The sequence below is a fragment of the Odontesthes bonariensis genome, chromosome 22 (assembly GCF_027942865.1).
Source record: "Odontesthes bonariensis isolate fOdoBon6 chromosome 22, fOdoBon6.hap1, whole genome shotgun sequence".
In the NCBI taxonomy this organism is placed as follows: Eukaryota; Metazoa; Chordata; class Actinopteri; order Atheriniformes; family Atherinopsidae; genus Odontesthes; species Odontesthes bonariensis.
In genome coordinates, this window is record NC_134527.1 from 32,197,649 (window position 1) to 32,486,006 (window position 288,358).

Genomic DNA, 288,358 nt, shown 5'->3' on the forward strand with positions numbered 1-288,358 from the left:
TTCCAGTGAAAAGCGTGCGAGCTAAAAACATTTAAAACAAAGCAAAAAGACGCAAAGTGAGAAGTGGTGCAGGCCATCTTTACCATGTGTCACTACAGCCACTCCCATTGCTCAGATACCTTTGCTCTTCGTCGAGCTAAATCCCTGCAAGCACGGGAGGGTTAACCCGTCTGGCAATGCGCGTGAGAGAGAACGTGTCATACCTGCCCCAACGACCAGCGTCTTGGCTCCACAGGTCTGAAGACAGTGAAGCAGAGACTTGGCTTTGATAGTAACGTTGAGAAAAGTCGCTATGCAGCCGACTTTACAAAGTCCCAGCCACACACAGATAAAGTCCGGCTCGTTGCTCATCAACAGAGCAACAACATCGCCCTGTTTCACAGAAGCCGCCGTTCTGAACGCGTTCGCAAACTTGTTACTTCTTCTGTCAACGTCCTGGTATGTCAGAATCTGGTTTTCAAAGAGAATGAAGGGTTTTTGGGGGTTCTTCTTTGCCTGGTAAAGAAAACAGTCAAGATATGTGACGATTCCTTGCTGCATACGAGCCTTCAGCGTCTGGTTGTACCTCCGAAGCTTCAAGTAATAAAATAAATCCTGCCAAAAGAAAGGATACGCAACTTTCTGGTACAGCAGAAGAGCCAGCAGCCCAGCTACAACGCTGCTTAACACTACAGCGAGCATCTTAACGTAAAAACACCAAGCCTGATCCAAAGTCCCCAAAACTTTAAATATAAGGCTTCAATTGCGCATGCTTAAAGGAAAGCCTTACAACGCCCTTTCACAAGCTATTTTACAACGAGAGCCAGGGAGACATGGGCGGTTTGTAGGTTTTAACAGGCTGACAAGAGATTATCAAGGGAAATATGTGTCAAAATGTAGACACAAATTCAGATTTTTGTCATGCAACTGCTCACATTGTATTTTACAAGCTTTTTCATTTTGACACATATTTACCATCATAAGGGATAGCCTTGAAGGAATAATATCGGTTTCCACATTTGAAGGACAGGTGGGAAAAAAGCTACAAAAGCAATTAAAATCTATGGAGAGAGATTAGTCTCAAAACTACTGACAAATGTGTAAATGATAATCCACCAGTTCCACATACATCACAAATACGTTTCATTATTTACAAATAAATATATTTCATTTTGTGTCTCACAGTCTGCGTTTTATACAAGTACTGTTAAATTCATTAATACTCATTTTGGTTTTTATATATACATCATGATTTGGATGTGAAAGTGAACGCATTTGTTTCAAATTTTGTTGCATATATTTGTAAAATCAAAGTTACAAAATTAGAATGTATTTATAAATTGGTGCATCTGCATTTGTGGATTAAGTCACAAGCCTGTTTTCTGTGCCGTATTTTTGTTCATTTTCTCTCGTGTTTTTTTGGATTTTGAGACTTTCCTTTCGCCTTTCTGCACCTGATCCACACACAAATGCAGCAGCCCATTCACAAATGTGCCAAGCAAGCGAACGAGCTGCCGCTAGGGGCCGCTGTTGCTAAGTTTCACTGTGGTTGTGGATGGCGGTGCTCCTAGCTTCCAGATAACAGCCCTGCTGCCAGCAACAACCAGGCATCGCTCCAGGAGAGCGGCATGGTGGGTGAACCGGCGTCATCTTCAAATGGAAATTCGTCTACAGTGAGTAAAAATATAAGGATCTGTTGTAGTGCTCTCAACACTGACGGCACAATTCACTTTCTTATATGTGTTCTGTTATCTGTTATGTTGTGCGGTTCATTGTCTTGAATGTTATGATGCATTTAATAGTTGCGGTCTCTTTAAGAGATCCGGTGACGTTTACGATAACGGCTGTTCTGTTGATGCGCGAGCTTATAGTTTTGTCAGTTAATAAACGCGACTCACAGAGTCTTAATGTGAGAAGTTTTCGGCTCATCTTTTCGCCTAAAACCAACTTCCACACTGGTGACCCCGACATTTGTTTACTGGACGTATCCAGATTGCCATGACCGCAAACGCTGTGTCTCTCAAGCTCCCCGAATTCTGGGAATCGTCTTCTTCTGCCTGGTTCGCTCAGACTGAGGCACAGTTTGCCTTGCGTCAGATAACGGCCGACGAAACGAAATACTACTATGTGGTATCTGCCCTCGGAAGTTCTACGGCATCGAGAGTAGTGAGCCTTCTTAAACGTCCTCCTCTGATGAGAAAGTATGAAACTCTGAAAGAATACTTACTGAAAACATTCGAACTGTCTGACACAGAGAGGGCTAGCAGGCTTTTCTCTCTTCAAGGGCTCGGTGACAGCAAGCCCTCAGAGCTAATGGACCGAATGCTCGATCTGCTCAGTGACAACAAGCCAGATTTCCTTTTCCTCCACCTTTTCCTGCGCCAACTGCCTGCTCATGTGAGAGCTGCTTTGGCCAACACTGCCAGCACTGATTGTAGAGAACTGGCTGCTGAGGCTGACAAGTGTTTCCTGGCTAGTCAACAGCCCTGTGCAGCTGCCCTTCTCCCTGCTGGTGCTGTTGCTGTATCAGAAATATCCAATGATCACATGCTCATCGCAGCAGCAGCCCCGCGTCGGCAGCAGTCTTCAGGTGTGTGCTACTACCATGCCAGGTTTGGCCCCAAGGCCAAACGATGCCGCTCTCCATGCAGCTTCAGTGGAGCAGGAAACGCCAAGGCCGGCGCTCACTAGTGGCCGTGAGCGTCGACCATGCCGGCGGGCTGCTCTTCATCCACGACTCCATCTCCGGCCGGCGATTCCTCTGCGACACAGGGGCACAGCGGAGTCTACTTCCTGCTTCACAGGTGGACGTGGTGGCTGACACCCACGGCCCCCCCATGGAAGCCGCCAATGGAAGCCCTATCCGTACATACGGCACAAGGCATGTTGAACTGTGTTTTGACGGCCAATGCTTCGGCTGGGACTTTGTGACTGCAAAAGTCGCTGTTCCCCTCTTAGGATCAGATTTTTTGTGTGCATTTGGACTGTTAGTGGACGTTAAAAATCAGCGCTTGATCGACGCCGTCACTTTCTGTTCTTATGCCTGCGCGCTCGGCGACTCTGGCGCAGTGCACCTCTCCAGCCTGCTCTCTGTCACGGACAGTTTCCAACGGCTGCTCGCCGAGTTTCCAGCACTCACCCAGCCCACCTTCTCCTCTTCTACAGCCAAGCACGGTGTAGAGCACCACATCGACACCACTGGCCCGCCTGTGTACGCCCGCGCTCGACGTCATGTTTTTGAAGGTGGACCTGATCAGAGGATACCATCAAGTGCCCGTACACCCTCGCGACATCCCAAAAACAGCTGTAATCACACCGTTTGGTTTGTTTGAGTTCCTGCGCACACCATTTGGGCTCAAAAATGCTGCTCAAACGTTCCAGCGGCTCATGGACTCTGTGTTACGGGATCTGCCTTTCCTGTTTGTGTACCTTGACGACATCCTCGTGGCCAGTTCATCACCTCCAGAGCACCTTTCGCACCTTCGCACTCTGTTCGAGCGACTTACCGAGCACGGGCTCATCATCAATCCAGCCAAGTGCGAGTTCGGTCGGTCCACCATAGACTTTCTGGGGCACAGAGTCACGAAGGATGGGGTTGTTCCTCTTCCGTCAAAAGTGGAGGCCATCACCACTTTTCCACGTCCAGTCACTGTCAGAGCCTTACAGGAGTTCCTTGGCATGGTTAACTTTTACCACCGTTTTCTCCCCAGGGCTGCCCAAACCATGCGGCCCCTGTACGAGGCTCTGAAAGGTGCCAAGCCTAAGCACACTGTGGACTGGAGCCCGGAAAGAGACAAGGCTTTTGTGGACGCTAATACAGCCCTGGCTAAGGCTGCCATGTTGGCCCATCCCGCCTCCTCTGCCCCAATCGCACTTACCACGGACGCCTTGGACTACGCGGTCGGTGCGGTTTACGAGCAGTGGGTGGGTAATGCTTGGCAGCCTCTCGCCTTTTTCAGCAGGCAGTTACGTCCCAGTGAACGGAAGTATAGCACTTTCGACCGGGAGCTACTTGGAGTGTACCTCGCCATCCGACACTTTCGTTCACTGCTGGAAGGACGCCAGTTCACCGTTTTTGTGGACCACAAGCCTCTGACCTTCGCCATGTCCAAAGTCACTCAGCCATGGTCCGGCAGGCAACAGCGGCAGCTGACTTACATCTCAGAGTTCACGACGGACATTGCACACCTTTCTGGGAAGCACAACCAGGTTGCAGACTGCCTCTCCCGTGCTGTTGCGGGGGCGGTCCACCTCGGCTTGGACTACGGCAGCATGGCAACGGAGCAGGCCACAGACCCGGACGTGCAGGCTTGCCGTTCATCTGCTACTGGGCTGCAGCTTCAGGATGTGACATTCGACGACGCTGGCACCACTCTGCTTTGCGACATCTCTATGGGCTCCCCTAGGCCTGTTGTGCCTGCGAAGTGGAGGCGGCCTGTTTTCGACGCCATCCATAGCCTATCACACCCCGGAACCAAGGCCTCACAACGGCTGGTGGCAGCAAAGTTTGTGTGGCACGGACTTAAAAAGGACGTGAGGGACTGGGCGAACACCTGTGTGGAGTACCAACGTGCCAAAGTACACCGCCACACCAAAGCGCCACTGGAACAGTTTCAAGTGCCTGAACGACGTTTCGACCACGTCAACATCGACCTAGTTGGCCCACTTCCACCCTCGCAGGGTTACACTCATGTACTCACTATGGTCGACAGGACCACACGATGGGCAGAGGCTGTTCCACTGTCATCCATAACATCAGCGGACGTGGCACGGGCATTTATTGGCACCTGGGTGTCCCGTTTTGGCGGTCCTTCAGACATATCCTCAGACCGTGGCGCTCAGTTTACCTCTTTGGAACGCTGTCGCAGGGAGCTTGGGAGTTAAACTCCACCGCACCACGGCCTACCACCCCCAGAGCAAAGCAAGGCTGCTCAATTTCTCCATTGATAAAATAAATTCACAACTCTACAACATAAAAATCCATGTAGAATATAGCATATACTTTGTTGTCTACAGTAGTAGATCAACCCTCATCTTACTTTGAAGGTCCCAGAACAAGGAAGTGATGTCCTTGCAGCTTTAGCAGCAGAGAAGCTATCAGGCTTGTGTTGATAATAATAAACTCCTGGACTATGTACAAACTTCCAAATGCATCGTTTTGTGAGTACAGACCATATTTGTACTACTGTAGAAGTTTGGTGTCATGGCATGTGATTTTAGTGTGGTAATTTTGGAGATACTGCCAGGGTCCGTTAACCCTTGTACGAAGCTATTCGGGATAACTCAGTAACTCAGCTGATGTTCAGCCAATATCGAAAAAACTGCGGGTGGGCTACTTGGCTGGATATCACGGTTCAAATGACCCCAGGTTGAATCTACTCCGAACCATCACTTCAAATATTTGTGTATTTTTTTTTTTGCTCTAAAGGAACAGTATTTTTTTTTTTATATATATATTTACTTGATTTTATAAGCATTTGTTCATGGGACTTAAATGTTCTGAAAATATTGTAATAAATTTAATTTAGGACAGTGATGACAATTTTGTGATCTTTTCGCATGACACATTTAGTCGATGTTCTTAAACTCAACCGTCATTTGTCATTTTACCATACTGTCAGTGTGTTTACTTGGAAATACTTGGTATTTCCATCGTACGTTTGGTCTTGAATTTAATTTAGAAGTGGTATTAAAAGGTCTTAAATTTAACTTGTTTATACCTGTATACACCCTGTTTGATGAAATCTGCATCACAAATTTATTGCTGTCATCTCATTAATCTTTCCACTAACATGTGCTATCATTTCAGACCCTGCTTGTCTTCTCCTGCTCCCATCATAGTCATCTTACCTCCCATCTGAGTGCAGACAGGACCTTCTTCATCCCTTTATTAACACTATCTTAGATACTGTACCACAACTTCCTAATTATATCGTCTATCAAACCCGTAGTATTTTGCCATTATGTGTTATGTGCACTGATGAATTGGATATTAAACATTACATTTTGCTGTTAGAGTTAACCCTATACCAGACAAGACAATTTGTGAATGTAAGGTTGAAATACATTTACTTAATCAAGATTGTCTTTCTGGAATGTTGAAGATGTCTTTTGGGTTAAACTATTTCTTCATATCTTCAAGTGGTTGCCAGTGAGAAATAAACTTCTTGTTAAGTTGTTGTAATATAGATAGTACAGTGTGTAGTTTGGTCAGTTAAAAATGTGTAGTGTTGTCGTGGCTCCAGAGTAGAGTAAAATAAATTACAACGGGAAAATGGGATACTGTAATGAAGGTAATCTTCATTACTGACTTTTGGTCTTTGAGGTCACATGAGTAGTATTTTTAATAATGTGGCACAAATAAATTGTCAAATGTTTTATTGAATGTGTATATTAACAACAAGTGGGTGTGCAGGTCCTGTGTTGCCCTCAGCGGGGAGTGAGGGGGGACCAGGCCTGTAAAGGGAAACATCCAGTCAGTTAGTAGCCTGAAATGCTCTGTGATAAGGATACATGTAGCTAAAGGATGTGATAATCTGTGAGGTGACTATGCTGTTTGGAATTGTGAATTCTGAAATTTGTGTGTAAAGTCATTCACCTATGTCTCCTCTCCAGGGTGCTCAGTCAAAAGAGTCCCTACATTCAGTCTGCAGCGTTTGAAGGTTCCGGGTCGTACCATGTGCTGATTAGTGTAGGGGGGAGTGCACCAGAATCAGTTAGGGGAAGTCTTTGGTAGATTTGGTACTTTTGTTTAGACATGCTAGGAAGTATAATTGATTGATTTTATAATAGAGGGTGAATGTATTTTAAGGTTTTTGTGTGTTGTTGTTACGGGGATGTGTAATGGGAGGAGCAGAATCCCCCAGGGGTTTGGTTGGTGGAGCCAGAGTAGGATATAAGGCTGCCAGTTGTACCAGTGAGAGAGTTGGTCCTTTTGCTACTAATGCTGCTAGGACCACAGTGCTCCTGGTCCGCAGTATGTGTCCATGTTAAAGTGTATGATTGACGTAAATGTTGGTGAATAAAACACCCGGTTGGTTCGTCACTACCTCTGCCTCAAGCCTCCTACCTTGCGTATCCAGCTGCTACATGGCCATCCTAACAGATACATATGTTCATGTACAGTATTCTAAATCATGTAAGCACAACCTAATGATTACTTTTGGTCTTAACCACCCATTATTTTTACATTAAATACATCAAATAAAATACATTTTTATTTTCTTGACGTGTCTTGTAAAATGGCAACTGGAAACAAACTTTAGCCAAATAGACAGTTTTTAATCTCATTACAATGGAAGGTTATCACATTCACAAACAGGCTAAAGGGCTGCAATGCTAAGACAATGTTGAACAGTTGTTTTACAGACATCTAAGATAGTGTTAATAAAGGGATGAAGAAGGTTCTGTCTGCACTCAGATGGGAGGTAAGATGACTATGATGGGAGCAGGAGAAGACAAGCAGGGTCTGAAATGATAGCACATGTTAGTGGAAAGATTAATGAGATGACAGCAATAAATTTGTGATGCAGATTATATCGTGTGATAATGATTAAACCCATATTTAATTATTTTTCATACAGGTTCTGGTTTTGGATGGTCCAAATGAAAAGAAGAAAGAAAGCTCAGAGGAACTTTTTGAATTTTCAATGACCAAATAAAGTTTTCACAAATAATAAAATGTGTTTTAAAGACTCTGTACCCTCTTTAGAATAATTCTATCCAGATTTGAGCAGTCTAAGTAATGTAGTTTCCATACAGGACCCAGTTCAGGGTGATCAGAATACCAGAAATGCTGTGAAATGGCCCTGTTCTGTATTTTCACAAATCAGAAAAAGGTTTCACAAATCCCAAACAAGGTTTTAATGAATCTATAGCCTCTTTGGAATAATTCCTGGATTAATTCGTAATTCGTTCACGGAGCAGGGTTCGCGCACAGGGGGAAGGAGGGGGAGGGAGGAGCAGATTGCAGTTTGATAGACGGCATTAGTATCCAATCATTGTGAACGGTCCATTGGATACTGTTTTTCCTAGATTGTACGTTCTAGAGGCCACTAAAACTTTTCATATTTGTGTCAAAACTTTTAATTAATTGGTTGCAATGGGGTTGTGAAGAGTATTTCAAGCAATATGTAAAAAAATGTTCCAGAAAAAGATCCCCTACCCAACCTTTAATCCACAAATGCAGATGCACCAATTTATAAATACATTCTAATGTTGTAACTTTGATTTTACAAATATATGCAACAAAATTTGAAACAAATGCGTTCACTTTCACATCCAAATCATGATGTATATATAAAAACCAAAATGAGTATTAATGAATTTAACAGTACTTGTATAAAACGCAGACTGTGAGACACAAAATGAAATATATTTATTTGTAAATAATGAAACGTATTTGTGATGTATGTGGAACTGGTGGATTATCATTTACACATTTGTCAGTAGTTTTGAGACTAATCTCTCTCCATAAAATTCAAGCCAATTGGAATCCAATTAATTGAAATACAATCATAATCCAATCAAATCCAATTAATTAAATTAAAAATTAGTCCAATTCATACAGAGCCAATTTAAATAAAGTAGCCTTGCTAAGGAAACCAACAGATGGCCCCGAAACTTCTCATTGATCCAATAATTCCAATAATTAACAAGAAGAAATCTCCATCAGAACCAGAACAAGGAAGGGTGGCCATCCGCCTCCACCAGCTGGGGGCTGAGAGGACAGAAAAGAGGGGACAACAAGCACCGTAACACCAGGCCAGGGATACCTGCTGAGAGAGAAACACAAGTTAATGACAACAATGATGTCATATGTACATGGAGAGGAAAGATAGCAGAGGCAGGAGAGGTGCATCATGGGAGGCCCCCCAGCAGTCTGGGCCTATAGCAGCTTAACTATGGGATGTTTCAGGATCACCTGAGCTATCCCTAACTATAAGCTTTATCAAAAAGGAAAGTTTTAAGCCTGGTCTTAAAGGTAGAAAGGGTGTCTGCTTCCTGAAGCCAAACTGGCAGCTGGTTCCACAGAGAGGGGCCTGATAACTGAAGGCTCTGCCTCCCAAACTGGCAGCTGGTTCCACAGAGAGGGACCTGATAACTGAAGGCTCTGCCTCCCAAACTGGCAGCTGGTTCCACAGAGAGGGGCCTGATAACTGAAGGCTCTGCCTCCCAAATTGACAGCTGGTTCCACAGAGAGGGGCCTGATAACTGAAGGCTCTGCCTCCCAAACTGGCAGCTGGTTCCACAGAGAGGGGCCTGATAACTGAAGGCTCTGCCTCCCAAATTGACAGCTGGTTCCACAGAGAGGGGCCTGATAACTGAAGGCTCTGCCTCCCAAACTGGCAGCTGGTTCCACAGAGAGGGGCCTGATAACTGAAGGATCTGCCTCCCAAACTGGCAGCTGGTTCCACAGAGAGGGGCCTGATAACTGAAGGCTCTGCCTCCCAAACTGGCAGCTGCTTCCACTGAGAGGGGCCTGATAACTGAAGGCTCTGCCTCCCAAACTGGCAGCTGCTTCCACAGAGAGGGGCCTGATAACTGAAGGCTCTGCCTCCCAAACTGGCAGCTGGTTCCACAGAGAGGGGCCTGATAACTGAAGGCTCTGCCTCCCAAACTGGCAGCTGGTTCCACAGAGAGGGGCCTTATAACTGAAGGATCTGCCTCCCAAACTGGCAGCTGGTTCCACAGAGAGGGGCCTGATAACTGAAGGCTCTGCCTCCCAAACTGGCAGCTGCTTCCACAGAGAGGGGCCTGATAACTGAAGGCTCTGCCTCCCAAACTGGCAGCTGCTTCCACAGAGAGGGGCCTGATAACTGAAGGCTCTGCCTCCCAAACTGGCAGCTGCTTCCACAGAGAGGGGCCTGATAACTGAAGGCTCTGCCTCCCAAACTGGCAGCTGCTTCCACAGAGAGGGGCCTGGTAACTGAAGGCTCTGCCTCCCAAACTGGCAGCTGCTTCCACAGAGAGGGGCCTGATAACTGAAGACTCTGCCTCAGGAGGTACAAAGTCAAAGGGAGAGATAACCCATTGTTCACTCCTGAGTTATCTGACCTGTGAAATATAAATCTTGCTTGGGCTACGGCCAGAAAGACTGGATCCGAGGCTGATTGACTCACTTTCAGGCAACTCACAAATCACCTAACTTTTCTTATAAAAAAAAAACAAATCTGATTTCTATCTCTCTGCAACCACAGAAAATTTAAATGACCCCCCAAAAAATTGGAAAGTGATTACGGTAAATCCTTTTCAGCCAAAGAGAATCATCATGACCTCCCACCCAGCATAGTTTACAACGATACCACTTCACATATTTGGAAACCATTTCCTTTAAAGCAAATACGCACATATCGGTGCCATGTTTCTTTTTAAAACCAAACTGATTATCTGCTGTTACAAGAAAAACATCAAGCCTTGTAATGAGGACCCGTTCTAGAACCTTGGAGGGAATACTAGACAGTGCTATTGGTCTGTAGTGGTCTATACTATTCAGTTTCCCTGCTTTGTCCTTAAGAACTGGAACAAGCAATATAGACAAAAGTGACTCAGGTAGCACTCCATGGATAAGGAGCCCAGTAAAACACATTGCTAAAAGAGGACAGAGTTTCTTGCTGCCATACTTAAGGTGCTCAACACAGATTGGATCCATGCCACACGCCTTATTATTATCTAGTGCTGATATTGCTTCAAGAATTTCTTCAGGTCTAATTACAAAGTTTTCAGTTGAATCAATGCTATTTACTTCAAAGGGATCATTCCTAATGCAATTAAACAGTTCTTGGTAATGCTTACGCCATTTCTCAACAATATTGTCAGTACCTGACACCCCTTCTATATCAGAGGGGAGAGAGGTTTTGCAGTTGTTCAATGCTTTAACCTCTTTCCAAAAGTCATAATAATCATTATTCTGTAGCCTATTAGCAAGTGCATCAGCTCTCATGGTGCTTTCATTCCTCTTGATAAAACGAAGAGTATATTTTAATTTAGCGTTTGTGGCCTTTTTACTTTGAAACAGGGGACCTTGTCGTGGCCTACCTGCATCACACCAAAGTTTAAAAGCCTCTCTGGCTACAGTATATAGATCCCTAACATGTTCATTCCATCCAGGTTTGGCATTACTATGTATTTTACCTCTCTTTGTAGTTATAGGGGTGCTAGCTGTAGTAAGACTGCTGACAATGCCATCATACAAAGAGCATAATTCACGCCCATGGTCAGCATTCTTACAATTCATGTCCTGGCACAGCAATGAATTTTTAGGTAAATCAATTAGACCCAACAGCTTGTCAGTAGAGGAGAAGTATTTGTACAATTCTTCCTCAGATACCTTTAACCAGTCTAATTTTCTAGCATCACTTGCATCATTGTGTGGAACCAAAGCAGGAACATTTTCAACATTCAGTGTCATAGATATAGGCATATGATCAGAAATGGCCAAGTCATACTTAATCTCCATATTAACCACTGAGGAATGAGCATCTGCTGTGCACACCAAATGATCAAGCCAGGAGGTAGTTTGCCAAGCATCACTCACATAAGTAAAACTACTGTCAGGCAGCAAGAGCCGGCTAGTTAAAAACAAATTATTATCATGACAAAACTCAGTCAAATCTCTGGTAAATAAGGCCTTGCTATCAGATAAGTCAGCATTAAAATCACCAATAATGTATACACATGTAGAATCACAATCTTCAATAAATGACTGTAAAAAGGCTAGTCTGCTTAAAAATTCATCCTCTGACTGGATAGATTCATAGGGCATGTAAATGTTTATGATGATCATTCTTTTATTATCGACATTAATATCAAGGCCGATTGCCAAGTCCACATTCAGTCTCGTAACAGACACTATAGGGTCATACTTTTTGTTCCACAATATTGCAACGCCCCCCGGTATTCTACCACGCACAATCCTTGTGCTGAGGTCAGTGGTGGACTCACCAGCTCCGTGGAAGTCTTTGTGCAGAGCATTCAGTCTGCCCAGGTCTTGTTTGGGGAGCCAAGTCTCTTGAAGACAGAGAATGTCACACGTATCTAACAAGCGGCTGACATTGAAATTTCTTGCTTTATCAGCATCGCTATGCCCAGTCCGCAGTCCACGGGAGTTGTATGAAGCAATCCTCATTCATGTGTTTTGCGATAATCCATTACGGTCCTCTCCTTCATATCTGCACCTCTGATCTCAGAACAGTTGGACCCAACTGGGAGCGTCACTGGCACCGAAACGCCAGGCACTCTGCGTTGACGCGCCTCGTAATAGCGCCGAACAAACGAGCCCGTGGGCCAAAGTTCGGGGTCATACATCTCTGCCACCTCCTTACATTCCGCAGTGACTTGAAATTAGCTAAATCTTCCCTGCAATGTATCTATCTTCCGACACTCTACTGCTCGCCCAAGTTTACTCTTGAGATAGTCACTGAGTGTATCAGTGACCCCCCCAAAAATTGGAAAGTGATTACGGTAAATCCTTTTCAGCCAAAGAGAATCATCATGACCTCCCACCCAGCATCGTTTACAACGATACCACTGTATCAGATAGGGCTTTTATGCTTGACTGTTTTGACAAGCACTTTGTTGCCTTTGGCTCCTTGTTCTCTAGTTCTTCTCCCCAATTAATTAGCCAGCCCCAAGCCCAGTTTCTTATGCTCCAGATCCTGGTCTCATACCTGCTGATCAGCCTTTTTAGAACCTCCGTTTTTAAAGCTAGCTGCTGATTTCATTGCTAAACTTCTCCAACATATTTTTAACCTTACCATCACTACAAATTGCATCCCTGCAATTTGGAAGGTTGCTCATGTTCTTCCTCTTTTAAAAGGGGGGGACCCTACCTGTTTGAATAACTATCTGCCAATTTCCAAGTTGTGCATTTTGTCAAAGGTCCTTGAAAAGTTTATAAATGATCAGTTGAAGGACTTTCTCCAAGCAAACAATCTCTCCATATCAATCTGGTTTCAGGAAACAGCACAGTACCATAACAGCCTTCCTAAAAGTCACAAAAAATCTAATAGAGTCACTGGAAAACGAAATATTCTGTACAGCCCTCTTTGTTGACCTCTCCAAGGCCTTTGACACAGTGCATAATTCTGTGTTGAAACAATGATTGTTGAATATTGGTCTTTCAAATCAAGCAGTTGGCTGGTTTGCTAATAATCTGTCAGACAGAATGCAATGTATACATTTTGATAGTAGTTCTTTTACAATGTTAAATGTGTCTTCTGGCGTGCCCCAGGGCTCTGTTTTGGGCCCAATCTTGTTTAGCATTTATGTGGACGCACTTGGTAGAAACGTCCTCGATGCTAAATTCCATTTCTATGCTATGATTTCTATGCTGGTCATTTACTGTTGTGGCTCCATACTTGCCGAGGCCCTTGGTTACTTGCAGACTGCTTTTAACCTTGTGGAACATCAGCTTAGAGATTTGAAATTTGTTTTACATGTTTCTAAAACCAAATTAATGATCTTCTCAAATGGCAAAAAGATACCTGAGCCCTCTCCAAGTGTATTCTCCTTACAAGGGAACGCAATTGATGTAGTGCCTTGTTATAAGTACCTTGGTGTTTTGATTGATGATCGGCTTTCTTTTAGATCTCATATAGAGAGCCTGACCAAAAAATTTAAACTGAAACTGGGTTTCTTTTATTGCCCCAAGATATGCTTTACCTTTGCTGCCAAGAAAAATTTGGTTTCTGCCAGATTTCTTCCTGTATTGGATTATAGCGAACTTCTTTATATGAATGCCCCTGCAAAATGTCTGCAATCTCTGGACTCTGTGTACCATGGTGCCCTAAGATTTGTTACAAGTTGCAAATCTCTTACATTGGCACACTTTTGTACATAAAGCCATTTTAGGCCTACTCCCCCAATATTTATGTGGCTATATTACAAGAACCCAGAGTACTTACTCCGTACGCCCCAACGACCGCTATCCACTAAATGTTCCCAAAGTTCGCACTGAATTCGGCAAGCACTCCTTTATGCATTTTGCCCCCGCTGCTTTGAATTCACCACAGAACACTCTGAACTTGAAGGAACTAGTTTGCCTTGTTTGTTTTAACCCTCGAATGGGACTGACCTGGCTAAATAATGGCTAAATAAAAATATTGCCACAGGTTGCTCACCCATCTGTCCTAATTTTTTACAATCCCAGTTTGTGCAACAGAATTAAAATAATAAAAAACAAGGCTTAGAATTTTGCAGCTGCAAGGAACTGTGGGATGGAATAATATCTTCTGCTTTCATAAACAATGGTCCAGTGTTTCTAAAAGTATATAATAAAGGACGCTTTGAGGCGCTTTTACATACCATTTAGAGAATTCCAAAAGCTCCCATCCTCCAGTCCTTTTATCAATTTGGAACCTTCCTAAACAAACTAACAAAAAAAGACTATTTAATAAACCCCAGTTTTTCTGGAGTCCATGTTTGGACAAGAAGGTGAAACAAGACTGTGATACTTAAAGCTGGTTGGAAAAAATTACTTATCTTTGAGCACAAATACCAAACGTATTGGCTCATCTGCCTTTACACGCATATGAACTTCAGTAACATTCTATTCTTTATCCAGAGGGTTTAATAACACGTCGGCCCACCCTCTGCAGCTATAACAGCTTCAACTCTTCTGGGCAAGCTTTCCACAAGCTTTAGGAGTGTTTATGGGAATTTTTGACCATTCTTCCAGAAGCGCATCTGTGAGGTCAGACACAGATGTTGGACAGAAGGCCTGGCTCACAGTCTCTGCTCTGATCATCCCAAAGTTGTTCTATCGGGTTGAGGTCAGGTCTCTGTGCAGGCCAGTCAGGTTCTTCCACACCAAACTGGCTCATCCATGTCTTTATGGACCTTGCTTTGTGCACTGGTGCGCAGTCATGTTGGAACAGGAAGGGGCCGTCCCCAAATTGTTTCCACAAAGTTGGAGCATGAAATGGTCCAAAATCTCTTGGTATGCTGAAGCATTCAGAGTTCCTTTCACTGGAACTAAGGGGCCAAGCCCAGCTCCTGAGCAACAACCCCACACCATAATCCCCCCTCCACCAAACTTTACACCTGGCACAATGCAGTCAGACACGCACCGTTCCCCTGGCAACCGCCAAACCCAGACTCCTCTGTCAGGTTGCCAGATGGAGAAGCGTGATTGGTCCCTCCAGAGAAGGCGTGTCCACAGCTCCAGAGTCCAGTGGCGGAGTGCTTTACACCGCTGCATCCGACGCATCGCATTGCACTTGGTGATGTATGGCTTGGATGCAGTTGCCATGGAAACCCATTCCATGAAGCTTTCTACGCACTGTTCCTGAGCTAATCTGAAGGCCACATGAAGTTTGGAGGTCTATAGCGACTGACTCTGCAGAAAGTTGGTGACCTCTGAGCACTATGAGCCTCAGCATCCTCTGACCAGCTCTGTCATTTTACGGCTGAGCTGCTGTCGTTCCCAGTCGCTTCCACTTTGTTATAACACCACTGACAGCTGACTGTGGAATATTTAGCAGCGAGGAAACTTCACCACTGGACTTGTTGCACAGGTGGCATCCTATCATGGTACCATGCTGGAACTCACTGAGCTCCTGAGAGCAAAACATTCTTTCATAGAGGTTTGTAGAAGCAGTCTGCATGCTGAGGTGCTGGAACTTATAACCTACGGCCATGGAAGTGACTGGAACACCTGAAGTTAATTATTTCGGATGGGTGAGAGAATACTTTTGGCAATATAATATATTTGAAATAAAGGACTTACTTTCATAATGACAACCATCGCATTGATCAGAACGAGAGGATCCGGTCAATGACACCATAATGACTAGAGAAAAAATGTTGACTCATTTTTTTTCCTGATAGAAATTGATGATTTTCTTTTTACAAGAGTCTATTGGAGCCAAAATGGTGCCAGCATCAAGTAGCTGTCAGAGGTATTGCAATTTAAAGCACTTCCATGTTGTCTTCACATCTGACAGCAGACTGCTATGTCTATCTATTTCACAGCCTATGATTGTGACTTCTAAACACAATGTGAGTCAGAACACCATGTGGCCTGGCTGATTCAAAAACAATCAGACTGCAATATGTTCTGCATGTATTTACAATGCATTTTATCAGACAAAGGTACGATATCAAAATACAGATTACAAGCTAATACCAAGCAGAAGCATGACCACAATTAACATGGTCCTGAGCACAGTAGCATGGTTTTCAATCCAGTCCTGGTTGCTCTGTCCCAAATAATACAACCAACACCTTTGGAAAGTTGGGTAAAGTGGTCAATAAACAATATGTGTAACACTAGGAGAACGGGTTACTCTTGTGAAGTACAAATGTATCAAAGAATATCAAGCACAGAAGAGCTACTGTAAAAAGCAATAAGTGTCATAGTGCACTGATTATAATTGCTGAGCAACATGTATGATCAATGATATTCATTAAAAAAAACCAATTCTTTCTGTGAAAAAATTATTGGGAACGTCAAAAGTGCAATGGTGTTAGAGTGAGCTTAACACAGAACCTCAGGCACCATGCAGACTGCACTCTGTAAATGGCTCTTCTTCTCTTGGTTTATTTAAATTTTAAACCAACCCTGTCTGACTGCATCCGAAGTTACTATGCACAAAAATAAAAAACACTGTCAGCAGACTGACAGGTGCTCTTCCCCAAGAAACATAACATTTAATCCTTGATACAACTGACAACAATTTTCTAACACTCATGTAATGGAAAATGAATTCTTATACGCATTGTATTGAGTGTTACTGTGTATATCCTGCAGATGACCTTACCGCAAGATACAACATGTCCTGTTTTTCGCTTTCCTCCTGAGAACATCGTGTGCTTGTTATGTGATGAAGCTGCATTTAAGCAGGATAGAACTGGAGCTGCTACTTGCAGCGGTGTCTGTGTAACCTTGACTGTAGCTAGAGAGGAAAGGTAGAGTTCAGTTGTAATGCAGCAATGTGCATTACAACTGAATTCTTTTTGTCTCAGTGCTCAGAGCAGCTCTGTACCTTGTACTGTGTTGCTCTCTCTAGCAAGATATTATTAAAAGCCTCTAATCTCCTCAGAAAATAACTGACTCTGTGCTTTTCCAACACAATCTTTGGCATCACAAACAGGATATGTGGTATCTTGTGGCGAGGTCACCTGCAGGTTATACACAGTAACACTCAATACAATGCATATAAGAATTCATTTTCCATTACAAAAATAGAGATCTGCTCGGTATTAAATATTGCATGAAAAAAAAAAAAATCAGAAAGCCCTCAGCATGCTTAAAACAAAGTGAGCAGTTCATTTAAAACCATTTTACAGCATAAATTCATACATTTGCAGATTGTGGGGTAGCATACATTGTATTTTGCCACTTTCAAAATCAGAAAAAGCCCATGGCAGACAGACCATGGGTTGTACAAATGGTACTACAATACCTTTATGACCATTTGTACAATTTGTCATGTTGAGACTAGAAGATGAAAAGTACACGAAGTTCAGAGACATCAGAGAATCAGTCGGAGGACATATGAGCATTTCACCAACAGGAACACACAGAAACACTGCCTTAAGGAGTGGTAAGACAATACATCATACTAACTGTGCTATATTCAAACCACACAGACCATATTTCCCAGATATGAGGAATGTCCTAAGATTTTTTGTAATTACAGCAACTGTTATTTAAAAAAGCTTAAAAACTAACTCAAACCAAATGATTGAGTCAAATATTACAAAAAAAAAAAAAGAAGTGAAGATATGGATATAAAGTGTGCCTGTATGTACAGCATGTTGTACTGGAGCTACAGACTAAACATGAAACCTGGTCTCAGTACTAAATCTCTGTCCTTTTATTCGTTGTCAAGCTCCTTTAGTTCCGAGGAAGGACTCTCTCTGGCAGGCAGGATGTCATAGTGACAGGGGATGTGGCTGTTTTTTGGTAGATCATATGGTTCCAGCCCAAGCTGCTGGCTGTTGTCTTCTTCAGTTGGGTGGATGGTGCTTACACTCGGTTCTGAAATCAAAGACAAGTTAGTTGGCATTTGCAGTAATGACAGCAGTTTAAAGCCACAAAGCAACAGCCCAACATTCAGGACAAAATTCAGATATCACTTTTAGCTAGACACCGATCAGCCATGATATTATGACAATATGCTAAATATCATCTAGGTCTTCCTCATGCCTGACCAGTCAAGGAATGAGAGAAGAATATCTGAGAGTCCTGGAGCATCCATTACAGGGATGTTAGCAGTAGACTCTTTGGGCCCTGGGGGTTGTGGGTGGGGTCTTGGTAGTTTAGAGGCTGGGCGAACACCTCAGACTCTTTGAGTCCCTTCTAAGCAGTCTTTGTGGGCCTGTGGGGAGATGCTTTTTGCATATTTTATACGTTTTTGTCTTATTCAGTTTTATTCTTGATAGGTCCTGTAACAATACTCTACCTTGTCTCTTATTTATCAATTTATGTATTAATCTATTTCCTTTTTTTAGCCGGAAAGGTCCCATTGAGATGCTAGATCTCTTCTTCCAGAGAGTCCTGACCAAGGAGCAGCATAAGACAAAATATCAACATAAAAGTTTCACATAAAAGACCATTTCAAATCTTAGTGAAATATGAATTGTGAAGTACATTTCTTTTTTTTAAGTTTAAAAAAAAAAGGGGTTCTTTCAAATGGGTTCCTAAAGATCTTTAAAATGATGTACAGAGAGGACTGTTTGTAGGGTGATATTTTGAAGCTCATCCCATACATAATGAGCTGAGAAGGAGAGCAGTTTTACCAGCTCTTAGTGCTCCAGGAGAACATTTAAAAGAAGACTTAAAAGTGTCCTATTGGCTGGTGTGATGTGACAGAAGGCTTGAAATGGAAGCTGGTAATTTACCTATGCTGCCTTTGTAATAAACAGCAACATGTGCATTTCTGTTTGCTGGTTGAGAGAACGCCCATACAAAGTGCAGTGGTGAGTGAAGGAGCCTGCATTCTTCATGAAGTGTGATGCAGCAAAATGAACATGAAGAATTATCAACATGAACATTAAAAGTAACCAATCGATTTGTAAGAAGGGACTCTCTCTATCCGTGCAGCATCTAGTAATCAGCTGCTTTAACGTATGAACAGAACCGGTGACTGGACGTGTCTTTTTTTTCCAGCCTGTAAAACATGACAACTAATTCATGTGTAGTCGTGAGTGTTCAGACGGAGGTTTGTTTATGAGACCGTGGTATTACATTCCAATACTGTAGGGGAAGCCAAGAGCAGAAAAAAAAGCCTCTGGCTGATTGGTGTGTCTACTTTTGTTTACTCTTACCACTTTTTAGACACAAATGAAAAATGTTGTGCATGGGAAAAATAATTTACTCTTTCTTTTTAAATCCTTAAATTACTGAAAGTAAAGGAACATTTATTTCATATGGAAATGTTTCATTAACTTCACCTCTAATGCCTAAAATGTTCACACTGGAGTATTGCATTGAAAATGACTGTTATTCTAATAGAAGATTAGAAACTTACAGCCAACCTATGGTTGGACGAAGCAGTGCAATGTGTGTGGAAGCATAGGAAAAAACAAACTCCTTACCAACTTCATAGACATTCCGGTTATTGGATGGGCTGCTGTTGCTGATCTCAGCATATGCTGAATCTCTTCTGGCTGGTGATTTCATTTCCACGTAGCCACACTCTGTGTTTCTCGGTGTCAGCTGGGGAGGGTCCTTTATTGTGGCATATGGATTTTCTGAGCTGTTAAGGGAACAGGAGCTGACATGATATGCTGTGCCCTTCACCAGATCTGTATAACATGAACAAGAGAACGATGAGAGATGAAGAACAGCATTAAACTGAGAGGTTTAACGGTCATATGCAGACCCTACCTCTGAAAGACTTTCCCATGTACCCCCTGTCAACTCCATAGGCTCCTGTCATGAGGACAAACAGAGAGTGAGTGGGAGAAGGAAAGATAACGTGAAATACTCCAAACAGATTACACTGCAGTTGATTTAACAAGGTTGTTATTAAATATGGAATCACCACTTAAACAATGATTTAAGAGTGATGTTTCTGTACCCAGGGAATAGCTGTCAGAAAAGCACCGTGTACAGTACAGACATGGTTCTTCAGGTAAATACTCAGTACCACTGTTTAATGTCAAAACTATAGAGTCATCACTGACAACCAAGGCTTTAGGGTCTTTAACTTAACTTTGTTACAAGTAAAAGGATATGCTAAAAACTGATGGTGGTTTGGTTGTTTCCAGCTCCAATCTCAGCTGTGGAAACAACATTTGAGGATCTTAATGGAGTACAACGGAAGCCACAGCATACATCTGTTTTCTAACTTTGCGGGACAATACATGTACAGTGATTTCTGGGTGTTCTCTTAGAGGGCGTTCTTTAGCCACATTATTCTATTTGAAAAGAAAAAACTTTTTTTTAAAAATCCAGTCGATGAACAAAAGGTGGAATTATAATTTCCATTTCTAAAAGAAATACCAACACCAAGTCTAAATCTGCAGATGAGTGTGCAGTTAAAAGAGAGTTAAAGAGCTTCTGCAGCAGCTGACGGTAACGTGGCACCAACAAGAGAGCTGTTAGTGGAAACCATGGAAAGGATGCTAAAACTCCTTTAAGAAGGTAAAATCAGGTGGGCTCTCAAGATGGCGGCTTTAAGGATGGACGCGTTAGGCGGAGTTGGTTATACTTTTATAACTTTACCTAAAATCACAGTCCACTGGGAGTTTTGTGACACTGCAACTTATATGAGTCTTAACTACTTTTTGAGGCAGTCTGACAATATGCCATACAGGAAGAATACAAACAGGTAAAATGCTGAGGAACCCAGCCAGCCGGTTGTTGGGGCTAGCACACTAACGAAGACAGCTCGCCAGCATCTGCACCTGGAGAAGGGGTCTCAGAGATCACAGCTTCTATCACTAAGGTTATTGACGAGAAGCTATAGCCACTCTCACACCTATTGCAAAGATAGATCTGGACATGCGAACTTCAGAAACGGAGGGGAGAATATCTGCCCATGGATGCTACGTGCCTCACTCAGGGTTACTTTCCTTCACATGTTCTGGGACCTGACCGCTGTGGAACACGACATGGACTCCCTGGAAGTTTACTTTTACAGAACTGTGATGTTGGTTTAATTAAGGCAACTCCTCTTGGTCTTCTGCTGTCAGTTCACTCCAGAACTCTGCATTAGAGAAACACCGCGTTTGATCCCAATGCCAATATGCAAACCAGAATTATTTTGTTCTTGGTACATTAGTTGTTTCTTATGTGGCACTCTGCTCATCTTTCACTTTAACAATGTTTTAATATTAGGACACAATGGGGACTCTAGATATCCTTTGTTTCTTGACTTGGGATGAATTTCAGGGTTACTACTGCATCAACACATCATCAGTAGGGTGAAACTAACACTTCACACAATGGTCTAAACCCAGCTCACTTTCCCTACGAGTGGGTTACCAATCCAAAGCTTGGTGAATTCTGCTTCACAATGTCTATGTCAAAATGATGCTCCTGGAATGTTAATGGTATCCATACACCTGTTAAGCAGCTAAAAGTCTTGACTTATCTTAAAAGGGATTGCATTATTGCAAGAGACCCACTTGAACAGTATAGAACACTTAAAATTGCAGTCAGGAGGGTTTGATCTGCTCTTCTTTTCCTCATTCACAACAAGAAGTAGGGGAGTTACTATTTTGTTTAAGAGGAATGTATCACTTGAAATGTCAAACTGCATTAAGGATAAGGGAGGACTGTACCTAATTATCAAAGGTGAACTACATTGAGAAATATATTGCCATCATGAATGTGTATTAGCACTCTGGCCATCCTACTGACTTCCTGGCCACATTATTCTCTGATCTGATCTCAATGTCAAGAATACATTTATTTCAGGAGGCTGTAACTGCCATTTAAACCCTCCAGGAAAAAGTCAGACCTCACAATCGCTTGGCACTATTTTCTCTCCCTTCGTATCACTGCGTGCTGCCGACAGCCGCGCCTGTTACGGTGTTTGCTGCTCGGAAGCAGGGGAGTGCTCGGTCTGCACTTCGGTCTGCACAGTTTACACAGCACGGAGTGATACGAAGGGAGAGAAAATAGTGCCAAGCGATTGTGAGGTCTGACTTTTTCCTGGAGAACGATTTTGTGATGCAAATGTATTACTCTGTTGAACGCATATTGTTCTGAGAAGCAAAACGCTTTATTTTTTAAACCCCAGCCAACTAGCTGGGCTACCTTCATCAACACCAAAACGAGGCTGGAACTCTGCTCACAGGACGCAGCAGGGGGTAAGAAGATGTTCAGAAATGATGTTGCTGATATGGGATGTCATACAGCTTCATGTCAAAAGAGGCAAACTGTCCCTTTAAGCTGCTATAGGCCCAGACTGCTGGGGGAGCTCATCTGTCACACCTTGTGGGAGAGAAATGTCATGACATCCTAATTACATCGTGTGCCTTGTTGACTGGTTCATATGAATATTGTTGATAGTTAGAATGAGCTTGTTTATGATTACGGCGAAAGCTAGGCGCCTCCAGAGAGGGCCACGTACACTTGTTATGATCCAAGACAGTATAAAAGGGTGTCACAAAATGAACTCGGTGGACATTTTGTGAACATTCTGTATGCATATTCGCTGTGACGGTTTGTTCAATAATTCCCCATTGAAAGGCTGGCCGACGCGTATTCGACTCCTTTTCTCCACAACATAATGGTGACCTCGAATTCGTGAGATTTTGCATCTGGATCCCGGCGGAGCGTGTCCTCTGTGCCCCGACAACCGACATCAGCTGTGAAAAGCTGGCCGGCAGGTGGGATTTTTTTCCTACCATCATGCAGCGGATTTCTGTTGGTGGAGCACAGCTGACGGCTTTTTTCGGCTTCCCCAAATCAAAAGAACACAGTAGAGAGAGGACGGATTCTGCATTCGGTAAGCATTTCATTGTTTACCTCTGCGCAGGGGGGCTGCTGAAATTGTAATTGTTGAAATTTTGGGCCAAGAGGAGCCATATGTTTGAATTGGGATAAAAATTGGGTAAACAGCAGCTTATGTGAGAGCAGACAGCTGTGAGCAGTTGGTCTGGCTATTGTGTTGTTGTATTTTTTTTTTTTTTTTGTGGTGATTAAGGAAGGGCTAGTTGCTGCGCTCCGGCAGGTAATGAATCGGATGAATTCAAACTGGATTAATGAATAAGCTTTAAAGAAGCGAGCAGGTTGTAAAGCAATCGCTAATGGTGTCTCTTGCAACCACCAGCCATCCTTCAATGCATTGGGGGGAGGAATACTGGCGGAAGTACGGGGCACATTATAGTCATTAAATATATGTGGAAATCATTTTCACTAGTCAAGGAGTAGACGAATACTGATAATTGATTGACTTGCAAACATAAAAGTTTGACGGTTGGATCAATAAGACTTTCTAGAAAACTCTGAAATGAAAAAATCCAGTTCTAGAAGGGGCACATTTTAAATATATGTTTATATCATTTTATATCTGCTTAGAACTCTTTGGAGTTATCCGAGACCTCAGTAGAAAGACATTTTGAGAAAAAATTCAAATTCGTTCATGAATTGGCCACAGCAGATTATGATAAGAGGTCATAGGGAAGCTGAAAGTACACGTCAGCATCTGTTGCTTTGGTCAGAGACCATATCACGAGGCTTGTAGAGAAAACACATTTTGTATTCCATATATTGCCGACACCAACATCTCCTGAAAAATTAAAAGTCTAAATGAAAGAAATTGTTAATTTAAAACTGTGAAGAATTGAACGGTGACTGACAAAACTTTGATCGACTGACTTGGTGTGTGTGTGACCGGTCTTTGTCTTTGTCTGTCGATGTGTGTGAAATCCTGCTGCTTAATGTGTATCTAAAAAAAAAAAAAAAAGTATTGAGTATTTTTAGTCATTTCGAGTTAACACACAGAGTTAACACAACGTCTTACATATAATCTTAGGCTAAATAAAAGATTAAGTGAGTGCAGAGACACTCAGATTTGCTTCATTGTTATAATTGCCGCATTGATAGTTTGTTGAAATAAGGTTACACGCTGTCTCGTCCTTGACATTCTGATGCTGTTCCACAATGTTCGTGTGTGATCACATTTTCTTTCCTGTTTGTTTTCCAGAGCACTTTATGGTTGAACTGTAATAATTATTAGTTTTCTTTAGGTGATGTGCTAATTGCAGAGTTGTTATCAGTCGAGTAAATGAGGGTTTCGCAAACTTAGAGGAGAGTTTGCTGTCTCTAAGGCATTTGTTCGTCGATTTATTCAGGCGATTGTTGACATTCCTGATTAAGAAAGTTTTTCGCTTATGCATTGTTTCTGTATCGTTTGGTCTGTATTTCTCCCCGTCCACAGCATGTTAAATTGTATTTCTTTCTCTTTCTTAACAAACGCCATTTTGATGTGAAGAATAGTGCAATTGTTATTTCTGTATTGTTTGGTTTGTATTTCTCCCTGTCCACGGCTGGACAGACTGTATTTCTTTCTCTTTCTTAATTTGTTACAAAAGTGTGACAAACGCCATTTTGAGTTAGGGTGTGTTTCAATTGTTATGTCTTGTTCATAAGATTACAGATTGGGAGGAGTTAATAAGAGCCTGGGAGGCAGGCTAAGTGGTGTGTTCATATTTGATTGGTTAGAAGTTACGTGTCCCAGACGTGTTTCATTGGAGGTAGATTTAGAGGTGTGTTCAGATTTCATTGGTCAAAAAATATTTTCATGTCATTGGTCAGAATTGACGTAGATGTGACGTGCATTGTATCATCAGGATTGGTGGAGGACATTGTGTATGGATTGGATCGGACGCATCCGGATGTGAGCAAAGGTTGGGGCAACGCCTTTAGCCTGAGTCACTTCAAACAGAGTAAGCATTAACTGAGCTTTCGATTAGCAATAAATTAACATTGGGTAGCATTAGTAATACAGCTAGTATTGATTAGCAATAATTAGTATTGTTTAGCAGTGATTAGCATTGGTTAACAAGAAAGTTAGTATTGATTAGCATTGGTTAGCAATCACTAGCATGGATTAGCGATAATTAGCATTGAATAGCATAATTAGCATTCGATTAGCATTGGTCAACAAGGAAGCTAGTATTGATTAGCAATAAGTAGCATTGATTAGCAATAATTAGCATTGGTTAGCATTTGTTAGCATTTCGTTAGCCATAATTAGCATTGATTAGAGTTAGTTTAATTTAAATTGACTTTCAAGAGTTGTTAAAAAAAATAAAAATAAAGGGGGATAATAATAATAATAAAATAAAATTAGGGGAAAAAATAGATAAGTAAAAAGTCAAAAGAAGGGAACTAACTAGGTGAAACAATGGATGTAACACCAACAATAACCATCAGCGCCAAGCATCCTGAACATTCCAAAGATATTAAAAAGATATCTCAAAAATGGGAAAAACGAACAAAAAATTATTTCTCACCCTGGCCAAAAGGGGGCACTTTCAATGGAGCTGCCTGTAAGATTATGGAACAAAGGATTAAAGCTTACAAACCAAAGGACAAAAGCAAAAAGAGACAGGAAAAGAGAGAGCTTGAATTAAAAGTTTTACATTTCTTTGAAAATGCAGAGCTATATCCAACACTGCCAGGAGCAGTAAACATTCAAGGAGATTCTGAAATAAAAAAAAAAAATCACAAAATATCTCATGAACGTCCAGAACCACAAATAGCTACATCAAGCAGTCATGGAGCTCCTGAGCCAGACGCCGTCTGTAATTCAGATCAGGCAAGGGGACAGCTCCCACAAGATCAAAAATCACCAGAACTGGCACCTCCAGTTCAAAAGGCATCTTCTGAAGAACATAAGAGTCCAACAGCGTCAGCAGCGAGTTTGATAGAAATGACGCAGGGACAGTATGTGCCGTGGCAGACGCTCGTCCTAGCGGGGCTGGTTGCCAGACTGCCGGACATTCACACAGGTGCAAGCAAATGGATAAGAGCTTTTGAACAAGAGACTGTGGATAAACTGTTGTCTGTGGGACACATTAAGGCAGTGTGGGCACTGTGTTTTGGAACTTCTACCATGGAGGGCATTTTGAGACACAGTGAGAATGACTGGATGTTAAGCCACCGAGCTGATGGAACTGACTTTAATGCATATCGAGCTGCACTCTGGAGAGCGTTACGAGCTGAGTTTCCTGTAGGAGTGGACCTCGAAGCATTAAAGGGGGAGCCACTGTCAGGAACAGAGAGTCCGGTTGTGTACATTGCACAACAATTGAAGAAATGGAGACAAGAGTAGAAGAGCCCAGCTTGGGTGACATTGTTCAGAGTTTCCATCAAAGAGGCTCTGCCTGCCCCAGTTCAGGGGAGGCTGGAGGATGTGGTGGGGTTGAATTCAATGTCACATGGGCAATTCCGAGACCACGTGCTGCATGCAGTAGACAAATACAGAAAAGAACTGAAACGGAAGGACCAGGAGAAGGATATGCAAAGGGAACTTGCACGGTTGCAGTTAGAAGAACTGCAAGCGAAGCAAGAAGTACGAAATGAGGCCATGACAGCGGGGGCCGCTGAACAGCCATCACAGGGGCAAGTCCATCGTCGACCCTGTCAAAGGTCAAGAAGAGGTGCACCTGGAGGACGAAGGTCCTCGGGGGCATGTTGGGCCTGTGGCGAGAGGGGACACTTTGTTTACAGCTGTCCGAGAGCACCGAGAAACCCGAGTGTTCAGCAGGACCGTGGCCAGTCCCTGCGGGGCGGAGCAAGTGGCCCGGCAGGTCCAAGGCGTTCCTCTGGCAGAGGAATCCCAGTATTGGGTTACATTGACATATAGAGGTAAGAAGTACACTTACATCAGACGTACTCAAAAGGGTTTAAAAACCGCCCTCAGGTGGGTCACTATTACAAAACAAAACAAAGTTTCTAAATTTGAAATTAAATGTCACTATTACAATATTTCTAAAATTGAAACAAAACAAAGTTTCGAATTTAAATTTTAGCATTGATAGCCTAAATTAGAGTGTCTATTTATCCCATTGGGAATTACTGATATCTCTCCATCCCACGTGGGGGGAGTAAGTAAAGCGCCGTATCCAAAATAAATAAATAAATAACTAAATGAGTAAATAAATAAAATTAAAAATAAAACAAGTATGATCTTTTTCTTGGGAAGATTTTGCAATAAAATTAGCTTCCTCTGGAAGGAATCATGAAAAATCCAAAGATCAAAGGTTGAAAGTACAACTGGAGAGGCTAAGTTAGCTTTTGAAAATTTGAAACAAAATTAGCAAAAGTCATCCAAAACGGCCAACACTAGTCTATGAGAAGCCATTTTTCTTATATGTCTCCAATAAAAACCATAAGATTTCAGAACTAATAAATCAGAGTAGGTATGTTGTGACTCAGGCAGGATGTTTGCAGGTTGTGCATCTTTTGACACGTCCAGATGTGAGAATACAGAAGTGTACTACATCGGGATCTGCGGATGTCATTCCACGTGAGTTTGAAGGAGAACCACATGAGCGTGTGGCAGAAGCTGTGTGGTACATTAAACTGAGACCTGACTTAGAAGCAACTCCACTTGTGCAGGCTGACGTCACTTATGTTGTGCATGGTTCATGGTGTGAGACCATTTGGGTAATCATGCAGGTTTTGCAGTTGTGAAACAGGAAGGTGGAAAACTTTGTGACGGTGAAAGCTGAGAAGTGTGAACAGCCATGTTCGGCAGAGTTGGCTGAACTGAAGGCACTAACGGAAGCATGTTGACTGGTGAAAGGTAAGGTTACGAATGTGTACACAGATTCTGCATATGCTCATGATATTTGCTATTTGTTTGAAGCAGTTTTGAAGCAGAGAGGGTTCAGGAGGTCAGACGGAAGTCCAGTGCGACATGAGGTCCAAATGAAGGAGCTGATTGCAGCCATGATGCTCCTCGCAAAGCTGGCAGTGATAAAGTGTCATATAATCGAAAAGGTAACGAAATGGTCGGTAAAGGTAATAACGCGGCTGATGAAGCAGCGAAATTAGCATCAAAGTGCCAGCTTGCTGTTTTGGCACCAATGGTGTCACTGGAGCCAGATGTCACGCCCACCACAAGGATATTGGTCACATACATACATTGGTCATACATATTTCATAAACCTGGAAAGTGAAATTGAATTGAATCTGTGCTTCAACTAAACTAACTGGATGCTTTGCTGCTTGCACTAATGAGCTTTCGTATGCAGACTCATAGAGTCACGCACTAACACCGCATAAAATGCTAACGGGTCGACCCATGCCGGCACCTCAGGGAGAGGTCCCTTTAAAGGGCCCCCACTTGAGCAGGTGCAAACAGAGTGGACAGCTTATATGGAGCAATTAACTGCAATCCACAGAACAATCTATCTACAGGAGGAGTCCAGAGACTTGAGTCTCAAACAGCTGGTTGAGAGACCAGTGGTGCCAGGCGACCAGGTGCACATCAAAGTGTTCCGAAGGAAGTGGCTTGAGCCAAGATGAAAAGGACCGTACACAATGGTGCGAGCAACGCCAACAGCAGTTCAAATGGAAGGTAGCAACACATGGTACCATTTGAATCACTGCACTAAGGTTCGGACTAAGACACAGACGGAGTTAAGTCCGAGGGAAAGGATGTACAAAAGGAAGAGGTTAAGATTTCTGACACTTATGAGCATCCAGGTGTGGGTGTTGGCCGACAGCATGGGCTCAGGAGAACGAAGCCTGGAGATGTTGGACGGGATCCCGCAAACAGGAGAGGCGGGAAAGGGTCCCGTGATGAAGCCACCCCGCAGGGAAGTAGCCAGCCTGGGTCAGATGAGTATGATGCAACAATACACACCCACTCAGACCATGCCACGCCACAAACTTTGCCAGCAATACACACTAGAGCTAGTCGTGAAAAGGCAGATGTTAAGCTTGAATTTAAGTACGTAGGAATAAAGGATGGTGAGGAAGTGTGGATCATGGGTCCGGAGGAGGAGACAGGATGGGCCTCCGACTGATTATAGAGTAGATTACGATGGTGAGTTTGAATGCTTTTGGAACTCACATAGGTAGTACTACCGTTAAATGCAATGTCACATGGGTTTTATCTTGGTTTCCACACGCAAATATGAAACCAATATTTATTAGGATTTATTTATTTGGATCAAAATGTGAAAATATAGAAATGATAATTTTAACGCTATATCTTTTTGGGGATCAGACACAATCGGTAGCTGAGAGTTACTGGATGTGTGGAGATGATGTTTTGTTAAATGTGTTACCCAACAGGTGGATAGGTCTTTGGGCGCTGGTGAGGAGGAAGACATCGGTTGTGTTAATGTATGACAAGGTAAATGAGATGCGAGGTTTGGATGTGGAAAAAGGGAGAGTTAAAAGGTCTAGTGATGACTACATCAGGGATGAGCACGTTTACTTGGATGCAATAGGGCAGCCGAGAGGGATTCCTTTTGAGTTCAAAGCACGCAGTGAGATTGCAGCTGGACTTGAGTCTATTTTGCCGTGGATCATATTTAACAAAATGGGGAGTGGATTAATTATATATACTACAACCAACAGAGGATTCTTAACTACACGAGTGAAGGGTTTGCAGGCTTTGGAGAACAACTACATGAGACGAGTATGATGGCTTGGTAGAACAGACAAGGTTATACCCGGGAACATTGCAGCTGGTGGGACGTTTACAACGGCCGTGAAGAAGTTCAGAAAACGGAGAGAGGAGCGGACGTGTGATGCTGGTGGAGGTGAACGGTGGTGGACTGGTCTGTTTGGGATTTTGGGAGAAGGGGGAGCGATGACAGTTAAAGCGGGAATAGCAATATTGTTGATAGTGAGAATGGTTTCCCTATTGGGGTGTTGCATTATACCCATTCTGAGAAGGTGTTTGCTGCAAGTGATGTTCAAACGAACAGTGGAAGGGATCAGGAGGCAGATGACCATGCGAGACCAGGTCTGAGGACCAACGCATGGGAGAGCGGGCCAACGAATGAAGGTTATCAACGGACGGTTCACATGATTCTTTCCTCGAATGTGGAACCAAGTTTAGTCTGACAGGGAGAAGAGATGCTGAAGATCTCTTTGATTGGGAGTGACGTACTGGCGACCTCTCCTCCCAGAGTTAGCTTAGCAGTTCCAGACCCAGCCGGACGGATGTTCGGCCAGGAGCAGACGACCCCAGAGTACGGGAGATGGGATGGGACTGGAAGAGCTGCATTACATTGCATTTTATTACTATTTGTTGTGTGATAATCCATAATTTTGTGTATTGGACTTGGTACAAAACTGTGATTAATTGATTTGATGGTGGTGTATTCATTCTATGTGTATTATCAATCAGAACTGATCACTAATGTGTCCATTGCCAGTTGTGTTAGTCGACTGTTCGGAGTGCGACCTTTGGTAAAGTGGTCGGTTGCCAGTGGGGTGGGGCCGTAGGTGAGTTTTCCCAAAATAAGAACATGAGTTACGAAAGTAGCAGCCGGTGGGTTTTTTGCTCCTATGCACTGCGAACAGTGGACAAGTGTGATGGCAATGTGTAAATTTGTGTTATTGTTGAATTCATTTAATCATGTAATGTGATTCGGGTACATATATATATATTCCTTTTCATTTATTCAAAATGTTCCCGTTGATGGAGAGTGTAGAATTATTAGAATAATTTAGTGTTGGTTGTTAATTAATTCTTGATTAATTAACTATGTGGGATGATTTTCTTTCATTTTAGATTAGTTCTTTATTAAATCACTGATAAGTGATTTCAGGGGGGACTATGTGGGAGAGAAATGTCATGACATCCTAATTCAGGGTTCCTACAGGTTTCTTCAAGTCAAATTTAAGTCTTTTTAAGACCTTTTTAAGACCATTTATAAAAAAAAATAATACCCATTTCACGGCCTATTTCACAGACCTACCGGCAAAGAAAAACTTTTTTTTTTTTTTTTTAAATTTGTTAAAATTAAAATTGGTCTGTGTCAGTGCTGTAGCAATGGGATCGGACCCGGGGCGGAGCGGTAGCGGCAGCGTTGCGTTCTCAATGATTGGTTCCGCCACTCTTCATTTAGGCTACGTTATTTAGGCTTTTCAAAATAATAGTAGCCTTGTTGACAAATGAAACGTTTGAGGAGAATGTGATACGGAGAAGTTACTGCACAAATTTTAAGACCCAGATATCAAAATTCAAGACTTTTTCAAGTCTTTTTAAGGTATTATTTCCAAATTCATAAATTCAATGCTTTTAAGACTTTTTAAGACCCCGCGGGAACCCTGTAATTACATCGTGTGCTTTGTTGACTGGTTCATATGAATATTGTTGATAGTTAGAATGAGCTTGTTTATGATTACGGCGAAAGCTAGGCGCCTCCAGAGAGGGCCACGTACGCTTGTTATGATCCAAGACAGTATAAAAGGGTGTCACAAAATGAACTCGGTGGACATTTTGTGAACATTCTGTATGCATATTCGCTGTGACGGTTTGTTCAATAAATCCCCAATGAAAGACTGGCCGACGCGTATTCCACTCCTTTTCTCCACAACAACCTTTCCTCACTTTACTCTCTTTATGTACATGTGACATTATTGTGGTCATTAACTCGTGTTTCCCTGTTCCAACAGGTATCCTTTGAATGGTGTTACAGTGTTTGTTGTCCCCTCTTTTCTGTCCTCTCAAACCCCAGCTGGTGGAGGCGGATGGCCACCCTTCCTGGTTCTGGTTCTGATGGCCACCCTTCCTGGTTCTGGTTCTGCCAGAGGTTTCTTCCTGTTAAAAGGGAGTCGTTTCTCTCCACAGTCGCCTCAGGCACGCTCAGGACAGGAGATTGGACTGAAGACAAGTTTCAGTGCAATCTGTTGGTTTCCTTAGCTAGGAAATTGTTTTGGAATTGGCTCTATATGAACGAATTGGATTAGTTTGAAAATAATTATCAAAAATAACTTTTATCAAAAATATTGCTGTATTTAATTGCTTGTCGCTCTATAACTCCAACCATGCTCCCGTCTTTATCCAATTATTCAGTCCCTCAAACTAGGGTCTGGAGATTTAGCCCATATATTCTTACAGACAACAAATTCATGTCTTATTTTAGAGCAGTGTTTCCCAACCTTTTTTGGCCTGAGTACCCCCTGAGCCTTCTTGTCACACCACGAGTACCCCCTCACACATACAACGCGTGCGATGATTCTCCAAAAGTAGAGCAACACAGTCGTTATTACATGAAAATCATTTTATTTAATATCCTTAACTTGAACATAAAATTCTCAGGCTTTCTCTCTTTTTTTTTAACCTCAGTTGAATTCAACATAAGAATAAAAAACATTTTCTTGAAATATAAATAATTAACCAAATAGTATAAATACTAAATCTAAATAATCTTCCTTTATTATCTAACTTAAACAAGTAAAATTTCTCTTTTTTTTAAGAATACATTAACAGGCCTAACTCATGTAACAATCATCACAAAACTGGAGTCTCCTTCATAAACAGTCCTCCATAAAAGTGTGACGCCTTAATAAATAAATAAAAATAAATAAATAAATAAAAAAACTCCCCGTGTGCCGTGTACCCCTTGCAGTACCTCCGCATACCACTAGGGGTACGCGTACCCCCGGTTGGGAAACACTGGGCTAGAGGATTTTTAGTCATTTTTATCCATCAAATCAGTTTCTACAGAAGATCAATCACTACCCTGGGAAACATCTAAAGGTTTTTCAAGAGACCTTGTTATATCACATTTGTCCAATAAGAAAAATCCTCCAGGATGAACAAAGGGAGATTTTGTAATCTAAATTTAAAGTGGCTACATTTAGTTATATATATATATATATAACGTATATTTAGTTTAGCCATTTTTTCCCCACAGTTTCTGTTGCTCTGCCATCACCTTCATTCACTTCAACTGTTTTTCCCCTCAGCTACACTCACTCACCTACAAATGTGTCAGTATTTAGTTTCCAGGTTTCCTCATTGTGTTTGCCAGATCCTACCCGTCAATATCCTTCATGCCACGTTAAGTATATCATGTCAAGTCAAGTTCTTTGTTTTTTTCTCAGTCATAGTGATGTTTTGTTTTCTCACAGTTTAGTTATTGTCATCCGGCTCAGCCACGCTTTGTGTTAACCTTGTTTTTTGGAATAATAAATCAAGTTTGCTTTTTGAAGTCTGCATCCGTTCCTTTTACGCCTCGCACCACCCAAACCTGACATCCACCTTGCAGTAGCTTTTTCAAACTAAGAATTTATGTTTATTAATTGTGTTTATAGTGTCTCAAATTTCAATAGTAATAACCCGTGAGGAGCTGAAAACATGAAGAGTCCCAAAACTCTACACTCAAAGATCATTTGAAACATTTATTTGTCGAATGTTTATCTAATTTATCTTGATAAGACTGAGTTTGACAAACAAATTACTCAAAAAAAGTCAGTGTCAATGCAGCTTAAATAAACTACCAACTGTCTTTCTACAACAGCGAGGCAGCTGCTTGAGTTATATGTATTCCACAACTCACCCAGTTCATTGAAGCAGTCCCCTTGTTTCCAGTCTGAAGGCAGTGTGCCAGATTGAGCACCAACATTTCCCTGATCCACATTCTTCATATTGGCAAAGAGCTGGCTATACTTAGCCTGAAAAATAATGTCAAGGGGACATGAAAAAGGTTGTCTTTTTAAAACAAATCTCTTTTTACTTCTCTGATCAGTTTAAAGAAAACCAGTGAGCATACCTTTCCATATGGAGCACTGTTAACATGTGGGGGGTTGATGCACTGGGTAAGGGTATGGTAACTGGGGTTGGAGAAGTAGTTGCTTGGGTGGGCCTCACTAGTTGGAGTTTGAGCATCTGAAAAATGATAAGATGGAAAGAACTGTTAGCAGAACTCCCTGTATGAGTGCTTCTAGAATGAAATCTAAAACTGTTCAGCTGTGACATGCGATCATATAAAGTGTGGATCAACAATCAACAGGGTAACACAACTGTAAAGGGTTTAAAGTCAGAGGAAAGCAAATTCAGAGATCTGCATTGAAGCATGTTTCAATGTGTTAGACAATAGTTGCCTAAAACATGTTGAAAAGGTGAGAACTGTGGTACTGGATTGTGGAACCCATCCCTCACACTGGAACATTAAATATAGGGCCACGACAATGCATTAGCCTTGGAGTAACAGCAAGCTAGCTAACTGTTCTGCCATCATGGAATTGTGTCTTCCCTTGATGCCAGATTTTGCAGAACTTGGGCTGTCTTCTTAAATTACAGAGCAATGAGAATGAGAAAAACTGGAGACATTTAGGAAAGAGTGAAGCTGAAATGTGGCACCACTGCAGATTTGGTATCACCAGCACAGATAATCAGATGGTGGAACCATCTGGTGCTGCAGTTGTTGCAGACTGTATGTGCATGTGTTGGAGTTACACGCCGTGGACTGAGCCAACACGGCACTGTGGATGTTTCAGGGCTGTGCACCAACTCATGAAGTTTCCGGAGTAACACGGTTGAATAAATTGGTGCAGAGCTATGGTGATAGACTGCTAAATCCCGTCTCAGTTTTTTACCTGGTAGTTTTACAAACTTTTACCATGGACAGCTTGGATTAACTGATACACTGATACCAGTGAAACTGAGTGAATTTGACCAAGTTACACAAGCTAGGAGTGGTTCTGAAGTGAAACGCTGTTTAGGAGCCCAAAGAGCTGGCTGTTTTTAGTCAAATGATTGGGACCAGAGTCAGAATTCCTCATTACTAGCTGAGACACTGTTGTGGCTGCCGTTCTAAACTCTCATTTCCCTGCAACATCCTCTGCAGCCAGGACATAGTTGCTATGAGAATGGAATTTGCACAGAATAACAATGTTGACAGGTGACTGAAATATTCAACATCTGCTCTGTGGGGTTTGGATTTCACATCTACATCACCTGGACCCCTACTAGAGGCAGTACCTTTCACGTGGGTTAGGGCCAGGATTAGAATCCCAGTCAGCCATATGAAAGGTAGCACTACTCTTACCACTACACTATCCAGTCACATACATAAATACAGTTTCAATTTGAATTGGTAAACACTTGCGTATTTAGGGTCCAAACGGCATACAGTGGGGAAAAAAAGTATTTAGTCAGTCACCAATTGTGCAAGTTCTCCCACTTAAAAAGATGAGAGAGGCCTGTAATTGACATCATAAGTAGACCTCAACTATCAGAAAAATAATGAGAAAAAAAAATTCAGAAAATCCCATTGTCTGATTTTTAAAGAATTTATTTGCAAATAAGGGTGGAAAATAAGTATTTGGTCACCTACAAAAGTTAATCTCAATACTTTGTACTATATCCTTTGTTGGCAATGACAGAGGTCAAACGGTTTCTGTAAGTCTTCACAAGGTTGGCACACACCATTGCTGGAATGTTGGCCCATTCTTCCAAGCAGATCTCCTCTAAAGCAGTGATGTTCTGGGGCTGGCGGCGGGCAACACAGACTTTCAACTCCCTCCAAAGGTTTTCGATGGGGTTGAGATCTGGAGACTGGCTAGGCCACTCCAGGACCTTGAAATGCTTCTTACGAAGCCACGCCTTTGTTGCCCTGGCAGTGTGCGGGATCATTGTCATGCTGAAAGACCCAGCCACGTTTCATCTTCAATGCCCTTGCTGATGGAAGGAGGTTTGCACTCAAAATCTCACAATACATGGCCCCATTCATTCTTCCATGTACACGGACCAGTCGTCCTCGTCCCTTTGCAGAGAAACAGCCCCAAAGCATGATGTTGCCACCCCCATGCTTCACAGTTGGTATAGTGTTCTTTGGATGAAACTCAGCATTCACTCTCCTCCAAACACGACGAGTTGTGTTTATACCAAACAGTTCTACTTTGGTTTCATCTGACATTCTCCCAACACTCCTCTGGAACATCCAAATGCTCTCTAGCAAACTTCAGACGCGCCCGGATATGTACTGGCTTAAGCAGGGGGACACGTCTGGCACTGCAGGATCTGAGTCCCTGGCGGCGTAGTGTGTTACTGACGGTAGCCTTTGTAACTTTGATCCCAGCTTTCTGCAGGTCATTCACTAGGTCCCCCCGTGTGGTTCTGGGATTTTTGCTCACCATTCTTGTGATCATTCTGACCCCACGGGCTGAGATCTTGCGTGGAGCCCCTGATCGAGGGAGATTAGCAGTGGTCTTGTAGGTCTTCCATTTTCTGATTATCGCTCCCACTGTAGATTTCTTCACACCAAGCTGCTTGCAGATTGCAGATTCAGTCTTCCCAGCCTGGTGCAGGTCTATAATTCTGTTTCTGGTGTCCTTCGACAGCTCTTTGGTCTTCACCATAGTGGAACTTGGAGTGTGACTGTTTGTTGTGGGCAGGTGTCTTTTATACTGTTAACAAGTTCAAACAGGTGCCATTGATACAGGTTATGAGTGGAGGACAGAGGAGCCTCTTAAGGAAGAAGTTACAGGTCTGTGACAGCCAGAAATCTTGCTTGTTTGTAGGTGACCAAATACTTATTTTCCACCCTTATTTGCAAATAAATTCTTTAAAAATCAGACAATGTGATTTTCGGAATTTTTTTCTCATTTTGTCTCTCATGGTTGAGGTCTACCTATGATGTCAATTACAGGCCTCTCTCATCTTTTTAAGTGGGAGAACTTGCACAATTGGTGACTGACTAAATACTTTTTTTCCCCACTGTATAGTGCACACAGGTAAGTGTACACTTTGACTAAAAATGAGGAAAATACCTGTACTCCTACTTATAAGAATACTTGGCTTACCTGTCTATATGTTTATTTATTCATTTTCACATTGTTTAATGTGAAAATCTAAATGGTGAAGCATAAAAAAATTCTAATATAGAGATTTCAAGTCAAATTAATTCATTCTAATTCTCCAAGTAAACACATAGTAAACTGCATTCCAAGTAAAGCCTAACGCTCTTTGAGTCATTTTTCTTGGTGCTGTTTCTGGTGACATGCTTGTTTTTGGGTCTCCCCAGACAACTTAATAATATATTATGTATAAAAATTAGGGCCGGGACTCGATTAAAAAAATGAATCTAATTTATTAGAGGTTTTGTAATTAATTAATCGAAATGAATTGCACTTTTAATCCCATAAATATTTGACCTGAGAACAGTGAGAACCTCTGTCAGTGTCTTCGTTTGACTATTGTTCACTGTGGTTTGTTGTCGTCTGAAGTCATGAACGTTAGTTGCTGCTCCAGTATAATCCGTATGCCTGAAACTCATCCAGTGAGAAACGTTCAGCGGTGCAAAAATATTTGCAATTAAAATTTGTTGCTTTTCAATGCACTAATGTTTGTGTACACACACCCCCCCACACACACACACATCTTGTTGATGTGACTGAGAAGCTACACACTTTTTAATCTCAAGGTAACACCTCCTAAAGTGTAGACTACTTGAAGCTTGAAGACTTAAAACTAGCTCTAATTCCCCTTTGGGGATTGGTAAGTATTCCTGAATTGAACTGAGTTGAATTGAATTGAATTGGATTACCTTATTAAGCATGTGTTAACGGAGGTTCTGTGGGATCATTTTCCCAGTGATATCTAAACAATCTGACAGTGGCCATTAAAGAGGTCTGAGGTTCAGAGACCTTCGGCAAAAAGCTTCTACGTATACATCCTGAACTTATGTCCATCTTTCATATGCAGTCTATGAGTGAATACATTTTCATGAGCTCGATGTATTTTAAAGTATATCAACGGTAGTGTACCTCCTATGGTGTAATCAGCTATGACCCTCATAGCAGGTGTGTAGGTCACAGCTGGCATGGTTGGTTCTTTGCCCTTCTGCTTCTTCCTGTAGATGATGAAGAGGAGCAGGAGGAGAAGCACCAGTAGCACAAGGACAACAATGCCTGCAATGGCTCCTATCTGGTAGGTGTCCACATGCATGGCTGCACTGGTCAAACTGTTGAGACTTCCCACCACCACCACACCAGCTGCAGGCAGGACGGGGAAAAGTCAATCCAGAGTTGGAGTCCTTTGAGTCTGTTTGCTCAATTAAATCAATCTACAACAGTTAGACATAGACAAAGTTGAACTTCTACAAAGAGATAACAAGAAATGATTGGACATTAGATGGCAGCAGTGACCATTCTCAAAACAAACTCTTAGTACAAGCCATGGTTATCTCTAAATCAATCTCACTTCAAGTCACTAATGCTACCGACAAAGTGATGTCAGAGTCTTTAGCCAGCTAGTTAAAGTCAGCCATGCAGGGTTATGGACTGCAGTATTCCTCTCTGGAACATTGTCTGGGACTGCCATCCTTATGCATCCTTATGAGAGCCATCAAATGCTATGAGAGCAGAAGTGTGGCTGAAATCTTTGAAGACTCAACTCTTCAGGGAACGCCTCCTCTCCTAACACACCTAACTCGCACTGTGCTGAAAGCTTGAATGCTCATCCTCTCTTTTAAGTCACTTGGGATAAAAACAGATTTGGGAAATAAACTTTTTATTCATCAAGATCAATTGAAAGCGTTTTCATTGAAGCATGCCCTAACCTTGGTCACAACGAGCTCCCTTCCAGCCAGGGTTGCAGTAACATGTTCCTGTCATGTGATCACAAGTGGAGTTATTTAGGCAGTCGCAGACTTGACGGCAGCCATAACCATACGAACCATGAGGACACTCTGAAAATGAGAGAAAAGTCAAATGTAGTCATTCAAGTCAATTTTGTGAATTTCTTATGGTATTTATTAAAGAGAACTGAAGCTTAAACACCTGAAACTGAAGTGACAAAACATTTTAAGCATATACAGAAGTTCTCATGAAGTATCAGCTTAAGATAAAGTGCTGAAATAAGCCTTTAAGTAAAGAAATGATTGAAAAGGAAGGGAAGGGAAAATAAAAGAACAATTCAGCTGTGTGAATAAGTTAAGCGTGACATACTTTGTTCACAGTGTTGCCCCATGAAGCCGGTGCGACATGTGCATTGTCCAGAGATGTGCTCACAGTCTGCCCCATTCCTGCACAGGCAGGTCTCAGAACAGTCTTTCCCATAGAAAGCCAATGGGCAGCCTGCAAAGGAGTCCTCCTCTTTAGAAGCTATAACTTTCAAAGTTTGTCTTTCTGAAAGTAGCAACAAATATTGTGACATATGTCTCAAAAGGTTATTTTGTTCAGGATAACCATCTTAACTGAATGATATACCAGAAATAACCATGTTTTTATTACATGTGGAAACTATAAAATGTCCTATACAGTAATGAAGGTAGATATTAGATTGATCTTTTTGTTCTTTAGCCAGTGACACATCATGAAAACTACTAGGACATGCCAAGTCTCTTGTCACTTTAGAAGATTTAATGTTAATATCAAATTATCTGTGTGGAAAAAATTGCTATTTTAAAACGGTGCCCAAATCGCAAGGGTTCCCAAATACTACTTGGCATGTTGTCAGAGGTTTACTCATGTTTCTCAGGTCTAAAGAAGGCACAGTAGGCTGACTTGTGTAACACTTGATGTGTGTAAGTGTTCAGTGACTGACGCTGTGTGCAGTAGAGACCGGTCCATCCAGGGGTGCACTTGCATTCTCCATCATACGCGCTGCAGTACGCTCCGTTGTGACAGTTACACGTGTGGATGCAGTTAGGTCCCCAGTGGGCAGGTGGACACACTGCAACACAGTCACACCGAAGGTTTGTGCTGGCAGCAGCCCATACATGCATTCAGATCTTACTTTTCACCACAGAACAAATGAATGAATGAAGAAACAAGTCCTTTGTAGAACTGTCCCATATGAAGCTTTTCGGGTTTTTTTCGGGTTGTACTGTGAACGTACGCTGGGAGCAGTCGCTGCCGATCCATCCAGGATAACACTGACAGGAGCCATCAATGGGGTTACAGGTGCCGTTGTTGGTGCAGCTGCAGCTCCAGGCACAGTTTTTCCCAAAGCGACCACTGGGACACACTGCACAAATACACATGTATTATCTTACTTACTTACCATTACGACCTAAGGCTTCATTTTAAAAAGCTTTCTTGAGAATGTCAGATAAAACCTTTTATTTATAAAACTCTGAAGAAACTAGAAATCTCAAATAAAAAACCTTTGAGAAATGAAATCATCTTTCTTTTGTATTGACTTTGCCCAAATGTCTAACAATATTTTTTAAAAATTGGTCTTGAAAATGTCCCCACATTAGCGTTGCATCTGGCTTGAAAGGTAAAAAGCATCATTCCTGTTAAACAGAAAGCCTGTGACTTCAGATACAATCTACATGTTCTCATCTGAATTCTGAATATTGTTGAGCAGTATATTATTTCACCAGACAAAATGTTCTTTTTTGAGCATTTACAAAGAATAATAACCTTCAGTGAAATGCACTTTATGTTTGGGACATGAGACGGACACGTGCATCATCAAAGCTGATTCAAGCAAGCTGCTGTCTTCATCTGTGGAGAGATGACACTCACAGAGCGGCTCAGACTAACTGGAAGAAGATTCTCCGAACATTACTTCTATGACCAACAGCAAAACGGGACGTGTGACCACAGGCTCAGTCATTCACCATGTTGGCTCAACACTGGAGTCCTTGTTTTCGGGTGGAAAGTGTGCAGTGCAGGAAAGCTTCTATAAGCCACGGTGTGATGCCTACCCTCGTTGCACAGGGCTCCCTTGAAGCCAGGCAGACAGTCACACTGCCCTGTGACGTGGTGACACGGTCCGTTACTGTGGACACACTGTGGACAGGTCTGACTGCAGCGGTGACCAAAGTAACCTGGTGAGCAGACTGCAGGCACAGAAAAAGATTAGTTAGAACCGTCATAAACAACAACTGTTGTGTGTCATGGGGCATCACAGTTGCTGTGCGCAGATATAGCTGCTCTCCGGGTACCTGAAGGAGCAGGGAGAAGTAGCAATACAGAGGAAAAACACACTGTTCAGAATAAGAAGGAGCACAAGCAATATGCATTAGAACAATGGAAAGAATTCAATTTTGAGATTTTTGCTTCCAACTGCTGTGACTTAAAGAGAGTGGATGATGCAGTGTGTGGTTCCCACTGTGAAGCATGGAGGAGGAGATGTGATGGTGTGGCAGTGTGTTGCTGGTTACACTGCAGATGACTTCTTGAAATTTGAAAGCACACTTTACCAGCACTGGATGTCTTAAAGGTGCTGAGGTGCTGTTTGATTTGCTGCTTTTTAATGAAAGTGTCCAGCTGCTCTGGAGGATCAAGTAAGTAACTAGAACTTTATCCAGCCAAGCTAAACTACTTTGAGTAAAGGTCAAATTGAAGGTGAGAAGTCCTAATTAACTTCTCACAGCAGTGTGGGGGAACTACACCAGGTACTGTGGTTCAGAGCTGAATCAGGAAGCGCTCCCTCCCTTTCTTACTTGATCCTCAGGATCAATTATTTTATTTACCGTAAGTAAAACTGTTGCATCTTACACCCTTCCCTTATTGTACATACTTATATATATATTTTTTAAAATTTTTATTTTTATTTTCTCTTTGCACTGTTTTGGTGGCTTTAAATCTCGCTGTACCATGTACAATGACAAATAAAGGCTCAGAATGCCTTTTTATTCTATTACCACAGCACAATGTTGTCATCACTGTTCCAATGATGGAGAAAAAAAATGAACTCCTCAATCCCTGAATAATCAGGCACTCAGAAGAACACATTCTTTTTTTAATAAAAGAGAAAACATTAATTCATCATGATGTATGATTTCATTCATTCCATTTCTAATTTTTCATTCTTCATCATGGGTGCCGATGCACTAAGGCACACATTTTACTGTTGTGTCTACTTATTCTGCTTCTTACAGCTTTCCTTTCCGTCACGATTTTCGGTGCCTAACTCATCCGATTTTCACAGTAAAACCCTCTGTTACTGTTAAGGAAAATGAATTCTTATATGCATGGTATTGAGTGTTACTCTGATACTGTGTATAACCTGCAAAGGACCTCATTGCAGGATACCACCCTGTCCTGTTTACAATGGTGGGCTTGTTAGAATAGATAGAGATATAGATAGCTGCACTTTAAGGGGCACAGGGATGAAGCTGAGTTTTACGACTGGCTAACCTCAACTATGGTTGGGGGAGGAAAGGTAGAAGAAAGATACCCAATGAGTGATGATGTGACAATGGGCAATATAACTGAGTGTCTTTGTCTCAGTGGTCAGAGCAGCTCTGTACTGTGTTGTTATATTATTATATATTAATAAGATATTATTATAAAAGCCTCTTATCTCTACAGAAGAAAATAACCGACTCTGTGCCTTAGTAAGATTTCCACCACAGTTACCTACAGCAACATACCAGCAGGAAGGCTTATTCACTCTCATCTTCAAATAAAGAGCCCAGTTGAACAAACCAGGAGTTCTAACAGCTATATTATACATGTCACACCATCATAAATAAAAGATTTCACTGGTTTACCTGAAGGGGGGATTTTTGGTTTGAGTCTGTCTGCCTGAAACAAACTGCATCACCATAGCAGCCTGTCTTTGAACTGGACCTCACCTTTTTCCTATGAAGCCACCTACTACACACACACTCACACACACAGCATCCCGACCTGTCTCTCTGTCTCCCCATGTCTACCTGAGAGGTACCTTTCTCACCCAAAGCATCGGGGCTCTCAGCGGGCAGGAGCTCCATTGGCACCCATCAACATTTCTTCAGAAGTTTCATTGTTGTCGTTATTGATGTCACTATTGTTGTTGGTGTGATGCTTTTAGTCAGGGAGCAGCTGTGTGACGGCCATGCAGAATAGGGTGGTGCTGATGCAGGACTTACTCCTCTGGCAGGTGGTGCCTCTGTATCCTGGAGCACACTCACAGGTTCCTTCATCTGGAGAGCAAGATGCTCCGTTCTTACAGTTACAGGGGAGGGAGCAGTTTGGGCCCCAGCGGCCCTCTGCACACATGCTGTCACAGTGGATACCTGCCCACATACACAGCAGAAGTTTCATCACTTTAGATGACATTACATTGTTTTGAATTCCTTTCCTGGAGATTATTTTTTTGCCGTTTTTGCACACTTGAACACTAACATGTTGCTGATTTATTGCCCAAATCCAGGACTGCAACAATTGTTTAGTTGTAATTTTTGCCAAAAGAGAATCTACAAGTCTCTGAATGAAGGTGCTGACTGAAATATAAATAAATTTGCTAAATAAGACATTTGAAATCATGTTTTCACTTTATGCTTATAGATTATTGAGTGCAGACTAATGTGCAAAAAACACTTTCAGTCATTTACATGAAATTTAAGTTTTAATTCTGTTTAAAGCAACTGTATATTTTGTGGACTTGCATTTGTCTTGAAAACTTATGGTGCGTAAACATATTAATGTGCTCATGACAGAAAAAGAAGGGAACCTGGAAGAAATGGAAAAAGTGCTATTTGCTTTTATGACATACAGTATCTTCATGAGGGCCTTGCCAACAGGTCTTACCGGTCCAACCAGCCAGGCAGTGACAGTGCCCAGTGGAGTGGTGACATCCATCAGCATGACTGCAGTCACAGCGTTCCTTACAATCCAGCCCATAGGTACCATCCTGCGGAAGAGAAACCCAACCATCACTGAGGTGAAAGGCCTAAAATCTCATCATGACAGGCAGGAGTTACATCGAGAGAAACTAGCAGGTCTCAAGCTGGGCCGACAACAGAACAGTGCACTTCAGCTGTATCAACTCAAAATCCATTCATGGAACACTCTTCTATGAGTTGTGGGTGTTTTTATTGTTGATTTAAAATGGAAAAGGGCAATAAAAACAAAGGAGACAGGTCTCCTCTCACTAAGTCGTGGAAGAGATTTAGTACTTTTGAGATCACCTAGTACTTTGGTAGAGTACCCTCAGTGTCTTATTTGTAAGACAATAAATTGTTTATCTGGGAATGTTTTTATTGCCCTTTTACATTTTAAATGAGATAAAGGATTTATTGCTCTGGTTAATTGCTGTGCTGGCTGAGACCGAATGTTGTATACATTCAGTAACACTTGATGACCAAGACAAAAAGGCACAAATAAGACACTGACGGTACTCTACCAAAGTACTAGGTGATCTCAAAAGTACTAAATCTCTTCCACGACTTATTTGGAGATCTGTCTCCGGACTTTGAGAGAGTGAAACAAACCAAAACTTTCCAAAACACAAACAGCCAAAGGAAAACTGAAAGTTATGTAGAAAAGATGGACACAGGTGAGCAGAAATGTGGATTTTTGTGTCTCAATCATTGTGAATGCATTTCTAATGCACCTTTAGACAAACCTAACCTTTGTAATTGGACCATCTGTATAAGATGATGTAAAATTCTAACTTGCTTTTACAAGTGTCACACAAATACACAAAAACATAGCAGAAAAGGCGTAATGCAGAGCAATCCGCTTGTCCTCTTAGTATGTGGAGTTGCGGAGGTGGACATGTACTGAAGCGGGTGTCAGCTGAGCTGTTGTAGGGCGCAGATGGTTCCTGCAAGAGAAATCATCTGGCCCTGTACTTAGTTTAGTCTTGAGTTGGAGGTCAAGAAGACCCTCCAAATGTCCCAAGCTCCTGTTTTTGTAATCCAAATTCAGCTTTTGACTCTTTTCATGCCTTTATATCCCTTTTTACTTCAACAATTTAATCTTTTCTCAGAGCTCATGTATAACAGCACCAGTGTCAGTGACCCTCAGGAAAACCATGGGTCACCTTTCACCTTTCACACTAACACTGTTAACACTCCTACAAGTGCTGTAGCAACATCCTCTCCAGAATCACCACATATCACTCCATCTCTCTCAAATGAGTTCTTGCCCATGCCTTGTTTTATGTGCATGGAAGGCCCAGGGCGATAGCACAGTCATATAGCACAAGCACAAGGTCATACACAGACCTTGAATTGGATCAACTGAAACCTTGCATTAATAGAGCAATAGTGAATGTCATTTAAGGTTTGTTGCCATATTTCATCTTGAATTGTGATGTTAAGATCAGCCTCCCACATTTGCTTAAAGGTAGGGTAGGAGATCCTGGATTTTGAGTCCAGCGAAGCTGCATTTTGAAAATACACAGGTAAAAAGTCCCAACCCTTTTCTTCACTTTCCCCCGAAGCCACGCCTCTAGAGTACATGAACGCGCACGAGCACGAAGGTGCACGAGTGCTGTTCTGACAGCAAGCATCGATCATTGCCGTATTTAGTATTTAGTTTATGCTAACTATACGTTTAATAATGCTAGGTGCTAGCCAAGCTGGCTCTAGTTTAGCTTCCTGCCAAGCTTCGTTCACGGAGCAGGGTAGGCGCACAGGGGGAAGGAGGGGGAAGGAGGGGGGAGGGGGAGGGAGGAGCAGATTGCAGTTTGATAGACGGCATCAGAATCCAATCATTGTTAACGGTCCGTTCACAATGATTGGATACTGTTTTTCCTAGATTGTACGTTCTAGAGGCCACTAAAACTTTTCATATTTGTGTCAAAACTTTTAATTAATTGGTTGCAATGAGGGTGTGAAGAGTATTTCAAGCAATATGTAAAAAAATGTTCCAGAAAAAGATCCCCTACCCAACCTTTAAATTTAACAGCAGGTTGTGCAAGTTTGTGAGAGAAAGTACAAACCAATTTTGAAATCAAACCTTTCGTTTCTGGTGGGCCAAGTAAGAGCTTAAAAATAGCAGCACTTTCTTCTGGCAAGGAGTCAGATGGTGAAATATTTTGTCTTATGTAATGACGTATCTGTAAATATCTAAAGAAATGTGATTTTGGCAGGTCATATTTTTTCTGTAGAAATTCAAAAGAACATAGATGTTTATTAACATAGAGATCTTTTATGGACTGTATTCCTTTCCCATTCCACTCCTTAAAAACTGCATCTGTGTTTGAAGAGGGGAAGGCATGGTTATTCCATATAGGAGCATGCACTGATGTCTGATCTGCAACCAGATTTTCTGGGAGTTAGATATTGTGTAATGCTCTCCCTTGCAAGAGGTTCTAAGCCTTGGTGGTGAGAAGAGAATTGCCCCGAGGAAGGTTTTTTTGGGCAGACTTTGTTCTATAGCTAGCCAGGACGGTATCTCAGTCTGTGGGTAAGGGTTGTTAGCCAGTTGCCAATATACCATTGTTCTACAGTTAGCGGCCCAATAATAGTGCAGGAAGCATGGTAAGTTTAGGCCTCCAAATTCCTTTGGCTTTTGAAGATGCTGTTTAGAGATTCTGTGGGCCTTATATCCCCAAATAAATGGCAAAATCACAGAGTCAATCATTTTGAAGAAGGACATTGAGATAGCAATTGGAACATTTTGAAATAAATAAAGGAATCTTGGTAGAGAGGCCATCTTGATTGTGTTTATACGGCCTATTAGCGACAGAGGTAATGTTCTCCACTTTTCGATATTCTTTTTCAGGGCGTTCAATCTATCCATGAAATTGTATTTAAAAAGTAACTCTGTTTTTTTGGTAAGTTTAACACCTAGGTATTTAACACTGTCGTTTGAAATGTTAAACTGAGTTGAGGTCACAAATGTAGGGTCTAAATTGGCTGTGAGGGACAGAAGGTCGCTTTTTTGCCAGTTAATGGTGTATCCAGAAACTGCACCAAACTCATTTATCAAATCGAGCAGACAAGGGACAGATTGTTCGGGGTCTGACAAAAAAATAGCAATGTCATCTGCATACAATGAAATTTTGTGACTAGTACCATCAATAATAATAGGCTTAATGAGATTGTTTTCCCTTATACCAATTGCAAGTGGCTCAATGGCTAGCGCGAAAAGTAATGGTGAGAGGGGACACCCTTGGCGAGTGCCTCTCTCGAGTGGAAAGGGATGTGATTTGTCCTGATTAGTAACCACAGAGGCAGTTGGTTCAAGGTAGGCCATCCGTATCCATGAGACAAAAGTGTCTCCCAGACCAAATGACTCCATCACTTTAAATAGGTATCCCCACTCCACCTGGTCAAATGCCTTTTCGGCATCTAAACATAAAATGGCCTGTTTTGTGCCTGTGTCGTATTTGTAATACATTATGTTAATTAACCGTCTTGTATTGAAAAAGGAATATCGGTTTGGAATAAACCCTGTCTGGTCTCTATGAATAAGTGATTCAATATACTGGTTTAGCCTGTTTGCTAGTATTTTAGTAAAAATCTTGAAGTCCACATTGAGCATAGAAATTGGACGGTAAGAGGCAGGGTTTGTGTCCTCTTTATCTGGTTTAAGTATGAGAGCAATGTCTGCATTATATAGCGTTGATGGTAGTTTCTCTATCTCACTGGAGTGGGACAGCATCCTGAGCAGGAGAGGGGATATCTGTTGAGCAAATTTCTTATAGAGCTCTGGCCCAAAGCCGTCCGGCCCGGGGGCTTTTCCATTAGTAAAAGACTTGATGGAATCTGTCACTTCATTTAAAGTTATTGGTGCATTTAAAGCCTCCCGTGAGGCGTCATCCAGTTTAGGGATGGGAATGTTTTTAAGCCAAAAATCCACATCACCTTTTGCTTTTGACTTGTATAGTTCTTGATTAAACTCCACAAAACGCTTATTTATTGATTTTGGGTGGGTGAGTGTATCTCCAATACCGGATTTAATTCTGAGTATTTTTTATTTTATTTATTTATTTATTTGGCACTTGTAAAAGTCAGACAAAATATAATGCTAAACACGGAAAAGCTCTGTGCAGGAAGAGGCAGTAAGCCAGCTGGCTTATGTGGAGCCTCCACCTTAAAAACATATACAGCAAACAATAAATGTAGACAAACATGACAAAAAAAAAAACATAACAGCCATAACAAGAGTATCAAAGAATATTAAGTCAAATATATAAGATAAAAGATAAAACATCATTTAAGAAATTAAACACACTGAAAAGTAAGGTACTAAGACCTTCTAGGACAGAAATCCAAAAGAAAAACTTTAAGGTCCAGCAATTAAGTTTGCCTTAAGGCATCTTTTAAAATGTTTTGTTGTGAAACAATTTGAAGCTAAATGAGACCTTTCATTCCATATTTTAACACCCCTATACCTAATGGAAAGTTGAGCTAGACTAGATCTGAACTGAGGAAGATGGAAATCCTCAGCTTTCCTCGTTGGGTATGTGTGTACCTGGGAATTTGATTTAAAATAGCATATAAAGTGCTCAGGAATCTTTCCTTTGTTTTTATATATCTCGTAAATAAAAACACAGGTCTGAAGTACATTAATGTCATGAACAGTAAGGATCTTAAGTTCTTTAAATAAAGGAGTAGATGCAGCATACCATTCAGAACAGGTTGCAATTCTCACAAAACGCTTCTGAAGTACCAGCAATTTATGGAGGGTAGTAGGAAAAGTACTTGCCCATACTAAATTACAGTAGGAAAGGTACGGGTAAATTAAACTATAATAGAGAGTGAGGAGGCAATTTCTTGAGACAAGATGACTAACCCTCCTAATTATTCCAATTGATTTATTCAGAATAGAATTTAAGATTCTTCTCCTTACATATAAAGCTCTTAATGACCGAGCTCCATCATATCTTAAAGATCTCATTGTAAGATATTTTCCTAACAGAGCACTTCGTTCCCAAACTGCAGGTTTACTTGAGGTTCCCAGAGTTTCTAAAAGTAGAATGGGAGGCAGAGCCTTCAGTTATCAGGCCCCTCTATTGTGGAATAAGCTGCCAGTAAATGTCCGGGAAGCAGACACCCTTTCCACCTTTAAGAACAGGCTTAAAACTTTCCTTTTTGATAAAGCTTATAGTTAGGGATGGCTCAGGTGATCCTGAAACATCCCATAGTTAAGCTGCTATAGGCCTAGACTGCTGGGGGGCCTCATCTGTCACACCTTTCCTCACTTTACTCTCTTTATGTATATGTTACATTATTGTGGTCATTAACTCGTGTTTCCCTGTTCCAACAGATATCCTTTGAATGGTGTTACAGCGCCGCCGCCGCGCCCCCCCCCTTTCTGTCTTCTCAAACCCCAGCTGGTCGAGGCGGATGGCCACCCTTCCTGAGTCTGGTTCTGCCAGAGGTTTCTTCCTGTTAAAAGGGAGTCGTTTCTCTCCACAGTCGCCTCAGGCACGCTCAGGCCGGGAGATTGGACCGAAAAACAAAAAGTTTTCAGTGCAATCTGTTGGTTTTCTTAGCTAGGAAATTGTTTTTGAATTGGCTCTATATGAACGAATTGGATTATTTTATGAATTATGATTATTATTAATTAATTGAATTCCAATTGGCTTGAATTGGACTTACTATCTAAGTGCCTTGAGATGACATTTGTTGTATTTGGCGCTATATAAAAAAAAAAAAAAAAATGAATTGATTTATTTACTTTTTTGCTAACCCAGTCTACTTGATCCTTCCATTTTAAGTTTTCATTAATAATAATTCCCAAGAATCTGGTGAATGTAACTTGAGGTATCACTGAAGACTCAATTTTGATTTTACATAAGTCTTTAGGGTATATTTTTTTCCCTCCAAAAATAATAAAATTTGATTTTTTGAGATTTAAGGATAGTTTATTTAATTTGAACCAAGTGGCACATGTGGATAAGCCAGCATTTGCCTCTTTCATCAGAGTGTCAAAATTGGAATGTGAAAGAATCAAGGTGGTGTCGTCTGCAAACATTATAGGAGAAAGAAGGTTTGAAACATTAGCCAAATCATTAATGTAGATAAGAAATAATAAAGGTCCTAGGACAGAACCCTGTGGAACACCACAGGGTAAACCAGCCACGTTGGAATTGCACCCCTTTACACTAACAAACTGCTTTCGATCAAATAAATAATTCCTTAACCACTCATATGTAAGACCATGAAAGCCATATTTATGCAGTTTTTCCAATAAAATAGAATGATTCACAGTATCAAATGCCTTTGACAAGTCTATAAAAATACTACAAGTGAATTCATTATTCGTTTGAGCCAAGGTAACCTTGTCTATCAAGTGCAAAAGTGCCATATAAGTTGAGTGATTTTTGCGAAACCCATATTGGTGATTATACAGAATTTCATTAGAGTCTAAATGTAGGATAATCCTCCTGTAGATCAGTTTCTCCAGTATTTTTGAGAAACAAGGCAAAATTTATATTGGCCTATGGTTATTGAAGCAACATGGATCATCTGTTTTATGCACAGGAATGACCTTGGCTATCTTTAAGTCCTGAGGCACAGAGCCAGTTTTCAAGGACAGTGAGAAAATGTGGACAAGTGGTTTCATTATAATTTCTTTCACCTCCTTGACAAGAAAAGTTGGAATGCCATCATGATCAGCTGTTGTAGTTGATAGCTTATCGATTATCTCACTAATTTCCTCAAAGTCAGGAGGCCTAAAGGAAGAAATATTAGTACATATCTTTAGCCTGGCTGACGCGTCCACAATCTCGATGAGATGGTGGTCTGGGAACTAGGTGTGCATTTTCTCGTATTTGAGGCGTGGTTTACGAATGCCTAGAGCCGTTTATTGGGCGCTACGAATGTCTATCAAATGACGTCAGGTTCTTCCCATGCTGCTTTGCGCGCGATTCATAGCCAATTGTATCACTTATACCAGATGACGACAGAAATTCGACGAGGAAGAAGAAAAAAATGGAAAATAAAAGTAAACTTGCGCTCTAAGCTACTTAAATTGACAACAAAGTAGGCCTATATGCTATATTCTACATGAATTTTTATGTTGTAGAGTTGTGAATTTATTTTAATAATGGAGAAATTGAGCAGCCTTGCTTTGTTGTCTACAGTAGTAGATCAACCCTCATCTTACTTTGAAGCTCCCAGCTCCCAGAAGTGACGTTAACGAAGCTTTAGCAGCAGAAAAGCTATCAGGCTTGTGTTGATGATAATAATAAACTCCTGGACTATGTACAAACTTCCAAATGCATCGTTTGGTGAGTACAGACCATATTTGTACAACTGTAGAAGTTTGGTGTCATGACATGTGATTTTAGTGTGGTAATTTTGGAGATATGGACCAGGGTCCGTTAGCGCTTGTACTAAGCTATTCGGGATAACTCGGTAACTCAGCTGATGTTCAGCCAATATCGGAAAAACTTCGGGTGGGCTACTTGGCTGGATGTCACGGTTCAAATGACCCTAGGGTGAATCTACTCCGAAACACTTTCTAAGGCTGCATTGAACGGTAACGTTGTGTCCGCTGTCATGTTGGATTAACGCTCTACAAGCTTCGGTGTAGCGCATAGACGTTATCATCGTCTTGCTGCCCCCCCCCCCGTTCTGTGATTGGTTCCCAAACTCTAGCAAAAATAAGGGCGGTGGTTTCCAGGCTGACTTTGCAGTGAGAATGAAATCGAGCGCAAAGCAGCATGGGAATTCCCAGGCTAACATATCTTTGGAAGAAAATCCAAAGGACTCCCATTGTAATGAGAGATTTTATTTGCCAATTCCTGCCCGATATTGACAAAAAAAATCATTAAATGTTTCAGCTATATCCAAAGGATTCTTGAGAGACCTTTTACCCTCATGAAACTCTGTAGGTAACTCTGTGGAATTTTGCCTTAATAGCAGCTGATTAATGGTCTTCCATGTTGCCTTAATATCACTAGAATACTGCACAAATTTCTCACTGAAATAATTCCTTTTTACCGATCTAATTGAGTGATTATATGTATTTCTATATGACTTGTACACACTATGATTAAGAGGAGAAGGATTAGAAATATATTTTCTGTACAGTTTATTCTTTTTCCTAAATTGCTTTCATAATTCAATTGTAAACCAAGGCTTCTTAAAATCTTTAGTAAGTTTCTTAGTCTTGCCAAAGGGGAAACTCACATTGAAACTAGAGCCAATGAGTTTCATGAACATTTCATATGCAGCCTCGGCATCATCCTCCTCATATACGTCATTCCAAGAAACACTAGCAAGCAGTTCTTTAAATTTAGGTACATTTGGTTTTGACAAAATCCTTTTTGGCATTATTTTCTCATGTTGTTTAATTTTACCAATATTAGTTGTGGATAAATGAAAAACAGGAAAATGGTCTGACAAGTCTACGCACAAAACCCCAGACTTCATTTCATCACTCAGAGAGTTTGTAAGGATGTTGTCAATCAAGGTAGATGTATTCTCTTTTACCCTAGTAGCTTTATAAATAAGTGGAAAAAAATAACTAGAATAAAGAATGTTAAGAAACTCATCAGTAAGGGTGTCAGAGTTATGTTTAAAAAGGTTAATATTAAAATCACCAAGGATGTAACATTTTTTACCCTCTCTATTTATCCTATCCAGACTTTCCAGACTTTCATTAAAATCTTTAATTCCTTGGTCAGGAGGACGGTAAATTACACCAACTATGATGTTTTTAGCTCCAACAAGGCCCACAAACTCTATAAACACAGACTCCGCTTCTATTGTGTCAGATTTCAAGCAAAGATCCTGCCTTATTCTAAATCTGTGGTCACAGTGAACAAACAGAGATACACCTCCCCCAGGTCTACTCCGTCTCACAAAATTAACAGAGTTGTAATTTGGCAGTTTGCATATATCCTTTGAATCCTCCGTAAGCCAGGTTTCAGATAATGCAATAACAGAGAATTCATGATTAAGTAGTGACAAATAATGAATGAATTTATCATAATTCCTAGAAAGACTTCTTATGTTCAAATGAAAAGAAGAGAATGTATCTGAAGATACAGAATCACATATGTTGTTAAATTCTGTTTCACTTAAAAAGCTACACAGTTTGGATATATCATAAGAGGGAAAAAAATGAGTATCAGGATCAACCTCAGAACAATATGGGTCAACTGTAACTGATTCAAAAGGATAAAAATTTTGATCAACAAAATCAGATTCGTCATTGACCATAGAGTGTGTTTAAATTAACCTGAGAAGACATATAGTGATGGCTAATATCTAGTGACCCGATCTCTGGGTGCTTGGCTGTCCTTGATATTTTTGTGAAGGTGGATGGACAATCAGTTTATCATATCTCAGAAATGCAATATCACCCCTCTCCCTTGCTGCCCTCATGGCTGGGAGCAGTTCTTTCCTCTTTAGTCGGATAGCCTCGGTAAAATCCTCATTGATATAGATGCCTGTTCCCTTTAAATGTTTGGTTTTGTCCAGAACAGCCATCTTGTCCTTTAGTCGTAGAAATCTGACAATGATTGGTCTGGGTTTTTGAAAGGATTCCTGTTTCCCCGTCCTGAAGGCCCAATCCAATTCAATTTTTGAGTGATCCAGTTTCAATTTCTCGCCGAGTAGTTTTCGAACTTTCTCTTCAGATTCAGATGCTTTTTCCTTTTCAGATTCCTCAATGCCATCAACAATAATATTGTGGCGTTTTGAAAGGCCTTCTAAATGATCAATCTTATTTGGGATTGAGTTCAGATTGTTTTTGATTTCATTCAACTCGGATCTGGTTTCAGAACAGTTCTTTGACCAAGTTTTACATGAGTCTTTAACATGATCAAATCCATTCTGGGTCATCTCAAGACTCACCTTGAAGTCATAAATCTGCTTTGACAGGTCGTCAATCCTCCTGTTTGATGAATCGACAATGACCTGCACACATGTTTTGAAGCTTTTTTCTTGTTGCTCCAGCAAAGTTTTATAGAAGTCCTTCTGTTGGTCCAGTAGTTCACGCATTTGAGTCATGGTGACATATTCCTCAGTGATGATGTTTGAGTTTTTAGGTGGCATGGTGGTTCTTAGGCAATACAGGCCTACTAGGCCGCAAACCCCAAGAGATGACAAAAACTCTTACCAGGAACAAATATTGTCCAAAAAATGATGAAATATGTCTTTGACAAATCTTATCATAAGTATGTTGCTGACAAAATTATTTCATTAAAATGCAGGATTCTTCAGATTAATTAGGGATTTCTTTAGTGGGTATTCACAGTTTCAGAAGACAGCTCCTCCAACAGGCTCCTCTCTGTGAGATGAACTCACTGTGAGTATAGCCCTGCTATTTTGCTGCCCCCGAAGTTGACGGGCTAGCAGCGTGTGGGGTTTGTCTCCCAATTCAAAATAACGTGTCCGCAAACGGGAAAGTTGATCACTGACTTGTTTTGTTAAGATTGTACTGTACTCATATTTAAGGTTAATGATTTCTTGTAATGTTTGATTGTTGTTGTTACTTTGTTTATATTGTGTCTCCAATTGAGATAACTTACTATTAATGTCAACCAGTCTTGAATTTCTTGATTTTTTTAATGATGCTTCATAAGAAATAGTATGACCCCTCATGACTGCTTTAAACGTTTCAATTAGAAACAATTTCTAATTGTAACAATTAGTTACAATTAGAAATCTGCCACTGTCATCACTGATAGTTTTTATATGCTGAAAAGGTATATTCTTTTTAATTATAATGGCTACCCCACGTGCCTTGCTAGAAAATGTAGATTGAAAAATATGCCCTGCCCAGCTGCATCTCAAACGAGACAGCTCAGACGGTCTAATATGAGTTTCCTGTAAAAACACCAAGTCAGATGATAAAGATTTTAAATGAGTTAACACCTTTACTCGCTTGATAGGATGCCCCAAGCCCTTAACATTCCAGCTAACCATAGTAACCCCCTTATTTCCAGTATTTACCGACGACATGACATATTATAACAGTTATTATTTGAATAGTGGACACACTGGAAGCCTGACAAAAACACGAAAAAACAAAAACATACAGGTGTACTAAACATGTACAGAGCCCCACCCACCCCCCAATCCCACTTTCCCAAACAAAGTAGGAAAAAACCCTGGTTTAACATACTGCTAAAGGGGGGAATCCAACTGGGCTTAGCCTAATACTAAGCTGTGAAAACGCTAATAGCAACCTAACACGTCCCCTCCGATAACAAATTATTATAAATGAAACACTCACCCTAAAACAATTTAAGTAGCCTATATCTGTAAGGCAATTGTGGGAGAGCAAATAAAAGAAAATGGTCTGGAATGAAAAAAAGAACCTGTAAACATTTAGTTAAGTAAACATTACTCACATATTATTTTAAAGTTCAACCTGATATGTTGTCACATGAGTTGTAGGTCGCGGGCGGCCACGAAAGCGGCCCTGCTACAATTTAGATACTGAGTTTGTCCATCGTGATCAACACTCACGGTCTCTCCTTGAGCATCTTTAAGGCGCTAGCATGGTTGCCGCGTCTGTCACGGCGGTGGCGGACCGTGACGTCAAAATGACGTATCAGGCCTGGCGCTTCCCTTGAAAAGACGGCGCAGCGCGGTGTCGTGCACCAGTCGATTTTAACTTGGCGGCGCCACCAACGAAAAACCGGATGGACCGATGTGAGACCAGGCTCAGTGAGGAGGTGCGTTTGTACAGGCAGCTGTACGAAACTGCAGTGAAACAGCACAGGGAGCACGTAAACTCCAAAAACTGGTGCACAGAGATTGGCAGAACTTTGGGGAAAGAGGGAGAGTTCTGTAAGAATGTGTGGAAGAAGCTACGGGACAGATACGTGAAGGCAAAAAAGAGGGCTGAGACTCAAAAAGTGGTGATGCCGGGGGCTTCAGACCTTCACCTCTTTTAACTGAATTAAAAAATTAAAATGATCCGAATACTGCAGCAGTATCATTAATTACAGTATTCTTGCTCTTGACAGCGGCATTGTTTTCTTCTCCACTTTCGTGGCTGTAGAGTAGCGGTAACCTTCACGTAGCAGCGCCACCTCTGTGACGGAGAAAATTGCAACTACTGGCGCGCAACGACTTGCGCCACTATATACAGCCGGCACGAAATTGTGACTCATCAACACCGCTCGCGCTAGCAGACGCGGCAACCATGCTAGAGCCTTTACGTGCCGAGGTTGTTTGCGAACGCGTCCGCCTCCTCTGGGGTGCTGAACGTTGAAGTGACGTTGCCATGGGTAACTCTCAGGCGAGCCGGGTAGATGAATCCTGTGCGGTGACCAGCAGCCTTAAGTCTTTTCCTGGTATCCTCAAAGAGCTGACGCTGTTTCATTATCTCAGCCGGAAAGTCCGGAAAAATATGAATGCGCTGACCTTGGTGCATCAGAGGGGTTTGTTGTGCTGCAAGCCTCATGATGAGCTCCTTGACTCGGTAGTTGTGTATCCTGGCTATGAACACACGGGGTCGGTTAGCGCCTACAGCGCCATTGGCAGGTCGTCCACCCAGCCTGTGTGCACGGTCCACTTCAATGTGTTTGGGAAAATGTTCCTTCCCCAGCAGATTCTCAATAAAGTTGTCCACAAACTCAGCCGGGCGGCTAGACTCGGCGTTTTCAGGCAGTTATCTTGATGTTTTGACGTCTGGAACGCGCCTCAAGATCCACAACTTTGTCTTGCAGAGCCTTGTTAGCATCCCCCAGGCGTTTAGCCTGTTTCTCGAGTGCGGCTAACCTGTCGTTGTGGTCGCTGGCCATTAACTCCACCGCAGAGACGCTTCCAGCGAGTTAAATCTCTCAACCATTTGCTTACTCATCCCGTTTATGGCGTGGAGAATAGCTGCACTTTCTAGAGAGGGGCTACCTGCTAGTTCAGTTAGCAAGCCACTCTCAGAGGTTTCTGGAGTTTCTTGGTCAGATTTTTTCGCCGTTTGCCTCTTTGGTGCCATCTTTAAAAAATTTCATTCAACTTTAACAACCTTCCTCTTGTTAATTTTTGTCAGAAAGTGGTGTTTTTATGGAAAATTCGATTTATCGGAGCGGAGCCTAACTTAGACACGTCTAGTCTGTCATGTGCTCTCTAGTGCCCCTGGATCACTGTAAATTCTGTTCGTACCTGAAAGAAAACGTAAAATACGAAAAGATTGGTGAATGCGCAAATTCTCTTAAATCTCTCGTACGCACGACTTAAGAACAAACGGTTGTTGCAAGAGGCCCAATGTGTTCTGTGAATGTGGGTATTCCAGAGTAAGAAAGTCACAGCCCCTGGAAAGAGAAGCTGCAGCTCCATGCTGCCTTCTTTTTGATTTAGTGGATTTATTTATTTTTTTTATTCAATGAGTATTCTGCTTTGGCTACATTCATGAAAATCATCAGCGAGGGGAATTTTCATGCACAAAAGATGTGATTCCCTCTTTAGCATGCCAATTTAATTGCTACTTTTTGTTTAGAAAAGAGCATGAAGTACTTTGTAATAGACAAAGAAATGATCCACACATCTTTTATGCATGAATATCTCTGGAGGCATCCATTTCCTCTCACCTGGCAGCGGAGTTCACAGCTCTCTCCTCTCCAACCTGGAGCACAGGTGCAGAGACCATCCAGAGCACTACATGCGCCACCATTCACACACTTGCAGGTCAGGTTACAGCCCAGACCCCACGTGCCACTGGGACAGTATATGGAGCAGTCCACCCCATGCCAACCTGATTAGAAAAGATTCAGACAGAAACATAACTTCAGTGGCTGGCATCATTATGCAGTGTGCAGGGTTCAACACATCTCTACTCATCGAATGCCTCAGTTAAGACATGCTAATTATGAAATATCTCATTGTTAGTATGCATTCTAGAGTTATGACCAATATTTTCTTTTCTATCAGGTCACTAATGCTTTGACCTTTGACCACCAAATGTTAGTCAGTTCAATTGAGTCCAGGTGAACAAAAGAATCGGTGCCAAATTTGCAGAAAAGTCCTTAGGCCTTTTCAGAGGACTCATGTTCTCAAGAATGGGATGAAGAGACAACCCAAAACAGAATGTTGTAAGACACAACTTATCATAGATTCCATCTCTTTTCCTCATCTGTCAAACAAAAGTTTCCTTATTCACAAAATAAACAAGATTGTGGAGTGTTTTGTAAATGTATTGAAAATAGGAGACAGAAGTGTCCCATTTTTACCACAGTACACAGACCTTTTGTCAACATGCTTCCTACTGAACTCTGGTGTGTCCCACTTGTATCAGTGCTCATTGACTAGAGTCCACCTGTGTTTTATCAAATTCATTCACAGTCATTATTTCGTTCATAATTTGAAGGCATGTAGTATGAAAACCAAACACCAAGGCTAAGACAATTGACTGAACTTAGATTCAGGAATGTGTCCAGTCATAGTTCTATGAAAGGATACGACAACATTTCTGAAGCATCAAGGAACCCAGTGAGCCCAGTAGCATCCTTCTGTCTCAGATAACAGCGGTTTGCAACAAGTTAGAGACTTCTCAGAGCTGACTACTCCTCGAAATTCAGAGGCAATCAAGGATGAGGGGGCTTTGGTTAGGCAGGTAAACAACGAGCCAATGGACACTAGGACTGAGATACTCCCATTAAAGTGGGTAAACCATCACGTCTTTATGACACGACACAGCTTTGCCTCATCATCCCCACCAAAAAAGGTGGTGGTAGGAGCAGCCTCCATTATTTTTCTGGGACAGAGAGAAACTGGGAAACTAGTTAGAATAGAAGAACAGACGGATGCTGAAAAAGATCTCAAGCTATATTGAAGGTTTGCTTTTCAACTAAACACAAATTACAAAACACAGAAGCTGCCTCAAGAAAACTTTGTGAAAGTCCTCAGTTGACCCAAACAGGGCAAAATATGAATGGATTTCATGTGGAAAAAGATGTGAAAACTTTCCATCAGCTCTGTAAAGCCTATAGTGAACAGAATCAGGGTGACATTTTTTTCATTACTCAAAAACATTAGTTTAGTTTTTTTTTTTAATTAGTAATTTACTGTAAGGATAGGTAATGTAATAGTAAGGCAAAAGTAATTTTGTTAAATTCGCCAAAAAGTAACAAGACCCTTTGAACCCAGAGCATTTATCATGCGTCCCTTTTTCCACCTCCGTCTCCTCTTCTGTTTCATCTCCTCCTTTAGCTCCCTCTCACCTGGTGTACAGGAACAGGATCCATCCACAGCTGAACACTGTGCTCCGTTCTCACATTTACAGATGGATAAGCAGTTTACTCCATATGTCCCTGCTGGACATGGGACAGAACAGTTGGAACCCTGAGAAGGACAGTAAATAAAAAGTTGACAAAAAGACATCTACAGCACTGAGATGGTTTGTTCAACTTGACAAGGATTGACTCACAAATGCATAAAAGCAGTCCATCCTACTTTTATATTACTTAATTGCTATTTGAGTGGATACAAGAAGAAAAAAAAGACCTATTACACCAAATTAAGACAATCTTCACATTACAAGACAGCACCTTTGGGACAGTTTTATTACTGTTATTTTGGCGTACTTAGTTAAAAAAAACTCAACTAACACCTCTAACATTAAACTATAAATATCTTCTGAAGGTTTAATGTCACTGTTAAGGTGGTGCTGCCATATTAATACAGATCCCAAAATCCAATCTCCAATCCTATCTCAGAGGATAATCATTTACATTTAGAAATATAGAACATAGTTATGTTTCTACATACAAATCTGAGCAATCAGTTACGTGTTCTTCACATCATCAGGTAAAATGAAAGAAATGGCTTTAGTTAGATATGGACATGAGATTGAGCATGTTGAATGCTCCCTGCCTGAACATACGCATCACAACTGTTGGAAGTGTTGTCTTTTAGACCCATTTAAAATTGAGATGTAACCTCTGGGGATCATGATCCAACCAGTGATACTGTTGATATAGCTGACCATAGTACAGTTAGACATACAGATATATATATAATCGTGGTTCTGTGGCTCTTTGTGGATTCCAGTCATTCCTGGAACCCCATTATATGCTCACTGTCTTATCTGGCTGCTGATGGAAAATTCTATTCGACATTAAAGATTCCTAATGGTGGCATTCCACTAGAATAAGACGTTGGACTTCATTAAGTGTGTCCCTAATAAACTGGAATGCACCAGTGTCTAACATGCAAGTCAATATGAGTATTCCATGACAAGAAATGTGTTCTGAATTATGGTTAAGAGAGAGTGCCCAGGAGTACTGTTTTTATTCAATTCTTCTTCAGAATTGAAAGAGGGTGGACTATATTTTTCACACAGTAAAGACACAATCATTGTTTCTTCTCTCTCTTTTTGATTTAAAAACCAAGGTGAACAGAGAGTGACACCTGTCTGTTAGGAGGTGAAAAAACACACAATTCCCATTTTTCCCCCCGTCCTGGTTTTCCAGTCACAGCCCATTCACCATGACACAGAATGATATTCTACAGCACATGCTGACATACAAGACTTTTGACTTATGAGATTTGAGCCTTACAAGACACGATCAGGGGGAAGGATGTTCAGGTACACCATTTGATAATATTGCTGTACTATCAAATTGTGGCCACAAGATGTTAATACAGAGCCAAATATTTCCTGAAGCATTGTCAGGGTGTTTAACAACTAAGACCCACTACAGCATCTACAGTTCCACTCAGTCCCATTTGATGTTCAGTATTTTCAAGCATTACTGTCAATTCTTTTTATTTGTATAGTATTACATTAAAATAGGATCACATTCCAATTCAATCCAATTAGAATACAATTCATCATGACAAATGTTTGCTGGACATGAGGCATGCAGTCAAGCCTGATAAATGAAGATGAAGCCACGGAAGAGAAATCTTTACCATGAAGCCAGGAGCACAAATGCACGCTCCCATCACACTGTGGCAGTCAGCCCCATTCTGGCACTGGCACACCTCTTTGCAGGACTCGCCATAAAATCCGGGGCTGCATGTCTCGTTGCAGTACAGGCCCGACCAACCAGGCTGACATGCGCACACCCCCGACATTGGGTGACAGCTAATGAACATAGAGAAACACATCACAGTTACATATAACACTTTACAAAGTTGTAGCTCACTGAAGTGGTGGCCGACTAATTCTCAGAGTCCATATGACATGTGGCCAGACATTGTTTCCCCTTGCTCTGGGTGCACTCCAAAACCTGAACCAGCAGAGTGAGAGACAGTCAGGTGTTCTTCGCTCCAAGTAAACCAAACATCATCACTGAAAATAAGTTTCAGACTTTTCATCCGGCTTACGACCGCTGAACATCATTACAAAAGGAGTTGTAGTATTTTTACTACAATTTGATTAGGTCAAATAAATGAAGTTGAAGACAACATCTCTACCAGTTTACCACATATTTAATATGTCTCCTGCAGCATAATCAGCTTTCTGCACACTACTGTCAAACATGCCTCTGCCCTTACTGCCCTTACTGCCATATGACATGTCAGCATCGACGGCGGATATCCAGGGCAAAACAAAAAAAAGAACAGAGTGAGATATCTATGATCAATGATCAGTAAAAAGAGAGTTAGAGCAATGGACCCGGTCTCTATGGGAAAAAAACACTTTACATCAAAGACATTTGAGCAGTGTAGTCCAGAAGAAAGAGTTTTTAAGCACCCGTGCCGAGCGTCTCATTATTCTATGATCCCTCCTTTACGCTCCGTCACCAAAAAGCAGAAACAGTAATGTCTTCTGTCTGATTGCTGAATAGTTTCACCCGTGTGTGAATCAGACTCAAGTTAAATGATGAGCAGTAAAATGAAGATTTCTTTGATCGCTGTGAATTGTTCAATCTTCTTCTTTTTGTACACAAAATAAAAAACTAATTAAACACCCTTATTTAATCATTCTTGTTCGGAGCTGTGTTCGCTGCACTGTGTTTCTCTGGCTCCTCCCACTGAAAATGACATCAGCATGTCAGCAGACAATTGGCACCGTCAACATGAAAAAGCAAACCATAGCTGAGCTTAAACTAAGTCTAAACAAGTACATGATGAGAAAAAAATTATAAGAATCTAACCAAAACACCAATATTTTGTTGGCACATATTAAGCTTGCTTTGGGTAACAGAACTCTAACCCTTACGTAGACGTGGGAAATGTCTGAATGAGAGTGAAATGGAAGACATTTCTTCATGGCAACATGAGAGTGGAGATGATCTGCAGTAAGACTGTGGAACCTGTCCGTTTGTGTGTGGGACTGTCAGCTGCCCATGTGACACAGCAGTCCCATTGAGCAGAAGCAGAACAACTGTTCCAACTGTTCATGACAACACATGCAGGCGGCCGCCTGGCCCTGCCCGCCTGGCCCTGCCCGCCTGGCCCTGCCCGCCTGGCCCTGCCGCCTGGCCCTGCCGCCTGGCCCTGCCCGCCTGGCCCTGCCCGCCTGGCCCTGCCCGCCTGGCCCTGCCGCCTGGCCCTGCCGCCTGGCCCTGCCGCCTGGCCCTGCCCGCCTGGCCCTGCCCGCCTGGCCCTGCCGCCTGGCCCTGCCCGCCTGGCCCTGCCCGCCTGGCCCTGCCGCCTGGCCCTGCCCACCTGGCCCTGCCCACCTGGCCCTGCCCGCCTGGCCCTGCCCACCCGGCCCTGCCCGCCTGACTCAGAGATGACCCTCAGCTGTCTATAGGATCAGCAGGCAAACTTCACAACTTACCGTACAAACACAACACATGGATAACCCTCAACTTTAATGAGAATTATATTTAATGCATCAATATAATAATATCTAATGATTAACTTAATGAACTATTCTGGGACTATCATTGCAGAAAGGCAGCAATCCTCTGCATACCTGCGAGTGTTTGCATGGTGGCACGGACACTTCCTGTTGCACCGGAAGCCATAGTAGCCTTCGGGACACAGTCGGACATCACAGGTGTCCCCTGTGTATCCTGCCTCACATAGACACATTCCAGTGGTATGGTAGCACTTGCTGTTGTTCTTACAGTGGCACCGCTTTGCACAGCCAGCACCATAAGTCCCAACCGGGCACTCATCCTGACACCTGTTGACAGCAAGAGACACAGCAATATTCATGTTCAGTCCTTTGGAAAGGTGGAGGAGATCAATGGCTGTTCAGTAGAATCTTTAAATCTTCATCTTATTTACGTGTTACTTGTTATTGATTCAATGACATTTTGTATTGAAAAAGGACTGTAACAACAACAACTATCAATTTCTCCAGTCATTTCATAATGTAGATGAGGACTGATGAAAAATCACATAATTTTTCATATCACCTCAGAGGATAATCATTTACATTTAGAAATATAGTACATAGTTATGTTTCTACATCAAATCTGAGCAATCAGTTACCATAACGTGTTCTTCACATCATCAGGTAAAATGAAAGAAATGGCTTTAGTTAGATATGGACATGAGATTGAGCATATTGAATGCTCCCTGCCTGAACATACGCATCACAACTGTTGGAAGTGTTGTCTTTTAGACCCATTTAAAATTAAGACGTAACCTCTGGGGATCATGATCCAACCGGTGATACTGTTGATATAGCTGACCATAATACAGTTAGACATACAGATATATATATATATATATAAAATCGTGGTTCTGTGGCTCTTTGTGGATTCCAGTCATTCCTGGAACATAGAGCTAAAGCTAATACAGTATTTCAGTACCATCAGATGCAGCCTCATTCTTTCTGCAGCTGACAGAACCTACATTTTGTAGTGGGTCTGGGTGTGTCAAGGCAAACTCAGTGCTATACTGTGATTGGTTCTCCTCAAACCCTGAGTTACTCATAAAAGTGCATCTGGAAGGGCTATTCCTGTCTCGTCGCTGGTCTACCTAATTATAAGGCACACGCACTCTTATATTGGTAATTATGTGGCTGAAAAGCTCTACAGAGCAGCTGAGATTAGCTTGAAAAGCTAGACTGGGCATCCTGGTTGTGTTTTTTTCTTTTAAGCATAAGGAATAGGCAAGTAGATACACATGTCATGCCTTGGATTTTTTGTATGAATGTTATAATTAGTAAATTCCAATTATTTGTGTGTATCCACAGTTCATCCAAACAACATGCATGTTAGCTTAAGTGATGTACCTAATTTGGCCACAGGTGTTGGTGTGTGCTTGGGAGTGTCTCTGTGCTACGGCTGGGAGGACTGGCCACCTGTCCAAAGTGGAACTCACTTCCTACAGCTATAGAACATGGATGAAAGAATGCTGAAGGGATGGAGAGATGTTTTCTGGAAGCTTCCTGATAAAGTTTCTTTTCCAGCAGTAAAGCAAATAGTATTGGAAAATACTTAATACTTCTTGACCAATAATGATCTAATTGCTAAAAGAGATTTTCAAAAGTAGGGCTAGGGTTAGGGTTGGTAGAACCCTGACCGTAGAAAGTGGCCGACAGCTCCACGACTATATAAACTGCCAGGTATTTTGTACTTACCGTTCTCCTGTGTATCCAGGACTACAGACACATTGTCCAGTGGTTGGCACACAAAAGCCATTATTGTGACACTGACATTCTTGGGAACAGTTCTGTCCAAATCGACCCTCTGGACACGGCTGACCACACACTGTTCCCTGAGGACATGAACAGAAGGAACATAAATACTGTGTCTGATCTGTTGTTTATGTGTACAACTACTATACGTAAATATATTTCTACACATGATTCTATGCTGTTCAGGGCTTTAAGTGCTAATGTATGTCATGAATAAGAAATATATGAACACTTTTTTTATTGTGGTGTATAACTTTAAGATTAAACTCTTTCTCTGTGACAAACCCACAGAACCTTTATCTCACTATGATCTAAAGATGCTGATTAAGGGAGACTTTGATATGTACACCTGCTACCTTCAGGCACTCTGTTGACTCATACCATCACATTCTCATTGGTTCAGTTCATGCTGACATGCTATTGGACGGCATACCATCCATCCTGCAGGACAGGAGCACTCTCCAGTCACATGGTGGCACACTCCTCCATTCTGACAGGGGCATCTCTCCTCACACTGCTGTCCATGTTTACCTGGAGGACACAGGTCTTCACAGCTGAAAAGAATAAAAACAGCAGCTAATAAGGACAGTACATTTTTGAAGGTCCATTTTAAGTTTACCAAGTACAACAATTGCAAACTTTTTATGTTCTAAAGGATGATATTGTCATCATTAGGTTGTGCATTTTGTTTGACCAGCAGTCCAAAATATTTGATCTAAGATAAAAAGAAAACTGAAAAAAAAGGTGCAGTTCCCAGTGACCCTTCACATGAACATATATCAGATCCCAAGTAGATATCGTATCATTTGTAAACCCAATGTATCCAGCTTGACTCACTTCTGCTGTTTTGCTTGTTAGAGTATTACAAGGCACCATATCATAGATCCTTCTGACAGAATGGATTCTTTACTTTAAACCACCTCAGAACCGATGATTATGACGCACTGCAGGTGTGTCTCAGAGTAAATTGACACTGTCTGAAAACTACAACACAAGTGACAAAGATCTCTTGCTTGGATTTTTCTTCTCTTGCATTTTCTAAAAGTTAAATTACTGTTACTTTAACTCTATTTATGTTATTTCTAGTAGAGGAAAATGACTAAATAAGTAAATGATCAAATGAAATGTAAAAGAAAAAAAACTGTGTTGACAAACTTTTGGATAGCTGAAGAGATCATCATGAATGCTTTGGGGAATTAGTATTATCTAGCTTGACAACAGCTGAGCCACCAACATCACATTCGGAGTCAACAGGTAATACAGCTGAACTCTTTCTGTAAATAGCATGGTAAGAAATTCAGGACCAACTGTTAAAAAAAAGGCTGCCTCTCCTGTGCAACTTACCTTCCTTCCTCATGCAAATCTGTTCCTGTTAGAACCTTGGAGGGCAACCAGTGCCTCCCCCTGAAATTCTTCTGTGGAAACAGACCAGTAAAGCCCCGTTTCCACTATGCAGTCCGGTACGGGTCGGGTCGGAACAGTTCGCTTATTTCACTCCTACCAAAGCGTACCGGTCCCATGGAACCCGTTACCATGGAACCCGTTCCCATGTCTGTAACCCTTCTGCTTGGGGTACCCAGCACAGAGGACCGGTTCCAGGCTCTGCCCTCCCTGTTCTTGGTGAGGAGGCTGTGCAGCGGGAGCTCGATGGCGCTGCGCCAAACCAAAAAGTTTTCCAGCTGATTGCTGCAAAAATGTCAGAGAGTGGTTTCAACCGGACCGCGAGCCGGTGTGGCATTAAGCTGAAGAAGCTTCACGCACTCCGCCCACCCCTGAGGGTCCCCTTTGTACAGCGGGAACGCAAAGCTGACCCCAAAGCGACCCGACCCGTACCGTAACGAAGTGACCCGACCCGTACTGACTGTGGAAACGGGGCTTTAGACAGAATTATCTGGAACTTTAACTCACTTCAAATTCATTTTTGGATTTTTGCATTACTTGTATCACGAATACAAGCGGCCGAAATGAGTTTCCTCCGCAGGGTGTCTGGGCTCTCCCTTAGAGATAGGGTGAGAAGCTCGGTCATCCGGGAGGGGCTCAGAATAGAACCGCTGCTCTTCCGCATCGAGAGGAGTCAGATGAGGTGGCTCGGGCATCTGGTTAGGATGCCTCCTGGACGCCTCCCCGGTGAGGTGTTCCGGGCCCGTCCCACTGGGAGGAGGCCCCGGGGAAGACCCAGGACACGTTGGAGAGACTATAGCCCTATTCGGACGGGACTAGTTTAATGGGGGGACCTGGGGTAAAGTAATAATAACCGGGAAATTTAGTCCCGTCCGAACGCGCCATGTCAGTAAAGATAGCGGAGTATGTCGGTAAACTTTGCCGAGAATTCTACCTCCTGTGAAACGGTCCGGAGTATCTACCATAGGTAATACTAATCCCGTGCGAATACGACCTTCGGTAATAAGTACGGAATATGTCGTCACATCCTTTTAAACGAGAAACAATTAGGTGTGTCTGTTTGCAAACATGGAGGTTCTGGATGAAGCGCTGCTTGCAAGCACCTGCTTCGACCTGGTCGGCGCCATGTCTGTTTACAGATGGGGTTTACGGAAGTGAAATGAAGACGGGCATGGCATTTGACGGTTGTGCGTAACCAACAACTCCTCCCATGTTAGATGAATAGTACGGGGATTTCTTGTCCCGTCCGAATTGGGCATTTCTTCTCCCTGGCGTCGTCTGGTTAACCAACATTACCATACGTCCCCCCATTGAACTAGTCCCGTTCGAATAGGGCTTATGTTTCTCGGCTGGCCTGGGAACGCCTCGGGGTCCCCCCAGAAGAGCTGGAGGAAGTGGCCGGGGACAGGGACGTCTGGGTTTCTCTGCTCAAGCTGCTGCCCCCGTGACCCGATCCCCGGAGAAGATGATGGATGGATGGATGGATTTTTGCATTACCTCAATTCTTGAATCAACCCACCTCTTCTCTCAAACCTTGTGCTTGGACCATTCCCCGGATCTACAGACATACCGGTTAATTTTTTTTATTATTATAATAAACCTCTCCATTATTATTTGCCTTAGAGTCTGTTCTAAACTGGCTCAACAAGCTGTGAGAGTACAATCTGGCCAAATGGACTTGGCAGATTCTATGAAGATTGCTTTATCTAAACAAGGGGTTATTCTTTCTAAGCATAAGAAGGCTCTCCCAGCTCTAAGAGAACAACAGTTAGTAACAAATCAACATCTTGAGCAAACGTTGGAAATGATACCAGAAATTCTCCACAGAAAGAGCCACAAAAGTCTCATCTGTCTCCTTCCCAGCTACCCCACCTCAGGCCAACAATCTTCCCTCAATCGAGCCGGTCTTCAGATATACCATCTCTCCCTCTCCCAAACCCTTTTCAGGTGAGTTGGGTAGATGTGGGGGATTTCTTCTGTAATGTTCCATGATCATGTCTCCATCTTCACATTCCCTCATCAATGATGCCTCCAAAGTATGGTACCTGCTGGGTTTCCTCAGAAGGTAAAGCACTGGCATGGGCGCAAGCATTCTTTCTGACAAACTCAATTGAGACTTACCTGTTTTTGGCATTCCAGGAAGAATTTAAAAGAACTTTTGACCATCCTTCTTAGATAGACAATTAAATCTAAAATAAGGAAATCAGTGTGTTGCAGAGTATGTAATTGAGTTCCGCAACTTGGCCACCAAGACTGGGTGGCCGGCCAAAGCACTTCAGGGTGTTTTTCTTCACTCACTAAAGGATCACTTAGCCTCACGAGATAAGTCCTCTTTGTCCGAATAATTAGTCTCCATAGCTATCAGAAACAATGACCGTCTAAGAGAAAGAAATTGTGAAAATAACTACAGGTCCCAGCATACCTCTGGTCAAAAGAATTCTTTTGAGATCACCTCACATCTGTCCATACTCATGACTCATGACTCAAGACGTACAGAATGCATCTATTGCGTTCAAACCAGACACTGTATTGTAGCCTGGCCAGTTGAGCCAAAAGGCAGAGCCTGCCAGTAAAAGCAGGGATAATGGTGGGCAGTTCAATAAAATCAATCAATCTTGTTTGACCTTACCTACCACCCTCCTCAGAGACTATGAACCTCTCACACTTCAGGCATTAGTGGGGTCAGGTGAAGAGCAAAATCTTTTGGATTCCAACTTTATCCAGCAATTGACGTTCCCACTTTGCTGTTATATGCCCCTATCTCAGTGTCATCTTTAAATGTGCAGATTTTAGCCAGCATAACTCACCAAACAAGACCTATATCCCTTCTTGTGTCAGGCAACAATCGGAAGTCCATAACCTTTATTATTTTTTTCAGTTCCCAGTAGTCCCATCATTCACTATTTTCCTTAGTTTGAAAGACATAACCCGGTCAGACATAAACTAGTTAGAAAGACATATTGAGAGTCTGCTCTACCTTTCACACTACTTACAGTCTGGCATCCCCACCACTAGTTCCACCTCAAACAATCTCCTTGAGATCCCTCCTGACCTCTCCTCGGTTTCACATGAATATCATGATCTCCAAATAGTGTCGAGCAAGGACAAGTCTCTTTCTCTCCTTCCTCACTGACCATATGATTGTGCCACAGATTTACTTTCTGGAGCACCCCTCTTCTTTATAACCTATCCCACCCCAAGAGAGGGTATGGAAAAAAAAAAACGTGAGTCATTGGCTGCAGGAAACATTAGAACATCCTCTTCTCCGGTTGGTGCAAGCTTTTTTAGACCTTGCATTGATTATTGTGGCATGGATTAAATCACATTAAAGAACAAATAACCCCTACCACTAATAACCTCGCTTTTGAGCCTATTCAGGGATCAACCAATTTCCCCAAACTGGAGCACCATAATGCTCATTCAGTCACTTCCGTTTGGACTCACCACTGTGCCAGCAGTTTTCCAGGCCCTTGTTAATGATACCTTGAGAGATGTCCTAAATATCTTTGTCTTGGTATATCTAGATGACATCCTGATCTTTTCCAGACTCCTGAGGAACACCGGTGAAAACCTCTATATTATCTAAAATTGACATGAGAGAGACTTCCATTTGCTACTGAAACTGGCAATCTGCTAATAGACCACGTATTCAGGCTACATGACATTGCCTCAGAAATTGTATCAGATTGAGGACAGCTTATATCTCAAGTGTGAAAAAACTTTTGAATGGCTCTTGAGCCTAAAGTGTGTTTAAGTTCAGGGTATCATTCTCAAACTAATGGACAAGCAGATATTGAATCAAGAATTAGAAGTTGCTTTATGCCGTGTACTTAAAGGTAGGGTAGGAGATCCTGGATTTTGAGTCCAGCGAAGCTGCATTTTGAAAATACACAGGTAAAAAGTCCCAACCCTTTTCTTCACTTTCCCCCCGAAGGCACGCCTCTAGAGTACATGAACGCGCACGAGCACGAAGGTGCACGAGCGCTGTTCTGACAGCAAGCATCGATCGTTGCCGTATTTAGTATTTAGTATTCAGTTTATGCTAACTATACGTTTAATAATGCTAGGTGCTAGCCAAGCTGGCTCTAGTTTAGCTTCCTGCCAAGCTTCTGGACGTGTAATTCGTTCACGGAGCAAGGTACGCGCACAGGGGGAAGGAGGGGGAGGGAGGAGCAGATTGCAGTTTGATAGACGGCATCAGTATCCAATCATTGTGAACGGTCCGTTCACAATGATTGGATACTGTTTTTCCTAGATTGTACGTTCTAGAGGCCACTAAAACTTTTCATATTTGTGTCAAAACTTTTAATTAATTGGTTGCAATGAGGGTGTGAAGAGTATTTCAAGCAATATGTAAAAAAATGCTCCAGAAAAAGAACCCCTACCCCGCCTTTAATTACCCTTGACAGAATTTGCATACAATGCACTAACCTCGCTACTATATTATCTCCCTTGAGATTTCCCTTGGATATCAACTCCCCCAGGTGCCATCTGTTCAACACAATTTACAAAGGTGTTGTTGGGTCTAGGATCAGGATCAAACTAGGGCTGCCTTGCTGTCCACCTTGGGGTGGAGTAGTCGCCTGGTGGAACGTCAGAGGACCCCTACCCCACAGTATTCACCCGGTCAGAAGCTTTGGCTCTCCTCCAGGGATATTTCACTTAAATTAGTTTCCAAAAAATGCCTTGTGACTGACAGTTCCTTCTCAACTTCATTATACATATGCTTAATTATCTTTGAGGATTACAAAAAGCTACACTGGAAACAGAATGATGGTCCAATGTTGTACATGCATACAGAAAATGAAAACTACTTTCTATATACATGCAGACACTGTACTTTAAGGTCATGTTTTCTGGTCACACTTGAAGAGGAAGACTGATAACTTGTGTCACCAGAATACATGACCTTAAAGGCTAAGTTAATTTTCTTTTTTTAAACCTGGACCTTATTTCTGGCATAAAATCTGTTCATCTACTCCCCGATAACAGTTTGGTGAAAGTCGGCGTCCTTGGGAAGATATTTAGATGACTGGAGATCGGCGTATATCCATATAACGGGAGAGAACAGGGCAGAGACAATACAGCCTCTGAATAAGGCATTATCTGTCTTTATTTCACCAATACTTTAAGACAAATGAACGAATGAATGCGTACTATTGCACTGTAAACTCAGAGTTGCCGTGGTGTTGTTATCTGGGGCTATCGGGGGGCTTACTACACACGTGTCTACTGGGATGACGTCATTGATGCGCACCGCTGCAGCACAGCTTATTTACTCCATGCTCTGTGACAGTCGGCTAACTTCACACGGAGTTTGCTACTGCTTGTTTTGTGCAACATGGCAATTTGGAAATACACAATAACAAACCATGTTACCAACAGCAGTAGCAAATTCCGTGTAAAGAAGCTGCGGCGGCAGCGCGCGCCGATGATGTCATCCTAGTAGACGTGTGTGTAGAAAGCCCCCCGATAAGCTCCCGATAGCCCCCAATAACAACAACACGGCAGCTCTGATCTAACAGTGCAATAGTACGCATTCATTCATTCATTGGTCTTTAAAGTATTGGTGAAATAAAGACAGATAATGCCTTATTCAGAGGCTGTATTGTCTCTGTTCTCTCTGTTATATGGATATGCGCTGATCTCCAGTGATCTAAATATCTTCCCAAGGACGCCGACTTTCACCAAACTGTTATCGGTGAGTAGATGAAGGTATTTAATGCCAGAAATAAGGTCCAGGTTTAAAAAAAAAAAACGAACTTCCCCTTTAAAGCACAGTGTCTGCATGTATCCAGCTTTTGAATCCAGCAACAAAAAACAAAAAGTGAATATCAAAACATTTTCTTCTCCATACTGCACATAGATTACATCTGCTCTTATGTCACTGGATTAAATACAGTAAACAAATTCTAACACACTGCCATGTAACTTACAAAGCTCCAGTGTATCCTGGTGAACAAGTGCATTCTCCAGTCACATGATGACAGGCAGCTCCATTCTGGCATTGGCATTTCTGCTGACATCCATTGCCATAGGTTCCCTTTTTACATGGGGCCTCACAGCGCCACCCGCTGTATCCAGGAGTGCAGATACAAGCTCCAGTGATGGGGTTACACAGTGCTCCATTCTGGCATTGGCATCTGTTACTGCAGTGGGGACCCCAGTGGTTACTGTCACAAGCTGAGGGAAAGATGAGGGACATTATCACGATTTAGATTTTCTTTTGAATTGTTCAGACCACAGGTTTTCATATGACATTTCTGATTGTTTGCCACACATCAAGATGCAAATGATAGCAGTATGCCTCATTCACCAACAGTTGTACTTAAGAACTTTTTAAGAAGATTGTGGCATTCACCAATGTTTTTTTCTAATCCAGGACTTGTTCTTTAGTGAGAACCTACAAACATTCAGGAGTACTCATACGCACATTTGAGTGCTGACACGTCTGAAGAAAATAAACATTTGTGCTGTTGTGCAGTTCAATAAAACCTACCTCCCAGCAGGATGGGCCCGGAAAACAAAAAAAAAGGGAGGTGACCAGGAGGCATCCTAAGCAGAGTGAACCAGAACCACCTCAGCTACTCTGAGTTCCCTACAGATGGCCAAGATCCTCCCCCACGGTGCGTTCACACCAAACGCGATGCGAATATTCGCACCGCCTTCATCGCGCGATCGTTGCCGCAGGTGTAAATTAAATTCCATCGCCTCAAACGCCTCTTTCGCGCGAGTAAAAAACGAGTGAATAGTTCAAGGGGCTATCCATGGCTGATCGCGTCCTTGTACCTGCTGTGGCAGTCCGAGATTCGTCTGAAACGCACACGCCGTCGTGTCTGGATCAGTGACATCATCCGGTGGTGCATTCAGCTAGGATAATTTCATCGCCTTCTCCAGGAGTTGCTTCTGGATGACGGCCGCCTCCAGCGGCACCCCAGGCCCACCAGGACCCAGCCCGACGACCCGCTCGGGAGGACCGGCGCCGCGATCTCCCAGCTGCGGAGCGCCTGCAGCCGGCGTCCCGCCGAGAGATCACGGCACCGATCCTCCCGTGGCCGCCGCTTCCAGCGTGTTTCGGGCTCGCCGGGACCCAGTTTGGTGGCCTGCTCGGAGGCGGCCGTCATCCAGACGGAACTCATGGAGAAGGCGGTGATTAAATTTTTTTATTTTATTTAGTCAGGGACCATGTGCAAAGTACATTAATAACAAAGTAAATAGATGACCTGCACCAGATTGTAGCTTAGAAGCTAATTTCCATCTGCAGTCCCATCTGCATGTCCCAGACAGCGCCTGTCCATCTGTCTCCACGTCACTGTCGTCCAGAATCTCAACGCTGATAGGCTGTCTGGCGCGAATATTTCGCCAAAGTTGGATTTTTTGAACTCGCGCGAATCGCATATTTTCACTCGCGCGGCGGCCACCGCATCACCGCACCGCCTCACCGCTCCTCACCGCTCCTCACCGCTCCTCATCGCGCCGCCGGCTCGAATCCGCGTCTAATCGCGTCTTTGCATTGACTTTGTATGTAATCGCGTCGCCCGACCGCGTCTGGTGTGAACGCACCGTAGGCTGAGCCCTGCCCCCCTCTGAAGGAAACTCATTTCAGCCGCTTGTATCCACGACCTCATTCTTTGGGTCTCTACCCAGATCTGTGAACACAGGTGAGGGTTGGAACAAAGATGGAGCAGCTTGTCCTGCTGGCTTCACCTCCCTCTTCACCACAACGGACCGGAGCAGCGCCCTCATTACAGCTGATGAAGCCCCAATCCATCTGTCCATCTCTGACTCCAAACTGCCATCACTCGTGAACAAGATACCCAGAACATTCCACCTTTTTCCGGGTGTGAATCATGGACTTGGATTTGGAAGAGCTGACTTTCATCCCGTTCGCTTCAGACTCAGCTGTGAAACAAGGGGCAGCCCTAGAGTCTAACACGCGTTGTAACAAGTTCGACTTGAAGCCAAGAATACGAACACAGTTCTTGCTTAAGTTATACAGGGACTCAAACTCCCATGATCCCCACAGTCACTCTGCAAGGTAAAGATCTGGTCCACTGTTCCACGACCTGGGCCAAAACCACACTATCTTAAAATAACTTAATTTACAAAGCCTTTTGTTATTCTAAAATAAATCAAATACACCAACACTGGCATTTTATTGCCAACATTAAGGACAGAGTGATGCAGAAAAACTGCTACATGCATTCGTGACTTTCAGATGGGACTACTATTATTTTTTATCATTGGGCTGTCCCAAAAATTCTCTGAAAAGCCTCCAACTGATAAAAAAATGGGGCAGCACGGTGGTGTGGTGGTTAGCACCGTCACCTCACAGCAAGAGGGTTCCAGGTTCAACTCCCGGCTGGTTCTTTCTGTGTGGAGTTTGCATCTTCTCCCCGTGTATGCGTGGGTTCTCTTAAATTCACTTCAGTTTTATTTAACTGAAGTGAATTTAAACACATTTTTTAAAGTGAGTTTTGTTAGAGCAATATAGAAATGGGGTTATTTCATATGGTGCTTCATTCATAGTGTATCTGCTAATGTGTCTTGTTCTGCCTCCACCTCTGGCACCCTCTATACTTTCATTACCCCCTACCCGAACCAGGGTTTGAATACCATTCCCGCTTATCTTACCTCTTTTATTTCTCCCCCTACCCGAACCAGGGTTTGCATCCCCACCCCGCTGTGACTGGTGTGCAGTTGGTGAGAGGCTGAGGTAGCTTGTGGCTGTAAAAAGATGGTTGTTGTGATGTGAGGAGCAGATCTATATAGGGAGTATAGGGAATTACTCACTGAGTCTGGTCCTTTATTTTATTATTTATTTTTTCGTTAGCACAAGTTTCTTGTGTTTACCTTGAATAGGGATGGCTCAGGTAATCCTGAAACATCCCATAGTTAAGCTGCTATAGGCCCAGACTGCTGGGGGGCCTCATCTGTCACACCTTTCCTCACTTTACTCTCTTTATGTATATGTGATATTATTGTGGTCATTAACTCGTGTTTCCCTGTTCCAACAGATATCCTTTGAATGGTGTTACAGTGCCGCCGCCGCTGCGGCCCTCCCCCCCTTTCTGTCTTCTCAAACCCCAGCTGGTGGAGGCGGATGGCCACCCTTCCTGAGTCTGGTTCTGCCAGAGGTTTCTTCCTGTTCAAAGGGAGTCGTTTCTCTCCACAGTCGCCTCAGGCACGCTCAGGCCGGGAGATTGGACCGAAAAACAAAAAGTTTTCAGTGCAATCTGTTGGTTTTCTTAGCTAGGAAATTGTTTTTGAATTGGCTCTATATGAACGAATTGGATTATTTTATGAATTATGATTATTATTAATTAATTGAATTCCAATTGGCTTGAATTGGACTTACTATCTAAGTGCCTTGAGATGACATTTGTTGTATTTGGCGCTATATAAATAAAAATGAATTGAATTGAATTTGAATAATTTTGTAGTTATAAGTACTATATCATTAATTGTTTATTTTGTGACATTCTGTCATATTTTCTATTGTCTCATATCTTTATAATTAATTTTTTTTAGTTTGTGATAGTTAAAATAGTTTTCTAGGCTCCGTTAGTTGTCCTGTCCTGCATGAGGAAGGATTATGAAGATAACTGCGACGCACAGTGTTCATTAGATGTGCGCGGCAGGAGAACAGGAGAAGGGGACATGTTATAACGTGCATGTGCGGGATTAAACATGACTTCTACCGGACTTGTGGACCTTGAAAATGGCTTGTCATATGGAAGTAAGTATCACTTGAATATCTGTGGGTTACATGTGCATGCTAAAGATCTCCAGCTATATTTCAGGACTGTTTCTAGAAGTGACTTGCATCAAAAAGTGGATCAATAGCATTAAAGAGTTTGTGGCAATGCAATTAAAATGTAACAGTCTGGAATGGAAAATGGTGCAGGAAGAGTATCAAAGCCACCTGCCGAAGCACATGAAGAGAGGCTTTACCAGCTGAAAGGACCCAGGAAAGCTAAGTCAGGCTGGAATTCATGCTCTTATGGAGGATGATAGTAACGCCAAAGAGGTAGCTGCTAAAATAAACACTGTCTTCACCAACATGTATTTGGAGTTCTGTGGAATAAATGATGCCGTTAAAGGACATATGAATGAAGAGGACATTTATAATGGGCCAAGAGTAACCTGAAGGTTGGTGGTTCGATTCCCACTCTCACTGCTCAAAGATTGGTGAAACTGACAGCTGGAGGGGTGGCAGTTCTCCCTTGAGCAAGGCACCACTGTGAATGGCTGTCCACCGCTCCAGTGTATATGGCATCTGTCTCCATGAGTGTGTGACCTGTGTGTGTTTCTGTGGTGTCTTCAGGTGTGTCTTGCATCTTCTGCTAGGCAGAAGACGTGTTGATGCACTGAAACAAAAACAGGAAATTGAGAGAGAGGAAGCTATGCTTAAGGCAAGAAAAGAAGAATTAGAGCTGAAAACAGCTGTTGCCGTAGCTCATGCAAAGCATGAGGTGCTATCTGTGAAGGAGTCAGTTCATAGCACTTCTGTAGAGCCTATGGATGGAATGGCTGCCTACCTAAATGCTGCAAGCAGGCAAAAAATGCTTCCGTTGTTTGGCAAGAACCTGCCTCATTGAGGAATGGTAGGAAGTTAAAGACAAGAAAGGAAAGTGTTCCAAGAGTAAAAGAGAAGAAAAACATATTTTCCACAGATGTTACACCAGTGTCAAAGACCACACAGCAAGTAAAAAAGGCTAAGGAAATGACTGGCTACACAAGTGAAAAACAGTGTCAGAAAGTACGTCATAAACTTGATGCTTGTAAACTCATCAAGCAAAAACCTCACAAGGAAAGGCTTGATCTTCTTAAATCAAATGGCTTGTGTTTTGGATGTTTGTCACATCAGAAAACATGTAGCTTTGCCCTTTGGTAAAGGAAGAGTTAGTCAGTACACATGTTGTACACAAGGGGCTTGAGGTAAGCAGCTTGGATGAGAACAACTTTTTGGAGCTCCTCCAAGTCTTCTCACAAACACAGATTCCAGCAAAATTAATAGAACATCCCACATCAAAGTGACATATTCAAAAGATGTTCAGCTCAAAGAGATTGATGCAGGAATAGGTTTGTTAATAGGGGCAAATGTCCCAAAGGCATTTGAAGCATGGAAAGTGATTAACGGCGAGGGATATGGCCCTTACACTCTATTGACTTTTCTAGGCTGGATAATAAATGGGCCTTTCTTAAGAGAAGTGAATAACTGTAAAGGCTGATTTATGGTCGCCTACGGAGAGCCCTCTCCATCAACGGAGACCCTCCCGGAGACGCTCTCCGTAGCTTGCGTGCGTCGGCCAAAATTCCTATCTATCCGTCGAGGCAACGGAGACAGCAAGGGTTGTGATTGGTCGGCTAACAACATAATTTCCGGAATCACTTGTCCAGTTTAGCTCCTTCCTCTCAGAACAACAACACCGCCATTTTTGAAAGAGTTTACTGTGTGCCGGGCAACATTTGGTCAAAATTCTTTGCTTTTCAAAATCAATAAGCTCCAACTCCAACAACAGTCTTTCTCTGTCGGTCGCCATCGTTCACTGTGAGGAGTGGAACGGAGCCGGAAGGTGAACAATCAATCAACCACTTTCACGAAAGACGTCGCGAGATTGGGTCATTTAACGTAGCGCCGCCTACTGATCGAGGGGTTAATTGCCTCGCGTATCCGACAGCCCGACAGAGAACTTCGAAAGGAGGGACTACGGAGACGGCTTGAGGGATAGCGACGGAAAAGCATACTGAGGCCTTAAGAGATGCTGAGTGGCCTCATGTCACCGCCAAATAGGATTTCAGTGGCAAGACTGGAAGAGCTCACCCAGCAACAAAGGAAGTATGACATCCCTGAACAATTCATGGGCTCTGTTTTACAGCCAGTGAAGCTTGTTGATGACCATAGTATCAGTCTACCCTTAAAGAACAAGGACACCACATTCCCGAACAACTGGGCTGTTGCAGTACAGAGAACGAAAAGCCTGAAGTGGAAATGATTGAAAAGTAGTTAGTTTTGTGAGGATTACACAAAGTTCATGACAGAAACACTGGGAAAAAGAGGTTTCCATGGCAGAAGTTTGTAAAGGCAGTGGCAGGATAAGGTATATCCTGCATCATGTTAAATTACGGGTGGTGTTGGACTGTGCCGCCTCGTGTCAAGGGACTTAGTTGAACTCTCGGCTGTTGCAAGGGCCAGACCTGACAAGTTCCCACACTGGTGTTCTGACAAGATTTAGACAAGAGCCAGTCGCCTTCAGGTCTGAGTTCCTACAGAAGACATTGACATGCTGAGGATTTTGTGGCGGCCACATGGAGACTTCAGTCTGAAAGTGAAGAAATACCGGATGGTTGTTCACCTGTTTGGCGTGACCATGTCACCAAGCTGTGCGAGTTTTGCATTACAAGTATGCTGAGGATCATCAGGAAGATTTCAGCCCAGAGACGGGGAACACTGTTCTGAAGAACTTTTATGGAAATGACTGCCTGAGGTCGGTGCCACTAAGGAGCAGGCGGTTGCTCTCATTCAAGATCTTAGCTCTCTATGTGCCACAGAGGGTTTCAAGCCCACTAAGTAGAGTTTCCACAGCAAAGCTTGCATCAGAACCTGAGGATGAGTTCAGAGTCATTTTGTCGAACAAGCCACTTCAGCAAGAGCTATGCAGAACAAGACATGCATGGGATGGCAAAATGCCAGAGGCTCTCTCTTTGCAAAGGCAACAGTGGCTGACAACATTGGATCACTTGGCAAGGTTCAAGGTTAGGAGATGCGTAAAACCAGCAACTTTAGTAAGACCATGTCAGCTCAGCCTTACTATTTGGGGGTATGGCACAGCCGCCTATCTGGTTTCTAAAAAGCAGCAGAATCCGACACAGCCCTTTCATCTTTGGCAAAGCCAGGGTCGTTGAACCCAGTTACCATACCTTGACTTGAGCTCACAGCTTCAGTTGTGGCAGCCAAAATGGACATGTTAATTAGGTGCAACAATGATACTGGATATTGAGAGCTCTTGCAGCCATGTGGAAAGTTCTGTCAAGATGTGTAACCTACAAACGTCAGCATGGAAAACCAGGAGGTCAAGTCATGACAGACCTACCCAGTGATGAGCCACCATTCACAAGCATTGGCATGGACCATTTTTAGGTCCTTTTGAGACTAAAAGCAGTTTGAATATGATAAAGAGGTACGGTGTGGTTTTCACCTGTTTGACAGTGAGAGCAGTACATATTGAGAGTGCTTGGCTCAGTTGTGAGGTGGCGAGCAGTCGTTAAGGAGATAAAAACAGGAAAATGTTCTCCTCCATCCTGTGTTCCAGCTATGTATGCTGCTTGAGGGTGACACCTTTTATAATGCCACTCAAGAGACAACGATAGAGGCTGGACTCCAATGAGTCATGTTCTGGAACATCTGACTCCATCTGCCCACCCCTTTCTTTTGCATGTACTCACAAGCATGGTTTCTGAAAAGAAACATGTTGCTGACTTCTGATGTTAAGAAGACCAAACCATGACATGGATCAAATTTTTGCTTGTTGTTTTGGAAATAATGATGACATTAGAATATGTAAAAGAGTAATTGTTTGAGATGCCAGGATGTTAGAGCTATATAAAAGTACATACAAGGACAAAAGTGCATTCAAGTCTATGACTTCAAGGTATCTGAGTTTCTTCAACTTCCTTTTTGATCAAAGGTAACACTGAACACTGGGTGTACAGTTGAAGGTGAGGAAAACCAGATTGTGGTTGCATTGTTCTAATTGAGAAAGGACAGAGGAGCTGAATGCATCTATTATATTTGCATATAATAAATCAACTTGTTACACTTTTTGATAGAACAGTTGACAAACTATTGGAAGGTGTGAAGTGTAGCAGAGAGGGATACAAGGTTGCCACCATGGTGTGGCGCTTTGTTGATGCCCTGCTCGGCCTTCCTGTGTTTGCATGATTCCACTGTGCCTATAACTCTTTGCTCTGCATGAATGTTAGGTCTATTTGTCATTCTAAAATAGCCATATTTGTGAGTGTGGCTGTGTATAATTGTGTATCTCTGTGTTAGCTTTGTAATGGACGAGTACACAGTGTTCCCTCTCATCTAATGTCAATTACAATAGACTCTATCGTACCTTCCTCTGACCAAGGATCACATGTAAAGGTCTATCAAAGGATGCTTTCACAATTACTCTAATATGATGTGACAATGTGTGAAACTCCCTCCAGCAGTCTGTTAACACAAGTTATGGCTTTGAATGGTGCAAATATTGCTGTTTGTTCTTTTTTCATCCAGATAGTCTTTGATCATGTGGTGATTATTTTTCACAGAGTGACCAACTATCCAAATGCAACCCTGTTTTCTGGGTGGGACCAAAACAAAGAACAACCATTTTGCATTGCTTAAAAGAAAGTTAAAAGCAAAGGAATATCTCTCTCTCACACATACTCAGTCAAGCGTAGTGGGCTCTCTGTCAGAAGCAGAGAGAAAGAACTAAAGACCCTGACCGGCTCAATTGGACTAAAACACAGGACGAAAACCGGTTTCAGATTAGAATAGTGTGTGCTTTAAACTTTAGCTTTAAAACTTCCCTGTTAAGTAGCCTACTTGAACCAACTCGAAGGGCAGACACTAAAGCATCTTGCTCATGAAAAATAACTGCAAAGCCCTGCATGAAAACTTTAAGAATCTAAAGTAACAAGAACAGGGTGTATACAGGTATAAACAAGTTAGATTTAAGACTTTTTAAGACCTTTTAATACCACTTCTAAATGAAATTTAAGACCAAACGTACGATGGAAATACCAAGTATTTCCAAGTAAACACACTGACAGTATGATAAAATGACAAATGACGGTTGAGTTTAAGAACATCGACTAAATGTGTGTCATGCGAAAAGATCACAAAAATGTCATCACTGTCCTAAATTAAATTCATTACAATATTTTCAGAACATTTAAGTCCCATGAACAAATGCTTATAAAATCAAGTAAATATATTTAAAAAAAATAATACTGTTCCTTTAGAGCAAAAAGAAAAATACACAAATATTTAAGACCCATGTAATCTGAATTTAAGACAATTTAATACTTTTTAAGGTCTTATTTTCAGGAAAATTGATTTACGACTTTTTAAGACTTTTTAAGGACCCGCGGCCACCCTGCAGAAACTTTATCATCGTGTATCCAGGCACAATACAACCAGAACTTACCCTATTAATCTTTGGTTGTTGGATTAAGCAAGATCACACCTAGAGTATTACACATTAAAGAACAAGTAAGGATGTCACAGGCCCCTAAGGGCTTGGCAGTGACTGGGAGAAAGGGTTTATAGTGATTACCAAACCTTTTATTATGGCACACCACATCATTAAGGTCTATATTCAGGGTACAGGGAGATTTATCACTGGGAAAAAAGACACAGGTTTCAGACAATGCCTTTATGACCTAAGCTATGTTCATTACTGCAGACAGCAAAGTGCAGGTCATGAGATATGAAGGGTCATTTAGGTCCTGTTGTCATGGATTTCATCCCATTTATATTCACTTTCCAAATGGTAATCTCCAATAAATCAAAGCCAGTCTAATGAGTCAGTCAATATCAGTTCTACTGCCACACCAACACTGGATCAACACAGTACGCTTCAAATTACAAAGTCAAAAATGATTCAAAGGTGTCTGACTCATGCTCATATTTCTGACACTTAAGACTTGTAGTAGATCTCAGTAACTTACTTGGGAAGAAACTCAAGATTCAGGTTGAAATAAGTCTCTTATTCTTAAAGATTTTAAAAACTCTAAGTGGGCTTAAGTAAAATCAAGTGGATCTTGGGTCTATTTACTCATTAACTACTGTTTCTATTCTCAATAATATATAATAATGAAGTGCTCAGCTGCTATGCGGAATTACTGTTAAATTATTCACTTTTCATAAACTAACCCTAACCCTTGTAGCACAACAAGTAATATGGCAAATGTAATGTGAGTATTTTTGGTTCCCTGTCAATGTTTAGTGGTCTTCCTAATACCAAAGTTATCTCAACAACCCGCCAGAAACAGTTTTCCAACCTTCATATATGATCCTCAAAATCCAGTTGAGTTTGTGTGGGATCCTGCAGGCAGTGACTGAGCTCTGCAGCTGATTGTGGTTTCTTTCTTCTGATTAGAATACACACATGGCAGCTGAAGTAAAACTACTGATTGAGGTGATGATGTCGCTATGGTTTCAAATGAATTTAGAATAGTTGAAAAAACATGTTTCTCTGTTTGTCAGTATTCAGTCCCCCTTTAGCTCTGGTTTGGTCATCAAAAACCTCCTCCATAAATGTCTGCCTCTTTAATTGCTAAAAGCTCCAACATGTTCAGCTGCTAGTCTGAGAGCACCTATGTGCTGTTTCCGGCTGAGAAAGTGGAATACAGCTTTTCAACGAAAGTAGCAGCTCATTAACCAAAGAAATTACATGAAAGTATGCTTCCTGTGGGTTCATACTTTCAAACACAACATACCATCTGATGTTTTGGAGCCTATCCCAGCTGCCGGTGAGAGGCAGCGTACACCCTGGATGCATCCCCAATCACTATTTTTCTTCTTCTTATCATTACTATTATCACTGAATATCTTTTTTTAAAATATGATTTTAGACTTAAAAGGTAAAAGCATCAGATTGTAATGCATCAACGTTTTACAAAGTGTTACATTTAACAGGAGGTTGAAACACCATTCTTAACTGTGGAACCATATCTGAGGAAAACAATCTAAGCAGAAGTTCACGTACTAGAATCTAACCACTCAACTGTATTCCGCTTAGTGAAGCATGGTGATGGCATCATCATGCTGTGGGGATATTTTTAATCAGCAGACTCTGGTCAGAACTGAGGGCTCTAAGCATATGGATAATGCAACACTCTTCCATAGAATATTGCATCCATTATATTCATACCATATATTTTGTGTGTGTATATATATATATTTGTATGCTTGTTTGTATGAACAATCATGGTGTATTGTTGAATCTCCTTTGAGTTCAAGCTATTCTTTTCGAGTACCTAACCAGGCTGGTGTTTACATGCTCAGCATGCTGATTAACGGAGCCATCTACTACTATTCTACCATTCTGAAGTTGTTCCAGTGATTATCAGGCTTCTTTCATTCCTCCTGCATTAACGTGCTTCACTCTCAGCAAATGAAAAAGTGCATACTTCCCTGTCCTCAGGCAGTCTGGCCTTGTTTGACAAACAGTGGTGGGGGTCAGTGGGGGAGGCATAGGGACAAAGACGAGGAGGAGATTATAGATGCACATGTAAAACCTTCTGCATTCAAGTCTGCCATCGTGGTACCTTTGTGAAACCTGACCTAGATTTAAGAAAGGCCAAACTCAAGGAGCTTGGGGCTCCTCATCCACTTCCTAGAGAACAGATTGTTCTCTTTCATCAGCCTATTCAAGACGGTTGTGAACAAAAAAGAATGCACTGTGCCAGGATTCAGTTACAGTCTCATGAAAACACGTTTGTTTTTCTTCAATATGTTCTGTTTATCCTCATTTGAATTCTTACAGACACCACAAGTCCCAAAATATTAAAAAGCTTCTTCACATCTAACAGTGAGAGATTCCAGGAAGAACAGAATTGCTCAAGAAGAGAAAAAGCTCTGAACCAGTAACTTGAGCTGCCAGTTGTTAGGGGTTGGCACAGATCTCCCTCTCCACACTCTGGAGGGATTGGGACTGGGATGTTTTTCTGTCTATTTAGTGATTACCCAGTCTACCAGGAATGGTGCACTTATGGGAACTAAAAGCGCCATTGACACTAACGCAGAAGATTCTCAGTGAGAAAAAACATCTGTAGCATTCCTTTAGTTTTCCACGCTGAGCAAAGAAGTGTGTCCTCCCCCAGAACGTTATGGTCAGATTCTAATAAGATTCTCACCATTGAGCCGTTTCTGTACACAGAGAAAACTCTTTTAAAACAAAGCTACCACCAGACTAGCTTTGCACGCCTAATAACTCCAAATGTTTTGTAATTAGTTTCTAACGACGGGAGAGCTTTCTCCTGGGTGAAGCCTCCTCTTAAGAACAAGAGGATCTGGCAAAGTGTCTTCTGATTGGTAAAAATCTTGGAGGTCTGCTGTGGGGGTGGGGACAGGGCTGGCGGTGACTTGTGAACAAGCACTACTCCAGTCGCTGGCTACGAAGCTATGACAAAACAGACAACGTCAATAAGAAAACACGTTGAGAAGCATGACAACACATGAGATCCAGATATGAGGTTTGAAGTCAGAATTGGATCCAGAACATCAAAGCATGCTGAACCATCCCAACAGAGATTACAGCAGGACGTCTCTGTTTGGTAAATGTGCTCAGTACCTTCTTGTGTGAGTAAAGGCTGAGTTATACCTCTTTTAACTGCCCTTGCGCTTGCGCTTGTGTTAATGGCTCGAGACGTTTATGCTTCATTTTGCTTTGTCGGTGGTTGTGTGTGCTGCGTGGCGATTCACCGCCAGGACAGTAGGTGGAGTAGCAGGTTTTTTCAATGACAAGCCTACTACGATGAAAGGAAATTCACCGCCAGGACCTCTTCGGCAAGTCTCTCTTCGACTGGATTCATGCTCCTTCTTCTTCTTCTTGTAAATAGCCGGTATTTTGTCAGATTTTCAACACCTTGGGGGTCTAAACGATACTTTCTCGCCTGAAAATGTTTCAAATGTTGCTAAAGTTATATATTTACAGAGTTTATAGCTTAAGCGAAATCAGCTTTTCAGGCCGGTTGATTTCGGCTCGGGCAGGAGTGAAGTGCACTGTGTGTAAACGCTCTGCATACTGTCTGATCGATGAGTATGCCGTTTTCAAGTATGTAGTAGTAGGCGGTTTCGACCACAGCCAGTGGCTTGTGCTTGCGTCTTACGTGAAGTTTAGAAAATTGAGGTGACACACGCAAGCACGCAAGGGGGGGCTGGCTTGCAACCGCGCAAGGGCTTGCGTTGCGTCTTGCGTTGCGTCTTGCGTTGCGTCTTGCGTTGCGTCACCGACCATAAATCAGGCTTTACTCTGCTTCTGAGCGGTTGGAGAAGCAACAAATGGACGCGTTCAGTTGTCTTGAGAATAACTTTCTAAACACAAAGTATGGTTAGCACCCTGAGCTTCCTATAATGTTCGTCCTACAATCTGTTCATACATCTAATGCCAACACAGCACAGACATCTGAGACAGTTTCACTCACTGTTTGGGGTTCAGACTCATTCCCTGTTAGCGTTGGAACCACCTGAACTGTCAGTCTCGGTCTCCCTGCAAAGCCAGCATCGTGCTGGGCCTTGTTCAGAAAACTGTTGTTAGGAAACTGTTACTAACTAATCCAAATCATTTCCTCACAGGAAAACAAACCGTATCCAGGAATGCTGGCTCTTTGGGGAAGCTGAATTCAAATTCAATTCAATTCAAATTCAAAAATACTTAATTTATCCCAGAGGGAAATTAAATGTTGATGTAACTCAATTAAATCAAGTAGCGGTCCGTTTTGCATCCAAACTGAAGAAGCCTTTGACTGAAGAGACTCTGTTTTCCGATAACAGTCTCATGGAGAGGATGTTCAGGGTTGTCCATAATTCTCTTGATTTTATGCAAAATCCTTCTTTGCATTATTGTCTCCAGAGGTTCCACAGTCGTCCCCAGAACAGAACCAGCCTTCTCTATCAGGTTGTTGAGTCTCTTTAGGTCCCTGGTTCTGATGCTGCTGCCCCAACAGATGACGCCAGAGGAAATGACGCTCTCAACAACAGACTTGTAGAAGATCTGCAACATCTTGCTGCAAACCTTGAAGGACCTTAGCTTCCTCAAGAAGTACAGTCTGCTCTGTCCTTTCTTGTAGATGGCTTCACTGTTGTGTCTCCAGTCCAGTCTGTTGTCCACATGAACACCAAGGTATTTATATTCCTCAACCACCTCCACTTCTTCTCCCATGATGGAAACAGGGTTTGATCTGACCCCGTTCCTCCTGAAATCTACAATCATCTCCTTTGTTTTGTTAACATTCAAGATGAGATGATTGTTCCCACACCATGCCACAAAGCGGTCCACCAGCTCTCTGTACTCAGCTTCATGTCCATCTCTGATACACCCGACAACTGCAGAGTCATCTGAATATTTCTGTAGATGACAGGAGTCTGACTTGTACTGGAAGTCTGAAGTGTACAGAGTGAAAAGGAATGGTGAGAGTACAGTCCCCTGTGGTGCTCCTGTGCTGCTGATCACCTGGTTAGACACACAATTCTTCAGTCTGACAAACTGTGGTCTGTTTGTCAGGTAGTCATTAATCCAAGTGATTGTTGAGGCCTCCACCTGAGTCTTCTGGAGTTTCAGACAAAGCAGATCAGGCTGAATTGTGTTAAATGCACTGGAGAAATCAAAGAACATGATCCTCACAGTGCTGCCTACTTTGTCCAGATGACAGTGGGTTTGTTGAAGCAGGTGTATGATAGCGTCTTCAACTCCAACTCCATGGCGATAAGCAAACTGCGGGGGGTCCTGATATGTGCTGGTTTGCTTACACAGGTGGGTCAACAGGAGTCTCTCCAGGACCTTCATGATGTGGGATGTCAGGGCAACAGGTCTGTAGTCATTGATGACTGAAGGGTGAGTTTTCTTTGGTACCGGAACCAGACAGGATGTCTTCCACAACAGTGGTACCTTCTCTTGGGTCAAGCTAAGGTTGAAAAGGTGTTGCAGAAACCCACAGAGCTGCTCTGCACAGGCCTTCAGGACTCGGGGGCTGACACCATCTGGACCTGCAGCCTTGTTCCGGTTCAGTCTCTCAAACTGCCTCTTCACCTGACTTCTAGAAACAGAAAAGTGGGAGGGGGAGGCAAAGGGGACAGCAGCATATCCTGATTTGGTTGAAGACAAACTAGTGGAAGCAGAAGAATCCATGACTGAGGTGGAGGTGGAGATGTTACAGGAAAGCTGTGGGTCAGAGGAGGGTGGGATGTCTCTTTGGCTGGGAACAGGAGGGGAGGATGGTGAGCTTGTTCCTGAACTGAACCTGTTGAAGAATGTGTTCAGCTCATTTGCTCTGTCCAGACTTCCATCCATCCGATCCTCCCTCTGCTTGAGGCCTGTGATCTTCTTCATTCCTGACCACACATCTCTGATATTGTTCCTCTGCAGTTTACTCTCAAGCTTCTTTCTATACACCTGCTTGCTCTCTCTGATCTTGACTTTGAGCTGCTTTTGTATTCTCCTCAGTAACTCCCTGTCTCGATACCTAAAGGCTCTTTTTTTCTTGTTCAATAGTTCCTTTAGCTCACTGGTGATCCAGGGTTTGTTATTAGGGAAGCATCTCACTGTTCTGGTGGGGATGGTGTTGTCCACACAGAAGTTTATATAGTCAGTCACACACTCAGTCATGGCATTAATGTCCTCTCCATGTGGCTTACAAAGAGAAATCCAATCGGTTGCATCAAAACAACCCTGTAAGGCTTCTTCAGCTTCCTGTGACCACTTTCTAACAGTCCTTTTTGTGACAGGTAGTCTCTGGACAAGGGGTTTATATGCTGAACAGAGAAAAACAAGGTTGTGATCTGATTTACCCAGGGGAGGTCTTGATTTCGAAATGTATGAATCCATGACATTTGTGTAAAACAAATCCAATGTCTTGTTTTCTCTGGTAGAGCAGCTGAAAAACTGTTGAAAAGTTGGCAGTGTAGCAGAGAGTGAGACATGATTAAATTCACCATATTGCCACAAAAGAATTGGGGTGTTGTGTCTGTATCTTAGCAACAACGGAACTGATGACATCACATGCAGTGTCGGCAACAGCTGAGGGTGGAATGTAAACAGCCACCAAAACAACACTGGTGAACTCTCTTGGCAAATAATATGGACGAAAACTTACTGCCAATAGTTCAATGTCAGGACTGCAGAGACGACTCTTCACAGTAACATGTCCTGGGTGACACCATCTGTTGTTGGCAAGCACTGCCAATCCACCCCCTTTCCTTTTCCTGCTACTATTTAAATCTCGATCAGCTCGTACAGTCAGGAAGCCCGGCAGAGAGACGCTGGAGTTGGGGATATGATCCTGCAGCCATGTCTCAGTAAAACACATAATGCTACATTCCCGATATTCTTGCTGAGTACTTGTCAAGGCTAGAAGTTCATCCAACTTGTTAGCTAACGATCTTACATTGCCCATGATGATGGATGGCAGAGATGGTTTGAACTTCTTCTTTCTCTCTCTCCTCTTTGCTCCTGCTCTGCATCCACGACGCCTCCTTTTCAATTCCAGTGGGATTTCTGGCTTCGGTTGTCGAATTATTTCTGCTTTTCCAATGTTAATCAGCTGCTCCCTGTTGTAAACCACCCTGTTGCTATGGTTATGCATCATAACAAAAGAGCAAAATATACAAAAGTATTGGGAAAATCAATCCAGCTGCACAGCATCCAAGGCAGGAAGGAACAGTTGTACAAAAAATGCAATTTCTTCCAAGAAAAAACAGGAATGAAATTTAGAAAAAAGAAAAAATCTCAATGTGAGGTACAGAGCTACTCCAACATGCTGCCACCCTCAGCGGCGCATTCTAGAACAATGAAAAGGAACAACTTGCCCTCAAAACCAAAAACACATTTTCATGAAGACATCTGTGACACCAAAACAAAGTACCGTGTTCTGAAAACTACAAGTGGATCACTATAAAAGATTTTGTATAGTTCCTTGGCGGTGACGTCATCCCACTAGACGCGTGTGTAGAAAGCCCCCTGATAGCCCCCCGATAGCCCCAGATAACAACAACACGGCAGCTCTGAGCTAACAGTGCAACAGTACGCGTTCATTCATTCATTGGTCTTAAAGTATTGGTGAAATAAAGACAGATAATGCCTTATTCAGAGGCTGTACTGTCTCTGCCCTGTTCTCTCCCGTTATATGGATATACGCCGATCTGAGTGATCTAAATACCTTCATAAGGACGCTAACTTTCACCAAACTGCTATCGGTGAGTAAATGAACGTATTTAATGGCAGAAATAAGGTTTAAAGAAAACTTCTCCTTTAAATAAGAGAAATACTTTTTCATGAGCAGCTGGCGAATGATGCATTTGAACTGATTTTAGAACACAGCATTGAAACTGTGCAACTGTAGCGTACAGTGCATGATGCTGAATTTGAGTCCTCCTGAGCATCTTGTGTTGTTTTTTTTCATGTGTAACAAATCACAAGATCCAGTTCCCCGGGTCATTTTCATCTCCTATTACTCCTCCATTTCCTGTTCCTTCCTAAAATTGATCTTAGACATATTGTTGGGACCCAGTGACCTATATAACAGCCAATTCATTCGACTTCAATCATGCTTGAGGAAATGAACGACATACTTCTGGAGGGAAAAGAAAAAGGAGGTTTGCTGAGTGCTGCAGTGACTGACCAAAAACACCCATTTTCAGACACACACAGCTCTTCAGTAAGCATAGGTTCAACAGGAAAGTTGGGTCATTATGGAAACTTCCAATAAGAAAAAAGAAAGGACGATATAGCAGAGAAAAACAGGGATTCGTACATTACATTCGACTTTAGTTTATTTGCAGACAGTATGAACCAAATATATTTAAGTTGTCTCTCATCAACTTCATTTCTTGATGTTCTTGGATCAGAGATCACGGGGGTCCAGCTTAGGCTTGCTCCCTTGTCCTTTACACACTGAAACTCCTCCAGATTCCTTCAACGCTTTAATGATATTCTGCTTTGTATGCAAGTCCCTTCCAATCTTTTTTTGAGGTGCATTGTTTTTCAAAAGTTCAATGATTTTCTCACACATTTGGTAACATACTGCCAACCCGCTGCCCATCTTTGCTCCTCAAAGACTCAGTCTATCATGGAGGCTGCTTTCGGACCAAATCACCACAACAATCACCTGTTACCTCGTTATAAGCCCCAAATTGTCCTCGCCCCACTTGTTTTTGTATTTTTTACATTTGTTGCAGAGCTGAAATGCAAAGGTAGATGTATATTAAAAATTGAAGTTTACGAGACAAAAAATTAAATGTCTTCGGTTCATACTGTCTGCAATGAAAAAAGTTTAAGTAAATGTCAGAGTTTGTTCATTAGTTTTTTAGCATTTCTCATAGACTCTGAATTCCTTTCTGATTCAGGATTAAGATGTCACACTTTCATATTAATATGTCCTCCTGAAGCATTCACACTTTCAATATTTTCCTCCTCACTCACAAGCAAATGTTCTTCTTTCTGCCCCAGACCAGCAGGGTCCAGTTGGCCCCATTTGAGACCGAGGGCCCAGACATAACAATAAGCTCATTTATTACAAGCAGGAGTTGAAAACCGTGGGGCACACCCTGTGGTCTACTTATTCATATCACATAAAAGCCTGTATCAGAACACACTCACAGGCTCGTAAGGGAAGCAAATATAACCTTCTACAGACTGTGGAACAATATCAAGCGACTCACACATGGACAAACACACAGATAATGCAGTTGGGGTTCAAATCACTGCATGTATAAGTTCCAGAAGATGGGCTTAGGTGCTCTGTACAAAGATTTGTCTCTTTGCATCTCTTTGTAAAAAAAATAAAAAATAAAAAAAAGCTCTTAGTGTATGTTAATCCAGCTGAATTCCCAATAAAGCTGCTCTCATTCCCATATTTTCTGTTTCTTTTTTCAGATTGCTGAAAAATCAGCCCATAAAGACTACGTGTCAACTAACGGTCACTTGAAGTATTTCCATACTGTTGCTCTGCTCTAATAAAATCCTGATTCTCAGTCAACATCCTTGTTTCGAACATCCATCAGTCAAGAACTTAATTCTGTTCCCAAGCACTTAAACTGGGACACGGATGGTGGTCCATTAAGTATCAAAGTCGAGCTGAAACTGTAGCTTGACTTAATTGTGTATGTAATTATGGTGTGTTATCATGGTTGCTTGTATCGTGCAGTGAACCTGATATCCTGACAGTCCTCTTTAGAAGAGTAATGAAGCTAATCAACAAAAGAATAATAAAAAATATGCAAAGAGAAATAACTCTGTGAATAAACCCCGTTAACACAAAAACAATAGGAAGCTTAAGCAGTGTTTGAATGGACATGCCTTTACACTATGCCTAAAAGCTGTGCCCAGTGATGAGGCAATGATAGAGATGTCTGCTGCATTAACTGCTGACTCCATCCAGGGGCATTGGTAAGATCTTAAATCATTGGAGTCTCAGCCCAGAAAAGAGATTTTAGGATTTTTTATTCAGCAGTCACAACATTTTCAAATTCTTCAAGAGTGAAATGAATATGTTTTACCTGTAATTTGCACAGGCTGGCTTTTACAACATGAAACCAAAACAAGATGCAAGCCTTATTCGACTTGGTTATCATTTTCATAGTCCAAGTTTGCCGTTGTGTTTTCTGGTTTGCGTTGTTTTTTCTGGTTTGCCGTTGTGTTTTCTGGTTTGTCGTTGTGTTTTCTGGTTTGCGTTGTGTTTTCTGGTTTGTCGTTGTGTTTTCTGGTTTGCGTTGTGTTTTCTGGTTTGCCGTTGTTTTTTCTGGTTTAGGTTGTGTTTTCTGGTTTTCCGTTGTTTTTTCTGGTTTGCCGTTGTGTTTTCTGGTTTGTGTTGTTTTTTCTGGTTTGCCGTTGTGTTTTCTGGTTTGCCGTTGTGTTTTCTGGTTTGCGTTGTGTTTTCTGGTTTGCCGTTGTGTTTTCTGGTTTGCGTTGTGTTTTCTGGTTTGCCGTTGTGTTTTCTGGTTTGCCGTTGTGTTTTCTGGTTTGCGTTGTGTTTTCTGGTTTGCGTTGTGTTTTCTGGTTTGCGTTGTGTTTTCTGGTTTGCGTTGTGTTTTCTGGTTTGCCGTTGTTTTTTCTGGTTTAGGTTGTGTTTTCTGGTTTAGGTTGTGTTTTCTGGTTTTCCGTTGTTTTTTCTGGTTTGCCGTTGTGTTTTCTGGTTTGCGTTGTGTTTTCTGGTTTGCGTTGTGTTTTCTGGTTTGCGTTGTGTTTTCTGGTTTGCCGTTGTGTTTTCTGGTTTGCGTTGTGTTTTCTGGTTTGCGTTGTGTTTTCTGGTTTGCGTTGTGTTTTCTGGTTTGCCGTTGTTTTTTCTGGTTTGCGTTGTGTTTTCTGGTTTGCCGTTGTGTTTTCTGGTTTGCGTTGTGTTTTCTGGTTTGCCATTGTTTTTTCTGGTTTGCCGTTGTTTTTTCTGGTTTGCCGTTGTGTTTTCTGGTTTGCCGTTGTGTTTTCTGGTTTGTCGTTGTGTTTTCTGATTTGCCGTTGTTTTTTCTGGTTGTGTTTTCTGGTTTGCCGTTGTGTTTTCTGGTTTGCGTTGTGTTTTCAGGTTTGCGTTGTGTTTTCTGGTTTGCCATTGTGTTTTCTGGTTTGCCGTTGTGTTTTCTGGTTTGTCGTTGTGTTTTCTGGTTTGCGTTGTGTTTTCTGGTTTGCCGTTGTTTTTTCTGGTTTGCCGTTGTTTTTTCTAGTTTGCCGTTGTGTTTTCTGATTTGCCGTTGTGTTTTCTGGTTTGCGTTGTGTTTTCTGGTTTGCGTTGTGTTTTCTGGTTTGCGTTGTGTTTTCTGGTTTGCCGTTGTGTTTTCTGGTTTGCCGTTGTGTTTTCTGGTTTGCGTTGTGTTTTCTGGTTTGCCGTTGTGTTTTCTGGTTTGCCGTTGTGTTTTCTGGTTTGCGTTGTGTTTTCTGGTTTGCGTTGTGTTTTCTGGTTTGCGTTGTGTTTTCTGGTTTGCCGTTGTTTTTTCTGGTTTGCCGTTGTGTTTTCTGGTTTGCCGTTGTGTTTTCTGGTTTGCGTTGTGTTTTCTGGTTTGCCGTTGTTTTTTCTGGTTTGCCGTTGTGTTTTCTGGTTTGCCGTTGTGTTTTCTGGTTTGCGTTGTGTTTTCTGGTTTGCCGTTGTGTTTTCTGGTTTGCCGTTGTGTTTTCTGGTTTGCGTTGTGTTTTCTGGTTTGCGTTGTGTTTTCTGGTTTGCGTTGTGTTTTCTGGTTTGCCGTTGTTTTTTCTGGTTTGCCGTTGTTTTTTCTGGTTTGCCGTTGTTTTTTCTGGTTTGCCGTTGTGTTTTCTGGTTTGTCGTTGTGTTTTCTGATTTGCCGTTGTTTTTTCTGGTTGTGTTTTCTGGTTTGCCGTTGTGTTTTCTGGTTTGCCGTTGTGTTTTCTGGTTTGTCGTTGTGTTTTCTGGTTTGCGTTGTGTTTTCTGGTTTGCCGTTGTTTTTTCTGGTTTGCCGTTGTTTTTTCTGGTTTGCCGTTGTTTTTTCTAGTTTGCCGTTGATTTTTCTGGTTTGCCGTTGTGTTTTCTGATTTGCCGTTGTTTTTTCTGGTTGTGTTTTCTGGTTTGCCGTTGTGTTTTCTGGTTTGCGTTGTGTTTTCTGGTTTGCGTTGTGTTTTCTGGTTTGCCGTTGTGTTTTCTGGTTTGCCGTTGTGTTTTCTGGTTTGCGTTGTGTTTTCTGGTTTGCCGTTGTGTTTTCTGGTTTGCGTTGTGTTTTCTGGTTTGCCGTTGTGTTTTCTGGTTTGCGTTGTGTTTTCTGGTTTGCCGTTGTGTTTTCTGGTTTGCGTTGTGTTTTCTGGTTTGCGTTGTGTTTTCTGGTTTGCGTTGTGTTTTCTGGTTTGCGTTGTGTTTTCTGGTTTGCGTTGTGTTTTCTGGTTTGCGTTGTGTTTTCTGGTTTGCCGTTGTGTTTTCTGGTTTGCCGTTGTGTTTTCTGGTTTGCGTTGTGTTTTCTGGTTTGCGTTGTGTTTTCTGGTTTGCGTTGTGTTTTCTGGTTTGCCGTTGTGTTTTCTGGTTTGCGTTGTGTTTTCTGGTTTGCCGTTGTGTTTTCTGGTTTGCGTTGTGTTTTCTGGTTTGCCGTTGTGTTTTCTGGTTTGCGTTGTGTTTTCTGGTTTGCCGTTGTGTTTTCTGGTTTGCCGTTGTTTTTTCTGGTTTGCCGTTGTGTTTTCTGGTTTGCCGTTGTTTTTTCTGGTTTGCCGTTGTGTTTTCTGGTTTGTCGTTGTGTTTTCTGGTTTGCGTTGTGTTTTCTGGTTTGCCGTTGTTTTTTCTGGTTTGCCGTTGTGTTTTCTGGTTTGTCGTTGTGTTTTCTGGTTTGCGTTGTTTTTTCTGGTTTGCCTATGTTTTTTCTGGTTTGCCGTTGACTTTTCTGGTTTGCCGTTGTGTTTTCTGGTTTGCCGTTGTGTTTTCTGATTTGCCGTTGTTTTTTCTGGTTGTGTTTTCTGGTTTGCTGTTGTGTTTTCTGGTTTGCGTTGTGTTTTCTGGGTTGCGTTGTGTTTTCTGGTTTGCGTTGTGTTTTCTGGTTTGCGTTGTGTTTTCTGGTTTGCCGTTGTGTTTTCTGGTTTGCCGTTGTGTTTTCTGGTTTGCGTTGTGTTTTCTGGTTTGCGTTGTGTTTTCTGGTTTGCCGTTGTGTTTTCTGGTTTGCGTTATGTTTTCTGGTTTGCGTTGTGTTTTCTGGTTTGCCGTTGTGTTTTCTGGTTTGCGTTGTGTTTTCTGGTTTGCCGTTGTTTTTTCTGGTTTGCCGTTGTGTTTTCTGGTTTGCGTTGTGTTTTCTGGTTTGCCGTTGTGTTTTCTGGTTTGCCGTTGTGTTTTCTGATTTTTCCGTTGTTTTTTCTGGTTGTGTTTTCTGGTTTGCCGTTGTGTTTTCTGGTTTGCCGTTGTGTTTTCTGGTTTGCGTTTTTTTTTCTGGTTTGCGTTGTGTTTTCTGGTTTGCCGTTGTTTTTTCTGGTTTGCCGTTGTGTTTTCTGGTTTGCGTTGTGTTTTCTGGTTTGCCGTTGTTTTTTCTGGTTTGCCGTTGTTTTTTCTGGTTTGCCGTTGTGTTTTCTGGTTTGCCGTTGTGTTTTCTGATTTGCCGTTGTTTTTTCTGGTTGTATTTTCTGGTTTGCCGTTGTGTTTTCTGGTTTGCCGTTGTGTTTTCTGGTTTGCGTTGTGTTTTCTGGTTTGCGTTGTGTTTTCTAGTTTGCATTGTGTTTTCTGGTTTGCCGTTGTTTTTTCTGGTTTGCCGTTGTGTTTTCTGGTTTTCCCGTTGTGTTTTCTGGTTTGCGTTGTGTTTTCTGGTTTGCCGTTGTGTTTTCTGGTTTGCCGTTGTTTTTTCTGGTTGTGTTTTCTGGTTTTCCGTTGTTTTCTGGTTTGCGTTGTGTTTTCTGGTTTGCCGTTGTGTTTTCTGGTTTGCGTTGTGTTTTCTGGTTTGCCGTTGTGTTTTCTGGTTTGCGTTGTGCTTTCTGGTTTGCGTTGTGTTTTCTGGTTTGCGTTGTGTTTTCTGGTTTGCGTTGTGTTCTCTGATTTGCCGTTGTTTTTTCTGGTTTGCGTTGTGTTTTCTGGTTTGCCGTTGTGTTTTCTGGTTTGCGTTGTGTTTTCTGGTTTGCGTTGTGTTTTCTGGTTTGCCGTTGTGTTTTCTGGTTTGCGTTGTGTTTTCTGGTTTGCCGTTGTGTTTTCTGGTTTGCGTTGTGTTTTGTGGTTTGCCGTTGTTTTTTCTGGTTTGCCGTTGTGTTTTCTGGTTTGCGTTGTGTTTTCTGGTTTGCCGTTGTGTTTTCTGGTTTGCGTTGTGTTTTCTGGTTTGCCGTTGTTTTTTCTGGTTTGCCGTTGTGTTTTCTGGTTTGCCATTGTGTTTTCTGGTTTGCGTTGTGTTTTCTGGTTTGCCGTTGTGTTTTCTGGTTTGCCGTTGTGTTTTCTGGTTTGCGTTGTGTTTTCTGGTTTGCGTTGTGTTTTCTGGTTTGCCGTTGTGTTTTCTGGTTTGCGTTGTGTTTTCTGGTTTGCCGTTGTGTTTTCTGGTTTGCCGTTGTGTTTTCTGGTTTGCCGTTGTGTTTTCTGGTTTGCGTTATGTTTTCTGGTTTGCCGTTGTTTTTTCTGGTTTGCCGTTGTTTTTTCTGGTTTGCCGTTGTTTTTTCTGGTTTGCCGTTGTTTTTTCTAGTTTGCCGTTGATTTTTCTGGTTTGCCGTTGTGTTTTCTGATTTGCCGTTGTTTTTTCTGGTTGTGTTTTCTGGTTTGCCGTTGTGTTTTCTGGTTTGCGTTGTGTTTTCTGGTTTGCGTTGTGTTTTCTGGTTTGCCGTTGTGTTTTCTGGTTTGCCGTTGTGTTTTCTGGTTTGCGTTGTGTTTTCTGGTTTGCCGTTGTGTTTTCTGGTTTGCGTTGTGTTTTCTGGTTTGCCGTTGTGTTTTCTGGTTTGCGTTGTGTTTTCTGGTTTGCCGTTGTGTTTTCTGGTTTGCGTTGTGTTTTCTGGTTTGCGTTGTGTTTTCTGGTTTGCGTTGTGTTTTCTGGTTTGCGTTGTGTTTTCTGGTTTGCCGTTGTGTTTTCTGGTTTGCCGTTGTGTTTTCTGGTTTGCGTTGTGTTTTCTGGTTTGCCGTTGTGTTTTCTGGTTTGCGTTGTGTTTTCTGGTTTGCCGTTGTGTTTTCTGGTTTGCGTTGTGTTTTCTGGTTTGCCGTTGTGTTTTCTGGTTTGCGTTGTGTTTTCTGGTTTGCCGTTGTTTTTTCTGGTTTGCCGTTGTTTTTTCTGGTTTGCCGTTGTGTTTTCTGGTTTGCCGTTGTTTTTTCTGGTTTGCCGTTGTGTTTTCTGGTTTGTCGTTGTGTTTTCTGGTTTGCGTTGTGTTTTCTGGTTTGCCGTTGTTTTTTCTGGTTTGCCGTTGTGTTTTCTGGTTTGCCGTTGTGTTTTCTGGTTTGCGTTGTGTTTTCTGGTTTGCGTTGTGTTTTCTGGTTTGCGTTGTGTTTTCTGGTTTGCCGTTGTGTTTTCTGGTTTGCGTTGTGTTTTCTGGTTTGCCGTTGTGTTTTCTGGTTTGCGTTGTGTTTTCTGGTTTGCGTTGTGTTTTCTGGTTTGCCGTTGTGTTTTCTGGTTTGCGTTGTGTTTTCTGGTTTGCCGTTGTTTTTTCTGGTTTGCCGTTGTGTTTTCTGGTTTGTCGTTGTGTTTTCTGGTTTGCGTTGTTTTTTCTGGTTTGCCTTTGTTTTTTCTGGTTTGCCGTTGACTTTTCTGGTTTGCCGTTGTGTTTTCTGGTTTGCCGTTGTGTTTTCTGATTTGCCGTTGTTTTTTCTGGTTGTGTTTTCTGGTTTGCCGTTGTGTTTTCTGGTTTGCGTTGTGTTTTCTGGTTTGCGTTGTGTTTTCTGGTTTGCGTTGTGTTTTCTGGTTTGCGTTGTGTTTTCTGGTTTGCCGTTGTGTTTTCTGGTTTGCCGTTGTGTTTTCTGGTTTGCGTTGTGTTTTCTGGTTTGCGTTGTGTTTTCTGGTTTGCCGTTGTGTTTTCTGGTTTGCGTTATGTTTTCTGGTTTGCGTTGTGTTTTCTGGTTTGCCGTTGTGTTTTCTGGTTTGCGTTGTGTTTTCTGGTTTGCCGTTGTTTTTTCTGGTTTGCCGTTGTGTTTTCTGGTTTGCGTTGTGTTTTCTGGTTTGCCGTTGTGTTTTCTGGTTTGCCGTTGTGTTTTCTGATTTTTCCGTTGTTTTTTCTGGTTGTGTTTTCTGGTTTGCCGTTGTGTTTTCTGGTTTGCCGTTGTGTTTTCTGGTTTGCGTTGTGTTTTCTGGTTTGCGTTGTGTTTTCTGGTTTGCCGTTGTTTTTTCTGGTTTGCCGTTGTGTTTTCTGGTTTTCCCGTTGTGTTTTCTGGTTTGCGTTGTGTTTTCTGGTTTGCCGTTGTGTTTTCTGGTTTGCCGTTGTTTTTTCTGGTTGTGTTTTCTGGTTTGCCGTTGTGTTTTCTGGTTGTGTTTTCTGGTTTGCCGTTGTGTTTTCTGGTTTGCGTTGTGTTTTCTGGTTTGCCGTTGTGTTTTCTGGTTTGCGTTGTGTTTTCTGGTTTGCCGTTGTGTTTTCTGGTTTGCGTTGTGCTTTCTGGTTTGCGTTGTGTTTTCTGGTTTGCCGTTGTGTTTTCTGGTTTGCGTTGTGTTTTCTGGTTTGCCGTTGTTTTTTCTGGTTTGCCGTTGTTTTTTCTGGTTTGCCTTTGTTTTTTCTGGTTTGCCGTTGATTTTTCTGGTTTGCCGTTGTGCTTTCTGGTTTGCCGTTTGTGTTTTCTGATTTGCCGTTGTTTTTTCTGGTTTGCGTTGTGTTTTCTGGTTTGCCGTTGTGTTTTCTGGTTTGCGTTGTGTTTTCTGGTTTGCCGTTGTGTTTTCTGGTTTGCCGTTGTGTTTTCTGGTTTGCGTTGTGTTTTCTGGTTTGCGTTGTGTTTTCTGGTTTGCCGTTGTGTTTTCTGGTTTGCGTTGTGTTTTCTGGTTTGCGTTGTGTTTTCTGGTTTGCCGTTGTTTTTTCTGGTTTGCCGTTGTGTTTTCTGGTTTGCGTTGTGTTTTCTGGTTTGCCGTTGTTTTTTCTGGTTTGCCGTTGTTTTTTCTGGTTTGCCGTTGTGTTTTCTGGTTTGCCGTTGTGTTTTCTGATTTGCCGTTGTTTTTTCTGGTTGTATTTTCTGGTTTGCCGTTGTGTTTTCTGGTTTGCCGTTGTGTTTTCTGGTTTGCGTTGTGTTTTCTGGTTTGCGTTGTGTTTTCTAGTTTGCATTGTGTTTTCTGGTTTGCCGTTGTTTTTTCTGGTTTGCCGTTGTGTTTTCTGGTTTTCCCGTTGTGTTTTCTGGTTTGCGTTGTGTTTTCTGGTTTGCCGTTGTGTTTTCTGGTTTGCCGTTGTTTTTTCTGGTTGTGTTTTCTGGTTTTCCGTTGTTTTCTGGTTTGCGTTGTGTTTTCTGGTTTGCCGTTGTGTTTTCTGGTTTGCGTTGTGTTTTCTGGTTTGCCGTTGTGTTTTCTGGTTTGCGTTGTGCTTTCTGGTTTGCGTTGTGTTTTCTGGTTTGCGTTGTGTTTTCTGGTTTGCGTTGTGTTCTCTGATTTGCCGTTGTTTTTTCTGGTTTGCGTTGTGTTTTCTGGTTTGCGTTGTGTTTTCTGGTTTGCGTTGTGTTTTCTGGTTTGCCGTTGTTTTTTCTGGTTTGCCGTTGTGTTTTCTGGTTTGCGTTGTGTTTTCTGGTTTGCCGTTGTGTTTTCTGGTTTGCGTTGTGTTTTCTGGTTTGCCGTTGTTTTTTCTGGTTTGCCGTTGTGTTTTCTGGTTTGCCATTGTGTTTTCTGGTTTGCGTTGTGTTTTCTGGTTTGCCGTTGTGTTTTCTGGTTTGCCGTTGTGTTTTCTGGTTTGCGTTGTGTTTTCTGGTTTGCGTTGTGTTTTCTGGTTTGCCGTTGTGTTTTCTGGTTTGCGTTGTGTTTTCTGGTTTGCCGTTGTGTTTTCTGGTTTGCGTTGTGTTTTCTGGTTTGCCGTTGTGTTTTCTGGTTTGCGTTATGTTTTCTGGTTTGCCGTTGTTTTTTCTGGTTTGCCGTTGTTTTTTCTGGTTTGCCGTTGTGTTTTCTGGTTTGCCGTTGTGTTTTCTGGTTTGCCGTTGTGTTTTCTGATTTGCCGTTGTTTTTTCTGGTTGTGTTTTCTGGTTTGCCGTTGTGTTTTCTGGTTTGCCGTTGTGTTTTCTGGTTTGCGTTGTGTTTTCTGGTTTGCGTCGTGTTTTCTGGTTTGCGTTGTGTTTTCTGGTTTGCCGTTGTGTTTTCTGGTTTGCGTTGTGTTTTCTGGTTTGCGTTGTGTTTTCTGGTTTGCCGTTGTTTTTTCTGGTTTGCCGTTGTGTTTTCTGGTTTTCCCGTTGTGTTTTCTGGTTTGCCGTTGTGTTTTCTGGTTTGCGTTGTGTTTTCTGGTTTGCCGTTGTTTTTTCTGGTTTGCCGTTGTGTTTTCTGGTTTGCCATTGTGTTTTCTGGTTTGCGTTGTGTTTTCTGGTTTGCCGTTGTGTTTTCTGGTTTGCCGTTGTGTTTTCTGGTTTGCGTTGTGTTTTCTGGTTTGCGTTGTGTTTTCTGGTTTGCCGTTGTGTTTTCTGGTTTGCGTTGTGTTTTCTGGTTTGCCGTTGTGTTTTCTGGTTTGCGTTATGTTTTCTGGTTTGCCGTTGTTTTTTCTGGTTTGCCGTTGTTTTTTCTGGTTTGCCGTTGTGTTTTCTGGTTTGCCGTTGTGTTTTCTGGTTTGCCGTTGTGTTTTCTGATTTGCCGTTGTTTTTTCTGGTTGTGTTTTCTGGTTTGCCGTTGTGTTTTCTGGTTTGCCGTTGTGTTTTCTGGTTTGCGTTGTGTTTTCTGGTTTGCGTCGTGTTTTCTGGTTTGCGTTGTGTTTTCTGGTTTGCCGTTGTGTTTTCTGGTTTGCGTTGTGTTTTCTGGTTTGCCGTTGTTTTTTCTGGTTTGCCGTTGTGTTTTCTGGTTTTCCCGTTGTGTTTTCTGGTTTGCCGTTGTGTTTTCTGGTTTGCCGTTGTTTTTTCTGGTTGTGTTTTCTGGTTTGCCGCTGTTTTTTCTGGTTGTGTTTTCTGGTTTGCCATTGTGTTTTCTGGTTTGCGTTGTGTTTTCTGGTTTGCCGTTGTGTTTTCTGGTTTGCGTTGTGTTTTCTGGTTTGCCGTTGTGTTTTCTGGTTTGCGTTGTGCTTTCTGGTTTGCGTTGTGTTTTCTGGTTTGCGTTGTGTTTTCTGGTTTGCGTTGTGTTTTCTGGTTTGCGTTATGTTTTCTGAATTGCCGTTGTATTTTCTGGTTTGCCGTTGTGTTTTCTGGTTTGCCGTTGTGTTTTCTGGTTTGCGTTGTGTTTTCTGGTTTGCCGTTGTGTTTTCTGGTTTGCGTTGTGTTTTCTGGTTTGCGTTGTGTTTTCTGGTTTGCCGTTGTGTTTTCTGGTTTGCGTTGTGTTTTCTGGTTTGCGTTGTGTTTTCTGGTTTGCATTGTGTTTTCTGGTTTGCGTTGTGTTTTCTGATTTGCCGTTGTTTTTTCTGGTTTGCGTTGTGTTTTCTGGTTTGCCGTTGTGTTTTCTGGTTTGCGTTGTGTTTTCTGGTTTGCCGTTGTTTTTTCTGGTTTGCCGTTGTGTTTTCTGGTTTGCCGTTGTGTTTTCTGGTTTGCGTTGTGTTTTCTGGTTTGCCGTTGTGTTTTCTGGTTTGCGTTGTGTTTTCTGGTTTGCCGTTGTTTTTCTGGTTTGCCGTTGTGTTTTCTGGTTTGCCGTTGTGTTTTCTGGTTTGCGTTGTGTTTTCTGGTTTGCCATTGTGTTTTCTGGTTTGCGTTGTGTTTTCTGGCTTGCGTTGTGTTTTCTGGTTTGCGTTGTGTTTTCTGATTTGCCGTTGTGTTTTCTGGTTTGCCGTTGTGTTTTCTGGTTTGCGTTGTGTTTTCTGGTTTGCCGTTGTGTTTTCTGGTTTGCGTTGTGTTTTCTGGTTTGCGTTGTGTTTTCTGGTTTGCCGTTGTGTTTTCTGGTTTGCGTTGTGTTTTCTGGTTTGCGTTGTGTTTTCTGGTTTGCGTTGTGTTTTCTGGTTTGCATTGTGTTTTCTGGTTTGCGTTGTGTTTTCTGATTTGCCGTTGTTTTTTCTGGTTTGCGTTGTGTTTTCTGGTTTGCCGTTGTGTTTTCTGGTTTGCGTTGTGTTTTCTGGTTTGCCGTTGTTTTTTCTGGTTTGCCGTTGTGTTTTCTGGTTTGCCGTTGTGTTTTCTGGTTTGCGTTGTGTTTTCTGGTTTGCCGTTGTGTTTTCTGGTTTGCGTTGTGTTTTCTGGTTTGCCGTTGTTTTTTCTGGTTTGCCGTTGTGTTTTCTGGTTTGCCGTTGTGTTTTCTGGTTTGCGTTGTGTTTTCTGGTTTGCCATTGTGTTTTCTGGTTTGCGTTGTGTTTTCTGGCTTGCGTTGTGTTTTTTGGTTTGCGTTGTGTTTTCTGATTTGCCCTTATGATTTGCACTTCAGGGCCACTGTAAAGATGTTTTTTGCCTACGGTAGAACAAGAGTTGCTGCTGAATTTTGATAGACTGTTAAATCATGTGATATCAACCTGTCCAACTCATAGTATGCTCCTCTTGCTCTCTTCTCACCTTTCCAGTCCTGCTCATTAAAGGCTGCAGTAATAACCCAACTCATTTTTTGGTCTGATCAAGGGGCTTGAACTGAAAAACACTTGTTGTTTATTTACACATGCTGAGACTTACCAAATTATTTATGACTTCAAATAAGTTTTAGTGGTGAAGATTTCTCTTCTGACAGCTCAACTTCTGCTTTTTGTTTAGCTTTTCACGCCATGTGTTTCTGACTAAAAATGTTTAGTTGTTACTGTATTATGAGCATATCTAATAAAGACATTTTTAATTAATTAGGTTGGTTGTTGGATGTTTATTCTTTCTATTCATTATTGTAACACAATAATTTTGCAGCATATCTATCTTACATATCTATAAAGGAGTAGCTTCTTTTCATAAACACTGAGTCTCACAAAAACCACAGGGCCACACCAAAGGTCCGTCCTCTTCTCCAATCTGTAGACGAAGCTGCAACACTCTGATGCCTCAGCAGCACGAAACAACCTCTTCTCCACCTCCTCCAGCCTCACTTGCACCATCTTACCTTTGAGATAACCTTCTAATATCTTCCACACAACCAAGTTATTGCCCAATGCCAACAATCACCAGCCTGGTGCACGTGCTTGCCTCTTTTTCCCTCACTGCTGTCACAGTTTGTAAAATGTGTGCCTGCCACACAGAGATGGTCTACGGTGCCAGATAGTGTGAAACAGACGCTGCTTGTAGGAAAGACAGTGAAACTGAAGCATTGCCTACTTCTGTTTTTGAACAAAAATTTGATATTCTTATTATCATTCTGCAGGTTAAACTAATTATTCTAAAGTAATTTTTTTTTTTTTTTCTTGAGATACGGGACTGGGCGCCAGCCCCAGATTCCCAGGCATCACAATGCCAATGACCGCATCTGGAACTGGTGAACAACACATGCTCAGACACAAGCAGTGCTTTGAGTGCTTTTTGTACAATCAACAGCAAATGTACACCTTGCATCATGACCACTGTTGCTTAGAAAGAAAGCTGTCAGATGTGTCAGAGTAGCTGTGGCTTTAACTCAACTGGCCCACACTCAGTTAGCAGTGTGTACTTGACACAGGCTTTTGTGTCACAGCTGACAGAAAGGAGTTTGTCTCATCTGCTTTGAGTGGAGGTCAGACAGCCATGTTAGAGATAAAAGTGTCTGAGAAAAAGAATTAGCAAATTACATAGCACATATTTGCAACTCACTGATTACGAGACATAGTTGATTGATTTTTGACTGGTCAAAGTTCCAAATTAAACTCTCGTTAATTCATCATAATGACAATATTCCTGTTAAATGCTTTACATTGCCATTATCTTTTTGGAATTCAGCATTTTTTGGGCTTTTTATGCCTTTAATGTTAGGACAGTTGGAGAGAGACAGGAAGCAGGGGGCAGAGAGAGGGGAAAGACACGCAGCACAGGGCTGCTCGGTGCGGGAGTCGAACCGGGGCCAGCTGCAGCGAGGACTGTAGCATCTGTACATGGGGCGGCTGCTCAACCCACTACGCCACCGACCGCCCTGGACTTCAGCATTTTGTGTGATTATGTAAAAGGATGATTTTAAAAGTGCTGCATGATACAGTGATTTTGAGCCCAAATTAAACTTCTCTGAAGGACAGTTTATTTCACATTTATCTGATCTTAAAGGTTTTAACCAGGTTTAGGTTCAACTATTTGCCACTGATGTATGTAAATATACCATTGCAAATTCTAGAGCTGCTAACTCTTTTGTTGCTTTCAAAATTCAATTCAGTTGAATTCAATAGCAAATGACATCTCAAAGCACTTCAAAGATACAACCCAATTCATGTAAAACAACTGCAATAAAGATCTATTTATATATCTATTCATCTATCTATCCATCTTTCAAGAAAAAAAGACGATGAGCAGTCAGATTGTATTTGATTTTTTTCGTGTGTTACAGGATTTGAATACACTTCACATCTCCCTATTCATAGAACCTGCTGTTGTTACGAATGAAGTGTCATTTTGTGAAGAAGTGTTAAATAACGTGTAAAACACTTTTCTTTTCTGTGAGCACGCAGAGCTTGAAAAGTAAAGTCTGGTCTCCAGAGAAAGACCTGAACCACCGTGGTGGTATCTGTTACCCCTGAACAATGGTCCCGGTCTAGCTTTGTTGAACAAAGTCTGGACCCCTTCTCTCTGTCACCATGGCGATGATCATGTTGGATGACAGACAACTGCTGACATCTTCATTCGGAAACTCTGGTTTAACATTACTTGCTGCTTAAAATAGTCGAGGTTTGATTTTTTTTACTGCTGGTTGGCAATATGACTTTCACCTGGAAGATGGTAAGATCCCATAAAAAAGTCAAACAATAAAGAGGCGGGCCAGTGGAAAAGTATTAATGGTGCAGATGGCTCAGTGCATACCCATCAGTGTTCATGTCCAACACAGCAGCTGCATTTGAACCCTTAAACTCCATACGACTTCATTTAAATAAAACCTTAAGAGAAGCATTGTGCTCTCACTGTCCCATAATGACGGAGTCATGCAGATAGATAAATTGTTTTATTTATTATTATCGATGTTAAATGTCCCAGACTCATAACTTCTTAGTAACATCAGATCCAACAGTTGTACAGAACAGAAAGCAGCAAATATGAGCAAATATTAAACTTATTCTCATCATCTAGTGCTTTAGGTTACCATGGCAATGTGATCAATAACCTTCAGTTGTGCTACTGCTACAGAAAATACCCTCATCAATAGGTTTTATATTGTAGCCTATTGACAAATGAATTGGTTGAAGTAGATTAAAGCGATAGTAATCCTTAATATTCTGACTTCGAGGCTTAACGTACACAACAATGAACCTGATTCCAGCGCATGAAATCCATGAAATTCCAGAGTTTCCGATGATCTGCAGCTAGACCAACAGTCCTCATGATAAGCGAACGGCCTTTATGCGCGCATTAAAGTTTCTACTGGAAGATGCGTGGCATCATTTATTTCTTATTTTCCTGCTGAAGCACACATTAAAGAAAATGAGGAAATTCTGCGTTGTATATGATGATTGCACAGGTTGAGCCCAGCTTGGAACATGCAGCCAGCACAGCGCACACTGGGCACAGAAAGCTTCAGGCTCACAGGATTTATTTCAAATGGAAAAAAAACCAAATCCTTTTCCCTTTTTTCCATCTTTGATTTGATCGCTAACTCGGAAAAAGGAGAACAGTTAGTTTGGTCTGGTTGCTTTTCAGTTGTTTTATTTTCAAAATGGACTAAAAAAATGATTCAGTCAAACATGTAGACTCAGGGGGAAAAGCCAAAAATAAAGAAAGAAAGACACATCAGGTCCGAAGCTGCAGGCTGCAGCATTCTGGAGAACAACCGAATTCTATCTTTAAACTAATGGGGAACTATAGGTGAACATTTATCTGTGAATTCTTGTGAATGTAAAATAGAACAAAAGGAACCCTGGGTTATAAAACTTGAGAAAAATGAAAGACAGAGCACAGGTGTCATGTGTTGCTGCTGTGGTATATTCTAACAGTCAGTAACATGATAGCAGCCTGTTTTTCCTCTTGTGAGTTCAGAGTGCTTCCACAGAAAAGCAGTCACACACATAAAGACATGAGTGGTCACAGACAGCAGCAGCTGGAGGACTTACCGCTGGAGCAGTTGGAGCCCCCCCAGCCTGGCTCACACTGACAGGTGTTGGGTGCCACACACCGGCCATGAACACAGCTCTCTGCACAGTGGGCTGGGCATGGAGGAACCAGGGAGGCGGGCCAGGGATGCAGCGCAGGCAAAACAGGAAAAGATAAAGAATTACGGATCAGGGAAAGTCGGATTTAGCCATGTAGTAACACTGTTAAAAATGGCTTCACTGAGACTTTATCCAAATACTGACAGACCACTGATGTCATTCCCTCATTTAGTTGTACATTGAACATTCCAAAATCAATTTCAAACCAGTTCTTCTGAACATCTATGTCATGCCTCTGACTTTCTCTCATGGATTGTTTTGTCCTAACACTTTAATCCAAATACGTCCTAAGTTTTGATCTTAAGGTTTGTCCACAGATCTAAAGCGCATCATAGTGTTGGTTTTTCAAAGCCTCACTTTCATAGGATGGGGCTCCCTTCTTCGGAATGAAACCGAACGAACAACACAGAAGAGGAAGACGAGCTGAAGTATTCATTTTTTTTTTCGGTTGGTGGACATGTTTAGGACATATTTATTTAACCCACTTCAGACAACAATCATGTCTAAAAAGGTTTTCAGAGTTGGCCTTTAGGATTTAGCAAAATTCTGTTCACCTGAAAGATTCATTTTCTTTTAACATATTTATTTATTTGAAAGAAAACCACAATATAAGGTCACGGTGAGTTATCATGGAATGATCCAAAACTGATTTAAACTCATTCTTGTGTGATGTGTTCAACATGTCTGGTTTTGCTTTCAGAGGAGAGAAAGAAATCCTTTTCTTTGCTTTTCTTCCACTTCAGAGACATCACAGCTTTGCTTTCTGTGCCCTTAACAGCAGAAGTTCAGGACGAGCAGGAACCCGCTGCTCGAGCACTTAACTCCCACTTAGGGCCTGCACCCAAACTGTCCACACTGTCCAACACATCGTCCTGAAGATGGTGGAACATTTCTCTGCATACAGTGTGTGTTTGTCAGGGCTTTCTGACAGCAATAACAATCAACCACTTGAACCATTGAGTGATATCCACCAACTCTCTGAGTTCTGTTCTGTTTCTTCATGTCTGCCAACAAACCTGTAGGACAGTATAGGACAGTATAGGACAGTATAGGACAGTATAGGACAGTATAGGACAGTATGGCCATCATCTTAAACCCCAGCTCCCACTCATTCCTCACCACCCCTTCGTGTCCATGTGTACAGTTTTATTTGGTTTTATACAGCAGCTTATAAATAAAGTCTGTGGTGAACAGTTTGTTACAGTATTCATTTATTTCAGAACACTATGATTCCATTTCAATTCAATTCAGTTTAGTTATAAAGCGCCAAATCACAACAAATGTCAACTCAAGGCAATTCAATGATACAGTCCAATTCAGGGCAATTAGAGTCCAATTCATTGTAATCATAATCCAATCAAATCCAATGAATTCATTTTAAAATGAGTCCAGTTCATAAGTGAATAAATATATGTAAACACACAGACGGGGAAAGAGGAAAGGGGCAGAAAAAGAGGGCAGATGTTTGGGGCATCGTGTTGCTTCATCAACTAAACATGAGGAGATATAATATATCTGCTATTTCTTTCATCATGGAAACAACTAAGAAACAAATGAGCCCACTTCATTACTTTGGCTTTGCATCATTTCATCTCTGGTAAACCGAGTGCACTAAATTTGACCTTCATGCAATTTCATTTCCCTCCCAATCTTAGTCCCATCTGGAAAAAACACAGTGCCTGCAGCGTCTGGCAGATTCTGCTTCCTGCTGTGTTCCTGCTGAGTTCTGAGGAGGAGCTCAGGGATTTTCAGAGCAGCATGTGATCGTTGCTCATACAAGAGAGCCTTTTCACACCAGGATAAATTCCCCTCTGAACTCCTGGGGCACATTAACTGTGTCGCCGTCTCTCCCAAAGTACGAGGATGTTAAGACTTTGTTTCCTTTTTAAACCAACAACAACTTTCCCAAAGGTAATGGCAAGCTGTGTTTACACAGTGAGTCCTGTTCTGCTGCTGCTGACCAACAGTTGTTGTTTCAGCCAGCTGTCCCCGAAACAGCGGGCCGGGGGGTGCACAGCAGCTCAACCGTCATGGGAGGTCACCATAATGACAGCAAACACCTGTTCCTGTGACTGGTGACAGGCCCTCAGTGAAAGCATGTCCTCCTGTTTCCTCATGTAAAGGCTGCATTCACCCACACATTGTCCCACTCCTTACACTGGTGTGTGAAGATACTCACGAGCACACATCTCTCCATTCTCATAGAAGCCTGGGCAGCACTGAGACTTTCTCCTGTACATGGTTTTCTCTCCCCTGCGATAAGCAGTCCGATAGCTCACCCTGCGAACAGACAGGAAGTATGGTTGCTTCTGTGGCAGGTTCATAGTACGTTATACTATGAATTTTTAAAAATGAAAGATAACAAACACAAAGGGACACACTGACTGAGGTTTCTTTTGGTTTAAAAAAAATCCGGTTTGAAGACATCTAAATGGTGATGTCTGGAATCAAACTGGGCTGAATTTGGGTCAAAGGTGAAAGCTTGACAGACATCTATGCCTATTTGAAGATGGCAATGAACCTTTGACATTTGCTGAGTGTTTCCATGTTTCTTCAGGAGGAGATGAGCTAAAGACTTGCCTTCCAAGCATTTCTCCCTGCTTACTGAGCTGAGCAGCCCCACAGTGGCATGAAGCACATTCTGTTGGTGGAGATGCTGAGACCATGCTACATGATTTAGGAGCTTACAGCTGACAGCATACAGCCTGTATATTTAAACATTTCTGACATTTTAAATGAATTGATGTCTTTATGTTGACCTGTTTCTTTTTTTAGCCACAGAGCTTCATTAACCATATTTTCAGCAACTAAAAAGTGGGTTAAAACAGACGTCCAGACGAGCAGTTTTCAAATTAAACACAAAGGTGACATTCTGGCTGGTGTTTTCTAGGGTTTTATCACAATTTATTGACTTCATTTGGGAATCTTGAATCTAATAAAATATTACAGCTTGTTTGATTATGAGAACTAAATTGCCTGGGGAAGTTGACCTGGAGATACTGGTGAATGAAAGACAGACAATACTGGTCAATGTGGAGATGAAATACTGTCTGCACAAAGACGTGATTTCAACATATTAAATGTTTTCGATCAAATCTTTGCTGTATGCTGCCAGCAAGAAACTTGTGGGACAATCAGCATTATAAGGATGGCATGATACTGATCTTCTTGCGTGGCTGTTGAGCTCACTGGGCTGCGAGAAGCACTTATAAGCAGAAGCTTCTGAGTCTGACGCCCATGTCAGCCCTTTCTATTTATATAGCCAATCCTGGTAAAATCTAGGCTAAACAAAAACATTTACTCCATATCTTTGTCAAGGCTTTGAGGTCTGCAAAACTGTCACTTGTACACCAAATGTAGCCCAAGTTTAGCCTAGATATCTGTGGACCCTTAAATCTCCTTTCGACATCTTTTGAATCCAAACATGTTCTGTGGGAACTTGGCTGGTACTCAAACATGACAAAACAAAGCACATATAAAGCCATGGTGGCTGGAGCTTAGCAGGAAAATGGGATGCTTGGTGGTTTGATCTCTGGTTTCCCAGTCCACATGTTAAAAGTGTTGGCAACATAATGTTAACTGCTGCGTGAGCGTCTATGACAGAGGGCAGGCTATACGCAGCCTTTAACACTGTATGGGGCATTTATCAATGGCATATATATGTACCGTAAAATGCTATGACTGGTCAACACAACTATAAGAGGTCCATATAAATGCAGTCCATTATCATTTAGTGTTTTATTAACAGAGGCGTGTCTGCTTTAGGTGGTCCTCACCTGTGTCTGGTGCACTTGAACCAGTTGAGGATGTCAGTGCAGCTGGTGTAATAAATCTGATCAAAGGGATGGGCGTACGACTCCTGCACGGTCACAGAGTAACTGAAAGACAGAAAGAGATAGAAAGAGGACGGAGACATCACACATTAGGGGAGAAAACAGGTTTCATGGATGCACAATAGATTCATGTATGCTGTGTGACCATCTATGTGTGTGCTGGGAACCTGGCTGTTTGGATCAGGGCACCCTTTAAGCTGCGTGTGTGTGTGTGTGTGTGTGTGTGTGTGTGTGTGTGTGTGTGTGTGTGTGTGTGTGCGTGCGTGCGTGCGTGTGTGTCAAGGCAGGTATTGTTGACCCTCCATGTACGACTCCTACACAGAGTGTGGTCCAAACACTGTCTCATGACTGCCTCGTGAACTTGCCTCCCAACAGACTCTTGGCTCACTCACCTACTGCTAATAATGTCTTTATCATTGCTGATTAAAGTGTTGCAAATATACTATTTTATTTGTTAGTATTTAGTACATGAAGAGCGCCGACGAAAAGTCTTCATATATGAAGCTGATGCCAAAGTTGACACACAGATCATTCCTGTTTCAATGCTTTAACACACTTTGTGCAGAATTCAATAATCTTTTGAAGAAATACATTTCATCTGAATCAGGTGTCCTTGAAGCAGGGAAACATCTAAAACCTGCAGGACTACGGCGCTCGAGGACCGGAGCTAGAGATTTAAATAGAAAGTTCCTATAGAAAAGACCAGGCCACAGTCATCACACTGAACGATGGTGCACTCACAATATGGAAAGTATGTACAACAAGAAATATACCACCTGTACAAAACTGTGTCAACGTCTGGTCCTGCACACCTTTCCTTTATGATTCTCAAAGAAAAAGAAATTAAGCGCACATGCACAAGTCTGCCTCCTGAAAATGACTACAACACCTCCTGCTACAAAACCTACTGCCTACTGCTACAACACCTACTGCTACAACACCTACTGCCTACTGCTACAACACCTACTGCTACAACACCTACTGCCTACTGCTACAACACCTACTGCTACAACACCTTCTGCTACAACACCTACTGCCTACTGCTACAACACCTACTGCTACAACACCTTCTGCTACAACACCTACTGCCTTCTGCTACAACACCTTCTGCTACAACACCTTCTGCTAAAACACCTACTGCTACAACACCTACTGCTACAAAACCTTCTGCTACAACACCTACTGCCTTCTGCTAAAACACCTTCTGCTACAACACCTTCTGCTACAACACCTTCTGCTAAAACACCTACTGCTACAAAACCTACTGCTACAACACCTACTGCTACAACACCTACTGCCTACTGCTACAACACCTACTGCTACAAAACCTACTGCCTACTGCTACAACACCTACTGCTACAACACCTACTGCCTACTGCTACAACACCTACTGCTACAACACCTACTGCTACAAAACCTTCTGCTACAACACCTTCTGCTAAAACACCTACTGCTACAAAACCTACTGCTACAACACCTACTGCTAAAACACCTTCTGCTACAACACCTTCTGCTACAACACCTTCTGCTAAAACACCTACTGCTACAAAACCTACTGCTACAACACCTACTGCTACAAAACCTTCTGCTACAACACCTACTGCTAAAACACCTTCTGCTACAACACCTTCTGCTACAACACCTTCTGCTAAAACACCTACTGCTACAAAACCTACTGCTACAACACCTACTGCTACAAAACCTTCTGCTACAACACCTACTGCCTTCTGCTAAAACACCTTCTGCTACAACACCTTCTGCTACAACACCTTCTGCTAAAACAACTACTGCTACAAAACCTACTGCTACAACACCTACTGCTACAACACCTACTGCCTACTGCTACAACACCTACTGCTACAACACCTACTGCTACAAAACCTACTGCCTACTGCTACAACACCTACTGCTACAACACCTACTGCCTACTGCTACAACACCTACTGCCTACTGCTACAACACCTACTGCTACAACACCTACTGCCTACTGCTACAACACCTACTGCTACAACACCTACTGCCTTCTGCTAAAACACCTTCTGCTACAACACCTTCTGCTACAACACCTTCTGCTACAACACCTTCTGCTACAACGCCTTCTGCTACAACACCTACTGCTACAAAACCTTCTGCTACAACACCTACTGCCTACTGCTACAACACCTACTGCCTTCTGCTACAACACCTTCTGCTACAACACCTACTGCCTACTGCTACAACACCTACTGCCTTCTGCTACAACACCTACTGCTACAACACCTACTGCCTACTGCTACAACACCTACTGCCTTCTGCTAAAACACCTTCTGCTACAACACCTTCTGCTACAACGCCTACTGCCTTCTGCTACAACACCTACTGCCTTCTGCTACAACACCTACTGCTACAACACCTACTGCCTACTGCTACAACACCTACTGCCTTCTGCTACAACACCTAATGCTACAACACCTACTGCCTACTGCTACAACACCTACTGCCTTCTGCTACAACACCTACTGCTACAACACCTTCTGCTACAACACCTACTGCCTACTGCTAAAACACCTTCTGCTAAAACACCTTCTGCTACAACACCTTCTGCTACAACACCTACTGCCTACTGCTAAAACACCTACTGCCTTATGCTAAAACACCTTCTGCTACAACACCTACTGCTACAACACCTACTGCTACAACACCTTCTGCTACAACACCTTCTGCTACAACACCTTCTGCTACAACACCTTCTGCTACAACACCTACTGCTACAACACCTACTGCTACAAAACCTTCTGCTACAACACCTACTGCCTACTGCTACAACACCTACTGCCTTCTGCTACAACACCTACTGCCTACTGCTACAGCACCTACTGCCTACTGCTAAAACACCTTCTGCTAAAACACCTTCTGCTACAACACCTTCTGCTACAACACCTTCGGCTACAACACCTACTGCTACAACACCTACTGCTACAAAACCTTCTGCTACAACACCTACTGCCTACTGCTACAACACCTACTGCCTACTGCTACAACACCTACTGCCTACTGCTACAACACCTACTGCTAGAAAACCTTCTGCTACAACACCTACTGCCTACTGCTACAACACCTACTGCCTTCTGCTACAACACCTTCTGCTACAACCCATACTGCCTACTGCTACAACACCTTCTGCTACAACACCTACTGCCTACTGCTACAACACCTTCTGCTACAACACCTACTGCCTACTGCTACAACACCTACTGCCTTCTGCTACAACACCTTCTGGTACAACACCTACTGCTAAAACACCTGCTGCCTTCTGCTACAACACATACTGCTACAACACCTACTACCGTCTGCTACAACACCTACTGCATCAACACCTACTGCCTACTGCTACAACACCTACTGCCTACTGCTACAACACCTTCTGCCACAACACCTACTGCCTTCTGCTACAGCACCTACTGCTACAACACCTTCTGCTACAACACCTTCTGCTACAACGCCTTCTGCTACAACACCTACTGCTACAAAACCTTCTGCTACAACACCTACTGCCTTCTGCTAGAAAACCTTCTGCTACAACACCTACTGCCTACTGCTACAACACCTACTGCCTTCTGCTACAACACCTACTGCTACAACACCTACTGCCTTCTGCTACAAAACCTACTGCCTACTGCTACAACACCTACTGCCACAACACCTACTGCCTACTGCTACAACGCCTACTGCCTACTGCTACAACACCTACTGCCTACTGCTACAACACCTTCTGCCACAACACCTACTGCCTTCTGCTACAGCACCTACTGCTACAACACCTACTGCTACAACACCTACTGCTACAAAACCTTCTGCTACAACACCTACTGCCACAACACCTACTGCCTACTGCTACAACGCCTACTGCCTACTGCTACAACACCTACTGCCTACTGCTACAACACCTTCTGCCACAACACCTACTGCCTTCTGCTACAGCACCTACTGCTACAACACCTACTGCTACAACACCTACTGCTACAACACCTTCTGCTACAACACCTTCTGCTACAACGCCTTCTGCTACAACACCTACTGCTACAAAACCTTCTGCTACAACACCTACTGCCTTCTGCTAGAAAACCTTTGCTACAACACCTACTGCCTACTGCTACAACATCTACTGCCTTCTGCTACAACACCTACTGCTACAACACCTACTGCCTTCTGCTACAACACCTACTGCCTTCTGCTACAAAACCTACTGCCTTCTGCTACAACACCTACTGCCTACTGCTACAACACCTACTGCCTACTGCTACAACACCTACTGCTACAACACCTACTGCCTACTGCTACAACACCTACTGCTACAACACCTACTGCCTTCTGCTACAACACCTTCTGCTACAACACCTACTGTTACAACACCTTCTGCTACAACACCTACTGCCTCAACACCTTCTGCTACAACACCTTCTGCTACAACACCTACTGCTACAACACCTACTGCCTTCTGCTACAACACCTACTGCCTTCTGCTACAACACCTACTGCCTACTGCTACAGCACCTACTGCCTACTGCTAAAACACCTTCTGCTAAAACACCTTCTGCTACAACACCTTCTGCTACAACACCTTCTGCTACAACACCTACTGCTACAACACCTACTGCTACAAAACCTTCTGCTACAACACCTACTGCCTACTGCTACAACACCTACTGCCTACTGCTACAACACCTACTGCCTACTGCTACAACACCTACTGCCTTCTGCTAAAACACCTTCTGCTACAACACCTTCTGCTAAAACACCTACTGCTACAACACCTACTGCTAGAAAACCTTCTGCTACAACACCTACTGCTACAACACCTACTGCCTTCTGCTACAACACCTACTGCCTTCTGCTACAACACCTTCTGCTACAACCCCTACTGCCTACTGCTACAACACCTTCTGCTACAACACCTACTGCCTACTGCTACAACACCTTCTGCTACAACACCTACTGCCTACTGCTACAACACCTACTGCCTTCTGCTACAACACCTTCTGCTACAACACCTACTGCTACAACACCTGCTGCCTTCTGCTACAACACATACTGCTACAACAACTACTGCCTACTGCTACAACACCTACTGCCTTCTGCTACAACACCTACTACCGTCTGCTACAACACCTACTGCCTTCTGCTACAACACCTACTGCCTTCTGCTACAACACCTACTACCGTCTGCTACAACACCTACTGCCTTCTGCTACAACACCTACTGCATCAACACCTACTGCCTACTGCTACAACACCTACTGCCTACTGCTACAACACCTACTGCCTACTGCTACAACACCTTCTGCCACAACACCTACTGCCTTCTGCTACAACACCTACTGCCTCAACACCTACTGCCTACTGCTACAACACCAACTGCTACAACACCTACTGCCTTCTGCTACAACACCTTCTGCTACAACACCTTCTGTTACAACACCTTCTGCTACAACACCTACTGCCTACTGCTACAACACCTACTACCGTCTGCTACAACACCTACTGCATTCTGCTACAACACCTACTGCCTTCTGCTACAACACCTACTACCGTCTGCTACAACACCTACTGCCTTCTGCTACAACACCTACTGCATCAACACCTACTGCCTACTGCTACAACACCTACTGCCTACTGCTACAACACCTACTGCCTACTGCTACAACACCTTCTGCCACAACACCTACTGCCTTCTGCTACAACACCTACTGCCTACTGCCTCAACACCTACTGCCTACTGCTACAACACCAACTGCTACAACACCTACTGCCTTCTGCTACAACACCTTCTGCTACAACACCTTCTGTTACAACACCTTCTGCTACAACACCTACTGCCTACTGCTACAACACCTACTAACTTCTGCTACAACACTTACTGCTACAACACCTACTGCCTACTGCTACAACACCTACTGCCTTCTGCTACAACACTTACTGCTACAACACCTACTGCCTACTGCTACAACACCTACTGCCTTCTGCTACAACACTTACTGCCTTCTGCTACAAAACCTACTGCCTACTGCTACAACACCTACTGCCTTCTGCTACAACACCTACTGCCTTCTGCTACAACACCTACTGCCTTCTGCTACAACACCTACTGCCTTCTGCTACAAAACCTACTGCCTACTGCTACAACACCTACTGCCACAACACCTACTGCCTACTGCTACAACGCCTACTGCCTACTGCTACAACACCTACTGCCTACTGCTACAACAACTTCTGCCACAACACCTACTGCCTTCTGCTACAGCACCTACTGCTACAACACCTTCTGCTACAACACCTTCTGCTACAACGCCTTTTGCTACAACACCTACTGCTACAAAACCTTCTGCTACAACACCTACTGCCTTCTGCTAGAAAACCTTCTGCTACAACACCTACTGCCTACTGCTACAACACCTACTGCCTTCTGCTACAACACCTACTGCTACAACACCTACTGCCTTCTGCTACAAAACCTACTGCCTTCTGCTACAAAACCTACTGCCTTCTGCTACAACACCTACTGCCTACTGCTACAACACCTACTGCCTTCTGCTACAACACCTACTGCTACAACACCTACTGCCTACTGCTACAACACCTACTGCTACAACACCTACTGCCTTCTGCTACAACACCTTCTGCTACAACACCTACTGTTACAACACCTTCTGCTACAACACCTACTGCCTCAACACCTTCTGCTACAACACCTTCTGCTACAACACCTACTGCTACAACACCTACTGCCTTCTGCTACAACACCTACTGCCTTCTGCTACAACACCTACTGCCTACTGCTACAGCACCTACTGCCTACTGCTAAAACACCTTCTGCTAAAACACCTTCTGCTACAACACCTTCTGCTACAACACCTTCTGCTACAACACCTACTGCTACAACACCTACTGCTACAAAACCTTCTGCTACAACACCTACTGCCTACTGCTACAACACCTACTGCCTACTGCTACAACACCTACTGCCTACTGCTACAACACCTACTGCCTTCTGCTAAAACACCTTCTGCTACAACACCTTCTGCTAAAACACCTACTGCTACAACACCTACTGCTAGAAAACCTTCTGCTACAACACCTACTGCTACAACACCTACTGCCTTCTGCTACAACACCTTCTGCTACAACCCCTACTGCCTACTGCTACAACACCTTCTGCTACAACACCTACTGCCTACTGCTACAACACCTTCTGCTACAACACCTACTGCCTACTGCTACAACACCTACTGCCTTCTGCTACAACACCTTCTGCTACAACACCTACTGCTACAACACCTGCTGCCTTCTGCTACAACACATACTGCTACAACAACTACTGCCTACTGCTACAACACCTACTGCCTTCTGCTACAACACCTACTACCGTCTGCTACAACACCTACTGCCTTCTGCTACAACACCTACTGCCTTCTGCTACAACACCTACTAACGTCTGCTACAACACCTACTGCCTTCTGCTACAACACCTACTGCATCAACACCTACTGCCTACTGCTACAACACCTACTGCCTACTGCTACAACACCTACTGCCTACTGCTACAACACCTACTGCCTTCTGCTAAAACACCTTCTGCTACAACACCTTCTGCTAAAACACCTACTGCTACAACACCTACTGCTAGAAAACCTTCTGCTAAAACACCTACTGCTACAACACCTACTGCCTTCTGCTACAACACCTTCTGCTACAACCCCTACTGCCTACTGCTACAACACCTTCTGCTACAACACCTACTGCCTACTGCTACAACACCTTCTGCTACAACACCTACTGCCTACTGCTACAACACCTACTGCCTTCTGCTACAACACCTTCTGCTACAATACCTACTGCTACAACACCTGCTGCCTTCTGCTACAACACATACTGCTACAACAACTACTGCCTACTGCTACAACACCTACTGCCTTCTGCTACAACACCTACTACCGTCTGCTACAACACCTACTGCCTTCTGCTACAACACCTACTGCCTTCTGCTACAACACCTACTACCGTCTGCTACAACACCTACTGCCTTCTGCTACAACACCTACTGCATCAACACCTACTGCCTACTGCTACAACACCTACTGCCTACTGCTACAACACCTTCTGCCACAACACCTACTGCCTTCTGCTACAACACCTACTGCCTCAACACCTACTGCCTACTGCTACAACACCAACTGCTACAACACCTACTGCCTTCTGCTACAACACCTTCTGCTACAACACCTTCTGTTACAACACCTTCTGCTACAACACCTACTGCCTACTGCTACAACACCTACTACCGTCTGCTACAACACCTACTGCATTCTGCTACAACACCTACTGCCTTCTGCTACAACACCTACTACCGTCTGCTACAACACCTACTGCCTTCTGCTACAACACCTACTGCATCAACACCTACTGCCTACTGCTACAACACCTACTGCCTACTGCTACAACACCTACTGCCTACTGCTACAACACCTTCTGCCACAACACCTACTGCCTTCTGCTACAACACCTACTGCCTACTGCCTCAACACCTACTGCCTACTGCTACAACACCAACTGCTACAACACCTACTGCCTTCTGCTACAACACCTTCTGCTACAACACCTTCTGTTACAACACCTTCTGCTACAACACCTACTGCCTACTGCTACAACACCTACTGCCTTCTGCTACAACACTTACTGCTACAACACCTACTGCCTACTGCTACAACACCTACTGCCTTCTGCTACAACACTTACTGCCTTCTGCTACAAAACCTACTGCCTACTGCTACAACACCTACTGCCTTCTGCTACAACACCTACTGCCTTCTGCTACAACACCTACTGCCTTCTGCTACAAAACCTACTGCCTACTGCTACAACACATACTGCCACAACACCTACTGCCTACTGCTACAACGCCTACTGCCTACTGCTACAACACCTACTGCCTACTGCTACAACACCTTCTGCCACAACACCTACTGCCTTCTGCTACAGCACCTACTGCTACAACACCTTCTGCTACAACACCTTCTGCTACAACGCCTTTTGCTACAACACCTACTGCTACAAAACCTTCTGCTACAACACCTACTGCCTTCTGCTAGAAAACCTTCTGCTACAACACCTACTGCCTACTGCTACAACACCTACTGCCTTCTGCTACAACACCTACTGCTACAACACCTACTGCCTTCTGCTACAAAACCTACTGCCTACTGCTACAACACCTACTGCCACAACACCTACTGCCTACTGCTACAACGCCTACTGCCTACTGCTACAACACCTACTGCCTAATGCTACAACACCTTCTGCCACAACACCTACTGCCTTCTGCTACAGCACCTACTGCTACAACACCTTCTGCTACAACACCTTCTGCTACAACGCCTTCTGCTACAACACCTACTGCTACAAAACCTTCTGCTACAACACCTACTGCCTTCTGCTAGAAAACCTTCTGCTACAACACCTACTGCCTACTGCTACAACACCTACTGCCTTCTGCTACAACACCTACTGCTACAACACCTACTGCCTTCTGCTACAACACCTACTGCCTTCTGCTACAAAACCTACTGCCTTCTGCTACAACACCTACTGCCTACTGCTACAACACCTACTGCCTTCTGCTACAACACCTACTGCTACAACACCTACTGCCTACTGCTACAACACCTACTGCTACAACACCTACTGCCTTCTGCTACAACACCTTCTGCTACAACACCTACTGTTACAACACCTTCTGCTACAACACCTACTGCCTCAACACCTTCTGCTACAACACCTTCTGCTACAACACCTACTGCTACAACACCTACTGCCTTCTGCTACAACACCTACTGCCTTCTGCTACAACACCTACTGCCTACTGCTACAGCACCTACTGCCTACTGCTAAAACACCTTCTGCTAAAACACCTTCTGCTACAACACCTTCTGCTACAACACCTTCTGCTACAACACCTACTGCTACAACACCTACTGCTACAAAACCTTCTGCTACAACACCTACTGCCTAGTGCTACAACACCTACTGCCTACTGCTACAACACCTACTGCCTACTGCTACAACACCTACTGCCTTCTGCTAAAACACCTTCTGCTACAACACCTTCTGCTAAAACACCTACTGCTACAACACCTACTGCTAGAAAACCTTCTGCTACAACACCTACTGCTACAACACCTACTGCCTTCTGCTACAACACCTACTGCTACAACACCTACTGCCTACTGCTACAACACCTACTGCTACAACACCTACTGCCTACTGCTACAACACCTACTGCCTTCTGCTACAACACCTTCTGCTACAACACCTACTGCTACAACACCTGCTGCCTTCTGCTACAACACATACTGCTACAAAAACTACTGCCTACTGCTACAACACCTACTGCCTTCTGCTACAACACCTACTACCGTCTGCTACAACACCTACTGCCTTCTGCTACAACACCTACTGCCTTCTGCTACAACACCTACTACCGTCTGCTACAACACCTACTGCCTTCTGCTACAACACCTACTGCATCAACACCTACTGCCTACTGCTACAACACCTACTGCCTACTGCTACAACACCTACTGCCTACTGCTACAACACCTTCTGCCACAACACCTACTGCCTTCTGCTACAACACCTACTGCCTCAACACCTACTGCCTACTGCTACAACACCAACTGCTACAACACCTACTGCCTTCTGCTACAACACCTTCTGCTACAACACCTTCTGTTACAACACCTTCTGCTACAACACCTACTGCCTACTGCTACAACACCTACTACCGTCTGCTACAACACCTACTGCATTCTGCTACAACACCTACTGCCTTCTGCTACAACACCTACTACCGTCTGCTACAACACCTACTGCCTTCTGCTACAACACCTACTGCATCAACACCTACTGCCTACTGCTACAACACCTACTGCCTACTGCTAGAACACCTACTGCCTACTGCTACAACACCTTCTGCCACAACACCTACTGCCTTCTGCTACAACACCTACTGCCTACTGCCTCAACACCTACTGCCTACTGCTACAACACCAACTGCTACAACACCTACTGCCTTCTGCTACAACACCTTCTGCTACAACACCTTCTGTTACAACACCTTCTGCTACAACACCTACTGCCTACTGCTACAACACCTACTGCCTTCTGCTACAACACTTACTGCTACAACACCTACTGCCTACTGCTACAACACCTACTGCCTTCTGCTACAACACTTACTGCCTTCTGCTACAAAACCTACTGCCTACTGCTACAACACCTACTGCCTTCTGCTACAACACCTACTGCCTTCTGCTACAACACCTACTGCCTTCTGCTACAAAACCTACTGCCTACTGCTACAACACATACTGCCACAACACCTACTGCCTACTGCTACAACGCCTACTGCCTACTGCTACAACACCTACTGCCTACTGCTACAACACCTTCTGCCACAACACCTACTGCCTTCTGCTACAGCACCTACTGCTACAACACCTTCTGCTACAACACCTTCTGCTACAACGCCTTTTGCTACAACACCTACTGCTACAAAACCTTCTGCTACAACACCTACTGCCTTCTGCTAGAAAACCTTCTGCTACAACACCTACTGCCTACTGCTACAACACCTACTGCCTTCTGCTACAACACCTACTGCTACAACACCTACTGCCTTCTGCTACAAAACCTACTGCCTACTGCTACAACACCTACTGCCACAACACCTACTGCCTACTGCTACAACGCCTACTGCCTACTGCTACAACACCTACTGCCTAATGCTACAACACCTTCTGCCACAACACCTACTGCCTTCTGCTACAGCACCTACTGCTACAACACCTTCTGCTACAACACCTTCTGCTACAACGCCTTCTGCTACAACACCTACTGCTACAAAACCTTCTGCTACAACACCTACTGCCTTCTGCTAGAAAACCTTCTGCTACAACACCTACTGCCTACTGCTACAACACCTACTGCCTTCTGCTACAACACCTACTGCTACAACACCTACTGCCTTCTGCTACAACACCTACTGCCTTCTGCTACAAAACCTACTGCCTTCTGCTACAACACCTACTGCCTACTGCTACAACACCTACTGCCTTCTGCTACAACACCTACTGCTACAACACCTACTGCCTACTGCTACAACACCTACTGCTACAACACCTACTGCCTTCTGCTACAACACCTTCTGCTACAACACCTACTGTTACAACACCTTCTGCTACAACACCTACTGCCTCAACACCTTCTGCTACAACACCTTCTGCTACAACACCTACTGCTACAACACCTACTGCCTTCTGCTACAACACCTACTGCCTTCTGCTACAACACCTACTGCCTACTGCTACAGCACCTACTGCCTACTGCTAAAACACCTTCTGCTAAAACACCTTCTGCTACAACACCTTCTGCTACAACACCTTCTGCTACAACACCTACTGCTACAACACCTACTGCTACAAAACCTTCTGCTACAACACCTACTGCCTAGTGCTACAACACCTACTGCCTACTGCTACAACACCTACTGCCTACTGCTACAACACCTACTGCCTTCTGCTAAAACACCTTCTGCTACAACACCTTCTGCTAAAACACCTACTGCTACAACACCTACTGCTAGAAAACCTTCTGCTACAACACCTACTGCTACAACACCTACTGCCTTCTGCTACAACACCTACTGCTACAACACCTACTGCCTACTGCTACAACACCTACTGCTACAACACCTACTGCCTACTGCTACAACACCTACTGCCTTCTGCTACAACACCTTCTGCTACAACACCTACTGCTACAACACCTGCTGCCTTCTGCTACAACACATACTGCTACAAAAACTACTGCCTACTGCTACAACACCTACTGCCTTCTGCTACAACACCTACTACCGTCTGCTACAACACCTACTGCCTTCTGCTACAACACCTACTGCCTTCTGCTACAACACCTACTACCGTCTGCTACAACACCTACTGCCTTCTGCTACAACACCTACTGCATCAACACCTACTGCCTACTGCTACAACACCTACTGCCTACTGCTACAACACCTACTGCCTACTGCTACAACACCTTCTGCCACAACACCTACTGCCTTCTGCTACAACACCTACTGCCTCAACACCTACTGCCTACTGCTACAACACCAACTGCTACAACACCTACTGCCTTCTGCTACAACACCTTCTGCTACAACACCTTCTGTTACAACACCTTCTGCTACAACACCTACTGCCTACTGCTACAACACCTACTACCGTCTGCTACAACACCTACTGCATTCTGCTACAACACCTACTGCCTTCTGCTACAACACCTACTACCGTCTGCTACAACACCTACTGCCTTCTGCTACAACACCTACTGCATCAACACCTACTGCCTACTGCTACAACACCTACTGCCTACTGCTACAACACCTTCTGCCACAACACCTACTGCCTTCTGCTACAACACCTACTGCCTACTGCCTCAACACCTACTGCCTACTGCTACAACACCAACTGCTACAACACCTACTGCCTTCTGCTACAACACCTTCTGCTACAACACCTTCTGTTACAACACCTTCTGCTACAACACCTACTGCCTACTGCTACAACACCTACTGCCTACTGCTACAACACCTACTGCCTACTGCTACAACACCTACTGCCTACTGCTACAACACCTACTGCTAGAAAACCTTCTGCTACAACACCTACTGCCTACTGCTACAACACCTACTGCCTTCTGCTACAACACCTTCTGCTACAACCCATACTGCCTACTGCTACAACACCTTCTGCTACAACACCTACTGCCTACTGCTACAACACCTTCTGCTACAACACCTACTGCCTACTGCTACAACACCTACTGCCTTCTGCTACAACACCTTCTGGTACAACACCTACTGCTAAAACACCTGCTGCCTTCTGCTACAACACATACTGCTACAACACCTACTACCGTCTGCTACAACACCTACTGCCTTCTGCTACAACACCTACTGCATCAACACCTACTGCCTACTGCTACAACACCTACTGCCTACTGCTACAACACCTTCTGCCACAACACCTACTGCCTTCTGCTACAGCACCTACTGCTACAACACCTTCTGCTACAACACCTTCTGCTACAACGCCTTCTGCTACAACACCTACTGCTACAAAACCTTCTGCTACAACACCTACTGCCTTCTGCTAGAAAACCTTCTGCTACAACACCTACTGCCTACTGCTACAACACCTACTGCCTTCTGCTACAACACCTACTGCTACAAGACCTACTGCCTTCTGCTACAAAACCTACTGCCTACTGCTACAACACCTACTGCCACAACACCTACTGCCTACTGCTACAACGCCTACTGCCTACTGCTACAACACCTACTGCCTACTGCTACAACACCTTCTGCCACAACACCTACTGCCTTCTGCTACAGCACCTACTGCTACAACACCTTCTGCTACAACACCTTCTGCTACAACGCCTTCTGCTACAACACCTACTGCTACAAAACCTTCTGCTACAACACCTACTGCCTTCTGCTAGAAAACCTTCTGCTACAACACCTACTGCCTACTGCTACAACACCTACTGCCTTCTGCTACAACACCTACTGCTACAACACCTACTGCCTTCTGCTACAACACCTACTGCCTTCTGCTACAAAACCTACTGCCTTCTGCTACAACACCTACTGCCTACTGCTACAACACCTACTGCCTACTGCTACAACACCTACTGCTACAACACCTACTGCCTACTGCTACAACACCTACTGCTACAACACCTACTGCCTTCTGCTACAACACCTTCTGCTACAACACCTACTGTTACAACACCTTCTGCTACAACACCTACTGCCTCAACACCTTCTGCTACAACACCTTCTGCTACAACACCTACTGCTACAACACCTACTGCCTTCTGCTACAACACCTACTGCCTTCTGCTACAACACCTACTGCCTACTGCTACAGCACCTACTGCCTACTGCTAAAACACCTTCTGCTAAAACACCTTCTGCTACAACACCTTCTGCTACAACACCTTCTGCTACAACACCTACTGCTACAACACCTACTGCTACAAAACCTTCTGCTACAACACCTACTGCCTACTGCTACAACACCTACTGCCTACTGCTACAACACCTACTGCCTACTGCTACAACACCTACTGCCTTCTGCTAAAACACCTTCTGCTACAACACCTTCTGCTAAAACACCTTCTGCTACAACACCTACTGCTAGAAAACCTTCTGCTACAACACCTACTGCTACAACACCTACTGCCTTCTGCTACAACACCTTCTGCTACAACCCCTACTGCCTACTGCTACAACACCTTCTGCTACAACACCTACTGCCTACTGCTACAACACCTTCTGCTACAACACCTACTGCCTACTGCTACAACACCTACTGCCTTCTGCTACAACACCTTCTGCTACAACACCTACTGCTACAACACCTGCTGCCTTCTGCTACAACACATACTGCTACAACAACTACTGCCTACTGCTACAACACCTACTGCCTTCTGCTACAACACCTACTACCGTCTGCTACAACACCTACTGCCTTCTGCTACAACACCTACTGCCTTCTGCTACAACACCTACTACCGTCTGCTACAACACCTACTGCCTTCTGCTACAACACCTACTGCATCAACACCTACTGCCTACTGCTACAACACCTACTGCCTACTGCTACAACACCTACTGCCTACTGCTACAACACCTTCTGCCACAACACCTACTGCCTTCTGCTACAACACCTACTGCCTCAACACCTACTGCCTACTGCTACAACACCAACTGCTACAACACCTACTGCCTTCTGCTACAACACCTTCTGCTACAACACCTTCTGTTACAACACCTTCTGCTACAACACCTACTGCCTACTGCTACAACACCTACTACCGTCTGCTACAACACCTACTGCATTCTGCTACAACACCTACTGCCTTCTGCTACAACACCTACTACCGTCTGCTACAACACCTACTGCCTTCTGCTACAACACCTACTGCATCAACACCTACTGCCTACTGCTACAACACCTACTGCCTACTGCTACAACACCTACTGCCTACTGCTACAACACCTTCTGCCACAACACCTACTGCCTTCTGCTACAACACCTACTGCCTACTGCCTCAACACCTACTGCCTACTGCTACAACACCAACTGCTACAACACCTACTGCCTTCTGCTACAACACCTTCTGCTACAACACCTTCGCTTACAACACCTTCTGCTACAACACCTACTGCCTACTGCTACAACACCTACTAACTTCTGCTACAACACTTACTGCTACAACACCTACTGCCTACTGCTACAACACCTACTGCCTTCTGCTACAACACTTACTGCTACAACACCTACTGCCTACTGCTACAACACCTACTGCCTTCTGCTACAACACTTACTGCCTTCTGCTACAAAACCTACTGCCTACTGCTACAACACCTACTGCCTTCTGCTACAACACCTACTGCCTTCTGCTACAACACCTACTGCCTTCTGCTACAACACCTACTGCCTTCTGCTACAAAACCTACTGCCTACTGCTACAACACCTACTGCCTACTGCTACAACACCTTCTGCCACAACACCTACTGCCTTCTGCTACAACACCTACTGCCTCAACACCTACTGCCTACTGCTACAACACCAACTGCTACAACACCTACTGCCTTCTGCTACAACACCTTCTGCTACAACACCTTCTGTTACAACACCTTCTGCTACAACACCTACTGCCTACTGCTACAACACCTTCTGCTACAACCCCTACTGCCTACTGCTACAACACCTTCTGCTACAACACCTACTGCCTACTGCTACAACACCTACTACCGTCTGCTACAACACCTACTGCATTCTGCTACAACACCTACTGCCTTCTGCTACAACACCTACTACCGTCTGCTACAACACCTACTGCCTTCTGCTACAACACCTACTGCATCAACACCTACTGCCTACTGCTACAACACCTACTGCCTACTGCTACAACACCTACTGCCTACTGCTACAACACCTTCTGCCACAACACCTACTGCCTTCTGCTACAACACCTACTGCCTACTGCCTCAACACCTACTGCCTACTGCTACAACACCAACTGCTACAACACCTACTGCCTTCTGCTACAACACCTTCTGCTACAACACCTTCTGTTACAACACCTTCTGCTACAACACCTACTGCCTACTGCTACAACACCTACTGCCTTCTGCTACAACACTTACTGCTACAACACCTACTGCCTACTGCTACAACACCTACTGCCTTCTGCTACAACACTTACTGCCTTCTGCTACAAAACCTACTGCCTACTGCTACAACACCTACTGCCTTCTGCTACAACACCTACTGCCTTCTGCTACAACACCTACTGCCTTCTGCTACAAAACCTACTGCCTACTGCTACAACACATACTGCCACAACACCTACTGCCTACTGCTACAACGCCTACTGCCTACTGCTACAACACCTACTGCCTACTGCTACAACACCTTCTGCCACAACACCTACTGCCTTCTGCTACAGCACCTACTGCTACAACACCTTCTGCTACAACACCTTCTGCTACAACGCCTTTTGCTACAACACCTACTGCTACAAAACCTTCTGCTACAACACCTACTGCCTTCTGCTAGAAAACCTTCTGCTACAACACCTACTGCCTACTGCTACAACACCTACTGCCTTCTGCTACAACACCTACTGCTACAACACCTACTGCCTTCTGCTACAAAACCTACTGCCTACTGCTACAACACCTACTGCCACAACACCTACTGCCTACTGCTACAACGCCTACTGCCTACTGCTACAACACCTACTGCCTAATGCTACAACACCTTCTGCCACAACACCTACTGCCTTCTGCTACAGCACCTACTGCTACAACACCTTCTGCTACAACACCTTCTGCTACAACGCCTTCTGCTACAACACCTACTGCTACAAAACCTTCTGCTACAACACCTACTGCCTTCTGCTAGAAAACCTTCTGCTACAACACCTACTGCCTACTGCTACAACACCTACTGCCTTCTGCTACAACACCTACTGCTACAACACCTACTGCCTTCTGCTACAACACCTACTGCCTTCTGCTACAAAACCTACTGCCTTCTGCTACAACACCTACTGCCTACTGCTACAACACCTACTGCCTTCTGCTACAACACCTACTGCTACAACACCTACTGCCTACTGCTACAACACCTACTGCTACAACACCTACTGCCTTCTGCTACAACACCTACTGTTACAACACCTTCTGCTACAACACCTACTGCCTCAACACCTTCTGCTACAACACCTTCTGCTACAACACCTACTGCTACAACACCTACTGCCTTCTGCTACAACACCTACTGCCTTCTGCTACAACACCTACTGCCTACTGCTACAGCACCTACTGCCTACTGCTAAAACACCTTCTGCTAAAACACCTTCTGCTACAACACCTTCTGCTACAACACCTTCTGCTACAACACCTACTGCTACAACACCTACTGCTACAAAACCTTCTGCTACAACACCTACTGCCTAGTGCTACAACACCTACTGCCTACTGCTACAACACCTACTGCCTACTGCTACAACACCTACTGCCTTCTGCTAAAACACCTTCTGCTAAAACACCTACTGCTACAACACCTACTGCTAGAAAACCTTCTGCTACAACACCTACTGCTACAACACCTACTGCCTTCTGCTACAACACCTTCTGCTACAACCCCTACTGCCTACTGCTACAACACCTTCTGCTACAACACCTACTGCCTACTGCTACAACACCTTCTGCTACAACACCTACTGCCTACTGCTACAACACCTACTGCCTTCTGCTACAACACCTTCTGCTACAACACCTACTGCTACAACACCTGCTGCCTTCTGCTACAACACATACTGCTACAACAACTACTGCCTACTGCTACAACACCTACTGCCTTCTGCTACAACACCTACTACCGTCTGCTACAACACCTACTGCCTTCTGCTACAACACCTACTGCCTTCTGCTACAACACCTACTACCGTCTGCTACAACACCTACTGCCTTCTGCTACAACACCTACTGCATCAACACCTACTGCCTACTGCTACAACACCTACTGCCTACTGCTACAACACCTACTGCCTACTGCTACAACACCTTCTGCCACAACACCTACTGCCTTCTGCTACAACACCTACTGCCTCAACACCTACTGCCTACTGCTACAACACCAACTGCTACAACACCTACTGCCTTCTGCTACAACACCTTCTGCTACAACACCTTCTGTTACAACACCTTCTGCTACAACACCTACTGCCTACTGCTACAACACCTACTACCGTCTGCTACAACACCTACTGCATTCTGCTACAACACCTACTGCCTTCTGCTACAACACCTACTACCGTCTGCTACAACACCTACTGCCTTCTGCTACAACACCTACTGCATCAACACCTACTGCCTACTGCTACAACACCTACTGCCTACTGCTACAACACCTTCTGCCACAACACCTACTGCCTTCTGCTACAACACCTACTGCCTACTGCCTCAACACCTACTGCCTACTGCTACAACACCAACTGCTACAACACCTACTGCCTTCTGCTACAACACCTTCTGCTACAACACCTTCTGTTACAACACCTTCTGCTACAACACCTACTGCCTACTGCTACAACACCTACTGCCTACTGCTACAACACCTACTGCCTACTGCTACAACACCTACTGCTAGAAAACCTTCTGCTACAACACCTACTGCCTACTGCTACAACACCTACTGCCTTCTGCTACAACACCTTCTGCTACAACCCATACTGCCTACTGCTACAACACCTTCTGCTACAACACCTACTGCCTACTGCTACAACACCTTCTGCTACAACACCTACTGCCTACTGCTACAACACCTACTGCCTTCTGCTACAACACCTTCTGGTACAACACCTACTGCTAAAACACCTGCTGCCTTCTGCTACAACACATACTGCTACAACACCTACTACCGTCTGCTACAACACCTACTGCCTTCTGCTACAACACCTACTGCATCAACACCTACTGCCTACTGCTACAACACCTACTGCCTACTGCTACAACACCTTCTGCCACAACACCTACTGCCTTCTGCTACAGCACCTACTGCTACAACACCTTCTGCTACAACACCTTCTGCTACAACGCCTTCTGCTACAACACCTACTGCTACAAAACCTTCTGCTACAACACCTACTGCCTTCTGCTAGAAAACCTTCTGCTACAACACCTACTGCCTACTGCTACAACACCTACTGCCTTCTGCTACAACACCTACTGCTACAAGACCTACTGCCTTCTGCTACAAAACCTACTGCCTACTGCTACAACACCTACTGCCACAACACCTACTGCCTACTGCTACAACGCCTACTGCCTACTGCTACAACACCTACTGCCTACTGCTACAACACCTTCTGCCACAACACCTACTGCCTTCTGCTACAGCACCTACTGCTACAACACCTTCTGCTACAACACCTTCTGCTACAACGCCTTCTGCTACAACACCTACTGCTACAAAACCTTCTGCTACAACACCTACTGCCTTCTGCTAGAAAACCTTCTGCTACAACACCTACTGCCTACTGCTACAACACCTACTGCCTTCTGCTACAACACCTACTGCTACAACACCTACTGCCTTCTGCTACAACACCTACTGCCTTCTGCTACAAAACCTACTGCCTTCTGCTACAACACCTACTGCCTACTGCTACAACACCTACTGCCTACTGCTACAACACCTACTGCTACAACACCTACTGCCTACTGCTACAACACCTACTGCTACAACACCTACTGCCTTCTGCTACAACACCTTCTGCTACAACACCTACTGTTACAACACCTTCTGCTACAACACCTACTGCCTCAACACCTTCTGCTACAACACCTTCTGCTACAACACCTACTGCTACAACACCTACTGCCTTCTGCTACAACACCTACTGCCTTCTGCTACAACACCTACTGCCTACTGCTACAGCACCTACTGCCTACTGCTAAAACACCTTCTGCTAAAACACCTTCTGCTACAACACCTTCTGCTACAACACCTTCTGCTACAACACCTACTGCTACAACACCTACTGCTACAAAACCTTCTGCTACAACACCTACTGCCTACTGCTACAACACCTACTGCCTACTGCTACAACACCTACTGCCTTCTGCTAAAACACCTTCTGCTACAACACCTTCTGCTAAAACACCTTCTGCTACAACACCTACTGCTAGAAAACCTTCTGCTACAACACCTACTGCTACAACACCTACTGCCTTCTGCTACAACACCTTCTGCTACAACCCCTACTGCCTACTGCTACAACACCTTCTGCTACAACACCTACTGCCTACTGCTACAACACCTTCTGCTACAACACCTACTGCCTACTGCTACAACACCTACTGCCTTCTGCTACAACACCTTCTGCTACAACACCTACTGCTACAACACCTGCTGCCTTCTGCTACAACACATACTGCTACAACAACTACTGCCTACTGCTACAACACCTACTGCCTTCTGCTACAACACCTACTACCGTCTGCTACAACACCTACTGCCTTCTGCTACAACACCTACTGCCTTCTGCTACAACACCTACTGCCTACTGCTACAACACCTACTGCTACAACACCTACTGCCTACTGCTACAACACCTACTGCTACAACACCTACTGCCTTCTGCTACAACACCTTCTGCTACAACACCTACTGTTACAACACCTTCTGCTACAACACCTACTGCCTCAACACCTTCTGCTACAACACCTTCTGCTACAACACCTACTGCTACAACACCTACTGCCTTCTGCTACAACACCTACTGCCTTCTGCTACAACACCTACTGCCTACTGCTACAGCACCTACTGCCTACTGCTAAAACACCTTCTGCTAAAACACCTTCTGCTACAACACCTTCTGCTACAACACCTTCTGCTACAACACCTACTGCTACAACACCTACTGCTACAAAACCTTCTGCTACAACACCTACTGCCTACTGCTACAACACCTACTGCCTACTGCTACAACACCTACTGCCTACTGCTACAACACCTACTGCCTTCTGCTAAAACACCTTCTGCTACAACACCTTCTGCTAAAACACCTTCTGCTACAACACCTACTGCTAGAAAACCTTCTGCTACAACACCTACTGCTACAACACCTACTGCCTTCTGCTACAACACCTTCTGCTACAACCCCTACTGCCTACTGCTACAACACCTTCTGCTACAACACCTACTGCCTACTGCTACAACACCTTCTGCTACAACACCTACTGCCTACTGCTACAACACCTACTGCCTTCTGCTACAACACCTTCTGCTACAACACCTACTGCTACAACACCTGCTGCCTTCTGCTACAACACATACTGCTACAACAACTACTGCCTACTGCTACAACACCTACTGCCTTCTGCTACAACACCTACTACCGTCTGCTACAACACCTACTGCCTTCTGCTACAACACCTACTGCCTTCTGCTACAACACCTACTACCGTCTGCTACAACACCTACTGCCTTCTGCTACAACACCTACTGCATCAACACCTACTGCCTACTGCTACAACACCTACTGCCTACTGCTACAACACCTACTGCCTACTGCTACAACACCTTCTGCCACAACACCTACTGCCTTCTGCTACAACACCTACTGCCTCAACACCTACTGCCTACTGCTACAACACCAACTGCTACAACACCTACTGCCTTCTGCTACAACACCTTCTGCTACAACACCTTCTGTTACAACACCTTCTGCTACAACACCTACTGCCTACTGCTACAACACCTACTACCGTCTGCTACAACACCTACTGCATTCTGCTACAACACCTACTGCCTTCTGCTACAACACCTACTACCGTCTGCTACAACACCTACTGCCTTCTGCTACAACACCTACTGCATCAACACCTACTGCCTACTGCTACAACACCTACTGCCTACTGCTACAACACCTACTGCCTACTGCTACAACACCTTCTGCCACAACACCTACTGCCTTCTGCTACAACACCTACTGCCTACTGCCTCAACACCTACTGCCTACTGCTACAACACCAACTGCTACAACACCTACTGCCTTCTGCTACAACACCTTCTGCTACAACACCTTCTGTTACAACACCTTCTGCTACAACACCTACTGCCTACTGCTACAACACCTACTAACTTCTGCTACAACACTTACTGCTACAACACCTACTGCCTACTGCTACAACACCTACTGCCTTCTGCTACAACACTTACTGCTACAACACCTACTGCCTACTGCTACAACACCTACTGCCTTCTGCTACAACACTTACTGCCTTCTGCTACAAAACCTACTGCCTACTGCTACAACACCTACTGCCTTCTGCTACAACACCTACTGCCTTCTGCTACAACACCTACTGCCTTCTGCTACAACACCTACTGCCTTCTGCTACAAAACCTACTGCCTACTGCTACAACACCTACTGCCACAACACCTACTGCCTACTGCTACAACGCCTACTGCCTACTGCTACAACACCTACTGCCTACTGCTACAACAACTTCTGCCACAACACCTACTGCCTTCTGCTACAGCACCTACTGCTACAACACCTTCTGCTACAACACCTTCTGCTACAACGCCTTTTGCTACAACACCTACTGCTACAAAACCTTCTGCTACAACACCTACTGCCTTCTGCTAGAAAACCTTCTGCTACAACACCTACTGCCTTCTGCTAGAAAACCTTCTGCTACAACACCTACTGCCTACTGTTACAACACCTACTGCCTTCTGCTACAACACCTACTGCTACAACACCTACTGCCTTCTGCTACAAAACCTACTGCCTACTGCTACAACACCTACTGCCACAACACCTACTGCCTACTGCTACAACGCCTACTGCCTACTGCTACAACACCTACTGCCTACTGCTACAACACCTTCTGCCACAACACCTACTGCCTTCTGCTACAGCACCTACTGCTACAACACCTTCTGCTACAACACCTTCTGCTACAACGCCTTCTGCTACAACACCTACTGCTACAAAACCTTCTGCTACAACACCTACTGCCTTCTGCTAGAAAACCTTCTGCTACAACACCTACTGCCTACTGCTACAACACCTACTGCCTTCTGCTACAACACCTACTGCTACAACACCTACTGCCTTCTGCTACAACACCTACTGCCTTCTGCTACAAAACCTACTGCCTTCTGCTACAACACCTACTGCCTACTGCTACAACACCTACTGCCTTCTGCTACAACACCTACTGCTACAACACCTACTGCCTACTGCTACAACACCTACTGCTACAACACCTACTGCCTTCTGCTACAACACCTTCTGCTACAACACCTACTGTTACAACACCTTCTGCTACAACACCTACTGCCTCAACACCTTCTGCTACAACACCTTCTGCTACAACACCTACTGCTACAACACCTACTGCCTTCTGCTACAACACCTACTGCCTTCTGCTACAACACCTACTGCCTACTGCTACAGCACCTACTGCCTACTGCTAAAACACCTTCTGCTAAAACACCTTCTGCTACAACACCTTCTGCTACAACACCTTCTGCTACAACACCTACTGCTACAACACCTACTGCTACAAAACCTTCTGCTACAACACCTACTGCCTACTGCTACAACACCTACTGCCTACTGCTACAACACCTACTGCCTACTGCTACAACACCTACTGCCTTCTGCTAAAACACCTTCTGCTACAACACCTTCTGCTAAAACACCTACTGCTACAACACCTACTGCTAGAAAACCTTCTGCTACAACACCTACTGCTACAACACCTACTGCCTTCTGCTACAACACCTTCTGCTACAACCCCTACTGCCTACTGCAACAACACCTTCTGCTACAACACCTACTGCCTACTGCTACAACACCTTCTGCTACAACACCTACTGCCTACTGCTACAACACCTACTGCCTTCTGCTACAACACCTTCTGCTACAACACCTACTGCTACAACACCTGCTGCCTTCTGCTACAACACATACTGCTACAACAACTACTGCCTACTGCTACAACACCTACTGCCTTCTGCTACAACACCTACTACCGTCTGCTACAACACCTACTGCCTTCTGCTACAACACCTACTGCCTTCTGCTACAACACCTACTGCCTTCTGCTACAACACCTACTGCCTTCTGCTACAACACCTACTAACGTCTGCTACAACACCTACTGCCTTCTGCTACAACACCTACTGCATCAACACCTACTGCCTACTGCTACAACACCTACTGCCTACTGCTACAACACCTACTGCCTACTGCTACAACACCTACTGCCTACTGCTACAACACCTACTGCCTTCTGCTAAAACACCTTCTGCTACAACACCTTCTGCTAAAACACCTACTGCTACAACACCTACTGCTAGAAAACCTTCTGCTAAAACACCTACTGCTACAACACCTACTGCCTTCTGCTACAACACCTTCTGCTACAACCCCTACTGCCTACTGCTACAACACCTTCTGCTACAACACCTACTGCCTACTGCTACAACACCTTCTGCTACAACACCTACTGCCTACTGCTACAACACCTACTGCCTTCTGCTACAACACCTTCTGCTACAACACCTACTGCTACAACACCTGCTGCCTTCTGCTACAACACATACTGCTACAACAACTACTGCCTACTGCTACAACACCTACTGCCTTCTGCTACAACACCTACTACCGTCTGCTACAACACCTACTGCCTTCTGCTACAACACCTACTGCCTTCTGCTACAACACCTACTACCGTCTGCTACAACACCTACTGCCTTCTGCTACAACACCTACTGCATCAACACCTACTGCCTACTGCTACAACACCTACTGCCTACTGCTACAACACCTACTGCCTACTGCTACAACACCTTCTGCCACAACACCTACTGCCTTCTGCTACAACACCTACTGCCTCAACACCTACTGCCTACTGCTACAACACCAACTGCTACAACACCTACTGCCTTCTGCTACAACACCTTCTGCTACAACACCTTCTGTTACAACACCTTCTGCTACAACACCTACTGCCTACTGCTACAACACCTACTACCGTCTGCTACAACACCTACTGCATTCTGCTACAACACCTACTGCCTTCTGCTACAACACCTACTACCGTCTGCTACAACACCTACTGCCTTCTGCTACAACACCTACTGCATCAACACCTACTGCCTACTGCTACAACACCTACTGCCTACTGCTACAACACCTACTGCCTACTGCTACAACACCTTCTGCCACAACACCTACTGCCTTCTGCTACAACACCTACTGCCTACTGCCTCAACACCTACTGCCTACTGCTACAACACCAACTGCTACAACACCTACTGCCTTCTGCTACAACACCTTCTGCTACAACACCTTCTGTTACAACACCTTCTGCTACAACACCTACTGCCTACTGCTACAACACCTACTGCCTTCTGCTACAACACTTACTGCTACAACACCTACTGCCTACTGCTACAACACCTACTGCCTTCTGCTACAACACTTACTGCCTTCTGCTACAAAACCTACTGCCTACTGCTACAACACCTACTGCCTTCTGCTACAACACCTACTGCCTTCTGCTACAACACCTACTGCCTTCTGCTACAAAACCTACTGCCTACTGCTACAACACCTACTGCCACAACACCTACTGCCTACTGCTACAACGCCTACTGCCTACTGCTACAACACCTACTGCCTACTGCTACAACACCTTCTGCCACAACACCTACTGCCTTCTGCTACAGCACCTACTGCTACAACACCTTCTGCTACAACACCTTCTGCTACAACGCCTTTTGCTACAACACCTACTGCTACAAAACCTTCTGCTACAACACCTACTGCCTTCTGCTAGAAAACCTTCTGCTACAACACCTACTGCCTACTGCTACAACACCTACTGCCTTCTGCTACAACACCTACTGCTACAACACCTACTGCCTTCTGCTACAAAACCTACTGCCTACTGCTACAACACCTACTGCCACAACACCTACTGCCTACTGCTACAACGCCTACTGCCTACTGCTACAACACCTACTGCCTACTGCTACAACACCTTCTGCCACAACACCTACTGCCTTCTGCTACAGCACCTACTGCTACAACACCTTCTGCTACAACACCTTCTGCTACAACGCCTTCTGCTACAACACCTACTGCTACAAAACCTTCTGCTACAACACCTACTGCCTTCTGCTAGAAAACCTTCTGCTACAACACCTACTGCCTACTGCTACAACACCTACTGCCTTCTGCTACAACACCTACTGCTACAACACCTACTGCCTTCTGCTACAACACCTACTGCCTTCTGCTACAAAACCTACTGCCTTCTGCTACAACACCTACTGCCTACTGCTACAACACCTACTGCCTTCTGCTACAACACCTACTGCTACAACACCTACTGCCTACTGCTACAACACCTACTGCTACAACACCTACTGCCTTCTGCTACAACACCTTCTGCTACAACACCTACTGTTACAACACCTTCTGCTACAACACCTACTGCCTCAACACCTTCTGCTACAACACCTTCTGCTACAACACCTACTGCTACAACACCTACTGCCTTCTGCTACAACACCTACTGCCTTCTGCTACAACACCTACTGCCTACTGCTACAGCACCTACTGCCTACTGCTAAAACACCTTCTGCTAAAACACCTTCTGCTACAACACCTTCTGCTACAACACCTTCTGCTACAACACCTTCTGCTACAACACCTACTGCTACAACACCTACTGCTACAAAACCTTCTGCTACAACACCTACTGCCTAGTGCTACAACACCTACTGCCTACTGCTACAACACCTACTGCCTACTGCTACAACACCTACTGCCTTCTGCTAAAACACCTTCTGCTACAACACCTTCTGCTAAAACACCTACTGCTACAACACCCACTGCTAGAAAACCTTCTGCTACAACACCTACTGCTACAACACCTACTGCCTTCTGCTACAACACCTTCTGCTACAACCCCTACTGCCTACTGCTACAACACCTTCTGCTACAACACCTACTGCCTACTGCTACAACACCTTCTGCTACAACACCTACTGCCTACTGCTACAACACCTACTGCCTTCTGCTACAACACCTTCTGCTACAACACCTACTGCTACAACACCTGCTGCCTTCTGCTACAACACATACTGCTACAACAACTACTGCCTACTGCTACAACACCTACTGCCTTCTGCTACAACACCTACTACCGTCTGCTACAACACCTACTGCCTTCTGCTACAACACCTACTGCCTTCTGCTACAACACCTACTACCGTCTGCTACAACACCTACTGCCTTCTGCTACAACACCTACTGCATCAACACCTACTGCCTACTGCTACAACACCTACTGCCTACTGCTACAACACCTACTGCCTACTGCTACAACACCTTCTGCCACAACACCTACTGCCTTCTGCTACAACACCTACTGCCTCAACACCTACTGCCTACTGCTACAACACCAACTGCTACAACACCTACTGCCTTCTGCTACAACACCTTCTGCTACAACACCTTCTGTTACAACACCTTCTGCTACAACACCTACTGCCTACTGCTACAACACCTACTACCGTCTGCTACAACACCTACTGCATTCTGCTACAACACCTACTGCCTTCTGCTACAACACCTACTACCGTCTGCTACAACACCTACTGCCTTCTGCTACAACACCTACTGCATCAACACCTACTGCCTACTGCTACAACACCTACTGCCTACTGCTACAACACCTTCTGCCACAACACCTACTGCCTTCTGCTACAACACCTACTGCCTACTGCCTCAACACCTACTGCCTACTGCTACAACACCAACTGCTACAACACCTACTGCCTTCTGCTACAACACCTTCTGCTACAACACCTTCTGTTACAACACCTTCTGCTACAACACCTACTGCCTACTGCTACAACACCTACTGCCTTCTGCTACAACACTTACTGCTACAACACCTACTGCCTACTGCTACAACACCTACTGCCTTCTGCTACAACACTTACTGCTACAACACCTACTGCCTACTGCTACAACACCTACTGCCTTCTGCTACAACACTTACTGCCTTCTGCTACAAAACCTACTGCCTACTGCTACAACACCTACTGCCTTCTGCTACAACACCTACTGCCTTCTGCTACAACACCTACTGCCTTCTGCTACAACACCTACTGCCTTCTGCTACAAAACCTACTGCCTACTGCTACAACACCTACTGCAACAACACCTACTGCCTACTGCTACAACGCCTACTGCCTACTGCTACAACACCTACTGCCTACTGCTACAACACCTTCTGCCACAACACCTACTGCCTTCTGCTACAGCACCTACTGCTACAACACCTTCTGCTACAACACCTTCTGCTACAACGCCTTTTGCTACAACACCTACTGCTACAAAACCTTCTGCATCAACACCTACTGCCTTCTGCTACAACACCTTCTGCTACAACACCTACTGCCTACTGCTACAACACCTACTGCCTTCTGCTACAACACCTACTGCTACAACACCTACTGCCTTCTGCTACAACACCTACTGCCTACTGCTACAAAACCTACTGCCTCAACACCTACTGCCTACTGCTACAACACCTACTGCTACAACACCTACTGCCTTCTGCTACAACACCTTCTGCTACAACACCTACTGTTACAACACCTTCTGCTACAACACCTACTGCCTCAACACCTTCTGCTACAACACCTTCTGCTACAACACCTACTGCTACAACACCTACTGCCTTCTGCTACAACACCTTCTGCTACAACACCTTCTGCTACAACACCTACTGTTACAACACCTTCTGCTACAACACCTACTGCCTACTGCTACAACACCTTCTGCTACAACATCTACTGCTACAACATCTACTGCTACAACACCTTCTGCTACAACACATACTGCCTACTGCTACAACACCTTCTGCTACAACATCTACTGCTACAACACCTACTGCTACAACACCTACTGCCTTCTGCTACAACACCTACTGCCTACTGCTACAACACCTACTGCCTACTGCTACAACACCTACTGCCTACTGCTACAACCTACTGCCTTCTGCTACAACACCTTCTGCTACAACACCTACTGTTACAACACCTTCTGCTAAAACACCTACTGCCTACTGCTACAACCCCTTCTGCTACAACATCTACTGCTACAACACCTTCTGCTACAACACACACTGCCTACTGCTACAACACCTACTGCCTACTGCTACAACCTACTGCCTTCTGCTACAACACCTTCTGCTACAACACCTACTGTTACAACACCTTCTGCTAAAACACCTACTGCCTACTGCTACAACCCCTTCTGTTACAACATCTACTGCTACAACATCTACTGCTACAACACCTTCTGCTACAACACATACTGCCTACTGCTACAACACCTACTGCCTACTGCTACAACACCTACTGCCTACTGCTACAACACCTACTGCCTACTGCTACAACACCTTCTGCCACAACACCTACTGCCTTCTGCTACAACACCTACTGCCTACTGCCTCAACACCTACTGCCTACTGCTACAACACCAACTGCTACAACACCTACTGCCTTCTGCTACAACACCTTCTGCTACAACACCTTCTGTTACAACACCTTCTGCTACAACACCTACTGCCTACTGCTACAACACCTACTGCCTTCTGCTACAACACCTACTGCTACAACACCTACTGCCTACTGCTACAACACCTACTGCCTTCTGCTACAACACTTACTGCCTTCTGCTACAAAACCTACTGCCTACTGCTACAACACCTACTGCCTTCTGCTACAACACCTACTGCCTTCTGCTACAACACCTACTGCCTTCTGCTACAACACCTACTGCCTTCTGCTACAAAACCTACTGCCTATTGCTACAACACCTACTGCCACAACACCTACTGCCTACTGCTACAACGCCTACTGCCTACTGCTACAACACCTACTGCCTACTGCTACAACACCTTCTGCCACAACACCTACTGCCTTCTGCTACAGCACCTACTGCTACAACACCTTCTGCTACAACACCTTCTGCTACAACGCCTTCTGCTACAACACCTACTGCTACAAAACCTTCTGCTACAACACCTACTGCCTTCTGCTACAACACCTACTGCTACAAAACCTACTGCTACAACACCTACTGCCTACTGCTAAAAAACCTACTGCCTACTGTTACAACACCTTCTGCTACAACACCTACTGCCTACTGCTACAACACCTTCTGCTACAACATCTACTGCTACAACATCTACTGCTACAACACCTTCTGCTACAACACATACTGCCTTCTGCTAAAACACCTTCTGCTACAAGACCTACTGCTACAAAACCTACTGCTACAACACCTACTGCCTACTGCTAAAAAACCTACTGCCTACTGCTACAACACCTACTGCTACAACACCTACTGCCTACTGCTACAACACCTACTGCTACAACACCTAATGCCTTCTGCTAAAACACCTTCTGCTACAACACCTTCTGCGACAACACCTTCTGCTACAACACCTTCTGCTACAACGCCTTCTGCTACAACACCTACTGCTACAAAACCTTCTGCTACAACACCTACTGCCTTCTGCTACAACACCTTCTGCTACAACACCTACTGCCTACTGCTACAACACCTACTGCCTTCTGCTACAACACCTACTGCTACAACACCTACTGCCTACTGCTACAACACCTACTGCCGTCTGCTACAACACCTACTGCCTTCTGCTACAACACCTACTGCTACAACACCTACTGCCTACTGCTACAACACCTACTGCCTTCTGCTACAACATCTACTGCTACAACATCTACTGCTACAACACCTTCTGCTACAACACATACTGCCTTCTGCTAAAACACCTTCTGCTACAAGACCTACTGCTACAAAACCTACTGCTACAACACCTACTGCCTACTGCTAAAAAACCTACTGCCTACTGCTACAACACCTACTGCTACAACACCTACTGCCTACTGCTACAACACCTACTGCTACAACACCTAATGCCTTCTGCTAAAACACCTTCTGCTACAACACCTTCTGCGACAACACCTTCTGCTACAACACCTTCTGCTACAACGCCTTCTGCTACAACACCTACTGCTACAAAACCTTCTGCTACAACACCTACTGCCTTCTGCTACAACACCTTCTGCTACAACACCTACTGCCTACTGCTACAACACCTACTGCCTACTGCTACAACACCTACTGCCTTCTGCTAAAACACCTTCTGCTACAACACCTTCTGCTAAAACACCTACTGCTACAACACCTACTGCTAGAAAACCTTCTGCTACAACACCTACTGCCTACTGCTACAACACCTACTGCCTTCTGCTACAACACCTTCTGCTACAACCCCTACTGCCTACTGCTACAACACCTTCTGCTACAACACCTACTGCCTACTGCTACAACACCTTCTGCTACAACACCTACTGCCTACTGCTACAACACCTACTGCCTTCTGCTACAACACCTTCTGCTACAACACCTACTGCTACAACACCTGCTGCCTTCTGCTACAACACATACTGCTACAACAACTACTGCCTACTGCTACAACACCTACTGCCTTCTGCTACAACACCTACTACCGTCTGCTAAAACACCTACTGCCTTCTGCTACAACACCTACTGCCTTCTGCTACAACACCTACTACCGTCTGCTACAACACCTACTGCCTTCTGCTACAACACCTACTGCATCAACACCTACTGCCTACTGCTAAAACACCTACTGCCTACTGCTACAACACCTACTGCCTACTGCTACAACACCTTCTGCCACAACACCTACTGCATTCTGCTACAACACCTACTGCCTACTGCCTCAACACCTACTGCCTACTGCTACAACACCAACTGCTACAACACCTACTGCCTTCTGCTACAACACTTTCTGCTACAACACCTACTGTTACAACACCTTCTGCTACAACATCTACTGCTACAACACCTTCTGCTACAACACATACTGCCTTCTGCTAAAACACCTTCTGCTACAAGACCTACTGCTACAAAACCTACTGCTACAACACCTACTGCCTACTGCTAAAAAACCTACTGCCTACTGCTACAACACCTACTGCTACAACACCTACTGCCTACTGCTACAACACCTACTGCTACAACACCTAATGCCTTCTGCTAAAACACCTTCTGCTACAACACCTTCTGCGACAACACCTTCTGCTACAACACCTTCTGCTACAACGCCTTCTGCTACAACACCTACTGCTACAAAACCTTCTGCTACAACACCTACTGCCTTCTGCTACAACACCTTCTGCTACAACACCTACTGCCTACTGCTACAACACCTACTGCCTTCTGCTACAACACCTACTGCTACAACACCTACTGCCTACTGCTACAACACCTACTGCCTTCTGCTACAACACCTACTGCCTTCTGCTACAACACCTACTGCTACAACACCTACTGCCTACTGCTACAACACCTACTGCCTTCTGCTACAACATCTACTGCTACAACATCTACTGCTACAACACCTTCTGCTACAACACATACTGCCTTCTGCTAAAACACCTTCTGCTACAAGACCTACTGCTACAAAACCTACTGCTACAACACCTACTGCCTACTGCTAAAAAACCTACTGCCTACTGCTACAACACCTACTGCTACAACACCTACTGCCTACTGCTACAACACCTACTGCTACAACACCTAATGCCTTCTGCTAAAACACCTTCTGCTACAACACCTTCTGCGACAACACCTTCTGCTACAACACCTTCTGCTACAACGCCTTCTGCTACAACACCTACTGCTACAAAACCTTCTGCTACAACACCTACTGCCTTCTGCTACAACACCTTCTGCTACAACACCTACTGCCTACTGCTACAACACCTACTGCCTACTGCTAAAACACCTACTGCCTACTGCTACAACACCTACTGCCTTCTGCTAAAACACCTTCTGCTACAACACCTTCTGCTAAAACACCTACTGCTACAACACCTACTGCTAGAAAACCTTCTGCTACAACACCTACTGCCTACTGCTACAACACCTACTGCCTTCTGCTACAACACCTTCTGCTACAACCCCTACTGCCTACTGCTACAACACCTTCTGCTACAACACCTACTGCCTACTGCTACAACACCTTCTGCTACAACACCTACTGCCTACTGCTACAACACCTACTGCCTTCTGCTACAACACCTTCTGCTACAACACCTACTGCTACAACACCTGCTGCCTTCTGCTACAACACATACTGCTACAACAACTACTGCCTACTGCTACAACACCTACTGCCTTCTGCTACAACACCTACTACCGTCTGCTAAAACACCTACTGCCTTCTGCTACAACACCTACTGCCTTCTGCTACAACACCTACTACCGTCTGCTACAACACCTACTGCCTTCTGCTACAACACCTACTGCATCAACACCTACTGCCTACTGCTACAACACCTACTGCCTACTGCTACAACACCTACTGCCTACTGCTACAACACCTTCTGCCACAACACCTACTGCCTTCTGCTACAACACCTACTGCCTACTGCCTCAACACCTACTGCCTACTGCTACAACACCAACTGCTACAACACCTACTGCCTTCTGCTACAACACTTTCTGCTACAACACCTTCTGTTACAACACCTTCTGCTACAACACCTACTGCCTACTGCTACAACACCTACTGCCTTCTGCTACAACACCTACTGCTACAACACCTACTGCCTACTGCTAAAACACCTACTGCCTACTGCTACAACACCTACTGCCTTCTGCTACAACACCTACTGCCTTCTGCTACAACACCTACTGCCTTCTGCTACAACACCTACTGCCTTCTGCTACAAAACCTACTGCCTACTGCTACAACACCTACTGCCACAACACCTACTGCCTACTGCTACAACGCCTACTGCCTACTGCTACAACACCTACTGCCTACTGCTACAACACCTTCTGCCACAACACCTACTGCCTTCTGCTACAGCACCTACTGCTACAACACCTTCTGCTACAACACCTTCTGCTACAACACCTTCTGCTACAACGCCTTCTGCTACAACACCTACTGCTACAAAACCTTCTGCTACAACACCTACTGCCTTCTGCTACAACACCTTCTGCTACAACACCTACTGCCTACTGCTACAACAGCTACTGCCTTCTGCTACAACACCTACTGCTACAACACCTACTGCCTTCTGCTACAACACCTACTGCCTTCTGCTACAAAACCTACTGCCTCAACACCTACTGCCTACTGCTACAACACCTACTGCTACAACACCTACTGCCTTCTGCTACAACACCTTCTGCTACAACACCTACTGTTACAACACCTTCTGCTACAACACCTACTGCCTCAACACCTTCTGCCACAACACCTTCTGCTACAACACCTACTGCTACAACACCTACTGCCTTCTGCTACAACACCTTCTGCTACAACACCTTCTGCTACAACACCTACTGCTACAACACCTTCTGCTACAACCCCTACTGCCTACTGCTACAACACCTTCTGCTACAACACCTACTGCCTACTGCTACAACACCTTCTGCTACAACACCTACTGCCTACTGCTACAACACCTACTGCCTTCTGCTACAACACCTACTGCTACAACACCTGCTGCCTTCTGCTACAACACATTCTGCTACAACAACTACTGCCTACTGCTACAACACCTACTGCCTTCTGCTACAACACCTACTACCGTCTGCTACAACACCTACTGCATTCTGCTACAACACCTACTGCCTTCTGCTACAACACCTACTACCGTCTGCTACAACACCTACTGCCTTCTGCTACAACACCTACTGCATCAACACCTACTGCCTACTGCTACAACACCTACTGCCTACTGCTACAACACCTACTGCCTACTGCTACAACACCTTCTGCCACAACACCTACTGCCTTCTGCTACAACACCTACTGCCTACTGCTACAACACCAACTGCTACAACACCTACTGCCTTCTGCTACAACACCTTCTGCTACAACACCTTCTGTTACAACACCTTCTGCTACAACACCTACTGCCTACTGCTACAACACCTACTGCCTACTGCTACAACACCTACTGCCTTCTGCTACAACACTTACTGCCTTCTGCTACAAAACCTACTGCCTACTGCTACAACACCTACTGCCTTCTGCTACAACACCTACTGCCTTCTGCTACAACACCTACTGCCTTCTGCTACAAAACCTACTGCCTACTGCTACAACACCTACTGCCACAACACCTACTGCCTACTGCTACAACGCCTACTGCCTACTGCTACAACACCTACTGCCTACTGCTACAACACCTTCTGCCACAACACCTACTGCCTTCTGCTACAGCACCTACTGCTACAACACCTTCTGCTACAACGCCTTCTGCTACAACACCTACTGCTACAAAACCTTCTGCTACAACACCTACTGCCTTCTGCTACAACACCTTCTGCTACAACACCTACTGCCTACTGCTACAACACCTACTGCCTTCTGCTACAACACCTACTGCTACAACACCTACTGCCTTCTGCTACAACACCTACTGCCTTCTGCTACAAAACCTACTGCCTCAACACCTACTGCCTACTGCTACAACACCTACTGCTACAACACCTACTGCCTTCTGCTACAACACCTTCTGCTACAACACCTACTGTTACAACACCTTCTGCTACAACACCTACTGCCTCAACACCTTCTGCTACAACACCTTCTGCTACAACACCTACTGCTACAACACCTACTGCCTTCTGCTACAACACCTTCTGCTACAACACCTACTGTTACAACACCTTCTGCTACAACACCTACTGCCTACTGCTACAACACCTTCTGCTACAACATCTACTGCTACAACATCTACTGCTACAACACCTTCTGCTACAACACATACTGCCTACTGCTACAACACCTACTGCCTTCTGCTACAAAACCTACTGCCTACTGCTACAACACCTACTGCCTACTGCTACAACACCTACTGCCTACTGCTACAACCTACTGCCTTCTGCTACAACACCTTTTGCTACAACACCTACTGTTACAACACCTTCTGCTACAACACCTACTGCCTTCTGCTACAACACCTACTGCCTACTGCTACAACACCTACTGCTACAACACCTACTGCCTTCTGCTACAACACCTACTGCCTACTGCTACAACACCTACTGACTTCTGCTACAACACCTACTGCCTTCTGCCACAACACCTACTGCCACAACACCTACTGCCTTCTGCTACAACACCTTCTGCCACAACACCTACTGCCTTCTGCTACAACACCTACTGCCACAACACCTACTGCCTTCTGCTACAACACCTACTGCTACAAAACCTTCTGCTACAACACCTACTGCTACAACACCTTCTGCCAAAACACCTACTGCCTTCTGCTACAACACCTACTGCTACAAAACCTTCTGCTACAACACCTACTGCTACAAAACCTTCTGCTACAACACCTACTGCTACAACACCTACTGCTACAACACCTTCTGCTACAACACCTACTGCCTACTGCTACAACACCTACTGCTACAACACCTACTGCCTACTGCTACAACACCTACTGCCTACTGCTACAACACCTACTGCTACAACACCTACTGCCTACTGCTACAACACCTACTGCTACAACACCTACTGCCTACTGCTACAACACCTCCTGCCTACTGCTACAACACCTACTGCCCATAGGCGCCGTCTACGTGGGTGCTTCGGAGCCCGGGCACCCACGGGGATTAATGAGCACCCACGGAAAAATCCGAGCATTGAAGTGACACAATCAACCATTATATAGTATAGCTCGTCAGGTGTCTGGAAGCTGCGCGCCGGCGCAATTGCGTTTTCCAACCGGCAGGGAATTTTTCTTGGTCGGGGCAAAACCGGGCTTTCCAAAGCCATGTCATCTGCTGCTGCTGTAGTGTTTTCCCAAAATTCACCGAATCCTTCCCGAATAGCCTTCAGATCGCCTTTCAGTGTGCCAATCATTTCTCTTTCGCTCTGTGTGTGTAGCTGGCGCTTTTGGAGAGCGGCGTTGACCGCCTCCACGCGAACGAAGAAAGTGAGCATGAGCCGCAAAGAAAAAAAAGTTCCAAACTTCTGCAAGTGCAGGAGCAGGCCACTGGCTTTACCCCCTGCATCACCTTTTTCATTTGCGCTCAAGTCCTCTAGAAAGTCCATCAAAGCACTGTAGTTTGCAGCAATGGATTGTAAAGAGGCCGCCTTCACAGTCCAGCGAGTGGGGCAGAGAGGTCTCAGTGATGGTGCGTCTGTGCCCTGAAACTCCTTGAACCAAGCGAGTCGTTTTGGTGAATTTCTGATCAGTGTGATCAACTCGCGGATGAGGGACATGAAGTTTCTACGTGCAGGGATGCTTTGGGCGATGTCATGTACCATTAAATTCAGCAAATGTGAGGTGCAATGCACATACTGCGCCCGGGGCTCCTGCTCCAGCACGCGTGTATTTTAAGAATACGTACTATGTATGACCAATAAAGAAGTATAAGAATCTGAGTGGATGCGGTCTCCGAGTCGTGAGTATAAGTTTCAGTACTAGTTTCAGTTTGTATAAATATATTTTCAGTTCAATTCAGTGCATGTTGTGATTATGTCATCGGTTTTTAAGTCGCTTTGTAGAAAAGCGTTTGCCAACTGTAATGTAGGCCTAATTCCATTATCAATTTCAATTCAAATATAGGCTATTTAATTGTAAAATATTGATGTGACATCCGCAGGGAAAATAAATAGGATACATTTATTACACATACAAATAAAGTGACCAACTCATGAAACGGTTATATTATTGGAAAGCAAGGTTTTATGCAAACGGGTCTTTCTGTGGGTTGCGACCCCCAGTTGGGAACCACGAGCACCCACCGGCATAAACATAAGTCGGCACCCCTGCTACTGCCTACTGCTACAACACCTACTGCCTACTGCTACAACACCTACTGCCTACTGCTATAACACCTACTGCCTTCTGCTACAGCACCTTCTGCTACAACACCTTCTGCAACAACACCTACTGCTACAACGCCTACTGCCTTCTGCTACAGCACCTACTAGGGCTGGGAATTCCCACCGCGGTGACTCATAGCCGCTCAACAGCGCGGTATACGGTGATATCGCATTTTTGTTCATTAGGCTACTTTCCACGACAAGCAATGTTAGATGAAAATCGAGCGCATAATCCGTCTTTTTTCTCCAGCGATTCTGACATTTCACTTTGCTTTGCCTGTCATTTACTCGCTCACAGACCAAGATAGCGGAGATCAAGCAGCGCATACCCCAGTTCTGCAACATTGTTGCAGACCTGCGCAAGTTTCGTTTAGTAATGACGGAGAAAAACGAAGCAGATCAGTGCAGCAGTTGAGCTTTTTTTTTTTTATATATATAAATAGTTTCACCTACACAGTTTTGTTGAAATGATCAGGTATTTCCCAACAGCAAATGTGCACACCAAGGTTCTGTGGAAGCTAGTTTATTGTTGATATTAGACGGTCGCATTTACAACGTTAAACATGGATAATAAGGGAAGATTCAAAGCCATAAAGTGTCCGGACTAGGCAGAGGAGTAAAGCCGAGATAAAGGTAGGCCACTGCATTTTATTTTAACTTCTATTGCTACGACACTGAGTAGGCATATTCTTGTAATATCAGCTGCTGAGGGAGAATGAGACCACAACGAGTAGCATGAACACGTGTGTGCGGTGCCTATATGCAAAGATGACGACAGAAACGCGGCACCTCGCTGTGTTAATGTGTTTCTCCTGCCTTGCGGGGAATTTACAATGCATCATTATTACTGTGCTGGCTTAAAAAGAGTATCAGTTCTGTCAGTCGCGTTGTATCTACTGTGCAGTCTTAAAAACTCTTTTAGTTTCTCGAGTTGTTCTGCGCGTGCAAGGGGGCGTGCGGTGGTGGCGGTGGCCTGGACATGCACCGCGGAGGTCCTCTCAGCACCGCGGTGATTGCATTTTGCGGTTATCGCGACAGCCCTAGCACCTACTGCTACAACACCTACTGCCTACTGCTAAAACACCTACGGCCTTCTGCTACAACACCTACTGCCTACTGCTACAACACCTACGGCCTACTGCTACAACACCTACTGCTACAGCATCTACTGCTACAACACCTACTGCCTTCTGCTACAAAACCTTCTGCTACAACGCCTACTGCCTACTGCTACAAAACCTTCTGCCACAACACCTACTGCCTTCTGCTACAAAACCTTCTGCCACAACGCCTACTGCCTTCTGCTACAACACCTTCACCACAACACCTACTGCCTTCTGCTACAACACCTTCACCACAACACCTACTGTCTTCTGCTACAACACCTTCTGCCACAACACCTACTGCCTTCTGCTACAGCACCTACTGCTAAAACACCTACTGCGTTCTGCTAAAACACCTTCTGCTACAACACCTTCTGCTAAAACACCTACTGCTAAAACACCTACTGCTAAAAAACCTTCTGCTACAAAACCAACTGCCTACTGCTACAACACCTACTGCCTACTGCTAAAACACCTACTGCCTTCTGCTACAACACCTTCTGCTACAACACCTACTGCCTACTGCTACAACACCTACTGCCTTCTGCTACAACACCTACTGCCTTCTGCTAGAACACCTTCTGCTACAACACCTACTGCTACAACACCTACTGCCTTCTGCTACAACACCTACTGCTACAACACCTACTGTCTTCTGCTACAAAACCTACTACCGTCTGATACAACACCTACTGCCTTCTGCTACAACAACTACTGCCTCAACACCTACTGCCTACTGCTACAACACCTTCTGCTACAACACCTACTGCCTTCTGCTACAACAACTACTGCCTCAACACCTACTGCCTTCTGCTACAACACCTACTGCCTTCTGCTACAACACCTTCTGCTACAACACCTACTGCTACAACACCTACTGCTAAAACACCTACTGCTACAACACCTACTGCCTACTGCTACAACACCTACTGCTACAACACCTACTGCCTTCTGCTACAACACCTTCTGCTACAACACCTACTGCCTACTGCTACAACACCTACTGCCTTCTGCTACAACATCTACTGCCTTCTGCTACAACACCTTCTGCTACAACACCTACTGTTACAACACCTTCTGCTACAACACCTACTGCCTCAACACCTACTGCCTACTGCTACAACACCTACTGCTACAACACCTACTGCCTTCGGCTAAAACATCTTCAGCTACAACACCTTCTGCTATAACACCTACTGTTACAACACCTTCTGCTACAACACCTACTGCCTACTGCTACAACACCTTCTGCTACAACATCTACTGCTACAACATCTAGTGCTACAACACCTTCTGCTACAACACATACTGCCTACTGCTACAACACCTACTGCCTTCTGCTACAACACCTTCTGCTACAACACCTACTGCCTTCTGCTAAAACACCTACTGCCTTCTGCTACAACACCTACTGCTACAACACCTGCTGCCTTCTGCTACAACACCTACTGCCTTCTGCTACAACACCTACTGCCTTCTGCTACAAAACCTACTGCCTTCTGCTACAACACCTACTACCGTCTGCTACAACACCTACTGCATTCTGCTACAACACCTACTGCCTACTGCTACAACACCTACTGCCTACTGCTACAAAAACTACTGCCTTCTGCTACAACACCTACTGCCTTCTGCTACAACACCTACTGCCTACTGCTACAAAGCCTACTGCCTACTGCTACAAAACCTACTGCCTACTGCTACAAAAACTACTGCCTTCTGCTACAACACCTACTGCCTACTGCTACAACGCCTACTGCCTACTGCTACAAAACCTTCTGCCACAACACCTACTGCCTTCTGCTACAACACCTTCACCACAACACCTACTGCCTTCTGCTACAACACCTTCTGCCACAACACCTACCGCCTTCTGCTACAGCACCTACTGCTACAACACCTACTGCCTTCTGCTAAAACACCTTCTGCTACAACACCTTCTGCTACAACACCTACTGCCTCAACACCTACTGCCTACTGCTACAACACCTACTGCTACAACACCTACTGCCTTCTGCTACAACACCTTCAGCTACAACACCTTCTGCTACAACACCTACTGTTACAACACCTTCTGCTACAACACCTTCTGCTACATCTAGTGCTACAACATCTACTGCTACAACACCTTCTGCTACAACACATACTGCCTACTGCTACAAAACCTACTGCCTTCTGCTACAACACCTACTGCTACAACACCTACTGCCTACTGCTACAACACCTACCGCCTTCTGCTACAACACCTACTGCCTTCTGCTACAACACCTACTGCCTTCTGCTACAAAACCTACTGCCTACTGCTACAACACCTTCTGCCACAACACCTACTGCCTTCTGCTACAACACCTTCTGCTACAACACCTACTGCCTTCTGCTACAACACCTAATCACCTAATACTACAAAACCTTCTGCTACAACACCTACTGCTACAAAACCTACTGCTACAACACCTACTGCTACAAAACCTTCTGCTACAACACCTTCTGCTACAACATCTACTGCCTACTGCTACAACACCTACTGCTACAACACCTACTGCCTACTGCAACAACACCTACTGCCTACTGCTACAACACCTACTGCCTACTGCTACAACACCTACTGCCTTCTGCTACAACACCTTCTGCTACAACACCTACTGCTACAACACCTACTGCTACAACAACTACTGCCTTCTGCTACAACACCTACTGCTAAAACACCTACTGCCTTCTGCTACAAAACCTACTACCGTCTGCAACAACACCTACTGCCTACTGCTACAACACCTACTGCCTACTGCTACAACACCTACTGCCTTCTGCTACAACACCTTCTGCTACAACACCTACTGCTACAACACCTACTGCTACAACAACTACTGCCTTCTGCTACAACACCTACTGCTAAAACACCTACTGCCTTCTGCTACAAAACCTACTACCGTCTGCTACAACACCTACTGCCTACTGCTACAACACCTACTGCCTCAACACCTACTGCCTTCTGCTACAACACCTACTGCCTTCTGCTAAAACACCTACTGCCTCAACACCTACTGCCTACTGCTACAACACCTACTGCTACAACACCTACTGCCTTCTGCTACAACACCTTCTGCTACAACACCTACTGTTACAACACCTTCTGCTACAACACCTACTGCCTACTGCTACAACACCTTCTGCTACATCTACTGCTACAACATCTACTGCTACAACACCTTCTGCTACAACACATACTGCCTACTGCTACAACACCTACTGCCTTCTGCTACAACACCTACTGCTACAACACCTACTGCCTACTGCTACAACACCTACTGCCTTCTGCTACAACACCTACTGCCTTCTGCTACAACACCTACTGCCTTCTGCTACAAAACCTACTGCCTACTGCTACAACACCTACTGCTACAACACCTACTGCCTTCTGCTACAACACCTACTGCCTTCTGCTACAACACCTACTGCCTTCTGCTACAAAACCTACTGCCTTCTGCTACAACACCTACTGCTACAACACCTACTGCCTACTGCTACAACACCTACTGCCTTCTGCTACAACACCTACTGCCTTCTGCTACAACACCTACTGCCTTCTGCTACAACACCTACTGCCTTCTGTTACAACACCTACTGCCACAACACCTACTGCCTACTGCTACAACACCTTCTGCCACAACACCTACTGCCTTCTGCTACAACACCTTCTGCCACAACACCTACTGCCTTCTGCTACAACACCTACTGCTACAAAACCTTCTGCTACAACACCTACTGCCTTCTGCTACAACACCTAATGCTACAAAACCTTCTGCTACAACACCTACTGCTACAAAACCTACTGCTACAACACCTACTGCTACAAAACCTTCTGCTAAAACACCTACTGCTACAACACCTTCTGCTACAACACCTACTGCCTACTGCTACAACACCTACTGCTACAACACCTACTGCCTACTGCTACAACACCTACGGCCTTCTGCTACAACACCTACTGCCTACTGCTACAACACCTACGGCCTTCTGCTACAACACCTACTGCCTACTGCTACAACACCTACTGCCTACTGCTACAACACCTACGGCCTTCTGCTACAACACCTACGGCTACAACACCTACTGCCTACTGCTACAACACCTACGGCCTTCTGCTACATCACCTACTGCTACAACACCTACTGCCTACTGCTACAACACCTACGGCCTTCTGCTACATCAACTACTGCCTACTTCTACAACACCTACTAACTACTGCTACAACACCTACTGCCTTCTGCTACAACACCTACTGCCTACTGCTACAACACCTACTGCTACAACACCTACTGCCTTCTGCTACAACACCTACTGCCTTCTGCTACAACACCTACTGCCTTCTGCTACAAAACCTACTGCCTTCTGCTACAACACCTACTGCTACAACACCTACTGCCTACTGCTACAACACCTACTGCCTTCTGCTACAACACCTACTGCCTTCTGCTACAACACCTACTGCCTTCTGCTACAACACCTACTGCCTTCTGTTACAACACCTACTGCCACAACACCTACTGCCTACTGCTACAACACCTTCTGCCACAACACCTACTGCCTTCTGCTACAACACCTTCTGCCACAACACCTACTGCCTTCTGCTACAACACCTACTGCTACAAAACCTTCTGCTACAACACCTACTGCCTTCTGCTACAACACCTAATGCTACAAAACCTTCTGCTACAACACCTACTGCTACAAAACCTACTGCTACAACACCTACTGCTACAAAACCTTCTGCTAAAACACCTACTGCTACAACACCTTCTGCTACAACACCTACTGCCTACTGCTACAACACCTACTGCTACAACACCTACTGCCTACTGCTACAACACCTACTGCCTACTGCTACAACACCTACTGCCTACTGCTACAACACCTACGGCCTTCTGCTACAACACCTACTGCCTACTGCTACAACACCTACGGCCTTCTGCTACAACACCTACTGCCTACTGCTACAACACCTACTGCCTACTGCTACAACACCTACGGCCTTCTGCTACAACACCTACGGCTACAACACCTACTGCCTACTGCTACAACACCTACGGCCTTCTGCTACATCACCTACTGCTACAACACCTACTGCCTACTGCTACAACACCTACGGCCTTCTGCTACATCAACTACTGCCTACTTCTACAACACCTACTAACTACTGCTACAACACCTACTGCCTTCTGCTACAACACCTACTGCCTTCTGCTACAACACCTACTGACTTCTGCTACAACACCTACTGCCTACTGCTACAACACCTACTACCTACTGCTCTGCCTACTGCTACAACACCTACTGCCTACTGCTACAACACCTACTGCCTACTGCTACAACACCTACTGCCTTCTGCTACAACACCTCACTATATCTTTAGAAATGTTATGTGAGCATGAGCCATCCCACGATGGAAGAACAACCGCAGCAGAGCTCACGTAGAGCCCTCCTCAGAGGTCCTCTCTTACACCGGTTGCAACTTGTACGCCGTACATGACGGGTCCTGTCTGCGCAGTTAAAAAAAAAATCGCCACTATTAACCTAAATAAAGCCAATGTGGCTGCGTGTGGACTACAACATAATAATAATTGTAAAACTGTAATGGCAAAAGACACAAGACTAACTTAGCCTACTTGTTGTGATATATTCATCTGTACTTAAATAGCAAGACGACAGGAACTTATTGCAAAGGATTTTGTGCAGCATCTAGCTACGCCACAGAGGCTGTTGGCATTCGGTAAGTTTTTTTTTTAACGAAGTCATTGGTTAACCTACTTTCCTGTAACACCGCCAAATGCACCGTTCTCTGTTTGTGACTTTGTAACGGGGGCTTTTAACAGCCCGAGTTCGGTGCCGCGTTTGATTCGTGTTTAAAAAGTACAGTGACTGGAAGGGCGCCGTTGCGCGTAATGTGTGGCTGTGCGTGTCTGCGCAGGCACAGCAATTATTTTTCTACCCAAAACCCTTATTCCTCCACAAGTACGCCTAGAACTAGTGGTCAATGATTGGGGAAAATGTATAATACCAAGGGCACGAACCAACATTAATTGTGTGGTGGGAGCCTAACCAGTCGGCAGAGAAAGACGCGCGACAGGACACAGATATCATAAATGGCACTTATAGAATTTTCGGTGACCGACTTTAATCGACTAATGAGGCTCAGTGGTTGGTCAAGACTTTTTTTAAATTTCGACATCCCTAACACCTACTGCCTACTGCTACAACACCTACTGCCTTCTGCTACAACACCTACTGCCTTCTGCTACAACACCTACTGCCTACTGCTACAACACCTACTGCCTTCTGCTACAACACCTACTGCCTTCTGCTACAACACCTACTGCCTTCTGCTACAACACCTACTGCCTTCTGCTACAACACCTACTGCCTACTGCTACAACACCTACTGCTACAACACCTACTGCCTTCTGCTACAACACCTAATGCCTTCTGCTACAACACCTACTGCTACAACACCTACTGCCTTCTGCTACAACACCTACTGCCTACTGCTACAACACCTACTGCCTTCTGCTAAAACACCTTCTGCTACAACACCTACTGCCTAATCAACAATTGCAAATCTTGTCGCAAAGAAGAAGAGAAACTTCCCAGAATGTGAAATCAAGGTGCTGGTCACCAAGGTGGAGATCAGAAGAATGCATGATTTGGTGGATTGTCCTCTGGATCAGTGACAGACAAAAAATGGCAAAGTGTCACAGCTAACCCAGCCAGAGCTCAGAGAAACCAAATGATGCTGAATTTAAACGTGTTGTCTGGCACGAATGTAAAGGTAAAGAAGAGGGAGACATTGTGGCCAACAGTGACGACGGTGCGAGAAAGCTTGGGCTGGTGGGACATGCGGCTTCTATTAAGTACAGCCCAAATACTCTCATAAAGCAATATTTCATTACAATGAAACATGGAAAACATTGTGTTTCATGATGCTCCAAATGTTTTCAGGTGGTGAAAGGTCTGGACTGCAGGCAGGGCAGTCTTCTACTACGAAGCCATGCTGTTGGAATAGACGGTTTAGACCTGCTGAAATATGCAAGAAGACGTGAAGCCTGGGTGGGCCCAGATGTTGCTCTAAAACCCGTGTACACCTTTTAGTAGCATTGATGGAGCCTTGTTCCTGAGCCCATGCAGTGATTTCCAGGACAGAATCAGGCCCAGTCTCTTGTACACAGAGAATATTCTGATGATATTCCATACTGTAGATGCTGTAGTTGTAGTCTTTTGGATCATTGCGCTAAAAACTGTAGACAGTTGTTTTTGCAGATTTCTGAACCTCTGCCCATCTTCACCTCTGTGAGACTCTGCCTAAGGTGTCCTTAAGGTTAAGGTGTCCTTAATCAAGTTACTCACCCGTTGCCAATTACCCTGATTAATTGAAACATGACCTCCCCCCACCTACCCCTTTCTGTTACCCCTGCCCCAACTTTGAGATGCGTTGGTGTCATCAAATTTAAGATGAGCTGATATTTTTCATGAAATGGTAAAACGTCTCAGTTTTAGTATAATGGTCTACAGTGAATAAAATATTGGTTTATGACAGTGGAAAATCATTGTTTTGCATATTCATGATGTTCTAACCACTTAGCCATCAGAGACAATAAACCTTGCTGTAAATAATGTATATAAACCTTCCTGATGTCCCATTTTTGTCCAACTTATCCATAATCTAGGACCAATACAAACACATTTTCCTGCTACAATAAGGATTCAGACATCCTGTAATTACACATGGACTAAACATGGATTTTTAAATTCAGGTGACCTTCTTCATAAGTTTAGAGAAATATTATCACAATATTACCACAGTGATCATTTAGTGCCTGTCAGCCACAGCCAGGGAAATATGGAGCATCTCTACATGGAAAACAAACTAGGTTCAACACTGAATTTACACAAACAAACAGACTAATAAATCCATCTAATGCCCATGAATGGCACAGCAGATCAATATATGCCACGATTCACCAGATCTTAATATTTTGGCAGAGCTGAGACTTTGTTATTCGTCCTGATCATTGTTGTCTGCTTCCTGAATCCATCTCTGCTCTCACTCTTTGGGACAAAAACAACACATCGGGCTTGTGAGTGTGTCTGCAGCTGTTTCATAGGATTAGTCAGTGAAAAGGAGTATTGCTGGGAAATTTCCCTCCACCCTTCTTCTTTTACAACTCATATAATGGATTTCTAAGCTCACTTTAAATAAAAAATAAGGCAAAAACTTAATTTCACCCTTTTAACATTTTTGTCTTGAAAATAATCCCAAAATGTCATTGTAAATTTCACACACTTTCAGTTTGTTTTATTTTTCTTAATCAAAAACCAAACTCGGTGATAATAAAGGGGCATTAATTAGTGAACTTTAAGAGCTTCTGGTAGCTATATCTCTGAACTTTAGACAAAGTCAGTGTAGCCTTCCTGATCCCAGGCTAGGTATAACCCTTGCCTTGCAATCCCTTGCTTCCACAAATCACTTGGAAGTCCATTCATTCCTATGTATGCCTATACTCTTCACTAGGTGTGTGAAACTAACCCTAACCCTTCTTCCGGTTATTTAAACTCATTTTGTCGCAGTGATTTCAAGCCCACATTCCACAAATAAAAAAGATTTTAAAAAGATTCTTTCAGTTGCTATGCGCCAGCCTTATCGGCAGCAAGTGTGAGTAACTCTCAATTTTTTTCGTTTATATGATTATATGTAATTTAAAATTTTTAGTTTTTATCTAAACATTTATAGTTATTTTTATTAATCTGCTTTTTAGTTATATTTTGTTTTATTTGAATTTTTTGACAATGTGCACTACTACTAGAGCAGTGTACACAAGAGAAGAACTGTTGGTACTGTCAAGGATTGGACGCGGAATTAAACATCCAATTCCGACCAAGCTTAAAAAGCTGTACCGTGGATGCAGAGCTGGAGCGAAACTAAAGGCAAAGAGGCACAACAGGAGGTGGAGGTAGAAACCTTTTCTGCCCTCGGTGATCATGGGAAACGCTAACTCACTGCCTAACAAGTGTGATGAGTTAGAGGCGCTTGTGCGGAACCAACGGCTGTATAAGGAGAGCAGTTTGATCTGTCTGTCTGAGTCCTGGCTGAACGACAACACACCAGACTCATTTGTGGACACACCCGGCTTCACAGCCGTACGAGCAGATCGTGACCTGAGTACGAGCGGCGGTAAGCGGAAAGGCGGGGGTGTTAAACTGTTCTTTAATCAGAGATGGGTAAACCCCCGCAATGTGACCGTTAAGGAGAGGGTTTGTTGTCCAGACATCGAACTGCTGTCAGTTGGTTTCCGTGCATTCTATGCGCCCAGAGAGTTCCCATACACAGTCGTCATCGTTGTTTACATTCCACCGAGGGCGGCACCTACAACGGCGTGTGACGTCATCCATGACGCCGTTGCTAGGATACAGACCCAGCATCCTGAGGCATTCATTGCAATCACAGGAGATTTCAACCCCGTCTCTCTATCCTCCTGCCTGACTGGCTTTGTACAGTATGTGGACTGTCCAACAGGTGGAGAAAAGACATTAGATCTGTTCTATGCTAACGTGAAGGAGGCTTACAGGGCAGTGTCTCTTCCACCACTGGGTAGATCTGATCACAGCATGGTCTATCTACAACCCACATACAGACCGTGTGTACAAAGACTTCCTGTTACTACCAGATCTTTCAGGAAGTGGTCACCAGAGGCGAGTGATGCATTGAGAGACTGCTTTGATGTCACAGACTGGGCTGTACTGCTGGAGGAAGATGAAATGGACATTGACATGGACAGGAGGGTCAGCACCATCATAGACTACATTAACTTCTGTAGGGACACTGTGATTCCAGTCAGGACTGTAAGGTGCTATCCAAATAACAAACCATGGATCACCAGTGACATCACAGACCTCCTGAACCAGAGAAAGAGGGCGTTCCAGAATGGGGATGGAGAAAGGCGGAGGAGTGTACAACAGGAGCTTAAAAAGACATTACGTCGAGCTAAGGTGGAGTACAAGAAAAAGGTGGAGAGACAGCTGGAGAACAATAACACCAAGGAGGTGTGGAGGGGCATGAGGACCATCACTGGATACAGACTGAAGAACTCTCAGGCTACAGCTACACGAAAATGAAACAAGTTTTTTTTTTTAAACCGAGTACGAAAATTATTGTGACCACACAGGAAAGCACACAGGTCCTCATGGCAACGCCACGCTTGCTGAAACGATGCAGTACACACGCCACACCTCTATGTGCGCTGTAAGCCACCCCCACCGGTTACACCAGAACAATAGAAGAAGCAATGCGCCTGCGTGTACGCCCCTACTTCTACCAGCGTTGGTCATGTGGCTGTGACGCAGATGTAAACAAATCCGTTCTGGCTGTAACAATGGCAACGCGAACGACGGCGTTCCTAGATCTTCCCACTCTGGAACCCATTCTCCAAAAATATCGTTTTGGGGTACCCAGAACGCCGGCTCCATATGGCCGCGACAGCCAAACGATAAGCAAAAATATCGGTTATAGTGAAAAACGTTTCCATATAACCAGGCCCTCAGTAAAGGTGGCTGCAGCTTTACACACGCTGCATGCAATGACAATCAGCTGATGAGTGAGGGGATCCTGTCTGCTGTGGAAAACGCAGCATGGAGGAGCCTTGCTGAGCCAAAGCTCGCTGTACCGTACCATGAGATGGGAAAATGATTCAGAAAGTTGATGTCAGAACCATGGTGTCAGGGACAGGTAGAAAAGTTATATTGTGCTAATGATATTTAGCAATGGCTTCACATTGACTGATAACTAATGACTTTTTTCATGCTGCATAAATTATTTCCCATTTTGGGATTAATACATTCTTATTTTACTCAATTCTGATTGGTGAGCAGGTGCTTCTCTCAAATGCTGGCCTATTCTTTGCATGTGTGCTTAATTAAGGGTAAAAGACATTCAAAGGAATGATGTTGTATGGTGACTGACCTCTCCCAGTGGCTGCAGACATTGGGATCCTCCAGGTTGAGGGAAGAGGTGCTACGAGGCAGGTAACAGAGGGCCACAGCCAAAAGGAGTGTCCTGTGGCAGCAAAGCAACACAGCCATCTCAGTCAGAGCTGCACCTGCAGACGGGGACAGAAAACAAAATATCTGTCAAATCTTTCAGAGAAACCTTTGAAAAAGGAAGCTGAAGTTAAACAATGATAAAGAATTTTACAGATACTTTGTTTTGCAAGTGGGTCACAGTCAATGTTCTCCAAGTCTCAAATGAGTCTGAGATCTCCCAGGTCCAAGTCGAGGTCTTTCATTTCTAAGATATGTCAGGCTCTCCAATTCATTCAAACTTTTGCATATTTGTATTGTTGTGGGGATTTAGAATATTTATCACCTTCGCAATTCCTTCAAGATGAAACTTTTTCAGATTTTTAGAGATTCTTTTTGAATGAAACAGTCATGCAACAACACGGGAACATGTCAGTTGAGGTACCCCCCCTTACAGAGAAATGCTACAAAGCAAAAAGCGTCTATTCAAAGCATTCTTTTTAAGTTTCAACATCCCACTGCTGTAAGTTGCCAACTGGACCAGAACATGCTTCAACGCGTTGCACATCACAAACTTGTGTGCATGTACAGAGCTTACATGTAGATTTTACATGAGCGAGCAGCAACAGCTGTACACTCCACTCCAAAATCTGCTCTCAGCTCCCATCTTTGCAGTATTGTGCTCAAACTGTGCAAACTGAGTTAAGTGCTGTCTCCATTTGAAACACAAGATATAAGCAGAAATGGCTTATATCTAAAAACTTAATCACATTTTAACTACTGATTTTATCTGTTGTTCTTATTTCTTTCTTTTTTGTTTAAAATTTAAATCATGCTTTTTATTTCTCCAGTTTTAGCTTCTCTTCATTGGCTCCCTGTTAAATTCAGAATAGAATTTAAGATTCTTCTCCTCACATATAAAGCTCTTAATGACCGAGCTCCATCATATCTTAAAGATCTCATTGTAAGATATTTTCCTAACAGATCACTTCGTTCCCAAACTGCAGGTTTACTTGAGGTTCCCAGAGTTTCTAAAAGTAGAATGGGAGGCAGAGCCTTCAGTTATCAGGCCCCTCTCTGTGGAATAAGCTGCCAGTAAATGTCCGGGAAGCAGACACCCTTTCCACTTTTAAGACCAGGCTTAAAACTTTCCTTTCTGATAAAGCTTATAGTTAGGGATGGCTCAGGTGATCCTGAAACATCCCATAGTTAAGCTGCTATAGGCCCAGACTGCTGGGGGGCCTCATCTGTCACACCTTTCCTCACTTTACTCTCTTTATGTATATGTGATATTATTGTGGTCATTAACTCGTGTTTCCCTGTTCCAACAGAAATCCTTTGAATGGTGTTACAGTGCCGCCGCCGCCGCGGCGCCCCCCCCCCCCCCCTTTCTGTCTTCTCAAACCCCTGCTGGTCGAGGCGGATGGCCACCCTTCCTGGTTCTGGTTCTGCCAGAGGTTTCTTCCTGTTAAAAGGGAGTCGTTTCTCTCCACAGTCGCCTCAGGCACGCTCAGGACGGGAGATTGGACCGAAAAACAAAAAGTTTTCAGTGCAATCTGTTGGTTTTCTTAGCTAGGAAATTGTTTTTGAATTGGCTCTATATGAACGAATTGGATTATTTTATGAATTATGATTATTATTAATTAATTGAATTCCAATTGGCTTGAATTGGACTTACTATCTAAGTGCCTTGAGATGACATTTGTTGTATTTGGCGCTATATAAATAAAAATGAATTGAATTGAATTTCCACTGTTTTAATGTCTCTGTAAAGCACTTTGAATCACCTTGTTGTTGAATTGTGCTGTACAAATAAACTTGCCTTGCCTTATCTTTTCTATTTGAAGTCCTTTTCTCTTTCTTCATGCAAGTATATGCTTTTGTTTGCTGCTTGTCAAATCTTGTCAAAAGGAGAATAGTATCCTTCAGAGTCTTTCACCACTAAATAAACAGAGTAAGTTCTACGCCGCCCCCTTCCAAAGTGGTGCTTTTAACCCAGCAGTATAAATGTTTGATTAAGACAAATGGGAGTCATATGATGAACAGTGTTTGGCAGAGTTCTATATTTATGATGTGGAACCACAGACATAAAGATTTTCGGCTCTCTCTCCAACAGCTGTGGTATTTTGTTTATCACAATGACAGAACTCCAGAAAGAGATTGGTGGTTTGGAAGTGCTCCGCTGTTATTTAGGTATTTCAAAGCTTCTTTTAATGACAAGCAAAACTAAAGGGAGCTACAGTCAAACACCAAAGCACTGGGATCACTTCACATCTTATGCAGTAAAAATGTGCAGAAGAAGCCTGCATCATTCACCTTTTCAACAAATGAACAAGTTAGTAAGTCTCACTTGTTTCCAGAATGTGTCCTCCAACTATCAGCTTCAAATATCAGACACTTTTCATTCTCCCATGCTTTTATACCCCTGGCCTCATCCAACCATGTTTGAGTGGGAAACACATCCCTGCTGGTGCCATGCGGAAACAGTTTGAACACACAGTAACTACTGGTGTAACATCCCATAAGGTTCTGCTGCTTCGCCTGTTCATCACCTGCTGGTAGAGGCAACGGATACAGAAAACAGAAAGTTGCTTTGTATGTTGAGTTTATCTGTAGGAAGAAGACATATGGGTTCACAGCAGATTTCATTAAAAACCTGAAATATCTTATTTCTGCCCAGTTAGTGAAGCATAACTTCAACATGCAACAAACTACTACAGCTGTTAAGTAGCTTTAGCTACCAGTTAGCTTCATGTTTCAGTCAGTCAGTCAGTCAGTGGGTCAATACTCCAATAACTTTCACAAATGATGTTTGAGCCACTTTAAAAACTTCTGGACGAGCAGAAGCAAAGGCAAACAAATTTACTTCCAAACTGGGTCTTCTTCGTCATCACCCTAACACGAGTCTATCACACCTGAACAATCCTTGGCTTCCCATCTGAAGCCGCACGCACACGTGCAGTGCACGGAAACTGAAAGCACAACTTTAAGAAAGAGAACTGGATGACAGTTCACCACGGCCTGGGTTGCTGGATCTGTATTTCATTGTTCTTTTTTCCATTGGAGCTTCTGGTTAAATTGAGATTAGTTTATATTGCGTCCTGTCTTATTTTGTAGAGCCTGGCCCCTTGTATTTTCTGTTAAGCTTACTTCCTGTTCCTGTTTCACATCTGGATTAATTTAGCCAATCATCACTACCTACCTTTGTTAGTCGTTTGCTCCCTCAGAATAACTACTCCTTGGTTCCCTGTGTCCAGCCCCAGATCACATATAATAAATGAATATTTTCTGTTTGTCATTGGTCAGTCAGTCGTGCGTATTCATTAGTTTTGCTTTCTTGTTAATCCCATTTGGTTCCTTGCTTTTTGCCTCGGCAGCATCTTTAGTTGTTTCTATGAATGGAGGCTGTGTTTTTATGCCTGTAAGTGCTACATTTGGGTTCTTTTCCTCCGTCCAGTCGGACATGGTGACAGGATTAGCTATAAATAAAGCTTTTTCTGTTCCTTCTTTACGTCAGTATCAGCTGCCCAGTGGGTTTTGTTTTGAAGGATTCTTTGGGCTCTGCACAGACACTTCATCAGCATAACTGATGCTCAGGACAGGGAGAGTTTTAATGAGCCGGTGTATTTCCATGCTGTAGTAGGGAAGTGTACATGGAAACAGAAAACAATACTTTTGTAAAAGAATTTCAAAACATGAATGAGAAAATATTAGAGGAACGTTTTCATATTTATATCGTAAACTCATATTTTTCTTTATTGCTTCTGCTATTTCTGCTCAGTTTCTGCTTTTGCTTTTTCTCAAATGCTGATGTAATTTATTTTTGGTCTTGCTGTTACTTTAGCCTTCAAACGCTTTTGCCATCTCCTCCTTCTGAAACGACCGAGTGCAGCTACCAGCTCCTTGAACCTACCACCTGAGGGGTGGCAGTGGCTACGCTTGGCCTGGCCGTTGTGGAAGAAGAGGCAGACACAAAGTAGAAGAAGATTTAACTTGTTGAATCAGTTAAAAAAAAAGGTTGAGATGGTGTGGTGGCTATCGTACAGGAAACAACAAAAAGACGCTCACTGATGTTCCTGACAGCTGAGCGTTGGCTTGATGTGTCACAGCCTTAACGAGTGAACAGGAAGGGGGGGCCATTCTGCCCCTGGCTAACTTTATAGGTGCTTGGGACCCAGCAAACCTCCTGGAAGCTTGGAAAGTGGGCGCATCATGTAAGGACATGTTTGGTGGTGGAGAACATCAACATGATGACAAACTGAAACATTACCTGTGTAGGGAGCGGAGTAAAGAAGATGTAGGGATTCTACAGTTTTTGAGTATTCTTACTGTAAAACTGCAAAGTTTTATGCATGATCATACAAAAAAGCACTGAATGGGAGGACTGGCAAGACAAATGCTGCTTGACAATTACAGTTGATGTCATTATTAAAAAAGTGCAACTGAAATTCAGCTATAGATGCTCTCCCAGAAAAGTGGGACATTCACCACAGACTCTTGTTAGTCCCATGTGTTTAAGGATCCGTGTCGATTTTTTATTACTAATATTTCTTTTAAAAAATTGAAATTGTTGCAGCAATCATTTCTCCTTGCAGAAACGACATGCTTAGTTAAAATGAAGTTGTGATGTTTAATTTAAAGTTGGTGAGAAGATGAATCATTTTAAGAGAGAAAAGTTAAGAGGACATATCCTAAAGTTACAACCTCTTTACTGTACTGCTAATCCATCCATCCATCCATTTTTTATACCGCTGAATCCGTCGGTCGGGTCGCGGGGGGGCTGCAGCCTATCCCAGCTGTCATTGGCTGAGAGGCGATCTACACCTGACAGGTGGCCAGTCCATCACAGGGCCACATGTATGAATACAACGTAATAATAAATAGAATCATAATAATTATATTATATTTATATAATATCCTTTTGGGATAAATCAAGTATTTTTCCCTTTCATTTGAAATGGTTTTGATTTGCTGAATGTTTTTCTACACCCAGGACTTCTTGTTCCTTATCCCTAAGTGTCTCTAAAACTTTGATTAATACTGTATTTCTAGTTATTTCTCCTAATAAATGAATCACTTTGCTCCACTGACTGCTTCAGGTCCTTATCAAGCGAGCACTTCCACATCTTTACAGATGCTGGAAGATGTTCAGAGACAGAAGTGAAATTAGTCAGTACTGAGGTGCTTCTCTCCCTGACTGCAGGCATGAGTGAAACCTCCACATGTGAGCATCTCTGCAACAAGAAATTAAAATCAGCTTGAAAGCATCTTTTAAACCACAAGATGTTGTGGGACAGGCTCGTTAACCATAAAGATTCTAAGATCAAGTCCAAGGTATCAAATGTAAAATTGTAAGTGCATCTTAGGATGTTGCCCATGTGTTCACAGTGTGGATGTCTGCTCCTCTTCCTTAATGGCACAGGAACAGCTGTTCAGTGCAGCATAATGTGACTGCTTCACAAGTCCAGCTGCTCCATAAGTCCTTTGGTGATAATCAGCTAGCTATTACAACCCCCCAGGCCCCCAGACCACCACACACACATCTTGTGACTACCCTCTTTTAAGAAATTCAACATAACAGAGGATGGCTGCAGAGATGTCTCCAGCGGCTGGGTGTCTCCAGCGGCTGGGTGTCTCCAGCGGCTGGGTGTCTGCAGACAGTGTGTCTGTGCAGGCAGTTTACGGGCCAGCTAAGCCAGGCCCCTCTCTGATTTCACTGAGCTAAGAGAGAGCACAGCTGCAGCCACCAGTGCTCACGACAACTGCACTGCTGCACAAACAAGGCCTGTGCTGTATGTGTGAAACGCTTCCAGGAGCAACTTCTGAAGGTAATGGGCTCTCCAGCTTTGATACAGTCCAAGCAGCACAGAACTGACGCCTCTTTGTCGGTGTGCAAAGGGCTGCCAGGAACCAAGACCTGTCTGAAGGTCCTCCAGAACCAGACACACGCTGATCTCAGGCCATTTACGCATCAATTATCCAAGTCTAGCTAAGATGAGATATGAGAAGCCCTGTAAGCTTTCTGGGTATGAAGTGAAAAAACTGGGTCCTATTCAAGTTAGCAGTAATGTGACTAAACGTAGAGCTGATCAGCACAAATACAAGAAGAAGAAAGAAAAAGGCTGACTCTGGATACGTATGGCAGTGATCATGAACCATTGAATATTTTGTTTGAACATTTTAAATCCTGTGTCACAGCTGCAGATTCTGCTGCTACATAGTAAATACAGACATTAGCATTGTGCTGCCCCTGACATATCACAGACATATACCAGAAACAATAAAAGCCACAACCGCCATTTTCAGTGAGAACTTACAATGTAACGCATAGGAAAAAAATGAACATTTATACAATGAGTTGATTGGTTGGAGCAACAGGTAGAAAACAAAATGAATGATAATTAATATCTATTTCAAATCGAGTCCATGCCCATAGTAAAAAGCATCAAGTTTGCATAATGAACAGAGCAAAAAGCTGAAAGAAGACAATTTTACACATCTTGTATAAATAGCAATAATCAGCTCCAGTTTCAGCAGTTGCACTTCATCAGGACACAAACTATGTAACATTGTTAATTTCTTTCTTTTTTGGTTTGAGCAGTCTTTAAAGCAGCATCTTCCCATCAAGGCTGATGGGCTGTGCCTGACAAAACAACGACTGAAGCAGATCCACAGCTGACTCTGATGCTCGCTGAGTAAACCTGACAAACGTACAGCTTGGACTCCTCACAGAATACAACCCATGGAGTGCTGAAAAGTATTCCTAATAGCGACGTGACTGCACGTTATAATAAGAGGGATGAAATGCACGCAGCCTGCCTGCCACACAGCAGCAGATCCTGCAGCAGAGGAACCAAAGACATTTTAAGCATGATTAGTGATGATCTCATGACAATGTCAATTATTAGCACTCCACTGCAGGCACACTTTGGCTTGTTATTTATACATATTTTAAGCTTTTTTCTGTTATTTTCCACCATCAAAATGACAAGCCATAGGGCAGGCTAAAAGCACGGGGCAGTAACTGTACAGAACATGAAATAATCAAAAAGAAGGCCCAGTGAGACAGGCATGACTTTATGTTCACATTAGGGATTGGAAAAGTGTGACCACCCCAAATCAAGACTTGCACCCACCCTAAAAATGCAAAAAGAAAATGTTGAGGAGCTGAATAATTCACATATTTATTCAGTAATCATAAATATGACGATATTGAGCCTGGCCAGAAAAGTCAGGACCTGGATATAACGCAGCATGTGATCTGGTGTTGCTTCAGTTGCTCATAACCATTACAGTCAGCTGTTTTTATGATCTGATATTATGAACACATCCTAAGATGACAAAGTCAGAATTGATCAGGCCCAAACTGTGACAGAATGGTTCAGGGAGCATGAGACATCACTTTCACACAAGGATGGGTCACCAGTGAGACCGGACCTGAAATCTAAGGAGAATCTTTGGATGTGCAACAAATACAACTCTGAATGGGATTTATATATTACATTGCATTCTTAAAAGCAATGAAAGCTTAAAATGCTTAAAAGCATTTTGAATGTATAAAACTGAAAAAAATTATAAAAGCTATTTTACACATCTGTCGGTCTGATCATACATAAAAGGGTTTCCTCAAAAAGAAAGCCGGATGTTGGCTTTTCTGTGTGCAACTGAAGCTGCAGATCTCCTGAGAAGAGCAATCCTGTGTGAGGGCAGCCAGTCATTCACCCCGTCATTCACCCCGTCATTCACCCCGTCATTCACCCGGTCATTCACCCCGTCATTCACCCCGTCATTCACCCCGTCATTCACTCAGTCATTCACCCCGTCATTCACCCCGTCATTCACCCCGTCACTCACCCCGTCATTCACCCCGTCATTCACCCCGTCATTCACCCAGTCATTCACCCAGTCATTCACCCCGTCATTCACCCAGTCAATCACCCCGTCATTCACCCCGTCATTCACCCCGTCATTCACCCAGTCATTCACCCCGTCATTCACCCAGTCATTCACCCCGTCATTCACCCAGTCATTCACCCCGTCATTCACCCCGTCATTCACCCCGTCATTCACCCAGTCATTCACCCCGTCATTAACCCAGTCATTCACCCCGTCATTCACCCAGTCATTCACCCAGTCAATCACCCCGTCATTCACCCCGTCATTCACCCAGTCATTCACCCAGTCATTCACCCCGTCATTCACCCCGTCATTCACCCAGGCATTCACCCCGTCATTCACCCCGTCATTCACCCCGTCAATCACCCCGTCATTCACCCCGTCATTCACCCCGTCATTCACCCCGTCATTCACCCAGTCATTCACCCCGTCATTCACCCCGTCATTCACCCAGTCATTCACCCAGTCATTCACCCCGTCATTCACCCCGTCATTCACCCCGTCATTCATCCCGTCATTCACCCCGTCATTCACCCCGTCATTCACCCAGTCATTCACCCCGTCATTCACCCAGTCATTCACCCCGTCATTCACCCAGTCATTCACCCCGTCATTCACCCCGTCATTCACCCCGTCATTCACCCAGTCATTCACCCAGTCATTCACCCCGTCATTCACCCCGTCATTCACCCCATCACTCACCCAGTCACCCCGTCATTCACCCCGTCATTCACCCCGTCATTCACCCAGTCACCTCGTCATTCACCCAGTCATTCACCCCGTCATTCACCCCGTCACTCACCCAGTCACCCCGTCATTCACCCCGTCATTCACCCCGTCATTCACCCAATCACCTCGTCATTCACCCAGTCATTCACCCCGTCATTCACCCAGTCACCTCGTCATTCACCCAGTCATTCACCTAGTCATTCACCCCGTCATTCACCCAGTCACCTCGTCATTCACCCAGTCAATCACCCAGTCATTCACCCCGTCATTCACCCCGTCATTCACCCCGTCATTCACCCAGTCACCCCGTCATTCACCCAGTCATTCACCCCGTCATTCACCCAGTCACCCCGTCATTCACCCAGTCACCCCCTCATTCACCCAGTCAATCACCCCGTCATTCACCCAGTCATTCACCCAGTCAATCACCCCGTCATTCACCCCGTCATTCACCCCGTCATTCACCCCGTCACTCACCCAGTCACCCCGTCATTCACCCCGTCATTCACCCCGTCATTCACCCCGTCACTCACCCCGTCATTCACCCCGTCACTCACCCAGTCACCCCGTCATTCACCCCGTCATTCACCCCGTCATTCACCCCGTCATTCACCCAGTCACCCCGTCATTCACCCAGTCAATCACCCCGTCATTCACCCAGTCATTCACCCAGTCAATCACCCCGTCATTCACCCCGTCATTCACCCCGTCATTCACCCCGTCATTCACCCAGTCATTCACCCAGTCAATCACCCCGTCATTCACCCCGTCATTCACCCCGTCATTCACCCAGTCATTCACCCCGTCATTCACCCCGTCATTCACCCAGTCATTCACCCCGTCATTCACCCAGTCATTCACCCCGTCATTCACCCAGTCATTCACCCAGTCATTCACCCCGTCATTCACCCAGTCATTCACCCCGTCATTCACCCAGTCATTCACCCCGTCATTCACCCAGTCATTCACCCCGTCATTAACCCAGTCATTCACCCCGTCATTCACCCAGTCATTCACCCAGTCAATCACCCCGTCATTCACCCCGTCATTCACCCCGTCATTCACCCAGTCATTCACCCAGTCATTCACCCCGTCATTCACCCAGTCATTCACCCCGTCATTCACCCAGTCATTCACCCAGTCAATCACCCCGTCATTCACCCCGTCATTCACCCCGTCATTCACCCAGGCATTCACCCCGTCATTCACCCAGTCATTCACCCCGTCAATCACCCCGTCATTCACCCCGTCATTCACCCCGTCATTCACCCAGTCATTCACCCCGTCATTCACCCCGTCATTCACCCAGTCATTCATCCAGTCATTCACCCCGTCATTCACCCCGTCATTCACCCCGTCACTCACCCAGTCACCCCGTCATTCACCCCGTCATTCACCCCGTCATTCACCCAGTCACCTCGTCATTCACCCAGTCATTCACCCCGTCATTCACCCCGTCACTCACCCAGTCACCCCGTCATTCACCCCGTCATTCACCCAGTCACCTCGTCATTCACCCAGTCATTCACCCCGTCATTCACCCAGTCACCTCGTCATTCACCCAGTCATTCACCTAGTCATTCACCCCGTCATTCACCCCGTCACCTCGTCATTCACCCCGTCATTCACCCAGTCACCTCGTCATTCACCCAGTCATTCACCCCGTCATTCACCCCGTCACTCACCCAGTCACCCCGTCATTCACCCCGTCATTCACCCAGTCACCTCGTCATTCACCCAGTCATTCACCCCGTCATTCACCCCGTCACCTCGTCATTCACCCAGTCAATCACCCAGTCATTCACCCCGTCATTCACCCCGTCATTCACCCCGTCACTCACCCAGTCACCCCGTCATTCACCCCGTCATTCACCCCGTCATTCACCCAGTCATTCACCCCGTCATTCACCCAGTCACCTCGTCATTCACCCAGTCAATCACCCCGTCATTCACCCAGTCATTCACCCCGTCATTCACCCAGTCACCCCGTCATTCACCCAGTCAATCACCCCGTCATTCACCCAGTCATTCACCCAGTCAATCACCCCGTCATTCACCCCGTCATTCACCCCGTCATTCACCCAGTCATTCACCCAGTCATTCACCCCGTCATTCACCCCGTCATTCACCCCGTCATTCACCCAGTCATTCACCCCGTCATTCACCCAGTCATTCACCCCGTCATTCACCCAGTCATTCACCCCGTCATTCACCCCGTCATTCACCCCGTCATTCACCCAGTCATTCACCCCGTCATTCACCCCATCACTCACCCAGTCACCCCGTCATTCACCCCGTCATTCACCCCGTCATTCACCCAGTCACCTCGTCATTCACCCAGTCATTCACCCCGTCATTCACCCCGTCACTCACCCAGTCACCCCGTCATTCACCCCGTCATTCACCCCGTCATTCACCCAGTCACCTCGTCATTCACCCAGTCATTCACCCCGTCATTCACCCAGTCACCTCGTCATTCACCCAGTCATTCACCTAGTCATTCACCCCGTCATTCACCCAGTCACCTCGTCATTCACCCAGTCAATCACCCAGTCATTCACCCCGTCATTCACCCCGTCATTCACCCCGTCATTCACCGCGTCATTCACCCAGTCACCCCGTCATTCACCCAGTCATTCACCCCGTCATTCACCCAGTCACCCCGTCATTCACCCAGTCACCCCGTCATTCACCCAGTCAATCACCCCGTCATTCACCCAGTCATTCACCCAGTCAATCACCCCGTCATTCACCCCGTCATTCACCCCGTCACTCACCCAGTCACCCCGTCATTCACCCCGTCATTCACCCCGTCATTCACCCCGTCACTCACCCCGTCATTCACCCCGTCACTCACCCAGTCACCCCGTCATTCACCCCGTCATTCACCCCGTCATTCACCCAGTCACCCCGTCATTCACCCAGTCAATCACCCCGTCATTCACCCAGTCATTCACCCAGTCAATCACCCCGTCATTCACCCCGTCATTCACCCCGTCATTCACCCAGTCATTCACCCCGTCATTCACCCAGTCATTCACCCAGTCAATCACCCCGTCATTCACCCCGTCATTCACCCCGTCATTCACCCAGTCATTCACCCCGTCATTCACCCAGTCATTCACCCCGTCATTCACCCCGTCATTCACCCCGTCATTCACCCAGTCATTCACCCCGTCATTAACCCAGTCATTCACCCCGTCATTCACCCAGTCATTCACCCAGTCAATCACCCCGTCATTCACCCCGTCATTCACCCCGTCATTCACCCAGTCATTCACCCCGTCATTCACCCCGTCATTCACCCAGTCATTCACCCAGTCAATCACCCCGTCATTCACCCCGTCATTCACCCCGTCATTCACCCAGGCATTCACCCCGTCATTCACCCAGTCATTCACCCCGTCAATCACCCCGTCATTCACCCCGTCATTCACCCCGTCATTCACCCAGTCATTCACCCCGTCATTCACCCCGTCATTCACCCAGTCATTCACCCCGTCATTCACCCCGTCATTCACCCAGTCATTCACCCCGTCATTCACCCAGTCATTCACCCCGTCATTCACCCAGTCATTCACCCAGTCATTCACCCCGTCATTCACCCCGTCATTCACCCCGTCATTCACCCAGTCATTCATCCCGTCATTCACCCCGTCATTCACCCCGTCATTCACCCAGTCATTCACCCCGTCATTCACCCCGTCATTCACCCCGTCATTCACCCAGTCATTCACCCAGTCATTCATCCCGTCATTCACCCCGTCATTCACCCCGTCATTCACCCCGTCACTCACCCAGTCACCCCGTCATTCACCCCGTCATTCACCCCGTCATTCACCCAGTCACCTCGTCATTCACCCAGTCATTCACCCCGTCACCCCGTCATTCACCCCGTCATTCACCCAGTCACCTCGTCATTCACCCAGTCATTCACCCCGTCATTCACCCAGTCACCTCGTCATTCACCCAGTCATTCACCTAGTCATTCACCCCGTCATTCACCCCGTCACCTCGTCATTCACCCCGTCATTCACCCCGTCATTCACCCAGTCACCTCGTCATTCACCCAGTCATTCACCCCGTCATTCACCCCGTCACTCACCCAGTCACCCCGTCATTCACCCCGTCATTCACCCAGTCACCTCGTCATTCACCCAGTCATTCACCCCGTCATTCACCCAGTCACCTCGTCATTCACCCAGTCATTCACCTAGTCATTCACCCCGTCATTCACCCCGTCACCTCGTCATTCACCCAGTCAATCACCCAGTCATTCACCCCGTCATTCACCCCGTCATTCACCCCGTCACTCACCCCGTCATTCACCCCGTCATTCACCCAGTCATTCACCCAGTCACCCCGTCATTCACCCAGTCATTCACCCCGTCATTCACCCAGTCACCTCGTCATTCACCCAGTCAATCACCCCGTCATTCACCCAGTCATTCACCCCGTCATTCACCCAGTCATTCACCCCGTCATTCACCCAGTCAATCACCCCGTCATTCACCCAGTCATTCACCCAGTCAATCACCCCGTCATTCACCCCGTCATTCACCCCGTCATTCACCCCGTCACTCACCCAGTCACCCCGTCATTCACCCCGTCATTCACCCCGTCATTCACCCAGTCATTCACCCCGTCAATCACCCCGTCATTCACCCCGTCATTCACCCAGTCATTCACCCCGTCATTCACCCCGTCATTCACCCCGTCATTCACCCAGTCATTCACCCAGTCATTCACCCCGTCATTCACCCAGTCATTCACCCCGTCATTCACCCAGTCATTCACCCCGTCATTCACCCAGTCATTCACCCAGTCATTCACCCCGTCATTCACCCCGTCATTCACCCAGTCATTCATCCCGTCATTCACCCCGTCATTCACCCCGTCATTCACCCAGTCATTCACCCCGTCATTCACCCAGTCATTCACCCCGTCATTCACCCCGTCATTCACCCAGTCATTCACCCAGTCATTCACCCAGTCATTCACCCCGTCATTCACCCCGTCATTCACCCAGTCATTCACCCCGTCAATCACCCCGTCATTCACCCCGTCATTCACCCCGTCATTCACCCAGTCATTCACCCCGTCATTCACCCCGTCATTCACCCAGTCATTCACCCCGTCATTCACCCCGTCATTCACCCCGTCATTCACCCAGTCATTCACCCCGTCATTCACCCAGTCATTCACCCAGTCATTCACCCCGTCATTCACCCCGTCATTCACCCCGTCATTCACCCAGTCATTCATCCCGTCATTCACCCCGTCATTCACCCCGTCATTCACCCAGTCATTCACCCCGTCATTCACCCAGTCATTCACCCCGTCATTCACCCCGTCATTCACCCAGTCATTCACCCAGTCATTCATCCCGTCATTCACCCCGTCATTCACCCCGTCATTCACCCCGTCACTCACCCAGTCACCCCGTCATTCACCCCGTCATTCACCCCGTCATTCACCCAGTCACCTCGTCATTCACCCAGTCATTCACCCCGTCATTCACCCCGTCACTCACCCAGTCACCCCGTCATTCACCCCGTCATTCACCCAGTCACCTCGTCATTCACCCAGTCATTCACCCCGTCATTCACCCAGTCACCTCGTCATTCACCCAGTCATTCACCTAGTCATTCACCCCGTCATTCACCCCGTCACCTCGTCATTCACCCCGTCATTCACCCAGTCACCTCGTCATTCACCCAGTCATTCACCCCGTCATTCACCCCGTCACTCACCCAGTCACCCCGTCATTCACCCAGTCACCTCGTCATTCACCCAGTCATTCACCCCGTCATTCACCCAGTCACCTCGTCATTCACCCAGTCATTCACCCAGTCACCTCGTCATTCACCCAGTCATTCACCTAGTCATTCACCCCGTCATTCACCCCGTCACCTCGTCATTCACCCAGTCAATCACCCAGTCATTCACCCCGTCATTCACCCTGTCACTCACCCAGTCACCCCGTCATTCACCCCGTCATTCACCCCGTCATTCACCCCGTCATTCACCCAGTCACCCCGTCATTCACCCAGTCATTCACCCCGTCATTCACCCAGTCACCTCGTCATTCACCCAGTCAATCACCCCGTCATTCACCCAGTCATTCACCCCGTCATTCACCCAGTCATTCACCCCGTCATTCACCCAGTCAATCACCCCGTCATTCACCCAGTCATTCACCCAGTCAATCACCCCGTCATTCACCCCGTCATTCACCCCGTCATTCACCCCGTCACTCACCCAGTCACCCCGTCATTCACCCCGTCATTCACCCCGTCATTCACCCCGTCATTCACCCCGTCAATCACCCCGTCATTCACCCCGTCATTCACCCAGTCATTCACCCCGTCATTCACCCCGTCATTCACCCCGTCATTCACCCAGTCATTCACCCAGTCATTCACCCCGTCATTCACCCAGTCATTCACCCCGTCATTCACCCAGTCATTCACCCCGTCATTCACCCAGTCATTCACCCAGTCATTCACCCCGTCATTCACCCCGTCATTCACCCCGTCATTCACCCAGTCATTCATCCCGTCATTCACCCCGTCATTCACCCCGTCATTCACCCAGTCATTCACCCCGTCATTCACCCAGTCATTCACCCCGTCATTCACCCCGTCATTCACCCAGTCATTCACCCCGTCATTCACCCCGTCATTCACCCCGTCATTCACCCCGTCACTCACCCAGTCACCCCGTCATTCACCCCGTCATTCACCCAGTCACCTCGTCATTCACCCAGTCATTCACCCCGTCATTCACCCCGTCACTCACCCAGTCACCCCGTCATTCACCCCGTCATTCACCCCGTCATTCACCCCGTCATTCACCCAGTCACCTCGTCATTCACCCAGTCATTCACCCCGTCATTCACCCCGTCACTCACCCAGTCACCCCGTCATTCACCCCGTCATTCACCCAGTCATTCACCCCGTCATTCACCCAGTCACCTCGTCATTCACCCAGTCATTCACCTAGTCATTCACCCCGTCATTCACCCCGTCACCTCGTCATTCACCCAGTCAATCACCCAGTCATTCACCCCGTCATTCACCCCGTCATTCACCCCGTCACTCACCCAGTCACCCCGTCATTCACCCCGTCATTCACCCCGTCATTCACCCAGTCACCCCGTCATTCACCCAGTCATTCACCCCGTCATTCACCCAGTCACCTCGTCATTCACCCAGTCAATCACCCCGTCATTCACCCAGTCATTCACCCCGTCATTCACCCAGTCACCCCGTCATTCACCCAGTCAATCACCCCGTCATTCACCCAGTCATTCACCCAGTCAATCACCCCGTCATTCACCCCGTCATTCACCCCGTCATTCACCCAGTCATTCACCCCGTCATTCACCCAGTCAATCACCCCGTCATTCACCCAGTCATTCACCCAGTCAATCACCCCGTCATTCACCCCGTCATTCACCCCGTCATTCACCCCGTCACTCACCCAGTCACCCCGTCATTCACCCCGTCATTCACCCCGTCATTCACCCAGTCAATCACCCCGTCATTCACCCAGTCATTCACCCAGTCAATCACCCCGTCATTCACCCCGTCATTCACCCCGTCACTCACCCAGTCACCCCGTCATTCACCCCGTCATTCACCCCGTCATTCACCCCGTCATTCACCCAGTCATTCACCCCGTCAATCACCCCGTCATTCACCCCGTCATTCACCCAGTCATTCACCCCGTCATTCACCCCGTCATTCACCCCGTCATTCACCCAGTCATTCACCCAGTCATTCACCCCGTCATTCACCCAGTCATTCACCCCGTCATTCACCCAGTCATTCACCCCGTCATTCACCCAGTCATTCACCCAGTCATTCACCCCGTCATTCACCCCGTCATTCACCCAGTCATTCATCCCGTCATTCACCCCGTCATTCACCCCGTCATTCACCCAGTCATTCACCCCGTCATTCACCCAGTCATTCACCCCGTCATTCACCCCGTCATTCACCCAGTCATTCACCCAGTCATTCACCCAGTCATTCACCCCGTCATTCACCCCGTCATTCACCCAGTCATTCACCCCGTCAATCACCCCGTCATTCACCCCGTCATTCACCCCGTCATTCACCCAGTCATTCACCCCGTCATTCACCCCGTCATTCACCCAGTCATTCACCCCGTCATTCACCCCGTCATTCACCCAGTCATTCACCCCGTCATTCACCCAGTCATTCACCCCGTCATTCACCCAGTCATTCACCCAGTCATTCACCCCGTCATTCACCCCGTCATTCACCCCGTCATTCACCCAGTCATTCATCCCGTCATTCACCCCGTCATTCACCCCGTCATTCACCCAGTCATTCACCCCGTCATTCACCCAGTCATTCACCCCGTCATTCACCCCGTCATTCACCCAGTCATTCACCCAGTCATTCATCCCGTCATTCACCCCGTCATTCACCCCGTCATTCACCCCGTCACTCACCCAGTCACCCCGTCATTCACCCCGTCATTCACCCCGTCATTCACCCCGTCATTCACCCAGTCACCTCGTCATTCACCCAGTCATTCACCCCGTCATTCACCCCGTCACTCACCCAGTCACCCCGTCATTCACCCCGTCATTCACCCAGTCACCTCGTCATTCACCCAGTCATTCACCCCGTCATTCACCCAGTCACCTCGTCATTCACCCAGTCATTCACCTAGTCATTCACCCCGTCATTCACCCCGTCACCTCGTCATTCACCCCGTCATTCACCCCGTCATTCACCCAGTCACCTCGTCATTCACCCAGTCATTCACCCCGTCATTCACCCCGTCACTCACCCAGTCACCCCGTCATTCACCCCGTCATTCACCCAGTCACCTCGTCATTCACCCAGTCATTCACCCCGTCATTCACCCAGTCACCTCGTCATTCACCCAGTCATTCACCTAGTCATTCACCCCGTCATTCACCCCGTCACCTCGTCATTCACCCAGTCAATCACCCAGTCATTCACCCCGTCATTCACCCCGTCATTCACCCCGTCACTCACCCAGTCACCCCGTCATTCACCCCGTCATTCACCCCGTCATTCACCCCGTCATTCACCCAGTCACCCCGTCATTCACCCAGTCATTCACCCCGTCATTCACCCAGTCACCTCGTCATTCACCCAGTCAATCACCCCGTCATTCACCCAGTCATTCACCCCGTCATTCACCCAGTCATTCACCCCGTCATTCACCCAGTCAATCACCCCGTCATTCACCCAGTCATTCACCCAGTCAATCACCCCGTCATTCACCCCGTCATTCACCCCGTCATTCACCCCGTCACTCACCCAGTCACCCCGTCATTCACCCCGTCATTCACCCCGTCATTCACCCAGTCATTCACCCCGTCAATCACCCCGTCATTCACCCCGTCATTCACCCCGTCATTCACCCCGTCATTCACCCCGTCATTCACCCAGTCATTCACCCAGTCATTCACCCCGTCATTCACCCAGTCATTCACCCCGTCATTCACCCAGTCATTCACCCCGTCATTCACCCAGTCATTCACCCAGTCATTCACCCCGTCATTCACCCCGTCATTCACCCCGTCATTCACCCAGTCATTCATCCCGTCATTCACCCCGTCATTCACCCCGTCATTCACCCAGTCATTCACCCCGTCATTCACCCAGTCATTCACCCCGTCATTCACCCCGTCATTCACCCAGTCATTCACCCCGTCATTCACCCCGTCATTCACCCCGTCATTCACCCCGTCACTCACCCAGTCACCCCGTCATTCACCCCGTCATTCACCCAGTCACCTCGTCATTCACCCAGTCATTCACCCCGTCATTCACCCCGTCACTCACCCAGTCACCCCGTCATTCACCCCGTCATTCACCCCGTCATTCACCCCGTCATTCACCCAGTCACCTCGTCATTCACCCAGTCATTCACCCCGTCATTCACCCCGTCACTCACCCAGTCACCCCGTCATTCACCCCGTCATTCACCCAGTCATTCACCCCGTCATTCACCCAGTCACCTCGTCATTCACCCAGTCATTCACCTAGTCATTCACCCCGTCATTCACCCCGTCACCTCGTCATTCACCCAGTCAATCACCCAGTCATTCACCCCGTCATTCACCCCGTCATTCACCCCGTCACTCACCCAGTCACCCCGTCATTCACCCCGTCATTCACCCCGTCATTCACCCAGTCACCCCGTCATTCACCCAGTCATTCACCCCGTCATTCACCCAGTCACCTCGTCATTCACCCAGTCAATCACCCCGTCATTCACCCAGTCATTCACCCCGTCATTCACCCAGTCACCCCGTCATTCACCCAGTCAATCACCCCGTCATTCACCCAGTCATTCACCCAGTCAATCACCCCGTCATTCACCCCGTCATTCACCCCGTCATTCACCCAGTCATTCACCCCGTCATTCACCCAGTCAATCACCCCGTCATTCACCCAGTCATTCACCCAGTCAATCACCCCGTCATTCACCCCGTCATTCACCCCGTCATTCACCCCGTCACTCACCCAGTCACCCCGTCATTCACCCCGTCATTCACCCCGTCACTCACCCAGTCACCCCGTCATTCACCCCGTCATTCACCCCGTCATTCACCCCGTCATTCACCCAGTCACCCCGTCATTCACCCAGTCACCCCGTCATTCACCCAGTCAATCACCCCGTCAGCTGGATGAGCTCAGACGGGGGGGGGTGAACACACAGCAGTGTTCGTGCTCAGCAGCAGCGAGGTCAGCATTCACTGACATTATTTTTGAGTTCCTGGTGAAAAGGACTGAGCAAATCCTGGTGAGGTGCATATTGTGCTGGGAAAGGATCGGTCCGTCAGCAGCAGAGAACCCGACAGCACCAGCAGGAGTGCTGCTGGAGCTAAAGGCCCAAACAACAGCCAGCTTTGTTGCCAGACCTTGAGACGGAAACAAGCAACCAGGTCGATCAAAACAACTCCGAAACAGAGACTGGGTTCTTAAAAAAAGGAGGCTAAAACCACATGACCTTTCCAACAAACAGCTGACGGTTTGTTGTGCTATCTATGTCATACTGAAACATACAGTTTCACATCTGAAGATCTATCTTTCTAAAAGAGAATATATGTGAGTTCTGCTTAATCAAAATGAAACTTTCTCTCAACTTTTTATACAACAACAGTTGACAAAGGAACGGTATATATTTAATAACCCAAAAGTAGGCTAATTATGTAGTTTTGACAGAAAGCCAAGCAGTACGTAACTATTACCATTTAATGACAGTAATTCTATGTAATGATACAGCCAGCACTGAGACTACCAACGGTGTTGTGTACCTCGGTTTATGTCGAGGGAGCTGCTGTAGTGGATTTACTGGAACAAATTACCGTTGGAACTTAGGTCACTTCAATCTCTGATATCTTTTAAAAAGGGTCTTAAAACATTTTTATTTTCTTCAGCTTATGATTAATGACTTCTTTTTTTACTTCGATTTTTAACTGATTTTTGTATTGTACTATTTTTTTTTATTGGGTTTTAAGTATATTTAAGTGTTTTTTTAAAAAATGTTTTAACTGTTCTTTCTTTTACTAAAGCGCATTGAGTCTATGTAACAATAGGAAATGTGCTATATAAATAAACTTTGACTTGACTTGACTACTCAGAACCGTGTGCACACTGCAGACATTAGCAACAAACTGGACAATCCCCAAAACAGATGGGACAGAATGCAATAAGAAAGCAACAGTTCATTCACTATAAATCATAGAAGAGTGAGACATTTTACTGTCATCCAACAGATCAGCTCCTCCTGAGTCTGATGGCAGCAGCACGTCTCTGAAAGGGTGAGACAGGAGCGCGAAAAGACTGGAGTTACTCCAAGGAATCAGGGTAACATGACTGGCTATAAAAGAGAGCACCTTAGGGAGGCAGAGTCTGACAGAGGTAAAGATGGGCAGAGGGCCAGGAAGCTAAAAGAATGTTGTTCCTTCATGTGAAACAGGGATCCTCATCATTTCATGAACAGATTCAGGGGGTTTGGAGACCTCTGTGGACAGGGACACAGCTGGAGTCCTGGAGGTCTGTTAGGACTCGTACAAACTATTCACGCACTTTGAAAGACGCTTGTGGCACCAAACTGCATCTATTCACTGGCCATATTTTTGTAAAATATCTTGATAACAACATCAGACAGTATTACACATTTCCCTGGTTTTGACTTGTTTTAATAGATTTGGCCACACAATGAGCTGAATACACCAGTTGGACTGGGACTCTTAAAACTTTCTTGATATTCCAAGTCATATATTTTAGGGTTGTATGCTCAATGTCAGAACCTCACTGCTGAAATCTCATTATTTCACAGAACTGTTGCCAGCCTGTCGAGGCTCAGTGGGTTAACAGTCCAGCAGGAAAACTGGATCCTGTGTCGGCCCTGTCCACGCTGGGTCCAGGTGGGAGCCAGACTCAGTGGTCGAGTCTTCACCTCCACACCAAATCTCTCCAGCCTTTGGACGTCACCACCTCAAGCTGAAGAGCTCTGCACCTGCCCGACTTCCCCCTCTTCCTCCTGAGGCCCCTGCCCACCTGTATGGGGCCACAGAAGCCCCTCTCTTGTCAGGTCAGGCAGCCACACATTCATGCCTAAAGAATATGGCAGCTGCTAAGCTATGTGTGCCAGAGGAAGTATGAGACTTGCTGGATGTCTTGTTCCTGGGCCATGAAAGCCGGTCCAGCTCTGAGCTCTGAGAGCTTTCAGACGGGGGAAATGGGCTCCTCTTTTGCCCCTGCTCTCTGGAGCCGTTAGCTTGGCTCCTCCAGGGGATTTCCTCCCTGCTTCTCCAAACATTGAACGCTCTGACTGCAGCATACTGGAGGAAAGGTACCAACTACTCATATGTACATCTCACAGCCCCACTTTAAAAAAAAATATCAAACTACATACTCAAAGACCAATAAATCATGAGCCTTAAAAGGTAGAATCTAACCTCCAACCTGCCACAGCAGACATGTGGAAGGTGAGAGATATTCTGCAGCCCGCTGCTGAATGGCGAAGGAGCAGCACGAGATGGGCTCACTCTGCAGGTAACTACACCCTCACTAAGCTCCATCAGGAGCTGTGTGCTCCAGCTCATCATGATATGATGTCTACAAGCTGTCTCACTGTTCAACCAGCCAGGAGCAGCGGGAACCGGGAACAGCGGGAACCAGGAGCAGCGGGAACCAGGAGCAGCGGGAACCAGGAGCAGCGGCAGGTCAAGATTAGACTTCCAGCAGTGGAAACTCACCAAGTACTGACCATTTCTAAAAACCACATCCATACATTTATATCCCGCCTCTGAAACTGTTTCCTGGCTGAATGCATCTTCTCTCCACCTCCCATGGGGACACAGACGGATGCCCCCGCGCACAGCATGAAGCCTTCAGGCTCTGGCAGCTATTCCGAACCCTGACCGGGAAGATGAGTTCCTACCTGGTTGGAGGGGGAGTAAAAGTCGTGCGCAGGATCATGGATCCGCTGGCCGGTGCTGGCCGGTGCTGGTATGATGTGTCCGGCAGCAGAAGAGCAGCGAGCCGTCCTGTACGCGCAGAAGACACGGAGCGGAGCGGCTCATCGGAACACTGAAACTTTTCTCATCCTCAGACACTGACCTGACTCCGCATGTGACGTCACTTGGCTGGCCACCAATCACAGCCTGGAACTGACCTGCGCGTTTCACTGATGGAGAGTAGAGTAGAAAGGACTCCCTGGTTGTTGGTTTCAAACGTCAGATAAAGAATGATTTATCAGAAGACCAACAATCCGTCAGAACTGTTAAAAGTCAAACATGCAACAAGTCCCAGTTCCTCCTGCCGGAGTTTAAAGGGGCTGAGAGGAGTCCAACTGCGCCCCCTGCTGGAGCTGTGGTGGAACTCACCCTCAGCTTCTTTACACAGCTGGTCAGGGCTGCCTGGTCCCAGAGAGAAGTGAAGAAATGAAAAGATACTGACACATAAAAGTCTCGCTGCATTAGTTTTTCTCACAGGGCCAGAAGGGACTGTTCAAAGCTTTTAAAAAAAAAAACATTTATTTTTTCCTTTTCTTGTATTGCTTCTATTTTATGTAAAGCACTTTCAATTGTTTGTACATGAAATGTGCTATATAAATACATTTTATTTGATTTATTTGTTAATCTATTTTTCACTTTTTGAAAATGGAAACTTTGAACAGAATAGGCTCAAGTTAAAAAGTCTTAAAAACTGCCCAATCTTTGGTGTTTTCTGTGTAGGTTTAATCCAGTTTGTTTGTTAAACGGTTGTATTTCAAACATGACTGATGGAAAAATGTGAACAGGCTGTATGCTATTCATCCACTTCTGATCAAGGACAGGGATCTTTGTCTGGAAAAAAGCTCAATTAAGCAGAAAATAAACAGACATTTTTTCATGTTTGTTGTCAAACTGATCCCAGCTATTCATCCCCCTAAAAAAAATGCAGTTTTACATGATCAGGAAAGTCTCCCTTTGGGCAGTGGGAGCAGTGCACTGCTGAGGAATGCCTTAACATACATTCTCATGGAAAAAATGCACCACATGACCTTGTGACTGGTGTGGGACCCAGAGCAGTGAGTGCTTACTTGTACCCTTGTAGTTTGCATCTTATAAAGGCCAGAGTTGTACCTGTGGAGACAGTCTTGTACCCTAAATAAAAAGGACCCTAAATGGGCTTTTACAGAGTACAGTATACAAACATTTGTTTTGCTCCCCCTCTCTATCTGGAGACAAATACAAAATCAAACCAGAAATTCCATTTTCACATTTCATGGAAATCTTAAACACAATGTTGAACTGTGACGAATAAAATGTCATCCAGTGAGTGGGCGTCATTCGGCTGGAAGTCCATTTCATCTGCTGCTTTCAGTCCGTTCTCCATCAGCATGAAAGGATTGGTCATGTGACCACGAAGGAGCCACAGGGTGTCTGTGTGAAAGATGGACTTGATGTCACTGCGTCTGAATGCAGGACATCTGTCCCAGATCCAGCTCTGATGGCGTACCTGTTGATTGTTACTTCAGACACACGCCTGTAAGATCCACGTTACAGAGGTTGGGATTAACTGTCAGGGCTTTGTGCAGCTCAGCAGCTAAAGATAAAAAAGAAACAGCACCCGAGGACCACACATTTCCATCAGCCTCAACTCAACTTTATTTATAAAGCCCTTTAAAACAGCCGTGGCTGAAACAAAGTGCTGTACATGCCTGGCAGAATAGAGGAAGTAATGACATCACCAAATACACCTTCATTTCTGTCAGAAACTCGTGAACAAGTAAATCCAACCACAGACGATTATCCCTGTCAAACCTCCCGGCATAACAGAAACACAAACCAGTATCTGCATTTAGGTGCGCCACCAGGAAAGGCAACAGCATAAAAAGGCCCCATTTCTGAGGCAGGTCCAGTAATACCAGCATGCTGCCGGCTCTCTGGCAGCACCACTGGTTTGTTAGCTTTGTCCTTTTAACCAATGTAGATGTATGCAGTTCTAAATTTATCTCTTACTGTTCTGTCCTTTTCTTTGAGCTTTGCAAATAGTTTCATAACAAGTGGAATTATGTCGGCTGAAAGCTTTTGATACATCAAAATAATGCCATTTGTCCAAAGGAGAGGAACTATAGCCCCCTTAAGTTCCTTTATCATCAGAAATGGGTTGTCTTCCTTGAACAAGTGTTTCATTTAATCAGAACTATACAATAGCAGCAAATTCTACCAGTTAAATGGCATAAATCCACCAATCATGTGAGCGGACAAGTTATCACCAGCTAACCTGCATGAGCAGCCCAAATGGTGCGCCCCCTTTAACCAGCTGTCAGTGTAAGCCAGCAGCTCATGTTAATGTTAAGCCCTTTGCCTGCTTTCAGGAAACTTGTGATCGCACTAAAAACACAGAGCGTCTTCTCTACATGGTGAAAACCAGATCTTCTTACCTTGAGTTGAAGACTGGACCGAGTTGACCTCAGGGGATTCTGTTAATCACAAAGACATGACTGAAGCAGACAAGCCCGTTAAACACAGTTTTTAGTTTTTCATTTGGCGTGGCCCTTGCATGTTGGAAGCTAGCGAAGCTTTTACATTCAAAGTAATGCAGGAAATAAATTTACACAATTACACAAATGATCCACTGCAGCCCTCTTAAACAGGAATGCTCATCTGGTATGAACAAAACTGCCCCTCTGGTAGTGAGGATATAATAGAATAGATTTATTCAGCCAATGGAAGATGGATGTATATATTTGACAATATCATGTAATATTCCAACATTTGAACAAACGAAAAATACACTTTATTTGGCTTGAGTGTCTAAGCTTCAGACTCTGCTGCCACCTGCTGCCTCCACAGCTGAATAACAACAAGTTGCTGATCAGGATAAAGGTCAGGTGAAAACTATTCCAAATGAAATATTCTACTGAGGAATCGTCAAAAGAGGTCCATCCATCCATCCATCCATCCATCCATCCATCCATCCATCCATCCATCCATCCATCCGGTCGGGTCGCAGGGGGGCTGGAGCCTATCCCAGCGGTCATCGGGCAGGGTTACACCCTGGCCATGGTGCATGGGAAACCTGGAAACTAAATACTGGTGAGTGAGTGCAGCTGAGGGGAAAAACAGGTGCCATGAGTGAAGCTGATGGCTGGGGAGCATGGAAAAACTAAAGACTGGAGCAGGGGTGTCACACTGATCGTTGAAAGGGCCGGTGTGGCTGCAGGTTCCTGTTCCAGCCCTGCAGCTGCACAGCTGACTTCATGCAATCAACTGAACTGGTTAAGACCTTCAGTGCAGACAGCCTTATTAAGCAGCTTCATGACGTCATCTTCTGATTAACATGCCAGGTGAGGTCATAGGGGGAGGTGCCCTGCTGCTCGCCCCGCCCCTCTACAACAGAACAACACATCTCTCTGTGTCTGTGCATGAACTTAAAATATATCATTAACAGAAATCTGATCTTTTTTACAACGTGAATGATTTAATTGTTGACTCAAAAGTATAAAGTTAAACTTAAAGTGTAGAACTGTCTCTGACGGCAGCTCCAATCAGTTCTTACTGTCGTGCTCCCAAAGTTAACCTTACCCTAACTAACCCCCTTCTGTTTCTTTCCAGAAGAACTCCACAGGGAGCCTCAGCATTAATACTTGGCTGTACAGGGTGTCCAACTGTTTTAATCATGATGACACTTTATCTAAACATGAATATTCACAAACTGATGTCAATTTTCCATACAAAAGAATTAAAAACTAATTTGCGTGATAAACATGTAGTTGTTCATGGAGGTCAGATGCAGCTGAATAATGTGTCCAGACGGGGATGGTTCAATTTGTCATGACCACCTTGATGGTTCACAGAAGAACTATTGTCTAAAAAGTTCACTTCATTCAGTTTCTCAAAAGAGTAAATAAAGAATGAATGCAAACTTTTGTTGTTACTTTGATGTCTCTGTTTACCTACTGCAGCGTTAGTAAAAAGCTGAGCTACATGCTGCAGGCACACTCCTAAAGTGAAAGCGTGCAGTCCCAGTCCTAGCATGTGAGAAGGTGCTTGCTCTTGGCAGTGGAGAGTTGCCTTGATGGTGGTTTTGTGCATGGCTATCATGATATAATGTCAGTAAACTAAAAAAAAAAGAAAAGTTGAAATAAAAACGACATACTGTAGGAGCAAATGTATTCTTCAAGAGAATAGTTTAACTAAGAATGGTCACATTGATGAATTCTGCATCAAAATATTTGACATCTTCCAGTAGTTGCACAACTCCTTTTATGTGAGGGGCTCTCTTTGTTGGGAGAGTTTAGGGCTTGTGCTCCACATGGTTCTATGTTGTCTGATATTCAAAAAAAAAGGTGGGATCTCTGTCTGAAATGTAAATAAAAACAGAATGCAATGATTTTCAAATCTCCAAAAACACAATATTCATTCACAATAGAACATAGAAGATTGTGTTTTACTATTCTATAAGATAATAGATAATCTTGAGTTTGGTGGCAGCAACAGGTACCCACTGTGTAGCATCCCCTCTTCTTTTAACAACATCTGTAAACATCTGGATATGATAAGACCAGCTGCTGGAGCTTTGGGAGAGGAATGTTGTCCCATAGAGGACAGAGGATTCAAGCTGCTCAGCGGTCCTGGGTCTTCTTTGTTATATTTGAACTGTTTTCAGGTGGTGAAAGGTCTGGACTGCAGGCAGGTCAGTCAGTAGATGCAGGATGTGGTTTAACATTGTCTTGCTGAAATATGCAAGGCCTTCCATGAAGAAGAACGTTGCCTGGATGGGAGCAGATGTTGCTTTAAAACCTGTTTATACCTTTCAAGATGGATGGAGCCTTTCCAGAAATGCAGGTTTCCAGTTCCAGAGCCACTAATGTCCCCACAATTTCGACACAGTTTTTTGTAGATTTCGGAACCTCTTTCCATCTTTACTTCCGACAGACTCTGCCTTCCTAAGGTGCTCTTTTAATACTCGGTCATGTTACTGACCTGTTACCAATTAACCTGGTTAGTTGCAACATGTTCCTCCAGCTGTTTCTTTTTAGTACCGCATGCTTTTCCAGCCTTTTGTTAACACTGTACCAACTTTGTAGAGATGTGCCATCAGATTCACGATGAGCTGATATTTTTGATGAAAAGTAAAATGTCTCACTTTCAAAAATTTCATGTTTTCTATTTTCTGTTGTTTTATTAGATCATTGCATTCAGATTTCCATTCCATTTTACACAACATTCTAACTTCTCTGGAATATTGGTTGTAGCATTACACCTTCAGTTGTGTTTAAAGGAGAACTGCGGTATTTTCAACATTAAGCCTCTTTTATGAGTCGTCTGCAATGTTTTAGAACCCCCCTCACCGTTTTTTTGATGTTTACTGCTGTCTCCGATATTTGCCTAATTTTAATTCTTCTCAACCTGCTTCAGAATGGCAAGTCATGTGCATGTCCAAAAAGGTCCGTAAAAGCACCATAAACGTCCGTTTTCAAAATCATCAACTCACCGGAGTGGTTACTGGTGTGCACTGGTAATCCATATCAAATTTCGTGGCGAAAAGTTGCTTCTGTCGTGTTTTATTTGGCAGCTCGTTCATGCTCGCACTATTTTCTTAGTGGTGGCGGAGTAATATCAACGAACATCCAGTACAAATATATACATTTTGTCTATGTACAGTAAAAATGCTTGTAAAATTGGTAAGGAGTTTTTTTTTTAAATTACGTGTTTAATTAAGTGTTTGAACATGATGTGACGTGAAATGTATACACATTACCTTACCAAAACAGGGAATTGTGTGCAAGGGTTTTGGACAAATACTTGGCCCCTCTATGAACACTATGGCCCCTTACTCAGAAATATCCTAGATCCGCCATTGCGTAGACGCCTCATAAACTGACGCTGCCTGTTGGAGCTGACGTATCAGCGCGGCCGCCATCTTGGATGGGTCTCCAATGCCCCCACATTGCATTTATTTCCACTGAGGATGGTGTATATCCCCAACTACAATGATCATAACTCCCCGAATATTTACCGGATTTTCACACAGTTTGCTTTGTTACAAACGACAGAGATTTAGTTATGATACAGGACGCTGTCACACATTAAAAATACGTCCTTTCATTCTGAATCACTTTGTATTATGCTCTTTAACAAGGTAGGCTATGGCATATTGATAAATGTATAAATTAATCTAAATATAGATTTTATATTTGAATAAAGAAACAAGTTTGATTGTTCATTTGAATTTATTTCTCCCTCTCTCTCACACACACGACCCTTCTGTAACACGTATACATACAAGCTCCCATATAGGATTCAAGGATTTTTTTATTTGCATTCCTAAAACAAAATTTTGTTGTTACTCAAGAACAACAGACAAAACAACAACAATGAAGAAAATAAAGTGTCATGAATAAAAATAAATAAATAAAGTGTTGAGTAGTAAAAACAGTTCTAAAAATATTAGAAAAAGATATATACAGTTCTAAAAATGGTGGAAGTAACACTGAGTAATTGATGCAGTATACATACTATAACATTGCACATTTATACTGTACCAGCCATTTATACTGTATACAGTACATCTTTTTTTAAAAGCCTAGAAAAATAAGCGTTATAATTCCAGGTCATTCCAGCGTTACACTACACTGTTAGGCTTGCAACTGGGGCTGGGAAGCTGGAACCCTTGAAAAATAATTGTTTTGCGCAGCTTCTCGCATACGCTGGCTCTCTGTAACTTCAGGGTAGTTAATTTTGCAATGTGGTGCAGCCTTACTTTGTGAAATACAGACACCACAAATGACACCTATCAAAATCACCAGGCTTGAAGTGCTCACTACAGAGCTTTGACGGCTCAGTCCCAACAAAATCCTCCCGTCTTATAGCAACTTCTCTTTGCCTCCTCAGGCCTGTATCACTGGGAAACCTTCAAAATATGAAGAAGGAAAAAAGCAGCAAGAGACGATGAGAGAGAGTACTGATAAAGGTTGTTTTCTGTTTGTGTCCTGTGTAAATTCTGGCTTTGGTTTTTCAGTCCTTAGTTTAATTTTATAGATTCAGTTTGTATTCCATGTATGTTACTTATTTACTTTTGTAGTTACTTTTCATACTTGATTTAGTTTAAGTTGCCCTGTTCTTGTCCATGTGCACCTTTTCCCTGTTAATCACTCACCTGCTGTCCTAACTCATCAGCCCTCTCCAGCCACCAGTCATTTGCCACTTTGTAGTTGTTCTGTACACTTTGAGTCTCTGGCTCTGATGCTGCTGCCTCAACTAATGGTGCAAATGATTGCACTCTCCGCCACAGACTTATGGGAGATATGTAATATTTTGGTGTATATATTGAAGGACCCAAGCTTTCCTAAGAAGTCTGCTTTCCCACGTCTTGGAGACAGCCTCGGTGTTACATTTCCAGGTGAACTCCCAGGTATCTGCAGTTGTCCATCACTTCCACCTCTTCTCCCAGGATGCCTATAGTGTTTATCTTACACCTGTTCCTTAAATCTACAATCACATATTTTGTTTTGTTCATATTCAAGATGAGGGGATTGTTACTCCATCATGATACGTGATTGCCCAGTTCTCTCCACTCAGCTTCTTGTCCATTACTGATCCATCATTGAGTTGTACTGAAAATCTGAGGTGTACAGAGTGAGGAGAAATGGTGACAGTAAAGCCCCCTGTGGTGCTGCTGACCAACTTCTCAGACACTCTGAATAGTTGAATGGAAAATGAATTGGAGCAGACACCTCCTCTCCTCTCCTCTCCTCTCCTCTCCTCTCCTCTCCTCTCCTCTCCTCTCCTCTCCTCTCCTCTCCTCTTAACATTAACACACATTAACCTAAAGAACATTTTCTTAATGACTTGTAGAATCATCTAATTTTAACCTAATCATTTAGTCAGGAGGGTATTTTTATCTAGAATTTTTTCTCATGATACACCCTTATCCTGGAACCTGGACCTGTATGCTGAGCAGGTCACATGATGCTCAATGACCTCAAAGCAATGAAGAGGAAAATAGAGCTTGAAATAAAATTGAAATTGAAATAAATTCACATAAACCTTACATATTGGACTGTTTAAAAATATTTAATCTCAGAAAAAATTACATTTAACACATTTGATACTTCTTTTTCTTGTCTCGTGCATTTCTTGGACAGTGTTAGTGTTGTATGGATGGGTAGTCAAGTGTACCATTTCTTGTGTGGAGCCTGAAGGCAGCATTGCTCGTGACGTAGCAGAAGGAAGAAGACAAACAAAGATGGCGGCCGGACAGCAGTGGGTGTTGGTGGAAATGGTACAGGCATTTTATGAGGTAAGATTTCTCTTTTCTTCAATTCCGTCGAGTAGAAATATTTCCTCACGTTAACTAGCAGATAGCTGGTATTTTCAGCCACAACAGTTTGTGTGTTAAATCTGTTCAAAGTAGTTAGTAGTGAAGTTTTTAAGCGCGTGCGGTCCGCAGCCCAGCCGGTCATTTGTCTAATTTGTGCCTCCTCGTGCCTCTTCGTCTCCTCTGTTCTCCGTCCTTCTGCCTGAGACCCGGAAATCAATCTCAGCAAAACGTATGAAAGGATTTTCGGATTTCTAAAATGCGCCGATAGGAGGCTGCAGGAGGAGACTCTAGCGAGGACAGAGCGGTGTATCCAATGCGGAAGTGTCTTCAGGACCCGGAACGCCCGAAAGGGGCATGACGCACACGGGTACTAACGACTTTAATGCTAATTCCACAAAAACAGTCCAATGCAGTTCTATGGTGCAACAACCAGTGGTCAGATGATGCCCCGGTTGATAGACGGACCCTTTGGAAGTGCCAGCAAAGATCATGGACATCTTCAGGGACACCTGTGAAGGGCTGACCTGCTGGACAGCCCATGAAGAGCAACTCACAGATGCCTTTGAATTGCCCAGGGGAAAGAGGAAGAGATGACTGCTATTGCCCCTCCTGTTCCTGGTGGCAAAAGACTGGATCATGAAAACATCCACCGTCTAGAAACAAAATAGTATCCAGTGGAGATACACAATCCTGACACCGAAGATGACCTGCCCCCTCTGGCCCTCCTCTGGCCCTCCTCCTGTTCCTCCTGTCCCTCCTATGTCCCCCCTGGCCCTCCTCTGTCCCTCCTGTCCCAAACCCATGAACGGATGAAGAAAGACCCCCGTGGGAGCAGACGCCTGAGCACAACTGGGCCCACAGAAGTGTGCAGAGCTGAAGGCCAGCCCTTCTGATGATGCACGATAGTCTGAAGCAGGGTGCTGATGGGGAATCTTTTCGGACCTAACAGAACAGGGGGCTGCTTGCTGATGGGGAATCTTTTCGGACCTAACAGAACAGGGGGCTGCTTGCTGAAGGCAGAAAGAGGAGCTGAATGCAGCTCCAGAGCTAAAGAAGACTCTTTGTTGCTGTTCTGGAAAGTGAAAAATGCCAAAGTAGTTCCCTCTCTGCTGCTTTTATGCCCCATGCCCGGTCCTGTCGCTCCCCCACATCCATCCAGTCCTCCTCCCAGCTGGTGGCTCAAACTATATTTTGTGGTATATTTTTCTGGGATGGCCAGATACATTAGCTGTTGTCTGTTTGTGCTGAGGGATCTATGAATCAACTTAAAAAGTGGAATGTTCATCATAGAGATGAAGATCATTGAAGTGAAATGATCCAACTTTCAGATGGTTTTATGTCTGAGGTGGGAATGTTTGTCTAACCCATTCAGACAGCTTAGCTTAGCATTCAGACAGCTTAGCGTGACGTTAGCATGCCGAGTCGATGATGGACGACTGCGATCACCACTGAGTTGGCTTCTTCTTGTGTATTCTAACTATGTTGCTTGTCTATGCCCCCATGGAAATGGGCTGTATCTGGATTTCTCTTGAGTGGACATCCAACTGATCCTCATGCCTGTGCTTTTCCCAGGCTCCTGCATACCACCTGATTCTGGAGGGGATCCTGATATTGTGGATCATCAGGCTTTTGTTCTCCAAGACCTACAAACTTCATGAGACTTACAAACTAACAGAGAAGGTAAGCTGGACCCAATGAAAAACACACGTTGTAGTGCCTGTGTCTCCAAACAGCTGTCACATGGGTCTGAATTCCAGGAAAAGGAGGACCTGATTGAGGAGTGGCAGCCAGAGCCTCTTGTGCCCCCAGTTTCCAGAGACCACCCCTCCCTAAACTATGATGTTGTCACAGGGTAAAACACACATGAAGGCATTTTCATGTCATTTTCTTTTTGACTTAAACATTCCTGACTGAACTTGATTTCTTTGAAGCTTAACATGACATTATATAGCATTCTGACCAAAGACCATGTGCTCTCTGTGATGGAGCACAGTCATTGTGGTTTTACTGGTGATATTGTACAGCACAGTATCACTCTTACTGGTTGGGATTGGGGCTTTGAGCGCTTCAGTGTTTAACACTTTTTCTTTACAGACCACCCAGCCACAAAATCATAATCAATGGAAAAGAGTGCCTCAACTTTGCTTCTTTTAACTTCTTGGGTCTCCTCGACAATGAGCGTGTTAAGGTCTGAATCCATTTTTTTAATCATTACTCTTCATTAAATCAGTCTTTGGAACACTGAATGGATTCTCTTTTTTTGTCCTTCATAGCAAAAGGCTTTGGCGTCACTGAAAAAGTATGGCGTTGGTACATGTGGTCCAAGAGGCTTCTATGGGACGTTTGGTGAGTGAAAAGTTCCACTTTCTTTCTCCATTAACTAAAGGTGTGAAAATGGCTTGATTTCAAGATAAATGACTGTAGATGTGGATGACTCAATTGATGGAACATAATTAAGACAAATTCATATGACATGATTGTTAATTGGTGATTTCTCCAGCCTTAGCAGAACAATAAAGGTTAACATATCATTGCATTATCTTCAACTCCTAAGAAAAGGAAAAGGTTGTCATGATACTAAAGTTTCAAACCTGATACCCACACCAAGAAAGATCTTGGATACTTGATGCCATTGTAGGTGCCATCGAGACGGAAACAACGAATGAAGAGGCACAAGATGTCCTCAGACCAACAGTTTCCACTCGCTGCTCTGTTGGCTCAAAGCTCTTCTGAAATCATCTTCAATGAAACCAGCTCCTCCTATTCATATTTGTTCAAAATAAACTTATAACAGAATTAATCCAATTTTTTTGTTTTATTTTAAAGAAAAAAAACATACTGTTGAAAATGGAGGCCAACACAGTAAATGTGTTGTATGATGCTAACATGAAAGACAATACCAAACAACAGGCATATGGTCTGACAACACAGCGTCACACATCTGCAAACGGGAGATAAAACGAGGTCAGAACTGGTCCGGTTCCTGTGTCGACATTAAAAGAATCAATAAGTCCTTCACCAAAGCTTTGTCAGGACAACAAACATGTATGTAAAAATCACCCACAATAAGATCATATTTAGGCATGACTTCAGCTAAAAGCTTGGAAAAAGGTTAGTCTTTCGGTCAGTTACTAGGCACAGTATGGGTTTATAGTGACCAACTTCAAATGGAAGAAGTCCGAAGCTGGAGAATGATGATGACGGAGAAGTCTGCTTCCATTTGTAAACCTCTTCAGAAACGGGCGATATTCCTCCTCCTCGTCCTGACATTCACGGGAAGTTGAAATAACAGCAATCTGGAGGCAACGATTCATAAAAAATGCTGGTGTCACCGGCATTCATCCTGGTCTCTGTCACGCAGAGAAAGTCCAAGTGAAGAAATCCTTAAGGATTAAAGTCTTGTTAGATGCTGAGCTAGCGTTCAGCAGGCCAAACCTGACAGCCCGAGGAACCTGCCAGAGAGGCCGCAGGTTCCCAGCTTCCTAATTACATTATATTGTGGGCAGCCACTCACAGCACCCGGGGTGCCTTGCTCAAGGGCACCATGGCCTCCAGCTGTCAGTTTCACCAATTTTTTTTTTGAGCAGAGAGAGTGGGAGTTGAACCCCCAACCCTCCGGTTATTGGACGAGCCACTAACCAGGTTGGGAGCGAGGGTGCACTGTGGCACATTCCTGGTGCTGTGAGAGTAGCAGTAGTTCTTGAGCTGGATTTGGACCTGGAGTATTGTTTCTTATCATTCTGCTACTTGGGAGTTGCTGCACGGTATCCTTTATTCTGCTGGGAGAAACGGAGAAGACGACAAAACAACGAAATCCTTTATTTGGTGTAATAGTCTGAAGGAACAAAAAAGTCCAATCTTTCTTCTGATACCATTATTCTATCTTATTTTATTTTTTTGAATGAACTGTGTCCTCTCTCCCCCAGATGTTCATCTGGAGCTGGAGAGCCGTCTTGCCAATTTCATGAAAACGGAAGAGGCCATAATCTATTCATATGGCTTTGCAACCATTGCCAGTGCAATCCCTGCCTACTCCAAGAGAGGGGACATAATCTTTGTGTGAGTGCTGTCTCTACTAAATGTTCAGAGCAGCATGAAACTGTTTCTGTCTCTGAAAACTGAGTGGGACTCAATTGCTCTTTGCTCAAAGGTTTGATGTTTTTAGTTCTATGCTCGGTTCCCAGGGACGAAGCAGCCTGTTTCTCTGTCCAGAAGGGTCTTCAGGCGTCCCGCAGCTTCATCAAATACTTCAAACACAATGACATGGAGGACCTGGAGAGGTTGCTGAAGGAGCAGGAGCTGGAGGACCAGAAGGTTAGTTCAGCCTCACGCAGTTTAAGAGTGTCTCCGTGCACTCTGCTGTCAGGCTTGTGAAGCAGAGCTGCATCTTTCTAATAATCTTTTCATTCGCTTATTAATGAATGCTGTATCTCCCTTGTACCAATATGCCCCGTTTTCATTGCAGAATCCTCGGAAAGCTCGAGTGACGCGGAAGTTCATTGTTGTGGAGGGACTGTACATCAATACTGCAGACATTTGTCCTCTGCCTGAATTGGTAAATTCCAAACAAATCCGCCTCTGAAGCTGCTTCTTCCACTTCATTACAAACTCAATGCCCTTTCTGGATGCGCTGAGCTAACTTACCATCCAGCAGAAGGGGCTGGGAGGGGCCTGTGAAAAGGCATCAATCCAGTTTTGGTTATTGTTGGGGCTCCTTACGGAGTGTGCAACAGAAAAAACTCAGAATACTTTGTTACTTTCTGTTTTCCTGATTATTTTTCATGTGAAAATAACCAAATTAAGGAAATGGTTCAAATTACTTTTGTCTGTGAATTCCAACCCAGCATCTGGAGCCAAGGAGGCTGAATCCGGGCCAGTTTATTTGTTGCACAGTAACACACATTGTGCCACATTGCTTCATGATGTGTTTCAACATTTCCTCCAGCAGTTGGAGTAGTTGCTGTGATTAAATGTTCATCACATCCAAAAGGCATGCGTGTGAACAGCAGTTCCCTGTATGTGTCGGGTGAAGTCCGTGCTGTGCCTGAACGTCTGCTCCAACACTCACAGAACGATCTGATGAAAGCATGATTCCACCATCATATTTCCCACATGCACCTGCTCTGTCTCCAGGTGAAGCTCAAGTACAAATACAAGGTGCGGCTCTTTCTGGAGGAGAGCATGTCTTTCGGTGTGTTGGGAGAACGTGGCAAAGGGGTCACAGAGCACTTTGGGGTCAATGTGAGTACAGTCAATTTTTAATAAAAATTCAAATCTCACAAAAGGCCAACGTAGGGTGGTCTGTTGGCTTTTCTTCCGCTACGCTACGGTGTCAGTCTCTGGCTTAACTCTTCCTTTTCTGTAATAGTTCAGTTCTGATTTATAGTAATGTCACTAATGAGAATCCTTTGTTAAATCTCATCAAACAGCACGTCTTCAGCATTAAGATTGATTGAACAGTTGTTCACATCTGAGAGTAGATTTGTTCCTGCTTTCTGGAATATTAATGCCATTTCACTGCCTGGCACAGATGGATGACATTGACCTGATCAGTGCCAACATGGAGAACGCAGTGGCTTCAATTGGAGGCTTTTGCTGTGGACGTTCCTTTGTCATCGACCATCAGGTGAATGCCACACATATTCTGACGGAGCAGGTCGGTCATTTGATCCTCCAGTCTGCTTCTTGAAGTGAACTCCTAATCTGTGTTTCAAACTGTTGCATGATCTGTTATTATTGTGTTATCACTCCAGTGATGGTCCCTAAGTGGAGCCAATCAGCCATGCTTCTTTTGCAGCAGCTTTTCTAAAATCATCTCTTAGAATTCGGAGTCATTTGCTCATACTTTTCCTGGATGGAATCTATGATATATTGCATTAAACAAAAAGTTCAAATGAAGGAGTACTCTATCCTTTTAAGAAAGTATCCAAAAATGATTTCATGAGGTGTGATTGATTCAGAGCACACAACCCTTGGTATTAAGCTAATCTTATTAAACAGCATTAAAACTCTCCACTGGTGGTTCAGCTGGGTTGAAAAGAAGCTGATTAGAACTTTTCTGCAGGGACTTTAACAGCTGCTAAAGTCAGGTTCACATTGTGAAATTCAAATGCAACTTTCAAGCAGTCAACAAATGTTAGATGTCACAAAAGGGCGCACATCTATGTTACCGACATCTGAGGCAAATCCGTGTTTGATTGGCAGCCACCCACCTGGCACGTTGGGTGAGCTTGGGCTGGAAACAGACTTGCTGTTAGCTCTGCATACGCGTGTTTTATCAGAGCTGCCTCGTGGATCCTACATGAGTTTGGTGCGTCGGCTGTGCGTGTCCTCAGAAATGAACATTCTACACTTAGGGGGACGAATGTGAGTGAGAGGTGCCTCCGACTGCCCCAGCTGAGACCAGTGGGAGGGGAGTTTAGGCCCAAGTCAATACTTCCGCTTTTTATGTCGTGCAACAAGTGTGCAACAACAATGATGGAGAGCATGGTGAAGAAACTACAGGACTACAGTCTGCTTTGGGTAAATAAAGATCACCCAGGCCTCTTTGATGTTACAAATATGCAACCTAAGAAACGGTAGCTGTGAAGAGAAACTGTCAGTTCTCCTGAACAACCTGGTGACAAAGACCAGGACCTCCAGGCTTTAAACATTTTCAGTTTAAAGATGAGAGCGACTCGTCTGCATGAACGATGGAGATGAGTCAGCCGAGTCGGGTAAAGTCTACAGACACATTATGTTTGTAGACTTTATGTGAACAATACAATAATCTGATGACACTGAAAACCTTTTGCTGTGTACCTGCTTTAAAGCTGATTACTTTAATAGGGTGAATTTAGTTGAGCATGGATTCAGTAACAGTAAACTCTTATTGTTATTATCAGTTCTTATTCTATAAAAACTATTGCCTTGTGTCTTTTAGCGTCTGTCAGGCCAGGGCTACTGCTTCTCTGCCTCCCTGCCTCCGATGCTGGCTGCTGCTGCCATTGAGGCTCTTAACATCATGGAGGAGGATCCAGGTACAAGATCTGTTTTTAACTGCTACTTCCTGAATGCACCCTCCAGGTTCAGGGATGTTTACTGGCCTTAAAGGGGAAGTTCGGTTCTTTAAACCTGGACCTTATTTCTGGCATAAAATCTGTTCATCTGCTCACAGATAACAGTTTGGTGAAAGTCGGCGTCCTTTGAAAGATATTTAGATGACTGGAGATCAGTGTATATCCATATAACGGGAGAGAACAGAGACAATACAGCCTCTGAATAAGGCATTATCTGCCTTTATTTCTCCACTATTTTAAGACCAATGAATGAATGAATGCGTACTATTGCACTGTTAGCTCAGAGCTGCCGTGGTGTTGTTATCGGGGGGCTTATAGGGAGCTTTCTACACGTGTCATCTGCGAGTGATGCTGCAGCACAGCTCATTCACTCCGGTAAGGACGTCCATCGTCCATCGTACTCAAAGTCGTGGTCAGAATCTGATAAATATCCTGCCATGTTGCACAACACTAGCAGCAGCAAACTCGGTGTGAAGTTAGCGACTGTCACAGAGCATGGAGTGAATGAGCTGTGCGATGATGTCATCCCAGTAGATGCGTGTGTAGAAAGCCCCCTATAAGCCCCCGATATATGGATATACGCGGATCTCCAGTGATCTAAATATCTTCCGAAGGACGCCGACTTTCACCAAACTGTTATTGGTGAGTAGATGAAGGTATTTATGCCAGAGATAAGGTCCAGGTTTAAAAACACCGAACTTCTCCTTTAACTGTTAGATGCTACGTGAGACGGGCCACTCTTTTCCATTTTGAGTTCCTGCTCAGAAGTTTTAATTGAGCTGCATTTTCAAATGTTTCACTGTTTTCTTTTCTGTAGATATTTTCACTGTCCTGAGAGAAAAGTGCAAGCATGTTTACAAGGCCTTACAGGGGTAAGTTCATGTGCACTTTGGTATTTCTTTGCATTTTTAAAAGCCTCTTCCTCAATGCACCTTTTGGGTGACTTTACCTACAGAGAGGTGCTTAAACTAGCTGCTCTTACAAAGTGGTACTGCCATAAAAAAAGAACTAAATTGCTATAAAGGTGAATTTACCGGAACTATGAAGCCACTGAAACATCATTCCTGACCTCTACAGACTACAGATTTAAAAAGCATCTTCACCTCTCATGAAGTGCTGTACATACAGTTTCCCCACTGGTCATTGCGGTGTCATCAGCTATATTCACCCCTTTTAAAATGAATGGTTTAATAATCCTTTTAAAGCTCAACCCTCTTGTTTAGATATTCTTATTGGCAGTCATTTATCCTTCTGCCTTTCTACTTTCTTTGGGAGGCAAAGGAGGGTATCAAATCCAATGAAAATTGGTCAGAATAAAACTGGTCCATTCTGATACGCTGGAGCCCTTCTCCTATAAGAGTGAATGAAGGTTCTTCCTGTAGGTAAAACTGTCTCACTGCTCTGGTCCTTACAGGCTGAAGAAGCCCCTGACTGAACATACTTTATTGATCACTAAGTTATACAGAAGGTGTGCAGTGTTGTCCATTCTACTTTTACAAGTCCCCAGCACAGACCCAGGCTGGGATCTTTGTCATCCCTGAAAATACACCCCGCACGTTTCGTTACACCTCCTGGTGGAACGATGGAAGTGTAGGAGCAAGCAAGAGGTCGTTGAAATCTCCACAGATTGTGGTAGCACTTTGTATTACAGCGCAGTGATGAAATGATAGTAATAGAGTAATGCTCTTGTTACGTACAGTGTTCTGTATGTCTTTTATGTATGTATGTTGCACATGTCTTGTGGTATGTAGTGTATTGTGTTCTGTTTTGTGGTGTTGGTTTGTGTTGCTGTTTTGTCTCCCCCTCCTGTTTCAATTATCTCACTTCACAGATGTGCACACCTGGTTTCAATTATCCAATCATTCAACCACACCTGATCCAGATCTTCAATCAGCCAGTCCCCTTTATATAGTCCCTTGTTTGTTTCCTGTGAGGAGGGGTGTTGCGTTGTGAGTTGGTGTTGCGTTGTGAGCTGTGGCAGAGCTCTAGTTAGGTCTTGTTTTGTCCGTTTATTCGACCCTTTTGTTTAAGCCTTAGTTATTACACCTTTGTTATATTATTAAATGTTAAACAGCCGACTTTAGTTCTTTTTTTCTCTTGTTAATTCTTTTGTTGGGTGTACAGGGACTTCGAGGATAGGTAAGATACCCTGGGGTCTACATATTACATCCACGTAAGTTTACCTTTTGTTAGAAACCCTAGGTAAGAGTGAGCACCACCCGCTGTACTTTTTGGGTGCTCAGCACCTGTAAAAGGGGGGTGGGGTTATGTTCTTTTTCATTTATTTGGTGCCACTGTAGTCCTCGTTGTTCCCTGTGTTACCATTTGTAAATAAATACTTTCTTTAATTGTTGATACGTTTCCTGATTTTGTGTGACTACACCCTCACCTACCCAAACCTGTTGCCTTATGTTGCGCCTTCCCACTCCGAGCCATTAGGGGGCGTAACATAAATTGGGGGCTCGTCCGGGATTTTTGATCCTATTAAGCAACTGGTTTGGTGAGTGTTGGTGTGTAGTGCACACGTCAAGTAGGCTTTTAGTGTTGGTTAGGTTTGTTAAGGCATTATGGCCACTTTTGATATTGAGGGTTTTCTCAGTGATCCTTCTGTGGAGCAGATTGACCGCTGTAGAAAGAAAGTGTGCCATTGCGGCACACTTTGAGTTTACTGTCTCACCTAGTTTAAAGAAAGCTGAACTGACGGAAGCTGTGGTGGGCATGCTGGTGCACAATAAGGTGCTTGGTATGGGCAGTGCTGCGACTGCTAGTGAGCCTGTTATTCCGACCCCTGTGTTGACTTCTAGTGCAGAGAAGGACATCAGGAAGGAAGAGGAAGCTGAGGTAGGGCTGGTTGAGGTAGCTGAGGTAGGGTTGGTTGAGGTTGAGGCGGTTCCTTTAGATGGGGTCTCTAATTTGGAGCTTAATCCTCCTCGCACTCCTCCCCCTCCTCACACTGTACCCCGGTTGTCTCCGCTATCCTTTCCAAGGATAAGCGATGATGCCCGCCATAGAGTGCGATTGGCACGTTTGGAATTTGAGGCACAAGAGAAGCAGAGAAATGCTGAGTATAGTCACCGCTTGGCTATTAGAAAAATGGAATTAGAAATAGAGGCAGACACCTCTTATCGTAGGATACAGCTAGAAGTAGCAGCAGAAAAAGAGGTGAATTTAAAGCGCCTAGAATTAGAAGCTGCTGCTAAAGCTGTTAGTGCAGCTCAATCTCAGGGTTCTAATAGGTCAGTAAATACTGATCCCTCTGCGGCTGCGGGTGGGTTTGATGTAAGCAGAAATGTACGCTTAGTACCTCAATTTCGGGAGACTGAAGTAGACTCGTATTTTAGTGCTTTTGCTCTAATGTAAAAATAATACTGTAAAAAATACTCTAATGATAATAAAAATGTAAAAAATGAGGTATTTATCATGTAATTACCTAAATAACAACTGGCAATAACTTTAGGATCTGTTACTCTGAAAAGGTTATGGAAATTTATTTGAAATAATCATGAATCACAGCTGCAAACTAAGAAATGACCTACTTAATTTACTTCAATTGAATTTCATGGTGGTCATTAAACCAATACCATCCAGAGGTATGGGGATCGTCTGATAACACCTTGGTTAGTTTCATGAATCATGGCTGCAAACTGACCCTTAGTGGTGGTAATATTATATTAAATCAAGCATTGAGGCATAATTGATTTGGAAATTAACTGAAAATGACTTTTTTTTTTTTTTTTAAACTAGTTCAGTTCATTTACTGAAATTTTCCTCCTGACAGAGGAGTGACTTTTTTGTTCTTCATTTTCTACCTACTCTACATCCACGACATCTCTTAAATGAGCTGCTCCTACATTCAAACGACATTACCATTGTCATTTATCAGATGTATCAGAGGAATCTGCAGAAAGATGGAAAGATGCAATCTAAACCAGCAGGAAAAAAATCTTAAAAAATGGAGGTTTTCACTTGGTTGATATGTCCATAAGGTGTTTATGTATTACAAGACGTTGCATGAGCCACCAGCGCTGGAAATGTCTGCTTTAAATCTGGAAATTACAACCCAGGCAAGGTCAAACAGCCTATGTGTTCCACATAGAACACTGAAGGAACCGATCCTGACTAAGTGTAATTGTGTGTGTTGTGTCTGATCATCTCCTTGGGACAGAATTCCAGGCCTGAGGTTGGTAGGAGTACCGTTTGCCCCAGCTCTTCACTTACAGCTGGAGAGAAGTTCAGGCTCCAGAGTGTCTGACATGCAGCTGCTCCGCAACATTGTAGATTATGTAAGTCCTCTCTGTTCCAGCTGATAATGACTTCTATCAGACACATGGCAATGATGATGGTAATGACCTTCATATAGCTATAATAAAGCTATAATAAATAAATGTATTTTCTACATTTCTCCAGTACTGGCAGCAGAACTGAGAGCAGTGGAGTGTATCAGTACTTTAAATGTTTAAACCAGATTATCCCTCTGTACCCTTAAAGTGGATATGACCTGAGCTTTTCCATTCATTTCATTTGTAATCTTGTGTTCCTCTAGATTAGTTTTGCAGACCTATTAACTCCAAAATGCTTTTTTGAGTTCTGAACCAAAGAGGGCTTTCTCTTGGTTGATTTTTTTAAGCATGACAACACATGAAAACTGAACTGCTGGTCTTCCCAGCCAAACCAACCATACACCACAGCATCTGCACCCAAACTGAATCCCTATCTCTTGCTCCATCAAAAGTAGCTAGAAACCCTTAAAGATCATCTTGCCTCTGTTGTTCGATCATGCCGCTTCGCATTGCTAAACATCAAAAAGATCAGGCCGTACCTAACCCAACATGCCACCCAGCTCCTGGTGCAGTCTATGGTCATCTCATGCCTTGACTACTGCAACGCTCTCCTAACTGGTCTCCTAACTGGTCTCCTAACTGGTCTCCCAGCCTGTGCTGTGAAACCTCTGCAGATGGTCCAGAACGCGGCGGCACGTCTGGTCTTCGGTCAGCCTAAAAGAGCACACATCACCCCTCTGTTCATTGAGCTCCACTGGCTACCCTTAGCCGCCTGCATCAAATTCAAGTCACTGATGTTAGCCTACAGAGTGCTTAATGGAACGGCTCTCATCTACTTGAATGCTCTTGCAAAGGCTTATGTCACAACTCGATCACTCCGGTCGTCACAGGATTGTCGTCTAGCAGTGCCTACACCACGCTGAAGACAATCCAGACTCTGTTCATGTGTCGTTCCACGATGGTGGAATGACCTACCAAGTGCTACCAGAACAGGGTACATATATTCAAGAAACTCTTGCAGACCCAGCTCTTCAGAGAGCATCTCTTATCCTAGCACTTACCCTGTACCTCCCTCTGTGTCTGCACTCTATCTCTACACTGTCACCTCTGACAGTCTGACTGGTGGTTTCCTACTATGTAGCTTATAGTTAGCTTTGATGGTAGCTGTAATGTTATATCCTCATTTGTAAGTCGCTTTGGATAAAAGCGTCTGCTAAATGCAGAAACATAACTTAAACATAAACATGAGATCCAGATATGAGGTTTGAACTGTGACGTGTGAATGAAAAGGTTGTAGAAAAAAGCCTTTATTTTTTTAGCTTCAGATGACATTTAAGGTGATAATACATCATTTTAACACTGCAGATAAGCCAGAAAACATGGAGGAGCATGCCATGGGGCCTTTAATGTCACAAGGCCAAAGACCAAACCATCATTAGTGTGCTCTTTATTTTTATAAATGGCACACGTCATAGTTCTCACTGAAACGCTGATGCAATCCTACATTAAACATAAGAGTTTACCTAGTTTGTAACTAAGTTTCCATGATTTTTCTATCAGTGCTTGGAAAGACACGTGGCTCTGACTGTTGCTCGGTACCTGGAGAAAGAAGAGCGCTTCCTCCCCCCTCCCAGGTAAGGGTCTTTAACACGCAGGTGACGCAAGTAATCAGTCATGTCCTCCAGTGCATGCATATCTAAACTGCATCAGTCCACCACTGAAAGTAGTCCCAGGGAGTTTCTGGTAATGTGAGCTGGAGTCCTGCTGTGAGGGATGTCAAAGTGAAGACATTGAGACCAACACAATGAACAGTGAATATCTGTAAATAATCCAGATGAATTTATATTCTTCTTTTCTCCAAAGAAATCATGCAAAAGAAGAGACAATGGTACATAAGAACTACATACAAATGTGAGAACATGTCTGCCATGTCCAGCCCAGACAGGTTAACACCAGAAGGTGAAAATTTAACATTGTCCCATGTGTTCTCAGTATCAGAGTGGTGGTCACCATCAAACAGACAGATGACGACATCCAGAAGGTTGTGTCTTGTGTCAGAGAGGCAGCTTTAGTCCTCCTCAAATGACGGGGAGCAGCCATCACTGGACCTTCAGCAGCCATCACTGCACCTTCAGCAGCCATCACTGCACCTTCAGCAGCCATCACTGGACCTTCAGCAGCCATCACTGCACCTTCAGCAGCCATCACTGCACCTTCAGCAGCCATCACTGCACCTTCAGCAGCCATCACTGCACCTTCAGCAGCCATCACTGCACCTTCAGCAGGAGTGCTGTCCGTTTCCTGGAAAATAAATGAGGGGAACACTCCCAGCAGACAAACTGAGGATCTCTACTAACAGACACGTGTCCTGGCCATGCCTTGGTTTGCCTTTTCATAACCCCCCCTTTTTTTGTATTTGTTTGTATTTTATTTATCTTGGACTGACAAACTCATCCTGTATGTATAATTTGTTGTACTTTGTCAGGTTGGACCTTTTGCCTGTGACCTTAATCACTGATAAAGATAAACCTTCCACAGACCAAATGACTTGATTCTTTTTGTACTGACCAAAGAGGAGACTTTGTTCTCTTTGTTTGTCTACAGACGACTAGTACATGAGCTGTGTACTATGATGCTGTTATGTGACCCGTTAATATTTAGTGAAAATATTGTTACTCTGGCATGATTTATTCTGATGGAATGTCTTTTATGAAGGGCTGTGTGTGTTTATGACCACCTTACTCTTAATAAAAGTATCTGATTAAAATGTGTTGTCATTGAGTTAAAGCAACTATGTGCTTCTGACTTGTTTTCAAGTACAAAGACTTTTCTCATGGACATTCCAGGGCCTGAAACTGCCTCAGATATCATGTATGGCTGCCAATAATTAGGAAAAAGGCAGCAAAAAGTTCAGGCAGGTGGTACCAGGCAGACATGAATGATGGAGAGCAGGCAGTGCAGTTTGGGAAAGATGTTGCTGAGGGACTGGATAGAATAGATAAATCAGAGCTTCCAGGAAAGTTGAAGCTGTGGTGTCTGCAGTTTGGATTGTTTCCTAGGTTGATGTGGCCACTGTCTGTGTATGAGATTCCATTATCTGTTGCAGAAAAAATGGAAAGATTAGTTAGTTTTTACATTAGGAAGTGGCTAGGTGTTCCTAGATGCTTATGTACTGTGGCACTGTATGGGAAAGGCATACTCCAGCTCCCAGTATCTAGTCTAGTAGAGGAGTTTAAATGTACTAAAGTTAGGACAGAGCTCCTGTTAGCTGGGAGTAAAGATGTGGTAGTTAGTAAGGTGGTTCCAAACCCAACCAAGGGGAGGAAGTGGAAACCAAGAATGGCAGCTCAGGAGGTAGAAGCAACTCTTAGACATGCAGAGATTGTGGGTAATGTGCAAATAGGTCGGGGAGGCTTGGGGCTTGGCCCAGGCAAACCAGTGTGGAGTAGAGCAGGTCCCAAGGAGAAGAGAAAGCTAGTTGTTGAGCAGGTTCGTAGACAGGAGGAAATGTTAAGGGGCACAAAGGCAGTGGCTCAGGCTAAGCAGGGACGGTGGGTGAATTGGGAAGGTGTAGAGAAGAAAAAGCTTAGTTGGAAAGAGCTGTGGAGTATGGAGGAAAGGAGTATAAGATTTTTGATAGGGGCAACAAATGATGTATTGCCAACTCCCCAGAACCTAAAACTCTGGGTAAATGGAGACCCGTTATGTTCGTTATGTTCAGGTACTGCAACTCTAAGGTATATTTTGTCAGGTTGTAAGGTTAGTCTGTCACAAGGCCGGTATACGTGGCGACATGACCAAGTATTAAGAAGCTTAGCTGCAGGTATAGAAGATAAACGAAGGCAGGTAAACTTAGGAGGGTCTAAGGTGAAGAGAGTTGCAATTCAGTTTGTTCAAGAGGGGGAGAAAGTTAATAAGACAATAAGGAGGCAAGTGATTGCCTTGGGAGATTGTGATTGGGAGATGCAGGTAGATTTAGGAAATAAGCTTGTTGTTCCCCAGGAAATAGCCTCTACAAATCTAAGGCCTGATATAGTCTTGTGGTCTAGGAGTAGAATGAGAGTCTATTTCATAGAGCCGACTGTTCCTTGGGAGGAATTAGTAGCAGAAGCATATGAAAGGAAAAAGCTTAGATATGTAGAGTTAGGGGCAGAAGCAGAGCAGCGAGGATGGAAAGTTAGGATATGTCCAGTGGAAGTAGGATGTAGAGGATTTGTTGCAAAGTCTGTTGTCTCATTGTTGAGGGAGCTGGGTGTAAGTGGACAGAATGTGAGGAAAATAGTGAAGGAAGTGTCAGATGAGGCAGTAAAGTCCAATGTGTGGATTTGAATTAGAAGATGCAATAGCAGCTGGGGGCCCAGCAGGGGGAGCACTTAGGGTAAACAGACTTTTGGAAGAAGGAAAGAAGAAGTTCAGGATATTTTTAAGTGGAGGGTGTGGCCCATGTGAGCCTTTTGAAACCAGGCGGCCATTTTAGGTGAGTTGGGTTGTATGGCTTTGTTTTTGCTGCCATTTTTAGTGATTATAGGACTGTTCAGGTGAGTTTGTCTGCTGAATCTGCTAGTGTGTGCCTCCACCTCTGGCACCCTCTATACTTTCATTACCCCCTACCCAAACCAGGGTTTGAATCCCGTCCATCCATCCATCCATCCATCCATCCATCCATCCATCCATCCATCCATCAGCTTCTCCGGGGATCGGGTCGCGGGGGCAGCAGCTTGAGCAGAGAAACCCAGACGTCCCTGTCCCCGGCCACTTCCTCCAGCTCTTCTGGGGGGACCCCGAGGCGTTCCCAGGCCAGCCGAGAGACATAGTCTCTCCAACGTGTCGTGGGTCTTCCCCGGGGCCTCCTCCCAGTGGGACGGGCCCGGAACACCTCACCAGGGAGGCATCCAGGAGGCATCCTAACCAGATGCCCGAGCCACCTCATCTGACTCCTCTCGATTTTCCTCTCGGGTTTGAATCCCATTCCTACTTATCTTTACCTCTTCTATTTCTACCCCTACCTGAACCAGGGTTTGCATCCCCACCCCGCTGTGACTGGGGTGCAGTTGGTGAGAGGCTGAGGTAGCTTGTGGCTGTGGAAAAAAAAAAGATGGTTGTTGTGGTGTAGTTCAGAGCCCTGTGCTTTACCGTCCTCAGAGCAGCTCTGCCTTCATTATATTCTGTTTTACGTAGGTGCACCAGATTAAAAACACCATTTCATCAAAGTTTATGGAACTTTTCTAATGAACTAAAACACATAAATAAAACTTTTCCCTCAGAACATTTCATTCATCCCATTCACATCCTCCCACATTCTGCACCTCACACTCACTCTTCAATTCAATTTATTTATATAGAGCCAAATTACAACAAATGTCATCTCAAGGCACTTCAATGATATAGTGACACTCTTCTTTCCATCTATGAGAACATGTTTGGATCAGTGTATTTAGCAGGTATTGGGTTTACAGGGTGGGTTTGAAACCTGATATGAAATCACTCATCATGAAGTAATCAGCTGTGAAAAAATCTTTCTTTCAACTTCTGCACTCTGCTCTCTGTTTCAAAGATCTCTTTTCTCACACAAACACAGCACCCTCTGAAAAAGTACTTCCACAATCTTTCATTTACATCAACTTCCATAAACCTTTAAGGCTAAGGGACGGCTCTCTCCCTCAAGCCCAGCCCAAACCTACCGAGAACATCAAAAAAATCTCTCACTCTTCTCGATCGAAAGCCTTTTCAACATCTGATGAGACAGCAAGGACCCCTTTCTTTGTACTATGTGTGAACTTATCTGTTTTTTACAAATCCCATCAGTTTTGACAACATTTTGCAATCAGCACCAAGCAATTGCCTCCACCTCTGGCACCCTCTATACTTTCATTACCCCCTACCCGAACCAGGGTTTGCATCCCCACCCCGCTGTGACTGGGGTGCAGTTGGTGAGAGGCTGGGGTAGCTTGTGGTTGTGGAAAAAAAGATGGTTGTTGTGGTGTGAGGAGCAGTGATGGCTGGCATTAGGGGGGTGACTCTGGGACGCCAGTGATCACTCTCTAGCCTCCTGGAGGTGTCGTGGGCCCAACTAGACGAAACACTGATGAAAGGAGGTTCCCACCTGATGACCCCAATGACATGTTGGTCAGCACTGCTCACTGGTCTATATCATAGGGATTATAGGGAATTATTCAATGAGTCTGGTCCTTTTTATTTTTTTCCTTTAGCACAAGTTTCTTGTGTTGAATCCAACTACAAGTTTCTGAGCATAAAAAGAAATCGTGACAAAATGGAATCATTTCCCTGTTGCACAATACTTTTTTTTTCCTTTCTTATGGGTGTTTTCAGAGGATTCACAAAGGCAGTCAGGGATCTCCTCAAGTTGCACATGGGTTGGGAAATGATATCTTCAGAGTTGGAGGTGGAGGTGGAGAATGGACATCTCTCCAGACTACAAAGGCTCTCCTGACTTTACAGACTTCAGCAGCGATGTGCACATCTGTTGCAAAGTGTCGATTGATCTTGGCAGGATATTCTCACTCTACACCGCATTTGTACTCAGCTGAGGAAAAATTACGTTATTGTTTTTTTTCTCTCCTTCCAGAATGATTGTGGCTCATTTCTATGAATTTAGGTTCATGTGCATGGTGTGTGACTCTGTTTTAGCTCAACAATATGGTCAATAAAACATGGTCAGATAAAAATGTATCTTGGTTTATGTGTGCTTTCAGCTTACAATTGTTTGATTTGGTACTGTATAACATTTTCTGTCAAAGTCAGCAGATGATAAAACAGAATTAAATCTTAAAATGATAATTGCTAATAGCCATCAATGCTGGACAAGAATTAATCATCAATTGTTACTCTTTAAAAAGAAAACTATTCTATTTGGTAAAGTATTTTGGTTGGAGGTGAAATGAGAAAAGAAGAGCACGTATTAGGCTGACAACAGCAGAGCAGGTACAAGTCTTAAGGCTGGGCAGGCACCAACTGGCTGACCATGGAGGCACAGACATGCAGGACTGCAGCGTCACATGCACTCTGCTCGTCCTGTTAAACTGATTTCAACAACTAAGAATAAATCTTTTGGGAAGGTTGACTCGTGGGCTTTCTGATGCTGCAACCATTTCAAATAGAACACAGGAAAGCTACCATTGTACGTGTCCAGCTTTGAGAATCCCTTATTGAGATTTTAGACACGGTAGTGTCTCCGTGATCCTCAGGTCTGCCAATGTAATACAGAAGCCATAGCTCTGAGAAATTTTTCATTTCGCTTTATTTGTGGGGCAGGGGATCGCTTCATACTGTGTGAGGATTTGTTTTGTTGTCAGTTGCTCCAGCTTTACTTTTTGAGCTAAAAGTTATCCTGGACAACATGCAAATGTTACAATTTGTCCTATTTTTTGATGAAAAAATTAATCTTGCTTTAGGGTGACAAAGTAACACTGAACACCAAAACAATGTTACTCCTCTTACAGAAAACGTACTAAACCCAAAGACACAGCATGTAGATGATGGACGTTCTCCGGGTAAGAAACCTTCTCTTCCAAGCAGCCTGATGCTGTTCTTAACTGGCCACGCCTGTGCGCTGCCCCCTGCTGGCGTAGGAAGTAACTGGGCCTTGTAATGCAGATACAGTTTTTGTTTATGCATGTATGTATTTTTTACTAACTGATTAATTAACAAAGTTATTTCATTAGAAATGATCATTTGTAATTCAAATGTGAAAGAATAAATCAGAAACATTTTTCTTAAGATCAGATTTATTGTCATGCATACACACAAAATGTCTCCTCTGCTTTAACCCATCCAGGTGGCACCTGTTCAACACACACATGCACATGCACAGGGTCACACACTCAGAGACAGATGCCGTACACTGGAGTGCTGGGCAGCCACTCACAGCCCAGGGAGCAAGGGGGCACAGTGCCTTGCTCAAGGGCACCTTGGCTTGGCTGTGACAAGAAGGTGGACTGCCACCCCTCCAGCTGTCAGTTTCAGCAATCTTTTTGGGTGGGGAGAGTGGGAATGGAACCACCAACCTTCCAGTTATTGGACGATCGACTGAGCCACGGCCGCCCCAATTTACGTTTTGAAACACAAGTTACAAAACTAGACAGATTTACAAAATCTCTGAAAAAAAGAAAGAAAAAAATATATAATGATACAATGACTTGTACAAATATCTATAAATAATAATACTTATAATAATCTATAGTAAATGTAGGAAGACAATGATAAGAAATAATTCTGTACTTGGCCTCTCCCACTATCTATGCCACTGAGCTGAGCAGCTGCTGTGTGATAACCCTAACCCTGTGTGGGCACATTCAGACACATGAAGAAGTCTGTGTTAGTTTAAATAGGCTTAATTATTTAACAGAACATGATATAGATGAGAAGACATTTATGTGTGTGAAAACAGCGTTATGTTGGAGATAAAACAACTGCACAGTGAAATAGCCACTTGGCACCCATCAAAATTTCTTTGGAAATGTTTTAGTTCTTCTACGAACATTGATGTCAATTCAAAAGAAAGTTGTGATTTAATAAATCATCAGCACTTCCTTCATGTCCAAGGCAAAGCAAAGCAGCACCGTCTCACGATGTTTGTGTCGTGTCTCACTGATGCTGAAGGATCAGCCGCAGAGCTTTAACCTGCTGCCTGCTCCCATACAGGCAGTCACCTTTCCAAAGGAATATTCAGTCAAACATGCTCAGGGACCTGAATCCTGACGCTGCTCCTGCTCGAGGTGGGGACAGCTGGGGCCCCGGGGCCCATCTTACACCCTGTCCCTGTGCAGAGGGAATAGAACACGTGCATTTGGTGGTAAAGTTTGTTTTACTGTGAACTTCTGAACTTACTGAGCGCAGTGAAACTGATTCCAACATGCAGAAACACAGGCTCACATTGTCTCAGCTCCCTGCCCAAACTGAACCAAACAGCTTTTTGGGATCGACTTATTGTCGCAGAGAATTTACACCTGATGAAAATGGATGTTTATGGGGAAGTTTGTTATGTGCCCAGAGAAGGCCGTGTAGCAGGATCTCTGAATAAGCCATCAGGGTGCACATCTGGGGAGCTGCTTTCTGCACACGGAATTAGTTCCAGATGTTCGCAGATGAAGAAACAAAAGAATGAGTCCAGCTGCCTGGCCCGGCTCTGGGGCTTTTACAGGCGGCAGGTAGGACTCCCTGCTTCAGTCTATAGATGGGGCCCTCGACTCAACGTTGCTGCACACCGAGCGTGCGTGTGAGCGTTCCCGTGCGTTCCTCTTTTCCCCGTGAGGACAGTGGTCAGTGGATCAGCGGCCGCGCGGATGAACGCGCCTTTGTTTTTCCCGGAGAATCCACAGCTGTCCCGCACCTTCATGTCGGACTCCTGAACGCGCAATTTCACTCTGAGTCCGGCTGCTGAGAGGAAAAGCGAGAAGAGAGGATCCAGCTGCTGAGGAAAAGAGAAAAGAGAGGATCCAGCTGCTGGGAGGAAAGCAAGAGAGCGGATCCAGCGGCGGCAGAAAAGTTTTGGGAGTGAGACGCAGCGCCATGGCCCCCTTCCTGCTGAGCGTCCTCTGGGTGCTTCTCTGCTCCCCCAGTGGAAGATGTAACGGTGAGTGTTTGAGCCTCCACAGCCGCCGCGCACAGCGCGCAGCCGGGAGGAAAGCAGAGCTTCGTGGCTTCGCTTTTCCACGGATGGCGCTTTAATCTGTTGCTTGGCTTGAGTTGTGCTGCACGTTGCTTCCGCAGAAAATGTTCCCAATCTGAGAGCCAGAGCCCAAGAGTGTCTGCTTCTTTCTTCAGCTCATATCGTGTTACCTGGAACTATTTGTCTTTTTGCATTTAATCCTGATCATTCCCATGTTTAAAAGGTGCAGGGCTGGGGGGGCTCTGCTCCCTCTGCAGAAGTCTGGGACCACTTAAACACTCTTTGTCCTTTTTCAGCCTGTTGACATGTGTTCCTGCAGCTCATAAAAAGCTGCCTGTGTCACACTCAAAGGACCTCTGTGTCCTTGTCATGTTAATTGAATGCATAGCTCGAGGTAATCCCGCGTCTTTGTTAGTCATGCTAATTCGGGGGGGGGGGGGGGGTCCCAGCTCTCAGGATTTACCATTTGTTAATAAGTGGAGGATGGGGGTGGGGTACAGGGCCTGAATAATCAGCACCTATACTGCTGCTCCCTCCTGGACCCGCAGCCAGCAGTTCTTTACTTTGAGACCAGTACCAGCCCCAAACTGTGACCAGTACCACCGAAGGTCTCCTGACTTCTTCCAACTCTTAAATAGGGACGGACCATGGATGAATGGGTCAGTTTTTACCATGTGGAAGCTTTCATGCCTTAAATATACAACCCCAGTTCCAAAGAAGTTGGGATACTCTATAAACAATAAAAAACAGAACACAATGATTTGCAAAAAACATTTTTTTATTAATAGAACAGAGAAAACATATCCAAAGTTGAATGAAATACAATTTACCATTTCATGAAAAATATTAGCTTATTTTAAATTTGATAGGAGCAACACTTCCTAAAAAACGTTGTTTACATTTGAAACGGCGTCCCAACTTTTGCCATGTCATTTTCTTTACAGGGATTGTATAGAAAATGACATTCAACCAGTAAATATTTATGTTTGAAAATGATTTGATAGCAATTTGAATAACAATGAGTTGAAATGATCTCAGAGCACCATATAAACTGTATAAGCAATGAGAAATGTCTGACTTCCACTGTAGCAGCTGTGAAAGAAGCAAATAAACGAGTACTCACAGCGAGGTTCGACCAGAAAGGCAGTGCTGCAGAAAAAGGGGCCTGTGGGGACGGTTAGAAAGAGTTCTGTCATTTCTGTGGTCACTTTTAACAAAATCCTGGTGTGCCAGAACAAAGCAAAACAGAAAATAATGCATACAAGACTTTATGGTACTGGAAAGTTTTCGAGTGGCCACAGCTTTGTCTTTCATCAAAACAGTTGTAAGAAGAAGTCCAGCAGAAATCAGTCTGTGTGTGTGTGTGTGACTGGTTGGATTGGCACTGCAGTGGAAGACATCGTGTTCTGAAGCTGAGCCAGGTTCAGCTTTTCTAACCAGATGATGGGATAATAATAATAATAATACATAGGTTTTATATAGCGCTTATCCAAATGCTCAAAGACGCTTTACATAAGGAACAAACAGATAGCAGAGAGAAAAACAAGACATTATAAACAAAAAGACAAGAGAAAAACAGACTTACAGACTTTAGGCACATGGGGGGGGGGGGTACTTCTGTGGTATGGGACAGTTGAAGTTGACGTGCCATGTTTGGTCATCGTGGATAAGCAAAAGCAAACATGCAGATATCATCTCTGGGGTGATATAGCACCCTTGCTGTGTTGTGAGTAGTTAGAATGCTGGACAGGAACACTAGGTTTTAAAAACGTAAACCATTCTAATTAGGAAGAGAAGATGGAGGTGAATGGAAAACTGAAAGTTTCTGTTTCCAGGCCATTCTCATCTATGTGCTGTGGCATCTTATGCACCAGCCACAACAGGGGGGCTTCCTGCTACAGTTAGAAGTGTGACGTGGTTGGAAGTGCCCCAAAGCATTAAAAGGTGCTCCCTGTTTCAACCTTTTCCTTTATTTGGTTATGTTGTGACCGTTTACAGCATGTATTTGCATTTGCTGTGATGATTTGCAGCATCGTTATGTATTTGGTTGTGTGTGTGTGTGTGTGTGTGTGTGTGCTGTTTTTCCCAGCTTGCTTATGTTTTAGTCAGAGCATTCCGAGCTCTCTCAGCCACTGTAGAAAACACAATGAAGAAAAGAAAAAAGGTTTGGTTTTTGTCTTGATGCACATTGGGAGTAATGGAAACATCACGTCTGACCTGGTAAAGATTACAATGACGTGACTCACCAGTTTTCTCTGGTCTGGGCTGGAAAACAACCTCTTTTTTTTTTAGATAGGATGTAATCACCCACATATTGCCAGATATTGAAGTACTTGAAGAAGAAAGATGAAAAGCTCTCTCCATTTTCCTCTTGTGGATGTGCCCTGCAGTTTTTTTTTCTTTTTCTCTGGTGGTAGGAGCTATGAGGAACCTTCCTATCTGAGTGAAATGACCTGGAAGTATCTAAGTAGCAGCCATGATAAGAGCTGTTCACATTCTCTCAATATTGTAGTAAGGAAAGGACCCCAAATGCTTCCATTAAGATCTCCTTTAGCAAAGTTACTTTCATCCGGTGGTACTAACTCTGATTCATGTTCATGAGGACAGGTGGATGAGCAGCCTGTCCCAACACCATATTTAACTTTTTTGAATTTTTTTTAGCTTTTTAGTTGAGAACTTACTTTGATAATAAAGTAGTATTCCATATTATCTCTAATATATATTACATTGTTTTCAAATGATAAGATTGCAAAGACAATGTAAAACCCTTCAGTGCTGCAGAGCCATATCACGGCAGAGTGTGGCTGGATTCTCAGTGCTGCTCCATCATCTTTTCCTGAATCATTTTTCCTGCCATCTTTCCTTAACCCCTTGATGTTTTCCTTTGAGGTCACGGAAAAGAGCTTAGGGAAAAATAATTCGAAATAATTTTTCTAACTATTTGACCAGACCAGTTCAGTCCAGTCCAGTTATTCACTTCAAACCAGTTGATATAAATTTGTCTGATTAACATGTACTTTTGTGGGTTTACAAAAGATCAATGCAGATTTGCTTCAATAGTAATTGGAAACCCAGCTGCTGGTTATCTCTAAGTACTTTGCACAGCCCCATTTGAAAACAACATAAATCCAGTTAAGTTTCTACTGACTAAAAAGATTTAGACACCTCCTCTGTAGGGGAGGTAACCCTGTAGAATAACCCAGATGTTGGGCAGGTGCAGTTTGTCATGAAGTCAGAAAAGGGAAATGTACAATGTGTCATGCAGAAGTAGAAAGACTGTGCACATCTTGTGTGGCTGGAATATGTGTTTCCTATTTGACTTGTCATTTTGGAAAATCAAATCAAATCATTGGTGCTCAAGAAATAAGATCATGCCTTTGAGAGTTCCTCTAGCTAGATTTTTCTTCAGGGGAAGGTAGATTCATTGGGCCTCATGCAACAACCGTTCATACGAACAGATTTGTTCTTAAGTCGTGCGTAGGAGGGATTTAAGAGAATTTGCGCATTCACCAATCTTTTCGTATTTTACGTTTTCTTTCAGGTACGAACAGAATTTACGAGTGATCCAGACCTGCCGTAGGAGTTTCCTAAAATAGTCCGCTGTTATTCCGCTGTTATTCCATTTGCTTGACTAATGGATTGTATATTTAATTACTTTGAAGCAAACATAAATAAATATATACATTATACCCCATAATGTTGCTGACATTATTCTGTTTGGCTTAAATGATGCACTAATTGAAGGTTAATTTGACTCTGTATATAACAAGGTCAATGGGAAGTGTAACCAGCGGCTGACTTTCTACTTTTGGATGCCTTAGCGCGTCAGGCTCTTGGAAGAGAGCGTGTGTTCCGAGAACGTGTAGATATCCTGCGGAGACAGACGAATGGCTGACATCGCGATTAAGATTGCCAAGGACTGTGCTGCTGCAGATATGCAGCTTGCTGGAGCCACAACTCCAGAGAGAAACACGCCGATCAAACCCAATTCCACCACACGTCCAGGTCCTCTCCACCCTTGGATTTTTGGCCACTGGAACCTTTCAGAGGGAGTTTGGAGACAGATCGGGGGTGTCCCAGTACTCTGTGAGTCGTGCACTCCCCTTGGTCATCAAAACTCTCATCAGTTTATCACCCATGGTACATCAGATTCCCATACACCGCTGTCCAAAAAGTACAGATTTAGAGAATTTCATGCTGTGGCTGGACTGCCAATCATAATTGGAGCACTAGACTGCACACATATACGCATCAAAGCACCACTGAGCTGAAGGCCAGGTGGGTGTGTCTCCATACAGCGGGGGGCAAACTGCTCTATAGCCCAGAGAAATGTGGCATGCCAGATTTTTACAATATTGCCATGAACGAGGGTCTCCACCTGAACCAGCCCAGGCAGACCAGAAGGTGTGGTGCCAGAAGACCCCCCTCATGGACCGCCCCATCAAAGAGCCATCATGATGAGGCAACAGCTGATTGCACGGCTTTAAGGCCTCGGAATGCTACTCCGTAGCTATCTGTCAATCCGACTCCGTGGTCACGCAGAGGCTATTAATCCTTTCTAAGTTATCCGTCGGGATGTCAGATACGCAAGGCAGTTCACCTCCCGATCAGTAGGCGGCGCTATGTTAGACGACCCAATCTGGCGACATCTATGGTGAAAGTGTTTGATTGATTGTTCACCTTCTGGCTCCGTTCCACTCCTCACTGTGAACGATGGCGACCGAGAGAGAAAGACTGTTTTTGGAGTTGGAGCTTGTTGAAATTGAATTTTGGCCGACGCACGCAAGCGACGGAGAGCGTCTCCGGGAGGGTCTCCGACGACGTACAGGGCTCTCCGTGGCTCTCCGTGGCCTTTCCCGGACGACTAGAAATCAAGGTTAAGTTGCAGTCATCGAGCACATTTTTAAGCCATTTTCATATCAAACCATTTCTTCTTTATTTCGGTGACATTACGAACTACACAGACACGGAATTAACAGCACTCATAATAACTTCCCATTTCTTGGCTTTAGCAGGTCCCGTAATTCCACTGCTGACTCTGCTAAAAATGACAGATTTTCCTTTCTGGATCTCTGAAAGCAGAACTTCAGTCTCAGAGCCCCTAAAGTTGTTCTTGATGCCATTCTCATGACTCAACACTTCCTGGCACAGGAGAGAGGAAGCACAGCCTTATATGGTATAATTTTGGGCGTGGAGTATGCACATCTACTATCCTCGTGCACGTGCACTTAAATACACACGGGTGGCATTCATCATTTACGCAGGTCGTTTACACACTTTTTCTGAAGTTCAGAGCGTTTGTTGAATCTGACGTGGTGTGTTCGTACGAGACCTTCTTATGAAAAAAGGAAGAGAAATTTAGAATAAAAATACGAAAATGTTCTTGCATGAGGCCCAATGTGTAGCAGGACAAACATGCCATCAGTCCCATTGTTTGAAGGTTTTATCAGTTGTTTGGTTAAGAGCTCGGCTGGATCACCTCTACAACTGTCCTACATAAATTGTATAGAATTGTAGGACGGCAGAGGTCAGAGATGAGCTGAGGCATTTGTTAGAGGCCTTTCGTGTATTTGAGACATTTGGTTTCAACACATACTAGTCAGGAAAATGTTGCTGGTGAAAACAGAAATGTCTGTTTATTTGAGGAAGAAGTAATGATGGATGCTTTAATCTCGGTGAATTCCAACATGTTCCTGGCCATCCTCGGTTTGGATTGGGAGATTTTTGGGGCCTCGAGCAGAGCTGTTAAGTCTGTTAGTAATCATTCTTTTAAAGTGTCCTGGCCAGGATTTGCTCTCATGTTTTATGGTACATACTTCACTACTATATTTTTACTAAGGGGTTTTTTTGGAATTCTATGAGTATTTGATTTTGGATCACTGACACATTCCGTCTCAACTCAGTGAATACTAACAGAGTTAATTCTGAACTCTGGACAACTTGTCCTGGATTGTGGATTTTTATAGACTGATATCCGACAGAATTGTCAAAATGTCCCCCCATGTTGCCAGTTTCTCCATGAAGTAGACGATTTTAGAGTTTGGAACCAAGCAAACATTTTTGGTGTTGCATTGAATTGCTGATGTCAATTAAAATGTCCTATTAGGAGAGACACAAACTGATCAAATCTGTAAAAGAACAAGATAATGGGGGGAAAAGCGAAGCGGTAACCCTGTATCTCCGCGGTCGTTTGCCATTTCCATGGTTTTCAGTTTAATTCCCTGCTTCCTCGGTCCACATGTTGAGATGTCCTTGGGCCTGACACTGAACCGCACGTTGCCTCCTATGTGTCCAGCAGTGAGTAGTCTGGATCACGCCGTGCATGCGATATGGAGCTCTCCACAGACCAGAGTGTCCACCCTTTTCTTCAGGAAAGACTTATCAACTCAATGACAAGGCCAGCAAACAGCTGTTTTATGGGGGACGGTAAAAATGCTCCATCCTGCAGAGCTGATCTGTTAGAAGAAAGTTGGAACCTGATTGATGAAGAACGTTGTTTTTCATTTGTGAAGTCCTCAAAGAACTCAAGCTGGCAGAAAAGACAGAGGAGCTGAAACGTTTTGTTCTATATTTTCTTCCACTATTTCATCAGGGGAAAAAAAATCAAATTTAAAAGGATTTGTCAGTTTTGTTTGTTTGTGTTTTTCAAAGCGAGAATTCGGTTGGCCCAGAACGCACTACAAAAGCCACAATGGAAGTGAACAGCGTCTGTCGGGTAATGCGTCCCCTCTTTGTGTTGAAATACAGACACTCAAGGCTCTAATTGTGTATCCTACATCATAATTGATCTGTTTTGACGTAGTATTGAGTTTAATATATGTAATTTATACCAAACCCGATGCAGATCTCGGCAACTTCTAACTCTAATGCACTTCCCAAGAAATCTAATGCTGCACACAGCCTACCCGTGACATCATTACAGCCCACAGAAACATAAACATCATTTTCAGGTATATTTGGCATATAATTAGCAGTGTAGAGATTTTTCGTGTGTTGACCTTCCTGGGCCACCGTACAGAATGTTCAGTTATTCAGTAAAATCTCAGCACTGTCATATCTTTTGTTGACTGAATCAACATCCTCACAGTGTGGTGAGTCCATCACTTTAGGTAAGGCTTATATTCTTTCACGTCCACAACTATTGGCCATGTTTATTTTCTTGAGGCAGAAACATCTGATTGCTCATGTGAATAACATGTTGGCTGCATCAGAACAGATTTTGAGGCGGCTGTAGCTCAGGAGGAAGAGCGGCTGCCTACCAATCGGAAGGGTGGTGGGTCGACTCTGGCATCCTCAAGCGCAAGACACCGAAGCCCACATTGGCTACCATCGTGTACGAATGTGTGTGAATAGCTGTATGCTCTAAGATGTGCTGTATGAGTGTGTGTGTGAATGTGACATTCAGTGTGAAAGCGCTTCGAGTGGTCAGCTGGACTAGAAAAGCGCTTTACAAGTACAGTCCATTTACACATTTATTATGGAGCCTACATGCAAATGTTTTTTTTCAAAGTTTTTTCAAAATGTGCTCCAGCCCCACATCAAACACCATTCTGTTAAATGCAACGTTTTAATGTTCTCTAATACGCATTTAATTCTCCAGCCTGTGGAGTTTTAAATGAGAAAGCAGGAAACCTGGCTGCACTGTTTCAGGACATAAAGCCTAATAGCCTGGGTACAGTTAAACTGAAGGTGAAATGAACATCATACATGTCACATTTGGGAATTTAAATTTGAAATATTTAACCTGTTGAAGCTTATTTGTTCATAGACATGCATGCGTAGTGCAGGATGAAAGTGCTCAGCCAGCAGTGGTTGGTGTTAAAAAGTATGTCATAGTCTGTGGAAATATGTTAACAGCAGGCTTCTCATAGTTATTGGCCTGTCCCTCCTCCTTTAGCAGCTGTTTTTTTTAATAATAGTTCTGAAATCTGGGCCAAAGAGAAGAGTTTTACAAGCAAATCTGTGTGATATTCTGTTGCTGGTGATATTTATGTGGCCAGATAAGCTTTCCACTTATCTCATTTCCTCCTGACTGTTTGGATAAAGGAAAGAATGACAAAGAGGCATTTGAAAGACGATGTAAACAACGGACACCAAAGCTCTCTTTTAAATGTAACTATGGGCAGAAACCTCATTTAAATGTTAGCAAGGACAATAAAAATAGATGTTTTTCAGAGCAAATGGTGAGAGTTCCGCTGTTGCTGGCAGCATCTAAAGAGCTTTTGTCAGCACCATCTTGTGACAACAGGAAGATTTTCTATTGAATAAAATATTATTTATGTAATCAACACATATGGTGGCTGTAGCTCAGGTGGTAGGTGGGTGGTACCACTTCAACATGTTTAAGTGTTCTCGGGCAGAACACTGAACCGCATGTGGCCTCCACCACGTCTGTTGGTGTGTGAATGTGTGTGACAGAGTTAAAAAGCACTATGGAGCCTGTAACACTGTGTACACTAAGAAGTCTGTACACTATATGAGTATAGTCCATTTACCACATATCTTCATATGCCTAACAGACATGTGCAAGTTTACTAAAACTATCTATTTACAGCAAAACACGCATGAATGTCTTTATTTACACACATGTCTATCTTTAATTTACATATACGCCTGTCTACAATATATAATCTGCATACTTAATTATATGTGCATATGCAAAAAAGTAAATGAACATAAAAAGCACATAATGTGGATCATTATCATTGATTCCACAAGTGAGCCACATAATTTTTCATGTTTCTTTTATACGTACAGACAGATGACAGTTTATACCTTCAGTGAGTAAACAATGAATTAATAATCTTCGAGAAATTCCAGTCTGGTTTCAGAACAGCCCACAGCACAGAGACTGCTCTCCTGAGAGTGCTAAATGACCTGCTCCTAGCTGCTGACGCAGGTTGCCCTGTGATACTTGTGCTGCTAGACCTTACAGCCGCCTTTGACACGGTGGATCACAGGATCTTGCTGTCTCGGCTTGAGCATATAGGCATCAAAGGTACAGCCCTGAAACTCTTCCAGTCGTACCTGGCCGTCAGGACCTTTTCTGTCCAGCTTGGAGACTTTGTCTCTTCTGTTGCCCCCCTAACCTGCGGGGTCCCTCAAGGCTCCATACTAGGTCCCATCCTGTTTCTGCTATACATCCTACCCTTAGGGGAAATCCTGATCAGACATAACATCTCCTTCCACTGCTTTGCTGATGACGTTCAGCTATATCTCCCCCTAAAGGCTGATGGGCAGGCCGCGATCCATTCTTTAGTTGACTGTCTGGCAGACATTAAGTCATGGATGAGTGCCAACTTCCTCAACCTAAACGAGCAGAAGACTGAGATTATTGTCTTTGGCAATCCTCCCCCGGCTTTCTCCACCAATGCCCTGGGCCCTCTCGCCTCGAACATCAGGCCTTCTGTCAGAAATCTGGGCGTTATTTTCGACAGTGCCTTCAAATTCAATAAACAGGTTAGTGCAGTGGTTAGGAAAAGCTTTTTCCATCTAAGAACCATAGCAAAGATCAAAGCATACCTGCCCCAGAGTGCTCTTGAGAGAACTATCCATGCCTTCATCTCTTCCCAACTGGACTACTGCAGTGCCCTTTACACTGGCATCGACAAATCCCAAATCCACCGTCTGCAGCTGGTTCAAAACTCTGCTGCCCGTCTCCTCACCCGCACTAAAAAACGTGAACACATCACCCCGGTCCCTGCATCACTCCACTGGCTCCCTATTCACTTCCATATCAATTTCAAACTGCTACTCATAGTCCACAAATCCCTCCATGGCTTGGCCCCCTCATATCTGTCCGACCTCCTCCACCGTCACATCCCCCCTAGAGCACTTCGTTCAGCCGACCAACTGCTTCTGGAAGTGCCTAGGTCCAGGCTAAAATCAAAAGGAGACAGAGCCTTTGCCATAGTGGCCCCCACTCTCTGGAACCGTCTCCCCCTCCACATCCGCGCAGCCGATTCGGTAGATAGTTTTAAATCCCTGATAAAAACCCACCTTTTTAAACTGGCCTTTAGTTAGGGTCCTCCCTTGTTTTTAAACACTTGTATAAAGTGTCCCCTGGTTGCCTTATTAAATGTTTTTTCTTTTCCTTTTTCATATTTTAAATCTCCACCAGTCACTGTTCTCTAGCTCTTTTTATATATTATTTGATATTTTCTTTTGTTTCTTTTTCTTTTCCTCCATGCATTTTTTAGCTCTTTTTTTGACTGTAAAGCACTTTGGTGCGGCTCTGCCACTTGTAAATGTGCTATAAAAATAAACATTTACTTACTTACTTACTTACTAATAATCATAATGTTAGAATTATGTTTAAGTAAGAATTCTTCTGTTTTCATTACATTTGAAAGAACAATATTAATGTGAAGATCTAACAGCAGGAACACCATGATTTGTATTATACTGCTGTCTGTTGAGTAGGATTGCAGAATCCCGGGAATTTTATAAGTTGAAAACCATGGGAATTAACGGGAATCAACAGTAACAACCTGGAAAATTTCAGGTTTGGGAAAAATATCATATTTGATGCAAATACAGTTGAGTCTGCATGTTATTCCTGAGTCCCAGGCACATGGCACACTGCTTCCTGCAGGGCTGACACACCCTCCTCCATCCATTGTGCATTCCTCCATCACATGCACTGAAGATTTCTAGAATTCTGAGCTCCTAAAGCTACTCTTTTGAGCAGCAAAGTCAAAATGATGTATTGAACCTAGAAGTCGTATTTATTAAAGCAGTCCCAGTGCCATCTTTCATGGGATGAGGATCAAGAATTGGCTTCACTTGAGAGACAATTTAAAATTTTCTAAAGCATTGGTATTGTACACCTCCAAGCGTATCAATTCTTCTATCAGTGTGACGGGTGCTGGCAAGTGATCAACAACATCGTGTACGCAGGGCTCTCAAGTCTGCACTGAATATGACACTCACAACTTACATTCTGACATCATCATTTTTCCCATACAGTGGATAGAACCATTAACCATTGGCCATTGTACGGTGGCCCTGAAGTGCTAATCAGTTCCAAATTGAAGATGGGTTCTTGATAAATTGTTTAAGTCAATTTATTTTGAAAGTATTATGTAAAGTGTAAAAGTCTAAAAAGTTGAGGCCACCATTATCATATGAGTTCATTATTACAGATTTTTTTAATATAGTGGTTTTTGTTCCTCCATATAAAGTTTAATAACATCTTGTCAATATCTTTTGAGACCTTTTTGTTAACATCGAGAGATAAAGCAGCATGTAAGATGGGATATTCGCATCAAAATATTCTTTAATAGCAGCGCATACGTTGTCACTAGCAGCGCTCATATCTGTTGTGTTTTATGCCTTTAATGGACAGGACAGTTGAAGACAAACAGGAAGCAGAGAGAGGGGGAATGACATGCAGCAAAGGGCCGTCTGATGCGGGACTCGAACCGGGGCCAGCTGCAGCGAGGACTGTAGCCTCTGTACTTGGGGCGCCTGCTTAACCCACTACGCCACAGACCACCCCTGTTGTTGTGTTTTCTCTTTTGCCATTTTTTGCCGTTGTGATTTCCACTTCAGGGCCTGAAAATTTGTCTTGGATAACAGTGCTACAGAGCAGTATACTTTGAGTCTTCACTAACTAAGCTACATTGAGTGACTATAAAGCAAAGCACATACTCAAAATATTTCCCACTAAAAAGATTAAACATTACTACAACAATACATGCTAAAATCATTGCTAACATATAGATCAATAGATTAAAACAATAGTAGAAATGGTAAAGCAACCATAAAAGATAAGTTAAGGACAGGTTGTTTGTTCAACAGTGTTACAGAAGTTGGAAGAAATGACAATTTAAGATGTTAAGATGCAAAATGAGACAAACGCAGCGCCTGCCAGTGGGAAATCTCTGTCCTGCAACAGAAACCCCTCCTGCAGCCGTGCTGTGAACTGTGAGAGCCATTTGGGACGTCATAGCCCACCATCATATAGCCTAAATCACTGCACAGACTTGGCCTTTAGCTTGTTTTGATGGCATGTTTCTCAGATGATGCAGTGTCTGACTAAAGAAACAGAAAAATATGTGAATGAGAGCAGCTTTATTGGGAATTCACTTGTATTAATTTACTGTGCATGTGAGCAAAGTGAGTTTGAGAGCAGTAAAAGCAGAATGCAGGTGCCATGAAGCCCGTACCTGCAGCACATGTGCTACCAGCATAGTTCTGTATGCAACAGGTAATACCCTGCTTTATGATAACGGTCAGGAGAATTATTATTATTATTACCTCACTGCATCCTTTTTTTAGATGTTGACAGAAACTGTTGCTACAGCTAACATCAGCTCTCAGGCTGCTGACAGTTCAGTTTAACCCCTTCACTCCTACTGTACAGCCAGCTGAAGGGATGGTGAATGAGTGGTGAAAGGTTTATTCCACCCTTTCTCAACAGTAGAAATTCCACATTTCAGGTGAGTCACATTACATAGTCTTTGATAGTCTGGTCTGAAAAGAAGACATTTGGAGATTGGGGACTAAAGAAATTTAGAAGTGTTTAGCTGATATTCTCCTCCCACACTGTCTGTACGGAGCTGGGATGCACTGTGGTGTGGTGGTTAGCTCTGCCTCCTCACTGCAGAGGGTTCCTGGTTGTAATCCCAGCTGCTTCTAATCTCAGCTGCTTCTAATCTCAGCTGCTTCTAATCTCAGATGGTTCTAATCTCAGATGGTTCTAATCTCAGCTGGTTGTAATCTCATTTTGTTGTAATCTCAACTGGTTGTAATCTCAGCTGTTTCTATTCTCAGCTGGTGCGGGAGCGAGTTCTGGGAGTGTGAAGAAGGTTGGTGTTGGAGGAACGGAGAGAGCGTGAAGGATAGTGAAGGTTGAGAAGGTCTTTTAAGTAAGATGGAGCATTACAATGCAGGCAGCGGAAGGTGAGCAGAGAGATTTTGTAAGTGATCCGGGCAGAGACGGGAAGCCAGTGAAGAGATTAGAGAACAGGGGTGATATGTTAATGTTTACGCACTCTCATCAGGATCCTGGCAGCACAGTTCTGAACATACTGTAATCTCTGTATGTTCTTGCCAGGAATCCCAACGAGAAGTGCATTGCAACAGTCAAGTCTGGAGGAGACAAAGGCATGGACGAGCCTCTCTGCATCAGAAAGAGAGAGTAAGGGCCGGAGTTTTGCAATATTTCGGAGGTGGAAGAATGAAATTTTGCAGATATGCTTAATATGGCTTTCAAAGGTGAGCTGTGGATCAAAAATAACACCAAGATTGGTGACCATACTGGAAAGAGAAATGTTCTGGCCAGAGAAGGTAATGTTGAGAATTTTTTGTTGTTGAATTTGATGTAAAGTACCAATTTGAATCATTTCAGTTTTTGAACTGTTAAGATGGAGAAAATTTTGCTGCATCCATGCCTTGATCTCCTCCAGACCAGCTGTAAGTGTGGAGAGAGAGGATAATTGGCAAGGTGAGGGGGCTGGCAATGATGAAGATGAAAGGGGTGGGGTCTCAGGCACATTGCTACCTAACTTAAGGTAAAGCTGAGTATCATCAGCATAGCAATGAAAAGAGACCCCAAAGCTGCTGATAATGCGCCCAAGTGGGACCATATATAGATTAAAAAGAAGAGGTCCAAGAACTGATCCTTGGGGCACACCACAAGAGACAGGATGGCTCAGTGATCTGGCACGACCAATGGAGACAAATTCGGATCTGTCCATCAGGTATGATCGGAACCAGTCCAGGGCCGTGCCAGTGAGTCCTGCAAGGTGCTGTAGGCGGTGGAGAAGGGTGTGGTGATCTACAGTGTTAAAGGCTGCTGACAAATCAAGAAGGATGAGAAGTGAAGAAGAGCCACGATCAGCAGTCATCAACAGGTCATTTGTGACCCGGACCAAAGCTGTTTCAGTACTATGGGCCGCACGGAAACCAGATTGAAATTTGTCCAGAATTCTATTGTCATGGAGGTGCTCTTGAATGTAAACTGAGACTAATTTCTCCAGAACCTTAGCGAGAAAGGGAAGGTTGGAGATGGGTCTGTAGTTTGCCAAGTCCTGGGGATCCAGGGTAGGTTTTTTAAGGAAGGGTTTGATTATGGCAGATTTCAAAGTGGGGGGAATGTGACCAGATTGAAGGGATGTATTTACTATGGTAGTGATGAGGGGACTGAGAGAGGCAATATGGGCCTTAACCAGGGCTGTTGGGAAAGGGTCAAGGGCACATGTAGAGGGTTTCATGGCCCTGACAGTGGCCTCAACTTCCTTCACACAGACCTCTGGAGACGAGCAAAAGGAGGGAGAGCTCCTGAGACGTAAATTGGTAGTAGGGCTAAGTGCTGGGGGAGAGTGGTGAGGGCTGATCTGATTGTCTGGATCTTATTATGGAAAAAGGAAAGAAATTTATCACATAGGTCATTAGTAGGGTCAATGATAGAAGCTGTTCGTGGCTGAAGGAGATGAGTGATGGAGGAAAAAAGTACTTTGGAGTTACCAGGGTTATCTGAGACAACAGATGAATAAAATAGTGATCGGGATTTCTTGAGAGACCTTGCATACATTGTGCGGTGCTCCTGATAAGCTAGCTTGTGGACTAGCAGACCAGAGGCTAAAAAGCGTCTCTCGAGCACTCGACCAGCTGTCTTCATTTTCCTCAGCTCAGGGGTAAACCAGGGGGCTGAGCGTGAAAAGGTAACTGTTCTCTCTCTAACAGGAGCATGATGGTCCAAGATGTTAGCGAGGCTGGTGTTATAAAAGTCAACTGCATTAATGGATACTGGAAGGGAGACAGGAATATGAATATTAAGGTCAGTAGCTAGAAGTTCAGAGTTGCTCTTTTTCAGATTTCTAAAATAAAAATTTCTGCTTTGGATTGTTGGCACGGTCCAGATAGGGAAGCTCCAAAATAAACAACTTTGTGATCAGAGACTCCCATGTCATAAACAGAGAGATGTTGCACAGTTAAGGAGTTTGTGATGACAACATCCAGAGTGTGTCCACGAGAGTGTGTTGGCAATTTGACATGTTGTTCCAAGTTCAAACAGTCCAGAAGATGAAGGAATTCAGCTGCTTGATGATTGTTGGGAGTATCAACATGGATGTTGAGATCTCCAAGTATGAGTGTGTTGGAATTTGTGGAACAGAACATTGACAGAGTCTCAAACATCTCAGAGAAAAAGTAGGAATGAGGTTTGGGGGGCCTGTAGATGAGGAGCACTGTCATTGAATATGGTGGTTTGGAGCAGAAAGCCAAGCACTCGAAGGAGGACAGCTCAGGCAGAGTCACTGGAGAAAAGTCAAAATGATCTTTAAAAATGACAGCTAAGCTGCCGCCACGACCTGAGCTCCGTGTTCTCTGGAGATATTTATCTCCAGGAGGACAGGCCTCATTGAGACTAAAAAAGCTGTTTGACTGATGCCAGGTCTCTGTAAGGCACATGATATCCAGATCCTTATCCTGGATGTGCTCTTGGATGAGGCATGCTTTATTGGACAAGGATTGCACATTGAAGAGTTCGATTTTAAGACGAGACTCAGACATGTGTCTTCCAATAGGCCTGAGAAGTTTAAAGTCCACTCCACGTTTATTATCCGGCGCCCAGAGAGAAGTAGGATCAGCTGTAGTCGCGTGAGGACTACAAGTCCGAAGAGCCGCAGCGCTCTGATGACGTGCACGCCATGCGCCAGAGCGCCCAGCTGACAAGATGACCGGCACGGATGACCCAGTCCGATGGATAATAAATTTTCTCCGGGAGCTTCTGTGAACATAGCGAGGTCGTCGTAACAGGCCCAGCCTTTTGATGATGGAGATGTCCAGGGGACCGTCAGATACGTTGCCGTTATTGAGGCTCAAGAACTCCGCAGCTGAATAGCTTAGCATCATGCTAGCCGAGGAGGGAGATTCAGCGTCACACAGTGGCACCTGGATGTTGAAGTATAATGTCCCCCGAACGGTTAAACCAATAACCAGGAACGCAGCGAGGTTCAAAGACAGCAGAATGTGTATCGCACACAATAAAAACAAAACGCTGTCATTTAGGCGGAGAATCTGCGAACATATCACGCCAGCGTCCTCTCCCTGTTGCCATGGAAACATATGTTGGTTGTAATCACAGTTGGTTGTAATCTCAGCTGGTTGTAATCTCAGCTGGTTCTATTCTCAGCTGGTTGTAATCTCAGCTGGTTCTATTCTCAGCTGGTTGTAATCTCACCTGGTTGTAATCTCAGCTGGTTGTAATCTCACCTGGTTGTAATCTCAGCTGGTTGTAATCTCAGCTGGTTCTTGGTATGTTGTCACCATGCATGTGTGGGTTCCCTCCTGGTTCAGTAGATGGTAGACAGTAGATGGTAGGCAGTAAATGGTAGGCAGTAGATGGTAGACAGTAGATGGTAGGCAGTAAATGGTAGGCAGTAGATGGTAGACAGTAGATGGTAGACAGTAGATGGTAGGCAGTAGATGGTAGACAGTAGATGGTAGGCAGTAGATGGTTGGCAGTAGATGGTAGGCAGTAGATGGTAGGCAGTAGATGGTAGGCAGTAGATGGTAGACAGTAGATGGTAGACAGTAGATGGTAGACAGTAGATGGTAGACAGTAGATGGTAGGCAGTAGATGGTAGACAGTAGATGGTAGGCAGTAGATGGTTGGCAGTAGATGGTAGGCAGTAGATGGTAGACAGTAGATGGTAGGCAGTAGATGGTAGACAGTAGATGGTAGGCAGTAGATGGTAGGCAGTAGATGGTAGACAGTAGATGGTAGGCAGTAGATGGTAGGCAGTAGATGGTAGACAGTAGATGGTTGGCAGTAGATGGTAGGCAGTAGATGGTAGGCAGTAGATGGTAGGCAGTAGATGGTAGACAGTAGATGGTAGACAGTAGATGGTAGGCAGTAGATGGTAGACAGTAGATGATAGACAGTAGATGGTAGGCAGTAGATGGTTGGCAGTAGATGGTAGGCAGTAGATGGTAGGCAGTAGATGGTAGGCAGTAGATGGTAGGCAGTAGATGGTAGACAGTAGATGGTAGGCAGTAGATGGTAGACAGTAGATGGTAGACAGTAGATGGTAGGCAGTAGATGGTAGGCAGTAGATGGTAGGCAGTAGATGGTAGGCAGTAGATGGTAGGCAGTAGATGGTAGACAGTAGATGGTAGACAGTAGATGGTAGGCAGTAGATGGTAGACAGTAGATGGTAGACAGTAGATGGTAGGCAGTAGATGGGCTCCAGCCCCCTGCAAACCTGAACTGGATTAGGCAGGTGTAGAAAATGACCCTGGAAGCTAATGTTTGTTCTGTTTGGAGTTTCAGATCAGAAGCTATTGAGTTGATGCTGATGTTACTTAATTGAAAATGGGGTCAGAATGATCTGGGAATTGATGAAGAACAGGATCAGTAAGAGGCATGGATAATATCAATAAAATGCTATCAATTCCCATCAATGACATAAAGGAAAGGTGTCAACATGTTTACAACCCCACCATCTCCATCCCTCAAACCCACCTGTGGGTCCCTTTCACAGGTGCTGAGGCCTCAGGATCTGCTCTAAGGCTTCTCAAATCTGTGGGATAGAAAGTTGCAAAGCTTTGTTTGTGCATTCTGAAGACTGACAGTGGGATCAGAGCAGCTTACCTCCCATGCTGCCTCTGTACTTTCACGCAGGACACAGAACAAAGGCACGTCAGTCCTGGCTGGGATTGGCTGTGTGAAGAAGCCATCTTGGGTCTGGGACTGATGAGTAACCCTGATCTGAAGATAGCTGCCACTCCTCCTCCTCTGCCTGGGGTTCATGGTGAACATTTAAACAGTCAGAGGGAGTTGATTCATTAATGCTAACATGATCCTCCTGCTGCAGCCAGGTTTCTGTAACTAAATATATCAATATGATGATCACAGATCAACTCATTCACTAACAGAGACTTGGAAAGGAGAGATCTGATATTCAGCGAATGGTCACTGAGCACAAAAAAAGAATTAAAGTTGACCTCATTTTTTGAGGCTGTCATGATTTACTCTGCTTATTGTCCCCATTAAGTTCTAAACCTAACCAAACTAATATTGAGTAATAACAAAAGAGTGAAGTTTCCACCCAGATGAGAGACAGAAAGCCCTGAGCAGACGGGGATAATCACCAGTCTCTTTTATGACAGTCGTATGTGCTTCTCCAAGCCCCTCCAGCTTCCTGATGCACTCCTTCACTTTTAAAATGAGTAATGATTTAAAACATTAAGGTAAACTGCACTGCAGGCAAAGTTAGAACAATGAATCATCCTTTTTAAAACCTGGATCAGTTGTTGAAGAACTCACATCCCAGTATTGGTGTTAAGAGTTGTTTTCACAGCTTTCTCTGGTTTTCCACAGGCACAAACTTATCTGAGAGCCAATAAAATGCAAATGACTCAGCTCACCCACATCAGGACTTTGTCTTTCAGCCTCCAAATGGTCAAATATTTGAAGAGAAGTGCTTGCTTTTTTTATGAGAGGGCTATTGTTGTTTTAACTCTGCCATGGGGATGGAGCCAGCCCTGTGTAAGCTGTTTCTCTGGTGAGGGTATGCGGGTGAGAAGATAGCATCAAGCCACAAAGGGACATTCCACTGAGAGCAACTGATACCATCAGACAGTTCAGAGAGAGCCTTGATTTAGTCATTATGTCTGTACAGTTGTTTTCAGCCTGCATTCTTGCATGGTAAGAGTCTGTGTTTCAACACGGGTTGTTTTTGATTGGAACTGTAACACCTATGCATTTCTTTGCGGAATTTAAGGAAGTTTGAGTTAGTTTAAAAAAAGCTTGGTTCCAAGCCGGAGCATGGCTAAGATGGCCGTGGGTTCGCTGCAGGACAGTGGCAGACCAGTGGGGACCCACCATGTTGTTTAGTGCAGCCTGAAAGTGGATTTATTCTGCTGCACAGTTACTCATCCCCAGGTTACGTCCCATTGCCACATGGCAGCCCCAGTAACGGCCTATACAGCAAAATGTCACCAAATGTAAAAATAAAATCAAACTAAGTGAGCACATATTAACAGATCAGAGCTCCTCTTGAGCTTGTCGATTGGCACATCAGACTGTTTGGACCAGAAGGACACACTTGTGTTGATGATGCTCCACACTTCAGTGGTTGTTAGGACAAAAAGCTACAAGCTTTAGCTTTAGCCACACCGTCACAAAGGAGTTCAGATGGTACATTTTGGAAGAAAGCCTGGTACTCAGCGTTATTTGGGTGGAAGTATGAGCAATGGTACTGAAGAATCCAGCTTTGTTGGTGCTCCTGATGGTTTATTCTGTGGTGGGGTCAGTTCAGTTCAGCATAAAGTTGGGCAGCGCATGTGTTCCCTGTGTTTTGTTGAAAGGAAGCTCCTTTCATGGTCCATGAAGTTTAAGTGAGTCTGAGGACTGCGCTGGAAAATTGCACTTTAATTCTGAGATGATGAAGTCTGTAAAGTGAGTCAAAGTTCAGAAATGTTCGAAAGATTTGGCCTCTTTTGTGTTGGTCTTACATGGACTGCAGCTTCCACTGTAGGCTGACCCAGCAGAGATGTCTGAGGGTCCCACAGGTCATCAGTGCAGCCACATGGAAAGCGTAGGGAAGCCATGAGTTGCCCTTCCATGTGTGGAGCGTGGCGTGATGATGTTTGTGTGGGCTCCCACGTGAACAGATCCGAGCATCCGTGCTGTGTGAGTCCTGTGTCACAGCTGCACAGCTCCAGCCGTGAGGCCCCTAGGGTTTCTGGATGATGCCTGTTTTCCAGACAGGAGGGAAGCGTCCCAATATTTTTAAACAGACTGTATTGTATGTCATAGTGAAAGAGGAACAGCGAGGAATGCACATGTGCGTTCTTTAAAGGAACAAACCTTTTATTAGGGAGCCACATGAGAAACAGCCCTGAGGGGGGCAATGGTGTTATTCTCCAGGCCAGTTTGAACCTTGAGGTTCTTCAATCAGATCTCTGTTTTTAAAGCGATACAATGTAACTTCTCAAAAAGCCCACTATGGAGCTCCCCCTACAGGCTTGGAGGTAATGTACGGTTACACTGTCGTAAATACAACACCCTTTCGCTTTCACGTTTCACGTTTGTTGACGAACCGGCGAGGAGTCAGAAGGTGCAAGCTATGTCGACCGAGAAGGTAAGAGTAATCAAATGTACCTGGGAGCGTGAGGGGGGTCTATTTGTTTTTGCGGTAGGTGTGCCAGAAAGCAAGTCGAAGTACTTCCGCTCAGCTCCCGGGCCGCTACCGGGCCGCTCCCGGGCCGCTCCAGCAAAGTTACATGCGCAGTTTTTCCAACTCAGACCCCCGAAGGGCATAGGAGACAGGCCAATCGTAATATTAAAACTCATTCTAGCCGCACAAATTTTTTCAAGCTGTTATTTTAAGGTAGAAATGTTACATAAGCCCTTTTTCCATCAGATTCTGTAGCGAATTAAAAGTTATATCGCATTACTTTGTTGCGATACAAGATGCGTTCGGTTGGTTTTCCATCAAACAGGACGATTCTAGCGAAATAAAATGACATCACCGGAACGTGCTGATGCGCATTATTCTGACTCGACCAGATGATTTTCCATTACAAAAGTGGCAAATTGTTGCGAATTAGAATGCTCGGTAGCGGGAATTTAATTGCTCGCGCTGTTATTGTCAGCCAGCCTCCTGTTATAACAGTTGCTATAACTTTCAAGGCTATACGTACCTTTTCACCACCGGCTTTCGTTTTATTTATTAGGCTAGTTACTTATTTAGAGTTATGGACCGTAGGATAGGACTAAACATGCTGCTAGTGCTGCTATGTCAGCTTATAATAGCCGTCAGAAATTTAAGAAGGAGGATGAGAGCGAGGGGAGAATTAATTATGCTGCTTCAGGACCACCCGAATTGTGTTTATAAAAAGCAGAGTCTCTGCTCTCGACCAGTTGTTTCTTTTAACATCGGACATTGTTGTTTCTAGTTGTTGCTGCTGTTTTGATACCGACAGGATAGGTGAAATGGGGCGGCTGAGCGGCTCAACAACAACATTCGAATCCTCGCACTTTACCAATACCATCTGCGCATGCGTGGCTAGTCTGAATCGCATTAACCTTTTCCATCACTTCTGTAGCGATACAACTTAGCCCTGAACCACCTATTTCGAGCGAATTGATTTAATGCGACAAAACAGGCGTTCTAGCGATTTAACCGTTTTTCCATCACATGTATCGCACTAACTTCTGATGCGCATCAAATTAAAGCGAATCATGTCGTTGATGGAAAAAGGGCTATAGTATTGCTTTAAGTGTTTAACCAGTGTTTTTTAATCATTTCAAGGCGTGGTCTTTACAGAAGTTAGTTCTGCTTCAGATGAAGATGGCCGACCTCATTCTGCTTGTCTAACCAGAGTATGGAGCAAAAAGCCAGGGTGCAGTTTACTGATGGCACGTGTTCTGACCAAGTTGAGCAGATGGAGCCCACATCCAGGAGAAAAAGATCTAATGTCGCACATGGTCCACCTTCAGTGAAACTTTTAAACTTTGCAGCATGAGTCGGACTTTGTTGAATGAGGTGTTAGATATGGGTTTTGTGGTGACGCAAACCTGTGTAATACTTAGATATACTATAGCATAAATATTTAATGCAGCACAAGGTGAAAGATGGAACCATACTCAAACCACAGGGTTATATCTGTAAAGCACATTGTGTTTTTAGGAGTGTACAGCAATCCGACATAAAAGCTATAAAAGCTAGCAGTGTGCCTTTCTTTCTAAGACTGCACTTAACTGTGGAACTGAGGTTTGTAAACTCCCATGACGGTAAACTAGAGGCTGATCAGGGTAGGGGAGAGGAAGGGCGCAAATGAGTCCAAATCAGATCTCTAAGAGAAGGGGCTTGGGCAGGATTTTCCTCCTTTAGACGGGCGAAAGGATGCTTGTGCCTCCAGCTCCACTGGAGTCAAAGTATTGTACAATAAATGAGTCTTCCACACAACAGAAGATGGTGTATCTGTTTTCTCTGTGCTTTCTTTCCCATCGAGCACAGTTTGTTCAGGTGTTTCCCTGCTGCTTTGGATACTGCACCACTAAGTGATTACCGCTGGCACTCCTGGTGTGTTTCTGGTTATGAGCAACTCTTTCCTCCATCATCATGGGGAATGTACGATCACTGGCAAATACCTACAGATAACATGGCAGGACCTGAAGGGTCATCTGAATGGGAAGAACAAGTGATCCCTACAGGAATAATAAGCTGGTCGGAGGAGGAGATGGAGGCCACTGACTCCAAATAAGAAAACTTTACCACATATAGCAGCCTACTTGTAGGACTTTCCACCAATTTGAACTTATATAAACCTTGTTTTGATTTATTATGAGGAGTCTGCTCTATGACTGTGATTGGAGCAGATAATCTAGAACTATTTTCACACATGAACACCGGAAATGTTCAGAAAATATGCGGAAAATCTATTTTAAAATTGCTGTTGACACAAGCACATCAAAGTAAGAGGCTTTTTGGTGAAGCTTCCCCAGAAAAAAATCTGGAAATCTGTTTTTTAAGTTGCTCCTGATTGTGTTGATAGGAGTACTGTATGTATCTGAACATATCCACAGTAGCAGCCCACGGGTCAGCACACGGGTCAGCCCACGGGTCGGCACACGGGTCCGATGATGTTCTGGGGCTTCACAATGGGCCAGATGGGAAAATGTCCACAAACCTGTGATGTGAAAGGCCGCTGCTGTGGGACATCTCTGGAACAGCTCAGGACTCCAGTGCACGTGGGAGAGCAGCTCGTATCACAGTCCTTTGCACTGTTTAGCTTTGTGTTGGAGTCCCAAACTATGGATAATATCCACTTTGAAGTAGTTCAGTGAAACATGGGGATGCGTTCCTTCCACTTCCCGTGGTGTGAAAGCATCACACTGCTTAAAGTACTTCTGCTGCTCATACACCCCATTAACCTTTAGCACTGGACAGAGGAAAAGCAGTGGCTGCGTTTGGAGCCATTGGAGTCTTTATTTTTTGTTTTCCACTCATTGGTGTTTAACTCTGAGGAACATTGTGTCTGTTCTCTGCTTACTCTGAAAACTGTCCTGTCTAAAGTCCCAAAGAACGGTGGAAGTAAGACAAAAGTTAGGGGACTGAGTAGCAGGATAAGACACACACACAGACTCACATGCACACTCAAAAGCATAAGTAGCGCTTGTAAGAGAGGGAAGGAAAGTGCTGAGATGTGCCAGAAGGCCCTCAGTCAAAACCCCAGAAGATGGAACCATGACCTGGCCTCTCAGTTTTCAAAAGGCCCTTTCATGGTGGAGGCAGCAGGCTCCAGGAATGCAGCAGCAAGCAGTCTTATTCTGGGGGCAAGGGGAAGTATTTCCATCCCCTTGCCCCCAATCCCACGTTTTCCAAGGCACGTAATGCATGTAATCAGCCACAGCCTGGTAGGACCAGGCTTTAGGAATCCCAACCCATTGGTTCCTTGATTTCGTGCTACTGATCTCACAAACAGTATATTGGAAGGCAAATCATTCATGGTATTGTTGAGTGTACATAATGTAGATGGGCTCACTCTCACCTGATCTGCCTTTCGGACAGATGATGCCACTGAATAGAAATCAAAACGTTCTGTTCCATGTTGTTGCAGCACCCGAATCGTTTTTTTCCCACAAAGCCTGAGCCGGATGAAAAGGAATAATTATGATTATTATCATCATTGTCTCTTTTGTGGTCATGTTTTGTAAAATGTGGTTTCTTTTCTAACTTCTGGGCCACTGTGGTTCAATCATTCAGGTGATGTTAATCCTAGGTGTAAGAAGCAACTGCACGTCTTTTGAGAAGCAAGTCATTTTTTTCTTGTCTAACAACAATGAGAAGAGTGGACTCCAGCAAATTGAGGAGGGATTATCAGTGGTTATTTTCCAAAAAAATTTCTTGCTCGACTGCAAGGATGCAATCATCTAAGATGTTATGGGACAGAGTGAATATCTAGGTATCCATGTTTATACTTTGGGGCTAGGGATGGGAATTGATAAGATTTTTACGATTCCAATTCCATTTTCGATTCTGCTTAACGATTCGGTTCTTTGTCGGTTCCCTTATCGATTCTCATTTGGAGAAAAAGGACAACAAACCGGTCGATTAGCATCAACTTTGTTTAGTTTAGAAGTAACACGAGTCATGACCTCACAAACCCAACAACGGTGAGGTCCACATTGGTGTATCATGGCCTGGGTAATTTAACTCTTCCCTGCTCTGGTGAAAGGAGAAGCTGGAGGTAGACATGAACTGGGGGTAGTACCACCAGCCTCTGGCTCTGAGCCAGTCTGCAGTGTTAGCCAAGGACATGCTAATGTTGCTAACGTTGCTGGGTTCAGATTCACCAACGTTAGTCCGGAGCAGATCGAAAACGCGACATTCATTCATAGTTATTGCATGTTGGTAGTATTTCCTCCCTTTGGTGAAATATTCACTTTGCAAGTTGCCCTGTTGTCGTCTTTTTTAGGGATGTGTAATCAAACTTTCGAGCGTTTGTACCACTTGGGCGCCATGTTTACTGTTGGCTGCTGGCTGCGCCGGACTCGCCACGCAACGTTGCGTGGTGACGTCATTCGCGCCCACTGGAATCGATAAGGGAATCATTTGCAAAATCGCCAAATGATTCCAAGGAATTGAAACACTGGGAACCGGTTCTCAACAAGAACCAGTTTTCGATTCCCATCCCTATTTGAGGCCACTGCAGGGTTGAGCTATCATCAAGTCAGTGTGTGCTTGTAACTCAGGGCCTAAAACTTGGGGTAAAAAAATATCTATGCATTACTATTGTGGTGCCGCAGTGCCTGCTGTAATGCTCCAGAATCCATCTTCAATGCACCGTTTTGTTGTAAAATAATTGCAAAATTGCTATAAGTTTTTTATATAGGCTAGAGTACCAGTCATGGCAAACAAAGTAAGTCTAATCTAACATTTATATTAAATGACCCATAACGGCAAACAAAAAGTAAGCAGCAATTCACATAAAGTTGCAACCATAACTAACAAAAAATGAAAAAACCTAATAAAATCCAGAGTCCACTATAAAGATGAAATTACCCATCACTACAAAACCAAAATGGTGCAGTTGGTTGTTCAGAATTTGGTTGTTTGTAAAGAGTACCGTTAAATTTGCCATGCAGCTGCACTGCACGCAGTGAAATGGACTAACACCAACATTGTTCATTTGAGAAAGTAACAATAAAGCATTCTCTGAACCATTCTGAATTTTTTGAGGTTTGGTTTATTTTAGATGGCTCCCCATGAGAATTTCTCCCTGGTTCTTTAAACAGAAAATGCTCTGATCGCTGCTTACTGCAGCAAAGGTACTAACTTCTCACAACCCCAGATAAAAAAAAAACTGAAATATCTCTTTAATGACATTTCGAGCTGTTAAATCAATAAGTCTTACAATTGAAATGACTAAATATGACCCATAATAGCGTGCTTAAAGACACGCCGCTTCAAGCTGCAGCAGGGAAATATACGTAGTGTTTTGAATTGGACTGACTGGATCAGATAAGATGGAGAGGAAAGAGAGGAGCTTGCAAAACTGAACATCAGCCATAATGTATTTGTGTAATTATTTCTCTATTATTTTCGCGATTGACGGGTTGGCGACCACGGCCCTAAAGCATAGATGTTAAACTCAGTGTCAAAGATAATACCAAATGTCTACTAGAGCTGGCTGCCGGTAGACAGCGCATGCACCGCTAATACTACCAATCCCAGAATGCTCTGCTGGTGCGTTGGTGCGTCAATCAGGACCCACAAGCAGCCCCTCCTCTGTTGACATTCATTAGCAACCTCGTGCTACCAGTTGCATCGGGCCACCCCTCCTAAATGGCCAAATGAAAGGTGGGAAGCAGAAGAAAAATACATTTTTGTCATTGTTAGCCTGTGGAAAGAGGTTCCTTGTTATATCTGAGGATCATGTGACTACCTGACAAACGGAGCACAGTTTGTGAGACTGAAGGGTTGTGTGTCTGAGAAGGTGGTCACCAGCACAGGAGCATCACAGGGCACGGTAATCTCACTGTTGCTCTTCACTCTGTACACCTCAGAGTCCTGTCATCTCCAGAAATACTGTGACGACCCTGCAGCTGTTGGGTGTATCAGTGATGGACCAGACACTGAGTACAGGGAACTGGTCAATCACTTTGTGGCAGGGTGTGGGAACAATCGCCTCATCTTAAGCATACACAAAACAAAAGAGACAATTGTTAGTTTTTTGACAAGTTGCTGAATGTGCAGGATAAAAGAGAGAGAGCCATCAATTAAAATACCCAGGTATTTGTATTGGGATACAGACTCAATCTGCAAGCCCTTAGAGGTGGTGATTATTGGAAGGTTTAGATTTAGAGATTTAGATTTTTTTAATTTGAAAACGGCATAAGTTTAGTTTTGTCAAAGTTAAAACCCATTTTAAACTGTAAAAATTATTCTGAACTTTAACAACTAGTTGAAGCTTGGAGAGAGCCTGGTGTGGTGTGGGTGCTGTGCAATAGAGGACTGTGTCGCCTGCATAAAAGTGAAAATTGGCATCAGGTACATTTTGATGAATGGCAATTATATAGATGATGGAGAGAAGTATACCGAGGACTGAGCCCTGAGGTACGCCTTTAGTAACTGCAATGGATTTGGAAGATAAACCTGTACACATTGAGATCTGTTGGTGAGATGGTTACTGAACCAGTTGACAGCCTACTCCGCAAGTCCAAGTTGACAGGTGTCTTGTTTCAGTAATATGTGGTCCACAGTATCATAAGCTTTGGAAAAGTCGATGAAAAGAGCGGCACAGTGTTGTTTCTTGTCCAGAGATTCAAGAATATAATTGATCACTTTCAGGGCTACTGTGGTTGTGCTCCGTTTTTTTTCTGAAGCCAGATTGAAAGTCAAATAATTACTCTGTATCGCTTGTCAGGGGCATGCACATCACTAAATCAATAAAACCATCATAAAAGAATTTCAAGGCAGACTCAACATCGGGTATATGAAGGATTCTGTCCCACTCAAATACGAACAAGTCGTGAAAGAAACCTTGTTCTGCTTTGTGTTACGCTTGATTAAAACGAGACGTTTAGATTTAGGAATTTTTGTGTTCCTCACTGTCGCAACAACACAGTGGTCACTGATGTCGCAGATTAATATTTGTGGGGAGCATTTGTTATAATTAGATCAATAATGAAGGATTTTTCAAGTTTCTTGTTTTGTCAACAATTTGAAACGGGTTCATGGAATCACAGGAAGCTTTTAAACTCCTCAGATACTGGTTGCAACCAGTTCCAGTTTAAGTGACCAATTATTCTCTAAAGTTCTTTACAGTTTAGGTCTGACAGGAGCTGTACTAAAGAGGGCAGAGCACCACAATCAACTGATGGAGTGCTATAACAGCCAACCACAGTTATAGTAAGGGATCTGGATACTCTACGCTCCAGGGCTAAGAACGCAGCTTTCTTCATCAGTCCAACTCACCGCCAGCTAGTGATCAGTTGACAACTATGCCCCTCTCTTCATGTGAGTGTCTTAAGGCATGCAGCTGTAGGTCTGATCGTACAGCTGCAAAATCAATCATCAAACTTTGGCCTTAGGTGGCCTAGTATTTGGTACACTTTTGAACCATTTTTCATCTCAAACATGGTGATTGTTGTGGACAATCCATCATCAACAAAGGATTTCAACAACAATCCATCGCTCTGTTTTAGATCAGGGAGGCTGTTCCTCCTAGTCACACCCCTCCAGGTTACTCTGGCGTTATAGATAGATAGATAGATAGATAGATAGATAGATAGATAGATAGATAGATAGATAGATAGATAGATAGATAGATAGATAGATACTTTATTGATCCTAAAGGAAATTCAAAATGAAGTCCCCCAGGAAAGGAACAATTAAATCTCAAGACTACCCAGAGACTCCAAGAGGCCTGCATAGTCTGAACAGCTGTTTGGTGCATATGCACAGACCAGTCAGAGCCTTCCATCCTCGTACTCACTGAAGAGAACTCCACCATAGTGGTGCTCCTCCGGGTGCTTGTTTTCTTCAAAATGACAAACGTCAATAATGACAATTATGGATAATGTATTTTAAAGAGGGAGGCCTTTGGGAGAGGAATGTTGTCACATTCTTGTCAGATATAATATTCTAAAAAGTCCTGTGTCTTTGTTGTGTGTCATACTACTCCAAATGTTTTCAGTTGGTGAAAGGTCTGGACTCTAGTGTGCTGCAGAATGCTATTTAGCATTGACTCGCTGAAATATCAAAGGCCTCAAAGGAATGAATGAACTTTATTGCCATTATACACATGGTACAATTGAATTCTGGATTGCTTCTTTCAAGGTAAAACAGAAAAAAAGTAAAAGAATTATAATAGAAGCATAGTAAAATATATAGATCAATATAAACAATTAAAAATTGGTGCATATATTGCTCTAAAACCTGTACGCGCCTTTTAGCATTGATGGTATTTTTCCAGATGTGGAAGTTGCCAATTCCACAGGTGCCAACGCAACCCCATACTATCAAAGAAGTAGGCTTTTTAGCTGGGCGCTCCTAACAGGCTGGAGGCCCTCTTTTCTATAGTTCAGAGGACACGGTGTCCACGCTTTCAAAAGGAATTGACCATTTTGATCCATCTGACCACAGAAACCACAGGATCATGTTCACAGTGGCTTCTCTGCATGATAGAGCTTTAACCTGTTTGTGGATGCCACGGTGAGCTGTGCTCACAGACGAGGATTCCTGGAAGTCTTGTTGTGACTTTGTGCTGATTTCCATGACAGAATCATGGATGTGTTTAATGCAGAGCTGTCTAAAGGCTCAAAGATAATGGACATCCAATATTGAATTTCTGAATCTTTTGATATTACATACAGTAGATAACGGAATATTCAAAGTCATTGCAGTTTTATGTTGAGGATGTTTTTAGAATGGTACAGCAGAAGTGGCAGCCTACTGCAGTAACTCTGGGCATCTTTCTTTATATCTTTTCCAAATTGGCTGGTGAATTGGACAAGTTTGGAGCCCTGCTAATGCAGGAATTTTGGGGGCGCAATATTTTTTGATTCATCAAGACATGGCTACAGGAACAACTCTTTATCAGTTCTTTACCCAGCTTTCAGATTCTACAGGCAGACAAGCACTCCAGACAGAGGTAACAATAAAGCAGAAGGGATTGCAGTGCTTGTTAATAGCACATGGTGTAATCATGGATGTGTCAATGAAAAGGAGTGTCTCTGCACACCAGATGTTGGACTGTTAGATGTGGTTTTCTACCCATTTTGTCTGCCAAGTGAGTTCATCTGTGTTACCTGCCAACACTGCATTTTTCAAGCAAACCATCTCTGCTCCACTTCAACTTTAAAAGGTTTGTCGATTGATTATCATTTTCTGTTTTCTATGTATAACAACAATATACAGTACCTATAACAATTTATATTGCAGCGATACAATTTCTCTTCGGGATTATTAAAGTATTATTGAATTTCATTGAATTAAGGGCTGCAGGTGGTGTGGTGGTTAGCACCGTTCCATCCCAGCAAGGCAAGGCAAGGCAAGGCAAGGCAAGGCAAGGCAAGGCAAGGCAAGGCATCTTTATTTATATAGCGCATTTCATACCACAGGCAACTCAATATGCTTTACATAAAGACAAGGCATTTAAAAGAACAGCATAAAGCAGCATAAAAACAAGCAATTTAAAGAGAAAAAAAAATAGAATAAAAATTAAAGCAATCAAAGAAGAGGGGAAAAAGAAATATATAAACTCAACCATAAGCACACCGAAAGAGAAATGTTTTTAACCTGGATTTAAAAGTGCTTACAGTTGTGGCTGATTTCAGTTCTGCTGGTAGTTTGTTCCAGTTGTGTGCAGCATAACAGCTAAAAGCTGCTTCACCGGGTCTAGTTTGAACTCTGGGCTCCACTATCTGACCTGAGTCAGTAGATCTCAGAGCTCTACTGGGTTTATACTCTGCTAGCATGTCATTCATGTATTCTGGACCTAAACCGTTCCGTGATTTGTAGACGAGCAGCAGAACTTTAAAATCTATTCTGTATCTGACCGGGAGCCAATGTAAAGACTTGAGCAAGAGGGTTCCTGGTTCAAATCTTAGTTGGTATCTTTCTGTAGTATGTCCCTAGCATGTGTGGGTTCTCTCCAGGCACTCTGGCTCCCTCCCCCATCCAAAAACATGCATGTTAGGTTGATTGGTAAAACTAAATTCTTCTCAGGAGTCATGGATGGTTGTGTGATGGACTGGCGACCTGTCCAGGGTGTACCCCGCCTTTCGCCCAATGACAGCTGGGATAGGCTCCAGCCCCCCCTCCATCCCTAGTTGGATTAAGTGGGAATAGAAAATGGATGGATGAATTGAATTAAATGCTCCAGACTTACTGAGCCTGTGATTCTAAGTGGAACCACAAAGTCACTGAGCAGATAAGTTAAAAATCAGAACATTTTTTAAGAACTTTTCAAAACTCATTACATTCAGTTTCTTAAGAACAATGCAGTGATATGATGTATTGGTCTTTCTGTCCAAGATCTTAATTGTCCAATTATATATCATCCAGAATGGCTTGATTGTATCACAGTCCATATGAAAGAGCTAGCACCTCTTCTAGTAGCCAATAACAATTAAAAGAGCTGTGTCTTCCATTCACTTTGCAGACATCTTTTATTTTTACAACCAGCTAGCTGACTTTAGATTGGCTTACCATGTAAGCCTGCCAATGTGAATCACTTCTGGACTTCAGCAACAGTACAAACATAAAGTGCATTTCCACCAGCAGTCCTTAGAACATTTTTATTTCTTTCTACAAGATTTCAGCCTTGTGTCTTTTCCATTTCCACCATGTTGCTGCGCCGCCTCAACCCTTTGCTGGCCTGCTGACATTGTTCCGAATCCTAACAGCGGAGATCCATCTAAGGCTTCAGATCCAGCTGCTGTTACCTGCGTGTTCATGGTGGCTGCCTCGCGTATCCTGCGCTCGTTTGGCTGTGCACCTGCTCAGAAATGAACCTTATGCGTACCAAGCTGCAGCATGTAGCTGACCGGTTGGGGGTGTGTAAGCTGACTTTTGATGGTTTAATGTTTTGGATCATCAATTTCTCACACCATGCTGGATTTAGGGGCCTCACATACCATCTATGATGCAGCTGTCGCTTTTTCTGTGGCGATCTGAAGGTCAACAAAATGCTAACCTCCTCTGTTCACCCATACTCACCGTTTATCAGAGCGCTTCTGCTGCATCCTGTAACTCCGGCAGCAGCTTCCGCTCAGACTGATCAGGTGTGCGTCCTTGTGGAATCCTCATGTACTGCACAGGCAAGTATATGAGCAGTTACTCTGAGAGCGGAGACGGTTTCTAACAGGAAGTGAAACAGCAGCTGCATTATCAGCCTAAGCTGTACTAAAATACTAGTTTTTGACTCTGTATACGAGTACATATCTGTGAAATGGATGGAGCTGGCTTATTTAGCAGGTTAAAAAGTTACACCCCTGCTGTAGTCAAAGCCGAACCACCTTTACAGAAGCTGCTGAAAGCAATTCAAACTAAAGGGTACAGCTGGCTCCATTTCCTCCAAATCTGTTTGTGTTGCATGTTGCTGTAAGTTGTGGGTGTTTTTACTCGTACCTTAGAACTCAATCTCATTGCTCTGATTGAATATTTCTTTAAGTTGTCATGATTGGCGTGTCTTCTTCACAGCTCGCTGTCTTGCCCAGCAGTTTGGAGCGGGTATGAATATATGAAAATAGTTTGAATGTTTTCCTTTACGATAACACGATGTATTTTTGCTTTTACAATCAGAACATTTTAGAAGATTTGGTTTATTAATGGCAGAACATTCCATTTTCTTTGAACTTGTTGGATAAACATTACATTTCCTTGCCAATTTTAAGGACACAAACAATAATTTGTTGTTCTAAAGAACATTTATCACTGCTGAAATACAGTAGATGTAATGGGTTTGTCTCATAGTTTTGTCAATAGGAAATAGCTGTGATCAATAAATGCCACAGAAGGGGTATTTCTTTGAATTCATATCCATTTTCATTTGTTTTAATCTTTCTCAAATATGTTTCATCCATTTGTCTCAAACTACATAACAAAATCCGTCCTTATTTGAACTGACAACTAAATTTCTGCTTTAAAAGTGAGACCTGAGAGGGCTTATGCTAATGTGGGCAACCTTGCTGGGTTGGCTTAGGCTCTGTACAGAGTAGTAGAGGAGGGTCAGCATTTGGTGTTTGTAGTGGTAGACTAATAAAGCTAAAAGCTAAATAAAGCTATCTCCCTCTGTGGGCAATGGGAGTCTGTTTAATACATCTTTGATATGTAAGTGCATGTAACTTACCTGAATCATCCGTCCGTTGACGTCACAGTAAGCTATTAACGCTCATTATTGCATTTCACATTCTTTCTGGAACAGATCACTGGTGGCTGTTTCCACGCATAGTTGGGGACGTACTTCTGCAGTACATCTAAAACAGATGTCAGCAGCGAGCCCGGTGTGATCAAAGGAAAAAAAGGATTGTGTTATTTACCGGCCATTCCTTCATGTTTGCAGTGTTATGGTAAATGATGTTTAGGAGATAGTGAGTAACTACGTAAAAGTAAGTCTGGTTATTTTACACTTTTTCCTTGGTTGGATGGATGAAGTACACATTATCTATTCAGGTTCCTGCAGCATACGATATTTAGTCAGAGAAAGCTTCATCTCACTCCATGTTTGTATGCTGTGTATCTGTGGCTTAAATCAACTCCAATTTATCGAGGCATTTCTGGCCCCTTAAACGACGGCTGTACGGTTTTGTTCACCGAGGTCGTTAGCCCCACCAATTTCCTCTCCCACTAACATCTGCAAAGCACATGCCCCAGATCAGTGGAAGACGGATATGTTTTTTTCCCCTCAGGCCGATACCAATTATGTAGTTTCTGGTATGGGTGGAAATGCTCCGTCGAGATTCTATTTCTTGATACTAATCACCACCATGCTGGGCTCTGCAAAGCCCATGATGAAGTAAGGGCAAAATCCAATACTACAGTAGGGTTTGTTTTGTAAGAAAAACGTCCCGACTGAGCTGTACCTGATGGAAAATTTCTCTGTCACAAATCATATTCTATGATGTGTCCATAGCAACAAAAAGTCATTGATTCTCATTGGAAGAGAGATTCTTAGAATGTAACAACAAAGTTGACACAAGTATACAAGAACTATGGCTGAAATACAAGGCTAATGGTAGACTTCTACCAGCTTTAGAGACAATCTGTTCAAAAACAACATAGATGCATGAAGTAAAACATTGGACAGCTTTATTGTCATTAAGTGGCAAGTAGTGGACCCAACAGGCAGTTATTGTTATTTCAACTCATGACTTAAGACTTGTGCAGGTATGATTTAAAAACAATGCAAGTTCATTAAATTTTTCATGTTCAATTCAGTTTTGTCTAAAATGCTGAATGAACACCCTCCAGGAGCACTGATTCCACATTTGATTCCAAGGCTAGTGTGTGAGAAATAAACCAAAAAAAGTTTATAATTTGATCTGTTCTGGAAACACTGTGAAACCTGTGGACACATTGTTATGGCCTTTGGAGGAAGAGCATTAGTGGAGGAAGGGTTGGGGGCCAAATGAATGCTGAGCCGTGACTACTCTTTAACACCACCCTTTGTACAAACCTTTGTTCAAATCTCCGGCTCCTTTTCTCAAACCCTTTTTCTATTGTGTAATAATGTCTTTAAAGTCTCTGACCACCACAGTCCTGGTTTTCCATGTAGGCCATAGTTGTAACTCTTCTTTTCTGCCTTCATTCCAGCTGATAAAACTCTGTCGGTGGACACGGACGGTCTGACAGAAGCTCAGAGTGGTGCTGCACCTACAGCTGAAGGTAGGATTGTTTCCCCTCATGATATTAATGTACTTGGCCTGTAAAGAGCGAAAAAAGAAACAAGATGCCTCTTTTATTTGCTCTTAAAATAAGTTTGTATACAGATGTATGGAAGAACAATCATTTTCTCACTTAATAAATTATTACAATACATTTTGTCCAAATAACATATGGACTTATTCACTGGAGTCAGTGTTTTGAATGCAAAATGATGACCACTGAATAAATCCTGATCTTGCTCAGAGTAAATGGACCATATGGCAGATTAAGGTGTGAGAATGGTTACATGCTACTCTATTAGCCAGTGTTGCACTTTAGTGCCACATATTGCTGGAGTCCAATCCATCTACTGCCCTGTTACCATCTGTTCAGATGAAGGAAACGCCAAACTGCTGTTGTCACGGCTCAGCTCTGTTCTCAGGAGAGCTGAGTGAAAATGGAAGAAGGACCATTTACAGGCGTCTGTCCAGAAACTGAGGGACAGCTGGCATGTTTCTCACAGAACTCTTTTTCTAATCTTATTGTCCTTAACTGTCTCAATCCTCGTGGCACAGAACTGTAAATTCTGTGCTCAATGCCCGGAGAACTCGGCTGAGGTGTGTGACAACTTCTTGAGCTTCTTCACTAATAAGGTTGCAAGCATCAGGGCCCACTTTAGTCCTCCTTCTTAGGCCCCTCCATCTCTTTCACATGCTCTGCTGTGTTTGAGCAGTTGGAGCTCATCAGTCTGTCCCAAACTGATCACATGAAGCCTGTTGGGTCTGCCAATGATCTAATCCTTGCTCGTCTTCTTGAGTTTTTAGTTTTTTCAACCATAGCACCATATGTGCTCAAGATGCTCAATAGCAGTTTAGCAAATGGGATTGTACCTGCCAGTTTTAAACATCACTAATTAGACTAGAACCAGGAAATACGACCATATTAGTCCAGTGCTCAGGTCTCTGCACTGGCTTCCTGTCGCTCAGAGAATAGACTTTAAAACAGCTCTGCTCGGGTACAAGTCTCTTCATGGTCAAGCACCAAAGTACATCTCTGACATGTTAGAGCCATATGAACCAACTGGGACTCCGAGAACCTCAGGGAGGGGTCTCCTGCCTCAGGGAGGGGTCTCCTGCTGGTGCCCAGAGTCAGGACTAAACAAGGTGAGGCTGCGTTTCAGTTTTATGCCCCTAAAATCTGGAACAGTCTTCCAGAAGATGTGAGACAGGCCTCAACTCTGACAATGTTTAAATCCAGGCTGAAAACAGTTCAGTTTAGCTGTGCATATGACACCTGAAAGTATTTTATCTGCACTCTTCACTTTTTAATTACTTAATGATTATTTTAATGGGTTTTTAATTATTATTATTATTATTATTATTTTTTTTAATTTCTTTATTTTATTTTTTTATTTCTTTTTAATGATTTTATTGCCTTCTTGCGATTTTATGTAGCTGTGAAGCACTTTGAATTGCCCTGTGTATGAATTGTGCTCTATAAATAAAATTGCCTTGCCTTGCCTTCTCTGGTCTCTCCATTAAACACTGCGCATTGAGGTATGGCCCTATTCTAACATACATGCTTCAGATCTTTAGGAAAGTTCAGAAATTAGTGGGGGTCACATCAAAGTGGCATAAATCAACACCTATTTGGCGTAACAATGACCTATTGTTGGGTAATAAACCTTTCTTTCAGAATGTATGGACAGGAAAAGGTATATGGGTACTTAAAGATTTAAATGGAAAAAACTCTCTACTCAGTTTCAATGAATTGGTTTCACGTTATGATATTCCTAGGCATTCATTATTCTTTTACTTTAGACTTAGGTCAGCTCTTAAAACGCATAATGTGACTTGGGGCCCAGGGTTGACAGAGCATCCTATAGTTAGGTGGATAGGTGTGGCTCCCAAGAATGTTGTCTCCTTCCTTTACTTGCCTCTTTTCTGTCTCCGAAGCCTAACACAGTGGAGTGGGGACATTCCATAGCTGGGGATAGAGAGATACGTTGGAAGACTATGTCTATGCTTTCTGTTTGTTCCTTATGTAAAGCGTCTTTGAGCATTTGGAAAAGCGCTATATAAAACCTATGTATTATTATTATTATTATTATTATTATTATTAAGACGAGCTGGGGGAACATTTGTGGCGCCTCACATAACCCTAATCACCAATTTATTCATATGAAGATAGCTCACAGAGCTACCTTACGCCCAGAATTAGACACTTAATGGGACAGGCACCACACCCATTCTGTATGTTTTGCTCCCAAAACACAGTAGGGACTTTCATGCATATTATATGGGACTGCCCTAAGATTTATAATTTTTGGAAAATTGTTGTACGGACTCTGTCAGATATAAGTGACTTTAAACTGTCCATGGACCCTGCTTTACACCTTCTGGATGATGACTCTCAAATGTGTATGAGTGAAAGGTCTAGAAAACTCTGGCTTGCTGGTCTGACCGCGGCCAAGAAAATGATTGTACAGGTTTGGCTACCTCCCCACAATTTATCGCTGGAACACTGGCTGCATATGTTCTTGGACATTCTTTATCTTGAACTTTCTTCTGCAAGGACAAATGGTGCCAAACCAAGGACGATGCAAACTTGGTCCAATGGAATTACCAGAGTTAAAGACTTGTTACTGAAGAAAATCTAACAAAATTGTCTGTGTAACTGTTTGTGAACAGTTGTTGCCTTGTTGTAGGTGTTATTTGACTCCCATGTAGAGGGGTGGGGGGAGGGAGGGTAAGTTCAATAGCTGTACTCTTGTCTGTTGTATTGATTTTTGCTTGTGAAAATCAATAAAAAAGGAGTCCAAAAAAACATGGCTAAAAGAACATCATTAAGAACCCTTAATGGTGCTGACTCAGTTCTGTGGCAAACTTCAAGGATGTTGTGCTCATATAAGAAAAAATTCAACTAACAGTAAATGATTTTGTCCAAGACCTTAGAAAGGAAAGGGAGCTTAGAGATGGGCCTGAAGGACACAGGAGTCAAAGCTAGGCTACCTAATCAGGCAAGGCAAGTTTATCTGTAGAGCACGATTCAAAGTGCTTTACAGCTACATAAAATCACAAGGCAAATAAAATAATTCCATAAAACGTAAAAAATAATCATTAATTAATTGAATTATGTCACGCCCATGGACTGATGGTTTTAGTTTCATGTTTTAGGTAACCTTTTTGAGTTTCAGTTCATGTTTAGTTTTTAGTCATGTTTAAGTTTCCCTGCACTCTGTTAATTAGTTCACTCACTTCACCTGTTTATTCCCCTCCAGCTGCACCTTGTCCCAAATCACTCTCACTCCCTATTTAAGTTCTCAGTCCTTTGTGTTCCTTGGTGAGATTCTTACCCATGTTTCCTTACCCTAGTTGCCATTCCATGCCTGACCCAAGTTACCTGACCTGCCTGCCTTGCTTCCATGTTCCATGTTCCATGTCGTTTTGCAAAAGTTAAGTATTTATTTATCCATGCCATGTTTAGTTCTTTATTTTGTCACAGTTTGGTTTTTTGAATCCGGCCTTTTGTTTGTCACTTTGTTTTTGCTTAATAAACCCAGTTTTCTATTTTTGAAGTCCGCATCCGTGTCCTACCTTCCCCACCTTCAAAGTCAAAGTCAAAGTCAGCTTTATTTGTCAGGTCTGTACGTACAGGACATACACAGGCTTGAAATGACGTTTCTCTCCAGCTCAATAGTTCAGTGCAGCGGTTGCATTTAACTTAAGTTAACACTTTAATACAATAAACTAAACTATGGTGACCGGTAATCAGAGTGACAGCACAATGTGGATATATATATATATACAAGGTCTCTGATATTGACATCAGAGTAAAGTAAAGTGGCGAAGGCAGAAGTAAGTAAAATAAAATAAGTTAAATATGTTTATGTGCAAATATATACAGGATGAGGTTAGAAAGGCAGAGCAGGGAGGGAGTTGATCCTCCTGACTGTCTGGTGAACGAAGCTGTCCCTCAGTCTGCTGGTTCTGGCTCAGAGGCTCCTCAGTCTCCTCCCTGATGGCAGCAGGCTGAAGAAGCCATACAGAGGGTGTGTAAGATCGCCCGCTATGCTGAGGGCCTTTCGAGTGAGGCGGGTGTTATGAAGGTCCTGAAGAGAAGGGAATGAGGTGCCGACAATCTTCTCAGCTGCTCTCACAATGCGCTGGAGGGACTTGCGACAGGATGCTGTGCAGTTGCCGTACCACACTGTGATGCAGCTGGTCATGATGCTCTCGATGGCACCTTTGTAAAAGGTGCACAAGATGGAGGTTGGAGCTCTGGCCCTTTTCAGCTTGCGGAGAAAGTATGGGCGCTGGTGGGCCTTCTTGGCCAGTGATGCAGTGTTCACACTCCAGGACAGGTCCTCCGAGATGTCTACACCCAGGAACCTGGTGCTACTCACTCTCTCCACAGCAGTACCATTGATGGTTAGGGGAGCATGCTGGAGGGCAGCTTCCTGAAGTCCACAACCATCTCCTTTGTTTTTTCCACATTCAGAGAAAGATTGTTGTGTCCACACCACTGGACCAGGCGGCTCACCTCACTCCTGTAGTTTGTCTCGTCGTTTTTGTTAATGAGACCCACCACAGTCGTATCGTCCGCAAACTTGAAGAAGAAGTTGGAGCTGTTTGTTGGAGTGCAGTCATGTGTCAGCAGAGTGAATAGAAGGGGGCTCAGCACGCATCCTTGGGGTGCCCCTGTGTTTAACACGATGGTACTGGATGAGTTGCTGCCGACCCGTACTGCCTGTGGTCTTCCAGTCAGTCAGAAAGTCTAACAGCCAGTTGCACATTGAGGCACTGAGCCCTAGACTGTCCAGTTTCTGAATAAGTTGTTGGGGAATGATAGTATTAAATGCCGAGCTGAAATCAATAAATAGCATTCTGACATAAGAGTCCTTATTGTCTAAATGAGTGAGAGCTGTGTGTAGGGCAGTTGAGATGGCATCATCGGTGGAACGATTTGGCCGATATGCAAATTGGAAAGGATCCAGAGTGGCAGGAAGGACGGATTTGATGTGTTGCATGACTAGTCTTTCAAAGCACTTCATGGCGATGGGGGTGAGTGCTACTGGCCGATAGTCATTCAGAGAGGAGGGTGATGCCTTCTTCGGTACAGGGATGATGGTGGTGGATTTAAAGCAGGTGGGGACGATGGTCTGACTCAGCGAGATATTGAAAATGTCTGTGAAGACAGCTGCTAGTTCCCCTGCACAGTCCTTTAACGCCCGGCCCGGCATGTTGTCAGGGCCAGGAGCTTTTCGGGCGTTGATCTTGCTGAAAGATCGCCTCACACTGTCTGTGGACAGCATCAGTGCCTGGTCGCCAGGAGACATGGGATATTTCTGTGCAGGTGTGCTGTTATGTGCTTCAAACCCAGCAAAAAAATTGTTCTCTTCATTTAGCATAGATGTGGTGTTGTCACATGTCTGTGGAGTCAGCTTATAGTCCGTAATGGCCTGAATTCCTCGCCACAGACTTCGTGCATCATTACTGGTTCTGAAATGGTGGGATATCTTCTTGGAATACTGTTTTTTGGCTTTTTTAATGCCCTTGGACAGGTTGTTTCTGGCTGTCCTCAGGCCCACCTGATCTCCTGCTGTGAAGGCAGCATTTCTGGCTCTCAGTAGACTGTGGACCTCCTTTGTCAGCCATGGCTTTTGATTGGCCCTCACACTGATGGTCTTCAGGTCAGTGACATCGTCAATACACTTGGTGATGTATGAGCAGACAGTGTCTGAGTACTCCTGGAGATCTGTGGTGTTGTTATTGTCAGTAGCAGCTTCTTTGAACATATTCCAATCTGTGGTGTAGAAGCAGTCTTGAAGAGCTTCGAAGAACCCTCTGGCCATACTCGTACCTGCTTGCAAACTGGTTTGGTGACTTTAACCAGAGGTCTATATGCGGGCATTAGCATGACACTGATGTGGTCAGAGGTGCCGATGTGGGGGAGGGGAACCGCTTTGTAAGCTCCTCTCATGGTGGTAAAAACTTGGTCCAGTGTATTGTTTCCTCTTGTTGGAAAGTTAATGTGTTTGTGAATTTTTGGAAGGAGGCTTCTTGGATCTGCGTGGTTAAAATCCCCAGCTAGGATAAAAAAAGCATCAGGGTGTGCTGTCTGCTGATCACTAATGTGTGGATACAGTTCATTCAGTGCCTCATTTCTATTCTTGTTGCTGGAGTTCGGAGGTATATAAACAGCTACAATTATAACAGCTGTAAATTCCCTCGGTAAATAGAATGGTCGGCCCTTAATAACCATAAACTCCACTAATGGTGAGCAGTGTCTATAAACCACAGCAGCATCGCGGCACCAGGCATCTTTTATGTAAACACAGAGCCCGCCTCCGCGGGTCTTACCTCCTTCAGCGAGAGCTCTGTCGGCGCGGTAGCATGTGAGCCTGTCGAGCAGGATAGCATGGTCCGGAACGTTGTTGTTTAGCCATGTTTCCGTGAACACAAAAACACAACAGTCTTCCACATTCTTCTGTGTTGACCGTAGTAAGCGTATGTAGTCCAGTTTATTGTCCAATGAGCGTACATTAGCCAGGACCATGGATGGAATAGCCGATTTATGCGGGCTAGCCGCCAGCCTCGCACGGATACCTCCGCGCTTGCCCCGCTTCTGCTTCCTTTCACTCCGCTTGTGGCGCTTCCACTCTGGGCGAGACGAAGGTGGTGACGGTGGCATTGATGATGCAGGCTTCCTGAGCAGCTCCTCTTTGAGTTCGTCATTTAGCTCCTCTTTGGATTCGTCATGCAGCTCCTCTTTGAGTTCGTCATTTATGTTCGGAAAAAGAGAATCGTTTAAAATCCCCAAAACCTGACAAATTAAAAGCAAAGAGTGCAGATAAAACATTTTCAGGTGTCATATGCACAGCTAAACTGAACTGTTTTCAGCCTGGATTTAAACATTGTCAGAGTTGAGGCCTGTCTCACATCTTCTGGAAGACTGTTCCAGATTTTAGGAGCATAAAACTGAAACGCAGCCTCACCTTGTTTAGTCCTGACTCTGGGCACCAGCAGGAGACCCCTCCCTGAGGCAGGAGACCCCTCCCTGAGGTTCTCAGAGTCCCAGTTGGTTCATATGGCTCTAACATGTCAGAGATGTACTTTGGTGCTTGACCATGAAGAGACTTGTACACGAGCAGAGCTGTTTTAAAGTCTATTCTCTGAGCGACAGGAAGCCAGTGCAGAGACCTGAGCACTGGACTAATATGGTCGTATTAGGAAGTCTTTAAGTCTGATCGGGGCAATTAATTCCTCCTCCATTTGTCTCCATGAAGAATTAGAATTTGGATCTAACCAGTATTTTAAAGAGCGTATACAAAATGACCAGTGATAGAATTTAAAGTGAGGAAGTGCCCAGCCTCCTTCCAACTTGTTGCGTTGGAGCGTGGTTCGTTTAATGCGGGGCTGTCTGCCATTCCATATGTATTTTGTAAGTAAAGTATCAACTTTAGACCAATAACCAATTGGCGGGGACAATGGCAGCATAGAGGAGATGAAATTGATACTAGGCAATATATTAATTTTGACTAATGCAATACGGGACGGTACATAAGCGGGCAGAGCAGTCCATCTTTTAACATCCTCCTCCACCTTCTTAAAAACAGTGGTGTAAATCAGATTGGTCATGGTTGGGACAGAAGTTCGAATCAGAACACCTAAATATTTGACCTCCTTCGCTATAGTTATAGAAGAAGACAAGGCTAAGTGACTCCTATCCTCATTTAACAGCATCAAGGCAGATTTTGTGAGATTTATTTTAAAACCTGATAGAGCACCAAAATTATTAAGTACCTCAATAGCATTAGGAAGCAAGTTCTGAACATCAGACATATACAGTAACGTCTCATCAGCATACATTGACACTGCATGAACAGATGATCCAATTCGAATAGGGGAGATCTGGGTACAGTTACGAATATATTGTGCAAGGGGTTCTATAGAAAGATTAAAAATTAAAGGAGACAGAGGGCAACCCTGTCTCGTGCCACGGTTTATTGTACAAATGTCTGAAATAGCACCTCCTATACAAACCCTAGCAGAGGGATTAGCATAGAGCACTTGAATCATTCCTATAAACCTTGAGCCGAATTTGAATTCTTTAAGAACACGCCATAGATAATGCCATTTTTCAGCATCAAGAAAGAGAAGGCCACATGTAGAGGGGATTTTATGAGCTTCATCCAAAATGCGTATCAGACGTCTAATGTTATCTGCAGCCAAGTGGCCCTTCATGAAGCCAGACTGATCGGGATGCACAAGATCTGACAGGACAACTTCTAGTCTACTGGCCAACACTTGCGAATAGATCTTAAGATCTGAATTAATAAGTGATATCGGCCTGTAGTTTGCACAGTTTGACGGCTCTTTATCTAGCTTGGGAATAACTGAGATAAGCCCGGTGTTAATATCCCTATGGAAGTGCTCCGATTCAATGGCATAATTTATAGCATTGAGCCAGATTGGACCCAGAATATCCCACATGGCTAAATAGAGTTCAACCGGTAGTCCATCTAGACCTGAGGCACGGCCTCTCTTCATACTCGTTAGTGCCAGGTGCAATTCTTCCAGTGAGATGGGCAGATCTAGTCATTCTGCCTCTTCCGCTGACAGAGATGGAAGATTCAAATTCTTAAAGAAATCTGTGCAGTCATCTTCCGAAAGATGACACTCACTAGAGTATAGCCCAGCAAAAAAGGATCCGAAGGCTGCATTTATTTCAGAAGTGGTTGTTACTGTATCTCCCTGAGCACTCCTGATTGAGGTTATTGACCGGCTCCTTTCTTGCTGTTTTAGAGTTAGGGCTAGTAAGTGACTTGGCCGACTTCCCTGTGAGTAATATTTATGTTTCGCAATATGCATTAGGTACTCTACCCTATGCCTCAATAAATTGTTCAATTCAGCTTGATGTATTTTTAATTCGGACTCCAGATCTGGATTATAATTTTCTTTCAGTTGAGTTTCAAGGTCTTTACATTTTTCCTCCAGATTTGAAATTTGTTGATGTCTGTTTCTCTTTAGATAGGAAGAAAATCTAATTGCATTGTTCCTAAGGCAACATTTAATGAAGGCCCACAGGAACATTGGATTATCTACACTGCCTTTATTTATGTCTATAAAGTGGGTCAGTTCAGGTTTTAATTGGTTAATAAAATCTTCATTCTGCAACAATGAGGTATTAAATCTCCATCTAGCTGCCTTGTGCTGTTTAACTCTATCAAAATGAAAAGTTGTTACAATAGGGTTATGGTCTGAGATGTGCCTGGGAAGAAGGTCCATGGAGGAGGATGCTGAAATTAGTTCGCTGGAAATAAGTAGGAAGTCTATTCTAGAGAAGGATTTATGGTATGGTGAGTAATATGTGCAATCTTTGGTGGATGGATTTTGAAGTCGCCAAAGATCTACCAGATTCCGATCTTTTGCTAGATTACATAGGGCTTTAGAAGAAGATATTTGTGAGTGGGTGGCTGAAGTAGTGGACCTGTCAATGATGTTGTCAAAGACTGCATTCATATCAGTTTCAATAACTAAGTGATATTCATCTAAAGCTAAAAGATCATTAGTAATGTTTTGGAAAAATGTGTGGTCAAAAATGGTTGGTGCAGAGATACTAACAAATGCAACTTTCCTTCCTTCTATTGATGTACAGCAAAATGCTAGTCTCCCTGAAGCATCAGAGCTAACTTTAATGATATTTAAATTTAAATTGCGTCTCATTAACACAGCTACTCCTTTAGTACTGCTTCCATTTGATGAAGCTGCTACTATTTGAAATCTCTTATTTTGTAGTCTTAGTGTGTCAGTGGGTCTAACGTGGGTTTCCTGCAGTAATGCTACATCAACCTTTTTCCGGTAAAGAAATTCCAAAACTTTTGATCTTTTAAAAGGAGAGTTCAGCCCCCTAACATTAAATGACATCACATTGTATCTATCCATTGTCGCTATTGAGGCATGGTAAAAATAGACTGGTAAATTTGTAGCAAGTTATTCCCGAGTTAAACATATTGAGCAAAGCAACTGAATGAAACCATTTGTCTGTGTTGTAACTATATCTTCGTTGAGCAAAGAAAAAACACGCACATCCGTCTCAAAAAAAAGTTATGGGTGCAGGACTAGCAAAGTAACATGAAAACTGAAAATAAAGTCCGCACACCAATCTCCCGTTTCTCAATTTAATGTGACGTTTCGTGCAGCCTGCCCTTCCTCAGACATTACAAACACATAAAAAACCACTGTTTAAATACCCATAATCCCATAGGTGGTTCAACCCCCACCCAGGTGATCCCCATTGATGTTAATCACCTGGGAAAAGTGACGTGTGCAACATAAAACCACATAGTGAATGTCCAATATTTACAATATATGCAATATGTACAATGAAATATGAAAAATGAAAACTGGTCAGAGAAAAAAAATAGGTCAGAGAAAAAAAATACAAGGAAGTATGACCATCAGAGAAGAGCTCCAGATCTTGTCTAATCATTAACATTGCCCAAATGATGGGAATAGACAATAGCAAAGTCCCAGTTCTAGGAGACATTGAATAAATATACAGATAAAAATACAGAGCATCCCACATTACAATATGACAAAAAACAAAAAACATTACAAAAAAGGTCTCAAGTCAAATTCTTCGTTCAGTCCCTTTGGGGACAGCGTGTCCAACGTATAGATCCAGTACGCCTCTCTCTTTAGCAAAAGAGTGTTGATATCGCCACCTCGGCTGGGGGGTCTGATACGTTCAATGCCTGTATAGCGCAGGGAAGCTACAGTGTGTGATGCTTGTGTGAAATGTAAAGCAACAGGACTTTTAACGTCATGGTTGCGGATCGTGGACCTATGTTCCGCAATCCGGGTTTTGAGTGGCCTAGTTGTTTTGCCAATATAGGCTAGCCCACAGGGGCATCTCAACATGCAAATTACATTGTTCGTGTTACAGGTGATTGTGCCACGGATCTTATATTCTTTGCCTGTGCGTGGATGGTTGAAAGACTTAGTTTTATGTGTGAAGTTGCATTGAATACAGTTATTGCACTTGTAGTTCCCGCTCGGTGTCTGACGTAGAAAATGCTGTGTGTGTGGTGGGTGGTGGGCTCTCACTAGCATGTTTCTCAGGTTCGGTGGACGTTTAAACACAACTCTAGGAGCTGATGTAAAGACTGAAAGGGCAGAGTCTGACTCTATAATGTGCCAGTGTTTGTTAATGACAGATTGAAACTCCTTAGCTAGTGGTGAGTACTGAACCACACACATCAGATTGGGTTGTTCACGGGCTTGTCTTCTTCTTTGTAAGCAGTCCGTTTGGGACATCCCCTGAAAGCGATCCCGTGCATGGGATACCCACCCCGATCTGTACTGTCTCTGGCTGAATCTTTGCTCAAGATCTTTAGCTTGTAATTCAAAGTATTCATCAGTGCTACAAATGCGCCTGATGCGATTGAATTGTGAGATAGGCAGAGATTTTTTCAGTGGCACTGGGTGATAGGAGTGTCCATGTAAAATGGAGTTTCTGTCTGTATTTTTGCGATAGAGCGTGGTGCCCAGTCTGTGGGAGTCTCTGTATATTGTGATGTCTAAAAAGCTCATCTTGTGTGCATCAAAGTCCATTGTGAATTTAAGATGTGGGCAAGCACTGTTCATAAAGGTGTGAAATTCTTTGAGCTGAGTCTCTGAGCCCCTCCACAAGAACCATATATCGTCGATGTACCTTTTCCAGTTCGTTATGTACTGCAGGTAGGGGTTCCGATGATTGTCCCATATGAACTCCCTTTCAAAGTGTCCGCAGAACAGGGATGCAAAACTGGGGGCCATTTTTGACCCCATGCTCGTTCCTGACACCTGGAGGTAAAAGTCAGATCCAAAAAGAAAGTAATTAGATGTCAGTACAGTCTCAAGTAGGTCAACAATACATTGAGTACTGGGGGTACAATCAGAACGCTGATTCAGGAAGAACTCAGTTGCTTTCAGACCGCCTTCAAATGGCACATTAGTATACAGTGATTCAACGTCCATTGTCACCAGATAACACTGCTCCTCTTGAATCTCAATTGTCTGAATCATTTTTATGAACTCCATAGAGTTTGTAATGTTTTTTGTTTTTTGTCATATTGTAATGTGGGATGCTCTGTATTTTTATCTGTATATTTATTCAATGTCTCCTAGAACTGGGACTTTGCTATTGTCTATTCCCATCATTTGGGCAATGTTAATGATTAGACAAGATCTGGAGCTCTTCTCTGATGGTCATACTTCCTTGTATTTTTTTTCTCTGACCTATTTTTTTTCTCTGACCAGTTTTCATTTTTCATATTTCATTGTACATATTGCATATATTGTAAATATTGGACATTCACTATGTGGTTTTATGTTGCACACGTCACTTTTCCCAGGTGATTAACATCAATGGGGATCACCTGGGTGGGGGTTGAACCACCTATGGGATTATGGGTATTTAAACAGTGGTTTTTTATGTGTTTGTAATGTCTGAGGAAGGGCAGGCTGCCCGAAACGTCACATTAAATTGAGAAACGGGAGATTGGTGTGCGGACTTTATTTTCAGTTTTCTTGTAACTATATCTTCCCATGTAGAAACCTGCCCTGAACAGTCCCTCTCCCCTCCACCCCTCCCTCCCCCACCCATCCATTCACCACAACATGAAAAAACATCCCTTTTGCAGACAGGGCATAGAACAAGACCAAGTCCGCCACATTCCCTCTTATCGATCCGTGACACCATCAACGGTTTGCACACTCTTAGAGAGCCGACATGCCCAGTTAATTAAAGTAAAGAATGGAATACCTCAGTTTGTACAAATTCAAAACCTGAATAAACTATATGTAGGTCTACACCACTGTTAATTTCGTCAACCAGGACGATGACGAAAATATTTTCTTTAACGCCCCTTTTTCCCGTGACGATGACGCACAAAATTGCTTCCAGAAAATAAAAATATGACGAGAATAAAAAATGATTTTCGTTAACGAGACTAAGACAAGACGAAATTTACAAGCCATGGACGAATGGACAATAAAAATGTAATTGTTTATAATTAATTTGTAATTTGTAATTGTTAATATAAGTGTTTCTTGAACTTCATAGAAGATTACGCGCTGTTGCCCTGTTTGTCCCTGCACGGCGCCTGTCCCACAGTTTAGGCTCTTCCCATGTCAAGTAACGTAGCCGGTAGCTAGCTATAACTTAACCGTAACTAGTTCAACTTTGCAGTCCAGTCAGCGTGTATCCCTTTTCCAACCCAGTTTAGACAAAACCACGCCCACTTCCGCAGTATGGAAGCCTAGTCAGGAGACTGTCCCAATAGAAACTAGGACGAGAGTGTACTTACTTATGTTGCCAGTGGCTTAGGTATTAATGGCTGTGGGCTGAATTATTTTGAGGAGACAGCAAATTTACACTCTTACACTGTTATACAAGCTGCACAGTCACTAATTTACATTGTAGCAAAGTGTAATTTCTTAAGGATTGTCCCATGAAAAGACTGATTCAATTTTGTTAAAAAAATGTCGACATTGGACTTACTTCTGTGATATACTGTACTTATTGTCTATTTCTTTTAAATGCTTTAATGCTTCCCTTTAATATATTTTAATTGCCTCCCAAAACGAATTCAAGAATATAAAAAAATATGATGGGAGATAATCGCGTCTTAGAATATTTAACAGAGTGGCGTAGTACACCAAACTACGCTGTCTGTCATGACAATTTATTAACATTACTAAAATATTCGGGTATGATAATATAATAATCGCTAGAATATTTAACAGAAAGTGACCAGTCAAGCACGCGAAACAACACTGTCATGACAATAAATTAACATTATTAAACTGACTGCGAAGGACAACAAAACAACCTGCATATATGTAAAAAAGAGAATCAGTGTGTGGAGAAGTTCTATTCTGCACAGTGTTATATAAATAAAATAGAGAAAAAGAGAAGCAGTGTGTGGAGAAGTTCTATTATGTAAAGTGTTGACTAAAATGACTAAAATGACTAAAATATGACTAAGACTAAAATTGATTTTCGACATTGTGACTAAGACTAAGACTAAATTAAAAAAAGCTGACGAAATCAACACTGGTCTACACTAGTCTATGCTATGGTAGCCCATCTTGATAGGCATTGACTGTGGTTCCTATAATTCACAGTAAATTAAATGAACCCATTTTCACAGCGTCTGGGGAAAACAGACAATAACAACGTTATCCGTGATAGTGATAATTTGAAAATAATAATAAATAAATAAGATAATAATAAAATTAAAATAAGATAGAAAATAAAATAAAAAGTAATGATAATAAAACAAATAAATAAAAATACCCTCATTAAATAACATTAACGTAGCCAATATAGCATATAGGCAAGGCAAGGGAATTTTATTTATAGAGCACAATTCATACACAGGGCAATTCAAAGTGCTTCACAGCTACATAAAATCACAAGAAGGCAATAAAATCATTAAAAAGAAATAAAAAATAAAATAAAATAAATTAAAAAAATTAAAATAAAAAAATTTAAAACCCATTAAAATAATCATTAATTAATTAAAAAGTGAAGAGTGCAGATAAAATACTTTCAGGTGTCATATGCACAGCTAAATAGAACTGTTTTCAGCCTGGATTTAAACATTGTCAGAGTTGAGGCCTGTCTCACATCTTCTGGAAGACTGTTCCAGATTTTAGGGGCATAAAACTGAAACGCAGCCTCACCTTGTTTAGTCCTGACTCTGGGCACCAGCAGGAGACCCCTCCCTGAGGTTCTCAGAGCCCGAGTTGGTTCATATGGCTCTAACATGTCAGAGATGTACTTTGGCGCTTGACCATGAAGAGACTTGTACCCGAGCAGAGCTGTTTTAAAGTCTATTCTCTGAGCGACAGGAAGCCAGTGCAGAGACCTGAGCACTGGACTAATATGGTCGTATTTCCTGGTTCTAGTCAGGACTCGAGCAGCAGGGTTCTGGATGTTCTGCAGCTGTCTTATAGCCCGTTTAGAGCCCAGTGAGCAGGCCGTTACAGTAGTCTAACCTGCTGGAGACAAACGCATGGATCAGTCTCTCTAAGTCTGCTTTAGACACTATTTCTTTGATTCTGGAAATGTTTTTCAGATGGTAAAAAGCTGCTGATGTTACTGATTTAAACACCATATACTACAATATAAATCGCCAGTAATAAAGTGAGGGTGAAAAACTCAGTGAGATTATAAATTCTAAATTTTTGTTTCAATCCAGATAATGGTATGCGCTAACCCTGTGTAGAATCGTAACTATATAGCCATTTAACAGATATGAAAGCGCGGGGGTGATCATACAGTCAGTCCACAGTATTACCTGTATAGGTGGCTTGATAATCAGGTAGATTGGAGGAACAAACGGGCCTCCTCCGATGTTTGAAACAACTTAGTCTCTCCGTTCCAGGAGACCTTCAGAGTTGCAGGGTATTGAAGAAAGGTCTGAATTCCCTTGTCCCTCAGCTCCCTCCTCACCGCAGCAAAGGAACTCCGTCTTTTGGCTGTCGTAGAAGAGTAGTCGGGGAAGAAGCTGAGGGCCACACCGCCATCCAGACGAATAGGACCATGGAGCCTGGCTTCTTGTAGTATGAGATCCCGGTCGTTATAGCGGAGAAGTTTAAAGATGACAACTCGTGGTCTCTTAGCGTTGTTCGAAGCACTCCCGTAAATACGGTGAGCCCTCTCAATCTCAAGGTCTCTGTCAAGCAGTGCAGGCAGCCAGTCTGGTAGTGATTTCTTGAGACAACCCACCATATCGTCCTTCTCGGTGCCTTCAGGGAGGCCAAGCAGGTGAATGTTGCTGCGTCTACTGCGGTCCTGCAGCTCAACTGCGAACGACGGCCATGACTGTTCAGGGTTGCCTTATGTTCTTTTTGTTCACCCGCTAATGCGTCGATTTTTGAGCACATTGTAGTCATATGAGATGATAAAACACTTCTCATTGCAGCCATTTCAGTTTTTACCACATGCTCAAGCCTAGCTAGGGATTCATCCATGTTGCTAACGTTAGCTGCAGTGTTGGGGCTGTTAGCTATCTTCAATTGTCTTTTTTTTCTTGCGGATGAGGGAGTCAAAGTCAGTTGTTTACGTGCCAGAGGCATTTAAGAAAGTAGACCGACGTAAATATGTCAGCACATTTGGTAAAAATAAGGATAATCTTGAAGAAAAAGAGATAAATGTCAGGAACTCTCTCACCGTGCGTGCAGCGCCATGGGTGGGTCATGTGATCCCTAGCCATGTTTTTAAAAGTGGAGGTCATGGTACATATTCCACCCAGGCCAGTTGCCAGCTCCAAGTGGATCGGTTGGTAGATACTACACACCAAAGAGCTGCCTCCAGCTGGTGGTTAGCTCTTTCTGTCTGCCTGTTAGTTTGGGGATTGAAGAGAGACTAACCTGAGCTCTGATGGCTGAGCAGAAGTCCCCCGAGACTCTGGAGGTGAACTGCGGACACCCGTTTAAGGCGATGCCCAACGGAATGCCATGGAGGCGGGACATAGTCAGCTGTTATGACCATATATCACACACACAGCAGATCGACAGAGACATTATTGGGACGATGAGGTGGGAGAAATGGAGCCAAATTCCTATGGAACTCTTCCTCTAGATCATTATGTTCTGGGGGTATGGCAAACAGGTTCAGGGGCTCTGAGCCAGCTGAAGCCAATCTGGGACCCCCTGGAGGAGAAGCTGACTTGAGACACCATTGATGACAGTATGAACTCCAACCTGTTACTTTGTTATGAGACCAGTGGATAATGGGGTTGTGGGGCTTTAACTATGGGTAACCCAAAACTAAAAGAGAGCTGGGAGCATCAGAAAGATTTCGACTCGGATGCTCCCAATAATACCCTGACAGGAGGAGGGAAACAGCTCAAGTTTTATGAGTGATGTCAGCCAGATGTGTGCCATTTAAGGCCAAAACCTGAAGTGGTCCAAGAAGGCTTTCCAGATGGCCAATGCAGAATCTACAAAACTCTGCTAAGCTCCCGAAGCCACCAAAGCATGGGGAGAGTGAATGAGACAGATCTGTGCGGGAATCATTGATCTTGGTGGTGAGGAGTCAACATACATTTTGACCCCCAGTATCCCCACCTTTACTGCCGTGGACACGAATCAATGAAGCCACCTCTTTGTCCACAATACAAACATTCATCCGTAATATTCTTCTGTCTCTCAGCAGGGAAATCAGAGCTCTGCCTGGCTGCATAGATTTCATGTCATGCCTCTCCCCAATCCCTCCCTTTTCTGGTGAGTGCTTTCAGGGTTCCTCCACCGGAAGCAGAACTCGACCAGGCCATGAGCAGAAACTGGCACATGTGATGGTCTGTCCTCATACACATCGATCAGCTCTCTGTTTCTGTTCCATTTGCTGTTTGCTATGCTCTGTTGGGGAAGTGAAAAGGATCCGATCATCATCATTTGTCCCTCTGCTCTGTGAACCGTAGGAGAATGACGCTGTGGTTGATTCCTGTAATAAAACTAACGAAACACGTTTATATACTGTAGACCTTTACTTTGATGCTCTGTATCGTGACTAACAGGAGATACACCACACCACAACATACGCTATGAAGCCTTACGCTACATTAGGCAAGGCCAGTTTATTTGTAGAGCACAATTCCTACACAAGGCAATCCAAAGTGCTTTACATGTGCAGTTCACATCAAAATCAGAGCAGAGTTCCAGGTTAGGTTTGGTTTGGCCCATGAATGAGTACTCGTATATCAGTCTATTAGTGAGTATTGAGAGTTCCCGGGTGTAAGGAGGGTTTCCTGGGCAGCCGTGCTGTTGTCGTCAGGGCAAAGAGTCAAAGTTGATGAGGCTGCATTCAATGAGACTGGAAGCAAGAGGGTTTAGTGGAGAATATTTTTGAATAGATTGTTCACTGGGTCATACAGCTTGCATGCATCAGAGGTCAGACCTCAAACGGAGAAAGCAGGTCCTGTTCATACTCTGAGGTACGTGCAAAGCAACACGTCTGTCTTTAGCTGTTATCTTCCTCGTATGATTTCTATAAGGAAAGCCCATGTCATGAGTTTTTTCTAAACCTCCTGGTACCATATATGTCAGGACTGACACTTTCAAGGTCCTGCAGCATCAACCAGGTTCTGGTTTCTCCCAAAACACAATGTCAATGGGTTGGATTGAAGCTTTTCCCCTGAAAGCTTTTCCCCTGAAAGCTTTTCCACTGAAAGCTTTTCCACTGAAAGCTTTTCCCCTGAAAGCTTTTCCCCTGAAAGCTTTTCCCCTGAAAGCTTTTCCCCTGAAAGCTTTCCCCCTCATGGTTACGGACGCTTCCTTGATGCCAGCTCTCTGTAGACAGCCCTTTGCCTGTTTCTCAGCATGTTTCCTTTAACATTCAGACCAATGTTTTTCGCTTTTCTTAGGTTATTTCTTGGAGTTCCAGGAGCCACTTAACAACAGCACTCACTTCCAGGGTCAGACAGCCACGCTGCACTGCAAAGCTGCAGGAAACCCTCGCCCATCGATTCGCTGGCTGAAGAACGACGCCCCCGTTGTCCAGGAGCAGGGACGCGTAACCATTCGCAAGACGGAGGCAGGATCCAAGCTTCGCATCCAGGACCTGGACACAACAGACACCGGCTACTATCAGTGTATTGCTTCCAACTCACTCAAGGTCATTTCTGCCACAGGTGTCCTTTATGTCAAACTAGGTAAAGTTTACATCCATTAGCCTACAATCTAATCTTCTTAAGCCTAAATATCCACACATTTGATGACAAGTGATTGATTTCTGCTTTATTTACAGGACAGATGCCCACCCATGGACCAGATGAGCCGTAAGTGAACACCTTCTATATATGTTTTCAGTGTACTTACTGCAACAAGGCCATTTTCTTTATAGGAGGGTTTCACTTGACGTCACTTCTGTATTTTCTAAGTGCGCGAACCTAAGTGGTGGGCAACCTGAGCTGGAGCCCATTGAAAACACTGTGTTTTGTCTGCCACTTTTTTGCCCAAAATGCCTCAGTTTTGTGCCGTTTTTGGATGTTGCAATCGGTCTAACCGAGAGAAAGGAAAGGGTTACTTTCGAGTACCTAAGGTAATCGCCCATAGAGGTGAGAAATGGAAAAAACTCACAGAACAACGCTGCAAAAAGTGGATAGCTAACCTACGTTTACAGACTGGAGGGGCTGAATCTGCAAATGCTCATGTCTGCGGTGACCACTTCGTCAAAGGTATGTGCGAAATCTAACTGTTTAGTAGTAGTGCAGTAAAGTATTATGTTGTTAAATGCCAATCAACAGTAATGTAATACGGGCTACGTTTGGGCTTTGTTTTGAAGGCTTTCCCAGCGCGTTGCTGGCTACTTTGTCAGTGGACTGGGCTCCGACGGTCAAGATGGGTTACCAAAACACAGAGCTAAGACACCGCCATCGGTGTTTCATGCGATCTCTGAGAGTGGTTGATCTAAACAAAACAAATTTGTCACGTTGTCACAATCTTCACGTTTCAGTAGTATCCACGAAGTGCTTAAGTGCTAACAGGGCACATTAGCTCCCAAGTTCTTGACAACAGAATCGCTCGCTCTCTCTCTGCCTTGTGCATTAGGCCAGGGCTCTCAAGTCTCACGCAATGAGCGTGAGACACACGCATTTCAACAAGTTCACACGCTCACACGCCACACATGCCATTTCTCACGCTGAGAAATGATCAACTTCGTCGCACAGAAATTCTAATGGCCGATACTATAAACGAGTCAATGGCAGGTTACTGTGCGCTTGTACAGCTCAGAACTATAGCTCTGGTACAGCTGTCTTGATTTAGCAACCCATCGGCAAATCACAAAATAGAATTTCTCAGCCAATCAGAAAACAGAATTTCTTGTTGCCGGGTGTGAAATAGCTTTCAGCTGCAAGCACGCGTCCCATGAATGCACAGCGGACATAGCCTATTATGCTCTGAATGCGTGCAGAAGTTGTAGACGAGCTGGAGGTGGAAGAGAACCGTCAGGATCATCAGCAGGTCATATCTTCATTTATTTGAATCTTTTGTTAGTTACTATAGTTTTCCTACTCCTTGTAAAAGACCAATACCTGCCGGTTAAAGTGTTCGTTGGAGTAGTAGGTCTAAATATTCAGCACACACCCTTTGACATGCGCAACTTAATGAAAAATGAAAAATATGTAGGAGTGTAATTAGGCTTCCGTGGTTAATTTTTTTCAAAGGTGACTGGTATGAACAGATTCCCAATAAGGCTATCTACAATTGCCAAACTGGTATTAGTTCTGCCACACTGAAATGCTGATGCAGAGAGGGTTTTTTCCATGGTGGGGCTCAATAAAACCAAGACCAGGAACACTTTGTTTCTGAATGGAACTCTGTCATCCATCATGACTGTGAAAATGGCTGACATTGAGCCACAGTGCTTTAAATGGGAGCCCCCAATATCAGTCATCAAGCATCAAAATCTGCCACAAACACTTACAACACTCATAAACAAACACACACAGAGAGGGACTGCTCAAGGGGCCCATTTGGGGTCGGTAGCTACGCCCCTTGTCATGCTATCACGGCTGAAATGTTTCCTCATAGGACAGGGACACAACCTGCGGGTGTTTAATAAGTTAAACTTACACTTTGTCTCCTTTGTCTGCGGCGCTCTGCTCTCCTTTCTTCCTTCATGAAATGAAAAAGTATCTCCTGACTCTCTCTGTGAGCTCTTCCAGCCTCCATGTTAGATGCCTGATGTGATCGTCCATGATTAATATCACCATCATGCAGACCATGAACACGGTGGCCTCCTAGCTCTCCATGTTAGCTTCTTTGTTGTGTTTTTCTTCTCTCCTTATTTTTACCGGGTTTTACTTTGTTTTGTTTTGTTGTTGAATGTGGCGCTAAACGACTAACGGCTAACACGTCGCATCAGTACCGACCTGGTCCTGACTCATGTGCGAATGCAGACTGAAACAGCTCCGCTGGGTAAGGACAGTTATCAGAACGAAATTCGAGTAGGACAGTTCTGATAACTGCGTTCTTAGAACAGCTCTGTCCGAAAGCGGCTAATGACACAATGTCAGCATTTGGATATTTGGATTCGGCATTTTATCAAAACATAAACATTTTTGATTGTTATTTGAGTGCCAACATTCACAGCTCGGCATTCAACATGTTAAGTTCTGCTTTACTGCCCAGCCCTGCACTACACACTGCATTTTCCATTGGGATAATGCACCATAAACAACACAGAAAACAAACTTACCCTGGCGAACACCAAAACACAATCATTCTGTAGATGTTTTACTCCGAGTTTGCTGATCCATCCGCTGTGGTAATACTTGTATGCCTCCAAACTTTTGTGGGCCTTCATCTGTTGCTTGGTGTAGTAAGAAGTCTGAAGAACCAGGTAGCTCGTCATGTCCACAGCCTCTATTTTCGGCAAATCGTTCCGGTCTTGCGAGAATTCAGACATTTTCATTAAATATGGGTAACGCCCAATGTATTTCCCTACTAAAGCCAAATACCTTTCCCTATATGCCGGCTCCAAACCACTACAATGTTCACTCATCTCCATGTTGGTGCTGCTGTAGTCAAGCTTCCTGCCCACCAGCTTAAATTCGCGCGCTCCCGTGATGACGTAACTGAAACCCTCCTATTCAGGATTTTTTTAGGTTGAAAAAGGTTTGGAAATTAAGCACTTTGAAGTTCTCACCATCATGTTTTTTATTTGTACTGCAGTGAAAGGGTTGGACACTACAGAAAGGTTTGAAAGGAACCAAGTGACTTTTAGTCACAGGTCATTCCAGATGTCCCAGCTGATGTTACAAATGGCTTGAGAAACTGAATGATTCTTAGAATTGTTTTTTTAAGTCCTGCACAATGCTGAGACTCTGCTCCATACACTTGGTAGTTAAATATGTTTGGTTGAGCCCAGGTTTTTACATTTTGGGATATTTCCTGTCATTAAAATTCTGATGACAAACTGCTTTGCTGCAAAGCTCTGCAGACCCCTCACAGATTCCCGGTGCTCCATCCCACATTGTGATAAAAAAACAGTCTTATGTGAACAAATTAAGTAACAGGAGAACAGCTGTAAGGTAAAAGTTAGTGTTTCAAATACGCTGACAATGACATTGCCTTTTAGTAGAAAGCAATACCAACCCGGATATGAAACTTCAAAACAAAAGCAGAGAAAAATACAAAACGAAATTCTTAACAAACCCTAACACAGAAACGTCTACGGAGAGCCCTCTCCCCCAACGGAGACCCTCCCGGAGACACTCTCCGTTGCTTGCGTGCGTCGGCCAACATTCCTATCTATCCGTCGAGGCAACGGAGACAGCAAGGGTTGTGATTGGTCGGCTAACAACATCATTTCCGGAATCACTTTCCCGGTTTAGCTCCTTCCTCTCAGAACAACAACACCGCCATTTCTGAAAGAGTTTACTGTGTGCCGGTCAACATTTGGTCAAAATTATTTGCATTTCAACATCAACAAGCTCCAACTCCAACAACAGTCTTTCTCTCTCGGTCGCCATCGTTCACTGTGAGGAGTGGAACGGAGCCGGAAGCTGAACAATCAATCAAACACTTTAACGAAAGATGTCGCCAAATTGGGTCGTCTAACGTAGCGCCGCCTACTGATCGGGAGGTGAACTGCCTTGAGTATCCGACATCCCGACGGAGAACTTCGAAAGGACGGAGAGCTGACGGAGAAGCATACTGAGGCTTTAAGTCTCTCTCTCTGTGTTCCTTCAAAGCTAAATCTATTCTCAAGGTTCCAAAAGTTTTTTACAGCAATTTGACTTTGAATGTGTGTCATTGGTCTTTCATGTTTGCTGAGACTTCTTGGTACAAAATCCCACTTTAGTTCAGACGTTGTCCCACAGAGAACAAAAGACAGGGAAAGCAGTCCTTTCAGGTGCACTACTCCGTTTGAAATGAGCCAGTTCACTTCTGTACTGTCTTTGAAATAAACCTGTCAGCTCCAGCATCGGTTGTCCATTATTTATCACTTCACTTTTCTTTTAAAAGCCCAGATCTGAGACATTTCTAAGCTTAGATGTACAATCTTCCATTTTTGTTGTCAAAGCAAATATGAAACAAACAGACTCTGTGTAGAAGAAGAGCAACCGCAGAACAAGCATGAAGTCTGTGGCGTAAATCCCACCCGATTGCCCCCCCCCCCAGCAGAACTAAATATGTACTACACATACATGAAATACATGAGCTATTCTGTGGACAAAAAGGACAGAAAAGTGTCAACAGATATCACAGAGGTGACCAACGGTGATCAAGCAGAACTCCACCCAGTTTGGGATTGTTGGGGATTGTTTGGGATTGTTGGGGATTGTTGGGGATTGTTGGGGATTGTTTGGGATTGTTGGGGATTGTTGGGGATTGTTGGGGATTGTTGGGGATTGTTGGGGATTGTTGGGGATTGTTAGGGATTGTTGGGGATTGTTAGGGATTGTTGGGGATTGTTTGGGATTGTTGGGGATTGTTGGGGATTGTTTGGGATTGTTGGGGATTGTTTGGGATTGTTGGGGATTGTTGGGGATTGTTTGGGATTGTTGGGGATTGTTGGGGATTGTTTGGGATTGTTTGGGATTGTTGGGGATTGTTTGGGATTGTTGGGGATTGTTAGGGATAACCCTCAGCTGGGGCACAGCTCCTCGCTGCCTCACCTTCCGTCTCTGAGCAGGAAATGTGCTAATTCAGGGATGTTGATCATGAAAATGCTTGCAGTGATTAGAATCCCACAGAAATGACACCTGTAGCATAGATCATTATTTGTGAATGCATATTGATCCATGCACGTGCACTCAGTCTGCAGAGGCCCAGTGGACCCTGCAGCCTGATGCAGATGAGCACATTCACATCACACAGGCCTCATGCACAAGCAGAGGTGTAGCTTGAAATGGCTTTAAGTGGTTTCAGGTGGGAGCAGGGGTCTTCACAAGCAGGAGCCAAGTCAGAGGACTGTTGGAAGGACCTTGTTACTTTCCATACTCAGTAGATCAAATAAAATGTCCTGTTTAAATCTGAATGTCTGCTGACAGAACAGGACAAAGTAACCAGCAGCTCAGAGCTGAGAGACTGAGCCCTCCAATAACTTAATGAAGGAATGAGCTCAGCAGAGAGCCAAGTTACAAACCAGTTCAGATCAGCTGGTCAGACCCAAACACTTTGTGTCCAGCACCAGCATTGACCCAACAACTTTTATTTCTCCGTTATTTATGGAGCCATGCAGCCAGCTCCCACTCCACTGAATGCCATGTGCCAGAGAGATGGAGGCAGCACCTTTACCTCCCACACAAGTCGATGATCTGATAGTGCTGCAGAGTATGGCCTTCACGTTTTTAGGAGCCTTTGTCCTTTCTTTTCAGGATGAGTAATAAAGGCTTCTGCCAGCCATACCGAGGCATCGCCTGTGCTCGGTTCATCGGTAACCAGAGCATCTATGTGGAGTCTCTGCAGACGCAGGGAGAGAGTGAGAACCGGATCACAGGTAAGAAAATATCTCCATCAGAAAACAAGAAATATCTGAGATTATTCAAGTATGTTCAAACAAGTACAAACGTGCTTATCTGCTTCCTTTCTGCCAGCTGCCTTCACTATGATCGGCACCTCAACACACCTGTCAGATCAGTGCTCCAGGTTCGCCATCCCATCCTTCTGCTACTATGTCTTCCCTCTGTGTGACGAGAGCTCCAGGGGCCCCCGGCGCCGTCAGCTCTGTCGAGACGAGTGCGAGGCTCTGGAGAACAACCTTTGTCATGCTGAGTACGCCATAGCCCGATCCAATCCAATGATTCTCATGCAGCTGGAGCTCCCCAGCTGCCACCTGCTGCCACAGACGGGCACGCCTGATGCTGCTTCCTGCATCAGGATCGGAGTGCCACCGGAGAAGCTGGCTCCATGTAAGTCCATGCCTTGGCATGCACATATCAGTTATGTCTGTGGAAACACCCTGCTGATAAAACGCATGACTAACTAATTACTACAATGCTTTGTGCACATTGGGATACGTTATACCACCAGGCCCTTTCAGACATGACATACATAACATGAATGGCTTCATCAATCAGCTCGGATCATTCAGACGTTGTTCCTCACTGCATCATTAAGGCATCATGAACAGGGACTGAGACTCATAGTGCACACATGACTCATTCACATCACATGTACTGTCCAATCTTCACACCAAATGTGGAACGGGTCAGAATTTCCTATCAATAAGTCATATTGCTGTAACAACTCGTATCAGCACATCAAGCCTCTTGCCTCTGTGTGAAACAGCAGGCTGTTTGTTTGAGTACTAGTGGCCTTTATCTGACAGTGTATAGGCAGGAAAGAGGGGGAGAGAGGGGGGAGAGAGGGGGGAGAGAGGGGGAGACATGGAGCAAAGGGCTGGAGGAACTATGGGATGCCTGCTCAACCAGTTGAGCTATCGGGCACCCATGGTTAAGGCTTTTCAGTAGCTCCTGTGATAAAGACTCTTTCTCGGCCCCACAGATTCTCCCTCAGAACACAGCTGCTATAACGGAAGTGGGGCTGACTACAGGGGCACAGTGAGCATCACTAAGTCTGGCCACTACTGCCAACCATGGAGCGCTCAGATTCCTCACAGTCAGCACCTGACCAAGGAATACCCTGAGCTCTGGGGAAGTCGGAACTTCTGTCGTAACCCAGGAGGCCAGATGCAGGCCCCCTGGTGCTTCACCATGGACCCCCAGGTCAGGATGGATCTGTGTGACATCGCTCCCTGCAGTAAGTGCCATGCTGCCATAAAAACTCCTTTCTTTCAGGTGTTGAAGTCGGTGTTTGAAACTAATGCGAGTTGTTCCAGAGCTAAAGCTTCAATGCTAACCCTAAGACATGGGATAGAAACAGAAACCCTGCCAAAGATATGGGAAGGCCAACACATGCTGACAAGCAGAAGGACCAGACTGAAGCATTTAAGCATGTTTGTCTGGATCCACACCATGTGTCTGTTGGTGGCTGTGGCCTTCTGCTTAGTAACACACGCTGCATGTTTTCTGGGTGAAAAACAGTATGTTGATCCAATGAATGCAGTGTTTCACTCACATTCATACACGCTTGTTTCAGTGTAAGGCAGCAGATGTTGTCTGCATATTAACATTACTTCTTACTAAGTGCATATTTGGATTAGCAAAAAAAAATTTTGCAGGTTTTTTTACCTACTTTTGAGTTGATGCCAAACTTACCAGAAGCTCATATCTACAAATCTCTTTCCATTAGCAAAATGCAGTGAGAATGAATGCTGCTTCAGCATTAAATGACTAAACTTTTATTCCAAGTTTTCCATCATTGGAACCTAACTACTTCAGCATACTTTCAGCTAAAGACACCGTTCAAACTTTAAAAGGTTCACAAGAGAATTTGACCATCAAAACGTAGGAAAATGTGTCCTCTTTCAGCCTATGACTACCAAAGCACCGAGTCTTTCACAGTTTTCAGCTATGGAACTCTCCATTGACGGCAATGTTAACTTGTGGGCAGATTGTTGGAGAGCAGAAATGTCATGTGTTTTTGAATGGTTCCCGTTCCCACTTCTTACACTCGATTGAAATAAAAAGTACATCAGCACGTTCCTCTATCCCTCCTGGTGCTCACGGTGTAAAATTATTTTCATGGCTCATACAGGTTTCTCTCAGGAGGTAAGAGTTTGGAGGGTGCGCACAGGTGAAAATGGGCTCTTTCCTCCTGCGTTGACCCTCTTAAGGAGCTCCCACACAGAAACATTCCTATCAGTGTGAGGACGTCTCTCTGTTCCATATTACATAGACTGGTGTCACAACACATCCGGGCCGGTCTGCCTCCCTCTCTCCACCCTCATCAGTTTGCCTACAGGCCAAACCGATCCACTGATGGTGCCATCAGCATAGCGCTCCACACTGCGCTGAGCCACCTGGAGCACCGGCGAAGCTACGTCAGGAAGCTCATCCTTGACTTCAGCTCAGCCTTCAATAACATCATCCTGGACATCCTAGTTCAGAACCTCTCTCACCAACCGGTCACCGTCGGTTAAACTCAGCTCTCCCCCACCCTCACACTCAGCATTGGCTCTCCTCAAGGATGTGCACCGACCCCATCTGTACATCATGTGCGCTCAAGACTGCACCTGACCCATCTCTCAAACTCTATCATCAAGTTCTCTGATTCCACCATGGTCGGGCTCGTCTCGAATGGATATAACAGACTGACAACATGGTGTTCAGCATGCAATCCTACACTGAACACCACGAAAACAAAGGAACTAATCAAGGACTTCAGAAAGGGCGGAACAGACCCCGCCCACGCTCACCATCAATGGGGAATGTGAGGAAAGGGTAACCCTAACCCACTCTTTCAGATTCCTGGGTGTGCAGGTCTCTGACCACCTTGGACTGTCAACACCACAGCGGTGGTAAAGAAGACCCAGCAGCGACTCCACTTCCTGAGAGAAAGAACGACCCGTAAGAGAGGCTGCTGGGGATGTTCTACAGAGCCGCCACAGAGAGCTTCATGGTGTGCTGCATCCCAGTGTGGTACCGGAGAGCACTGCAGAGAGTCATCAGCCCAGAAGATCACTGGCTGCTCCCAGTCTGGATGGAACTGCCAGCTCTCGCTACCTCAGCAGAGCCAAAAGCATAATCCAGGATCCATTCCACCCCAGCCACCACCTGTGTGACCTGTTGCCCTCTGGGCGGCGCTATAGGTCACAAAAATCCCGGACAAACAGACTCAGGGATGGCTTCTTTCCCAGAGCTACAACCACCATGGTCACTCACAAATGCCTCTAAACACAAACTGTGCAATTACACTGTCTGGTGCAATACCACCCATCAATAACTGAAATGGCTCTTATGTGCAATAACAACACTACTGTCAGTTTATTACTGCCACTGTTTTTGGTCACAATATTTTAACTGTGGCTCTCAAACAAATCTGGAGCCTAAATTATTCTCATTGCTTTTTAACTTCTTTCTGCTACAATTTTTATATAGTTGTATTTTTTATTATTATTCTTATTTTATTTTATTTTATTTTATATTTGTTTGTGAAGATTTTTTATTTCTTTTATATATCGTATTTTCAGTTTTTTGCATATTTACACCAGCAGGAGTGGCATCGGATTCTCGTTATTGACCCTTCCCAGTCACGTGACTTTCGTAAAGCAACCGCCATTTTGGACGTATAGCACACAACGATTTGCGAGTAACGATAGTAACAGTAACGATACAGACAGACTGAAAATTGAATAAAAGAAGAAAGAACAAGATGCAGAAAAAAACTCCACTATCCAGCGAGGTCGGGCATTTAGTGGGCCAGCAGAGGGAGAGGTATTTGGAGAAGCTGAAAATTGGAGGTTTAGAAAACGACGTGTACTTGCTTCCACTAGGGCTGTTTACAGACGTCCGACAGCATGCCACCGCCTCGTCTTTACCCGACTTCGGCCCCCACGACCTTTATATTTATGTTGTAAAAAACCCATCGCCATACACGGGAAAGGATCTAAAGGCATACAAGAGTTTGGATGCCTACAAATATTTTGTGTCGGACTATGTGACCTGCCTTTTACCAGTGGATCGTCCCTGGAGCCGGTGGGCGCCATCTTTTTACAGCTAAGGTTTGTTTACATTTTTCATTTAACGTTGTTCACCAGGATAAACGGTGTTATAATCTTGCTATTACGAGAATTGCAATGACCAAGTCGTAGTGCTTTACTAAAGGCGCTGTGTTATGTTTTATCTAGTAGAAAGGCAACCCTGAAATGGCACGGGGGAACACTAGTGTGCCGTGAGAGATCATCTGGTGTACCGTGGAAAATCCCTCTCAGGCTTTATCTTTATTTTGCATGTATATGTATATGTTATATATCTTTATTCGACACTTACCTCCAACAAAGTGGTCACTACACAACCGCTGGTATACTGAAGGTTGCCAGTCTTTCCTATTGATCGCCGCGACTCATCTTCTCCGTCGCTCAAGATCAGTGGGGATCCGGTAAAAAGACAAATCTTTCCTCGTCTGTTGACTGTTGGTACACCCAGGCGCGCAACAGTATGCCGGCATGATGTAAACCTTACTGATCTAATCGATATTTTCCTTTGAATGTTCCTCGCTCCTCCGTTGTTGGCTGTGGTAGACTACTTGTTTTCACGTCCAAAATGGCTGACGCTTTTGTTGTGACGTCACGTGGGATGGGTCAATATGTATGCACTGTGTATATATATATATATAATGACATATAAAGGCTATTCTATTTTATTATTTTATTAGTCATTATTTTCTAGATATACAGATCATTCCCTTTTGAAATAATTAATAAAATCAGGGTCTTTTAGTAATGATGTATTAAATCTCCAATTTCTAGCTGGTGGTATTCCCTCTGTATGGAAATCAGCTTTTGTTCTCCCATTATTAAAATGGGGGGACCCAGCCATTTTAACTAATTATAGACCAATATCAAATTTATCAGTGCTGGCAAAGGTTCTTGAAGCTCTTGTGAGTGAGCAGGTAAAGGTGTTTTTACATTCAAATACCATTTTATCGAAATATCAATGTGGTTTCAGGAAAAAGCATAGTACCATCACAGCTGCACTAAAGGTGGTAAACGACATTTCTGTTGCACCTGATAAGAAGCTACATTGTGCATCTCTTTTTATTGATTTGTCGAAAGCGTTTTATACGGTCGACCACAATATTTTAAAATTTAGACTCTTGTATTCAGGACTCTCGGAGCAAGCAGTTATTTGGTTCACAAACTATCTTAGTAATGGGACTCAGTGCAACACAGTGGCCTGTGTTTTGATACTGTTACTGTCCACAAGGAGGTGCCGCAGGGTTCTGTGTTAGGTCCCCTCTTATTCCTTATTTATATCAATGATCTGGGTATAAATGAGACAGATGCTAATTTGCACCTCTATGCTGATGACACAATTATTTACTGCTACAGATCAACTCTTGTTCAGGCCATTGAATCCCTGCAGAAAGCCTCTGTTGTTGTCCAGGACTCTTTTCTTCAGCTGAAACTTGTCCTCAATGCTGACAAGACCAAGCTTATGCTGTTCTCTAAATCTAGGAAGAGGCCACAAATTACCCCCTCACTGACCACCCTGGAGAGAAATGAAATAGAGGTGGTTCACGAGTATAAATACTTGGGTGTCTTAATTGAGGACTCCCTCACTTTCAAGCCGCATATAGAGAAACTTGTGAAGAAGCTGAGGTTAAAACTGGGTTTTTATTTTCGAAATAAGATGTGCTTTTCTTTTAATGTAAAAAGATGACTTGTTGCTGCTACCTTTTTACCTGTGTTGGATTATGGAGATATTTTATTTATGAATGCTTGTGCTAAATGTCTGTACATGGTTGACATGGTCCATCAGGCCTCTCTGAGGTTCATCACTAACTGTAAACCATTGACACACCACTTTGATATACACTCGAGTTGGATGGGCTGCTCTGGCCACCCGAAGACTGTCATCGGTATACTTTTATATATCAGGCATTACTTGGTCTACTGCCTTCTTATATTTGTTCCTTAATTGCACAGAGAGGTGCTGGTCCTTACTCCTTCCGTTCTCAAGACTACGTGTTGCTTTCTGCTTCATATGGCCGTACTGAATTGGGTAAAAAGGCTTTTGGCTACTCTGCACCTCTAGCATGGAATATGTTGCAGTAGGACAGGAAACTAACAGGGTTAATCTCTTTGAGTGCCTTCAAATCCAAACTGAGGACACTTGAGGCCAAATCCACTACATGTACTTGTTTTTCATAATCTGCTTGTAAATTCAATTTAAGTTCTTTCATTTGTTTGTGTTTTTATCTGTGTAATTTGTAACTGTGTTTTGTATTTGCTGCTGCCCATCTTGGCCAGATCTCCCTTGAAAAAGAGGTTCTTAATCTCAATGGGATCTTCCTGGTTAAATAAAGGTTATAATATAATAAATTCTTCAGTGTGATAGAAACTGGAGCGTGATCACTGATAGTGATGGGGTGGATTTTGGTGTCTGAAATATCACTCGTCAGAGAACTGCTTACTAAGAAATAAGCTATTCTTGAAAATGAGTGGTGTACTGCTGAGAAGAAGGTGTACTCTCTGAGAGTGGGGTGGTGGGAGCGCCAAGCATCACAAAGACCAAAATCACTCATATATTGTTTAACAACATTTGTGGACTGCCAGTTCCGCTGACTTCCTGCAGTACTGCACCTGTCCACTCCTGAGTCAGATACCATGTTAAAGTCCACTCCTATGATGAGTGTGTTATCTGAGTGATCAGAGAGGGGAGTGAAAAAGGAGTGAAAAAACGAGGGCTCATCAACATTTGGGCCATATATATTAGCAATGCATAAACTCATATTTTGGATCAATAAGTTACTTAGCGTGGACATGCTCAGACTAACGCAGTGAGGGCTAGATGCTTGCAAAAAAAAAGTGTATGTGTGCGAGCATGGTGGTGTGTGTCAGCTGCCTGTATGTTGACTCTGTGTGTGCTTCTGTAAGGGTTCATGCATTAAGTGTGTTCATTTTGTGTTGGTGTGGAGCGTGGACGTGTGTGTGTGAGCTTCTGTTGGTGAGCGAGGGCGCCGTTTGCCACCATGTGTACGTGCGCTGTCAGTCCTGTGTAAGTGTGGTGTTTGATGGCGTGTGCTCTATGTGTGCTGTGCATGTTAACATGGATATAAGGACTGGATAGTGTAGTGGTATGATTGCCACCTTTCATGTAGGTGACCTGGGTTAAAATCCTCCGCTTGAAAGGTACTGCCTCCAGTAGGGGTTCTTTGGCAAAACCCCCTTACCCTGTAAGTTGCTTTGGATTAAAGCGTCTGCCAAATGCATAAACATAAGAATATAATGTACTGCAGTGGAAACATAGCAAGTTGGGGAAGAGAGACAGAAAAACAGTGCACAAGAGTAGAAGTGTGAGATGGAGAAAGCCCAGAACAAACCCAAATAAGCCAGTATCATCTGCATAACCTTGTATTCTGTGCTTGGAGACTGGCAGATTTTTCTATTTTGCCTTAACAGTTGACTGTGAATGAAGTAGAATATTTCAGGGTTACGTATGTACCTCCTTTAGTGACACGTAGGGCGGCCGTGGTGAGAGTGGGTCGTCCAGTAATCTGAAAGTTGGCGGTTTGATTCCCAGTCTCACCGCTCAAATATTGGTGGAACTGACAGCTGGAGGGGTGGCAGTCCACCTCCTTGCCAAGGTGCCCCTGAGCAAGGCACCGTAGCTCCATGCTCCCCGGGCGCATCAGTGTATGGCACCTGTCTCCATGAGTGTGAGACCCTGTGCATGTGTGTGTTCAACAGGTGCGAACCTGCATGGGTTAGGAGTGTGGAGGAGTCATTTATACCTACCTGACAATAAAGTCTTAATCTTATCTTATTTTATAGAAATGAGCAAATTCAGATCACCTGGAGTTAGTAGAGCCAAGAAGTGGTGATCAGGTCACGACAGAGCTGCCCATTGACCCATAATTTATCCACCAGCCTCCCTCCATGAACGTTCTCCGGATGGGGAACAGGACCCTGCGTCTTTCCAGGACTTCTTTTGGAAACTGGTCGTTGACGTTGGTCCTCTCAGCTCCCTCTTTCTGCTTCAAGGGTTAAAATGTGTTCCCAAATGGGCTCGGTCTGCTGGAATCGGGTCTCTTCCCTCCCAGGCGGTGGACTCTGTGAAAGATGATAGGCTTCACAGTAGTTTAAGGTGTGTTCAAGCACAGGTGGTCCCTCATCTCCAGGCTCGCAGGAGATAGTTGTTTCTTTAATTCTTTTGCCCTCTTCGGAAATTCGGGTCATTTCACGGACTCTCTGAGGGTTGCGTTCTGAACTCCTTCTCCTTCTCTGTGGAGAATCTCTAACAGCTAAACGGGTTGAAACTGGATCATTTCTTATCGATTGACATAAGAATGTGCGTAATCATTTGGAGCCGTCGCACCGGGGGACTCCTCGTTGCCACTTCTTTTGGAGCTTGAAGCCGTTTTGCTGGCAGGCAGGGTTTGGTTGGTTTTCCCCATGACGATCCTGTCAAAACACTCGTCGATGTAATCCTTTAGGCTGTCCAGATGTTCTCCGCTGTACTCCAGTGTGTTCAAGATAAGGCACTTTTTTAATGAAAATATATTTATTTAAACTTTAAAGCTGCGGTCTGCAACTTTTTTTTAGTCATATTAGCTTGAACTGTCATGGGATTCTGGAAGTAGAATATTAAATAGGCTGTTTAGGAAAAATAACGAATTCTGTAGCTCCCTCTGAAGCCTGTAATCATGCTTGCAAAAACCGAGCGCTCCCGGCTGTTTTTAACCAATCAAGTTAGGGTGGAGGAATCCTACCTGTCAATCACAGCTTGTGCACACGCTGCTGAGCGTGAGTCTGCCCCAGCTTGTGTGCGCTCACACTGGTGTGAACTCACGTGCACAACCTCGTCCACAGAGGGGGAGGGGTTTGGGGGGCGATTCGGAGCTTGTTAGAGGTTGGGGGAGGGACCTGAAAGTTGTGTCAGTTCGAATTTTCCGACTTTAGACTCGGAATTTTGAAAACCTGCCGACGGCAGCTTTAAGGTAAAGTTGTCGAAGTTATTAACTTGCTGAGTTGTTTGATTCTGGCAACAGTCTCGCAGAATCTGGCGACACTACAGCATCTCCGTCCACGACACTCCTGTTACAAACCTAGAAACCTGATTGAGACATTTTCAATGAACTTTTCTCAGTATGAAAGGTCTCAGGACATATCAGTCAGCTTTGGTTAAGTCCCACTGTGTGGTTCTGTCTTTTAGATCCATCATTAACAATTACAATGCGCTATTATTAATTCTGTTTTCATGTTTTGTCCTCTGGTATTATCTTTGGGAAAATCCTGTGATTTGGGGGTGTGTGAACATACTTGAGTGCTTCTCAGAGCTCGTTTCCTTCCTTACTCTTAACCTCCCTCTGACAAAGCACAGAGCTTAATTAGCTATTTTCTTTTTATCTTCTGATCAACAGAGCCTCCAGAAAATCCCAGGAAGGAGGTGCTGTTCATTCTAATCCCTGCAGTGTCCATCCCTCTGGTCATTGCTTGCCTTTTCTTCCTGGTGTGCATGTGTCGAAATAAACAAAAGGATTCGAGTAGGACTCCACCTCGCTGCCAGCTCAGCATCTCACCCAGCCAGGACATGGAGCTGTCTCTTCTCAGTCAGCATAAACACCAGGTAACACACGTTTCATTTCCATTCTTTTTGTATGACTGGGTAAAACCTGACAGTTGTGCTACTTTAGATAGTGTCACCTCTTATTTCAGAGTATTCAGACAAAATAGATTATTTAGCCAAAATCGGTGGAAATCTGAGGATTGCACCATACAATTTACCTTGATAAAGGATTTTTCTAAATCCCTTTTAAGAATTGTGAAAAAATGCAGTTATCACCCTGAGATCCCTGTAATTCAAGTCAGTTCTGTTTTTTTTAATGTTGCATACAGTACAACTGAACACACTCAACTTCGAATAAAGTTGCAAGATCCATCACTTAATCTCAAATACACAGATGTTCATCTGTTTCATTTAAAAAAGGTTTGGTTTCAGGACAGGACACAATGTGACCTATAACAGGTTTTATTTTTGCTCATAAACTTTGATAACATGTATTTATTCCTTTATGGCTACAGGCTAAGTTCCGGGAGATTAACATGTCTGCAGTGCGATTTATGGAGGAGCTCGGCGAAGATCGGTTTGGTATGGTTTACAAGGGTCACCTGTATGGCACAGCGCCTGCTGAGCACACTCAAGTCGTGGCCATCAGGACATTAAAAGACAAGGCTGATGCCACCCTTTGTGAGGAATTCCGCCACGAAGCCATGGTCCGCATGCAGCTGCAGCACCAAAATATAGTCTGTTTAATTGGTGTTATAACCAAAGACCAGCCAATGAGAATGCTATTCACCTACTCCAGTCTCGGTGACTTGCATGAGTATCTAGTGATGCGCTCCCCCAACTCAGATGTTGGCAGTTCAGATGATGACAAGACGACCAAATCCACACTGGAGCAAACAGATTTCCTCCATATTATCACTCAGATTGCTGCTGGAATGGAATACCTTTCCAGCAACCAAGTTGTCCATAAAGACCTTGCTGCTCGGAACATTCTTGTCTTTGACAAACTCAGTATCAAGATCCTGGATTTGGGTCTATTCAGAGATGTCTACTCTGCTGATTACTACAATCTTATGGGAACAAGCCCCTTTCCTATTCGTTGGATGTCCCCTGAAGCTATGATGTACGGCAAGTTTTCCAATGACTCTGACATCTGGTCTTATGGTGTGTTGCTCTGGGAGACACTTAGCTATGGTCTTCAGCCATACTGCGGTTACTCAAACCAGGATGTGATCGAGATGGTGCGCAGCCACCAGCTGCTGCTTTGCCCAGATGACTGCCCAGCTTGGATTTACACCCTTATGCTAGAGTGTTGGAGTGAATTCCCAACAAGAAGGCCTCGCTTCAAAGATATCCATGCACGTCTGCGCACTTGGGATAGCCTGTCCAACTTTAACAGCCCTGCCCAGACTTCTGGCACTAGCAACACTACCCAGACCAGCTCTCTCAGCACCAGTCCTGTTAGCAATATTAGCACGAGCACAGCAAATACATCGCGATACACCAGCCCTAAAAAGAGCTCTCCATTCCATCAGCCCCAGTTCATGTCAATAAAAGGTCCATTGCATCGGCCCGTAGTGGCACCACAGCTTTATATCCCTGTAAATGGATACCATCCCATGCCAGCATACCCGTACCTGCAGAACTTTTACCCCATGCAAATACCTATGGCAATGCCCCATCAGCAGATGCACCACCCACCTCAAATTGCTACCAAAGCTGGTTCTCACCATAGTGGCAGTGGATCCACATCTACAGGCTATGTCACCACTGCTCCTTCCAACAATTCTGCCCCAGAGCGAGCAGCTTTGCTAAATGAGGACTCCAAAGTGTCGGCTGAAAGGGCATCCCAGGAAGAGCCAAAGCAAAGTGCGGCTTTGTCAGTGCCTGAAACAGAATTACTCGGTGACACTGAGGCACCTCAGACTGACGAACTGATGATCCACTTATCAGACTCATAAGCCTGTTGCTGTTTGAAGGACAGAGCTAAAATATTCTATCAACTGGGCTTGCTTAAAAAAATTCAGTAACCTGTCTAAAATGAAGACTTTTGAATGTTTAGATATATGTTAGATGGTACTGATACACTTGAATATGAAGTGTGTCTCCCTTTTGTCCCTCTCGAACCGTTGGATCAGGAGTTAAGCAACATTAACTGTGATTTTCTTCAATAGACCCTGTTTTTACGAAGTCATTTTAGATCATTTGTCCTTTAAAAGGTACTGCAGAGGTGGCCTTATTTCTCTCTCTAGTTCTAATGAAACTAGCAGCTGTTGGGTGTTGTAAGGTTGGCATCCATATCCTTAACACTCACCCTCTAAACTTGGACGGCATTTCCTTCTAAGCACATCCACTTAACACTATGGACTGTTAGTTTGACAGAGATGACCCTTCATGCAGAAGTTTTAATTGAAAAGCAGAAGCAACCCTTAGTTATCGCTACCTCGTAATTGAGTTTTCTGCATTGTTAGACCAGTGCTTCACTTACTTTTTCACCCCTTAATCACAATTTTGTTATGGTTGTTCTCGTAATGGTTAATCTTTGATTTGTGAAAAATGTGATCACAGTATAATAAGTGTTTGATGAAACGTTTTTTTTAGGAGTTCTGAAATGAAGTCCATTATGTCCATAGGTAACTTTGTCAATAATCAAACTCAAAAAGAAGAATTTTGGAACTTGCCTCCAGCAATCAGAACAAGAGTGAATCTCTATTTTCCATCAGCAGGGCAAGATTATTTTGAGGGAATTTCGACGTTAAAAAGACGCTGAAATAAAAGCCTGCTTATAGCATTCACTCCCCTGTGATATGTTGTCCATGCACTCCGCCAGCTGCTTGGTATTAAACATCTGCTGTCATAACATAGTTACGTAGATTTGTGATGTGTGTATACTTTGGTTTGAACTTTTATTTCCTTTGTGGGTTTTCTGTAATGCTAAGGATTTCTGAGTTTGATATTGCTACCATGTCCTTTTTACTGTCTTCGCTTTTATATTTAGTCATTTTTTTAAATCAAAAATGAAGAATTTAGTTATTAATATACCTCACTTTCATTACAGAAAATATAAGAAAAATGCAGATAACCACACACAGAAGCTTCTCACTGGGTTTCACAGTCTCGATTAAAAACACTTTTGGTTAGTTATAGCATTTGGATGTTAGGATTCTACTTTTACTCTATGCTCTGATGCATCTCCCTCACATGACTTACACACCACACACACAAATGAATAATATTTTCTATGCATATACAATAATTAAAATTAGTGAGAGACGCAGAACTGTTATATGTATATATGTATGTATGTCCCTTTCAGACCCAGATTCTGTTTTTTTCCTTGTACCTTTCCAATGGTGATTTCAGGCTTGTCATCTTGTACAGAACACATGAACAATTAAACTAAACACTGATGAACATAAGGGGAAAGTTAATAACTTACAATAAAGATTTAAATTCCTGAATATTTCTTTCTATTTTTTTCTTCTTTGGTGGCTGGAGAATGATGGAGTTAGTGGACAGTGATGTTGATCTTCTCCTGGAAACCCTTTTTTAAGCAGAGTGTTTTAAGCAGTTTGAGAATATGTACAATGTTTTTTTTAAGTTGGTGTTAGGCCTGAATGGGTTAATGATCTGATTCAAACTTACACAAGCTTTGTAGTGGAGCGACACTAATAAGAGCGGCCTGCAGGATGAAGCTGGAGCGGAAAATGAATGAAAGATGCTGAACCCCACAATGCCTCCTAATGTGCTCCTAAATCCTCCTAAATGTGTGCACTGTGGTGAAATTTCTCGGACAGATATGATTGGAGTTTATCGTGTGAAATGATAGGAGTTGCCACAAAAAAGAATGCATGAATAAATGAGGAGATATAAAGGGAAATGAATAAAAGAATAATTCAAATATAAACACATAAAATGAATGACTCATTTTAATGTGATGCATTAATTAACATCCACATTTCTACTGCTTTTCCTATTTCTGTTTTTCTTTTGTTATTTTCTGTTTGCTTTGGCCATCACTCTATTGCTTTTGTAATTATTCCAGCCTTTATTTTTTGTCATTTGCTTTAACTTTTCCCTTCTCTACATTGTTTTTCCCTATTTCCCAATTCTGTGTGCATCCAGTTTATAATTCATTTAAATTTAATACTAGTCTAGTCCTCCCATTGGAACCATTGAACCAGAATGAGTGTTGAATCCCTGTGCATATCAATTATTTATTTAACTGGAAGAACTTGGACGCATGGACCACAGGGTGCTTCTACTCTAACGGAGTGAATGCAAAGTGTGACAGCGGTAGCATGTTTTGGGGCTCAGGATTTGCTGTGATCATACTGTATGTACACAAGACCTCCGGTACCAGTGTCACACTTTGTGTGTTGCATCTTGTTCTCATTTATTCTATTTTTTTTTGTATTTATTGATTTATTTATTTGCAGTGTATGTAAGACTTGGCTTTATTAAGAATATAGGTTGTTAGATTCTTGTCAGGGTCCTGGCAGGCTGGGTGAGTTTTTCAGTTTTCTCTGCTGCAGGTGTGCGGTGACTGTAGCTCAGGAGGAAAAGCAGTTTCAGGCCATTGGTGTATGAATGTGTGGGAATGGGTATAAGAAAGCACTGTGTAGCCTCTAAATGGCCTCACAGTGGAATAAGGCATGCGGTATGAGTAAACGTGGCATGTTGTTCAAAAGAAATGAAAAAATCCAAAAATGAAACCAAAAGTAGCGTATAGCTTTTAGCATTTAGCTTTATTTTAAATGTGCTGCCATATGAATGAAAGTGCCATAACATTTGTTGTGCAAACACACTTTTAACATCAGCATCTTTCTGTAGTTTTTATGTAAAGCCTCGCTCCACTGTCTGTTTCCTTGAATGACTTGCTGCTATCAGTTGTGTGTTTTGCCTTTAAGTGATATTTTAGACTGGAACTACTACGCTGAGAAGACAATTCAACTTGGCAGTGTTTACAGATGACTTTGGTTCTGTCGACTCCGCCGTCTGGAAGAACTTTAACATGAAAATGGCCGAGTAAAAGTTCCGTACCCTTCTCCATGTTTGGTGGATCCGCCGATTACTTTCTTTTCCTGTTCCACAGCAGACAGCAGCAGACTTTTACAAAATAAAAGCCTGTGAGCAACAGACTTTTACAATAATAAATAAATAATAAAACCTGCGTTAATGTGCGATAAAATATTTATCGGCGTTAAATAATTAACGAGTTAACGCGATAATAACGAGTTAACTGGCCCAGCCCTAATAAGTATAGACCATTTCCCAGCCTTGCAAGTCATCTACTCATCTTCGGCTGTGTGTTTAAGGTTGGCTGTGGCTTTGGTAACTACTAACCCTGGATACTCACCTGCATGCCCACTCTCCACCGCCACAACCTACTTCCTCTGGATTACAGCCAGCTGCCCTGATCAACCTTTGTACGAGTATCGCCTTCTGAACTGAATGTCAGAGAATCTCCTGCTTCATTCCACTAACTGTGCCTCTTCTGCCTTGTAGACCTTCGTCTACCTGTGTGAGGATTAGTACCAGCTCAGTCCCTTTTCCTTGTACAGTCTTAAACCTGCTTCTGTAAAGGACCTTTTTTTTTTTTTTTTTTTTTAATTTATATGCCTTTAATGACAGGACAGTTTGAGAGAGACAGGAAGCAGGGGGCCGTCCGGTGCAGGACTGGAACCGGGGCCAGCTGCAGCGAGGACTGTAGCCTCTGTACATCTTAACCCACTATGCCACCGACCGCCCCGTAAAGAAACCTTTTAACTTTATCCGTGCCGTCTCCATCAGCTCCCTGGGTCCAAAACCTCCTCAGCCATGACATGTCTCGTGGTTAGCCTCACTGACATAAGCTTGAGGTTGCAGGTTCAAGGCCAGGAGCTGGCAACTTCACTTCAACTGTTCAGAGTGGTTCACAGAGAAATGAAGTAGCAAAAGCAATAAAGAACAAGTAAAAGCCATGTGGAAAAAATATAGTAATTTAGTATGTAGAATAGAATAGAAAAATACTTTATTTATCCCCCAATGGGGGAAATTCATTCATTCATTCATTTATTCAGTTTCTTTAAAAGATAATGCCAAATGTATTTAGTCTTTCACTTATTTTGCTTTATTTCTACACCTTAAGAAATTCCTCTACATATTATCTGATTCATTTTCTTATTATTTTACAGATTTATTATTTTTCTGGCACTCCTAATGTTCCGTACAAGGTGTTCAACTTTATTTATTCAGCACTTCAAAAGACTAACAACACATATAAAAGCAATTTACAAATAGTAATAATTTATGAGCATTGAAAAAAATGAATGCAAAAATACCAAGAAAAAACAGAAGTTGAAATTATACTAAAGACAAAAACAATCAGACTAAAACCAATCTATCAGTTCTGTTGGTATAGAATATAACTTTTTTTGTTTGCTTCAACTGTTGTAATGCAACCATAAACCCTGGTTGAAAAGTAAACAAAAATAGCCTATCATCTTTTCCTCAGCTTGTCTTCTTAAGCTCATTGGAAAACATCATGGAAAGGCTTTTTTAAGGGAAAGGCGGTGGAGAGAATTCTAAAGTCCTTTAGAAAAAGGACAAGAATCCGACCATTTACACTCAGGTGTGATGTTGGTCTGCTGCATATTAGTAAATACACCCATCCATTTTCTATACTTGCTTAATCCAATCTAGGGTTGCAGGGGGGCTGGAGCCTATCCCAGAGGTGGGGTACACCCTGGACAGGTTGCCAGTCCATCACAGGACCGGCCTGAATCCACACAAACTCCACACAGAAAGGCCCCATCTGGGAATTGAACCTGGAACCCTCCTGCTGTGAGACGACAGTGTTAACCACACCACCCTGCAGCCCCTAGTAAATACATATAAAATCTAAAATAATACTATTACTATTACTATATCTATATATTAGTGATTTAAAAATTCTCAAAAGTGAGAGATAGTGTTGTTACAAGATGGCCAATTTCATTGACCTGTCCACACATTTATCTACAATCACAGTAGATACAAATGAATAAAAATGATTCAGTTTCTTTTTGAAAGTTGCAGTTGCAAAGAACAGTGGGAAGGAATTATCTTTCTTTTGTAAAGGATAATTCAGTAATTCCTATTCTAAAGGAAATAATAAGGAAGCACTGGAGCTCCTTTTCATCATTTCATTGAACTAGGAGCCTTCATAGGCAGAAAAGACAATTTGACCAAACCCACTGCAGTTCAGGATTCTGACAATGAATCCACTGACAACTGGTAAGTGGCTAAAAGTCACTGTGAAATAATGACCTGCAATTGTTACACGGTGTGATCCTTGTCAACAATAGATATGTACACTTATTGTCTCAAATAAAACATTTTAAATGGGAAGGGTGTATAAATTTGTACACAGCAGTTGACAGGTGTTGAAATGAACTTCCACGTGTTCAGAGGACCTTGTGCAAGATATTGAACCTGATAGTGCCTCCGATAGAGAAAAAGTGCAAAAAAATAAAACAACTAATAAGAAGTGCTGCAGGAATGTGAATGTGTGGCATAAAAAAATATTAAGTGGTCAACAATGCTAGAAAGGTGTCATACAAATGCAGTCTATTTACCACTTCTGTACTGTATGTTGACAACTAGACCAAAAAAAAAAAAAACAGAATCTGCAGGAGCAGCAAGCATCATGAAACATCAACTACTACAATCTGCCCGGGGCCTGACATCCTAGTGGCCGAAGTAAGAATGACGTTCTTAAAGGACTGTAGCCTCCATCAGCTGTGATCTTGTAGAGCCACTCTATGAGACAAAACACTTTCAGTGTGGCCAATATATTATCTTTTAGCTCAGTTGTGTCCATAGCTACTACTGTATCCATCCATACCTTTCCTGATTTTGAAACCCAGCAATGAATACAGACTGCATTTACATTCGGAAGTCTACACTGTTTTACTGACCATACTGAGCAACTGCATATGACGGGTAAAGATGTTTTTAATGACAGTATGGTGGCGTTATGAAAAGAATGTTTTACTGGCCAAACCATGATTCTTTTCAACATTTTTTGCAATGTGTTGTGTTTACATGTAACCAAAGCAACCAGAAAAATGGCATCCATGTAGTCCACACGTGTGTTGTAAAAAGAATGTATTCAAACCATGATTATTTTCTCATGTGACAAAAGTGTTAGTAAAGTGTTCGTCACAGTTTCATCCTTCCTGTCTCCCCTCCTATCTCTCTGCCTCTGCTCCACTCTACCTGCCAGCCACTCCTCCCCAATCAGCCCAACTACACTAACCTGCAATCTCAGCTGCAGCTCATTCCCAATCAGCCTTGCATATAAGCCTCTCAAGCACTCTCACCCTTGCCAGATTGTTCTACTGCATCCATGCGAGACTTTCCAGCATTCATTATTTACCTGATACCGGGGATCCCGAGGGCTGCAACCTGTTCTTGACAAACTATTCCATCCTGTTTGCCCTGCAGCCACACACCTTCGCCTCAGAAGCAGCGAAGATCGCCTTTGCCATCAACCATCTTACTGCCAGAACACGTCTGTGGGGAACAGCAGATTCGGAGAATCACACCCTCGCCATCTTCATTGACTCTGGGGCAGACATCAGCCTGATCGACGAGGAGCTTACCGTCCAGCTGGGTATCGACCAGGTTCCTGTGCCATGTCCAGTACCAGCCGGCGTCCTGGACGGCCATCTCCTAGGGACCATCACTCATCAGACCATGCCTACCCACGTGCTCCTGTCCGGCAATCATCACAAGACCATACAGTTCCACATCCTGAAATCCCCTCACCTCCTGCTGATCCTTGGCTACCCCTGGCTCCATCGCCATAACCCCCACATTGACTGGGCGAAGGGGCCCATCCTGGCGTGGAGTTCCTCCTGTCATTCAATTCAATTCAATTCAATTCAGTTTTATTTATATAGCGCCAAATACAACAAATGTCATCTCAAGGCACTTAAATA

General features: G+C 43.9%; 4 protein-coding genes and 1 long non-coding RNA gene across 5 annotated transcripts in view; 2 read left to right on the forward strand and 3 right to left on the reverse strand.

The window, feature by feature from the left end:
- LOC142372854 (long-chain fatty acid transport protein 6) overlaps positions 1-750 on the reverse strand; it is a 15,297-nt gene extending 14,547 nt beyond the window's left edge. Inside the window, 1 exon segment of the mRNA XM_075455849.1 lies at positions 204-750. Within this exon segment, the coding sequence (XP_075311964.1) occupies positions 204-750 (547 nt within the window).
- A 15,319-nt stretch (positions 751-16,069) lies between these two features.
- megf10 (multiple EGF-like-domains 10) lies at positions 16,070-182,328 on the reverse strand. Its single transcript, XM_075455505.1, has 25 exons — positions 182,078-182,328; positions 159,927-160,062; positions 108,549-108,650; positions 106,952-107,052; positions 104,674-104,766; positions 71,278-71,524; positions 64,374-64,494; positions 63,884-64,020; positions 62,264-62,476; positions 60,307-60,481; positions 58,614-58,734; positions 56,985-57,148; positions 43,340-43,442; positions 42,679-42,825; positions 40,525-40,659; positions 39,708-39,836; positions 39,414-39,542; positions 38,816-38,944; positions 38,428-38,556; positions 37,634-37,861; positions 33,637-33,752; positions 33,424-33,538; positions 19,814-19,858; positions 19,522-19,731; positions 16,070-17,962 (listed from the first exon to the last, which is right to left on the reverse strand). The coding sequence occupies exons 2-25, from the start codon at positions 160,043-160,045 to the stop codon at positions 17,799-17,801; spliced, it is 3,372 nt and encodes a 1,123-aa protein (XP_075311620.1). The 5' UTR covers positions 160,046-160,062; positions 182,078-182,328; the 3' UTR covers positions 16,070-17,798.
- Positions 182,329-190,353: 8,025 nt separating this feature from the next.
- sptlc1 (serine palmitoyltransferase, long chain base subunit 1) lies at positions 190,354-204,557 on the forward strand. Its single transcript, XM_075455524.1, has 15 exons — positions 190,354-190,431; positions 192,025-192,132; positions 192,210-192,304; positions 192,547-192,640; positions 192,726-192,798; positions 194,379-194,511; positions 194,637-194,766; positions 194,918-195,007; positions 195,586-195,693; positions 195,983-196,078; positions 197,375-197,471; positions 198,328-198,382; positions 201,676-201,793; positions 203,351-203,424; positions 203,783-204,557. The coding sequence occupies exons 1-15, from the start codon at positions 190,378-190,380 to the stop codon at positions 203,874-203,876; spliced, it is 1,419 nt and encodes a 472-aa protein (XP_075311639.1). The 5' UTR covers positions 190,354-190,377; the 3' UTR covers positions 203,877-204,557.
- Positions 204,558-210,965: 6,408 nt separating this feature from the next.
- On the forward strand, positions 210,966-282,853 carry ror2 (receptor tyrosine kinase-like orphan receptor 2). The gene is made up of 9 exons (XM_075455821.1): positions 210,966-211,382; positions 245,201-245,272; positions 263,673-263,960; positions 264,056-264,086; positions 269,637-269,758; positions 269,856-270,170; positions 270,766-271,020; positions 279,247-279,452; positions 279,908-282,853. The coding sequence occupies exons 1-9, from the start codon at positions 211,319-211,321 to the stop codon at positions 281,351-281,353; spliced, it is 2,799 nt and encodes a 932-aa protein (XP_075311936.1). The 5' UTR covers positions 210,966-211,318; the 3' UTR covers positions 281,354-282,853.
- Positions 263,722-288,358, reverse strand: part of LOC142372833 (uncharacterized) — a 24,695-nt gene continuing 58 nt past the window's right edge. Inside the window, exons 1-3 of the long non-coding RNA XR_012768332.1 lie at positions 288,020-288,358; positions 287,794-287,930; positions 263,722-263,869 (exon numbers count right to left, since the gene is read on the reverse strand). The exon at positions 288,020-288,358 is cut by the window's right edge and continues 58 nt beyond it. This is a non-coding gene — a long non-coding RNA (uncharacterized LOC142372833). The remainder of the gene's footprint in view (positions 263,870-287,793; positions 287,931-288,019) is intronic.

Coding starts and splice junctions, on each gene's coding strand:
- megf10 (XM_075455505.1), bottom strand. CDS start 160,045: ATGGCTGTGTTGCTTTGCTGCCACAGGACACTCCTTTTGGCTGTGGCC. Junction 62,477..63,883: donor CCTGGATACACAGGAGAACG/GTAAGTACAAAA, acceptor TGCTGTCAACAG/GTGTCAGGATGAGTGCCCGG. Junction 60,482..62,263: donor CACCATGCAAACACTCGCAG/GTATGCAGAGGA, acceptor TATGTTCATTAG/CTGTCACCCAATGTCGGGGG.
- sptlc1 (XM_075455524.1), top strand. CDS start 190,378: ATGGCGGCCGGACAGCAGTGGGTGTTGGTGGAAATGGTACAGGCATTT. Junction 195,694..195,982: donor CAGAGCACTTTGGGGTCAAT/GTGAGTACAGTC, acceptor TGCCTGGCACAG/ATGGATGACATTGACCTGAT. Junction 201,794..203,350: donor TCCGCAACATTGTAGATTAT/GTAAGTCCTCTC, acceptor TTTTTCTATCAG/TGCTTGGAAAGACACGTGGC.
- ror2 (XM_075455821.1), top strand. CDS start 211,319: ATGGCCCCCTTCCTGCTGAGCGTCCTCTGGGTGCTTCTCTGCTCCCCC. Junction 264,087..269,636: donor ACCCATGGACCAGATGAGCC/GTAAGTGAACAC, acceptor CTTTCTTTTCAG/GATGAGTAATAAAGGCTTCT. Junction 271,021..279,246: donor GTGTGACATCGCTCCCTGCA/GTAAGTGCCATG, acceptor TCTGATCAACAG/AGCCTCCAGAAAATCCCAGG.